At 40.5% G+C, this 243793-nt stretch overlaps 14 protein-coding genes and 1 non-coding gene across 40 annotated transcripts; 7 read left to right on the forward strand and 8 right to left on the reverse strand.

Moving 5' to 3' along the window:
- Positions 1 to 16270: 16270 nt before the first annotated feature.
- On the reverse strand, positions 16271 to 20739 carry LOC117574871 (calnexin). Of its 4 annotated transcripts, none has more exons than XM_034258895.2 (10): positions 20640 to 20739; positions 20237 to 20571; positions 19444 to 19779; positions 19225 to 19296; positions 18896 to 19029; positions 18092 to 18680; positions 17893 to 18033; positions 17395 to 17523; positions 17087 to 17314; positions 16271 to 17024 (listed from the first exon to the last, which is right to left on the reverse strand). In XM_034258895.2, exons 2-10 carry the CDS (start codon positions 20372 to 20374, stop codon positions 16977 to 16979), a joined length of 1815 nt encoding a protein of 604 aa, XP_034114786.1. In that variant the 5' UTR covers positions 20375 to 20571; positions 20640 to 20739; the 3' UTR covers positions 16271 to 16976. The 4 variants fall into 4 exon arrangements, with proteins under 4 accessions (XP_034114786.1, XP_051864158.1, XP_051864157.1 ...); XM_052008198.1 differs by lacking the exon at positions 17395 to 17523 and adding an exon at positions 17672 to 17797 and having other exon boundaries at positions 20237 to 20568; positions 20640 to 20669; XM_052008197.1 differs by having other exon boundaries at positions 20648 to 20662.
- A 29999-nt stretch (positions 20740 to 50738) lies between these two features.
- On the reverse strand, positions 50739 to 51183 carry LOC117574873 (protein Diedel). The gene has a single exon (XM_034258901.2). The coding sequence runs from the start codon at positions 51166 to 51168 to the stop codon at positions 50821 to 50823; it is 348 nt and encodes a 115-aa protein (XP_034114792.1). The 5' UTR covers positions 51169 to 51183; the 3' UTR covers positions 50739 to 50820.
- A 31597-nt stretch (positions 51184 to 82780) lies between these two features.
- On the forward strand, positions 82781 to 196379 carry LOC117574869 (tyrosine-protein phosphatase 99A). 7 transcript variants are annotated; one of them, XM_052008193.1, is made up of 19 exons: positions 82781 to 83230; positions 89481 to 89951; positions 121294 to 121463; positions 124122 to 124248; positions 124928 to 125051; positions 129427 to 129608; positions 131389 to 131576; positions 135710 to 135824; positions 178863 to 179066; positions 180958 to 181238; positions 182843 to 182959; positions 184031 to 184170; positions 190686 to 190975; positions 191052 to 191392; positions 191461 to 191627; positions 192206 to 192761; positions 193497 to 193765; positions 193829 to 194103; positions 194986 to 196379. In XM_052008193.1, the coding sequence occupies exons 2-19, from the start codon at positions 89840 to 89842 to the stop codon at positions 195021 to 195023; spliced, it is 3696 nt and encodes a 1231-aa protein (XP_051864153.1). In that variant the 5' UTR covers positions 82781 to 83230; positions 89481 to 89839; the 3' UTR covers positions 195024 to 196379. The 7 variants fall into 7 exon arrangements, with proteins under 7 accessions (XP_051864153.1, XP_051864154.1, XP_034114778.2 ...); XM_052008194.1 differs by having other exon boundaries at positions 194989 to 196379; XM_034258887.2 differs by having other exon boundaries at positions 82782 to 83230; positions 194485 to 196379.
- LOC117574870 (uncharacterized protein C2orf42 homolog) lies at positions 160149 to 200963 on the reverse strand. Of its 6 annotated transcripts, none has more exons than XR_004572821.2 (5): positions 199951 to 200962; positions 198853 to 199455; positions 198358 to 198796; positions 196964 to 197030; positions 196482 to 196761 (listed from the first exon to the last, which is right to left on the reverse strand). XR_004572821.2 is itself a non-coding variant. In XM_034258893.2 (5 exons), the coding sequence occupies exons 1-4, from the start codon at positions 200878 to 200880 to the stop codon at positions 198374 to 198376; spliced, it is 1893 nt and encodes a 630-aa protein (XP_034114784.1). In that variant the 5' UTR covers positions 200881 to 200963; the 3' UTR covers positions 196482 to 197030; positions 198358 to 198373. The 6 variants fall into 6 exon arrangements, 5 of the variants coding, with proteins under 5 accessions (XP_034114782.1, XP_034114784.1, XP_034114781.1 ...); XM_034258893.2 differs by having other exon boundaries at positions 196482 to 197030; positions 198358 to 198629; positions 198693 to 198796; positions 199951 to 200963; XM_034258891.2 differs by lacking the exons at positions 196482 to 196761; positions 196964 to 197030 and adding an exon at positions 160149 to 160235.
- A 1507-nt stretch (positions 200964 to 202470) lies between these two features.
- Positions 202471 to 205514, reverse strand: LOC117575294 (glutamyl-tRNA(Gln) amidotransferase subunit A, mitochondrial). 2 transcript variants are annotated; one of them, XM_034259441.2, is made up of 4 exons: positions 205353 to 205514; positions 205047 to 205294; positions 204740 to 204985; positions 202471 to 203620 (listed from the first exon to the last, which is right to left on the reverse strand). In XM_034259441.2, exons 1-4 carry the CDS (start codon positions 205383 to 205385, stop codon positions 202624 to 202626), a joined length of 1524 nt encoding a protein of 507 aa, XP_034115332.1. In that variant the 5' UTR covers positions 205386 to 205514; the 3' UTR covers positions 202471 to 202623. The 2 variants fall into 2 exon arrangements, with proteins under 2 accessions (XP_034115332.1, XP_034115334.1); XM_034259443.2 differs by lacking the exons at positions 204740 to 204985; positions 205047 to 205294; positions 205353 to 205514 and adding an exon at positions 203731 to 203825.
- LOC117575295 (NADH dehydrogenase [ubiquinone] 1 beta subcomplex subunit 11, mitochondrial) lies at positions 203912 to 204664 on the forward strand. The gene has a single exon (XM_034259444.2). The coding sequence runs from the start codon at positions 204041 to 204043 to the stop codon at positions 204482 to 204484; it is 444 nt and encodes a 147-aa protein (XP_034115335.1). The 5' UTR covers positions 203912 to 204040; the 3' UTR covers positions 204485 to 204664.
- Positions 205515 to 205826: 312 nt separating the features above from the next.
- Positions 205827 to 208525, reverse strand: LOC117574344 (KAT8 regulatory NSL complex subunit 2). 2 transcript variants are annotated; one of them, XM_034258165.2, is made up of 6 exons: positions 207935 to 208525; positions 207685 to 207877; positions 207465 to 207628; positions 206997 to 207397; positions 206180 to 206596; positions 205950 to 206098 (listed from the first exon to the last, which is right to left on the reverse strand). In XM_034258165.2, the coding sequence occupies exons 1-5, from the start codon at positions 208443 to 208445 to the stop codon at positions 206219 to 206221; spliced, it is 1647 nt and encodes a 548-aa protein (XP_034114056.1). In that variant the 5' UTR covers positions 208446 to 208525; the 3' UTR covers positions 205950 to 206098; positions 206180 to 206218. The 2 variants fall into 2 exon arrangements, with proteins under 2 accessions (XP_034114057.1, XP_034114056.1); XM_034258166.2 differs by lacking the exon at positions 206180 to 206596 and having other exon boundaries at positions 205827 to 206098; positions 207935 to 208521.
- Positions 208526 to 208693: 168 nt separating this feature from the next.
- On the forward strand, positions 208694 to 210969 carry LOC117574345 (uncharacterized). The gene is made up of 5 exons (XM_034258167.2): positions 208694 to 208841; positions 208893 to 209134; positions 209198 to 209383; positions 209442 to 210107; positions 210172 to 210969. The coding sequence occupies exons 1-5, from the start codon at positions 208811 to 208813 to the stop codon at positions 210670 to 210672; spliced, it is 1626 nt and encodes a 541-aa protein (XP_034114058.1). The 5' UTR covers positions 208694 to 208810; the 3' UTR covers positions 210673 to 210969.
- On the reverse strand, positions 210708 to 212054 carry LOC117574346 (uncharacterized). The gene is made up of 2 exons (XM_034258168.2): positions 211167 to 212054; positions 210708 to 211109 (listed from the first exon to the last, which is right to left on the reverse strand). Exons 1-2 carry the CDS (start codon positions 211824 to 211826, stop codon positions 210843 to 210845), a joined length of 927 nt encoding a protein of 308 aa, XP_034114059.1. The 5' UTR covers positions 211827 to 212054; the 3' UTR covers positions 210708 to 210842.
- A 424-nt stretch (positions 212055 to 212478) lies between these two features.
- On the forward strand, positions 212479 to 214043 carry LOC117574063 (40S ribosomal protein S8). Its single transcript, XM_034257686.2, has 4 exons — positions 212479 to 212607; positions 212907 to 213013; positions 213242 to 213653; positions 213883 to 214043. The coding sequence occupies exons 1-4, from the start codon at positions 212604 to 212606 to the stop codon at positions 213984 to 213986; spliced, it is 627 nt and encodes a 208-aa protein (XP_034113577.1). The 5' UTR covers positions 212479 to 212603; the 3' UTR covers positions 213987 to 214043.
- LOC117577010 (small nucleolar RNA R442) lies at positions 213759 to 213804 on the forward strand. Its single transcript, XR_004573005.1, has one exon. It is a non-coding gene; the product is annotated as a small nucleolar RNA R442 (small nucleolar RNA).
- A 1161-nt stretch (positions 214044 to 215204) lies between the features above and the next one.
- On the reverse strand, positions 215205 to 221694 carry LOC117574062 (zinc transporter ZIP13 homolog). Of its 3 annotated transcripts, XM_034257680.2 has the most exons (7): positions 221569 to 221694; positions 221295 to 221458; positions 216707 to 217069; positions 216534 to 216641; positions 216034 to 216444; positions 215822 to 215977; positions 215205 to 215759 (listed from the first exon to the last, which is right to left on the reverse strand). In XM_034257680.2, exons 3-7 carry the CDS (start codon positions 216915 to 216917, stop codon positions 215581 to 215583), a joined length of 1065 nt encoding a protein of 354 aa, XP_034113571.1. In that variant the 5' UTR covers positions 216918 to 217069; positions 221295 to 221458; positions 221569 to 221694; the 3' UTR covers positions 215205 to 215580. The 3 variants fall into 3 exon arrangements, with proteins under 3 accessions (XP_034113571.1, XP_034113570.1, XP_034113573.1); XM_034257679.2 differs by having other exon boundaries at positions 221295 to 221694; XM_034257682.2 differs by lacking the exons at positions 221295 to 221458; positions 221569 to 221694 and adding an exon at positions 220165 to 220241.
- A 416-nt stretch (positions 221695 to 222110) lies between these two features.
- Positions 222111 to 231954, forward strand: LOC117574004 (RUN and FYVE domain-containing protein 2). Of its 7 annotated transcripts, XM_052008206.1 has the most exons (7): positions 222709 to 223004; positions 223092 to 223949; positions 227569 to 228002; positions 228072 to 228322; positions 228385 to 228802; positions 230413 to 230510; positions 231020 to 231954. In XM_052008206.1, exons 2-7 carry the CDS (start codon positions 223103 to 223105, stop codon positions 231654 to 231656), a joined length of 2685 nt encoding a protein of 894 aa, XP_051864166.1. In that variant the 5' UTR covers positions 222709 to 223004; positions 223092 to 223102; the 3' UTR covers positions 231657 to 231954. The 7 variants fall into 7 exon arrangements, with proteins under 7 accessions (XP_034113471.1, XP_034113470.1, XP_034113468.1 ...); XM_034257579.2 differs by lacking the exons at positions 222709 to 223004; positions 223092 to 223949 and adding an exon at positions 222115 to 222591 and having other exon boundaries at positions 231020 to 231938; XM_034257576.2 differs by having other exon boundaries at positions 222709 to 223949.
- LOC117576748 (uncharacterized) lies at positions 224661 to 227399 on the reverse strand. Its single transcript, XM_052008208.1, has 4 exons — positions 225499 to 227399; positions 225018 to 225446; positions 224849 to 224958; positions 224661 to 224781 (listed from the first exon to the last, which is right to left on the reverse strand). Exons 1-4 carry the CDS (start codon positions 227378 to 227380, stop codon positions 224734 to 224736), a joined length of 2469 nt encoding a protein of 822 aa, XP_051864168.1. The 5' UTR covers positions 227381 to 227399; the 3' UTR covers positions 224661 to 224733.
- A 7187-nt stretch (positions 231955 to 239141) lies between the features above and the next one.
- On the forward strand, positions 239142 to 243303 carry LOC117574006 (doublesex- and mab-3-related transcription factor A2). Of its 2 annotated transcripts, none has more exons than XM_052006440.1 (4): positions 239142 to 239380; positions 239449 to 239550; positions 239604 to 240063; positions 242206 to 243303. In XM_052006440.1, the coding sequence occupies exons 1-4, from the start codon at positions 239234 to 239236 to the stop codon at positions 243069 to 243071; spliced, it is 1575 nt and encodes a 524-aa protein (XP_051862400.1). In that variant the 5' UTR covers positions 239142 to 239233; the 3' UTR covers positions 243072 to 243303. The 2 variants fall into 2 exon arrangements, with proteins under 2 accessions (XP_051862400.1, XP_034113472.1); XM_034257581.2 differs by having other exon boundaries at positions 239143 to 239380; positions 239628 to 240063.
- Positions 243304 to 243793: the final 490 nt, after the last annotated feature.

Here is a 243793-nt window from a genome sequence, read left to right on the forward strand (position 1 = left end):
GAATTATAGAATTGGCGAAAGAATGTGGCTTATGTTGAATTGGAATACTATGTTCAAATGATGATATATTAATTATGTAATTGAGTTATAGATAAACCTTTCTAAAAAACGCTTGCAACTCTCTATTTATGTACAGCAACAAATTTTGTAATTGTATTGCAATTTGTGGCAGATATTTCATATGTTATCATCGATTTAATCATTATATTATTTAATAAAGTTGTCATCCAATTTTATTATGAAGAACATGTCTGTTTCTTAACATAAAGTATTTCACAACATCATTACAGGTTGTGATTTATATATTATCTTTTTTAATCTTACTTCATCTTGCTGTAAGGATCGTCATTTTTTGATAAATTATATTTTGTAGGACTAATCATTAACTAAAGATTTAACCTTGTTATTATAGTTTCATAATTCTATTCATAAAAGTTTCTTTTCAACTTTTCATTGTTCTAAGTAAGTAACATAGAAAATTTTGTTCTTATTAAAATATTAAATTTTGATGTAGGACATGACTTAGTAAGCAAAGGATATTTAGATACTTTCCAAATTTAATTGTTTGCTATGAAATACTTTCTTATTTTTCAAGTCTTTGACAACTTTTTAGCTCAATTGTAAAAATGTTTTCATATCGTAAAACGATATTATATAGTTGCTGTAAAAACCGTAGAGTAAATCTTTGCTGAGAAAGTTCATTTTTAATTTTAGAGATTATTCAACGAAATTAAGAATCTTCTATATACATATTCCCACTTCATGCTTACGAGTATTGAAAGTACAGTTTTTTGTGTTTCATATAGTTTGCAATTAAATTCTATTTCCAACTGACTCTCAATTCGTTGTGTGGCTTTGCACATATGGCTTTTGAGTGGTGACCACTTTGGAAACATGTAAAATTTCCCACCAAAAAAATAAAAAGAACATGAAAGTGACAGTTGGGCTGGAGTTGAAGTGGTCAGCACATGGTTGCCACCCAAACCAAATAGAACGCCTGTTTCTCGAATTAATAATTGCAAAATTTCGCGCTAAGTGAAACGCACAACAGGAGTGCAACAACTAAAGCAAGCAAGACCAAGACAACACAAAAAACACAGGCTGCATGCTGCACGTACGTACGCGTTGCAGTTGCAGTTGTAGTTGCACATATGCGCAGCACATTGGCAACAAAAAGTCAGTTGGTCAGTTATTTAGTTGAGTTGAGTTGAGGAGAGGCAATTACCGGGGTGGGAAGGCGTACAAAGGGCAGCGCCGCATGAAGCTTCAACTTTAACTGCGGCAAAGGCAAAAGCAAACAAGACCAGACCAGGACAACAACAACAACCACAAGAGACATGTGTGTGCCATATGAGAGTGTACTGCAGATCCTTGCGTGCGTGACCAGACCAAACAAACTATGCCACTCGACAGCGATCAGATCTATGACTCAGCAAGCAAGGATATAGTACCATATATCGCAGGGGTGGTGCTATATGGCCATTATCAGTAGAGCGTAGGGCGCGCGCGTCAGTTGGCCGGGTCAAAGCTAACCCTTAAAACCTGAGCAGCCGGCAAAAGAACGCGCCCTCGTCTAGTTTAAAATGCTGATAAACAAACGAGCAGCAGTAGCAGAGCAGCTACGACGACGCGCCCACATGACCAAAAAGGAAAGGTGTTTGCCCGAAAAAGTTCGTGTGTTATCCTAGGCATATTTATGTTTAATTGTTATGCTGATGTTGGCACGAGCCACAAGGCGCATATGTTGTCCTGGATAGCTCCTTGCTACAGTGCTCAGTGTCATTGACTGCTGCATTTTGGCGCTCAATTCTTAACGCTGCGCTGCAGGAAAACTCACAAGGGTTGTTGCATAGGGAAAACTGTTAGTTCTGCCACCGACAATCGTCCACCAGCAAGCAGCAACGGCAACGGGGCAACCCCCACCACCACCACCAACACGATCGCTAGGAAACCATCAGCGAACCGCGACCAAATTATGCCACTAACGTTGACGCAGCGCTTGGCTGACTTTTGCCTTTGCCTTGCCTTCTTCTACGACGACTTCGACTTCAACTTCGACATCGACTTGAACTGCAACGGGCAAACAGCACGCGCTTAAAACAGGGAAAGAGAGAGAGGGGGAGAGAAAGAAAAAAAACTGGGCGAGCGCGCCACTTCCTCATTTCCTCAATGCAACTTCCTAGTTTCTCTTGATCGTCGTAATGAGTCGGCGGTGTCAGGTGCATGCATGTTACATTGGGAATGACCCGAGCTCGACACCGCGACCTCAACCCCAACACACTCACACACACACATGCTAGACTCTAGTAGACATGCATTTTCTTGGGCTCGTCGCGTAATTGCAGCGACCAAGTTGAAGTTTTTCATTATGGGTGCAGGTCGCCTTAGCTGTTTCGGTGTTCATTAGACCAAAGCATTTTCATAGCAACTGCGACAACTAAGCGAGTGTGTGAGTGTGTGTGTTGCTGTGTGTGATAACAACTTGAGCACGAGCTATGCCTGTTGTTGTCCTTCTTAATGTTTTGTTGCCCATTTCGTCGTAATAATTTGAAATTTTGATCAGGTGTTCGTTTTTATTTTTGTTTTCGTTGCCTCTTCTACTGTTTACTGTGGCTTTCTTTTGCCAACCACTCCGCTGGGGTTCAAAGGGGAACTACATATAAGCGTTAAGACTCGCCGAACCGTATAACACAAAACACTTACACACACTCACACTCACACACACTTGCAACAGCTCCCTGACCTGGCCGCATGTGGGCAGCAAAAAGACAGGAGAACAAAAACAACGCGCGGCTTTTTGTCCCCTTCAACGATCGAGCCACTTGGCACTTGAACCGTGTCGTTGCGGATTTCTATAACAACTGAAAAAAAAACTGAACTGGCTTCTTCGAGGGTCTGTTGAATGGTCAACAAAAAAAGTTCATATGCAAAATCCTTAGTTATTTAAATAATACTTCAATTATTATATTCAAATATTTTAAAAATTCAAATATTTTAATAATAATAATAAATAAAATAAATAATCGCAGCCGAATCGCAGGCGAATCGCAAGCGAATCGCAAGCGAATCGCAGCCGAATCGCAGGCGAATCGCAAGCGAATCGCAAGCGCGAGTCGCCCGCAGTTGTTATCAAAACATAATATGCCCTACAAACATCATAAAATCTATAAATGATAAATGCAAAATTCTTTCAAGTTTATTAAACTTGAATAATTCTTTATGTAACCATGTTGAAAAAAATCATTTTCAAGAACTTTTAATTTTTTGGCCGCGGTGGACCTTTTCGCTCGCGATTTATTCGCATTATTTAAATGAATGAATGAGGCGAATCGCCTCATTTAAAATATTTGAATATAATAATTGAAGTATTATTAAATAACTAAGGTTTTTGCATATGAACTTTTTTTCAAAAATCATTTAAATAATAATGCGAATAAATCGCGAGCGATTCGGCTGCGATTCGGCTGCGATTCGCTTGCGATTCGGCTGCGATTCGCTTGCGATTCGGCTGCGATTCGCTTGCGATTCGGCTGCGATTCGGCTGCGATTCGGCTGCGATTCGGCTGTGATTCGCTTGCGATTTGGCTGCGATTCGCTTGCGATTCGGCTGCGATTCGCTTGCGATTCGCTTGCGATTCGGCTGCGATTCGCCTGCGATTCGCTTGCGATTCGGCTGCGATTCGCTTGCGATTCGCTTGCGATTCGGCTGCGATTCGGCTGCGATTCGCCTGCGATTCGGCTGCGATTCGCTTGCGATTCGCCTGCGATTCAGCTGCGATTCGGCTGCGATTCGCCTGCGATTCGCTTGCGATTCGCTTGCGATTCGGCTGCGATTCGGCTGCGATTCGCCTGCGATTCGGCTGCGATTCGCTTGCGATTCGCCTGCGATTCGCTTGCGATTCGTCTGCGATTCGCTTGCGATTCGGCTGCGATTCGTCTGCGATTCGCCTGCGATTCGCTTGCGATTCGCCTGCGATTCGCTTGCGATTCGGCTGCGATTCGCTTGCGATTCGCCTGCGATTCGGCTGCGATTCGCCTGCGATTCGGCTGCGATTCGCTTGCGATTCGGCTGCGATTCGTTTGCGATTCGCTTGCGATTCGGCTGCGATTCGCCTGCGATTCGCTTGCGATTCGGCTGCGATTCGCTTGCGATTCGCCTGCGATTCGGCTGCGATTCGCTTGCGATTCGGCTGCGATTCGCTTGCGATTCGGCTGCGATTCGCTTGCGATTCGGCTGCGATTCGCTTGCGATTCGCCTGCGATTCGCTTGCGATTCGCCTGCGATTCGCTTGCGATTCGCTTGCGATTCGCCTGCGATTCGCTTGCGATTCGCTTGCGATTCGCTTGCGATTCGCCTGCGATTCACTTGCGATTCGCCTGCGATTCGCTTGCGATTCGGCTGCGATTCGGCTGCGATTCGCTTGCGATTCGCTTGCGATTCGGCTGCGATTCGGCTGCGATTCGGCTGCGATTCGATTGCGATTCGCCTGCGATTCGCTTGCGATTCGGCTGCGATTCGCTTGCGATTCGCTTGCGATTCGGCTGCGATTCGCTTGCGATTCGGCTGCGATTCGCTTGCGATTCGGCTGCGATTCGATTGCGATTCGCCTGCGATTCGCTTGCGATTCGGCTGCGATTCGCTTGCGATTCGGCTGGGATTCGCTTGCGATTCGGCTGCGATTCGCTTGCGATTCGCTTGCGATTCGGCTGCGATTCGCCTGCGATTCGCTTGCGATTCGGCTGCGATTCGCTTGCGATTCGGCTGCGATTCGGCTGCGATTCGCCTGCGATTCGCTTGCGATTCGGCTGCGATTCGCCTGCGATTCACTTGCGATTCGCCTGCGATTCGCTTGCGATTCGGCTGCGATTCGCTTGCGATTCGGCTGCGATTCGCCTGCGATTCGTTTGCGATTCGGCTGCGATTCGCTTGCGATTCGGCTGCGATTCGGCTGCGATTCGCTTGCGATTCGGCTGCGATTCGCTTGCGATTCGGCTGCGATTCGCTTGCGATTCGGCTGCGATTCGCCTGCGATGCCCTTGCGATTCGGCTGCGATTCGCTTGCGATTCGGCTGCGATTCACTTGCGATTCGCCTGCGATTCGCTTGCGATTCGCTTGCGATTCGGCTGCGATTCGCCTGCGATTCGGCTGCGATTCGCTTGCGATTCGCCCGCAATCTCCAAATGATTTTACAAAGCAAAAGACAAAGCATAATGCATTTATTTTAGAAGTTGTTATCAAAACATAATATGCCCTACAAACATCATAAAATCTATAAATGATAAATGCAAAATTCTTTCAAGTTTATTAAACTTGAATAATTCTTTATGTAACCATGTTGAAAAAAATCATTTTCAAGAACTTTTAATTTTTTGGCCGCGGTGGACCTTTTCGCTCGCGATTTATTCGCATTATTTAAATGAATGAATGAGGCGAATCGCCTCATTTAAAATATTTGAATATAATAATTGAAGTATTATTAAATAACTAAGGTTTTTGCATATGAACTTTTTTTCAAAAATCATTTAAATAATAATGCGAATAAATCGCGAGCGATTCGCTTGCGATTCGGCTGCGATTCGCCTGCGATTCGCTTGCGATTCGGCTGCGATTCGCTTGCGATTCGGCTGCGATTCGCTTGCGATTCGGCTGCGATTCGCTTGCGATTCGGCTGCGATTCGCTTGCGATTCGCCTGCGATTCGGCTGCGATTCGGCTGTGATTCGCTTGCGATTTGGCTGCGATTCGCTTGCGATTCGGCTGCGATTCGCTTGCGATTCGCTTGCGATTCGGCTGCGATTCGCCTGCGATTCGCTTGCGATTCGGCTGCGATTCGCTTGCGATTCGGCTGCGATTCGCTTGCGATTCGGCTGCGATTCGCTTGCGATTCGGCTGCGATTCGCTTGCGATTCGCTTGCGATTCGGCTGCGATTCGCCTGCGATTCGGCTGCGATTCGCCTGCGATTCAGCTGCGATTCGGCTGCGATTCGCCTGCGATTCGGCTGCGATTCGCCTGCGATTCGGCTGCGATTCGCCTGCGATTCGCTTGCGATTCGCCTGCGATTCGCTTGCGATTCGTCTGCGATTCGCTTGCGATTCGGCTGCGATTCGCCTGCGATTCGCTTGCGATTCGCCTGCGATTCGCTTGCGATTCGGCTGCGATTCGCTTGCGATTCGGCTGCGATTCGGCTGCGATTCGGCTGCGATTCGCCTGCGATTCGCTTGCGATTCGGCTGCGATTCGCTTGCGATTCGGCTGCGATTCACTTGGGATTCGCCTGCGATTCGCTTGCGATTCGCTTGCGATTCGGCTGCGATTCGCCTGCGATTCGCTTGCGATTCGCCTGCGATTCGGCTGCGATTCGCTTGCGATTCGGCTGCGATTCGCTTGCGATTCGCCCGCAATCTCCAAATGATTTTACAAAGCAAAAGACAAAGCATAATGCATTTATTTTAGAAGTTGTTATCAAAACATAATATGCCCTACAAACATCATAAAATCTATAAATGATAAATGCAAAATTCTTTCAAGTTTATTAAACTTGAATAATTCTTTATGTAACCATGTTGAAAAAAATCATTTTCAAGAACTTTTAATTTTTTGGCCGCGGTGGACCTTTTCGCTCGCGATTTATTCGCATTATTTAAATGAATGACTGAGGCGAATCGCCTCATTTAAAATATTTGAATATAATAATTGAAGTATTATTAAATAACTAAGGTTTTTGCATATGAACTTTTTTTCAAAAATCATTTAAATAATAATGCGAATAAATCGCGAGCGATTCGCTTGCGATTCGGCTGCGATTCGTCTGCGATTCGCCTGCGATTCGCTTGCGATTCGCCTGCTATTCGCTTGCGATTCGGCTGCGATTCGCTTGCGATTCGCCTGCGATTCGGCTGCGATTCGCTTGCGATTCGGCTGCGATTCGTTTGCGATTCGGCTGCGATTCGCCTGCGATTCGCTTGCGATTCGGCTGCGATTCGCTTGCGATTCGCCTGCGATTCGCCTGCGATTCGCATGCGATTCGCTTGCGATTCGGCTGCGATTCGCTTGCGATTCGGCTGCGATTCGCTTGCGATTCGGCTGCGATTCGCTTGCGATTCGCCTGCGATTCGCTTGCGATTCGCCTGCGATTCGCTTGCGATTCGCTTGCGATTCGGCTGCGATTCGGCTGCGATTCGCTTGCGATTCGGCTGCGATTCGGCTGCGATTCGCTTGCGATTCGCTTGCGATTCGGCTGCGATTCGGCTGCGATTCGCTTGCGATTCGCTTGCGATTCGGCTGCGATTCGCTTGCGATTCGGCTGCGATTCGATTGCGATTCGCCTGCGATTCGATTGCGATTCGGCTGCGATTCGCTTGCGATTCGGCTGGGATTCGCTTGCGATTCGCTTGCGATTCGGCTGCGATTCGCTTGCGATTCGCTTGCGATTCGGCTGCGATTCGCCTGCGATTCGCTTGCGATTCGGCTGCGATTCGCTTGCGATTCGGCTGCGATTCGGCTGCGATTCGCCTGCGATTCGCTTGCGATTCGCTTGCGATTCGGCTGCGATTCGGCTGCGATTCGCTTGCGATTCGGCTGCGATTCGGCTGCGATTCGCTTGCGATTCGCTTGCGATTCGGCTGCGATTCGGCTGCGATTCGCTTGCGATTCGCTTGCGATTCGGCTGCGATTCGCTTGCGATTCGGCTGCGATTCGATTGCGATTCGCCTGCGATTCGATTGCGATTCGGCTGCGATTCGCTTGCGATTCGGCTGGGATTCGCTTGCGATTCGCTTGCGATTCGGCTGCGATTCGCTTGCGATTCGCTTGCGATTCGGCTGCGATTCGCCTGCGATTCGCTTGCGATTCGGCTGCGATTCGCTTGCGATTCGGCTGCGATTCGGCTGCGATTCGCCTGCGATTCGCTTGCGATTCGCCTGCGATTCGCCCGCAATCTCCAAATGATTTTACAAAGCAAAAGACAAAGCATAATGCATTTATTTTAGAAGTTGTTATCAAAACATAATATGCCCTACAAACATCATAAAATCTATAAATGATAAATGCAAAATTCTTTCAAGTTTATTAAACTTGAATATTTCTTTATGTAACCATGTTGAAAAAAATCATTTTCAAGAACTTTTAATTCTTTGGCCGCGGTGGACCTTTTCGCTCGCGATTTATTCGCATTATTTAAATGAATGACTGAGGCGAATCGCCTCATTTAAAATATTTGAATATAATAATTGAAGTATTATTAAATAACTAAAGTTTTTGCATATGAACTTTTTTTCAAAAATCATTTAAATAATAATGCGAATAAATCGCGAGCGATTCGCTTGCGATTCGGCTGCGATTCGGCTGCGATTCGCTTGCGATTCGGCTGCGATTCGGCTGCGATTCGCCTGCGATTCGCTTGCGATTCGCCTGCGATTCGCCCGCAATCTCCAAATGATTTTACAAAGCAAAAGACAAAGCATAATGCATTTATTTTAGAAGTTGTTATCAAAACATAATATGCCCTACAAACATCATAAAATCTATAAATGATAAATGCAAAATTCTTTCAAGTTTATTAAACTTGAATATTTCTTTATGTAACCATGTTGAAAAAAATCATTTTCAAGAACTTTTAATTTTTTGGCCGCGGTGGACCTTTTCGCTCGCGATTTATTCGCATTATTTAAATGAATGAATGAGGCGAATCGCCTCATTTTAAATATTTGAATATAATAATTGAAGTATTATTAAATAACTAAGGTTTTTGCATATGAACTTTTTTTCAAAAATCATTTAAATAATAATGCGAATAAATCGCGAGCGATTCGCCTGCGATTCGGCTGCGATTCGGCTGTGATTCGCTTGCGATTCGGCTGCGATTCGCTTGCGATTCGGCTGCGACTCGCTTGCGATTCGGCTGCGATTCGCTTGCGATTCGCCTGCGATTCGCTTGCGATTCGCCTGCGATTCGCTTGCGATTCGCCTGCGATTCGCTTGCGATTCGCCTGCGATTCGCCTGCGATTCGCTTGCGATTCGCTTGCGATTCGCCTGCGATTCGGCTGCGATTCGCCTGCGATTCGCTTGCGATTCGGCTGCGATTCGCCTGCGATTCGCCTGCGATTCGCTCGCGATTCGCTTGCGATTCGGCTGCGATTCGCCTGCGATTCGCTTGCGATTCGGCTGCGATTCGCCTGCGATTCGGCTGCGATTTGGCTGCAATTTGCTCGCGATTTATTCGCATTATTATTTAAAGGATTTTTGAAAAAAAGCTCATATGCAAAAACCTTAGTTATTTAATAATACTTCAATTATTATATTCAAATATTTTAAAAATATAACCTAAGTTGTGTTTTCAAACATTTTCGCCAAACATTTTCGCCAAGCAGATTCGTCTGCGATTCTCTTGCGATTCGGCTGCGATTCGCTTGCGATTCGGCTGCGATTCGGCTGCGATTCGGCTGCGATTCGCCTGTGATTCGCCTGTTATTTATTATTTAAAAAATTTTTGAAATATTTAAAATATGTTAAAACAAGTAAGAAAGTTACAGTCGAGTGTGCTCGACTGTGAGATACCCGCTACCCATTTTTAATAAAGGCAAAATATTGCGGTATCATTTTGAAAATATACCGAAAATACTTAAAAAATACTAAAATATGGTATGTTTGGTATATCAATATAGTACTGCATTCAAAATATACCATAGACGGCTCAATATACCAGATTGTCAGCCAAAGTAACTAAGACCCTTATAAGTAGGCGTTTTTGCCCATACAAAAGTATTTCTTTTATAACTTCGACAATTTTTATCTGATCGCAACCAAATTTTCAGGAATCATAACTACTATAGTTATTATTATATATACCAAAATTTGCAACTCTAGCTTTAAAATTACGCTTGTTATTCGATTTTTTTTATTTGCGGGGGCGGAAGTGGGCGTGGCAAAAATTTGAAACAAACTTGATCTGCGTGCAAACATAACAAATGCTGTCGAAAAAAAATTATAGCTCTATCTCTCGTAGTCTCTGAGATCTAGGTGTTCATACGGACAGACGGACGGACACACAGACACACAGACACACAGACGGACATGGCTAGATCGTCTCGGCTGTTGACGCTGATCATGAATATATATACTTTATAGGGTCGGAGATGCCTCCTTTTACCTGTTACATACATTTCCTGTCGGCACAAAGTTATAATACCCTTCTACCCTATTGGTAGCGGGTATAAACATGACATAAGTTGTGTTTTCAAACATTTTCTTCAAGCAAATTAAAATAAGAGACATTTTTCTTGGTCAAAAGAATATCATATACGCACTTGGACAAAATAATTAAAAAAAAAAAAAGTAACCTATTTATTACCGCGCGATTTATTCGCGCGCGATTCGCTCGCGGTTTATTCGCCCCGCGATTTATTCGCGCGCGATTCGCTCGCGGTTTATTTGCTCGCGGATTCGCCTGCGATTTATTCGCGCACGATTCGCCTGTGATTTATTCGCGTTTTTTTAAACTTCATTTATTGAACGTACATTCTCACCCACGCTTGAAGCCAGTTATGATATTCGGCATACGGTTATTAAAAGAAATTTATAACTGATACTAGCATATAAGGTAGACCAAAATTTGGTGGTCTTATGTAACAGAAGAACAGAATTGTGAGCTTCAAATAAATATTTGTTTGTTTTTTGTATTGTTTATCACAAATTAGCTTAAAGACTTATGTTTCCTAAGTTCTTCTTCTAAGTCTGTTCTTCTATATGTTAGAAACTTATGCAATAAAAATGGGGGCTACCAATTTTGTGCATTTCTAAATAAAAGTCATTAGTATTCAAGAATATTATTATTGGGATAATAATTCGAACAGTTTTTAAGAATACACAATGACATTTTTATAAGTGTTAAAAATAATAATAAATAATAAATGTATTATTTGCATTTTCAATTTAAGTACATTCGTTTAATAAAAACCAATAATAATATAAACCAAGAATAATATAAGAATTTTTAGAACCATTATTTATAAAAAAAACTTATATAAATGAGATGAAAAAAATTCGAAATATAGCCGAAAGCATTATGAAAATAATTCAATTTTAAAACTACTCACAAAATAAAAAAGCCTTGACAGAGTTTGGTTATTGTTGGTTGTTACATTAAGTTCGAATTTCAAGTAAGAGCAATCTTAATTGCATTTTCATTTCAATTTGTAATTTTATTGCTTTACTCTCGGGTATCTGAAAGTCGAGTATGACTTTCACATTTAATGATTATTTCTGAAGTTGAGTACCGCATAAGGATCGGACAGCATTTTACGCCCAGTTTGTTGAAGTGCAGAGCGCCCACTCGGGAGTGGCTGGCGCTCCTAGAAGTCGAGAAGTCTCCGTGGCTGGCAACACGCCAACTCTTTTATTGAGCAATTTTGTGGGCTTTGCAACAGACTAAAAGCAAGAACTGTGATATGCGTATTTATGAGTCTTGAGAGTGCAATTCGAGTACTAATGATTGTCGGATCAAAGCCAATTTCGGGGCCGCCTTTTGCGGCCTACGTAAAAAAGTCACGCAACGGCAAGGCGAGGATGCCGAGCCCAGTTCTTGTTGTCTGTATGTAATATAGTAATGCATATATATTAAAGGTACTAAGAGATGTCTGCTACATAATCAATTTTAACGCAAAGCGTGCAGCGCACGTACGAAATAATGATTTCGACAATGATTTGCTGAATGAAAATTGCCAAAAAGAAATAATGAACTCAGGAGGAAAGCTTGAAATGCAAATCAGTGTGCACCAAAAAGATCTCAGACATGAAACTGATCCGCTTAACAATAACAATAAGCAAGTTTGATACAGTACAAGCAATTTGTTCTGCCCTGACCGGAAAGTGCATTAAGAAAAAAGAAAAAAAAAAACAGAGCTGACCACATAGGTATTAACATTTGATATTGTAACAAAGCCAACGGCTCAAGTGCGCTCCTAAATATTCAAAAGGTTAAGCGTTCTTGAGGTCCCGGGGCAGTCATAAAATAAACAACCGCTGGACAATGGTCAGCAAGACCCCGATTGCAATCTCTTCTTGATTCTAATGCAATTAAAAAGTTTCTTTCATAAGTCAACTGCGAATCGAAGCGGTCAAGCGACTTGCTGCTTGCTTTGGTGTTTGTTTAGTCGCGGTCAGTTGGGTTTTGTAAAAAGAAATCGCGTTGTAACCGATCCCGAACCGAACGAATTATTGCAGTTAGATAACAAGGGGTCAAGCCGAAATCTTGTTAGGCCATCAAAATGTTGAAATTAAGCGTTAAATAGAAAAACAAAAGCTTAATCTTAGGAACGGGGCAATCAAAAGACAAACTAAACTGCGCAGACACAAAGGAAATTTAATTACGCCAGCCAAAGGGTCAGTTTTCTGCAATAGTTTTAAAGGGGTTGCATTCATCTTTTCACCCCATCAAGTAGTTGTTGGGGTGGTCACTTGAACTCACCCAACGGTCATTTTTATGAGTCTAGTCAAACAGCTTTTTGTAATTTCATTTTATTGTTGTTGTGGTTATTCGGCGAGTTTTGACGCTGTACGCGTAATGATGATAAACGATTTACAATCAAATTTTTATTATTCTTACACCACCAGATTGCTGTTGTTGCTGCTGCACCGTTTGCAAACCCAAGGATCATGCATCTCGACTGAAGGCGAGTCAAGGATACGAGTATTATTAATGATTGGCTGACCAGCACCATTAGAGTGCCTTGTTGTTAAAGGCGACGATGTCCTTTGGCGTAGCAAATGCAATGCGGGATTTGTGCCGTTTCCTCGTCTTCGATGTGCATTAATCAATTTTCGCGCATCGTCCTGTCGGACTGCAAGATGCCACCAGCAGTGAGGAAATTGCTCCTTAGGGTGCGATTTAAAATAAAGTGAGTGTTACATCTTTTTCTTATTAAAGACATTGTATAAGAGTAATTTATTGAATTTCATATGCATTTTGTAAATATTTCCTAAATGATATTTATATATTTTTTTATTTTATTTTATATATATACTAATTTCATTTGTAAATAAATGTTTTTATTTTTTGTTATTTACATCCTCTGCGCAAATATCACAATGCTTCAAACGCGGTGCTTTTCAAATTAACGTTTATGGGGGTTGAAAACCATTGCCCACAGTTTAAGAGCCACTGTGACCAATGCAAGTTTTTATGACTAGTTCATAAATTCGCTGAAGAGGAGCAATTCGTTGAGTGTGGAGTATAGCGAGTAAATGAACCGCAGTGCTTTCTATGGGCAGCACTGGAAATTAGTACATTTAATTGATTTGGCAGCACTGAAATTTTGAACTTGAGCTTTTCGTTAAGACGTTATTTTTGTGTTGCGTTAAGTGTAAAGTAACTTGAAAACAGTTAATTTACAAAATTTGTAGAAATTTTCTATAAATCAAAAGAAAGCCAAATGGGATCTGTTAACAACTTAATAATAATTCTAAGTATTTTGTAAGTTGCCAAAATTATTATTTCAATTCTTTGTGAATTACAAAATTGTCAAGCTTTTTGAATACTGGCAAAACACAACATTTCAGTAAAATTAAATTTGCAATTTTCTTACCAACTTGGTTTATTCATTTCATTATATTGAAAATAGCATCTGCTAGAATAACTAGCTAACTTTAAATAGTCAACTTTAAAAAATGAATTATATTTCTTAATATGGGTAATTCCATAACGGAATTTGTCCCGTGCGAGACTCTTTACATTGAAAGTAACATAAACTGAAACAATTTTGAAAATAAGAAAAGTTTATTTTTATAGCTCTACATAAGTATTTTAATTAGAGTTTGAGAATTTTCTTTCTGTTTTGTTTTCTGTTGTGATAATTGCAAAAATTAACCAATTCGTACGCAAAGCCAAAAAATGAACGAAATTATATATTTTATCGGAAAACAGATCAAGTTCCTAAAATCAATCTTAGCTCTAAATATAGTGCTTATCTAAAGCTTTAAGAATAACATTCACTTATTTTTAAAATTGTTTCAGTTTATTTTATTTTCACTGCAGTGCACTGCAAAAAGTCTCGCACGGGACAAATTTCGCCATGGAATTACCCATATTTAAAATAAAATAGCATTTGCTAGAAAGTGGTAGCATATAGTTAAATATAAAAATTTCTTTTTACTTGAACACATTTGATAATAAAATTGAACAAAACATATTTCAATATTATCTTAGTGAAAATCTATAAATCTCTTAATTTTCGCTAGAAACTTTATGTAATTGGCTATCTGCACAATTACCCATCTTAACCTTCAAATTATGCGTTAATTGAGTTAAGTTTAATGGTCAGTCATTAAGAACATTTAACTATGCTAACCAAAGCCACATCTAATGAGATAAAATCCTGTGACCCCAAATATAGAATAGAATATTCTTCTCCCCTACGATTTATTCATTTATTCAAGTGAAAAATGGTTATTGCAGTGGGGAATAAGACGATTATCGGTGCACGAAATCAATAGAAGCAATATCGAAAGGAAATAAATCGCATGAAAGCGTTATTAGTGTCATGCCCTGACGAATATTCAAAAACCAATTTATTATTATGATTTTTTATCTTTGGTCTATGCACTCGACTAATCTTTATGATGAAATCGAGCCTGCAATGTGCCACAATTAATTCCCAGTCAGGATTTCTTTCTTTTTTTTTCGATCAGACAACGGAACGATTTAATTGCACAGAACTTGCCAAAAATTGCAGAATGGGCAACCGAGCCACACACATGTCAAGGGTAACCCAAGCAACCCTCGGGAGCAACCCCAACTTGTCGCATTCTAAGGGTTTTCCTCTCTGTGCAATAACATTGCACATGGCGTGTGGTACTTTTGCTTACGCATCGATTGCCATATGCGAGTGGAGGCTTCAATAAGTTTAAATGCTGGTTGGCGGGCTCCACTCCCAATGGGGGAGTCCCTGATGAGCGGGGGACCCAGTGTTGACCCCTGCCCGAAAAATGGTTAAACTAATTCTACTTAAAGCACTCACTCGGAATGCCGTCGTTTTGGGGAGTTTCTTGTTTCTGTTTTTTTTATTTTTGGGTGGCGGACGTCTAGACCTACAGCTGAATGTTTATTGTCTACTTGAAGGGTTCAAAGCATTGACAACAAAAACAACATTTTTATTAAAATTATAATGCTTACGCATGGCAAAACTGATGGTTTGAGTAACACACTGGCCACCCGGGCGTCGTAATTGCAACCGCACACCACTTACTCGACGTGTCGCAAAACGATCCCTTTTCGAGGCTTTCGGTATGTCTATGAAATATGGCAGCGAATGAGATTCATTCATGTTATTTTAATATGCAGCGACGTCTCCAACCGCAGTCAGCACAAAAATGTTAATCCTTTTAAGTGCGTCGTCAATACTCAGACTCAGCTATCGGTACCAGACATCAGGGAACTCCCAACCGAATGCAAACCATTTAATCTTTTGTGCTGGAAAATGTCTCCGGATTGGCAATAGACGGAATTGCTTTGCACATCTGTTGGCGGGCATAAATCTAATTTGAATGCAAAGTATTTTGCAATCCAATCAGACATATGAGTACGAACTCGTATGTAGATGTTTTTTGGGGCTGTCATAACAATTTCATTAACAATTGCCCTTTTGCCCTTATGGGAAGGTCTGACTTGACATATTTATGGGAGTAGGAAATTGAATTAAAATGCCAAAGTCGAGCAAAACTCTTTAAACTTATTTTTAAAGAAAATCCTCGACGATTTGAATTTGAAATCGAGCAAGGTTGTTGAGCTTTTATCGCTTTATACAATCTGAGGGGTATCACACAATGTTTTTGCGAAATAAATTTTCTAAAAACCACAAACATGCAACATCGGCAACGGCAGCGGTAACAGCAACGGCGTCGCGGCGGTTTTGCCAGTTGACGGTGCATGCATCGCGAAGCATAAATCCAATTCGAATCTGATTTGGTCGTCGCCCTCACAATTTTCAATCACATTTACAAGGGTTTGACATTTAAATTAACACATTACACCAAAGCACAGTGATGTGATGCGGAGATTCATGCCCAGCAGCGGTGGTTGCTGGTAGGAATAAAAACAGATTGTCCGTCGATTTGCAGTTGTTGCTGGGGCTGATTTGGTCGGTCGGTTAGTCCTTCCGGGTTGCCGCTTGGCAACGGATGTTCTATTGTGAAAATTTAAATAATTATTTGATTTGTAGTCTCTGTTGATTTTGTATTTTTTGACATTCAGTTTTATTTGACGCTGACGCTGTAGCTTTTCATTGTTACAAATGAACAAAATGAAATTTATTTAAACTCTGAGTATATAACTAGCGTATTTCATAAATTTCGTTTAAATTACATAATATTAAACTAGATGTTTCCCTTTTTTGTTTTCTCATTCTCTACTGGAGTACGTATCGCTTATTTTGTTTCATTTATCATCTTTGTTTCCCTCATTTGTCTAGTTTTGTTTTTCATGTTGTTGTTATTACGATTTCGTTGAAAATTTGAAGAACACAAATCAAAATCATTACGAGATACACGAGATTAATTTTAAACAGAAATCGAAATAGGGATACAGAGAATTAGAATTATCGAAAAATACGATGATAATACAACAGGGAAAAAAACAAATAAAAGTACGTACATACAAATAAATGTGTGTAATTTAAGAAAACTAAACCGAACGAACCACATAAACTGGTTTATTAAATTAGCAGCTGTATGTGAACTACCAACAAATAGTTTTGGTATGAGGCATCATGCTGTGTACGTGAATCGTGGGTGTTATGCGATTTTACGGAACTGAGTGTGTATGCTTATGTGTGTGTTGATGAATTGGTAAACATGACGAGCTGTTTGGTACACTCTATTTGTTCTTCTTTCTCTAGTAAGTTTTAGTTTTGTTTGTTTTCAATTGCAGTTTGGAATTAGGTTAAGTTTCAAGAATGCGAACTGAGGCTGATGCGATTCCCCTCTTTAATCCTTGCGCACCGTGCGTTTGCGAGTGGATTTTGTAGTGGATTCCTGCAGAGTAAAGTAGTAGAGTATAAGCAATGCATTTAACTTGAAAACACTGATTGACTTACCTCAGTCTGTGTAGGCTCGTCGCTGTTCTCTTCCTGCTTCGCTTGCTCTTTATTATCTAAATCAGACTTTTTATTCTTTTTGGGGCTACTGCTGCTGCTTTCACCAGCCACCTGGGCTGATGAATCCTCCTCGCTCTCATCCTCCTCGCCAGCTGGCTCATTCTCATCATCGGGCTGTGGTTCATCTGTTTTCTTAGCCTGCGCAGCGGCTGCAGATGCCGCAGAGTCCTATAGTTGGTTGAATTGAAATGTTAGCATGCATTCTAAGCAAATTAAATGATTCAAGTTGATGGCTAGCAAAACATTACCTGGGACTTGGGCTTGCCAAATTTACAGTAGACACCGATGACGGTCAGCGCAACAAATGCTACCAAGCCAATGCCCCACACTGTGGGATGACTCTTGGCTAGTTCAAGCACCTTATTCACGAATGAGTCCTACAATAAAGCATCATAATAGCAATAAGGGTGCGAATCTCGTGCAAATAGCAATAGCAAAATGATTGTGTTGAGCTTATTTAAAGAGTACAATGTGTGTTTTTGTGTGCAACTAATAGATACAAGTAAAATGGTGGCATGTGTCAACCTCTTTGGCACGCCGATACAAATAGAAGACGTAGCAGCTGGCAGGGATCAGCAAGTAGAGGAAATACAAGGCCCACCAGCCGGGCTTGTAGTTCATGTGGCGCATCATTCGATGCCACAGCGTTTTCTTCCGTATGCAGAGCAAATCACATGGTTATCTAATATTCTTTTTCTTTTCTTCGTGTTTTTTGTGTACAATATATATGTTAGGGGTCAACTTACCGATTCCTTGTCAATGTAACGACGCTTAATGTCAAAACTATTGGCGGCAAAGTCACGTGCAACATCCACATCATCGGTAATAATCAGATTGTCGAACAAGATCTCATTAGACATCGACCACAGCTCCAAACCAACAGCGCTCTGCAAAATTCATTTCATTTAATTTTTCTTAACCTTTACTTCACTAATTTGCACTCACAATTGGCGTCATTTGGAATGGCATCAGATCCTCGAAGAAATCGGGATTGGCAATCTTGCGTGGAGCCCATTTGCCCTGGTAGTTGGGATTCTCAATCATCGGTGCCCGCCACTTGCCCTTGTACTCTGGATTGGGAATGTGTGGTGCCTGCCATTTGCCGCAACCTGGAGCCTTTTCACAAGCGGGGTTATCCACAAGTGGAGCCTCCCATTCGCCATCAATTTCGGTATCCCAATCCTCGGGTTTCTCGGCTGTGGGATCGGCAATCATATCGGGCTCATCCTCTAGCCAACCGTCGGGCATGACAGCGGTAACATCGGGAATCTGTGGCAAGGCATCATCGTTCCAATCGTCGGGTTTCTGTGACGAGGGATCGGGGATCTTCTCACGCTCATCCCAATCGGCTGGCTTCTGATCCGCTGGATCATCGATTTCAGCTGGTGGATTGACGGCTGGCTTGAAGTCAGTCAACAGGGAGCCTTCGTTGATGATCTTGTGATCCAAACGAATTTCAAAGCTGTTGTCAGGACGCACCACCAGTTGATACAGATGCGGCAACTTGTCCTTGAAGGGTTCCTCCAAGCGGTTCCTTGAAAATGTAAAATAGACACAACAAGTGAAAGTGCGAACACACAACAGTGAAAAGTGAATGACCGCGCAGCAATCAACAAATTAACCACCAGCAGCAGCAGCAACAGTTGAGAGTTGATGCGCCCGGTTTATCTGCAACATGTCAAGCTAATGAACAGAGCGCAGAGCAGCGAAAATAAGGGGGAAACAGCGAGAGGCAAAGGGGGAACTTACTTTGGTTTGTTACAGTGCTTTTCAGTTATGGTGCCGTTAATTGGATTTACATGACGGAATATGAAGTGCATTTTCACATCGTTGCCACACTTGTCCGGTCCAAACATGATGGTGTAGGGTGTCTTGTCATTGAACTACAGAAAAACAGAAGATAACAAAATGCAAAGTTAAAAAAATAGTAAATGCGACCTCTTTGGCAAAACAAAACTAGTTTTAGACTATAAAATTGTTTTTTATAGTTTCCCCAATGTGCTTAGTCTGATATGTTAATTATTATATTGAGTTGTCTCTAGTGAACCTATATAGTGGCATTATGTGGTTGTACTTACCGTGGTCAGATCATCGGTTTCCTTGCCCGCCGACAACAGTTTGATATACGAGCCACCGCATTCTTGTCCCTCCTGTACACAAAAAATGTGGGTCGATTAGCGTGTTACAAGTATTAATTGGATTAGCCGTTTATGCTACAGCGGCGTGTTGCTGATGCAACCGCTGTAGCCTTTGCAACAGAGTCTTGGGGGTGGCAACAATGGAAAGTAAACACACACCTGCATGGTGACCTCATACTGCACCACCAAAGGTTTCTTCGATTTAAAGTCAAACTGTTTGATTAGACGCGATGAGATTGCGGCATGTTTTGCCTTAGATTTAAGCACCAGTCCCTTATCCTTGGGCCAAACGATGCGCTGTGGGGATTCCCAGTTCCAGATGCCATCGTACTTGGCAATCTCCTCAGCTATGTCGTCCTTCTTGGCCTGCGAGTGAACCCATTGTTTGCGTGAGGCTTCAACATCATCAAAATGATCGGCAAAATGGAATTTTCGGGGTTCTATGACGGGACTTTCGTAGACCAGTTCTTCGCCAGCGACGTCAGCAGACTCCTCCTAAGAATAAACATTTAAATTAACCACGTTTGGCGATAACCGTCAAAAAGATAACGATAAAAAGACAAGACAAAAAGTAGAGAGAAACACGCGGCTGACACACTTTTCAAAGAGCGACAGAGAGAGCGCAAGATGGGGAGAGGGGGCTTGCGTAAGTGGGTTTCTAATGTATGCAAAGCGAGACAGATGCATGTCGAAATTGTAAAATGTAGTGCAAAGTTGGATATGCGGGGTCAAAGCTATGAACAATAGTCATTCGTACAAATGCAGAAATGTTTGTATGTGTACATGTGTGAATGAATCCCTCTCTTTCTTCCTCGTAGCGTGTGCCGCCCCTGTCGAGAACAGATGTTGTTGCTACTGACGTGTACTTTTTAGTGCGCCGGTGGTAACCGGCACACAAACACACACATGCATGAACGCTGTATGAAATATGTTATGTATGTATGTAACTCACCTGCACATCTTCAACGATGCCATCGTCGAAATCATCAATTTCTGCATCAGCTCCGGCTACTGTTGTTGTTCCTAATACTAGACAGCAAGCTATCAGTAAAGCCAACGCCGTTTGGCCCCGGCAGGCAAATTTCTGCATTTTTAGTCTTTTGGTTTTGGTTTCTTCCAAACCAACCACACACTCTGCTTCTTCTCTCCTCTCACACACGTCCGCTCCCACCGCTTGTGTGTGTTTGTAAAAAGTGTGTGTGTTTCACCCGCTTGTGATTTTTACTTTTTTTGGGGGGTTTTTCCTTTTGCTTGCGTAGCTTTGCACCGATTACTGCGTACTGACTGCTGTGGAAAACGGAAAAATGAAATCTAGCGCGGCCAACTAATTGTAATTAAGTTAAATTAAATTATACATTCTCACTGCGCCTACTGCTTGCTTGCTTGCTGCTGCTGTTTTGCTTCTTCTTTTTTCTCTCTCTCTTGTCGACGTACATGGTAGCAACCCTAACTTGGTATTTCGCACTAAAAAATACCAAAGAGCGTATGTGTGAGTTTTTTTTTATAGTGTTGTGCAGTGCGCATGATCGCCATGTTGCTGACGTCACAGATGACGATTGCAGCGAATAATTTGAATTTAATTGTTAGTAACGGTAATTAGCTAATTAAGCGAATGACAGATAAAAAATTATGAAATTAATATAGCGTACTGTGAAAGTAAATTTGCAAGAGGGAAAAGTAATTCCCCACGGGAAGAAAAATTGTACACAGTTATAAAAAGTTGTTTGTTTTTTGTTAATTTTAGTTTCATTCAAATTAAATTATTAAATGTATTCACAAGAAAATAAAATGAATTTAGCCAATTTGCAATTTTAAAAATTATTATTTATTAGATGAATGAGAAAATTGATTCCTTATTTGTTAAATTAAATTTCAATTTATTGAATCTATATATTTAATGATAGGGTATTCTTCTCTGTTGAGTATTTGTATAATTCTATGGAATCTATGGCTTAATCGCAGTGGCGCGATTAAATCGATATGCTATTGTGGCAATTATTTTAAAAGCTTGCTCGCTCAATTAATGCATATCTCTGCCATCTAGTTCTAAACTTCGTAGTAAAACCAGTCGACTGGGAAAGCAGAACTTTTCAATATGCATGCACATAAAATGTGCATTTAAACATAAAGATTATCATAAAAAAAAGAGAAATAGTAGAAAGTGGAACGCTCTTAACCATTCCCAGTTCGCATTCAAAGGGCTTGTGCGCTAACCATTCAATTTATCTGCCCAGGCATTGCCAATGTGTCTGACTGTGTTGCAGCTGTAGAACAAAATAAAAGAAGAAAAAAGCTTTCTGTTTAATGGAATATTTAACACAATTTACAAAAGTTTCTAAAGATAAACAATGGCTCAGACACTCGCTTACACAATCAGGCAGAACTTTTATTGCAGAGCCAAGTTGAGCCTTGGCGCACGCACTTGTTGTTCTTGTTTTTTGTTGTTTTTGTTTATGGAAATTGTGTAATGACAGTTAATGACGGCACTACACCTAGATATGTACACTACACTACACAAGACTACTTGTACACCTGTGTATGCTTGTGTGTGTGTATGTGTGCAGTGTTGCTTCCCTCGGCACAGCAGTGCATAATTAGTTTGAAGTGTCAGTGTTGGTAAGTGTTTTATTAGCTCAAGCAAGAACCAGGACGCCTACAAACACTTGTGCTCGATTTTAGTCGTTGTTGTTGTTGTTGTTGCTTTTGCTGTTCCACTAAGCAAAGGGGCCTGCATAATAGGTATACAGCACAATGGCAACTGGCCTCAAATGCAGATAAAAGACATACTCTAATATATGCTGCAATATAGTTTACCCTCTATTCTAAGCGCCTATTTAACCTCTAAAGTTAAGTTAAATGAGACAGGTGTAAAACTTTTATTCGCAACATACTTTAAGCATCTTTTCGTGACAAAAATTAGTTGCGATGAAGCATATCTTATTTTTTATTAATTTGTATTAAGAAGTACAATATACAAGAAAAATCTGCTGTTCTTAGAGGTGAGCGTTTATTTATTATTTTTGAGGTTAAGTCACTTTAGCTTGTACTTTGCTTCTACTGCACTGCTTTCATTTTATTTAGCACAAGTTCAATATATGCGAAAATAGCTTCGTTTATTGCAATAATGTTGCTGTTGATTTTCCCCCATTGTGCAGCATAAACATGAATTACTTGTGAAAAACGTACTTAACACCATAAACATAACATAAGTAGATGGCAAAAGAGATTCAAAATGTTGCATGCAAAGCAGACACACACACACACACAGACACAGACATGCGAGAGAGGACATGCACGGACATGCAAACTAACATTGGCAGCAGCTCATCAGCAGCGGCGGCAAGGAGAGATGTCGACATTAATTTTGACGCCGTGGCGCAAAAGTTTTGTTTTAAGCCTTTGGACAGCGCTCGGAACACACAACAGCATGGCGCAAAAAAAAAAGAAGAAAAACGAAAACTCAAACATTTTCACCTGCCGGCCAAGAGCAGCAAATGCAGCGGAAGGGGCTGTAAGTGTGTGTGTGTGTGTGTGTGAGTGCCGAGTATCAAAAAACATATGAAGGAAGCATCGTTACAAGCGCACGAGTTCAACTTAGTGTGTACTTAACTTCCGTTACATGGACGCCATGCTACACTCACACACTCACACACTCACTCATGTATACGCACACTAGCATATCCCATTCACACGCATGGCTTGCTGCATATGTGTGTGTGTGAGTGTGCGGTGTTTGTTTGTTTATGCCAAAAGTGTTGTAAAGTGCGGCGCTTTGTCGGCAGGAAACGCTGAAAATTTATTACCGGACAATTTTGCCAAGGCATAAAAAAGAGAGACAAGCAGGCGGGCAAGCAAGAGAGCGGGAGGGAGAGAGAGACAGAGAAGGCTAAGAGTAGCCCCCTAACTCACACACACACACACAAACACACAGAAGCATTCATATGCATATGCATAGTTTGCTGGGCGTAAGTGTATGCAAACATGCCTAAAAAAAACTGGAGCAACACGACATCAAGCAGCCAAGCTGGAGAATGAGATGGAGGAAGAGAGAGAGAGAGTGAGAGAGAGAGCAAGAGGGGCTCAAAACCTAAGCAGGCGGGCGGAATGCATTAAAAATTCAAAATGCCCGACGCCCAACGCGGACAAAGGCTGCCTGCCATTAACACCGAACTATGCGGCAAACACACACACACACACTTGCTCACCACACACACACACGGACACGTGGACACAGAGATACACCGAGACCCAAACAGCAGCAGCAACACTTGTGTACATACATTTGTTTGGCGGCCTCTTAAGCACCATCCTTTATGTGTGTGTTTCGTTCTATGGGTGAGTGTGTGTGTGGCGGCGACTTTGCTTTGCTTTGCTTTTGCCTTTCAACAGTTCGTTTTCGCACCTTTCAAATGAGTGCTGTCTATGTGTGTATGTGTGTGTGTGTGGCATCAAGAATTTGCACCGACGTTAAAAGTGAATTGATTTGTTATTCATGTTTGCTGACTTATGGCCAACACTTTTGGCGTTGCGCCTACCATTCAACGAATCTGGCCCTGGCGCCAAGTTTCCTTTACGAGTATTTCTCACTTTTTGCTTGTATTTTATTTACAATCTCTTCCTCTTTTTTCACGTTTTATTTTTGTGTTTTTTTTTTTGCTTTCTTATTTTTCTGTTCGTCAGTGAATAGTGAAAATTTAATGCACGCAGCGCGCGCATTCACCTGAAATGGCGCTGTATGAATGTGTGGGTGTGTGTGCTTGTGGGCGGACCTGAGTGAGGGGCGGGGACACACAACGGGCACTCTGAAGTTGCCGCTTGGCTTTTATTTTTATTAAATTGCCGCAAGGGGAACATTTAGCGCATGTTTTAATACAACAAATACAAAAACAAAAAAATGAAAAATAAAAGCGTGAGTTTGCGGCCCATGAATTGCCAATGGTTGCTTGAGTGGCCCGAACTGAATGAAGGGATTCAGTGCAAAACACACACAAAAAATAAAGAAGTAAAACAACAACGATAATATAATGTTAAAGGACGCTCGAATGAATTACAATTTATATAAAAGGCATTTTTAATTAGGACTTTTCAGTAGCTCGGCACTTGACTCGAGTTGTGTCGCCGCACAGATAAATTAATGTGCAAATGTAATACTTTTTAAAACTCTAGTCTGACCAGCTTGGATTACCAGCGTAATTAAAAGCAGTTGTGTGGAAATATAATAAATGTGTACGTAAATAAATATGAAATACAAAAAAAAAACATTTTTTTTCAACGATTAGAGTTGAAAGGTTGCAAATATTGTGGAGCTTAGTTTGCTACCTTTCATCACAAGTAGGAAATTATCAAAATTGCAACGTTAACTGATAAAAATTAATCAGAGAGCATTAAGTCAGTTAAGCTAAGACATAAACCATGTATTGCAATCAGTGCTTAGCGAATCAGTTGTAGTTTTAAAATTAAATTTTAATATAATTTATCGATTTCTCAAAATACATAATTCAATTAACTGAAATAGTAACTTAAAATAAGTCTAACAGTCAAGCTAGACACAAACCTTAGCACATATTCGAACCAGTGCTTATCGAAGAGACGATCAACCTGCAGTTTTAACATACATTTTAAAATTGTAAACCACTTGTAGTTTTAAAAACAAATTTTAATAATATTTAAAATTGACCAGCTTTAAAAAGCAGAAGATTTAAGAGCGATCGAGGTGTCAAAATGTATAATACAAATTATTGAAATGGAAAATAAAAATAAATTTGCGAGTTCAGCTAACAGTCAAGCTAACACACAAACCCTAGCATATTTTCCTACCAGTGCTTATCGAAGACACGATCAAGCTGTAGATTTCAATGTTTTAATTTTTTTTTTAAATATATCGTGGGGTAAGCTGGCTAGTTACACATAAAATGCCAGTTTGCCAACCTGATTTAGCAGCGCATTTAAATGAAATTCATTACCTCAGTTTGTGTAAAACTCTTTTGATTTGGGTACTGTTCTGTGGCTGGCTCGTGGCATCTATTGTGCTTATCACAAAAGGTGTATAATTTGGCAAGCATTTTATATATAGAATATATTTTTTTGTTGGGGGTTGAATGCCACCAACAAGTTTTAATCACCTTGGCTGACAAAGTCAAGGCAAATAAAATTGGCTCCAGTCACACAGCTCGTTGTTTGCTCGGGCGTGAAACCAGCAAAACCTTGCCCACAAACCAAACACCTAAAAAAAAGTAAAACACAATGACTGTCTGAAACACAATAAATCAAGGCATAGAAAATATTTAAATTTAAATGTTTTAAGCAGTGCAGAAAAAGAAGCGAAGTTGAGTGCGATGGGGTTAGTCACTTTCATTATTGAAAATATAAATCACATTCATTTGGCTGCAAAATAACAAACAACAAAAACAGCCAGAAGCACAGTTCCTCCTTCTACCCTTTGAAAGCGAGAGAAGAGACAGAGAGAAGGAGACAGAGACAGAGAGAGTTGCAAGTGAAACCGAGGTGAAGCAGGAGAAAGTGGGAGTTGGGTCAGGCTTGGGACGATTTTGTTGTTTGTTTGTATTTTGCGGCTGCTCTGCGGCAGGTTTTACGATAAAAACAAACAAATTCATAGCTAATAAAATTGCTAATAAATAAACGAGAATGGCGTAAGCGGCAAAAAAGGGACACGAGCCAAAACAAAGCAGCCGCAAAGTAAAAATGAAAATGAAAATACAAAAAACGAAAAACGAAAAAAAAAACGAAAAAAAAACAAAAGAAAAATAATGAAAAGCACGACGACGCCAACCTGGTGGCCACATTGACCAACAGCCAGCGGCCATTTTTGAGGGGGCGGGCGAAACTCTAGCGTTGCATTAACCAGGTGTGGGCGGGTGGCAAATGTGGGGCGTGGCACTCGCGTGCCTCAACTGCCAACAATTGCCACCAATTCCGTGTTCTCATTCGATGGTCTCCATTTTTTTTATATGTGCATTTGTTGTTGTTCGTTGTGGGTTTTGCTTTTTTAAATTTATTACCAACACGTTAGAGCGGCATATGCGACTGCAAGATACCCAATAACAATTCTTCTCTTCTTTTAGCACATCAAAAATAAATCAATAATTCTTCCAGTTGTCCAGCTCGAAGATGTTTAAGCAATTCGAATGTCATAAAAATGCTTTATAACTTTCTAGAGTATACGGAGAGCGCACATGTTTGTTTGTTATTTTTTATTATGGTCATAGTGTGGTTTTTAACATTATTGTTTTCTTTAGCGTTCGTTCGGTTTGTTATTGTGCAGCAATTTTAATCAAATGATTGTTGGCGACTCGCTGTCGTCGCCTACTTTTTGAACAGGAATGGAAACAGCAGCGCAGAGAAATCCAATTACCTTTTGATGAAAATGGCTAGGCAATGGCAGCATTTGGCTTGGCTTTATGTAAATCAGTTTTTGGCCAAACTGTATTCAAGTTTATTAGCCCTTTTCAGCTGACCGCAGGTGCTGGACCATAAAAAGTGCCCAAGCAGCACAAAACGCGCGCCACGCTCAAAAGATCACATCAGAAAAGAACAGAACAGAAGAGAAGAGAACAGCGCCAAAACGTGGGTCATCATTTCACTGTCTCAGCTCATAAATCTGCAACATAAAAAGCGCTGAGTGTTGCACAAAAAAAAAAAAACAAGTCTCCGCCACTTACATAAACCCTAAAAAAAAAAGAAGTAGCCTGATGACCCAACTCCTGGCTTCAACTGTCAGACTCATAGAGGTCATAATTCTCGTGCAATTTGATTTTTCTTTGTTTCCTTTTTTTCTTTTTGTTGGTGTTTTTGGTGTGTTAAATGACAGGAAGTTGCTTTTACGCTTGTGCTCGTACTATTTGCATTTTTATTATAGGACTGCCTTGATATTGAGCCATTTAATAAGCTCGGCGTGGATCCAGATATGTTATTTAAGCATTTCGCGATTGACGCGCGATATGGGAACAGATTTAATGCGTATATAAAGTTTGTCAGTTTTGGTTGCTAGATCAACAATTTAATGTTGGTGCTCAAGTTTCATAGGCATATTCGGGAAGAAAAACATCTTCTTCGCCATGGCGACAAAATGAGGCAGATTTTCTCAGTGTTTTTCCAAGGGTCACTGGGAATTCGAGTAGCAAATAATGTTGCACACACTTTAATGCGAAATTAATAAAGCAAAAACAGCTGCTAAGCCATAAACCAAACTAAACTGAGCTGCTTTGGCGCCAGAGTTTTGGGTCCCCAGCTCTCTCTCCCTCTCTCTCTCTAATCTTGGCCTGAAATTCGACCTAAATAAACACACACACAGCCGCATTTATACTATATAGAACATAGATAAGCGTACACAGAGAGAGAGATAAAGATAGAAATCCAAGGTCGTGCTATGAGACGCGATTCGCTCGCTGATAAACTCGAGGGTCCAACCGCAAGGCAGGCTAACGAAATGTGTTCAGGCGCCGGCAAAACAAACCAAACACACACACACACACAGATAGAGAGAGAGAAACATGCACAGAGTCAAAGGAATAAACCAAGCAAATAATCCTTTGGCTTAAATAAAAAAACAACGCAACGCAAAAAAACGAAAAGAAAAAAAAACAGCTTAGAAAAGTGAAAAACAAAACAAAACCAAACAAAAATCTAAACGAAACGACAGCCAAAAAATGCCCGACTGACAACTGAGGCTGAAGCGTGGCAAAAGGTGGGTCAAAAAGGGGGCCAAAGAAGTCGCCAAAATTGTGCCGACGTCTATTTGACTGCTTTAGCCTGAACCCCATCATCATCAGCAGCAGCATCCTTCGCTGCCTAGGATACGCAAAGACAGAGAGACAGACATGTATTTTGTTTGCTCGTGTATCTGAGATACTTTTTAGTCAGATTTTAAAAGGAAGCTGAATGCCAAGGAATCTACACGACGACGACGACGACAACGACGATGGCCGCATTGTCCTTTTGCTTATCGCGATGCTCGTGATGCTTCTGCCACGCCTCCCATACTTTCGACTTCAGTCTGTGCGGCGACATTTTGAACTGTGCTGTTTTTTGATTTTGATTTCGCCTCATCATTCACTCTTGTGTTTGTGTTGTTGTTTGTCTTGTTGTGCTGTGTATATCCTTGGTATTAATTTGCTTAAGTGTTGTCCTTGTTGGCGGGTTAAGATTTCAGTCGGCGATAAGCGAGCTAATTTTGTGTAATGAAATAAATTAAAATCCAGAAATAGGTGCTGTTCTCTGCTGTGCTTCGAACTCTGCAGCTCAAAGCGTAATTTTACTTGGTCATTGTGTCAAATAAACAAATTGCCTTGATAATGCCCCATTACGCATACGCCATGTTAGCCCCGCCCCCACCCAACATAGCGCACAATATTTCAAAGAAAAAGGGGCAAATGAAATTACACGACTGTTGTTGAGATATTATCGAAAGATATGCTCGACGTAATTTGAATTGTTATAAGTTATGCGTAATGGCAAAAGGATTTTCTCCATTTTATTAAATCATTTCAGTAATTCTTATTTGTCTTTTATACACTTTTGTGAACAAGTTTTTGTCGTAAATGAATTATTATTGTGTGCGAGCAGAGCTTAAACTTAACCAATATGAACTGAGAAAATACACAATACAAATACAACGAACAACGTTTTATGCTTTGTCTCTCTGTCTGTGATTTTGAGATTGGCCTTGGGTTGCAGGAATGTCGAATGTTGATTGTCGAGAGCAAATTGGCGGCCATTTTATGAGTTGACTTCTCATTCCCAGTTTTGGCTGAACTAATTCGATGCCAAACTATAAAATTTGTTGGCTTCTGCGCATACATATATGGTGAAGCATTTATTTCAATATGTGGGCGGCATTCGAAACTTTGCTCATGGTGCGTAGATGTGAATGCGAGTCTGAGTGTGTGAATGAGTGTGTAAGTGTGTGTGTGTGAGAGTGTGTGAGTCTCCGTCTGGCTGTGTTTGTTTAGGCCAGAGCTTAGCATATGGCAGCTGACATAGTGGCCCACTCAACGACAGGCGACTCAAGTGGCCAATCTGCTCTGACCAACAACTGTCTGACTGTTCCATCCGTCTATCTGTCCGTCCGCCTGTCTGTCTGTCCGCTAGTTCTGTGGGCAATCTGTGAGTGTGTGTGTGGAAGTACGTGGCTTGCTTTGAATCGCATCTGTGACACTCGTTAAACTTGTCGCCATTTAGTTAAATCAACTAAACCAAATTCAACTATGCTTCTCTGGGTATAAACTCAACCCCTCACTTCAACTCGCTCTCTCTCTCTCTTTCTCTCTGTAGGCTCACGTACTTTGGGCCGGATGCAGAGTCGGAAGTCGTGCATATCTCTTGCTAGTGGCGTGACTTTTTATCAGCATAATTTAGTTGACCATAAACCGTTCCACTGTGGTCCAAAACTGCATTAGTTAAGGGCGCACTTTGTGCCCAGATTAGCACGCCCATTGGTTGGCTTTAATTAAGCCGCAGTTTACCCCACAACTGCTGCTTGAATTATTTAAGCGAAGCACGCTAAAAATCATAACAAATTTCTTTACATGCGCGCATTACTCTAATTCATATCCGGGGTTTCAGCGCTTGTGTAACTTTGTATTTTCTCAAGCAGTTAATAATGCTGGCCAGGTAAGAACTTTGGCCAATTGCCTAAAGTGAAGTTGCGCAGAATATTTCAGGAAGATTGCTGGGCTGCTCGTGCACTCGGTGAACTGCGCTTTTGGCCATAAAACTTAACTTGCTGCACAAAGTTGGGTTAATCAATTTAGTCTTGAGTGTTGATAATAGTCATAATCTTGCTAGAATTTCAATGCAACCTCGAGGCGATGCTACAACGTTATCAGTGCTTGTCGCTGTCTCTGTCTCTGTTTTGGAGCGAGTGGAGCCACAGAATTTAATCCTGGCAAGATCGTGGCTTGCCTCGCCTTATTAAATGTTTTTCGCCTGTGGCCAAAATCTTAGCAGCTTCAGCTTCAGCTCCGGCCATGACTTTGAGTGCAGCAACAAGAGCATAGAGCCAAGCCTCAGCCGTTGGGTATGCAAGCAGACAGCTTGGCCAGGCCTTTAGCCAGGTTTTTGCGTTGGCCGCAACGACAACGTCAACGGTTTTTTGCCCTGCTCCCCCTTTCTCCTCCCGCAGCTTGCTGCAGTTGGCTGTCAAAGCCAAAACTGCGCGGCTCAGCCGCTTTTCGCGTAATTAAAAAGTGTGGCCAGCGTTGTGCGAGGCCTCCTTCTGCCGCCCCCCTTTTGCTTTGGCCTCTTGGCCATACTTATGCCCGCTGGCCAAATGGGCACCCATCTGGGCACTCGCTTCACTTCACAGCTTTGTCAGATGGCGGCGGAAGGCGGAAAGGATGGCAGTCCTGACTGCTGCTGCTAACCTGCGTCTGCTGTGGTCCATTTTTGCTGATGCTGGCGCAAAATGCGCTTTGAGTTTTAGACGCGCAGCCAGCATAAGAGGTTTCTCTCTCTCCCAGTCTCTATATCTGTCTCTGTCTGTTTAATTTGCGTGAGCAATGAGGGAGAGGAAGAGAGAGAGAGAAGGAAAGTGCGAAAAAAATGCATATTTCAAATTAATTAACGCTAATGAAAATGTTTAAAACTTGCAAGTTGTAGTTGTAGCCACGGGTTGATTTTGCCAGCACACAACTCTCTTTTGCTGTTTGTCGACTTGCAACTAGCAAACTCTTTTAGTTTTTTCGTTTTGTTTTTTTGTGCTGCAACTTTAGCAACTCTCTAACAACTCGACAAAATTGTCAGCAGAGCCACAAAAGCCAATGGGTACGCTTCTCTCTCTCTTTCTTTCTGTCTTTCGCTTTTTAGTTGTGCTCGTCGTGTATGGGCGCTGATTTCCGTTTCCGCTTGCAACTCTTTCGGTCAGAGAGTGCAAACAAAGCGCCTGCCAAACTTAGTTGTTACCCACAAACTGTTGCACAAACAAGCACAATGCAATTTCAATCAATTTTATGGCACATTTATTTGCCAAGCACCTGAGCACGGTTTCGCTTTCTCTGTCTTTCACACACACACACTCTCTCTCTCTCTCTCTTTTTGCTTTATACATATTGATATGCTGCAACCTGCTGTAAATTACTTGCAAGTGCATTTTCATCGCATAGAAAATGTTATAATAAATTATGGCAAACTTGTTTGACTTCCATTGTTTTGAGGTGAAACAAAAGAAGCTTTTTGCATAAAACTTTGCCAACGTTGAAGATTGTTTGCTCTCTCAAAGCACAAAACTTTCCATTCGATGATGCATATATGCTAAGTAGATCTTTGAGAAGCGCATTTAATTGAGTTTACTTGCATTTTGCAATTTCCAATACGCTTTAAAGTCAATTGCTCGATTGGCAATCGACTCGACAACTGCACACAAAAAAGAAAAAAACCGAAAAAGTATTGCCAAATTAACAATACTTCTCTGACACAGGACTTTTTGCTGGAGTAATCCTGGCGTTCCGGCTTGTCATGTTGACAAAACATAACTTTCGGTTCCCAAAACGCAAAACTATGACAAACAGACGATGTGATGGCATATAAACAACAACAACAACAACAAGAAGAAGGAGAGTTGGAACATACGTCAACGTTTTTGAGACAAGCGAACAACTGAACAACTGAACAAGAGATGTGAGAGAGAGAGAGAGAGAGAAGCGAGCTGGAGATATTCACAAGGATGCAGGAGCTAAAGCCAACATATGCGTTGGCAGCATGAAAACGATGTCGCCGCCTTTCAGTTGTCAGCTGTATAAATGTATATGTGCTTGTGTTGCTTGTTGTCTGGCCAGTTGCATGCCACCTCCGACTGCCGACTGCCGCCTGCCGTTGTTGTTTACTGCCGCAGTTGACGTCTGTGGTGACATTTGAAGTGGCGCATGCACAACATGCAGCACAGGCGGCGTCATCGGGCATCCAAATAAATGCCGGCAGCATAATATGAGAGCGAGTCTGCCTAACGCAGATGCTTGCAGCTTGCAACTGAGGCAGCTGCCTTGCCTCATGAGCTTGCCACTTGCAGCACCGCTGGCCACTTGATTGTTCCATGTGCCTGTGTGACATTTAAATGGCTAACGCAAAATGCATAATCATGTAATTGTGCTGTTTGTTTTAGCGTGCTGCACCTGAGCTTAACATTGCGCATACGCAGCGTAAGCCAGCTAGTTATGTTAAAGCCGGTTGTTGTTGAGCTTGCTGTTATTTTCTTATTTTTTTTTTCTGTGTTGGCCACCCGTTTGATTTAATGCGCCGCTTAGTAACCGACAATTGTGCACAACACTTTGTTGGCATTCTTTTTGCGTAGCCTGACACTTAACTGTGAAAAATTGTGAATTATTATGGCAGCACTTGGTTCAAAGCTGCCTCCTTCTGTACCTCGTTCTCCGCCTCATCGTTGCCGTAAGTAGGCAGGCGGCAGTCAACATCGCCATGGTTGCCTTTAACAGTTTATGGCTGCGATTTGTTACGCACCATTGTGCATGGTAGCCACAAAAGCAGCAGCAGCAGCAGCAGCGACGCCAACAACAATCCAAGCCCAAGCAGACGCTGAGAAGCTGAAGCTGTAGCTGTTGTAGTACCATAGTTGTAGCTTTAGCTTTAGCTGTGTTGTAGTTGAGGCCAGGGCGCAGGTAAACAAATAATTCAAAGTCATTTTTGTGTGTGACGTGGGCCGGGCAGCTGCTCAGCTTAACGCCACTGCTAAGCTGTCAAGTGTGGAAAAAATGTCAGCATCTCTTTTGCTATGTGGGTGATTATGACACTAAAGAGGGGCGCCCTCGCTGTTGCTTTGGCTTTGACTGTTTGTCCTGCTCGTCGTTCTCGTTCTTGTTCTTGTTCGGTCTCGTGTAGCTGCAAAGGTGTCAACAATGCTTTACGCATTCGTTTAGCACAAGACAGCGTAAGAAGCAAATCTCAAGCGGAACCTGTAAAAAGTAGAAATGTAACGGGTATACGAATCATTGAAGCATTGAATAAATAGCAAGGTTTATTTGGGAATTTAAAGTGTTATAATTAATTTCAAAGAATATTATTTCGTACTGTCATTGTATTTCAAATTTAAAGAATTACTTTTTAAATACACTCAAAATAAAAACAAGTCAGAATGCTACAATTGAGTTTGGTCGACTGTGAGATACCCGCTACCCATTTTGAATAAAAGAACAACAGTGTGGTATTATTACTATAAAAATATACCAAATCGATATACTGTAAAATACTACAATTTACTAAAGGTTATAACTGGTATATTTATATAGTACTACATTCAAAATATACCATAGATTACAAAATATACCAGATATTCATTCAAAGCTACTAAGACCTTTAGTAAGTAGGCGTTTTTTTTCATTGAAACTTAGGATAAACCATAATATAAAAGATTGTCAGAATAAATAAAATCATCCTTACTACTTATTATATTAAGTTTAATTGATAACTACAAATATAAAACATAAAGAAATTACTAGAATATTTGATTTTAATATTTTTTAATATCTTTAAATTTTATCTCTAATTAATACTCTTAATAATATAACTGAAATCTCAGAAATTTATTATGTTCTTATGTTGTTGTAAAACTCTATATTCTAGGGTATTTCGTTGTTAATCACTCCAATTTCAACTTTTGTTTTTATATGCTTTTGCTAGTTGCTGAAAAAACTGTCTTTTAAAGAAATAAATTTATGCGTTACCCAAAAAAACAGGACAAATAACTCAAGAGCTTTCCTAACAATAGAAGCTGACATGATAAACTATCAGAAATAAAATCTGGCAATTTAGAATTCCAATTAATACGAACTCTGCAATTGAATTAAATTTAAAAGAAACTGCAACTTTCATTGGACTAAGCTGATATTAAAGCAATTACTTAAAGCGTAGCTAGATAAATTTTAAAACCTATTTTACTCTTTGCTAAACTTGTAACCTAAAAACAGTCTTTGCTTTTGCATTTTGCACCTTTTGCACATAAAATGTGTTTACCCAGAGAAGCATACAACAAGAAAAAAAAAAATAGAAGATGTGAAAGAAAAACGAAGCGACCTTCTTCGTCTGGCTCTGCGTCCCTCTTTTGCCTAGGCGTCGCGCCCAAGATGTTGGCTTTGGCAAACAAAAAATCTCATTAATCCATTAAGTAAATGCGAAGAAAAAGTTCAAAGCGGCTGCTGCACAGTAGCACAGCACACACACATACATACATACACATAAGGACATCTACAAATGCAGAGGAATGTGTATATAAGTGTGTGTATGTGTTTGGCCCTGCTTGGCGACACTGTAAAAGAAAGCCTTTTGGGAGCACTAATGAGTTTGACATTGTTTCCTACTAACAAGCGCCAAAGTTAGACGAGCGAGCGACAGAGAGAGAAAGAGAGAGAGAGAGAGGCCCAAGCAGCCGCCAGGTGGCAAAAAAGCTTCTGCCTCGCCAGACATTTGCTTCGCTCTGCCCCTTAACTTGGCACTACCTTGGCATCCTCTGGCATTTCTATTACGATTTCACCAGATCCCGTTCTCTTTGCTTCGCGCTGTGTTCCCTCTTTAATGAATTTTCTGGAAATTCGCACTTTTCTGCACTAATTAAAAGAGTGTTGATAGCATTTTGCAATTTGGGTGCGTTAAAGAGCAGCCTTTAAATCCGATCGCAGTAACAATGATGCAAATCGAACAGCAAGTGAATGAGTGCAGAAGTGAGTGTGTGAGTATGAGTCTTTCGAGTATTGTGAGTGCAGTAATTCTATGGCTGGCTGCCGCTTCCGGTTTGCCAGCCATATTTTTCGGCATGACTAATGTTTCCCTTTTGACTCATTTGGCTTCACACACACAAACACACTCAACTCTCACACACACTCACACATGGACGAAAACTACGTTTTGTGCTACTTCATACTCTCGAGTTGAGTGCGCGCAATTTCAGCTTTCGCCAGCGTCGATTGTAAATTACGCCATAATGCGCCCATTTGTATGCTACAAAAATTGCCGCTTATTGAATATTTAGCAAGCAGCGAAGGACTCTTTCTACCTGCCTAGCAAAGTGCAAACCTGATAGCGAGATCTGGCTGCCTGACTGGCTTTCTGTTTTTTAAATGAACTCATTTGGGATTTCGTATGCGTGTTTTGGGTCGCCCTCCCTCTCGAAAACTTTTCGCCACTTTAAATAATTAAGCAAAGTTTGAAGACGCGAGCGGGTTTTCTTTTTTGCATGTGCCTGAAGGTGTGTACTCGAAGTCGCACTCACATTCGTGCCATTCACCATTCACACTACTCGTAGCTGTGGTAATCGAGACTAGCATTGATAGGCCAACGTCAACAATGAGTGACAACGCAAGGGACAAGGCAAGTTGCCTTGGGGCCAGACGGGGCAAAATATCCGATAAGAGCTAAACAAGCAAATGAAATTCGAAGTCTGCCCAGGGCAAATACAATGGGCACAATACTTGAAGTGTTGACGTTCTGTCAGATGAAAAGGCTCAGTGCAATTCGTTTGGCATAAGCTGAAATTTACCTGCTTGTTTTTGGTGTGAAATTCATATGCAAATTTTTGTCAATTGCGCTCCACTGTGGCATCTTTTGCAAATGTCATTTTAAAATGCCTTTCAATTCGGTCCATGAGCGACGCCCACCGAAGTTGGCCCAGCAACGACAACGACAACGACGACGACAACGACTACGACAGGATTTGGAGCTGTATGCCTTTTGGTGGCGTTGGCAATGACGCAATCGATACTTCATTAAGATATCGTGTTTTTGTGCCTAGACGCTTTCCGTTTACGTTTCCTTGATTACTTTACATAGTTGTTCCTTTTACTCGGCTCAATTGCTTTGCCCTATGTGCTATCTTATCTGCATTTTGGGCCTACACTCCTCTAAGAGCCAAGAGGCTTGACTCCCACAGCTTTTGTTGCCTTACTCTCTGTTTTTGGCTCTTTGTCTTTTACACTTGGCAAATAAATCGCAAAATCCCATCACAAACAGAAGAGTGAGAGAGAGAGAGAGTGGAGGAGACCAACATTATTTGCCACCGGATGTATGCATGGAGGCGTCATGTGGCTCCCATTTTATACCCATAGGCTGCCCATTTTAATCGTGTGGCCTGCCGGCGCACACAAAAGAGGGCCAGATGAGTCCGTTAGACCGATGTCTGTTTATCGCACGAACACAATCAAATTAGCGCACATCGAGTACAAATAACTCGCAAGATAGGCAAACAATTGCCACATCGCTGTGTGCCAGCTGTGGTCTGTCTTCAAAGTGTGTGTGAGTGTGTGTGTTGCCTTTTAGCCTTTATGCCTTTAGCTTTTTCTTGTTGACTGCATTTGGCTAAGTAGCCGTGGCCCAATGCAACTTTGTCGCCTGTCAGCTGGAACAGAATTTTGTGAGTCCTTCTGCTACTGCTGCTGCTCCATGTGTCTTTTGCTTAAGTTGAGAGTTGGCCGCCTGCTGTGCACAACGCGTCGTGGCTGGCAAATGAACTTCTTCTCTGGGGTCTTTGGGGTGTTTGCAACAATTGCACTTTGTACTTTGCTACTGCCACTGCCACTGTTGTTGTCACATTGTCAAGACTTTTGTTGTGCTGTCAACGGGCGCGCTGCAAGAAAACTTTGTTCATATCGTCACATGACAGCCAGCTCAAAAAATATGAGCAAAGGGTCCGCACACAACACACAGCACCCAGCACACACATGTCGCGTATAAGTAGCTACACTATTACCTCTTCCGCACTACGCTCCTTGCCCCGCTGCACATTGCATGTCAGGCTTACCACAATGTTGCAGGCTTGTCGTTGTCATATCAACCGCCACAAGCCAAGCGAGCGCGCGCCTTTCCACCCATTTAATCAACATTACTTGTGCTTAAATCAATTACAACTAATTACATTTTATGCCCCGCTGAAGACAACTTTGTGGCTCCCACTTTACGCATTCCATCTCACTCTCTCACACTCTCTCTATCTCTGTCTTTGTCGCTCTTTGGTGCCACCTAAAAGTATGCAACATTTTGCCAACAAAGGAGAACTATCCTTTGAGTCTGGCGTTTGCGTCGAGCTTCTGCTGCTGCTCAACGTCAACTCAAATGCCTTAATAGAAACTGACGTTGTTGTGACCCCAAACAACTCACACACACTCACACACACTTTCTGCACATTTTCTGGCTTTGTCTCATTTGGGAAATTGCCGTTGACACACAACTTAAAACCTGCTGCAAAAAATTACATGACAATTCAAAGGCAAAGGTAGCAAAATGGTCAAAGCTAGTTTGAGTCATTAGCGTTTAACTGGGCTGCTGAAATATCTCTTGCAATTGCTAAACAGAACAAGATTAATGTTGTTCTTATTATTACAACACGTACAATACTCAATCGTAATCAGTATTTGAGTGAAGTGATCCTGAAAAGTAAATTTAAAAGATAGTTCTTATAACCCATAAAGATGCCACTATCCAATTCCAGTTCTTGGGATTTTTTTTATTATTACTGAAAAGAACAATAAAAATACTCTCAAGTTAAATGCCAATATTCTACCTTCTATTTCCAATATTGGGGTTTAATTTAAACCAAAATCTTCCTGATGAATCACTGTTAATAACAACAGAATAATTGTCATAAATATTTCATATGATACATGTACTTAATTTTAATATTAATAAGGAAATAAAGAGAATTACACACAACAAAAAAGTAGGAACTAATTGTATACTTATTTTAATATTAATAAAGAAACTAACAGAATTACATACAATAGAAAAGTATAAAGTAATTGAGAACTCCTCCCCCTAACTAATTTAATTATAGTGTGTTATACTCGTAATTATATTTCAATTAAACGTAGACAAATTGTAGCTTCACTATACCTCAATTATATCAAAGTATAATCTATCTACATATAATCTTATCTAATAATAATTTTGTTATTATAATTATATGTACATTAAACATAGCAAAACTTGCCTCGACGCATCAACAACTTTGCTTTGTCGATAATCTAGAAAACTTTGTTCTTCGCACTTGTCTAAAACTAGTGCTATGCATAGACTTGTTGTTACTCATGTTTCAACCATTTAGCTTACCATATAATAATGGCTCACTCAACTACTACTATGTGTAGAAAGTAGTGGAAAGAGAGAGAGAGAAAGCGAGCTGGAGTTAAAGTTAATAACAGTGGAGAAGCAGCGCAGACTGACTGCAGGATTTTGAGTAGCTCATAAATATGCATTTGCGCTTTTGCCTTTGTGCCGAGTACTTCCCATATTAATTTTTAATATGCCAACGCAGTCAGAGTTGGTTAGAGGGTTGCCTGGCTACCTGACTACCTGGCTAGCTAACTGAATGAATGTTGGACAACTAAGCGAGGGTTGGTGAGGGGAGGGGAGGGGATTCGCACACACAAAAAGCGTTGGCTAATTAGCGCTTTCGCTCAATGGTCGATTGCCACGCGAAATCAACGACAACGTCGTCGGACTAAACACAGCGTTTAAAGCCAAAAAATAAACAACAATTTAGTGGAGATTAGCGCTGTGTCCTTTTGTTTGTGCTACTGTGGCATTGTTTCTAAGCCGGAAAAGCAGCCGGACAGGAGGACAGGGAGAGGGAGAGGGACACGGACAGCAGTCTGGCTGGCAGCAGGTGAAAAGGCGGACAACGACTGCTGACATTTAGGCTTGAATAGAGTCTGTGTGTTGGCCAGCTTGCTAGCTGCTTACATGGGACATGAACGACGACGCTTGCCACTGTTTGGCTAATTGCTTGGCGCGCACACAAAACAATAGCGATTCAGTCGCTCTTTCTCTCTCTCTCTCTCCCTCGTACAAGGCAACAAGGTAAACTTCCGTTGCCATTGTGAGTGTCAAGCTGAAGGGAGGGGAATGGTGGTGGAGGCGGAGGGTTGCAAACTAATTAGATTCGTGCGCCTCATTTGGCCACTTTTTGATTTGTGTTTGTGTGCCAAGCAGTTGGCCAACAAAAAACTTTTGTTTGGCCCCCAAAAAACTGTTTTTATCCTTGCAGCTGTTTCAGCCCCGAGGCTGCAGCTGCAGCTGCAGTTCATGCATATTTGGTTCAAGTTCGGCATGCAATTTTTCATCAAATGAAAAGCACAAGCAGCAGAGCAGATGAAGTAGAAGCCAAGAAAGACAGAGAGAGAGAGCGAGGGAGAGAGTGAGAGAAAGAGAGAAAACTGCGCCAAAACAACAAATGCTGGCAAATGCGACATGTGGCTGGCAAAAAAGTTGAGCCAAGCCGCAAAAACAAAAACTTTTTCAAAAAGTAAACGAAAGCGCATCTTCCAGCAACAACAACAACAACAACAACAACAACTGACAAAATTATGCGAAATTTAATTTGACTTTTTCGTTGTTGTTGCTGCTTGCTAGCTTGCTTGCTTTCATGCTTGGCAGCAACTCTTGCACTTTTCTTTTTAGTTTCTCTGCGGTTCCCATCGACTTTGCCCCACTCTTGTTTTCACTGTCCCCTCAACTTGTTGTTCCTGTTGCTGTCGCTGTTACTGTTGTTAGTTGCATTGCCAGCTGGCAACTGCGCTGCTGCATAAGGATACGCAGCTCGTAATTTGCCAGCTTGGCTTGTACATATTTTATATTATTTAGTTGGAAATTGTTGTGCACAAAAAAAAAAGAGAAAACAAGAAAACAAACATGCGAGTAAACGCAGAGTAGAGGCGAGTTGTGCAAGTGACGAAGAAATATGATAATCTCATACGGCACTGCAGTGCCAGGACATGAGGACAACAGGACATGTTTGCATGTGTGTGTGAGTCGTGTCAGTTTAGGTCACATACTCAGTGTGCATGCTCTGAATCTGAAAAGCAATCAAGCGGAGTGATCTCTAATTAAATTGAATACACGAATTCAAGAGTTAAATTCCGCTTTATAAATGCGTAAACTTATCAATAACATTGATCAAACTTAAAGCAAAAAAAGTGATGAATTATGAAAAAGTTGTGAAAGTTATTTACACTTAATAGAATTGTATTTAAAGTTGTATAGAAGAAAACTTTTAAATTCCTCTTACAAATTGATATCGAAGCTTGCTAATTCGCTGACACCATGAAGGTTACACTGTGCAGCTTCTATGTCTGCGTCCTGTCAATATCCTTCGTCTGCTTGCAGTTGAAATTGTCAAACGTATTTGGATATGCTTGTGTCTAAGCTTGAATTACACAAGGAAACACTTGAGAGTGATTTCTTATGTTAGTCTAAGTTTAGTCAAGTATTTATGTATAGTTTTAGCTGCCGTAGTAATTGACTTTTCGTGTCATATGGAGCGCACAATTTGTTGCTATTTATTTGTTCGCAAAATAGATTTCGCATTATTGCGACAATTTGCACATGACTTCGAAACTCGTGTTTAAGGGCGGAATAGAGAAATTGGCAAACTGGGCAAGAAGTGAAGTGAAGTGAATTAATAATTTATGGACACGTTGCTATTGCGATTGCTGCTGCTACTGCTGCTGTGGCTGTTGTTGCATATTAGAAATCCAGCAGCAGGCAACCGCTGTGGGTGCCACCTGGGGGCATGTGGGGCATGCAATATGCATAATGTGTTCCCTTTGATTTGCTTTTGCGAGCACATTTATTTATATTTTATTCCTCAGTCTCCCGCTGCTGCTTTTTTTTGCCTCTTTCGTAGATTTAGTTTTGCATTTTTTATTCAAAGGGGTTAAAGGGGAAGGCAGGCGACAGGGAAGCGAGACGGCAGACGGCGACTGCTGGCTAAACACTTTCGCATTTTGCAATGTGCTTAGCTTACACAAAACTCACAGAACTTGACTCAAGCACACACACAGACACACACACGCACACCTAATCGCACTCATATAAGGGTTATTATGTACATAAGTTGTTGTTCCTGTTGTTTTTCCCTCTCCCTTTGCTTTTTTCACTGTTTGGCCGTCTTGCCAAAAAACTACACAAACTAGCAGAAAACAAGCAGCGTCAGCTTCAGCTCTCCAGCTCTCCAGCTTTAGCTTCAGCTTTCCAGCTTCAGCGTCAACTACAGCGCTTAATATTAAAAGCCAAACCGCAACAGCAACGGCAACAACAAGAGCAACAGCTCTAGAGAATGGCATAAGAGTGCACAACAACAACAAAAAACAGAAACGAAAAAAGAATTAAGTATGTGTATGTATATAATATGTGTATTCACATGTATGCGCTTGCTTTTAGCTGATACAAACAGCATTTGACTGGTAAGCTGCATTGCAGTATCTACTTATGTTGCCTCTCTCCTCCCTTCTCCTCTCCTCTTCTCCTCCACTTCTCATTGCCACCAACACCCGCATCCTTTTCCACCAACTTCTCCTGGCTGGCATCCTGGACATTCTCGTTGCGTCTCATGTTTTTCTAATTTGCGCTCTCGCTCTTTCGCTTGTTGTCTGCTGCATTTTGTTTGGTTTTATTCACAACTTATATATGCTTCTGACTTTTAACCTTCTTTTCTCTTCTGGTTTTCATTTTCGCTTAGTGTATTTAACATTTTTCTCAAATGATACTCGACACAAGTGGCATTTGTTTGTCTGTCTCTGTCTCTGTCTCTGTCCTGAACTGTCCTTTCTTTCCTGCTTTCCTCTGTGTTTCTGTGTGTGTTGTTGTTGCTGTTGCTTGTTGAGAGCCACATAAGCTTGTACACCGTTAAATGGGGCTGCAAGTTGCGGTAACAGTTGTCAAAGTGACCTCAAAGCAGCGGCACACAACAACCACAGCAAAAACAATAAGCCGAAGCCAAAGCGAGTGCTGTAATCGAGAGTGCCCAAATACTCTTAGTCGGAATTTTTAGCTAGAAATACATGACACAATTTTAATCATTGTGAATTTAATAAAATATTTTGTGGTAGTTATTTTTTATATTAAATAATATCATTTAATTATACTATGCATCTAAATATATGACAGATGTTTAATCATTGTGAATTTAATACAATATTTTGTGGTAGTTACTTTTCTGTATTAAAAAATATCATTTAATTATACTATGCATCTATTTAAGGAATATATTTATATTTATTTATGGAAATGGTTTTTTTGTATAGCATATATATTTCCAATTATTTTTTGATTACATTTTCCATTTATTAATTCACTTTTATTTTATGAAAATTGCAACTTTTTTTTCTAAGTTGTTTCTCTGGATGCTCAATGACAAATTTGAATAATGGTATTTTATAACACATTCTTTTGAGGTAGCTATATTTAATAATGGGAGTTTATTCTGTTGTTCATCACTTTATTGAATACATTTCTTACACTCCATATATGTTCTCGACTTCTAACATAGATCTTCAAAAAATGCATATACCCTTCTCGTGCAGAGTATTAATTGTACATGCATTTTTGTCTGTTTCCAGTTTGGCTGACGAGCTTAACTCGAACAGTTTATGCATGCATACAACTAAGTGTATGTAATTGTGTGAATGAGGTAGACATATAAAAAGGGAGAGACAAAAGAGACAGAAAGAGAGAGAGGGCGATAAAGTTGTTGAGTGAGATAGAGTTAATGTATTTGTTGTCTGTTCATTTGGCTGCTTTAATGAGCCTCAAACATGGCCTGCTTAAGGGCAAAGTACGATTTACATTTTTTCCAATTACACACACAACATGCTCCGCTTTACAGCAGAACAAAATTTAATTATGTTTATTGTACAACTGAATGTGTGAGTGTGAGTGTGTATGTGTGTGTGTGGAGATAAAATGTCTTGTAATTTATGGTCATAATGAGCATTCTTTTACAATGCAAAATACTTGAAATCATTTTAGCATTAAACTCCGCAATAAAGTCTTAAAGTTGAGTGCTGGCAAAATGCGAGTTGCACCGGCCGTGGCCCAGTTTCTTTCTCTTTTTTTTTTTTTTTGGCACGATGCGGCGTTGCAACAACGCCTTGAGCACACACTCGCCACCACGCTGACAGCGCGCAGTGGTGAGATGTGGCAACAACTGCGTGTGCGGCACGAACGAACGAATGAACGAGCGAACGGACAGCGTTCATCAAGTGTGTGCGCTGAGCGCTGTCAGTAAACTCATTTGATTTACTTTTCATTTCCGGCTGCCAAGTGCTGCTGCCAGTCAGTCCGGCTGTCTGCCTCTCCGGCTGTCTGTCTGTCTGTCTGACTGCCTTTCGCTGTGTTCCTTAGGCGTGTGTTCATATGACACCTCTCTCCACCCAACTCTTTTCGCCAACATAAAGATGGCACAACTCATGTGTCGTTGTCGTCGCCATGTTTCGCTCTCCTCCAGGTTGAGCGTTATGCAATTATAACTTTTGTCATTAGCAACTTAAAATGCAAATTGCTGCAATGAAGCGTCGTCGTCATCGTCGTCTACGTTTTTTGGCAGTATTCTCGCATGTCGGGAGATGATTTGTACGATAGTGTTGTCGTTATTTAAAGTGTTATGGCTTAAGTTGCCGCCGTTGGCTTTTAAACGTTATCTAAGTAGCTGTTAGCCTCAAGCAATGCTCTGCCATATGCAGCAGCACATAGAAGCTGAAGTTGACACATGTCGAGCGGACAAAAGTCAACACGTTGCACACTTCTTTTTTATAAAGCAAAGGGGGGAGGAAAAACTAGAGCCAATTAGTGCTTGTCGCCAGTTAATTTCGGTTGCACTGCATTCGGTTTGGCACATAAAGTTGGCAACATGAAATGGCAAGCAACAAAGTTGCCACTGACAAAAAAAGCCACAAAAGAAGTAACCATAAATGTAAGTGTACTTCTGCTGCTGCTTCTGCTGTCTGAACTCTTTCTCTCTCTTTCTTTTTGCTATCCAGACACTCGACATTCGTAGCTGGCCAGCGCACGTTCGAGAAATTAAATAGTTAAGCTCTTTCGCTTTTTTTAATGCAATTTCCAGGTGAGCGTATGTTTCTTGCTAGTTAAGTCATTAAGCAGCAACTCGATAAACTTTTTGATGTAATTTCCCCAAGAGGGAAAATCCCCCATCTATTACTAGATTTGCAAAAAGAAGCAAAACAAATGTAGCAGCTGATCGATTTGTTTTGATTGAATTGAATCTGTCGCCCATGTGAGCTTGAACTTGTTCATGTTTTTGATTTGGCAGACACATGTTATGGTAGACAAGAGACAAGAGGAGACAAGAATGTGTGTCTGATTGCTGTTGTTGAGTTGATTAAATTGGTGTTAAAAAGTTTAAGTGGCTGTCAGTACAATGTAAGCCACTAAAATTTCATAGCCTACTTTGCAGCGCAGCGACGACTTTGTGCTTTTGCTTCGCAGCTTCGGCTGCTGCCATTTGGGCCATAAAATGCTGTTAAGAGCGGCGCTAACGTGTATAGTTGAAGTGCGCACTTACCCACTTAGATCAACGAGAGCAACAACCCCCCTTTCGGCTTTACCCCTTGGTTAACGGTTATCGGTTAACGGCTAAGGCTTGTAAGCTGACGGAAATCCTCAATCGTCTCTCTACCTCGTCTCTCTCTACTTCTCCTGCTCCACTTTCCGCCTCGTCTCGATGAATTATAGCTCGTTGCGGATATACGCATAAGGCACGTGTCTGCGCTGTCTAATTGGCAAAGCGAATGAATCTCTCTTTCGTTTTCTCTCTCTTTCTCTTTGTTGACCGCTACCCTCCCCCTTCCCCTCTACCACTGCCCTTTTTCGCAACCAGGGGGCGGGCAACTAATGCCGCAGCATTTTCAATTAGACGCTGCGAGTTTTCGATTTGCGTATTATTTATGGCGCTCGCAAATCGTGCGCATTATTCATAAGCCGAAAGGCAGCTTAATGGCCATGGCCCTGGTCCTTGGCCCTCGAGACGTGCAATGAGTATGTGTATATGTATGTGTTTGTGCCACAAACAGGGGTTGCAATTGCTCGTTGTGCTTATTGAATGCAGCTAGCATAGCCTTAAAGTTGTTTGAAAGCGCAATTCCCTATCCAGAAGTGAGTCGAGTTTTGTTTGATATTGTGTTCGTTGCATAAAGCGATGCTAATGTGACGCGTGCACCTTGCGGTTGCACATGCCACCGTGCCACACAGCCAACCAAACTTCTCTAGGCAACATTTCACAACTTCAGAGCTGCTGTTGCTGCTCCAGCTTCAGCTTCAGCCTCAGCTGTCTGACAATAAACGTTTGTCTTTGCCACCAACAGAAAACCAAATAAACCAAATGCCACAAAGGCAGAGCGCGTCCAACGCGTGAAGGCAACCAGGTAACAGCAGAGTCTGTGACTGTAACCCTTCAAGCACTTAAGGCGACCGCATAAGCAGCGCAAGTGAGCACATGAGATGTCCTCCCGCTGCCTCCGCTGCCTCCGCTGCCTCCACTCTTGAGTGAGACGTGAACGCTGTCTGCGGTGGCTTGTCTTTGTCTTACGCTGATCTTGGTTGCCGGGCATCTGAATGTGAGCTGTGGCAAGCTCACAGGCATGCAGCAAATGCATTCACAACACGCAATTTAAGTTCAGGCAATGCAAAGGCAGTTTTATTACAGAATTATAAAAATAAATTAATAAATACACAAACTTTCTTCAAGTTAAAATACATAATTAAGAAAATTTATAAATTATGAATTTTAATATTCCATTTATTTATGTATTTTAATACCTTTAAAAACAGCTTTTGATTTGCTCTAGTTTTAAGTGTTAACAGCTCGCTGTTAACTTGCAGCTTAACAGCACTGCAGCTGCGCAGTTGACAGCACTGCGCTCTTAAATGTTAAGTTGCTGTTAACTCAAGTCACTTGATCTGTTGAACAGCGTGTTTCAATTCCAAAGCATTCCTCAAGTGCTTGACATAGATGGATAAAGAGCTCCACATGACATTTTGCACATTCCGTGGCATGTAGAAAATATGCGTCTTCTGGTGGCGCCACAAATGTGTGCCTATGTGTGCCACACAACAACAACACACAGTGAGATGAACTCAAAAATATCTGTTATGAGCTGCCACTCATTGAAACCTGTTGAAAGTGCGCCCAGTGCAGATGTTGATTTATTAGTGTGTTTGCCTTTTTTTTTTTTGGGCTGACTGCTGACAATATTTTAATTAAAATCTTTCATCTTTCGATCGCCACAGATGCCTATCATTGAATATGGATGCCCCGTGCCCACCTGACCGATGTTCGATGACTGTTGCCAACTGTCTCAAATAAGCCTGGCCGCCCAAGTCAGTTCCCTGAAGTAATTTTGCAAAAGAACAGACGAATATTGGCAGAAAATGCAGACACCTAATAAAAGTTTTGCGACAAGTAGGAAACTCAAGTGTAACGAAAACAAAAACAATAATTTTGGAGTTTATTTCGGACTGAACGACCTGAAACCAGGTCCAGGAGACACTTGAGGACGAAGGTGCCTGGATGTCGATGTCGATGTCGAAGGCGATGGCGATGGCGATGGCGATGCCAATGTCGATGTCGTTGTCGATGTGGTTGCTTTTTATCTCGTCGTCGCCCACTCAAAGACAGAACCAGAGTCAGAGTCAGATGCCCAGACTCAGTCAGTGGGACATTTTGCAGTTTTCCATTTGCTGTCTCGTTGTTACTTTAGCTGTTGGAAAACTATTTGCCATCTCGACAATTTCTTGCACGTGCACAGCATCGCAATCGCAACCAGAGAGAGACACAGAGCGAGAGGGAGAGGGAGAGAGGGAACTCATGAGTGTCAGGTACAATATTTCAATAAAATACATTTACGTAAGGTAAGCAGAGAGAAAGAAAACTTTTGATGATTTCATATTTGTCGATTCATTCAAATGAGCCACTTGGCAATGTTTTCATTTTCATTTCCACTTCCCACTTCTACTTCCATATTCCATTTGCATTTTCCATTTGAATTTCAAGCTTGTTCCCTACTGGAGTTTGACCTCGTTTTTTTGTTCTCGTTCGCTTCTGGCATTATTTACTTTGAGCGCAGCTTATTGAACGATTTTTGGGGATAACAATTAATAACAATTAGAAGCGGCGCCGCGATCTAAGCCTTAATTGTAGATAATATCTATGGTTGAGTCTATGTGTGTGTGTGTGTGTGTGAGTGTGTGTTAGTGGCTGCCAACTATTTCTGGTACATTGTCGAATAATTTATGCCAAAAGCGTAATTAAATTAATTAGGATTAACTTTGGCGGCGCACGCATTAAACTAGCTTTGATTAGCTTATGTTTCCACGCACACACACACACACTAAGACATGCATAAATCCATATATTTATGTGTAACTGTGTATGTGTGTGTGGCGCACACATGTGGTATGTGCTATTTAATCTAAATGTTGGCTTTTGGGTCGCTTCGCTAATCATAAAGATGGCATAAGCGATGAGTCTCTGTTCATAGCATGTGCCAATTTGGCAAAGGTTTCTTTCCTTTTCCTTTCCTTTCTCCATCTCCCATCTAATGCTTTAAGTAATAACAGTTTAGGTTACGCTTTTCAGGAGCTGCTTTAATGCGATTTACTCTAGACTCTGCCATACTAAATTTGTTGCCAATAAAATAACAGAATTTTATTATTATTGAGCCAAGTTATGGCTAGCATGGCCCTGAGCAGAAAAAGGCAGCAGCTCAACTTTTGTCTGGCCCCAAAAAGGATTGTTATGGCCACAAGTTAAAGTAAAGAATATATATTTTTGAACAAGCATCCCTTTTTCTTTCTTTGGAGTAGAGTTGTTAAAGCCATATAGAGAATAGAAAATGCAAAGAGTTTAGTTCAATTATCGTCTTGTTTTAATTATAAATTTAAATCAAGTTACGCCTACCAAAGCGTTTGGTTAACTCAACATCGAATGTGTGGCAAATGTCAAAATGTCCTTTTGTGGTTAGTTGACCAAACCCGGTTGGTTGGACTTTGTCTAATTTATATTGCGAATAAATGTGTCGCAAATCATTATGCGGAACATTTTTCTATTTTTTTCTTTAGCTACTGCTGTTGTTGTTGGGCGCTTTATTTAATGGCTTGGAAATGAAAAAAAATAAAAATGAAAAAATAGAAAAATAAACAAAGCAACTGGCTCAAGCCATGACGGAAACAATGCCAAACCACAACAACATAGAACACTGAGAGCAACAATGATGTGACGTTGAACGAACACCATCTAAATATAGACACAAATCACAAAAAACTCGAAAGCAAAACACAAAACCAGAGCAGAAGCTGTGTGGCTGTGGCTGTTGCTGTTGCTGCTGATGTTGCTGGTGTTGTGGTGTCTGGGAATGAGCATATTAAATCAAAAGTGGTGCATAAGAGAGGTGAAGTCGAGTCGGGCTTGCATAAAGCAAAAGTTGAGTGGAGCCAATGCGAAAACACAAGGATTAAAGGCAGAGATGACGACGTCGACGTCGAAAACGATGTGAACGTTTAACGCCTGCAGGATATTTATGATCATGAATTTTCTTATTGTGCTGTTGGCTGCTAGCTGCCTGGCCTTCGCCGCCGTGCCCCACATGCCCCCATTTCTGGCTACGTTTCTCTTTGCTCTACATCTACATCTGCGACTGCGACTGCGAGTCAGGTCTGGATTGTGTTTCAGGGCAGCTACGTTAGCTGCCACCGCTGTTGCTGCTGCTCTTGTAAGCGATTTATTAAAATGTGCAGCAACACGAAAACTGAAAGGCGCCCAAAGGACAGCTGTCTGTAGTACTGTGTGGCATGAACTCGACTCGACTCGACTCGACTCGACTCGATGAAGAAGCTACGCTATTTTCGCTGCCCGTCGTCGTTTTCGCGTCTCTTGGCCCCTCCTGGAGCGTATCAAATGTGCGCCCATTTATTTATACACATCGCTGGCCGCGCCCACCAATCGACAGAAATGAGTTATAAAACTTCAATAATCTCGGCGAAATGTTTATTTATGTTTAGCACGAGAATGAGTACGAGAATACGATTGGGAATAACACAGAGAGAAGGGAGAGTTTGCCGCAGGAGGAGGCTTGGCTGGCTGTGGCTTGTGATATGGATAGTGGGATGGGTATGCAAAGGAGCGCGAATGCCTTGAGCTGCCATTACATTATTTGCATCATATCGGGAGAAGAAGAAGTCGAAGCAGCAGCAACAGTACGAGAGAGAAGCACTTACAGCGAATCAATAACAAAATAAATCGTTTTACAACCGCAGGACATTGTATTGTGTTACACAAAAGATTGGCAACACGGGGCAACCCCAGGATGCGTCAGGAAGCCTCTGGAGCCAGTCCAATTCAGACAAAGCGAAAGCGAAAGAAACGAATGAACGAACGAGCGAACGAACCAAATGAAAGCAAAAGAAAATGCACAGCAACAACAACAACACTCATAAGAATAAGAATAACACAGAAAGCACACAAAGAAGCAAAAAATAAAAAAAGGAAGAAAAAAGAACTAGCTGAAGTACAAGTACAGCAAACAATGCCAGGCACTTGCAGTGAAAACAAGCAATGAAAGGATATTATAGTAAAAGTATTTACAAGATGAAAGAGGACAAAGGCGAGAACCGAGCACTGAACACCGAGCAGTGAGCACCCAGAACGCAGCAAGGATGAAAATGTACTCGCATTGGGTAAGGCGATGGTATAAAGTGAAAGGAAGTAGAAAGTATAAATCGTTGCAATCAATTTTTGCTATGTGGTACGAATTGATAAACTGCCCCAGCCACGTGTTGTTGTTGTTGTTGCTGTTGTGGCTGCAGCTGTTGGTTGCAAGAGGATACGGCAGCAGGTAGAGTTGCAGCTTCAGCTCCTGCTGCTGCTCGTAGTTGGCTGTCAGGTGCAAGCTCCTATTTGGGTTACCTACATTGGCAAGGTAGCAGCTCTTAAAGTGAGAGCTTATGGCTGCTGCTTTGTTTAGGGATTGTTTTGGTCCAGTTGCTTGCTGCAGCTTGGGTTGCTTCCACAGCAACAACTACGACCACTGCTCACGTGATACTTTATGGATGGCAAAACATTTAATTTGTGCTCTGATAAATGAAATGATTGCAGCGCTCAGCGTACACACGAAACTCGATAAGCAACTGTACCAGCAAATGATTAATCTCATTATAGGTTTTCCATTTTTTTTTTATTAATTATTTATCGCGCGTGTTGTTAAGCATAATCCACATAGACAAAGTTATCAGAGCCGGGCAAACAACCGTTTCTGCAGTGGCAACCTCTGGGGTTGCATCTTCCACGGTCGCACCAAGTGCCAACGACAGCATCGCCCTTGCCACAGATCTTCTTTTCGCACGTCTCATGGCCATGGTACTTGGCACCGAATGTGCCACAGTTAGTGCCATTGCCTTTGTCCACCAGCTTGTAGAGAATTTTCAATGGCTTGCAGCAATCTGCTGTTGCTGTCGATGCAAAGCAGCAAAGCCAATACAGTGGCAACAATCACAAGTAACTTTATCTTGCAGTTAATAAACAAAGACTAATTGTAATAAAGGTGGAAGCACGAGTATTTAAAGAGTTTCATAAACTTATCAATTGACAAAACCCCTTTCGTTTATGTTTGACATGAATTTTTCGATAGGAAAAACATTTCTTCATAATTTCTTTTAATTCGATATTTGACACCAATTTGTGATACATGAAAATGATTTTCTGCGATTAATTGCTAGCTATTTAACTGATAATGTTATCTATATAAAATGAACATCGCTAATGTGAAGATCACCGTAGAAGTCGACGAACGTTTTTGCAGCATCTCCTTTGCGACAACCGCCTGAGCAGTTGCAACCAAATATGTTGCACGATCCACGGCCACAATAACGGCCTTTGACGAAGGTGCCATCATCACAAACATCCACTTTGCAGACTCTTTTACCCTTTGACTTGGCCTCATAGGAACTGCAAACATCATTCTCATCGTTTAAACGAAATGCGATGGTCTTCGATGGGCAGCAAACACTTTCACTGTTGTGAAAAAGCATGGTAAAAAGTATGAATGCCATTAGAAAGCTAAGTAGAGAAGTTGCTTCAGTCTTCATTATTTGCTGATAAAGAATCCAAAAATAAAAAATATAGTATACAGCAATTTTAAATATTACTTCAAAATGACAAAAAATTTCAGAGACTTTTATGTTGACAACAATTTGAAAGCAACTCGCATAATAAATTGTTAAAGATTTTAGTTTTTGGAGTTGAAGATTTTAATTAGTATCTTGTTGCGAATTATTTGTTTTTTCTTTTGATGTTGTTTATTGTTTTTTTTTAAGAATCTACCGATTTTAGCTTTATTATCGAAACATTTGCTCGGCATTTTAATCTAAACGAATGCAATGGAAAATTATTATTTAATAATAGTTTAAATTTGTCAATTAAAAAACAAAAAGAAACAGAGAGCTAGTCGGGTATGCTCGACTGTAAGACACACGCTACCCATTTTTAATGAAAGACAGTGCGGTATTAATTTTAAAATATACCAAATTAATATACCTCAAAAATTCTAAAAATTTACCAAAGACTATATTTACTATCTTGATGTAGTAGAATATTCATAGAGTGCAAAATATACCAGATTGTTAGCCAAAGGCATTTCTATAATAACATCAACAATTTTCACCCGATCGCAGCCCATCAGGAATTTTAAAAATTATTATTGTCTGTACTAAAACATAACATACATAACAAGTGCAGCCGAAAAAATTACATATCTATCTCTTATAGTCTTTGAGACAGACAGACGGATGGTATAAAGATGTTAAACCCTTTTACCCTATGGATAGCGGGTATAACTACCAAAACTTATTGGTAGAAAATGGATGTATTGTTTTGGGATAAACTGAAGCCTGAATTACGGTTGCAGTTGGCAGTGCATTTCATTATATTCTAATGCTTGTGGGGGGAAATATAACAAAACCATTTATTATTGATGATGGGAGAATTTAAGCCCGAGCTTAGGCTTGGCAATTGTTGGAGGTAAATCGATTGGAAATGATGTGATTAAATGGAATACAGTCAGCAGTCTCTCGGCTGCTGTAGTATTGAAATATGAGCTGAGGTGATTTCATAAACTAAACAGCGCAATTGTGTGTGAGTGTGTGAGTGCGAGTGCGATTTAACATATTCAGGAATGTTATGTTAAGTATACGTCGCGTTTGGCTTTGGCACACTAAAAATGAAATTTATATACAGCAGAGACACTGTGGCAGCATTGGGCTAGTAAATATTTTATAATTTAATCAACATAAAAGCAACAAAGCAATGACAATGGAACTGTATGAGTATCGCGCCGCCTCTGTGGTTAACGGGGACAATAAAAACAGGCAGCAACAGAAACTGAGGCAGCAAGCAGTGAAGACGCCAAAACGAATGTCAAATACGTTGCGCGATAATGTTTAATGATAAGCAGCGAGTCGGGCCAACTTGAAATACAGTCGGCAATAGTCGAAGATGTTTATCGTGCGAGTGCGACAATAAAAGCGAAGACAGCCGCCACATGGCAAAGCCTCCTCTTTTTTTTTTGCTTGACTCCAAGAAAAGGAAAGAGACAGAGCAAAGGAAGAGGCAATGAGTGAGACTGGGGAGCTGGGGCGGCTCTGACAAATGGACCGTGTCTGACAGGCGACGGGCCCGTTGTCATCTAAACAATGGACAAGTTTATATTTGCATTTATTTCTATTAGGCACACATTTGTCAAAAGCTGTTTATGTGCTCGCCAAGATGAGATCTTGATCTCTCTTTGGCCAGACACACATTGTGACTTTAACATCTCGCAAGTCAAAAAGTAGACAAAACGCACTCTTAAAGTTACTTTTGGATTGCTTTGGTTTTGCTTTTTTTTGTTTTTTTTTGTAGACACCATGGCAATAAAATATTTATTCGGTATTGTCGTGCACTTTTATTTGACATCATAAACAAAAGCCACGAAAGTGTAAACACAACTTTGCTCAACGGCAAAGTTATTTGCACTGCTCCGACCTCCTTCACCCTCTCGTCTTGTTGTTGTTGACTTATTTAAGCCATAAAGTTCTTTTGCACACTTCCACACACGCCCACGTATACTTGAATACTGACATGAGCACGTGTGGGTGTGCCAAATTTAACGCCGTTCTACGCACGTTCATAGACGGAGACAATAGCAAACGCAAACGCAAAAGGCAAAGGCAAATAACAACGACAAAAGCAAATGCTACCAGAAAATATAAAAATACAAAAAGACGAAGTCGCTTACTGTAACCAAATCCGACTCTTATATACTCTTATGAGCACATTCAAGCCTTTCAATTTAATAGCCATAAATTGATCATTGCAATATGCTGCTCTCCATTTGGTAATTTCCGTAAATATTTTATGATATTAAGCATCTTCATCTTCATTTACTGCGCGTCACGCGCTTTATGATATAGCCAACATATCCCTTCGTTTTGGGGGCATTAAAAAGGCCGGCAGCAATTGAAAAGCGCATAAATTTTTTTGCGGGGACCCCACAAGTGTTGTGCGAGTGTGTGAGTGTGTGTTTGTTTGCTTGATTGTGTGTGTGTTACTAGGTCTTGACATTGCTCTTGACGTGCTTTGGATTTTGTTCTTTGCTTTGCTTTCTTTTTTGCTTTTTCCTTTTTATTTAGTTTTTCTTGTGTTTCATTGAACTCGTTGCCTACTTTTGAGCACAACCCTTATAACAGCCACAAGTGGCAAGGGATTTGGCTTATATGTTGTATATGTTGTATCGGGGATGGCCTCAAAAATCTAATTGATCACTAACTGTGTGACAGTTCATTATGCAGCTGTTGTCGTGGTCAAGCAGCAAACACATCCACAGCTTCTTACTGGCCATAACAATTTGTATTTATGTGCCTCTGACACTGCTTTTTCACCGCCCGCTCTCTCCTTCCATCTTGTTGTTGCTCTGCCGCTTATCGCCACATCGCATATGCCCCACACGCAACGAGGCACAAATGCTCTTGCTGCTACTGCTGCTGCCCAGTCTCCCAAGCAGAGCAGCCTCAACGAGCTTTAGTCGCAATTTTTGTTTACGTTTAACGCTGCTGGCGGCGGCTCCTTGGACGGTCACCTTGCCGTTTACGTGCCACGCATATAAATTATTGTATCTCGGGCGTATTAAAAATGTACGAGTGCTCATCTTGTTATCCTGTTGTGTAAGCGGATTATGTCGGGCATAAATGTCATGCGTTGTGCGGCTGTTGAAACCACGCTCCACTCTTCCCCGTCCTCCGTCTCTCCAACTTCCCATCTCCACCTCCGCAGCGTCGTTGAGGCAGCCACTGGCATTCTCTGCCACACTCCGCGAAAACCCGCCAGGAGTCCATGTCTTTTGCGCTCTTTGTCGCACTCTATATTTCTCTCTTTCTTATTATACACTTTGTCGAGAACGTTTCGAATTTATCATGAAATAAGTAACTTATTAAAAAGTCTCAAAATTGTTGTTAATTACGGCTTTAATATATTCTAAATAAAATTATTTAATCAATATTCAAGTTAGTATTTATTTTTTAAAATAATTTTAACCGATATTAAGTAGTATTGATAATATCCAATGAATGCTGTTAATCAATTTATTTTATATTTTAATACCTACTGTATATTCATATTGCTTTTTTAATAAAGTTTGAAAAAAAACATAGAATATTTGTTATATTATATCTCCATTTCAATTTCAATTCAAAATAACAAAATAATAAATTAATAATTAATATTAAGTGCACTTAAATTGCACTAACAATTAACACGAAATAACATTCTTAATCCTTAGATATAGCTACTCACAATTTTCAAAAATGTTATTTACATTTTTTAAAAAAACATTTAAAATGTTACTAATAATAAAATAATAATATTAATATAATATAATATTTTAATTTTACTTCACCTTGCTTTGAATATCTATTTTTACGTTTTTGTTAATATAATTATAATTAATTATAATTAAAATATATTCTTTTTTTTTTTGTATTTAATTTACAGTTCTCTTCTGAAGCTTCGTTAATGGAAAACAGAATTATGAAGATAGCTGGAGATTTAACCCAGCTTTAATAATTATTCTCATAAATTATTTAATGTAAGTGTATTTCACATTTCTCACAAAAATTTGAACCATTTCAGTCAGAGCTGCTCGCTTTTTTGTTTTTTTCTTCGCATTTGTATGTGGCAGCGATTTGTGTGCCACTGTTTTTCTGTCATTTCGTATTAAGCATTACGCAGTGCCATGCACGTGCCACCCCCCCCTTCTCTCTGCTCTCCACTCTGCACTCCCCACTTGCCACCCGCCCATTACCGCAATCCCTCGAAAACTGCTTCAACACACGTCTCTCTCCGCGGCGCGCGTTGGCAATATTTTGATTTTCATTTTATTGAAATTTAAACCGCAGTTCGTCGGCAAGAATCGATGGTTGGCAATGAAACGCAATTCGCACATAACTTTGGCTTTAAACTGTTAACCGATCACAAACAGGTTGTGAATTGAACAAGCGGAAGGGAAAGGTGCAGGGAAAGGGATACATTGGCAGAAGAGGCAAACACAAATTCGCGGCCAACAACAACAACTGCTGCTGCAGTCGTTAATGGCAGTTTCCGATTTCATTTCAGCATTTTGGTCACATTTTGTGTGAGTTGAACGAGGAGCAAAAAAAAAAAGAAACGCGTTCTATGCAAATATTACGAGTGGCTTTTGCAGCGATGTTTGCATTAGCCCAAATTTTATTGGATGCGAAATTACGAATGTTGCAACGTTGCATTCACAGCACAGCACAACGCAACGCATAGCGTCGAGTGTGTGTGTTGTGGCAGCTTATCGCATGCAATGCGGCAACAATTTTATTCGCTTCACGAGATGCAAGTAATGTAATGCTATGCTGATATGTAAATCCATACTTGATATGAATGTTGCCAAAAAGTAAACAAACAACAGCCTGAAACAAAATTGAGAGAATCGGTTGTAGAAAAAAGAGAATTATCTTTGCTGGATTATGTGACATCTTCCTAATTAGCTTATCATTATTTTATGCTGAATTTCTGGATGGCTGCTTTGCAAATTGTCTTAGCAGTAGTAGAGAAATTTTCTATAATTGGCATAATTAACGATTACTGCGAAATTTTGGCGCTAGTTGTCAACATTTTGGTGTCTTATTCACACTCGAATAATTGCAATTAATTAGGCCTCTTTCGCTGATGATGTGGTGCCTAATGTTGCACTTACTAGCATGACAAAGTTCCTTCTCTGCAGAAGTCAGAAGAGTTGCCAAGTTGGTCAGTTAGTTGTTGCTTAGCTGCTTCACTGGCTGAATGAATATATAGCCTATCTTTCAACTGGCATCAGTTTTGCCTGTGTTATGACCTTAGAGATATGACAGCGCACATAAAGCCTTAACAACCATATACTAGACTCACACTCTACATATAGCCAGAGAGACATTTGGTCTCTGAATGTTGTTTTGTCTTTGAAGCGCCTTTGATATTGATGCTTTTGTCTATGTTTCATCTGTCGCCTTCTCTTTTGCTCCAACATACAAATTATTTGCAGCTTATCAGCGCGCGTTTGCTGTTGTCCATTTTATGGGCATTTTGCCTTTTTGTTGTCGTTGTTTTTAGTTACTTAGCTCCAGTCTGAAGCACTCCACAGAGTTTGGGGATTTGCCGGCCGCCATTCAAGTGATGTGCGTATGTGTGTGTGTTGAGTATGTGTGTATGTATGTGTGTGTTTCTAACCACAAATGCTCGACACAGAGCAAGGGACAGTGAAGCACACTTATCGCAACCAACAGAGAAGGACATCACTTGAAAATTGCCTAAGCAGTTTTCCTAACCATTTTTTTTCCAATGTGAAGTACGCGCTTCTCGTTTTTGTTTTTACGATGCCCTCAAATGGCAGGGCATAGATTTTTTTTTGCTGTTTGTTGTTTTGTTTTCGCTTTTTTGCGTTTTTGGTTTTGTGTTGCCAAATGAAATGTCGAAAACATAGGCAAAGCCAATGAGAGAAGTTTGGGACAGACAACAAATATTTACCGCAACGCTTTTTCCAGCATATCTCAGAGAAGTAGAAAACTTTTACCACACACACATCGTCGACACAAACTGCCAACATATTCAAAAAGCTATCAACCGTTAACCGCAAATATGTTGAGCCAGATTTGAAATGACTCACAAAATAAAGCAGCAACATAGATGAGATACAAATATGTGATAGACAAGGAACTCCTTCAACTATAAACTGTAGCTATGACTGGGCAATTTTCTACGTATATGCAAAACTGCAAATTAATCATAATAAATTAACAATAATTGAAGTCGTACTGCAACAGTAGCTGTAGCAACAGGAACGTTCATAATTTACCGCACAATGCGAACAAGCGAGCGAACTGTGAGCGGCCAGTTAAACAGTTGATATTGCGGTTGCGGTGTCATTGATTGAATCCATAGACGTCTGTCTGAATGTCGACAGCAGACGAATGAACGGCAGACAACGCACGCCATCAATAAATCCTCAACTGATTGGTGTCATCGTCATCGTCGTGGATATTGTTTAAATCCACCGCTGACCGTTGATTCACGACCAGACTGACTACTGAACTGTCATTAAATGTGACCACAGGTTGAGCAGCAGACCTGAGAACAGGAGAGCGAGGAAGGCTATAATTAAGCTGTGACTATTTGGACTTTGACCTGCTCCTGCTCCTGCTGCCGCCTCAAGGCTTCAGTTTCTTTTTCCTGCTTTTTAAATACATTTATTGTCGCGTAAATTAATTAAGACCGTTAAGTGACAATGCAAATACCTGAAGTGCATTTCATTATAACGCATTAACGTTCTTAACTTTTTAATAAGCTGCCCAACTTGAACGCCATAATGTGTTTTAATTGCATAACTACACTTAAGGCTACGACGAATACGAATATGGATACGAGTGCAATTTCGAATGGAACGACGAGTGCCCGCAAATAAGTCAGAGGTCAAAAAGCGTTTAAGCGAGCCATCATAAAATTAAAAAGCACAAAATAAAAAGCATTAATGCAGTGCGTGAGTGTTTGCAAAACGTAAATATATACAACAAATATTGCAAAGATTTCTGTTGGAATTTCAATAAACTTGCTGTGGAGTGTGGAGAAGCATTTAAATAAATTTAAATTTAAATATTATGCTAGAGATTTCATTGGACATGCAATCTTTTAAGTGTTCGTCTGTTAAGTGTCTATTTGGTTTTTGTTTTCTTCTCTGGCTTTGGCATAAGTAAATATTAATTTCTAATGGGTCAAAGCTCAAATTGTTTTTTAATGGTTGCAACGTGCGTAGCTGCCAAATGCTGCGATTAGAGCCACTCGGCAAGACACGTGTCCAGAGTCTCATAAAATTATGTAGAGCACACATCATTACGAATGGAAAAGCTTCGCGCTAGGCGAAGTCTCATGGCCCAAGTCCCCATCTTTGTTGCCACACACATACAAATACACATACACACAAGCCGCTCTTAGCTGAAATGCTGTGGTTTTGATTTTTAATTTATGTTAATTAACAGCAGACTTGGCAAATAATTGAAAGCATTTCGGCGGCCGTTGTCGGGGACAACGCGGTGTGGCGAAGACGTCGTCGTCGTCGAGCGGCTTACGACTAAGTGCAAAGGACTTTGCCATAAGAGTCTGCCTGGAAATCTATTTCCTTTTTGTGTTTGTTTTGTCGCACACAAAACCGCCGGCAAGGTAAACACACAAAGGATGCGTTAAGGCGGATTTAGTACGCGAATCTCTCGGGCTGGTTGCACAGGATTCGGGACTCGGGACCGGGGGCAAGCTTAGATAAGCAGGATGTGGGATGTGTAGAATATGACGCAGGATATGCGGGCGGCATGTTTACCCCATCTTCTTCGTCTTCATAGTACGTGCGAATCAAATGCACACAGAAGTAGACGTACTCTTAATTAGTTTTCCAAACAATTGAAATACATACACATGGCATTCAAATTCAGGCTTAGTCGTGTCGCACTTTATATTATTGATAAAAATCGCTGTCAGCAGTTCATTCACTGTCGAGGTTTCCTCGCTGCACACTCAGATTTCGAATAATTAATAAATTAAAACAACAGCAAAAAAAAAAAAAACGTATTTTACTTGCAGCCAAATGATCAACTAATAACTTACCCTATATGAAATTTAAATATCGTAACAACTGTTTCACTTTGTCATACCCGATTCAGCACAGCGTAGAAAAAGTGCTGAAAATTGTTCAGTAGAAAGGATTTACGCACAAAATGTTTTTGGCCATTGGCCATTTAAATGTTCCTTCCTGCTTTATTTTGCAACTTTTCATTAAACATGCATTTTTAAAAAGTTGCAATAATTTGACAATATGTGTGCATGCGCCACCGCGTGATGAAAAACATAAATATTTCCCAAAAAAATATTGATAAAATGATGTATGATATTGATAAAAACCTCCCATTGTCACCATCTTTGTTCATTGTCATTGCATTTATTTATTTTATTTTGGGTGCTTACGCCTCTTCGTTTATTAAATATTTCGCGTCCTTCAGCATACAACAAAACTAAAAAGAAAAGAAGAGATAAATAAATACATAGTTATGAAAGGGTTTTACAGATTCGATTCCATAAAATATTTAACAATATAGTGAGAGTTATTATCGAGCAACATCGGCAACAGATCAAAAATTCACTGCCTTTCGGCATATAAATTCAATCGGATCATTTGTTGGCATTAAACATTGAATCTGTATAAATATTTGGCATACACAAAGTTTAACAATATTTAAATAATTGTTGTAAATAACTTGCCTTAGGTTATTTCATAAAATGTTTGTCTTTCGAGTGTGAATTGTTCAATAGAGTAAATACTCTTTTTTTCCATACAAAAATATTTCACTTCCGAATTTTGCAATTAAATTGTTTAAAAGCCGCCCCCTCTGCCACTTGAATGTGTGTTACTGTAGTAACAAGTGAGAACTTGTTATGAACACAACACATCACATACATGTAGGGGGTCTTTTTTAAAATGCCTTATTCCCTGCTATTGCTGCTGCTGTTGTTGATGGGGGGCTAAAAACTTTATGCGATAGGAATTTACAAATTAAATGTTAAATAAATTCCATTTGAAAACAAGTGTTCTCGACTGTGACATACCCGCTGCCTATTTTAGTACTAAATTATGTACAGCAAAAATAGTAAAATATGCCGATGGCCATATTTGGTATATCGATAAAGTACTACATTCGGAATATACCAGATACAAAATGGCGCTACTCTGGCTTCAAAATTAAGCTTCTTATGCGATTTTTGTCGATTTGTTTGTTCAGATGTAGGGGTGGTAAAAATGCGAAATAGACTATTAGAAAAATTTGAGCTCTATCTCTTATAGTCTCGAGAAACAAGGTGTTCATATGGACGGACAAACAGACAGACCTACAGACGGATAGACGCACATCGTCTCGGCTGTTGACGCTGATCAAGAATATACATATATATGCCTTACAGGATCTCAGATGCCTTCTTCTGCCTTTTGAATACATACAGTTTGTGCAGGCACATAATTATAATACCCTTCTATCCTATGGGTAACAGGTATAATGATGAAACACAACACTCACATACACTTGCATACTCAGCCATCAGACGTCAAGTAGCCTGATTGCGGCATGAGGTAAGAGGCATGCGTTAAGAATTTGTGAGTTATTAAAAGCACAGTCCGTTGACTTTTGCACCTTAAGTGGAAGCGGAAGTGCAAGTGGAGTACTTAAGATTTAATTTATTTTATTAACAAGTTGCACAACTGCAACAAACAAAACACAGTCCCTCTCCACCTCTTCCTGGCTAAAACAAACATTGAGCAGGGCTGCAGCGAAATGAAAATGAAACTGACGCCTTTGAATTACAGTTGTTGCTACACTATATAGTATATATACAATATAGTATGTAAGTAGTTGTGCGTTGTTTGTTGGCTTTTTTAATTAAATTAATATCTGTTGACGTCGACTGCGTGTCTTGGAGTTGGGGGCGAGCATCTTAAAGCCAGCACGGTTTTGCCCGAAATTGTGACACCGAAATGAATTTGTAGCAATTCATTAACATTCAAGCAGCCGGGCAGCATAAATTGCTCATATAAGCCAACAATAGCAGCAGCAACAGCAACAGCAGCAGCAACAACAACGACGACGACGGCAACAACAAGGATATCTATCAGAGCAGCATATATCTTTTCTTTTATACCCTTTCAACCCGAGCAAAGCGAGTTGGGTTATAAATAAGCGCAGCAACAACAACAACAACAACAACAACAAGAGCAACATTTTCAAGGACATTTTGAAGAAGAACAAGCATGAGAACGAGAGAGTTGCTTCCTTGCCCAGCTGGCCACTGCCACTTTGGCATTTCTTATTTATTTTTTTGTTTTTGTGTTGTGTTGTGTTTCTGTGTGTTTCATGCTTTTGTTATTGTTTTTGTGTTTGCTTTTTTTGTGTACATCTCTCGCCTGCGAAAATTTATACGACTTGCTAAAATTGCACATAAATTAAATTTATGTTTTATGAGCGTTGTCCTCAGTTGTTGTCTTCAGTTTTGCTTCAGTTCAGTTCAGTTCAGTTTCAGTTCGTTTCGGTTTAGTGTTGGATTTCAGTTTCAGTTTCTGTTTCGTTTAGTTTTTGCTTTTGTCTTGCGCTGTTTCGAAGCTGTTTTTTGGCCCTGATCTCTGTTAACATAGTGCGACGCATTCACGTGCCGGAAAAATCGCATTTATTTAATACGCACAGTAAATTTTCAACACTTGGAACTAAATAGACGCACATTTAGTGTCATTTCGATAGAGGCTAGAGAATCTGTTCTTCTTCAGCCTAAGTAACGACTGGGCCAGCCCACATGACATTAATAATTCACTTTGCGCAGTCAATTTGGCCAAATCGCTTGGCTATTCAGTCAGCCTCCCTTTTTTTGCTGTTGTTCTTGTTGTTATATTTTTATTTTATTATTTTCTGCTCGTTTTTTTGTGTGTCTGACTTTGCTGTTCATTATTTTTAAACGTCGCTGACAGTTGTAAATCTGTCAGGCTTATTAACCGTTAAATGTCACTTAACTGTCATGCGCTTGGTCAACAACATCAGCAGCAGCACTAGAGGATGAAAGAGAGAGGGAGAGGGAGGAAGGGAGACATGCTGCAAATGAAGTCCCAAATATGCGCATAATACAAAAATTGTATAAAATTCGCTGATGGCAGCAACAATAACAATAATAATACTCGCAATAAAGCATCCATTTCAGCAATTGTAATTATTTTTCATGTCTTTATTACATTTAAATGCCAATTTATTGCCTTCGATTAAATTACCAGCATGCATTCATAATGAATCGCCATTTCCGGCGAGAGGTGGCCGTCGATTCGACTCGACACGACACGACTCGACTCGATGTTTTTGTCCTGGGTTACAGCTGCAAAACAATTGAGCAATGGGCTTTATAAGCAATATATTTTATAATTTGATTTATGACAGTGCTTTGCTCTGACCAAATAACACAACTACAACTAACTACTCAGAATGCCGACAAACAAAAAACATCTAAAATACAAAGCAAGTCATTTGCGATTGCCAGTTTTTCACTGATCCAAATTGATGTTGGACTTTTAGTCCAAATTTGAATTAGAGCATCTTGTAGTATTGCCTTGACTTAATTATAAAATTTATGTTCGAGCAGGTAGTCGAGTTAATAAATCTGATAAATAGACAAAAAGCCAAAGTAATATTTGTTGGCTTTTAACTACAGAAGGACTAAGAGAAAAAGCGAGAAATTCAAAATGCACTTCGACAGAGTAAAACCCTTAACTGAGATTCAGATGAAGATGCGGGAAGAATAGAGGCTGAGCCAAATGCAAATACATTTTCATAAATCTGGCAGCACTTTAATAATTTCCGTTTATCTCTCGCACTAGCAACGGCTGGGCTGTGTGGCACAATGCCACTGCCACTGCCACAGCCTCTCCGTTTGTTGTTTTTATGGCTGCTTACTTCTATGGCCTCTCCACTTGCTGCTGCCTGGCATTTTATAAATCGCTTGACATAGCAGCAGCAGCAGCAGAAGCAGCAGCAGCAACACCAACAACAATGCCAAGTGAAAGTACAAAACTAAACAATGCAAGGCAGAGAGATCTGAGAGCAGAGAGAGAGAGACAGACAGAGAATACGAGTACAGCTACTTTGTAGCGATGGCAAAAAAGTATCTACACGAATATGAAACATGGCAATAAATATTGTGCAGGCATTAAACGTTTGGCTTATTTTTACTTGCAACTGATGTGAATCCAGAGGCCCAAAGAGGACGAACGGGGGGCGTTGCCAGCCAGCATTGAACATCTTCTAACTGCCTTAGTTAGCACTCGGCTTAGCTCTGTGTTTGCTTTGTTTATGCGTGTGCTTCAAGTCTCTGTATCTGTATTTGTTTCTGTATTTGTTTGCTCTGACTGTGCTTAGAGTCTTGCCAACAGCTTTTCTCGGCGCTGGTCTTTAGTTTTGCTGTTGCTGTTGCCGTTGCTGTTGCTGTTCAGTAAAGCATTTCCACACCATTAAATTGACAATGCAATAAAATGCCAAAGTCCTTTCGGCCAGCTGCTCTTCAGCGTCGCTTACGTGCTGCATATTTCATGGCAGCAGCATTAATAAACGACACCAGCAATCGTTTTGCGCCTGTCCACAAAGGTTGACCTCTGCTCCTACACTCCACTTCAGAGTCTAGTGTAGACATATTTGCAAGTTGCTTTGCATTGGACTGATAAATTTGTTGGCAACGCTATCGAGCACATGGCGTATACGCAATATTTCAAAAGAAAGGCAGCAGATCTCTTAATTTTACAGCAAAATGTCTAACTGGTCAATGCAGCAGTTTAAAATATCTTCAACAGCACATGAAACAAGCAAATCGTTTAGTGCGCTTGGCTTCCGTTTTTACGAAGGCAACGGAAGCATTGGCCACACACAGACTATCAGCAGACATCGCAGCTAGGCTGCCCATTCAGGCAAATGCAATATGTCGGACGGTGAAAGCTGGTCTGGCAGGCCAAGATACGAATACGACTTCATGGATCAAGCCAACACAACACAAGCATAGGGTCAACAACAAAAGACTGAATGCGCGTATGTGTGCAGTGTGCTGGAGGTGTTGAAAGCAATTGGCGTTGCAAAAATATAGACTAACACCCGCCAGTTTGAAAGAAGAGTGAATGAAGCAGACACAGTAGACACAGCAGACGCCAGACAAACGCATCCAGACCGAGACGTGGCAAACGTGCCTAAAAATGTGAACATTTTCTAGACTACAAAGCGTGAAAAGGCAGTTTGCTACGTCTACGGCAACAGCAGGCAGTAGAAGCGACTGCAGAAGGTCTTTAAATGCTGTGCTGTGTGCCGTGTAGGCGTGTCTGACTTAAAAGGGTTGTGGCTATAAGCTGCTGAAAAGGTAATTTCTCTTTGAGCCGGCTAGCTAAGGCCAAAATGAATTGCCCCACGTTGCAGCTACCAAGTTTTTTGGCTGCAACCGAAAACTTCATGTGTGTTTGTGTGTGTGGGTGTGTGTGTGTGGCATAATAAACTTTGCATATGCAATTTGTGCGCTCGATAAGCGGAATATGCAAAGTAGCTGCCATTTGAAGAGGCCAAAATGTGATTCAACTGTAACGAATTGACCGTATGCCGTTTGTGGGATTTGAAAAGCACATTTTTATTTTACCCATAAGGTAGATAGGTATTATAACTTTACATCAAGAAATATTCTTAATTGTTTTTGTTACCGATTTGGTATATTTTGTAATCTATAATATATTTTGAATGCGGTGTAGTAGGTTATCAATGTACCAAATATGCATTTCAATGCATTTCAGTATTTTCGGTAAATTAGTATATTTGCAATATAATACCACACTGTAGTATTTAAATATACCAACTTTACATTTCAGTATATCATATATTTTAATGATCAGACTCCACTGTTTGGTTTATATTGAACTTTCGTAAGGGGTATCTCTAAGTCGAGCACACTTGTCTGCAGTTTGTCTACTTTAATAGACGAAAATATCAACTAGGCTATTGTCAACAACTGTTCCCCGTACAAAAATTAGCTCTCATAATCGAAATGCGTGGCCCAGACACATTTTTTGTTGTTGCGGCATTCGCCACTCTATTTTTCATAGCATACCCTCAGGCGTCGTTGTCAAAAATAGCAACGCAAGTCAACTGCCAAAAAAGCACAAAAAAAAAACAGAAAACAAAAACAAAACAACAACTAGAATAACAAGAGATGGAGCGAGAGAAGAACAGAGATTGGCAGTGAGAGAAACGATGAGCAGCACTACGAGTAAATTACAAATTAAATCATAAAACGCAAGTGACAGCGCACAGGGCACAGATTTAGATTTATTACGTGACTGGAAACATTAAACGCTTTTGCCATTAACACACGCGCGCCAGGACTGGGTGGCAGATAGAGCGATACAGTGAGGGAATGAAAGGGAAGGGAAGGGAAGGGAGACGGGCGGCCCAAAGCACATGGCATGTGTATCTTTAGCCGTGCATCTAATGTTGCTATTTGTATCTGACTTTCTATCTTTGAACTGTTTATGACTGTTAAATAATTAAGCATTTAATTGTCGCACAAAAACGAGATGTATGCATATTGTTGTTTCTCTAAATTGCCGTCTGTGTGTCTGTCTGTTTGTGTTTATGAATCTCTGATGATTGCATTTGATTGTCACGCACGAGTGCGCATTGATGAGCGGTCATTTATGGATCAATTGATGTTGAGATTTCAATAAATTAATTAGCAATTTACACGTTAATTGTAATTAGAATGATGAATTATGTATTCGCCTTATTGGCTGCCTCTACTTGAGAGTTTTGCTTAATTCTGATGTGGTTTTTGTTGACGCTTCAGCTGTTGTCGTCATATCAATAAGGCCAATTAACTTTGGCCTTTTGCCTGGCGTGAAAATGCGCAAGAGACACTTTCTCCACTCAATGTCAATGCTAATTTCAATATTATGCCATCGAGGTGTGAGTGTGTGTGTGTGCTGTTGTCGACGAGACACTTAAGAGTCGAGTCTCTAAGAGTCTAAGGCTTTGATTTGATTTGATTTGAGCAAATGTTGGGCTAAGTACTTGTAGAAAGTAATTTTCATTTAATTGACATAATTGCACACACTGTGCATATGTAATCAATTGTCGCAGCAAAATGCGACACTGACTCCCAACTCGAATTCCGGCTTCTGACTACTGACTACTGACTACTGCAAACAGCCCAAGTGACAAACGGCATTTCATCACATCAACACACACGCAGGCAATCGAGTGCACGCACACACACACACACACACACATACAGGCTGTTGTAGACACTATCATTTGTTGTTCACTTTGCTGTTAAGCTGACAATGACAGCAATGGCAATTTTATTGGCAGGCACTGGCAAAATGGCCACTGGCATAGATAAATATTTGTTGGCTTACCATTGCATTCTCTCCCTCACTTCACACACACATACAGACTCAACCACACATATCACACACACACGCACACATAGATAGATAGACGAACTAACTGCCACGCCTCAATATTCAAAGCCAAAGCTTTCACTCAAATGTCACTTATCTCCTCACCGTCATTGGCGCCAAACTTCACCACACAAATGTGCAACCGAATGTCAGACACTTTAACATCTGTTTACCATTTATGTGTGTGTGTGTGTGTCTGTGTGTTTGTCTGTATGTGTGCATCTCTTTTAATGTTTGTTTTCAGCGTTTTTGACTTCGTTTTAGTTACTAATGATATACAATCGACAAGTTTTGAAAGCGAAGTTCAGTTCAATGATTTTCACAAATTAACATAAATAAAAGTAAGTTGAAATTTGTTTTCGTTTGGAGCTTGGCAAACACGAGAGACTCTTAAAAATAACTTTATTTGAAGTACACACAAACAGCGCACCGCAAAATCTCGTAAATTAATTTGGTCTTTAAGGGGAGGTTCATCGTTAAATAAATAATTGAAAAGGAAAATATTCTTTTTATAAAAATTCTTTGTATGATAATGACAAGAATTTCGCATCTTCGGGCTGACCTGTGACATTATCGTTGCGTTGCATAATTTACAATAAGCTGACAATGCCAGCCAGCCGCTTGATATAATTATGCATTAATGTTAATTATCGCGACCATTGTTCGTTGGCATCACGCCCACGGCTTAAGAACAAAGGCGTTGCAGTGGCTGCCATTGCTGTTGCCGCTGGTTTTACTGGTTGCTGCTGCAATTTAAGTTCCAATCACAGAGGCCACAATCAAAAGCAAGTAGGGAGAGACCTGCCACAATGCAGAAAATGATTTTAATTACAATTAATTAATGACTGTTTAAATGTCGTGCATATTGCGTTCAGTTGTCTTCGCAATGTCGCATTAAACGTTGCCGAAATGCCCCGATGGCTTTTGTGTGTATTGCAACTGGCTTACCTTTGACGCAATTAATTTGGTTTAATGATAGCTCCACACAATCACACACTTACTCAATAGTTATGCAACATTAAGGTCCTCAGGTCTGGCGGACGCGACAAAAATCGTCGACGTCGTCGTCGTCGACGTTGGTGAAAAATGATCAAAATGCTGTCAAAGGCATATGGAAAAGTTGCCATCAACTGTCCGATGCAGAGACCCAGAGAGATGGGCGGCGAGACTCAGGAGGACCCACTTGAAGGATCAAGGACCTAAAACTAACCGAAAACTAAATTTCAAGGCTCATTGCGTGCGAATAATGTGGCCAATGTTTGAGTAGGCAAAGGGACAAGACTCGCTCAAGCTTTTTCGGCTGACTTTCGCCCAGTCAGTTATGTGTTGGGTCGTTCGTTGTGCACTCAACCTCACTAATGCTGCGGTCATACAGTCACACACACCCACCCACACACACACACTCGCACATCTAAAAGTTTGACTTTCTTTGGACGGATGTCTGCGGCTCCAACAATAATAACAACAAAAGCAACAAGAACAACGCCAATTTGCATATGAAACACAAAAACGTTAATGATGCATAAAATGATTTTGTTAGCTTGTAAAATTCTTTCGATATATGTATATAGACGTTGAAATGACTGAGCGCAGCCAATGTGGTGGGCGTGGCAATCAGCCGCCCACTCGTTAGCACCCCAGACAGCTGTTAAGCTGCTTGTTAACCTGTTGATAAATATTTAGTCACAGTTCATATGAATGGAGCGCGATTCAAAAACCATTCTCCCTATCGATTTTTCAGCGGGAGCAAAAAAAGAACCAAAACTCGAACTCAAATCACATGTAAAATTATGAAAAATGAGCAAAAAAAATAAAGAGCGAGCGAGGATCCCCAGAGAATAAATACTTTTTTGTGCAGGTAGCAAAAACACTCCGAACTCTGAAGCATAAAGTGAATGAGTCAGTCGGGAGACATAAATCATTTGAATGCGAAAATCAGTTAAAGCATAATTCCGAATAACGACTCAAATGTGTTTTATGCAAAGCTTTCTCTTCTTTTTGTTGTATTTTGTTTGACTTTTTGTGTTCTTTCTTTTTATTTAAAACAGCAACCAGGGACATAAACCAATAAATAAAAGGAGCTGCAAACGCAAGCAAATATTACACTGAAATATATGCAAAAGTACATGGCCAACATATTCCATATGCTGTGGTTAAAGTAGAGTATGAGCGAGTAATCAATTGAAGCTCTGAATTCGCTGCATGCAATTGGAAAGCATTTTTATATAGTATAGTTTATAAATTATTAAACAGTGCTGCGTATTATTGATGACTTTAACACCGCATGCATGAATATTTCAAATGGAAACTGTTGCCCGAGGCCAAAAGTCTATGAACTAATTAAAGTCAACGTCACACTTGTGTGTCAAGCGCTTGTCACGCTGCACTGTGGATCAAATTAACATTTGCATAAGAATCTGAATTCATAAATTATATTATTTTTATGCACTGACAAGTTTAAAACTTCCAAAAGTTGCCATATAAATTGTTTGCAGATTAATTGTGGAACATTATTAATTGCCTAAATATATACGCCTTACCCCACAGTGCGCTGCTTGAGTGGCAGTCACGCCTACTCCATCGCTCACTTTGGATTGGGGGCATAAAAAACTTGCAATCATCTTCTCACTTCTCGCACACGCACACTCTTTTGGGCTTGAGATGCAGCTGTGCGATTAAATTAATAACTGCAAAGGATTAAAAAACTAACTGGCATGGCAAGGACATGCGCGCCAACAGCTGCTGCCCTAAAACTTTCGCTGCATTTGTGAGCAGCCAAAGCGGTAAACTAAGCTAAGTTCACCCTTCTACCCCTTTGTTTTTTCTTTTCTTTTTTTTTTTTTTTGTTGTACTTCTACTTCGTAGCATAACCCCAGGCGCTCATTTGCATAATATTTACTTGTGAGCCATTGCTTCATGCTCCTCCGACCGTGTGGAAGAAAATAATTTGCTAAATTATGTCTTAAATAGTTAACAAAGTTTGCACGAAAATTGTGCGGACCTTTTGTTTGGTCAGACAGCAGATTTTCAGCTGTTTGTCGACAAGCAACGGTGCAAGAAGAACTGTTGCATGCTTCTTTTTTTTTGTTGTAGTTAAGCTGCTTGTTAATTTACTCGAAGTGCACCCTTGTGACGTGCACATTGCAAGAACAAACATCAAAGTGACATTAAAATCGTAAACGATGTGACAAGCTGCAGTTGATGGTGAAGATGAAGATCAGCTTAATTTTGCATTTCAACTTGAAACTAATTCACTTAAAGCCAAATATAAATCCAGTTTCAATTTTGTGCAGTGCCCCACCTTGAATATAACTTATCTTCACATGACGCCGGTTGGCGACTGGCGACGGCGACGACGACGGCGGCGGACCTTGGCATATCGTAAATTTCGCCCCCGAAAAACTTTCCATTAAGAAGCTCAAAAACAGATATGCCGAAACTTCCAAGTGCTCATCCGCTTGGCTGGTTTGGTTTGCACTGCCAAGGAGTCTGAGTTGGAGGCGCGACAAACGCGTGCCGCGTCGCTCCTCGCAACAAATCACGCGTCGCAGCCGCCGACCGCCGCAAATGGAAAAGCCGGCACTCCAACTGCCCAGCCAGCAACAGAAAGGGAGAGAGCAAGAGAAAGCGAGAGAAAGAGAGAGAGAGAGAGAGAGAGAGAGGAAAAAATAAGGCAGGAAGTGCACGCAGTCTGTTAGTCGGGAAACGAATATCATAATTTACTTTGTCACCCGCTGCGAATTAGCATTGTGTGTGTGAACGATTGTACGTGTGTGTGTTTGTGTGTGTGTGTAGACTGCCACGCCCACATTTGACTGCTCAGCAGGCGGAACATTTTAAACAAAGCGGCGTCATTTGAACGCCACTGCGCACAACTTTCTACAAAGCACTTAGAAATTTTGCATGAACGCTGACTTTAACATACGATAAAGAAGCAAATATACTAAGAGCTAGAAAGAGAGGCAAATATAGAGTGCGAGAGAGAGAGAGAGAGAGTGCGCGTAGTTCGGGCCAGACAAATAAGTGTAGTTGCAGCCAACAGACTCGAGATTGCAGCCAATGAATAAGAGCTGATTGTCGCGGTTGTTGGCTCTCTTTCCTCTCCTCCTCATCTCTTTTTCAGCCCACCGCAACTTTTCGCACATTCTCGAGTGAACGTGTATGTGTGTGTGTGTGTGAGTGGCCACAAGACAAATTAATAAAAAAGCATTTGAGGCTGAAAATGTTCAACTGCAGCAGCGCTAATAAATAACGCGACGCCGACAGCTTCATTTGTTTAAGTGCCAAGCAGCGTCGTGACTGGGGGATCGTTGCTTCTTCCTCACTTTTTGGATATAATAGAAAGAGTAAAACTTAATTTGGATTTTATCACGCGAAGAGTGAGAGAGAGAGAGAGCAATCCTTTAAGCTGGCAGAGTAGACACTTTCACTGAATAGAATCAAGGCAAATATGCGAGCGAGAGTCGAAGGCTCTATTCAATTATTACTAAAAGAAATCATATCCGGCTGAGCATTAGCAGGAAACAAATTACCGAAATTACATTTGTGTTATCAGAAGCTCAGTGTTCGTTCGCAGTGTGTTGGTCATCGAATACAGATAGAGTCTCAGATACAGATACAACGAATAACGCATATCACACAGCATACACTTTTATGCGCTCAGCTTTCAATATGATTGCCCCCCAATGCTATTTGCAAAGTCATCACGTATACGCCACCGCACACAGCAGCACATGCGAAATGTATGCGAAGCGAGACAACAAGACAGTCAGTCGGTTAGATATGAGCATCAGACACACACAAACACATTTAGATGCGTTTAGATTGGTTCATTGCCTGATTTCATTTTCTCTTAGGTCATTATTTCCGTTGTTATTTGCCATTATGACAATTTGGTTAGTAAAATTCGTTACGAGCTTAAAACTAATTTCAGATTAAGTTCCACAGATTTGCACAAGAAATCTCCGAGCAGAACAGCACACAGAACAGGACAGGAAAAGCAAAATTTTGCGTCAATAAACATGGCATCTGAGCACCGGAGCACAAGCATAGACAGCAAAAGAATGGAATGGAATCGCAGCATAGCGCAGCGCAAAAGCGAGAAAGAAACGAATGTAATAAGTGATTTACATGACTCGCAGGAATTTTGCCACAAGGCACACAAACAGAAAAAGAGAAAGGAAATCGAGAATGCGAGAAATCGATACTTCATTAAGATACCAAACGTGGCTAAAGCAGTCCAATGCGTTGATTGTCAAACGACAGTCTGTCGCTCAGTCTCCCAATATGTCTGTCTGCCTAGCTATCTGTCTGTATTGCTGTCTGTCTGTATGTCTTTCTGTCTGTTTGTGTGTCTAACGACTACGCCTCGTTTTTGGTGTCTTTGCCTAGGCCTATCTAAATTGATAGATGAGTGAAATGATAGACGAAATCGCGTCGTTTTTGCTGCTGCTGCTGTTGCTGCCGCTGACTTGACATTTCACCAACATGTCGCATACGCAATATGCACACTTACCCAACAACAACAACAACAGGAATGACAACAAAATCATATTAAAGCCAGGCCTGGCAGCATTCTGAAGGCATTTTATTGACCATCAATGTTTTAATTTCAACTAAATTGCCAGTCTTGTTTATGAAGCCTGATTAAGTGAACCGCGCCCATATAATTTGGCCGCGAGCCTCAGCGGCCCAACGAACTCGATTTATGACATTGCTGCTCACATTATTGAATTCGATAAATCATGTAATTACCACATATACACATAAGTATCTGAAGCATTTGATGTGGAACTGTTTGTTACGTTCATTACGCTTTCGACTGCTGCCTGCAATCGCCTAAATATTTCATGTGTAAATTTTAATAGGGGTCGCGATCAATTGAACACGACTGAACAATTGAAATGTTGTGTCGTTCTCATAAATTATTAAAATATTTTGCCAAAAGCTCGAACAAAAACGAGTGGAGAAGGGGGCAACATTATTTCATTGCGATGCGGCAACGAAACTAAATTAATTCCTGACCAAAAATATTGCATTGAGTTCATGATGACCATAATGACGACGACGACAGGTTGTCACTACATACAGCTAAAATATTTTTACATCTAATTTGAATTATTTAAGCTGGGGTTGTTCAGGGGGAGTAATTGCAACGGAAATTGAAATTATGTTTTGCTTGGCCTCATTTTGCATTTGCAGTTTCGGTGTAAATTAAATGATGAGCACTCCCAAATACGTAGAATATATTCAGCTTTTTTTTTTTGTTGCTGGCAATGCCGATTTAGAAATTAACACGAGAATTGCATTTAATTTCCATTGAAATTGCAAATTCGAATTATGTATGTATAGGGAGAATATTCATCATTTGGCAATAGTAAATTCTCCATTTGTACGCATTCAAACATACTATCTATATATGTATGTACATATATGTCTAGGCATCTAGATTGCTGTTCAGACTTTGATAAGCCGATTTGCTTCCTCTGCTCATTCATATAATCTTAAGGGGATGTGTGTGGGCAGACGTGTTGTGTTTTGTGTACACATAAATGTTGCTTAATGCAGCCATTTGGTATTCAGCAAAGTTATAGACAAAATGCATTTAAATGCGATGAATCCAAGTAAAATACTCGATTTTACATTTCCATTTACGAAATGTATGATATGAATTCATATTTTTAAACACTGCTTAAGCAAGACAAATATTCGGAAGTTTAATGCTCTACAGATTTGAGTTATTCAATTTTTAACACAGATACAGCTCGTGATTTTCATGGGCAGCAATTCAATTTACATTTGCTATAGATTTTGATATCCGCTGATTATAGGATAGAAGAGTGTTATAATGTTGTAACCGCAGGAAAATATATTTAACAGGCAGATAGATGCCTACTGCAAAAGGGTCTTGGTTGATTTCGCTGACAATATTGTATATTTTGTACTTTATGGTATATTCTGAATGTGTTACTATATCGGCATACCAAATATAAATATATACTGGTATATTTTTAATATTTTTGTGGTGTATTAATTTATTATGTAATACTCTACTTTACACAGATATACCATATATAGCCGTCGGTATGTATTAGTATTTTGTGAGTATATTTATTTTTGTGGTATATAAATTTAGTATGGTATATTTTGAATGCATCTCTACATCAATTCACCAAATATATCTTTCGGTATATTTTAGTATTTTTGGTATATTTATTTAGTATATTTATAAACAAGGTTTTATAAAAAATGGGTAACAGGTATCTCACAGTCAAGCACACTCGACTGTAGCTTTTTTACTTGTTCTATTCCCCATGGGCTACATTTTGTTTATTTTTTGTGCATAATTATGGTGTTTAGTGTTTTGGTTGTTTTTTGCCCTAACTCTTGCTTATTATGCAAAACTCAATTAAATATGACAATTTGAGTCAAGTTTGAGCAAAATCAAATTACACAACTCCCACAGCGTTAATTGAAGAATTCTCAATCAAAAAGAATGCCAACTCGTTAGGCCATTACTTAAAACGAATTTTTTTTTGTTCGTTTCGTATGCAACCCTTCAGTCAAGCCAACGACCATGTCTCACACTGAGATTATTCCAAAGTTAAGCTCGACGCCAACAACAAAAAAAAAACGTATAAAAGGAAAAACTCCGCATACTGTCGGGCGCAGAGCGGAAATAGAATGGCAACATCAAAAGCGACGCTGCGTGTGCGAAAGACAGCAAAAGTGGAGAATAATGTGCGGAAAAGAAAGAACACAGAGATACAGAGGGGGGAGGTGTGAAGTGTGAGTGAGGTGCGAAAGGAAAAGACGCAGAATACACGCACGCCCAGTTTTCCGTTGATTTTTTTTTTTTTTTGGGGCACACACAACGAAGGGCTATTAAGACGTTAAACATTTTTAACACCTTCTTGTAACGCCTCCCGAAACTGTGGGAGCAGACGAAAGTCGAGAAAATGTAGTTGTAAAAATGAAATGAAATGCTTCTAATTCAGCGCAACGCATTTAAAAGTAATGAAAATGGGAAAAGGAATTGACGGGCGTTGCGACATACTTGCACGCCCCCTTCACCCCATCTCACCTTACGTTCCCCCCATCCTCAATTGCGTGCTGTTGACACTGTTCGCCTGAACTCAATGAAAAGACAGTGAGAACAGACGACGGACGACAGTCGACAGTCAGCAGTCAGCAGGACATGCGTTTTGGGTGTGTCACATCCGTCATTGCCCTGCTCGCTCGCTTGTGCCAGCAAAACTCGCAACATTTTCCGCTTTTATTTATAATATGAACAATTTCCTGCATCGCTTTCCCTTGGCGCACAAAACTATACAATGAATGCTGCCACTTTCACGAAAAATGCACTTCCCATAAACTTTTCAATTTCGGTAGCCGCCAGAGATTCGTCGTTGTCGCTGTCGTCCCCTCCCCCTCCTCTGTCTCTCTCTCGTTCAGCTCTCGCTTGATGTCGTTGTCGTTGCGATGTCTCGTCCTTGTCGCTAATGACAATACACTTGTGTGCTTTCGCCAAGGGAATGAGTGTGAGTCCTGCATGTGTGTGTGTGAGAGTGTGTGTGTGCGCGCATTTACGCTTCTTACTTATTTGATTTACGTTTCATTTCCGGTTGCCATCTGCTGCCTCGCATGCGAATGCCAGGCAATGGCGGCATTTTAGTTAGTTGCAACTGCGCGCTACTACATATGTGTGTGTGTGTGTGTGTGTGTGTGTGAGTGTGTGTGGCACTTCACTCTGCCCCACCTCGTGAGCACGTTATGCAATTATAACTTTTGTCGTTAGCAACTTTAAGTAACTTTAAACGTAAATTGCAGTCATGAAGTAGCTTTTGGCGCACACTCTAAAGCAACGGCGCACACACACACACGCACACTCACACACATATGCACACTTACACTCAAACGCTAAATGTTATAGTTTGTTGTCGGCTTTAGCGCCAAGTGTGTGAAAGGTGTTTTATTGAATTAAGTGGGTTTAACGGGATTTCTATAATGCCAACGAGGATGAGGCAAAGGCAGAGGATAAGGATAAGGACAAGGACGAGACTGCCGCCAACTCTCTCTGGCTGGCTGCATATGTATTTATTGTCACTACAGTTGCCAGTTGGATGTGTGGTCTATGTGTGTGTCTGTGTGTGTGTGTGTGGGATGCTGCTGCATAGAAATGAGCTTGTCAGGCAACAACGCTTGGCGCACTTTTAGTTAAACTTTTTGTACATAATGCATATTTTATTTAATTTTTATGATTTCGCAACCGAAAGTGGAAATGATGAAGCAACAGCAACTGTAGTTGGAGAGCTTTGCCTCAAATGCTAAAATTGTTTGCCAACATTTAAGTGGTGTTGAGTTATAATGTGAAAAAGAGAGAATTACGAATTGCACAATGAGCAGTTGTCAGGCATTAACAACTAAGCAAACTAAGCACAGCAATTGCTCACACTGATGAAATGTCCACATATGGTTGGCATAAACCTGTATAATCAAGTGCGACATAATCATGAATGATTTGCGTATTATTTTGCATAAATATCATGTTGGCAAAAAGTAGATTGAGTTCTTTAATTCAGAAGAAGAAAATTCCATTTATTTTGTATACTATCAATATTAAATCATAATTTTTTGTAAATATATGTTTACTCTTTGTGAAATTTAATTAATAATTTTTTTCGCAAATCAGTCTTGCCTTATCTCTGACTATTTGAATGCTTTATATACAAGTTTTTTGTAATATATTTCTGCATTTGCTAGGGACAGAGAGCAGAGTCCAAAGCACACACATTTCAAAGGCCGTTAGTGACAGGAGCAGAAGTGCTTTCATTCCAGGAATGTTTTTTTTTTTTGCCCACTTAATACTTAAACACGACCATTTTTTACTACTTTGATTTCGTTAGTGTTTCACATGAAGTGCATATGGACATAAATATTTCGACAGAGTATGAATAGAAAAAAATGAGCGTGCTGCATGCAAAGCTGAAGCTGAAGCTCAAACTGAAACTGAAACTGAAACTCATTTCCCCTGACGAGCACTTAAAAGCCCGCACAACTGCAGTTATTTACCATGTTTTGCTCAGCGAGAACTCTCGCTCGTGCTCTTGCCACTTTTTCTCACTCACTCGCTTTTTTTGTAGGTAGGTGAATCGGACATGCAACGACAGCGAGCGGTGCATGCCCCTTGTCATAGTCCTTGTTGTGGTGCAGCGCGTCAAATTGACTTCCTCTGCAAAAAAATTAGGCAAATGGTCAACAATTAAACATGTGATGAGAAGCCTTCTCTCTTGGTCACTTGCGACATGTTGCGTTTGTGCTTAATTTATTTGAGGTGTTTTCTGTTTTTTTTTTTTTTTTATAAATGGTCGTTAAATATTAATAAGCCATTTAACTGCCACAACACGTTGATGCATGGGCCTCAATTAGGCTGCAAATAGCTCGAATTGTTTACTTAATAAACGCCATTCATCAAATCGACACGTTTTTTTAATGGCGGCACGCAAGGTTCACTAGCATTTAACCCCATACACTTTGTGGGTCAGGTCAAATACTCGTACATTGGAGGCGTGACAAGGCCAAGACACTTTTGCAAGAAGAGGTTATTGAAAAGAAAAGCCAATTCCGTGATGAGGTTCAGTAAACGAAGTGCAATTGAAAAATGAAATTGAAACTCCATTTCGAGTCGAAATCAACATGCTGAATAAGTAATGAGTGCGCAATGCCGCCTGCCTGAGCTTGCATCGAAAGTGGCCTAATTTGCCACATGCGGTGTCTGAAAAATGCGGCACTTAAGCAATATTTGCATTCAAGTTGAATCCCTTCACCGAATGCGGCACAAAACACCGCAATTGACGGCGACGTCAACAGTGCATTGCACCCCCTTTTCGGCGTGCAAAAAAAAAAGAAAAAAAAGAAAACAATATAAATATTAATGCTATTTGATTAACGTTTCAATTGAATGAGGGTTCCGAGGGGCTTTAAGGTGGCAAAGGCAAGGCAACACTTGGCCGATTCACACGCCAGCAACAGACGAGCGCGAGTCGCATCCATTGTGGATAACAACGGGGCGTCGCATATTAATCAGAGCACTGGCAAAGGTACGAGTTGCGATTCATACTTATACATATATACTATATAGAGTATAATAAAAAAGAAAGTGCTTAACATGAACTCCATGAATGTTTCATCTGCAGTCGGCGACTGTTGACTCTCGCCTCTCGTCTCTCGCCGGGGGATGCGCAGAGGGGTTGGTTGGATGTTGCACTCGTGTTAGGGTGTAAGTCGACGCAAATACTTTAATCCACTTCAGAGTGACAGCGAAATTAACACACACACACACACATACACATAGAGAGTGAAAGATACGCATGCGATGCAACAGTGACATCGACAACCCCCGAAAATTTGGTCAGCCCGGAATTCGTTTGGTCGACAAAGGGGCCGCGTGAAAAGAGGAAGAGAGATTGGTTGGTTGGATCTCCACTCTCTCTCTGAATGGTATCGCAACGGCATTCAAATTGGCTGCTATAGCAATTATTCATATGGCGGCGACACTCATAAAATGTCGCGCAAGTGGCGGCGGCGAGACGGCCAGACTGCCAGTCGACCGACCTGTTTCATTTCGGTGTTATACCCCTCACACACACACACACATACACACAGTTGCAAACTGAGCTGACGTCCTTTTGACAGACGAAACACAAATGCAATTATCACTTTATTTTAAACGATTTATGTGCAACACAACACAGTGTCCTGGCAAACACGACAACAGAACAAACGGAACATGTAGACATGAAGCCGACAGTGGCGAACGGAAACGGAAATGGCAACAAGCATTGCTCCTCCTCTTTCACCCCTCCCCACCACCACCACCTCCATTGGCGTGCTCTGTGTGTAGGTGAAACAATAGTTCACAAACGGTGAAGTGAAAATATAAATTAACCATAATGGTAACCGCATAAAATCTGACCCCAAAAGCACAAACTGCTGTGGGAGAAATGTCTTTGGGGGAGTCTTTGAATATCTATAGAGGGAAATATACTTTACTTTAAATATTTTAAAAATTCAATTTGAAGAGAGAAATTACTCGAAGTCATTAATAACTTTAATACAAATCAGTTCTTAAATGATGATTTATCAATGTAATTTCATGTCATAATACTTATTTAATTTGTATGCATTTCAACTCTTTGCTAGATCAGTTTAATAAACCAACAAAATGCACTCATGTGTCGCAGCTTTGTCAAATGATCCATTTAATGTGATCTATAATTCAAGCAAACTTCACTTGCAGCTGCATTTTGTGACATAAGTTGAAAGCGCAAATCTGCTGTTGAATGAAGAGTGCATACGTTGCTATGTGGCAGATTTATCGGTTACATCTTGACAATGTGCTGTCATCGGATGTCTAATGCGTTTTATGCCTCAGCTCGCAACAGATTTGCGAGATAGTTTTTTTGTGAAATGGCCTTATTGAAATTGACAGAAGGTTAATGGCAACGAATGAGAGAGAGGAAGTTGCCGCGGCAATTTAACACCCCGCTGGGCAAGGGGCTGAAGTTAGCCTGGCAACCGCACCACATGACTGCGATTCGTAACAGCCGCTTAGATCTTGGGCGGCTAGATTTACGATAAAAAATGATTGCACATGTGAGCGTTTTCGGCTCAAAATTGCAACATTTGCGGCATGAAAATACTCGTCGTAGTTGCTGAACTCTGAAACAAAATTCGTAACAATGAGAGCGGCACAATGTTGCCAGAGCAACTCAAGAGGGCAGCAAGGCGAGTGCGAGTGTAAGTGAGGGAAAAGTGTGGGGGGCGGGAGTGAACGAATCAGAGCAGTACTTACCCGCTTTACTTCGCCGCATCGACCCAGATTTGCACTTGCCGCTCAGTTTAGTCGGGTTATCAGTGACCTCGGCCATAAATCACTGTCAAGTGTCATTCGCCCTCGTCGTCGTCGTCGTTCTCGAGCAGCAGCAAGAACAGTAGAAGCAGGGAGTTGCAGCAGCAACGACAGCATCCTTTATCCTTGCTCGGTTCGACAGCAAGTTTTTTAACACAATCACACACATGGTGCGCACACAAGCGAAGAAGGAGTTGAGCTATCAGTTTACTACGACCACGAACCATGTGCATTCGCCCGGGAGCCAAAAGGTGCATCACCGGAAACTGCAGCAACAGCAGCAGCAGCATCAGCAGCAACAGCAATGGCAACGACATCGACAGCAGCAACCACTCAACGCGAGCAACAAACAAAAAAGTTGCTAATTAAACTTTGCGCTTGGCGGGAGCCATGAACTTTGGCCCGCCGGGCAAGCCGCCATTTCCCGTTGCAGCGAAAGTGTTGCCCCCAAATGGCAGTCGATGTTGCTGCTGCTCCTGTTTCTACTGCTGTCACAGTCGCCGTCTGGCAGTCGCCAATCTGAGTTTCGGTTATCCTCCTCCGTTCCCCCTTTGCTTTCCTTGAGCAGCACGCGTACATTCGTTACGCTTTGGTTAACGTTTCGTTACGCTGTCAATGCTGTGTAGCACCGCAAGTGAGTAACAAAGTCCTGCCACCAGTGACTTTTTCTCCGTCCGCCCATCTGTCCGTCTCTGTCTATCTATCCTCCCTTCCTTCCTTCCGGTATCTGTATCCCTATGTGTGTGTGCAGGCCTCTGGCATGCCTAATTTCCGCTATTGTTCATAATTTTTATTGCGCTTGTTGCGAATTAGTTTCGGTTACGCCTGATGTACTCTCTCTCCTTACCCTTGTTGCTGCATTGTTGCAATTTTTTGCAATTTAAAATTTTGCTCTAATTGACGCTGTCTTCATTTTAGGGGTTGACTCCCAGCTACAAAGGCGTTGACAGCGGTTTTACTCGTAGTTCTACACGACATCAGAGCCTGCAACAGCCTGTGATTAACATGACTGCAAACATGTTCGACTTACTGCAGCCAGCAAAGGGAGGGTGAGTACTGGTGAGGCAGGGAGGATGGCATTTATTGGTGGGTGTAAACGCATTTTGTATTTACGTTACAGCTCATTGCAATTAAATTGTCGGAGAGGTTGGTCTAGGGGCGTCGCTAACGTTTACTTATGTCTGTGGCAGGAAGCAGGTGCTCGTTAAGGAATGCCAAACAGTTGCTCTGTAATAGCCCTACTGCTCAACTCTGTTGCTATTACAGAGCGTTGCGTATACGTAATGTCAACAAATAACCGATTGAATCTGCTTTCCTTGTTAGCGCAATTCGCTCTGTTGCAGCAACACAAAACTGTTAAGTAAGGAAAGCAGAATAACAGACTGCTGAGCTAACATAGGGTGTTGTTGATTTACAGAATGTTAAACATATAGAAGCAGTTGACTGCTGGCAGACATTACAATATAATCATAATCTGAAATCAAATTAAATGAATGAGCGTCATAATATTGCTCAATAGCTCTTAGCGTAGCGTATAGTAATGGTAAGAATTTCACATTCCCGAATTTTTAAATATTGTATCAATAATCCTAATTTATTAAGAGTTTTGTTTTAATAACTTTTATTAGCTTCACAATTTATATAAAATTCTTTTAATATTGCATTATTTCACAATAATCTTCAAAATGTGCTTCACTTTGCTTAGCAGTTGTAAAATGATACCGTGGTTATGCTGTTACTGTATTAAGAATTCGAGTAAAATGTTTGCATTCAAAGTAGGGCATAATGTTCAACATGTTATGTTAATGTTATTGCTGTGATTGCAAGGAGAATTAACAGTCTCAAGCAATCCAATCTTAACATCCCTTTTTTCATAGCAGCAAAAACAAATTCGATTTTCGAACTGATGTTAAGAACAGTCTCTGCTTCTCAGTTCTCCAGCTATACCTGTTATGTTAAATCCCATATCCAGCAACATTCGCGCTAATTAAGGGGTGCCTGTCTTCGTACTCCAACATGAAATGTTAACCCTCATGCCTATCTTGCTTAACATTTAATGTTAGAGGATAAGCGAAGGGGTGATTTTTTCATATTCGAAATCTCTGTACAGCAATAGCACGATAACAGCTGTCTGTTAAAGATAACAGCTCTGTAGAATATTGTGTTCCTCTACCGAACGTTGACTGTTAGCGTAACGAAGGGGTCGTTTTAGAATATTCGAATTTCGAAATGTCTGTACCAGCCACATTAGCTAATTTATAGAGCTATGTTAATGTAAAGAGCTCTGTTCGCCTAGGTTGGCTGTGTATTCGAAGGAAAGCTGCTTAAATTCATCGTCTAACACCTTGGGGTAGTAAATTCGATTTAAATTTATTCCCTTAATATGACTACTGTAAGAAACAGTTTTCTTTTAATGGTTTCTGTTATGTTAGTTTTAACATTATGTGAAGGACTTACATATGTCGTAAAGGAATCATTGACTTAGGCCAACAGGTGTTCAGTTAAAAGAAACATAACGAATTTTTAAATTTTAAAATTGTATTGTTAAATAGTTTTATGCATTTTTCTTCTAAAAATTGAATATACTAAATATATATTTTTTTATAATATGTGTCATTATTTTTGAAAAACACATAATATTTTTCAATCAGTATCGAGAAACATTTTGGTTTAGATTTCGATTTAGTTAGTACACCTACAAATTAGATATACAGTTGTCTGCCCACTAGCTAAATATTGCTTCTGCTATGAACAATTGTGCCACAGCAGAAATTGTTTGTGTAGGTCGCGAGCGTATCGTGTGCTAAGAGAGTCTTATCAGTTGTCTGGCTTATCAGAACTGTGTGCGAGTGTATTTCGGAAATCGTGGTGTATTTCGGAGTCGACAGACGACGCTCTCTTGCTTACTTCAGCACTCAGAGAGCTGTGTGCTAGCAAGGACCGGACCAAGTAGGAAGCGAAACACGCGCACAGAAATCAAGGCAGGCAAACGAAACGAAGTGCAGCAGCAGTAGCAAAAACAACTGTAAAGCAACAACGGTAAAGCAAGCGACAGCGTCGGCAACATCGTGGTGGATACGCAGATACGTTCGGGTCGCTGTGGGTCGTGTGGGCCGAAGTTCGAGCTGTGCTTCGACGCTGAACGCTGATGAGCTGAGAATTTATTAGCGCAAAAACCGAATGTGCTTCAGTTTCGTGTTTGTTGTGCGCTCGTAAGGATGTGTCCGCAACCGCTGACGGACCTCGTGCGTTCGCGTCGCGTGTGTGCGCGTCCAGGACGCTGAAACGCTTCAGCCGCAAGTTGAATGTTGCCACAGCCGCCAAAGCAGCAAGCGCCAAGTTATCGTGTATTGTGCTGCAACGTTGTTGGCAACGTTGAAAAGCCGAAGTTAAAGGCGACCAAGCCAAGCAAATATTTGAAGGCCTCGTGCCGAGAGTGTCTCAAGAGTGTATGAATGAATGAATACCGCGAAACAAGCAAAAAATAAATATATATATATATAAAAAATATTTGTGATTTTTGCCCAAACAAAGAAAAAGTAAAGCATACATAAAGCAGAAAAATGAAATTAAATCTGAACGCGTTAGTGCTTTGCCTCAACCGGCTGTCAGCCGCAATCAGCCCGTGTGGCAATCAAGAAGGGAACCACAGCAAAAGGTGCGCCTCATTTTTGGTTGGTAGCCGACTGAAACAGACTTCTGTGACCCACAATCAGCACTCATAACTCATCTCATGTGGCATTCAAAGAGTCGGCGGCGGCAGCGAGTATGTAAATCAGGCGCCACAAAGTATTCCACACTTAAATGCCACGCGGCATGAATGCAAATTTCATCCTTTCCACTCATTCGCGTTGCAGCAACAGCCAAAGTTGTCTGTGTGCTTTGCCTTCGCTCTGGCCTTAAAGGCTCAATAATTTAGCGCTTAGCGTCTGGCTAAAATTCGAGCATTCAAAGCTCGTAACCAGGCCAAGCGGCCAAGCGGCAAAAAAAAAGGCCAAGCGAATGCGTTTTTTTCCGCCAACATATTTCGCATAATTTGGCCGCATAAAGTTTTCTAGCCATTCCGCTCGATTGACCCACTTTGGGTGATTTTCATAATCAATTTGTTTGAAATAACCTTTCAAATGTTCCCTCCCATTTGCCCGCGCTCCCAATTAATTAGTTTAATTAGTGGCTGTTGGCGCTTTTACTTAACCAAAGAATTGTTTTGGCATTTCGTAAACGACTTTGAAAAGTTTCGAAATTGCGTACCCAAGATTCAACGTTCAACGCCCACCATTGGCTAATAGCTAGGCATTAACACACGCACAAACACACACAAACACTCACACACTGACACACAAAAAGGACCTCGATCAACTGTGCATGTGCCATTTAACAAACACTAAGAGCGCGCCAGAACAAAACCAGAGTGGCTCGAATCGAAGCGAACCCTTTGCGTCCATTTTTCTTAATTTCACTCGCATTTCTTTTGCTTGTGATTGAGAGTCAAGAGATGGGAGACGGGAGACGTTGCTCATTCAATTGCTGTACATATTTTGTGCTGGCATTTTGGCCATTTTGTGCCCCGTTTTGGCCAGTCGAGCAATAAAAGCAGCCAGCGACTTAAGACATTTCGTGGCCCTAAATGGCACAACAACGACATCAAGTGAAAGCAAACTAAAAGAAATTTATTTACTTTGCCACTAAATTTGCGCTGATTTTTGTTGTTTTTTTGCTGGCTGTGTCGGCCATTGGCCATTGGCCCATTGCTCGATTGCCTCATTTGATGTTTGCCCTACTCAAAAATGTTTGTCAACAAACGCAACGAAGCATAAAAATGGTCGAAGAAACTAAGTTGAAGGCAACGCTCAAGACGCTCACATACTTTGTATGTAACTCAATGTTTCTCTCACTCATTCTCGTTGTTTTTTTTTCGTATATGTGTGTGTGTGTGTGCCATATTTTGCTCAAGTGTGCCACGTCCGGTGCTGTGCCTGATCCAACTATGAGTATTTTAAAATTTGTGGCACGTGCCCCAAATAGCAAACATCAGCAAATAATAAATTCATTGTAAGCCGCCTCACGACGCGTTTCCAAGTTTTCTGGACTTGCCAACTCCAGCAGCATATGCGATGGAGATGCCTTGTAAGAGCTTGACAGGATTGCTAAAATGGGCGAGGGAGGGGGAAGAAAGGGAAGGAGAAAGACTAGTCGACAGTTGTGCAACCAAATTAGCTGGTTGCCTTTTTAGGCAGCTGGCTAAGCGCAGTTTATGGCACGCTTAGGTAGCCATTAAAGTATGTGAGTGGCATGCCACAAATCTCCACAAGTCTCATACAACAACAGCAACAACAACAATCTCTCAAGTGGCGCAGACAACGCGAGGAATTGTTGTGTTGCACGCTTTGTTTGTTTGTTGTTGCCACAAAAAACAGCAATTGACGTTGCACTCGAAATTGCAATGGCGTTTTTTTTTTGTTATTTTATTCGTGACGCAACACTTGTGACTACTTTTGTGTCGTGTATACAAAACTGAAGGCGTTGCAGTTGCACTTGAGTTGCATGCCGCTGCAGTGTGCGCTATTCTTGTTGCAATGTAGGATGCCTATTGTGTGCGACATCTTGTTGCAGCGCGCGTGGCATCATAATCCACATTCAGAGCAATTGTTTCTATGTCAAGATTGCTTTGCAGCCTTTGCATTTTATGCGTAAATAATTAGTACAGTTTTTATGTTAATATTTTTTAGAATATTTTAAAATTAAATGAAAATGTATTTAATAATTGGAGTTGATTAAAAATGTATTTATTTTTGCAATCAACAACATAGAATTTATTAATTTAAATTACTTGATTAGTGGTTGAGTTTGTGATTAGTTTTTCTACAAAATCATTTTACGCTCCAACGAATTTCAATTAATAACATGATTGAAAATTATTTATTTTTATTGCAAAATATTCCAGTGCAATTAGCAAGCGTAGAAATTTTGCTGTTGACACTAAAGCTTCTATTTATGTGAATGCATTTCTTTCATGTCAAAACATTTAATTTTTATCTGCAGCTTATTTGCAGCCATTTTTCTACTCCTTTCATTATTTATTTATGCATTTTTTCTTGCAACTTTTCTTTTCGCTGGCTTAATTCATTTTTTATTTCAAACGTAAATAAGCAGTAAATTACAACAGCAACAGTTGCTGCTGTTGCTGTCGCTGCTGTTGCTGTTGGCATGTCGTTTGTGCTGTGCATATTTTTTTGTGCAATTTCTTTTTGCTTTCTATATGTATATTATTGCTGTTGGCTTCCTCCTCTAGCACAGCACCTTCTGCAGCACATTGCTGTGCTCAGCGCTCAGTACTCAGTGCTATTCATTAGCAACCTGCCCATTGCTGTTGCTTGTTGCTGCCACGGCTGCTACAGCAATTTAAGTTTCATGTTTGCAACTTGAAATAGCGTTTCGTTCTTCATTATGTGGCTGGTAGCTCTTGAAGTCGATTGGCTTTGTCATAACAGCACCAAGCACTGGACTACTGCTTACCAATTACTACCTCCGCCTGGTTCTACTTCTGAACGCATTCGTCCATAAAACACCTCCCACCCAAATGGAGAAGGGAGTAATGAAGGGGATCGGTGGAAGCATAGGAAATGACAAGTGCGAGGCGAAACTACACAAGTCAGCGCGCGGTTGGAATTATGTGGAAAAAAAATTGTAAAACCCGCTGAACTGAACTGCTGCTTCTGACTACTGGCAGTCACTTTAATTGCTCTGTACTACAACTTCAAGTGGTCATTAGCCTAGGGGCAGGCAGGTAGACTTGTAGATTGGTTAGACATTCAACGTGGGGTGAACTTGTTGAGTGGCGGACAGTTGGCGTCCAGTTGATGAGTTCTCGCCCCACTCAATCGTTAAGGTGCTTAGCAAAAGACGTTTCCTTGGCTGCCACAGCAGCAGCAATAGCGGGTTCTAACTGTAACTGTTGCCATTATTAGGGCTTCATGGGGCAGTCAGCAGCGTCTCTAATTATTAGGATTAGGTGGAGAATTCTGTCGTTAAATGTCGGGTCGTAAACACCTGCGCCCATTCACTGTTGTGGCAGCATTTTGTGAGACCAACGATAGGGTCATTACAATTCCCACACTTTCATCAAGATGCACGAATTATTTAACAATAATATCAACTGAAACAATAACGTTTAGGACATTTGGTTATCTAACTTAATACAATAATTCCAAGACTTGAAAATATCAAGATTCAGGAATTATTTAAGAACTGAAACAACAACATTTTTCATAGAAGATTTATTAGGGTTTTAAAATTCCCACACTTTCATCTAGGTCTAGGAATTACTTAACAATAATATCAACAGAAACAATAACGTTTAGGAGATTTGGTTAGCGTATTTAATGCAATAATTTCAAGCCTTTAAAATATCAAGATTCAGAAATTATTTAAGATCTGAAACAATAACGTTATTCATAGAAGATTAGGATTAAGATTAATTTATTACAGTAATTCCAAGTCCTGAAAATATAAATATTCAAGAATTATTTAAGAACTCAACTAATAACATTTGACTTCAAGATTTGTTTAGCTAATTTAATACAATAATTTCAAGACTTCAAAATATCAAGATTCAGGAATAATTTAAGAATTGAAATAATATCGTTTGTCTTTAAAAATTAGTTTACCCAACTTAATAGTTATTATAATTCCAAGCGATGCCTAAACCCAAATAGCATGGTTCAAATTATGTTGAAAACTTGATAAACGTTTAAATAGGATAATTCAATTAAAGTGAAATTAAGAATCACACCTTCAACGCATATTCGTTAAAAACATTTTTACGAATATTACACCAAAACTTGCAAATTTCATTAACAAAAAATATAGTGTGAAGGGAAATGTTGAAAAATCATTTTGATATCCTTGCCAGTTACCTGTATATTACGATTGTAACGTGTTCAGCTTTTTGTGCGCAAAGCTTTCGTTTTTTGTTTCTACCTGAAAAAGAATACTTGGTTCGTTGGCAGAAAACAGTTGAACTTCAATTTTGTATTTTTTATTTTTATTGTATGTTATGTTTATACATGAGTGTGCTGTATATATATCTGTGTTTTTGCATACTTGTGCCAGCTCTGTCTCTAGACACGAATACTTAAAAAAATGTATGGAAAAAATAAAATAAAGAATGATGCTGTAAAACTGTTTGTGTGCTGACAATATGGTCAGATATGTAAATAATATTTCTGTGTGTGTGTGCATGTTGCTTGTTCACGTTGAAATTTAGAAATTGTTGCAAGTTTTTCAACACACTCGCAGGCAGGACGTGTAATATGTTAAAATAACTTTAATTACCAGCTACGTGATGGAAACAAGTTACGAAAAAATTCAAAGCAAAAGCCAACAATTTATGTTGCCATGTTACTGACTTAAATTAAAGAGCTGAACCCGAAACCAGGTTGTTGAATCATTTCATTTCTATGTGTAATTATACATACTGCTCTCTGAAATAGATTAAAAAGGTTTTACATTTTAGAAGTTTCTCCCTCTATAAACGTGATTGCAACTCGGACTTTTGTTAAGCATCCCATTTACTCTGGAAATTTCAAGTTGTCAAACTTCAAATTTCAGTTTTTCAGTTTTCCAGTTCTATGTTGGCAGTTAATAATAAACTAGAAACATAGTTAGTCCACAGCTTCAAATGCAGTGTACCACATTCAATGAATAGTTAAATGCGTAGAGCTTTAAACTTGTATTGCGAAAGAGACAGTGAATGATGGCACATGGATCAATAGTGTTGAATTATTGGGCACTCTCTTCGCTTCGCTCCACTCCGCATCGTTGTTTGAGGTTGAGCCGTATCAATGGCACCTCTTTTGCCCCCTCCTGTTCCATTTAACCATTTGGCATCCATCGGGGTGTCAGGGATTAAAAGGTACGAGAGAAAGGCGAAACTTTCATTTCAGTTTTCATTTCACATTAAAACAAAGTTTTTAAAAGCAACCGCAGCATTTACGTCATGTGTGGCAGGTTTCGCTGTGTTGTGTTGCGTTGTTTGTTTGTGTTGTTGATTTCGATGTTGTTGTTGTTGTTGCTGTTGCTGTTGTGGTTGAAGTTGTAGTTAATGTTAAAGTTGCTAGCTGCTTGTGCTTTGTTGTGTATGGCATCAAAGTGGCAGCTTTAAGGTGCTTACATCGCTCAGTTGGCAGTTTTTATAGTCAAAAGGCAACACGCCAAGTTGCTTAAACAGCAACAGCAGCAACAACAACAATAACAGCCATTTGTTGCCACATGTTGTAACTGTTGCCGCATTAAATGTGCACCCCCAGCTGTGGTTCATGTTGCCGTTGCCACTCTTGTTGTAGTTGTTACTACCGCTGTTGTTGCTGTAGTTGTTGCTGCTGCAGTTGCGCCAGGCGAATTTCACTTTTATGTTGGCGGATCTACGGCACTTTTATACTGTTGCAACCGACAGTTTTTCCCCTTTCGCCTCCTCGCCTCGCCTCGCCCAATCCTTTGCCCCAGCTGCAGCCACCATTAGTTCACTGGGCACCACCAGCAGAGATTTCACTTCATTTTATGTTGTCAGACTTCCGAGTGCGCCGTTCTTGTTATAAAAAAGCCAAATTCATTTTGCACATATAACTTTTATACGCACACAAATGCATTGTGGACTACATATATAATACATATATGTGTGGCATATACATATATGTGTGTGTAATGTTTATGTTCCCTGCTGCTCTGGCTCTTGACATCTTTGGTTAATTTTGCAGCCGCAACTCTAAAATGCCAGCAGTCGCACTTTTTGTGTCACAGCGCATATTATTTATTGACTGCATTTATGCTTATAATTAAATTTACACTGTTCATAATCTAATACAACATATTTGAATTAAATTTCCATCCTTTTTTTTCTACTTTTGCAGCTCTAACAAAATGATCACCTAGGGCAAAGTATAAATGCTAACAAATCAACAATATTGAATACAAAAAAGATTGGAAAAACAAGAAAGAAATTAACTCAGTAACAAATTGGCTTGAAAATAAACACAAAATATAATTCAATTTGAAGGCCAATGGGCGAATGATAGAACAAAACTAAAGCTGGAAACTAAAACTGAAACTAAAACCAAAACGTAAACAAAACCAAAAACCAAATCAAACAAACCAAACTATACCAAAAAAAAGTAACGTAAACCACCGCAAAACAATTGCTTTAAAAACACAAAAAAAAAAACAGAAACAACACAAAGAACAACCAAATTACAACAATAACATTCACAAAATGACGCTGCGCATATCGGCCAAATCGAGAAATCATCTTGGACTCATTATTTACGGCTTTGTGTTGCTGCTAACAACATCAATGCCATCCATCGAGGCGGGACGCATTTTCGGTAAGTTTCAAGTGCCAAGTTCCAAGTTTCTGTTTTCCCGGAAATCGTTAAGTGAAAGTGAATCTATGAGCAGCAGCAGCAGCAGCAGCAGAAGCAGTTGATGAGGCTTGACTCGTCGCTTCTGCTGTTGCTTCTTCGGTCCAGTTAGCTAATTTTCCATCCAATGGCGGGACTAATTAATGCGCACAGTTTGCAGCTAATGGAATTTTTAATGCAATGAAGACGCAATGTGGACACGTTTCACAAATTGCAAAACAAAAGCCAAAAAGCTTTAAAAGAGCTCACAAAATTGACATGCCTTTAGTTGTTTCATTGTTGTTCTTGCTCTACCCTGTACTTAAATAAATTGGTCGAGCTTATTAAATGTGCAAGATTATCGCAAGCAAAAGGTCAATTCAATTTTATTAGTATTGAAAGCTTCGACTTGATTTCGAGTTGATCTTATCAGCGCAGGGTATTCGGCAGTTGGGCATTCCCTGCCGATTCTCGGTGACGTTGACGTTACTTATCTTTTATTGGTTTTGCAGCAGATCGCTGCTGCTGCTGCTGCTTTTGGTGTGCCGGGTACACGTTATTTTCGTATTAATTAGAATTACAAAAGGCTCTGCTTTTACATGCTTCTTGACGTCATTTGCGTTAATGAGGTTCCCTAATTCAAAAACACGCACACACACACACATCCACACACGGTGGTGTAGCTACCTAACAACAATGAACGTGCGAACGTTGTGTCAAAGTCAATTGTTGTGTGTGAGTTTTTGTAAAAAATAATTAAAAATAATTACATTTCTTGGAAAAAGGTTACCGAATGTAGCAAGTCAGCTGTGGCCTAATTAAGCATAAAATTAATAAATGAACAAACAGTTTTGGTCATGTGGTTATAATTTACATGTAATTATGTCACACACACACACACACACTCATATAACTAGTTTCAAACGAAAAATTCGAGTCAAACGGGTTGTGTAAATACCGTTTAAAGGCCAACAGCAACAACAAACGAACGGAGAGCTGAGCTAATTGCAATTTTATCTGGCTGGCCGCACTTGAAAAAAAGGGTGCTAGATTTTGAATAGGCACGGACAGCCATCGAGCTACCTCTCTCTCTCTCTCATTTATGGTAATGGCCACAAACAAAAGCAAAATAAAACACTGCAACTACAACTATAACCGGTGCAGCGCAACCGTCGACTTTTGTTGACACACATTTTGTTGCGGCCTGCCCCAAAAAGTATGCTGCGAAAATGTTCACGCAAATGAGAGAATTTGCGCGCCATCAGTGAAAGAGGAAAATACAAACCGTTCTTGATACGACCGTGTGTATGTTGTAAATGCTAACGAAAAAAACAAAAACCAAAACACAGAAATAGACACACATAGGCACACTTAATGCCATGTCGAATGGGTGTGTGTGTGTGTGTGTGTGTATGTATTGGTATTAGGCTGGCAGTTTGCTAGCTCTTTTTGTTCGAGCAATTTAAATGCCGCTGTGAAGGCAACCAGCAGCAGGCAACCACAGTCGCCGCAACAGCCGCACCAACAATAGCAAAGCAATAAAACTGCAGCCAGGCGAATATTCACTCACACACACACACATACAGAGAGAGATACACACACACTTGCATATTCTCACACATGGTGAAGTGAAAGCGTAAAGTTTACGCGCTTGTTTGCTATAATTTCGATTGTTTTCCCTGCAACGCAGCAGCCGTCGCCCAGCCACGCCTATTGACAGGCAAACACTATCCCCCCGCTGCCGCCCCGCCCCCCGCCATCACCAACTTCCTTTTGCTGCTCGTTTGCAACGACAGCAGCGCGACAATTTCGCTGCAATTTTCGTTTTATTGATGTGCGACCAGCTCAGCTGTTCAGTTGTTCTTGTCGTTTGTCGTTGTTGTGGCGCACAACTTTCCCAGCACTTACAACAATAAACACAACAACAACAGAAACAAACGAACAACAACAAACTATAAAATATGCCCCATAAGTAGCACGCTTTTGCATTTGAGATTCGTTTTCCTCTTTTTGTTGCTGCGCAGTTTTGTGTTTCGGTTAAGTGCGAGCAAATTTATGAAAAACTTTTCCAAATGTTGTGCAATTGAAGTTGTTGCGCCAAACAACAAAAGACAGCCAAAGAAATAAAGCGAAATACCGGAAATGACACTTAATGCCACGCCCACATTTAAGCGCCTTAACTTAAGTGTTGCGTAATGGAAGCATATGTAAATTTTGCAAAAGAAAAACGAATCGAGACAAGTTTCAAACATTATCGAACTCAAACTCAATGATATCACATTTCTCATTCACTTTTTTGTTTATCTTTCAAAATATTTGGCCTCCTTTGCCATTTGTCCTCTCTCTCTCCCACTTTGTGTTCCAAAATGGCAAATATTTGTTAAGCTATTCGATCTCTGTCAATTTGTGTTAAGTCAGCAAAAGAAAAAGCTAAAACAATGTCGCAGGCGACGCTATCATCATGCCAACCACCAATTCAGGCAACGAACAAAAGTTTACTTAGCCGCTTTTCGGCCATCAGATTGTAGTATTTTTATAGTGTCAACAAATGGCACGTGTGGCACATGAAGAATCACTTTCCTCCTCACATCACATCACATTTTCATGGCCCTGGCAACATAATTGGCTTTTTTTTCGGCCAGCTCCATTACGCGTAAATTAGTAAGTCGAACGATTAATGCCCTTCAGGCGGAGTGCGTGGGCAAGAGAACACAAGTCAAAGCTGCTTAGAAATACGTATATATTCTTCGATTGTGTTATACCCTTCATGTAATGAAAAGAGTAAAGTCTTCATGCAGCGTATTTCATAGTCGAGTAAAGTTTTTTAGCCCTGAAACTCTTATTTGCTTTTGCTTTGTTGTTTTTGGAGCAATAAACAATTTTGTAGTCTGCTTAAGACACACTTTATATTCAGCTCATTACATTAAAGCCAAACAATTGGCGACATCCTCAAAGCAACAACAACAACAACAGTGAAAAGAACAACAACTACTTGGGCAACTACAACAAAACAGAGCAAAGCTTTCATTTTGATAAGGCAATGTCCTTGGCCGGAAGAACACAGTCTGGCGTAATTTCTTTATTAGATTCATTGCGCCCTCAAGCAAATTTTCACTTGGCATTCGCATTGCCCCATTTCAACATTGCCATTGCCATGGCCACTGGCGGCTGTCAAAGAAGCTGAAAACAATTACATAAATTAGCTTTGACTTTTGCGAAAGGAATCGTTGTGTCAATAAGTCAGAACTTAAACTATTTCCAGCGGAATATGGCGCAAATGAAAAAGGTTATTTCTAAAATAAGAATTTCTTAAGTTGAAAGAGAATTTATTGAGTTATAAATATACCAGCAATAATCAAATACAATTTCCAATCTTTCGATGTACATAAGTCATCAATTAAAAAACCAATTTCAACAGGCATATTATTTAATGTTTCGATTCTAAATTAAATTGTTAGTTACGACATTTCCAACATAATCACAATCAAATGTCAATTTTATCAAAAATCTTTTGTAACTAGAATTTTGTAGCCAGGGAATTGATATTTTATTATTTAATTATTCTATGCTGATGCAAGTGAACTTTTTGGAATATTTTGCTGCAGCAAAATGAAATAAATTGAAATGCCAAAATCAGTTGGTCCGAAATAATTCGTGAGACAATATAAGCAAAGACTTGATGTTGTGAGTTATTGTTTTTTCATCTTGTAACTGACTCTGGCTGGCATATCAAATAAATTTGATTGTAAAATTTGTTGGTTATTAAATTGTGAAAACCCTTTGACAGCGCATTGAATGAAAGCAAAAGTATTGTTTTAGTATTTGATGCATAGATTCAAAATGCATACATATGCATACGTATAACATCTGGATAATATAATTGAAAATAATTCGCATGTTTAACGCATCAGCTGACCTGAATTTTTGGTCAATCGATTTGCTTGGCATTCAGAACATTCAGAGCACACATTTCGCTGTGAAAAATGCCAATTACTCCCATGGGAAATCTTGTTTGGTAAACTGCACTTTATGCAATAGATAAATACGTATGCAAATTCGTATTGTTGTAGTTATTTTTGTTATATATTTTGATTTTATTGAAGCAAATAAATTGTTATTGCATGTGGCCCATTAGGCTGTTTAATTGAATCTAGTGTTTGCTCGCTGCACTCTATTTATATAAAACAACAATTGATTAGAAACTTATTACCATAAATATTGATAATTTATACAGTAGCCCAATGGGAATGATTAGATGACTCGCAAAATGACAACTAATTAATACAAATTTCAATTTTTATTTCATTATTGAAATTTAATGACTGAATTGCGGTCTGAATATGTTCGAGAATAAATATAATGTTATAGTAAGTAAGAAATTCTTATTAAAGCTTTCGCTGGATTGGCTTAAAGCGTAATCAGAAATGCAAACTATGTGGCGAATGCGAAGCAGGAGCACCACAAAGGTCTCACCTGGTTCATTATCCTTGCTGCCTGGCGAGTGCTGGCCTATTATAATCCCAGCTAAGCCGCTGCGATTATTGTCTACAAAATTCATGTATTTCATTATTAGGCAGCGTTACAGCCAGGACAACGGCTCAACGTTTCCGGCTCTCAGTCTCATCCTTGTTAGAAATGTCTGCTGTCCAACCTCACTGACTGGCTGCTGCTGCTGATGATGCTGCTGTTGCTGCTCATCGTCGGTTGTTCATTTGCTGTCATAATTTAATTTTTACCACCGGCCATGGCGACTCACACAGAGGGACACAGACAGTCAGACAGACAGACGGAGAGACAGAGAGATAGCACATCCTGTCGAGCTTGCGCTGCTTGCCTGCGGCCTGGCTGACTGAGTTTTTGTCCATTTCGCCACGGCATGCAAAGCGCCTGCCATGCAAACGTGGTTTGCACGAAAAACAACAACAAACACAAAAAAAGAATGGAAAAAGCCAACGTGATTTCAAATGGACAGGCCTCAAAAATCCCAATGTGGTTGCTGCTGTGGCTCATTAATCCGTGCAGTTGAACGCTCGGACAGCAGCGACAACGACGACGACGGCGACGATGACGATGATGACCCACAACGTTTTGCTGCTTTGTTTTGCTTCTGCTTCGCTCCGATCAGAGCCACACATAAATCAGCTGCCTCTGGGCACTTTATCATCGTCATCGTCATCGTCGTCATCGCCATAGCCAACGTTCTCATCCGCATCATCATTATCATCTTCTTGCTCAGCTGCCAACTGGGACACCAAATTAGTCGTTCGCTCTCTCTCCTTCTCTTTCTTCATATATTCTCTTGCTCACACAATTTTTGTCGCTCAATTTGCTACGCAAATTATAAACACCAAATGGAAACTGTAATAAAAACGAAGAAGTAGCAGCATCTGCATAAAAACGAAACTTCAACTACAACAGCATGAAGCATTTTTGTCCGAAAATTGAAATGCCTCAAGCTGATTTCAACGCCAACGACAACGCTGAAAGTCAATAATGAAAATTTCAACAGGCCATGGCTTTAAACGGCCTACCAAAAAACCCAAAAAACACAAAAAAAAAAAGGAGGAAAGAAAACCCCGAGCAGCAACAACATCAAGAGTAATTCGGTCTGAGGCAGCGCCAAGCGGCAAACGCAGCGGGGGCAGCAACTAAATGTAATAAAATTCGCATAAAAACATTTCACAGGCTTTAGACCCGCCACAGTTGCTAAACTTGTGCCGTCCGCCCGGAGCCGCTGCCACTGAAAGAGAGGGAGCGCCTTGAAAAGAAAGAGAGAGAGAGAGAGAGAGAGATCATGTGACAGCAGGAGAAATTAAAGCAAGCTGCTTAAAAGTTGTGCAACTTCCGGACGAGAGGCCGCATCCGAGTTGGTGGCAGGCAACAGCTCTCAGCTCTCGGCTCTCAGCTGCTGCAGTTGACAGTGGCACCACAGTGGAGACTCTCGCGAGTGCACCGTGCACTGTTTGTTGACTAATTTGTCAGCTGCAGCTTGTTTGGAAATTTGTTTAGTTAAATTAAGCGCAGTTTGCATGATTTTCATTAGACAAGCACTGCTTTGCCAAAAAAAAGAGGGGGAACACAAACTGTGCTCAAGCGATTTCATGGGATTTTGCGCTAGTTTTGCCCATTGTGCTACCAATTTCGGTGACTATGTCAATGCCGCCTGCAGTTGGCAATACGCCCAAGTTGGTTTTTCCGGGGAGTTCCGTGATGTTGCGCCTATCACAACCAATTTACTAACGAAGCAGATAAATCCAATTTCTGGCCAGCAGTAGCAGCAGCTTTGGCTCAGAGACTGGCTCAGACTCTCGCTATAATAACAACAACAATAACAATGAAAGTGGCAAGTTAAGACGACGAAGACTAAGAAGAAGAGGGGACAAAAAAATGTCGCTGGAATTGTCGTGTTTTTGTTGCCAGAGACAGAGACAATTTCCGCTTCCGCTCGACTGAGCGGGCATCTCAAAAATTACTAACTTCTGACCCCTCCACACCCGAGGGTTACGTTTAGTTTATTAGGCTTATCAGTGTGGCGAGAACAGACACCGAGTTTATTAGACTGTTTAACCATTTATGTTACTTTTCGTAACTTTTTGCTGGGTGTTGAAACAGGAAATAACCTGCTGCAAAGTGAAAGAGAAATGCACGTGAGTTCTCACTTTCTCTAGTTCTCAACTTGGTCCATTGCATTTGACACGTCTTGCAAACTGCTTTTTTGCTTGTCTCTCAGTTTAATGAAACCACAGAGTCGGGACAGCAAAGGAGATTTTAAAGATGTTTATAAGACATTTATGGGACGGCTTTCATTCTGCTCGACATATATTCAAATTTAAGTGAGTTTTAATGCAAACTGTAAATAAATAAGAAACAATGCGAAAGACTTTATGTGTATACAAAAGCAGAAGAAGTATGTATGTAAGTAAATGCATGCAGCACATGTGCTAAGCCTGCATTATTGTTGGCTTTGGCCTGTACAAGTATCCTTTGAAATACGCATTTATTTATGCTACCCAAGAATGAGCAAAAGTTTTAAATTAAATTTTATGTACGGGCAGTCGAGCAGTCGAGGAGCAGTCCAAGGCAATGTAAATAGAAATGTAAGCTTTGACCCAAATACCCAAGCAGAAGCGAGCACAAAATGCACAAGATGCCATGCAGCAGCTTTCTCTTTCTATTTCTCTCTGTCGTCGTCTCACAGTGTGCGTGCGTGTATGTGTGTGTGTGTGTTTGTGTATTTTTCTTATTGTCTTTGCCATCTTGCACATCTTGGGTGTGCTGTCGGTCTCAGTTAGGTGAGGCCAACAACAGTGGTTAGGCATGCTTTTCCAGCTTTCTGACAATGGCACAGCAAACATGGCGCCAATTAAGCCACTGTCGAAGTCCTTGAGTACTTTCCAGTGTGGCCAGGTTTGCTTTCATTTCATCATTCTTCGTTCGTTCATTTGTTCGTTCGCTTTCACTTTTGCTTTTGCTCTTCCCTTTTTTAAAGCATACTTTTGTGCGCTCATAAAATTCGATTATGCATCGCTTTCACTCAATGTACGCGGCGTGTGAATATAATAAGATTTTTATAATTTAATCAAGCATAATGCTGACGCCCTCTCACTCTCTTTATATACATATATACTATATGTATCTCTCTCAGTTTGCTCTTGATCTGTGTCCATTTCGTGAGTCGTTGTGCGTGGCAATAAAAATAAGTACAACAATAAAACAAGAGCTGGCAAACGCGCATCCGCATGTCGAGATTAACACACGACGGCAACGGCAACAGCAACGCAGGTTTTACGAGCCACGCATTTGTCATACACTTTTCAGGCCATAAAACGACTCTTGAAGGGTTTTTTGTCAGCCACCCTCTCTCTGTCTCTCTCTCTGGGCATTTAGCCGCATCTATAACTTAATATGTGGAGCGTCAATCGAACGATTGACCCTGTTTTAAAGGCTTTAAAGCAATGTTTATGACTTTAGTTATGGCACTCGCAATCAAGAGACTGGCTTATAGGCTGGCTTACCTTGTAGTTTGTCAATTTATCAATTTATTGGCTGATACAATTACCACCAGCATCATGTGAAAAGACCAATGTGTTCGTCTGTTAATTACTAGTAACACACACACACATACACACAATGAACGTGATCAATCAATTTGTTGGGCAAGTACACAAGAGCACATATACATATATAGTATACATAAGTAGTCGATGGCTCTCTATCTCTGTAAATGGGTCACAGTATCTTGACATTCATGTACAATATGCCTGATTTATGGGCTGTGTGTGTCAGTGTGTGTGTGTGTGTGGTGCACATCATGTAGACAGCTCTAATGAATAATTTGATCAATTTAATAGGCTGCACACACACATATATGTATATAGTATGTATCTTATATGAATATTGATTTTCAGCTCTTGAATTTGACTTTAAATTTTGTCACTGCTTATACTATCATATGATCATAGCCTTTGGCAACAAATGTTTATCTCTGTAGGCCATGAATATTTTACGAGTGCTTCCAAAATTGTGCTCGACAACGGCAACAGTAAAATCAAAAGCAACAATTGTGTAAATAAATGCAATACAATTTGAATAAACAGGCTTACATACATTTAAATAAATGCACGACTGATTTTCGTATTCATGTAAGTTTCTGTCAGTGTGTTTGAGTATCTGTGTTTGAGTGTGTGTGTTGGTTGTCAACCACTTGTTATGCCTGGCATGTGAATATGTATGCGTGTGTGTGTGTATTTCGAAACAATTTATATCCGATTTTAATATTGAATCTCTCGAGCGTAAATCGAAATCCCTTGGAAAAGCAAAATCTTTAGGGGGGAGGCAGCTAAGTTTCCAGGCAACTTCACTCCCACACAGGAAGTGGAACGTCCAATTAAAGCTTGTCAGACAATTCTCTGTGTGTGTGCATAAAATACCCAATAAACTTGCACGAAATTGAGCTGTTGTTAATTTAAAAATGCAAAAACCCATTATTCGCAGAGAGTGAGCATATAGAATATTCACTCCCTAATCAATAAGCAGTCGAAATCGTTGCCAGGCGCCGTATTTCCTGTCAAATTGAACTAATTAGGTTGGACCCACTCGCTACACAGCACAGAACAAAGCAGCGACTACACTTAAGTCATGTGTGTGTAAGGAGTGTATTTTAGGGGGGGAGGCGTGAACTAAAGTCAAAGAGTAGAGGGAACGTGAGCTCAGTAATTGGAGAAAATGGCGGCAAATGTAATCAGGACTTTTGATGATAGCATTTTCCGAGGGGAAGGCCAGCAAGTCATGCGTATGCCACGCACACACACACACACACATATACTTAGTAAAGATGAAGAGATAGAGGAGTGATACAGCTATAACAAAAATAACAACAACAACAAGAACAAGGAAAGTAACAACATGACTGTGAAGCACAAACAAAAAATACATAAATCAAATTGCTGGAAATTGGTAACCAAGCAGAGATAAACTCACATTATTATGCCGCCTCTTTGGTTAAGGTTTTGCCTGGCAACGCAATGGCCTTCTGCCTTGCTACATAAGGAAAACGTGTTACGCTCCTTATCATCCATCAATCAATTGATATGGGACCCGAGCTATTCGCAATATTAATAGCTCTTGGCACCCCAGCGTAAGATAATGCGAAGCCAACCAACTGATTTGCAAGTTTTATATCCTGGCCAAAACTTTGTCCAATAATTTATCGAGCGTCGAACGTCGCAGAAAACTGAAAACTTATTGTGAACTGGGTCAACCTCGATTGGAATGAAAATTCAATTTAGATGCAAAGCAATTGGTGCGTAGAACACCGCGACTTGCTGGCCACATTTGAGGTTCTTAATTAGTGAAATAATTGATTGCCACACACACATACACACACGGGTTTATTGTCCAATTAATGCTCGCGTGTGTGTGTGTGTGTGTGTGGGCTGCAATTGATTGAACTGAAATCAAATCCCACAAGAGCAAACGGCTGAAATGGGGCTTCGCTGCTCTGCAGACAATTGGATGGGCCTGGCTCTGTTCTAAGTAGGTAATAACTGCCAGAGCTTTAGAGAGGCGGATGCTTTGTTCAAAGGGATGTGCCGAGTCAGCATTCAAGTCTTATGTTAACTGCTTCAAATTTCCATAAATTTATGCCAATGCCGATGAAAAGGCTGCAAAGAGTGCTCTAGAGAGCGAGAGAGTGTCTTGGAAATTGTTGGCCAAGTTGAAGAACCAAAACAGAGCAACAACAAAAGCGACCGCAGTAAATTATGCAAATGCAAAAGGCAAGCCAATTTAGCGCACAATTTGCACGTTGACCGCAACATTTGCTGGTTCACCAGCCTGTCGTCGGCATCGTCGGCATCGTCGTCATCGTCGCCCAATGACCACCACCCACTTCCTGAGTCACAGTTGGCGGCCAGCGATGACCAGGCGTTGAGAGAGTGAACCAAGTTAAAGACGAAACGAAGGCGGGGAGTGGGAAGCGGGGGTTCAAACAGCTGTTGGCCCGCAGTAAATGTATACCGCATGATTTGTATCACAAATAGGCCACAAATGGACGAGTTGCTGCCCGAAACACACACATTCACACACACACACACACACACACACACACACACACACACACATGGTCGAGTGTTAGTCAATGCAAACATTTATTGCTAATTGCTGAAAGGACATTTGCATAAACTTAACAAAACCCCAAAACTCTCATATACGAGCCAAGCAAGCAAATAAACGACAAAATGACCAGACTTACACACCTACAACAACAGCAACAACAACAACAACAACGAGAGCAACTACAGTTTAGTAGCAAATAAACGTCTTGGCTATTGCACAGTTCATTCTGGCCTTTAGACTGTGGTCAAATCACAGTTGGCCATTGGGCGTTGCTGTCCCAATTTGCATGCCAGTCGACCAGTTAACAAACAATGCGGCACAATGTGGCTGCAACAGGAACAGCAACAGCAACAAAAAGCATAAACATAAATCAATTTGCGTTACCTGACAATTTGTGAGGCAACGAGTAGCTATAGCAGGTCGTTCAATTAACAATTTATAATTGATTTCAGTGCACGATACGGAGTTTACAGACATGCCATGAAAAACAGCAACAACAACAACGACTGGCAAATTGATTAACACTCACACACTTCTCTCTCTTTTTTGTAGAGTGTTTTGTAGTCGATTGGTGTGAAATGTCATTCGTAGTTTGCGGCTGCACACAAGTGCAACTAATTAGTGTGCAACACTTGTGCATTTCATTAGCTCTCAAGCACACGTCGTATCACACGCGGCGTATGCGTGATGCGTTCAGTAAGGCAACATTTTAGTATGCCAGTGATGCTTTGGCCCCATTTAAGCAGTTGCAAATGTAACAACATTCCAAGGACAGACAGAGAGAGAGAGAGAGAGAGAGAGACAAGACTGTTAAACATTTTGCGTGTCAATTCATTTGCTCAAACGCATAAATTGACCAAATTAATGCGAATACTTTGCACGCGCTGTCAATGCCTTTGAATTGATCACAGACCTCTTTTCCCCACCCAGTGCTCAGTTAAAGATGGCCATGCGAATGAAAATGAAGATGAAGTTGAAGGCGTTCTCTGTCTGTTGTCTGTATATAGGTCTTTCTGCTTTTGACTTTTGCCAGTGCGGCAGCAACAACAAAACAAAAAAAAAAGTGAAGAGAACTGGGAAGAACGACAACGATTTGTTGAATTGCCCTCATCAAAGCAAGAGCAGACGCAGGCATGCACATGGCCATTCCTTTGATTACTCTTTCACTCTCTCTCTCCCATTCTCTGTATAGTTCTCTGATTGTGAATTCCATGACGTCTTTTGCTGTCCTCTATTTTGCTTTGAATCCTGTTAAAATCATGCTGCGTTCTTAATTTGCATTGTCTTTCGACCTATAGCTTTCTTCTTTCTACTTTTTTTTTTTTGTGCGTATTCTTTTCGAACAGCATCCTTCTGATTGCTTTGCAGTTGTCAACACTTAAAAGCGAATTCAATACACAGTCATAGCACACCACACCAAGAGCCATAAAAAGCAACTCGAACTGCAAGTGCGTGGGCGTGGCATTCAGTTTTATTGATAAAACTTTTCGAGCGCAAATGTTCGAGGAACTTTTACCTGTTTTCAAAAGCTACAAAAGCATTACATTGCAGTGCCAATTGCTGTGGCTCAACCACGAACAAACGCAGGGAAAAAATGATGGCAACGGATTTCTGGTGCCAAAGCCAGTGCCAAAAAAAAAAAAGAAGAAAAATCAGAAACCAAATAGACATACCAAAAGTCAGCACGGAAATAACACTGAGGCAGACTGAGCAACCAGCCAGACAGACAGAGAGGCGAGCAAACTGCTAAACTTGCTGACTTTTTGCATCCAAAGCAAAGCATCTTCCATTGTGGTCTATATAAAGCAGCGGAAATTGTGCTGCATTGGCGCCAAGAGACATAAGAATTGAAGTTAACTTTTGTGCTGGGCGTCGAGCAACGAAATTAAAGTCCGTTTATAAAGTCATTGTCCTGTCCATGTTGCTGCACAGTTTGTTGCGGTCCAACCAAATTTTCTTTCTCGATTTTCTTGCTCGATGCTTCAGCTTCTTTTTCTTCGTATTTAAATGGTGCATTCGGAGTGAATGCGAGTGGCATTTAGCAAACAAAACGTGGCCAAAAACCCAACGGCAAGTGGGTGAAAATGAGCCAACCAGCGACAGCCGCCACCGCAGTCGCAGTCCAAGGACGATGACGATGACGATGACGACGACAACGAAAGCTGTGTCTACAATTTTTGCAATTACAAGACGGCAGGCAGGCAGTCAGGGCTTCATTGTTATAGCCATAATGAAAATTGTACTGCAGTCATCTTTTGGCTTAGCTTGGGCATTTTATATTAATTAATGTTAAGCATACGAACCGTTGGGCGTTGGGCGAACGTTGGCAAATTTGCATATGACATTGCAATTTGATTGATTAAAAATGTAATTGCTAGTCTGCGAGATTTTAAAGTTCTCGAATTTGGTTCAATGCACAACTAAGTTCCACAATTAAATCCAGCAAACTAATAAAACCCAGAGTGCCTGCCACAATGTCGTCAAGTGGCTTTAAATGATTTGTGACGCTGGGGACAACGGCACTTGAATCCTTGCAACATCTCTCTCTCTCTCTCTTTCTCTTTTTCAACTTGCACAAGTAGTCGAAACATTTGTTTACTTCTTGTGCCAACTTCAATGTCAGTCTGCAGTTGCCCGAGATGATGGAGGTGGAAGAGGAGAGTCAGATTGTATAGCTGCAGAGGGGCAGCCAATCAGTTGACTTTGCACTCTCCCTTCCTCACTCAGTCTCCCACTTGACAACTTGCAGGCAACAGCCAAAACGATGACAGACACAAATTCAGAGCTGCAATATTTTTCACTTTTCGTTCGTTTCATTTTCTGTTGTTGTTTTTGTACTTTTTCTTTTGCTTTTTTGTGTCATTTTGGCATTTCATTTTGATAAATTGCCCGCCAAGCTTTAAGGCATGCTTCCTTTGGGCGTGTCGCTCAATTTGAGGACATTAAATAACGCGACTCCACTAACCCATAACTTTGCTTTCGCGCTTCTGGTTTCGGGTTTCAGGTTTCATCAACCTCATTTCTGTGTGTCAAGCGAACAATTTAATTTGCCATTTAAATTTTAGTTATTCACATCTCGATTATTTTATTGCTGTTTATGCAAAATAATCATTAGTTTTGCTTAATTAAGCGTCACTCTCCCCGTAATGACAATAATTTCAACCTATTTTGCGAGCATGTCAATTGCAGTTCTAGTTGCAATTCCAATTGCAGTCGACAGTCGGCAGTTGGCAATAAGCAATAGGCAACACCTCAAATTGAATTGGAATTGCATCAAATGTGCATAAATTATGCAGATGAAGCAATTAGCAGGATGTATTCAGTTTTTGCCACCACGTGCAAAATTCCATATACCAATTTAACATTGTCACCTGACAGTTTCGCCCCAAAATTTACATACACAATTTTCTCTATGCTCATTTGTAAAATTCACAAATTAATTGCCATCACACTCACTCACTCACACATTCCCATAATCTGGCACAAGGACACTCGGGGGCTTCATTCAAATTAGAATAACTCGAATGGAATTCTAATTTTCAAGTGTCTAACGAGTGCCAATGACCAAAGCAACCGCAGTTCGATAGTTAATCGATAGATAATAAAACAAAATGGTAAAGCATCTCTCTCAATCTATCTCAATTGATATATGGATTCTAATTTAGATATTTCTTCATTCATTCAGTAAACATTAGCATTCAAATTACGAAAATTGCGTAAACATTTTAAGCCGATTGACGCACACCTTGAAAACGTAATTTCCTGAGAATCGAAATTAATGCCATGACTTCCATTGAACGTATTAAAAATGAATAAAAACAGAGGCATATTTATTTATAAAATGTAGCAGGAGGAGTAGAGATTTTGCAATTGCTCAGTCGGTCACATAATTCCCCAAGAGTAACACGTTTGCTGTGTCTTCTTTTTATGTTAATAAAATGACAAAATATACAAACTTACATATATACGCACATAAATACATAAGTAAGTGAAATGAAATGAATTTCCATGGCGTATGCAAATGTCGTTACATGGGCGCGAATAATACAATTTCGATGGCATTCATAAAAACAATTTTAATAATTGAAGCAAAAACATCCAGCGAGCCGTACACAAATTTACATAACAACAAAAACCAAGCCAGCGAGTAGCTTAACATTTAAATACAACAAAAAAAAGCAGCAGAGAAATGAAATTCTCTTTTTCTGCACTTATTTTATTTTTCGAGTCAATTCTTTTTACTTTTTTTGCGCCCGAAAATTGTGTTTGCAGCTTTTGTGATTCATGAACACAAAAAAAAAAACTTTTTACCACCTGCCGCCGTGTGGCACTTGAAATTTGTGCAGCAACGAGCAACGAGCATCGACACGGCGCAAAAGTTTGCAGACGACTATCGAATGGGATTAGAAGTCCGACTTCGACTCCGACGCCGCCGGGGCGAATGACGCTAACTGCAGCTCATTGGCGTTTATGGCCGCTTAGCCGTAATTTTTATTATTTAACAGAGCGGCCACGGTACACTTGAAAAATCAACAATTAAAAGCGTAGACTGTGCCCGCGGGCGTGCTGCAAAACAAATTGGGGTCAGCAAAAGGACTTCGAAGTTGAAACAGAAACAGCAGCTGAGGCAAAGAATGCAGAAAAAGAGAAACCCCAAACAACTGTTAAAAGAAAATTGGCTGCTGCTGCTACAGGCAACCGCAAATGAAGGCACCACACTCGTTAGGAGGCAAGAAGAGAGGAGAGGGGAAGAGAAAAGGGAGCCAAAGGGGTCGAAATGGAACCGGATGTGAATCTGGCACTTGGCCGTGGCGTACAGCCAGACTCTTGTTTTCGCTGGGGCCATAAAAGCAACACAAAATTGTGCTAATTAACACTAAAAGCATGTCTATGTGTGTGTGTGATTTTCCACAATTTTTCTCCATTTCCCTGCCATGTTTTCTCGCTCTATAAGTGCACGTTTAAAAATTATTATGCACATTATTGTTGTTCATTGTTTTTATAACCCAATTATTACAAACAGCAGCCTTTCCTCTGTTTCGCTGTTTAGATAAATGCCTAGGCTCAAAGTGTGTTGAAATCTCTGTTCGTGTTTTGCGGCCGCTGAATGCAGAAATAGTTTTATTATGCGGCCATCAAGTGGCAATATCACGCATGCGACCCGTCGACCTATTCTCCAAAAAAATAAATATGAGTAATTAGTTGTTAAAGGCAAACAACATATTTAGCATGTTATTATTGTCATCGTCATTATTATTGTCATTGTTATTACAACTACGACTGCTGCCGCTGACTAGCTGACTGTCGATTGCGCTGTTCGCTGTTCGCTGTTTGTTGGTTGCCATGCACCGCAAAAATTAAACGCAAACATTTGTTAACAACTTGGCATGTGTGTGCGTGTGTGTTTTTGTTGGTAGCAAGCACAAACAACAAATAAAAGCAAACAACAAATAACACATAACAGATATGGCAAATGTTTTGCCTTGCGGAAGTGACAAACCCACAAAGCAAACAACAAGCAAAGCCAACGCAAACGTCAAACGGCAAACGCACGAAAGGTCGTCCTGCCAATAACTACTAACCACATAACGCACTTTTCGATGATCCAATTGATGGCTAGCAACGCCAAGACAAAACTTTACTAAATATATTATTAGTTAGCACAGCGAAAGAAAGAAACTCAAGACAATATGTGAATAGTAGAAGTTATGGTGCTTGCTTAAAGCAGAAATATGCTCACACTGCAAATGATTATCGAAAAACCATTAGGCACATGGGTTACACATAAAAGGACGATAGGAAAAGAACGAAGAAGGGAAGTTTTGTGGATGGATGGATGGGGGGCGGAATGTTAAGATTAACGGGCAAAAAGGAGTCATCCTGCTGTCGGCGGCAAATGTCAGCAAGCAAATTTAAATTTAAGCGACAGTCGCTAATGTGAGCGGTTGCCAAGCACAATAACAAACGAGGCAGGCAAACTGGCAGGCAGGCAGAGAGGCAGGACAGACAGACAGGACAGCAGAGACAGCAGAGACAGGAAGACAGGTGTATAGATACGAGTGTACCCTCAAAAAACATGCTCGCACCGGATGTGCGTGTTTTGGGCTGCTGCCTGGCTGCATGCCTAATGCCACAAAGTCATTTGGCGGCTTACGCTGCGACTTAGATGTGGCCCAACAGCAACCAAACAAAAAAAAAAAGGCAACCTAAAGGTAAAACATGCGCAAACAACGAAAAGGAAAAGCACCATAACAAGGCAGATCATTTATATCATGCGTGTGTGTAGGCGTGCACAACGCTGCGTATGAGTAACATATCTTTCCACTACCAACCAACAGCACACAGTTGCCACTGTTGCTCTGGGTAATGGTGTTTGGCTAGCTATAGCTACTTCAGCTATCGTTCTTGTTATTGTCGTTGTTGTTGTCATTGTCATTGTTGTTGTTTCCTGTCGTTGTTGTTGTTGCTGGTGCTGTCTCTGCGTGCGCTGTTGTCATTAGAGTTACTTCGTTTAACGCCTTTTGCTTCAGCACTTTCGCCCAGTCGAGTGTAACAACTTTGCGCCAAATAATGTTACATCGAACCAACCAGCAAACGTTGTAGAGTATTTATGGTGCGCACTTTTATTGGAGTCAAAGTTAACTAACAGTATCTCAAACATTGTGTTTATGTGCTTTTCTGCCAGCAGCTCTTTAATAGACACATTGCCAACGCCAACGTCTTCAACCTTGCTTCACACTCACTCTAGCTAGGCTGGCTGACTGTCTGCTGCTTTGAGACGATGATATATTAATTGGTTTTTTATTTATGATGCCAAGGCACTTGCCACAAGGACATTGACTGCCTTTTCGGTTGGTGTTTGTTCCTCTTTGCAAAATTGCTCCGACTCTTTTTTTCGCACTTTCCTATAATTGATTTTCACCAACGCAAATAGTGACTAGTTCAATAAACTCTTGTTGACGTCTCTGAGCCAAGGTTTAGGATCAAATTAGGCATTGACCCACAAGGATTCACAATAGTTATTAGGAGAGAAAGAGAGAGAGAGAGAGAGAGAGACAGAGAGAGAGAGAGCGAGAGAATGTTATGTTATGTGGAGATTCGTGCTGTGGCGATGACAATTTATTAGTAGCTGTAATGAGCAGAGTTTATTGAGGTCCCGTGTGTTTATGATTTAAATTTACATGCACACGAGTGCACACACACACAGGCAAACACCAACACACACATATGGAGCTAGCAATATGCAATTGCTGTCTATGGGGTAATGCAAACACTTGTCATCATTAAAATAACTGCAGATACTGCAACAGATGTTGTTGCTGTGCGGAGCTAAACAATAAATAAAGGCAATTTGCAGCTGCAATTATTATGAAAGCTGATAACAACCAGTTAGCCAGTCAACTACCCACAAACTGTCCGTGTGTGAATGTGTGTGTGTGTGTGTGGAGATGATGCTATTGGGTTCATAACATTTTGTCGAAATATTTACACATTGATGGCCGCAGTCTGGTTGCCCACTTTGCGGTGTAGCTGAATAAATGTTTAAACTACATTATAACTAAATCCCCCAGTTATGTGTTCTGCACTGAAATATGTAATTAAAGCAATGTAGAAGCATTCGAACATTCGATGTTTGAGAATCAAGTAATTTGAGATGTTTCGGATCGTGTATTCAATAAATATTCGTACATTGTGATTATACCATAAATTATTTTACCAAGCATGCGAACAGATAAATTACAGCAATATTTTGCAGAAACTTAGACTTGCTTAAATTTAAGTTAATTATCGCTCACATGTGCACACCCCCCGAAGAAGAAGAAGAACAACAACAACAGTGATGAAATTAGACTAATGAAAACAAATGCATATCGAAATTAATCAAATAATGTCGCCTTTATTTATAGACAACATTCAGCAACAGCAGCAGCAGCAGAAGTGGCAAATGAGCTGAGTCATTACAGTCATTACTCGTTAGAGATGTTGCAAAACTGGGGTGTGGGTGTGGCGTATGGGGGCGTGGCCAGTGCGCCCACTTCGCTTAGACTAAAACAGCAACGAGAATTGCAAATTCATTGTGAAACAGAGTTTAAATCGAAACCAAGAAGACCCCAGCTATTGTCATTATTTGATCTGCACGCAAGCGTTAACACACACACATACACACACACAAACAGAAATACACACACATGCGAAGCAAACAGACAGGAAGGCAGAAGCAGATGACGCCACGATGAAATGGATAGAAACTATTCCAGCTGCTGCTTTTGTTGAATCTGAGACTGCGACTGCGACTCTGTCTGGTTGAGTTCGAGTACAGCTCATAAGCAAATAATCATGATGCATTTTAATTAGTAAACCGAGCGCTTAATAGTTAATTTTATGTGGCAAAGCGATACAGAGAAAAGAGCGAAGAGCGCAGAGCGCAGAAGAAGAAGAAGTTGAAGAGCAAAAGCTGATGAGCAGACGACAGCAATTTGCATTAGCAGACATTTAAGTTTTGCCAGCTTGTAATTAAAATAATAAACACGCACAAAATGCATTAGAAAATTTAGCTGAGATCTGCGTAAAGAGAATGCAGAGTAGCGAGACTTGTGGTGTTGCTCCTTCTGCTCTTGAGTGGTTGCGGCAATTGTCACACACACACACACACACACACAGTACATACATACATATATGTATTTGTGTGTTACACACATTTACAAGTCAAGCTCTTACATGCGAAAGCGCCTGGCAAGCTAGACAATGGACCACGTTGCGTATACGCAACGCTTGACATTTGTTTGTTCAGCCAAAGCGCCATGTTTCATGCTCGCCATGTGTGTATGTGTGTGGATATATGTGTGTGTTTAAGCTATGGCTATATATGTAAGCGTGTGTGTGTGTTTGTGGGGCAAACGTGTGCTATTTGTGTTGGCTGTTTCACTTAGTGCGTTACTGACTTCAGGCCTCAGGTGAGTCTTGTGGGTAGCCGTTACGTTACGCAAAAGGGGCAAAGGCCGTCGCCCCATTGTTATTGTTGTTGTTCTCTTTGTTGTTGTTGTTGCTTTTGTTGCTGGCATGCGCTACGCACTTGACCCGCAACAGAAGCCCGAGCTCAAGTAACTGGGCCAGGAGCTGCAAATGTGAAAATCAGGCATAAGATGTCCTTTACTTCCTCACTTCTCAGCACTCTGCACTCGGTGACAATGCTGCTTGCCTCTCTACAACTGGCAACACAAATCAACAAAACAAATTAGATTTGATACGAGTCGAGCCGAGCCGAGTGGAGCTGGCTAATAGTCAGGTGATATACATACATATTCAGTTAGCGTAGATATATGTATGTTTGTTATTGTGGAGCACTCAATGGTTATTAACGAACATTTCTATTCAAATGAGCTGAGGTATCTTTAGAGCACAGTTTGCTGTCCGAAGAAGGTAAAGGCAGCAACAATAGCAACAACAACAACAACGACGACTAAGTACAAACAATTTATGTTGGCCACAATCAACATTTAAACGCTTGCAACTAAGTACTTGGCAGTATTTTGATGGCCGGCTTGGCACAATGAGACACTCTTGCCTTTCCGCCACTCACACACTCGAAAACTGTTGGCTAAACACTGTAACAGCAGCAGCAGCAAAAAATTACAAATGACAACAATGGGTTAGGTTGGATGGGTTGGGTTGAGTTGGGTTGGGTTGGGTTGAGTTGCGTTTGCTGTGCGGTTCTGAGGTTGACTGAGTGCCTGCCCGACTGCATTACAGATCTAGACGTCAACTGTGTCAGTCTGTTGTTGCTGGTTGCAGTTGTTATTGTTATTGTTGCCATTGCTGCTGCTGCTGTTGTTGTTGTTGTTGAGTGCGCCTGTCGACGCTTGAGTGTATCAAAGCCAACGCTACATCAGCTGCATACTTTCAGCGCTGCAACTGTCTCGCTCTGCATGTGTATGCGGGAGTCTATCTCTGTGTGTATGTGTGTGTGCACTTAAGTGTCATGGTGTCAGTGAGCGACTGACCCACTTTGCGATAAGCACCACGTCACCAACAACAACAACAATAGCAACAACAGCAACAGCAGCCCAGCAACTTCCATGCCATTGGCAATAACAATGCACTGTGGAATAAATTCCACTATATAGAAATTAAAATACTTTTTGCATAATTTAAAATGCACTCTTTCAATATTTTTATAAATCTACAGAAATCTATAAATAAAAGAATTTTAATTATATTTAGAATGCCTAAAAATATTGCAATTTCTACAAATATTGCCAACGCCGATTTTTAAACAGAGTGAACAACTTTTTACTAGGTTTAGCTTATATAAAAAGTTTAATATTTCAAGCAAGCTTGCGTGCTTAAAACACATCTTGTTGCTCTTTATGCTTAGCTGACACCAGTCAAAAAGTGAATCACATTTTTTTCTTTCTATACAACGTTGCCTACTTTTGGGCGCTGCTTTTTAAAACGATTTTCAATTCATTCCCTGCAGTTCTGAGCGCTAGTTCGTTGCTGGTGAAATAAGCGCTTACCCGGAGCCACTCACTACTTACTACTAGCCATGCGTTTCTTAATTTCCGTTTTTGTATGAAATGTCCGCAAATAGGGTCAATCGCCACCGCCTCGATTACCACGAACTAGTGAAATAGTGCAACATATTAGGGTCAGTAAAATAAGTGCTTACATAAGACCCCATGGAACGGCCGGTAAAATAAGTGCTTACATGGGACCCCATGGAACGGCCGGTAAAATAAGTGCTTACATGGGACCCCATTGAAGGGTCAGTAAAATAAGTGCTTACATCGGACCCCATAGAGGGGTCAGCCATTATAAATTAAAAAAAAATTTACAATTACAATTACAGTTTTTGTTTAATTTTATTTTTTCTTTATTTTAATAATAATACTTTTATTACTTTAATGCACCTTGAGTTTTAAAATATCGTTTTTTTTTTTTTTGGAGCTGCAAGGCCTTTCTCAACTGGTCCTCAGTTATTGAATCTGGAAATAAAAAGGATTCAAAAAGTTTTAATAGATTGAAGTGGATAATGATTATTATATAATTATCTTTTAAAATACTCACCGATCATAACACCAAAGAAATTGTCTGTCATTATTTCCATAACGTAGATTTTCTGTCATAATTTCCACTTCCTCTTCTTTAGGCACATTGTCGCTTTCCACTGTAGAACTATGCATTACACTAACTGTTTGATATTCTTTTATTATCTGTTTATTTAATATTTTACACATTAAACATATAATGCATACATAAATTATTTTTTAAGTAACTCACCTAATAATTGATCGCGGATCCGCTTTGCACTTCTCAACTCAAATTCTTGCAATAATTTCATCATCTAGGAAACACAGCTGTGTTTGAGTAAAAGAGTAGCACAAAATAAAACAAAGACGCGTAAACAAACAGCGATGTAAAGCATAATCGAAGTTTTCTCTTTAAACTTGTGTATACTTTTTCCACAAAATAACAAAAACAAAAGCGATGCTTGCCGTTATTTTGTGCTTATGCTTTAATGCGCATATATTTATTAACTAGGTGGTTCGACGTTCGATTACTATAGGGTTAATCTAGTAAGTACCCATGTAGTGATCGACGAGGTAAGCACTTATCTAGGGCCAATCGCAAACTCGAGTCGACTCGGTGGTTCGACGTTCGATTATTATAGGGTTAATCTAGTAAGTACCCATGTAGTGATCGACGAGGTAAGCACTTACCCAGGGCAATCGACACCTCCAGAACTGCAGGGTTTGCATTGTTATTGGCTTATTGGAAATATTGAAATATTCAATGGCAAAAAGCAAACATTTCCACTTTCGGCTTTGTCAATTTGTTAGCGCTAATTTAATGTTGATTATCTCACACATACAGCATCCTCCCCACACAGACACACACACACACACACACTTGCAGAAAGACAGATAGATTATGTTACTTTGCGTGCGTTCCACTTTAGCATTCGCTATCTCACTCTCGCTGCTGTAGACTTTCGGTTTCAGTCTCGTTTCGTTTTGTAAGCAATTTGCCGTTGACAATTAAATGAAAGTAAGATAAATTGTCGCGTTTGTTTACAGTTCAACTTGTCGTTCGTTCGTTTTTGTGTTCAATTCAAAGGCACATTCCGCCCGTGGGCGGGGCCAATCTATAGTGGCAGCTCACTCGCTCTCTCTCTCTCTCTCTCTCGCTCTTCGCTTGCCACATTGTAGTATTGCCTCTAATTTATTAGATGTGTTCTGCTTGCCGCAAGTATTTCTGCGAGATAAATACCCAAATGTCATGTCATTTGTTGTAGGCTCTGCAAAGGCATGCGATGCTTCTTTATGGGCGTGGCAGCATTGACAAGCCACGCATACTTGGCTCAACTTGTAGATTAATGAGCATAAATGCTAGAAATGTTACAACTTGCCAATGAAATTAAATTATTTGAAAGTGAATAAAGTGCAGTTAACGCCTTGTGGCAACATGACAGCTGTGCAACACTTGATCGCAAAAGGAGACGAGTAAATAAAATCCAAAAGGGATGATAGAACACATTCGTTTGAATCGGCGGCTAAGTCGTTTTCTGTGTACATGAGTAACCAAGTGCCGTGGGGCAAGTGCGCGTGTTGTTGCCACAGGTGCAGCACTCCGTGTTTTTGCTGCAACTGCTGCTGCTGCGTATTTGTGACGCAATTAAAGCGCCGCTGGTGTCGTCGACATCAACTTTGGCTGAGTGGTCAAATGGACTTGGGATGTGGATGTGGATGTAAATGGGAATGTAGAAACCTGCTTCGTTTTCTACTTCAGTGAAATGTAAATTTGATTATCCCAGAAACAAATATTTGTGCTGCCACGTTGTTGACCCAGTCCCTCTCTCCAGTTCCAGTTGTCTTCTCGCTTCAGCACATGCAGCACAAAGTTGGGGTCTCAACTGTCACAGAAAATGGCCGCTTGGCAGTTTAGTGGGCGGTGGGAGAGGGGATGAAATGGGGAGGAGGAGGAGAAGGCGGGATGGGTCGCGTATTTTGTCGTTGACATATTTATCTAGAAGTTTGTTGTTCACATTTCTGTCGTTGTTGGCCCATCGTCGACGTCGTCGTCGTCGTTGTTGTTTACCAAATACGTATTTCTAGACTCGATTTGACGCCTCTACATTGCCCCTGTCTCCGCTGATATCCGCTGGCAGCTTGACTATTGTTTAGCCAGGCAATGATTAATTAAAACATGAACGCTTTATTGTTGCCTGCTATTGCTATTGTTGTTGTTGTTGTTGTTGTTGGTGTTATTGTCGCTGTCGTCCAGCACAACATTTATATAGAATGTACTTATTTCTACCATGCCAGCTTTTAAACAAATTACACAAACAACATGCCATCCGTTCGTTGATGGGCTGCCCTTCCCTTTCCCTCCATCAAGAGCACTTTTTTCCATCCATTTGTTGTTGCTTTCTGTTTTGCGCTGTGTTGTCGTCCACTGACATTAGCTCAAATAAAGCCCACCCCTCGTCCCCCTTCCCCATCGAGCAGTGTGCGGGCGTCGGATTTGGACTCATTAGGCAGCTTCAGCTGCTGGTGTCAAAATTGCTTTGGCCATGCGCCTTTCTCTCTGTGTGCCAGTGTGTGTGTGTGTGTGTGTGTGTGTGTGTGTGTGTAGAGAGGTGTGTGTGTGTGGGTAAACATGACGCCTAATGAGAAAGAAACTTACTCTACTATTTGAGTTTGTTTTTCGGCGTTGTACGCCGCTTTTCTGTTTGCCAAGTTGCATGGAGGCATGGAGGCATGGCAGCATGTGGCATGTGGCAAGGTGCGAGGCGCTATGCTGCTTGGAGCACAACACAAACAAAAACAGATTGTTTACAGCCAGAATCTCATTGTGGGTAACCTAATATCTTCTATCTAGCTTAGCATATAATCAAAGGCCATATTAAAATTAGAATTCAAATGAATTCAATTTGATATCTTGTGCGTCGTGTGCGCTAAATCAAACGAAACTAATCCACAAGTTAAATATAGGCAGCACATTTATTTCGAATTTTCAATTGAGATATTTTAATTCACTGGAATTTACATTATTCATACACCATTTAATTCAGCATTAAAGACAAGCTCAAGTAGCATAATTAAATTTCTTTTTTGATTTTGTTGTCTTTGTTGATGTGATTTTCATGAAATTATTGCGGTTATTGTTATTCTTTAATACATCAAAGATTAACAATTAATTATCATAAATATCAGCAAATATTATTGAAGAGCAATCGAAACACGACACTGAAAAGGGAAAAACAAGGACACTGGAATCGAAATTAATTAAAATGCATCAATTCAATTGCCGTAACGCTGGAGTCAAGGATGTTTTTACATCGACCAGTGGAAAATCAGAGACGAGAGCAATTCTGATTTGCCACAGAAATATGCAAATTACACAATTTTGAGATCATAGCTTACTGAGCATTGAGCAATAAGCAAAGGAAGGTACCAAAGGAGCATCAGCAGCGCAGACACGTAATGGCAGCGGGCACAGGACAGGACACTGTTCGTATATAGTATAGAGAGAGCGAGAGAGAGAGAGCAGGACTAGAACATGGCACAAACTCTGGTGGCAAAAGCATCGCTAATTACTTGCTCATTATGTCGGCTATTTAGCTTTAATTACGCCAAGCGCCATCCATGACAAGGGCGACAACGAGACACACATACACACACACACACACACATATATTTACCATGACACACTGACACTCACTCACACACATACACTCGAAGCGGTATTCAACGGCAAAAACTCGCTAAAATTTGCCTGGCAAACAGCAAAAGCAACAGCAACAAACATTGAAGCCTTTCACTTTTCACCTGGCATCGCACCGCCGTTAGCCTTCCCTTCGGGTTGTGTCCTGCTCTTAGTCCTTAAATGTGCAACGTTTTCTATTCAAGTGCCGCAATAGCAAAATGGTGAGGAGTGAGTGAGCAGTGAGTGCCTCGGGGTTAGGGAATTAGAAGGTTGTGGCATTGCGATGATGATGCTGCGCCAATTTTGCAGGCTTTCAAAGAGAGCATTTCACCCTCTTTCGTGGTCTGCCCTAGGGGCTGATAATGTGCACTATTACGCAAGTAATATGCTTAACTCGTATTTTAAAAGCGCTTTTCATAAGTTTAATATACTAAATCGATTATTAGTTTAGTCATACTTCCTTTTAATTAACTTTAATTTACACACTTAATTCGTGTGAAATGCACAAATGCGTTTGATTTCTGTTTTTTATACCCGCTATTCATAGGGTAGAAGGGTATTATAACTTTGTGGCTGCAGGAAATTTATATAACGAGCAGAAGGAGTCATTTCTGACCCCATAAAGTATATTGATTCTTGATCAGCATCCACAGTTGATACGATATAGCAATGTCTTTCTGTCTGTAAATCCGTCTTTATGAAACACTGAATCTCAGAGACTATAAGATAAAAGAGATAGTTAACTGCGATCAGATAACAATTTTAAAAGTTACTTAAGAAATACTTTTGTATGACAAAAAATCTACTACAATAGGGTCTTACTTCCTTTCGCTGACAATCTGGTATATTACAATAACTATATACCAAATATAGCCTTCGGTATATTTTGAATGTAGTACAATATCGATATACCAAATATGTTATAGCCTATATTTTGAATGTAGTTCAATACCAAATATAGTCTTCAATACATTTTCACATTTTTGCAGTATATTTATTAGTATTTTTGTGGAATACAGTTTTATTGAAAACGGGTAACGGGCATCTCGCAGTCGAGCACACTCGACTGCAGCCTTTTCACTTGTTTTTTAGAGGGTTGCATGAAGGGGTTGCTGATAATTTAAATGAATTATGCCGCACACATATTTATATGCATTTCTTTTTTACATTTTTTTTTTAAACTTGCCTTAATCCGCATTTGTGTAATGAGTTGGAAGCACTGGCCGTCAAACAATTACCCTCCCATCCAAAAAACACTCACAGAGACCATTCAATCATTCACATCATATTACTGAAGATGAAGTTAAGCGAAATTGAAAAACAAACTCACCTCCGAAAAACAACAGAACACATGAGTTTGAGTTTGGGTTGACAGCAGCGTCAGCTTGCCTTCAAAATGATGTCAGCATTAGTGACTGATCCATGATGGGCTGCCGCCGCCGCCCAAGAAATTTTCATAAGCGAAGGCACTTGATGCCACATCCCTTTTTGAATATTAGTGTGTGTGTGTGAGTGGTTCACCTGCATGGTTCTATACCTCTCAGCTGCCACATGCCACTCGTCAGGTATTATCTTTCGCCACAAAAGAACGTTAACAAAACAAATATTTGCCAAAGAGTTGATTGTGTCAGTCAGAGGTCAAGGACACCCAAGACAAACTACATCTAAGAAAATATCCATCACATTTGAGTTGTTTATTCCCTGCAGCTTACATCAATACAATCTCATTATAGGGTATTTACAAGTGCAGCTACTTACAAGTTTTAAAATGTATTTGAGTGCGTGGGTGGGCGGTTCGTATTGTAATTTCATTATTTGCAGCGCTCAGGCATAAAAAAGGGATATCTTGTCGCCATGTGAACGAGCCGCTGTTGCTGCTGCCCTTGTCATGAGCCGGACCGCTGTCTGTGTGTCAGTGTGTGTGTGTGTGTGTGGGTCTGCTTAAGCATTTATTTACAGAGGAGAGACAAGCACCACCAGAGATGACAGACTGTCTATTCAATCAGCGAGCCAGTCAGCCACTCAGCCAGACAGACACACGCACGCACACAGAAAGACTGACAGCCAGTCAAAGAGACAGACAGACAGATAGATAGACTGAGGGCTGAGATATTACGCATGCTGTCCTTGGCACGTGCTTTAAGCAAGTGCAAATTAAAATGAAATGCGGAATAAAACAGTTCTTTTGTGGACAACACAAAAAGAAAATGCATATATGGAAAAATTAAAAACGAAATCGAAAGGCCAAGTTGATGTCGATATTAAATTGGTTAATTATTCGAGCACTTCAATCGATCAATGAGGCTGAAGCTGATATTAATGCGTAAAAATTGTGGCTGGCCGAAGCAGTTTTGCGGTTAAGGAAGCTGAATTCCAACAGCAATAAATGATAAATGCATTAAATTGCCCGCAGAGAGAACAATCACTGACCGTTGTTGCAGCAACAGCAACAGCAGCAGTTGCAAGTGTCGAGGCGTGGAAAATGCGTTTCCACTTGCATTGGCAATTGAAGTGGAAATGGAATGCCAGCCAGCGTAGTTCAACCTAAGTCCATCAGCAGCAGCCACTTTATGCACACAGAGAGAAAGAGAGTTCTTCTATTTGTGCCGGATTCCATTTTAATGCGACTGATGCCGACCGTTGCCATTGCTATGGCACTAAAACGGTTCACATTGAGTCCGCAGGACACCAAATTGTATGGCAATGATTTCATAAATGGCCTTTTCCCCGAAAATTGCATAGAGCGCTGTGCGCGCAATGCCAAACGCGGCAACACAACTTGTTGGCCCTTTTCAAAATGCAGTCGAAATGGCAGTCAAAATGAACTGCGCTCAATTGCAGCGAGAAGACAGACGACAGAGAGAGATAGAGTCAGACAGAGATGGGCTCTGTGGGTAGCTTAAATGTTTGAGGAAGAGGAGGAGGAAAAAGCAAAACTGCAAAAGCCTTTTGCTAGGCGAGCTGCGTTTTTGGTCAAAAGGCAACAGCAGAAGGATTAAAAAGCAATTGCCCTGGCACAGAGAACGATGATGTTGCTGCTGCTGTCGTTTCTATTGCTGTTGCTTTTGCTTTTGCTGTGGGGCAACCAATGTCAATTTCGTGGAATTTGGCTCAACTTCCATTTCGAGTGCGTGTTGCATCCCAGCAAACAAAATATGATAGCGAACTGACTAGCTGACTAGTTGCTTCATTTCTAGTCTATCTCATATAGGAATATTTTGTAAGAATAATCGAAACTACAATTTCGATATTCAACTGTTGCATTTCAGTTGAATAGCAACGATTTAGTCGACTACACTTAAGCACATGACTAGATATGCGCTTTGTGGCTTGGAAAATGCTTTTCTTGTAACAGCAAATTGTTAATGCTGTTTGGTAATCTGAACAACGCCACGCCACACACACACACACACACATAAGTACTATAATAGTAACATTGACTGGCAGTGACCCACGACTAACTGCAGTTCGCCTCGCTCTGAACTCCTTCTCTAATGATAGTTGCAACTGGATTCTCTTGAGAGCCATTGCCAGGTTCAGCCGTGCAGAGCAGAGCACGATTTGGTGTGCGTTTATGCTTCGGTTACTGTCAGAATCTCGCTTGTATGTGTATTTGTGTTTGCGTTGTTGGCTGGCCATTGACATGGCCAAAAGGTGCTTGGGACCTGTTGGCCAATCGGACACGTACACATAAATATACTAATAACAATAATGCTTGCCACACGGTGAATGGATTCAATTTTAATTCGCAGACAAAGAGAATAACGAAACAGAGACGCAGACGGAGACGGAGACAGATAAAAAATAAAAAATAATCAAGTTCTGGACAGATTGTCATAGTAACAGACGCCACAAGAGGCAATTGTCGGAGTGGAAAAAAACGTTTTTCGTTGATTAGAATCAACATAAATAAAATTAATTGTTGCCGCTTCGTCTGCCACTCGCTTTGAGGGGTTGCATTCAATTTGATTATTAGCTCACTCTCACTCTCTCTCGGCCCAGTCAAGTGAACCGCAGGCCAAGTGCAATTGCTGTCCTAGGGGGTTGCTTTTGGGCCAATTTTGCAATTGCTTTTGCTATTGCTGTTGCTGTTGCTGTTGCTCCTGGCTTTGGCTCTGGCTCTGTGTGCGCGTCCCCTGGGCACTCGAGCAGACATCCAAAATATTCGTAATTATAATTTATTTACGCAAGCCCGGCTGGCTGGCTGGCGTCTGCTTGACTGCATAATTTGGGCTTGTTTTTTAATTGTGCTGCGCACAACTTGTATCTCTTTCATTGCGATTTCATGTTATTCATTCAATTCAAACAACTCTGAACTCGAAAGTCGCATAAATTGGTCACAATTGTTTCCTGAGTTATGGCATGGTTGTCATTATTATTGAAGTATGTTGCAGCTGTGTGTGTGTGTGTGTGTGGGAGGTCAGCACTTGGCACCGGCGTCGCGATTTTGCATCGAAAAATGATCAGGAAATTAAACACTCGACCCTCAGGGGCCGCAGTTGCTGCTGCCACTGCTGCTGCTGCTGCTGCTGCTGCTGCTGCTCTTTGGGCCCACTCATCAGCATGCGGTTGGCATAATAAGTATGCAAAATCTCTGGCAGCTGCAGTGGTCCCAGTCCCGGCAGTCGTATCCTGGTGCCGAAAGCCATAAATTACACAAAACTGACCACCACCAGAGCCAGTATTAGAACTAGCAGAACAGCAGTTGTGCGACAGGAGGGCACTGGCAGGCAGAGCAGGCGAGTGTCCAGCTGGGACCATGGTCAGCTTATAATATGCAAAATATGCGTACGGCTCTCTCTCTCTTCCAAGCACCCGATCCCCATGATTTCTGTGGCATAAGGAGAAAGAGAGAGAGAGGGAGAGAGAGAGAGAGAGAGAGAGAGAGAGAGAGAGAGACAATTACACAGATGCCGCTGGCAGGCGCTGCCAAAAACTACTACAACGAACCGAAAATCAGAATCAGAGTCACAGGCAGAGCCAGAGCCAGAGTAATTAAGCGCACCCCCTTCCACTCCCGTGCCTCCATGTCCCAGAGGTGTCATCTACATGAGAATAGGCCATAGGCCTATGACAATTGTTATGCTTTTCGCTTGCTGGCTGTTTTTTTGTATGGGGCGAGGGGAATCAAAAACTCAACACAAATCAAGCTGAACTCTAGCAATCCATCTACTACTCTGCGATCGATAAATTCAGCAGCATACTTTTCATTCATCGAGCTTCGATGGTGCTGCAAATGCCTAGCAGTTGAATGCAGCCTCAAAGCCACCTGCCGATGCCATTGGCAATGCCACTTTGTCGGACAGACAGTGTACCAAAAATCAAGACAAAGCCATGTCGATCCGAACAACTTTGGTCGAAAAGTGTTGAAAGGTTTCCCAACTGCAAATTGCAGAGAAAGCTGCTTGCACATAGGCTTATCTAGCTGTCGATGAGGCTGCAACCAGTTGCTTTTGCCGCTGGCCATTGTTTGGCAGCATGATTTTTCAATTGGTTCTCCTGCGTATAGAAGGGAACAAGAGCATGCGGCCCTAATGCTTATTACAAACACACTCCGACGCTTACAAAATGTATGCGTCACAAACACAGAGTGCAAACTGGGCTCCCAGTGGGAAGCCATAATCAATTTGTTGTTTTTATAATTTTAATTGAGGCTCCTCTGAATAGAGAAGCTTGGACTACTGAGAAAGCGGCACAAATTCTGTGTGTTGAGAGACTTAATGCTGAAATGCGTTTTGGCAATTTCCTAAACAAATATTGCTCAGTCGGATCAAAAGGTAAGAGTGTGTGCTATGCTCTGTTATGTCTGCATCACACACTCACACATTGGCAAAGACTTTGTTGGCCATTTGCATGAAATTGCATTCTAGAGAGGGAGGCAACTTTATAATCTGCACTGTAATTAAAATGCCTTCAAGATATTTTAGCAACATTTTCGAACATAACTTAAGCGCCTTTTGAGCCTTCTACTAACTAACTCTCTCTCTATTTCGGTTTGCAGACGTTACGAATCTGGACTACGTCAAGGTAAATGCTGAGGCTGGCAAGAACGTGACCATACCATGTCCCGGTGTAACGGAGCATTCGCTGGTCGACACGCTGGTGTGGAAGACGGCGTCGACGACAATCGCACAGTTTGCCAATCGCATTCCGTTGCTGCATAGTCCGCGGGTAAGCATCATCGAGATTTATACTATATATTGTTTATTTCACTGATCTAATATGTATAATACTCGAATGGATAAGAAATCTTCCCATAAGTAGCCACTCTCGACTATCGTGTCATATTAGAATTCATTACCCACTCGTTGCCACTGGCACTTTATGGTCCTGGGCCACTGGCACTTGAGTTTGGCCATTAAATATTTTTGGTTCTTAGCTGCCATTGCCGTAGCTAGACACCAAAAAAACAAAAGAAAGAAGCGAAAAGAAAAAAACGTAGCTGTTAAAATAATTGATAGCCAGTTAGTTTCAAGGCGGCTGTTTGAACTTTGCCACAGCGAAGAAAGCAGAGAGAGAGCACTGAAAGAAAGTGCAGCAAAAGTCACAAGAACTAAGTGGCTATCAGTGTGGGAGTCGGAGTTGCCTTGGCTGTGCAGCTGCTAGCAGACAGTTGGGGAGCCCAATATATATTTTTAATGTTTGATAGTTGTACTAAAATAAAAACGACGAGGCGCAAAAATGTTTTAAGTGGCTGCCAAGCTGCACAGGCACGAGCACGGGCACGGGCACGAGCACGGCACAAGCAAAACTCGACTTTAAACGCACTCGAGGGGCCACTGAGGCGCGGGCAAACAAAATGATGAAGAAGTTCTTCCAGCTGCAGTCTTCAAGCAGCAGCAGAAGCAGCAGAAGGCGACGATGTGGATGATGGCACACAATGGCTTGGGATAAGGAACTGCTGTTACCCCCTCTACATGGCTCCTCGCTTTGTGTTAAATGGCAAACTGGGACACTTGAGCTGCAGCCAAAGTTGGCGCCAAGCTAAACTAAGCAGAGCAGCGCAAGGCAGAGGTTGTTACCTGCTCCGGACTTTCGCTCATATTTCTTGGCCATTTTGGCCTTTGCCATTGCTCAATGTGGCGACGGCTGCGACGGTGTGCTTTATGCTTGGCTATTATGTGTATTAAAACTTTTTCACCCCAGTAGCTGCTGCTGCTTCATTTTATTACGACTGACACTACATACGCTTACCACACACACACTAACACTCGCAAACTTAATCTTAAGCATCTATTAACTTTTGTTTTATGGCTGGGGCACAGAAATGATTCATGTTGCTGTCGCAACTTAAAAAAGGAGAGAGCTTAACTGGGTCTCGGCTATCTATTTGAGTGATTCCTTACAGTCCAAGTAAACAGAAATACTATCAGATTTATGCATATATATGTACATATAGTTGGTATTCCAAAATAACTCTGGAAATGCAATCAAGTTGCCTGGCAGTTGCAATAATTTGTTGCATGTAATTAAAATCTAGTTGCAAGTTCTTTGCAGTTCACTGCAGTCTAGCAATGTAAATTGAAAATCCGACTAGAAAAATTGGAAAATTGTTTGCGGCCAGCAACAGCAGCAGCAGCTCTCTTGGTTATTGCTTAATAATAAAATCCAATCGAGCAACAAACTGCAGCTAAACTTCACCAGCCACCAGTCCGGTTGATGCCTGGGCAATTTGCCATAGAATTTTGTTCAAAAAATACACACACACACACACACACACAGACATGCTTCAGATTACACAGTATACAACAATATCGTTAGATAAACGAGGCTGCTTCAAATAGACAGTGAAAAGTACTCGAACTGAAGTACACAAATAATTTATCACATGCAACAAAGTGTTGTTGCCAACCTCGCACAAAGCGTCACCAGACAGCATTTAAGTCTTTAAAGCAATCCTTGAGTCGACCCTCACAGACAGTTGCAGTTTAACTGTCGTTGCGAGGCTTGCCCTTAGGCATATAATCTGTATTAGATTTCCTCGGAATAATGTCAAGTGCAAGCGCACAACACTCGGCTCTGGCCAAGGATATTAAATGTCATGAATTTATAAATGTTTCTAAATATCATTCAAGTAAAACTAACAAATCCAAAAGCCATTTACGAGCATTGCCCCAAACTCAATTTTCCCAGCTCAATTATGAGCACAAAAAGATTTTTACCAGCAGCAGCAGAAACAACAACAGCATGAAATTTACCATTTGCATTGGAAACTTTTCCGGATACAGCTACAAATTGTCGCTAGAGTCAGAAGCTGGCCCCAATCTATGTACGTACGTATTCACATGGCCAGTTTAAGTGCTGACCATGCAGGCAACCAACTGACATCGTATAGGCTTCACGAATAGATAGCAATGTGGGGTGGAAAGAGGGGGAAGGGGTGGGGAAGAGGGAGGTGAAATAGGTGGTCATGCAGCAAACTTGCTCTTGGTAACTTATTTGTCTTTTGTATTAAAAAGTTTGTGGAGCCTAAAGTAGAAACTCGTGTTGTCCACATTGTTGTCAGGCACTGTCAACATCTCTATGTCCGTTTGTTTTTGTCCCCATCCTCACCCCCATCCTCATCCCTACTAACCTCTGACTGGGTTTCGGTTTGGTTTTTGCCAACCTACTTTGACTGCACTTGTTTTGCACACGTTAAGGCAAATTTGTTTGTTATGCCAATTGATGGCAACCCAAAATAGATTAGGCTCCAACGAAAGCAACGAAACATTGTTCATTCGTTTCGAATTGCACTCGAAAGAAGTATGTTTTCAAAAGGATGTAATAATTACACACTGAAAATCCACTGGCATTTGACCCAAATACTATTTTTTTTCGCAATTGCAGATACAGCTTTTGTCGGATAACTTTGGTTTGCAGTTCTCACCGGCGATGGCAAGCGATACCACAGAGTACATCTGTCTGGTCAATGATCGCCACATACCAGAGGCCATTGTGGATCTGTTGGTGCAAGGTGAGTTGCTCTTCCAATATTAAATACTTTAAATATTTTCATCATTATGTGCCATTCATTTCTTTTTAAAATATTAGCAGAGAAATTTCAATTAAGTACTTTTTTGTAATACAAATTGAAATGTTACACTTATCATTTTATAAAATTTTGTTGTGTATTAAATTCATTTTCAAACTTAAAATGTTTAACCTACGTTCCCCTCATGATTTCCTTATTAAATTATTTTTAAACATTTAATCAACTGAGAAAACCACATTAAATACTTTTCGTTAGTTTAAAGTTGAAAGCGTATCGTGACTTCGGAGTGTTGCACTTATCTTTTGCTCATTATCTTCGTTTGCCTTTCATTCCACACACACACATACACAGAGTAAAACACCCACGCACACTCGATACATTTGGCTTGGTTTGGCTTTTCTCATTTAATAAACGCCATAACTACATTATTGATTTATCCGGTTTCCTTCCATTTTGGTGATTTCATTTCAAGATACGTGTGTTCGTTCAGTTTGTTCAGTTTCTTTCGTTCTTCGTCTTCGTCTTCTTCTCCGGCTCCGGCTCTGTCTCTGTCTCCTTTCGTGTCATGATTTCCATTTGCATTTCACTGATAGCTCTCGCATTTCTCTCATGTGCTGATGTGTTGTTTTTACATCTTTTTTCTTCATTTTCTTTCACACAGATGTGCCCGATCCACCGGAGCGTCCTTTGTTAATAAGTTTCACGTCACGCTCGGTGAACTTATCCTGGGCTCACTCGCAGCATCCACGGAATGCACCCGTGACGCATTTCATTATTGAAACTCGGTAAGTGTTGAATGCTAGCAGCGCACTCTCTTAAGATAATACTATAATTAATAAATAATATATGTATAGCTATGACTAGTCCGGTCACGCTGTGGTCAAGTGAACAGAGTACAGATTATTCAATGGGGATTGCATTGCAAAAGGCAGACATTCAATTAAAATCATTCTTCATTTATTGCTTTCTCAACTGTCTTCTTGTGCGCCTTGTCGATTGTATATTGCACAGTTGTCACTGCCACGCCCACTCGCCCACACACAGACACACAGAGAAAGAGAATCATGCTGGGTACTTTAATTAATATGTGAAACGATATAACGGTACGCGAACACTATAGTACTCTATATATGAAAGGATACGCAACGCACTTCACTTGTGCTCCATTTAAATAGAAAAGAAAACACGCACATACACACAAGCTCAGTGCAGCATGCAACGCATTTAACACACACGAACACACGCTTGAAGAAGCCCATGCAGAGGCGTTCTTGCAGCGGCTATTTTCCGAATAACTTGAACTCAATGCGGAGCATGAAATAAAAACGATTGCCGCCAGTGCAATACAAAGGCCAGAGAGCGCAGAGAATGCAGAGAATGCAAAAGAACTGAAAAGCGAAACTTTTTCAATAAATTCCCATCATCAGCAGCAGCAACGGCTGTGGCAGCTCCCCAGTAACTCCAGCCGTTGGGCTTTTAAAGGCATCGTCGGGGAAGAAGAAGTACATTGCGGCATTGCGGCGTGGCGCTCGTCGTTCTTCGCTCGTCGACCTGCAGAAGACACCGGGGCCGGCAATCGATGACAGGCAACTGGAAAGCAAAGCCTGTGGTGCATTTATGCAAAATAAGAAATAACCGAGGCACGCGTTGAATACACACCCACAAACAAACACTCACACACACACACACCCACGCAAAAGTCGAACATGCGCGAGTGAATGGCATGCGAGGTATATGTAGCATACTTTTTTGGGCGTGCGCTCAATGAAGCCACCGACGCGACTGCAACAGCAACAGCAACAACAACAACAACAGCAATAGCGATGGCGACTGAGACGCTGACTGCATTTTATGTAAATTCCCATCGATGTGAAGTGATGTGAAGTGGGAGGTTGAGTTGTTGCCATTGTTGTTGGCATAGCACGCCTCTTATTTACATTTTCGCTTGATTCGGTTTATTTGCGCATATGCATGTGAATATGTGAGAGTGTGTGTATGTGGGCAATGATATGGCGAATGTCTTTCGGTTTGCCTGCAAATTGAAAGACGATGACAACGACATGCTTCAGCTGAAATCTCGCTTCGCAAATCCACACTGAATGGCAATGCAATTGAAATAAGTTGAGGCGGTTGAAACGAAGACGGTCCCCAAGCATGATTCCTCACATTAATACGACCCCATAAACAACTCACAGACACACGCACACACACACATGTTTACTGTTGTGATTTGACATTAAAAGTTTATTGTGGCTTTTATGCAAACATATACTTACTTATAGCTGAGCACCTGCATCTGTTTAAGTGGGACAGACAAGCAAACAGATAAACAGACCGACAGACAGATGGACTGACAGATACTTCTGCTTATATTGACCAATTGTTGTTGATTTTTGGTTGCCATTCAGCACACACACACACACACAAGCAATAAATTTACAAACTGAAAACAAAGAGAAAAATCAATCATAATTTAAAACACTTGATTTATTCGTATTCGCGAATGAAACGTAATCTATGCTGATTTCATCAATTATTTTCCGTCCACAATTTTTTTATTTTAATTTTTCATTGCAAAATTAATTAATTAAACATAACAGTGACTGAACTTTCTGTTATTCTAAATGTAAAAAGAGTATTGTAATTGAATTACATTTGTTGGAAATGAATACAAAATAAAAAGCCAACCAACAATGTGAATTTGGGTATTATTATATTATTTGTAGCTGCAGCTCAACTTAATTTCTCATTATAAATTAAATTTTTCATTGTCGACTTATTATTTTGCATTTAATACTATATATTTTATTTATAACTGCTATGAAAAAAAAAACAATATACAAAAACATTTCCAATTGTAAAGTTATTAGAAACTTGTTCAACACATTTAAAATGAAATTCGAGTATTTTGCATTTATCCGCGCATTATCTATGCAGTTCAATGTACTCTTATATTTTATATAGTTGTTTAACCACAAATAAATTTGCATCTTTAAACAACTCGTGCGTGAACTTTGTCCTTACACACACACACACTCACACACACACTTATAAATACACGCGTACACAGATAGGGCCATAAGCCATATGCTAAAAGCAGCAACAAATTTTAAGCGGCTTACAAAAAATGTTGTCTGCGTACAAGTGTGTGTGTGTGTGTGTGTGTTTTATACCGATTTAAACGCGGGTGTATGTATGTGTGTGTGTGAGGCACGGCAATGGCCGCAAATTTATTTGCCATTGCGGTTACTTTGCTGTTTATTTTCTTGTTGTTCGCTGCCTGTCGCAGCGAGAGCTGTTTTTAGGCCCACAACATTTTTCAAAAGTTTTTGCCGCCCATTTTTCATGAAGTCGCCAAGACTTTTTTCCCCCGCAGCAGCAACAGCAACAGCAGCACAATAAACACAAACGTATATTACGTATACGTATGCATATGTGCCTTGCTCAGCTTGTTCCCATCTCCTCCTCTTCCTCCTCGATCTCCGCTGCTCAGCCCGAAACAGCTTGTATTCGTTTTTACAAAATGCGCATTGACAACACAGTCACATCTGTTATACACACACACACACACGCGCGGAGTCAAGCTGGCCACACGCATTTATTAATTTTAATGCTTTTTCATGGAAACTTACAAAAAATGTTTACCATTTTTTTTTTATTGGTAGTCAAATATTTTGTTATTTTATTCGTTTCGTTTTTTCTTTTCGCTCTCGGCGACATCTCATATTTAATGCATTTTTAATCACACATAAAAGCCGCTCATTCATCCCAAACTCGTTCAGCTGATGTTGTGCATAAGCCCTAATAACATAATGTGAGCAACAAGAACAACAAAACACACACACATACATATTCCGTTTTTAACGTGCGTGAAATTTATGCAATCCCAAAAAATAAATAAAAAGAGAGAGAGCAAAAAAGATGCTAAATTTTTGCAAGTTTAAACAAAATTTACTGCACTTTGATATTGGTCATGAAAAATGCTCATTGGGCTCGGAACTCTCATCTCAGTCTCTGCCACAAATTTATGCGACAAAGCAGACCCCAATTTCCCCAGCACACAAATTTGTTGTTCTAAAATGGCGTTGCGGGGGCAGCTCTCCTAGTCTGCGTCTGTGTTTGTGTTGGTTTGGTAAAAATCGCATAAATATTTTAGTGCCTATGTGCGGCACACAAACGCCCGCTCGACCACACACATATTGTGTTATGCTGCTCAACGCCCATGACTGCCACGCCCCATGCATTTCCATAATGCAACTCCTGCCTATGCTTTATGCATACACAATAGGTATCCGTTGGTTGATTGCAGCGCAAAGCATGCCAAAAAAAAAAAAAGGAAACTTAGCACTCTCAGGTGGCAATTGAGAAGAATGCTATAAATATACCAAATCCTGGATAAATGATGTGATTAATTTATACACACTGACAGCAAGGAATAAAATCTTTTAAAATATTTTTGCCGAAGTTTTTAGAATGAAAATTCAATGAAAATGTATAATTGAGGGGATTTTACCAGATGTAAATGCTGTGCAGAAAATTAAGTATACGTATTTTGATTGCTTAATGAAGTCAGTCTCTATTTTAAAATATAAACTTCATTTGATACTTTTTTTAACATATTGCAGAGTTGTGATTCGTTTATTATGCATTAATCTCTTTACAACACACAACACTTAAAATATGAATGTTTCGATAAGAAAAGCAAGAAATTAGAGAATTATCAGTGAAGAGCAGTTTGTGGGTGAACTACGCTAGAAAAACATTATGAAAAGGGCACATTAATAAAATTTAATAGAATTGAATGCTGTGCAGAAAATATGCACATCTTAACTTGAGCAGTTCCTACTTTAAATTAGAAACTTAATTTCGTACTTTTTGTAAAGGTGTGTTTTATTTACTATCCATTAATCTTTATACACCATCCAATACTTGCAATAAGAATGCGTCGATAAGAGAACGAAACAATTTCGGAATCATTAATAAATCTCCACTTATAAAGGGCAAATAAATCAAATTTCTAACTAAACTAAATACAGAAGAGATAAATAAATGATCATTTTGATAGATATAATTTTATATTCTATTACATGCTTTATCTTTATTTCTCTATTTTTATTTATCAATCTATTGCATTGATTATTTCTCTTTCTACATTTGCAGCGAGGGCGAGGATGGCATTTGGGATCAAGTGGCGCGCATCTATACGAGAACGAATGCAACATCATATCAGGTGACCGGCCTGACGCCCTTCACCGTCTACAGCTTTCGCCTGCTGGCCGTTAACAAGCTGGGCGTGAGTCCGCCCTCCAAGGAGTCCTACTATATTGTGACGCTGCGTGAAGGTAAGCATTCGAGCATTCGAGAGATCTGATCCTGACACGCGTAGTTGCTATATCACTCGCATATACTACTTAACTTATTTTATGACAGTGAGTCACATTAATTGCCCGACAGACTGACATGATACTTTTTACAATCGCATTAAATTTTCATTTGAATTTTATGCCAACTACGATTCAAGGCTGAGCGAAGCAGCGAAGTTACCTTTTAAGTGCTGCCTATGAAAAGCGGGAGGCTCATAAAGCGATACATGCCTTTAAGCCCCAAGTCATATATATACGTTTAATTATTTTTACGTTTAACTCGGCTCGACTCGACTTGACTTCATCGCTTGTGTGCGACATTTGCCGCATGGCAAAGACATCAAAAACTACAACTTAATGGCTTGTTTACGAGATGTACTCTCGGTAGAGCGAAGCAATTTCAGCTGTTAAAGCCGTGTACCAAAAACTTAACATGCCACAAATTGATAAATATTGAAAGTGAGCTGTTGTCTATTGCTGCCTGCAGTGGTTAATGCATCGTTCTTTATGCGTGTGGCATTGACATTCCACCTGCTGTTGTTGCCGCTGCTGCCATGGACAATGATTAATAGTCGCAGCATAATTTTTGGAGCAAGCTGACCCCAAAAAGTCAAAGAAGTTTTCCATAGGCTTTAAGTGTGCATTGCGTACATTAATCACACAGTCCAAGAGGCACATAACAGCAACAGCAACAGCAACACGCCTCTGCTGTCTCTTTTGCTGCTTGCCACCTTCCACCTCGAGTTGAAGTTGTGGCAGCGACCATATATCCAAGGGCGACAGCGACAAGCTATTAGCAACACATTTGTCTTAGGAGCAAACACTCGAAATGACGCCCGTTAAGGGACGCCGAATTGGCGTGAAATTCCATTTATGCCACAGCATATTGGAATGCTGCGTGGAGCAGCTGTGGCACAGCTATTGGTTGCAACTAGACACACATATGTACGTATATGTGGCTGCTGCAAATTAGTCAATAGTCTGCGGCCCGTACCTCATTAAGAGAGTGAACATATTGCGGGTTAGGGTTAAGAGCTAATGTCTCCCTTTCTCTCTCTGGAATGCCTCGCATAGCTGCGGCATTTGCCAATTTGTATAAATTAAGCTTGTCGCCTGCATAAATTAGAGGCCCACACACACACACATACAGCAAGTGCTGTAGAAGTTTTCAATTTTCGGTTGATTCGATGTCAAAGTCAAAAGAAAATATCATTTAATTTATTTATAGCGAAGCGCAATTTTAGTTGCCAAGTGACAAGCTCTTTCCCACCATCCAACTTCACCCAAAAAGTCGCCGTCAATTCAGTCCGCTCACCTGCCCATCAGACCAAAGCGTCAGGCCAGGCCAGGCCAGCAGACGGCGTGAGGCACACGCACCATTTAACTTGATGCGACACAGAGTGAAGTCGAGCAGGGAGCAAATCTCATGGCCGCATGAGCTCACGGCTCACGGCTCGCAGGTCGCAGCGCCCAAGCTCACGGCTTAGGCGCGGGGCACTTGCAACTTATGTTGCGTGACAGTGACAACTTGACAATGCCACAGACAACGCAACGCAACGCAACGACGACTTGACGTCGACGTCGACGACAACGACGACCCAAAACTGTACTGTGAGAGCCTAACTTTTTGTGCGGCATTTTTAATTTGAAATTTTTGAGTTTCCGCCAAGTTTTTGGCAGCCAAAAACTTTATGCTCAAGCACCTACTCATCTCTGTCTCTCGCTCTCTCTCTCTTTCTATCACTTTCTTTGCTTGCAGCGCCCACGGGCAAACCAATACCAACGACAGCTCACAATACGTCCTCCACGTCGGTGTACATCTCATGGAAGCCACCATCGCCGGATACCATATTGGGCGAGTTTCTTGGCTATCGCATTACATATCGGCCACGCGATCGCAGTCCCAACGATACCAAGGAAATCTATATACGTGACAATACCGTCGAGGTAAGCGCAACAGCACACACACACACACATACACACACAATAATTGAATTTCCAACATTTCTGACACTTTGCCGTATTGAAAACGCCAGCAGGCGCCACCAAATCGTGCACCCTATTGATTTCCCTTAAATATTCGCGAAGAGTCTCTGACACTGCCAGAGAAGTATCTTTCTGTCTGTCTGTCTGTCTGGGTGTCCATTAGCCATCCATGCATGCAACGAACTCATACAATACCATTTCTGACTTGGACTTCAAGTATGCTAAAATATTCCCATATTGTCATTCGACGGGTTCTTTTTTTGGGGGGAGTGGCAGGAGCCACGTCAGCGAACGCGTCGCGACGTATTAAAAAGTAATTTACACCTGCTGCCAAAAGGTGCTTTTCTCACAGCCACGCCCACAGCGCCCATCAGCCACACATGTGGCTGGCACGAAAAAGCCAGCCAACCTGTCATGTATCGTTTCTGCCAAGGGGCTCATTTACCATATCTTGTAGTGGTCGCTATCACAAGCAATTTGTTAACGATTAGTTGAGAGCGAGGCTTACGCTTTCTGGGGGAGTATCACCGAGTACCGACTGCATGTGTGTGTCTGTGTGTGTGTGGTATTTCTATATCTTTCGGATATCGCCTTCGCCTCTCCGTCACACACACACACACACGCGACGCCACTAATGAAGTGTGGGAATGGGGCATTGATACCGATGCGGGTTGGCCCCAAAATGTGGCACGTGCTTAGAAACATGCCACCTGGGAATACCTTTAATGCCTAAAAAACATTTCGAGCTAAAAGCAATGTCTTAGGCCCGAAAGCAAGCTAACACCTAATAGCCAAGGGGATTCGAAACTTAGATATCCTGCCAGCCTACCTGTCTCTCTGCCTTACTATTTAAATTGTAAGCCCCCGAGGGCATAAACTGAAATTAGCTAATGACTTAGAAACGTGGGTCAAACACACACAGATTCAGATTTTACGATTTACAGCCTTTTTATTTGAGCTAGCCAATTAAATTGTTTAAAAAGGGTTTTTCGTGAATGCAAGTGACAGGCAATTAGATAGTTTTCCACTTCAAATGCATACCTATTTTCGATTGGTTTGAAGAGTAATTTATGTATGAGTCCGTATGCAAATGAATTGGAGAGAAGGTTATTTATAAAAAGGAAGAAAGCTAAAGACGAGCGTGCTAAACTGTGAGATACCCGATGCTCCCTACTCGAATAAAAGCAAAAAAGTGCGGTATGCAAAAATACTAAAAATATTCCAAGGTGCAAAATATACCAGATTGTCAGTCAAAGCTGCTAAGACTCGGAAAAATTAATATTCTTAGCCCAAACAAAAGTATTTCTTAAATACAATTTTACACCGTATCGCAATCAAATTTTAAGGAATCATGCAGACTATAGTTATTATATGTACTAAAAATCGCAAATTTCAAAATTACGCTTGTTATTTGATTTGTATCGATTTGCGGGGTAGAAATTGGGCGTGCCAAAAATTTGAAACAAACTTCGAGCAAATATAACAAGTGATGTCTAAATATCACTTCTATCTCATATAGTCTCTGAGATCAAGGTATTCATACTGACAGACAGACAGACAGAGAGACGGACTTGGCTTTATCGTTTTGGCTTTTCAATCTGATCAAGAATAAAATATATAGAGTTAATAGGATCGGTGATGCCTCCTTCTGCCTGTTAGATAAATTTAATGCAGGCACAATATTATAACACCATTCTACCCTATAGATAGAGAGTATAATAAAAAATTATATTAAAAAATAAGCCAAGTTAACGTTGCCATACATTTTTATGACCAATATTAAAAACACATTAAATGCATAAATTATGTTTAATGCATAGTTTAAAGTGCTGTGGCAATTTAAGATGCACCCGCTCTGCTCTTCGAATTTTATTCTATTTAGCGCAATAATATGCAGGGCATGTAATGCATTTTTGGGAATTTGCAGTATTTTCAATGCATGGTTATGGCAACGTTGAACGCTGCAGCTTGTGTTGTGGGCGGTGTAAGTACGGAGTGGGGCTTAAAATATGCAAAAATTATTAGCGATAATGCTCACGTACGACACTCGACGCGACGTAGTTGCCTAAAATGCCAAAAAACTATGCGATGCCGCTTGAAGTGTGTCGCAGATCGGGACTAGCAAAGGGGAAAAAGGGATCGGGAGGGGACATCATGTTCCGCTGATAGCAACGTGGCACGCTTTTGTGCTTGAGTGCATATTTTGCAGTTATCTAGACGCTGGCCCCGCAGGCTAAAAATACTTTAAAAAAAAAGCGAGGCGGAGAGAAAAAGCTGAGAGCTGAGCTGGTTGAACTGCTGGCTGACGCTTTTCTCTATTCTTTTTGCATGTCAGTTGCATGTTGAAATATTATCCTTGCAGGCAGAAACGTGCGACTTCATTTTTTAAGTCGCTCTGCCAACTCGAGGGCATGGCTTTCTCTCTCTGTCTCTCTGTTTCACTATTCCCATATCACACCAAGCACCGTTAACTGTCAGAGACCCCATTCTGTGACCCCAAACGTCGCCTGCAAACCCTTAACCACGCCTAGTTGGACAGCAGCAGCAACTACAACTCTATGGCTACATTGAGCTGTCACGTGTGAAACAGCCCTGAAGCTGCGCTAAATTTGCCAATTTTCTAATTAAAATTTCTGCGCCGTAAAGCATAAATTTCTCAGCTCCTTAACGTGGCTAAAATGTAACACAAAAGCCGAAACCAAGTGAAACACGCTTGTCGCGCGTCTAGTGCGAAAAACTTTAACTGCGAAATTTTGTTTGATTGTTTCGTCCCTAAATTGTTGTGGCACATTCCATTTCTCATGTTCGCTGACAGCCCAAGAATACATTTGAATAAGTTTTTGGTTACACTTTCAGTTTCAGGGAGTTGCAAATCTCTCACTGCTAATTGCGAGATTTCCATCAGACCCGAATCGAAAGTGTTTGCGGCATTTGTGAGGCAATTTATCATACTTTCAGCTAAGCCATCTCGTCTCGGTTCTCGGCTCTATCAATTACAGTATATCAATTAACTGTGCTTGCCCTTGGGCATTGCCAAAACTTATTTTGGTGACCATAAAAGTGGCAGCAGTTGTAAATTTCGGGGCTCATTTACTGGCCACACTCGCGTCGCGTCCGGCTAGTACATAAAATGAAATTATATAGTGGCATTAGCGTTGCCAGAGCAACTAAAACCTCGCCTATTCACACACACACACACACACACACAGGCACATAGAAAGATATATATGTGTGTTGTCGCTTGTTAAATCAAAGCGCTCGTTGGCCAACTCTGGCGCCCAACAGCCACTTAAGCTTTTGGCATGGCAGTCAATCCGTTTCTAAGCACAGGCTTTGAGCCGTTCCAGGCACTGGCGAACCAACCGCTTTGTGGTCACAACCGACGAGCAACAACAACACCAACAACACTAACAAAAGTACAAACAACAAAAAGGCAAAGCAAGCGGTTGAAAGCGACGCTCTAATGTATGCAACATAAATTGTGTGTTGTTGCTGTAGCAGCAGCCATTTTTGGTTTACCCTCAGCATACGTGTGTGTGCGAGTGTGTGTGTCTATGTGTCACTGTGTGTAGTGAAAGCCAGCGGCTTGTTTTATGGTTTCGCACTGCCTTCTGACCTTTCGTTAAATTTTAATAAGCCGCACCAAACAGGATATGGTCTCTGCTCGAGCACCTAAGTAGTTTTTTCCTGGCTTCGATGCATCTCCAGTGATTGCTTTTACACCCACTTATACTATGTTATACACGACGCTATGCCATACATATTTATTTTTGTGTATGTGTTGGTACAATTAAGCAAGCAGTGCTTGCTGGCCGTGCAAGTCAATTTCCTCTTTTTGTGTGTGTGGGAGGCGGCGCACTTTGCCGCAGCAAATACATTTTTAAGAGCCGCCATTTTTTTTTGTGCTTATTTGCCAACAACGCACAAAAGTATGCAATGCGCAATTTCCGTTCCAAGAAACGCCAGCAAAAAGGAAGTCTCAAGAATGCCGCATGCCACGAAGTTTACTCATTCAATATTATAAAGTATTATATGGAATTCTTAAGCACTCACATTGCATTTTCTCCACCTCCTTCTTTCTTCTTCTCTTCCAGAGCCACGAGATACAGAACCTACAAACATACACTCAATACAAGGTAACGGTGCAGGTGTTCAATCCGGAGGGCCTCGGTCCCGAAACAACGATACTGGTGATGACCGATGAAGGAGGTGAGTACAAAGTACAAATTACGATTAGTTCGATTTGAAGATGACAAAACTTAGAAGCTTAAAGCATATTTGCAAGCACGAAATCACACCTGGTATTTAGTTTATTAAGACGTTCAAGTTCCAAATACACTTTACCACATTTGACTTCAATCGCTGGCAACTTGTGCTCAAAGAAGTCAGTGAAAAAGTTCGACAAGTGTAAGTCGAAGTGTATGTGGTCAGTGGCCACTTGGCCACTTGAACGGACAGTCAAAGCTGATTCTCAGATATTTGATTTATCTCTTTTGCATTTATGGACTGTGGCATCGTTTTGAGATGCTCAGAAATGCTGGGAAATGCAACTATTTCGCACATGTGGAAAATGTGCAGATGTGCAGCTGTGCTGTTATGCTGCTGTGCAACTGCTTATTGGAATACCAAGTGACCAGAAATTGACCAAGATACACATTCTGATCATATTCTGGTCAATACTCAGGCAACAACACTCAACAAAACAACAACTGCTTAGAAAAAAAAGAGAGGAGAAGTGCCACAACAAACAAATTCGGCTTTGTGTGCAGTTTTTTCTTCTTCACAATTTCTCAATTTAAATGTAGAAAAGAGCTCAGGCTTTGACTCGCTCGACCGCAAAATGTCTGTGCCATGCAATGAAGCAAACAAATAAAAGTTGAGCTAGACCAACCAACAGAAGCAGCAGCAAAAATATGGTACAATTTCTCATATTTCTGTTTCACCAGCTGCAACAGCAAACCAAGGCTCACACTACAAATACTATTTTCCCCAGCTACAGAGAGAGAGAGAGAGGGAGAGAGAAACAGAGTGGAGTCAAAATGTGCTTTGGTGTGGAATATAAATAAAAATTGCTTACTTAAACTTTTGCCATATGCTGCACATTCAGCAGCAAATCGAGGCAAGAACTGTTCAGGCATATCTTTTATGCGCCACGTTGCGATCTCCATTTCCCCCCGCGCTCATCTCCTATTTCCTAGGAAATATTCGGTATTTTGTTTTGTTTGCCGCGGTCTAACGTGGACTTCCGTTCGCCGTTTGCCGTTTCAGTCTGAGGCACAGACGCCGCCATTAACGGAAGTCCTCAGACTGCCGTCGCCGGCCACACTGCCTTCAACTTCTACTTTGCGGAATGCTTAAGTAAATAATAACCATCGCACAATTCTCTTCTTTTTCTTACTTTTTTTCTGTTTTCTGTGTCTTTAATTTTTGGCAAAAGTCTTCGGCTAAGCTGTTTACTCTAGGGTAACTTCTGGGGCCAACTCTTTGATGCGCGAGCGAAGTCTTTTCGAAAAGTTGAAAGCTTAGCGCATAATTAACATATAATTCAGCGTAAAATCCGCTCAGTTCAAGCTGATTTTGTGGCAAATACAAAGAAAACCTTGACGACCAAAACAGAAGGTAGCAAATGCAACTTTTTAATACGCATTTCTCATTAAGAATACAAGTAAAGGCGCGTCATGTAATATAAGGCAGGCAGGTTAAGAATTTATGTGAGGAAATATGAAATACTCATATATTTTGCAATGTGGCAGGTTAGATGATGATATACATACTCTTACTTGTACTTTGTCAGATTTGTTGTTTGCCTTCGGTCTTTGGCACATTTTCATAAGCGCCTTTGACTTGGACGAGCTGCTTTTGCCTTTGCTTCTCTGCGAACTTCTGCGCAATGTTCGCATCTGGCATAATTTTGTAATTTCATTTCATTTTTATTTTCCATCAGCTGGCTGCTTGTTTTTTTTTTTTTTTTTTTTTTGTTCAACTCGCATTTATTCTACGCTTTTTGGGCTGCCAGGTGCAGACAGGCAAGGCTTTCAAGGGATTTGCAGCAGCTTAGTCGACAAGTTTAAACAGCTGCGGATGCGGCTGTAGATGAGAGGATGACGCTGTGGATGATGCTGCTGGGTTGGGTTGAGTTTTGGGCAGAGCAGGGCAGGGCACAAGCGGATACACGACTGCGACTGTGGCGCTGATGATGAGTTTGGCAACATGTAGGCAATGCCTTTGACAGTCTTGATTAATTAGCAGTTAGAAGGCCCTCAAAACTCAAATCAGACTTAATGAATTTCATTTCATTTTCAAATGTTTCGTACTCGCTCTCTCCCTCTCTCTTCTTCTTCCTTTACTCTTTTTGGTATGCGGCAGTCTGTTGCGTTTTGGGTTACATGCTGTGTGGCATGCGGCATGCGGCAACAGTGGCCGCATGTGGTGAACATTATGAGAGAAGCCCTGCTGCAGCCGGCATCCCTTCTTAGAGTGAAGGACTTAAACCCAAGCAACTGATAATACCTTTAACTCTAACGTCGCGAGCTTAGCCAAAAAAAAAAAAGAAAATAGAGAAGAAAAGAAAAGGACACGAGCTGAAGCAATTGCTAAGCAATTCTAAGGCTTCTCACATGTTTCGCCTTTATTCAATATTCCTTTAGTTGTTGCCTCGTGTTATTGTTATTACTGTGTTTTCTGCCGACTGTTAAATCCTGTCCTTGTGCCTGCACTTTGACTTCAAGCAGGCCCCGGCCAGGCTGTCTTTGATTAAAATTTTGCCACTTGCCTTCTACTGTTGCGTTTTAACTTTTGACATTGACCCAAGACACACTCTCCGACAATGGCTATATCTCTGGCTTTAGCTGTAGCTATAGCTCTGTCTCTGTCTCTGTTTCCGACTTTGACTGTGATTCCCGTCTCTCGCTCTGTCTTTAGCTCTGGATCGGCTTTGGATCGCCTTGCACTTTAGCCGGCACGCACTCTAGAATTTCATTTGGACCTTTGGCATGTGCTTTGTGGCTGCCTGCCTCCTGTCATGCACCAGGCTCTTGCCCTCGACCCCACCATCCAGTGCTATGAAACACTTATCCTAGCAGTAGACAGCGAGACAGCAATAATAGCCATGTGTCTTGACTCAAGATAACTTCGTTTTGTTTCGCTTCGTTTCGTTGGGTTTTGGTTTTGGACTCGTTGCGTTGCGTTTCGTTTCGTTTTCATTTCACTTGTGTAGTTTTACTTTTGGCCCTGTCATACTCTTGTGGCACTTGATGTGGCCCTGCAACAACTTTTAACTTTAACGCGTTATGTTTCCAAGCAATGACAGTAACATTTTCTTTTTCGATATGGCCTTAGGATTTAGCAGAGAGGTCACCTCGAAAGGCCAGACAAAACAGGTGAATAGGTGTCCATCACAGAAGACAAAAGCTCGAAGAGTGTTGTTGTGTCGTCAGTTGTTGACCCAATGTCTTGGCTTATTTTTAAAAAAGAAACACTTTGCTTTTGTGCTGAGATAATCTGTCAAATGTACTTCCAGGAAACACATTAGCTCCAGCACACGAATCAGCTTAGAAACAACAAAGAATCTTTTATTTATAAATACGTCAGAGAATGAATTCAGAAGAAATTATTTAATAATTGAATTTAACATCTTTAACTTCACAAAATCAGCGTCATCGCTTCGTCTGCTTCATTAGATGCTTTGTTCCATTTAGCTGCAAGTCAAATTGTTCATAGTCATTTATCAGGCTGTCAACGCCCCCAAAACATTTTGTGGGAGGGAGCGTGAAAATTAATAGACATATGCAGCCAAAGTGCAGCGGGGAAAATGTAGAAAAGCGACTGTGCAGCTGCTTAAGTAATTCGCTGAATTTCGTAAAACGAGTTTGATGAAAAACCAAAGCGCAAAAGGAAACGTATAAAATTGCGGCCACTCATTCTAAATGAGGACGAAAGTAAATGGTGAAATCCATTTGCACCAAAAAACGACTGTCAAAGGCCCGCGGCCAAATGCAACGTCACCTGACTCAACTAAACTAAGGTGAGCTGAGGAGCTCGGAGCTAGGAGCTGAGGAGTTGAGTTGAGAGTTCAGTTGAGCTGAGAGTTTCGCGGTTTAATGGCACGAGCTGCCTTGTTTGCCTTGAGGATGGCACACAAAACCAGCAGCTTCTAGCTAGCAACTCCTTTGCCTGCTCGTATAAAACTTGCAGCAACAAAATTAATTACCTTTGGCTACTTTCAACTAGTTGCGGCTAAGCACGGGAGGCTGTGTGTAAGCTGTTTGCATGCCCCGACCAGAAAAGGTGGCCCCAAACATCCGCTGACTGCTTTTAAAGCGCCAGCCGCAAAAGCTGCGCCAAAAAATAGTCAAAAAAAAGCGTTCGCGACTGAAAAGATAGAAAACCATCAAACAGAGAGCAGCGAACAAGTTTTGCCACTAAGAAAGTGCGGGCGGCTAACGGATGTGACAAAACAACAACAACAACATGAACAAGAAAAACAGCAATGGCAAAAACATGGCGCAAGGACAACGAGGTTGGCAAACAGAAAGATGGTTGCAGTTAACGAAAAGAAGCAGAGCAGAGCAGCAGCGAAACGGATGAGATACAACGCGAAAAGTATGTTTTAATAAAAGCGGAAATGAAGCAGCGTTACCGTTATTTCCTGTTTGCACACAGTTTTGTTTGAAGCAGCCGCCGCCATCGCTAAAGATCTAAAAAGAGAGCAAGAGAGAGAGAGAGAGAGCAGCTGACCTGGTGAATTTCATTCCCAGCATAAACCACTTACACACAAAAAGTTGAAGAAGAAAGCTGTAAACAGATGAAATTAATGTGCGCGGCAACCAAAAATTTTAGCAGGCAACGCAGAAGAACTAAAAGGAAATTGGTGAGAGAGAGAGTGAAAGAGTAATGGACGGCAAGCTAAAGTTAACCGGACTCAGGTGTATTGATTTCAACAGAACTTTAATTGAATTTCCAGTGAGACGAGACGAGACGCATACATTTTAATTGAACTTAATCGTAAAGTATCAATTAGTTAATTAACAATATTGTGGCAACAATTCGAAGTAAATGCCTGATTAGCTTACAATTTAATTAATATGTATCATCATCGTTGTGTAGTTTCAGCCCCAGTTAATCTTATTTACTTTGTTATTAAATGCAGGTAGAATAGATATTGACTTACACAACTACGGGGAAATGGAAATTGTATAGAGAGTGGGCGTGACTTATCGGATCGCCCAACTATTGCCATAATATTGTTGCCGCATATCTTATGCACACATTTGTGCAGCCAACCGCAATGCAACCGTCGCGCTGTTATTCTTGTCTGTCCCACATATACATATACCTATATATAGAGTAGTAAGCTAATAAAACATTTGAAAGCAATCACAACTTTTGCGCTCCAGTTCGATGGCTGTCATTGCATGTCTGCGCCGTTTGGCATGCAATTCCATCGCATAAAAAACGAAATAAAAATCAAGCTTTAACTGAAACTGAAACTGGAAATAGAAACACGAAATTCAAAATGTAAAAGTAAGAAGGCTCTCTCCTCTTCTCCCCACTCTTGTGACCGCAAGCCAAAATGTGGCGCATGCCAAAAATGAAAACGAAATGAAATGTTGGAAAAGTTGTTGAAAATGGCGTTGACAAATAATTTCATATCATGTCTGCGCATTTTGGCAATGCGCCTGGCATTTGCCTCTGCTTAGATTTCCTTTTGATTTGCGCGCTTCCATTTCCTATTCACTCTCTCACTCGAATAATCTTCGAGACTCTTCTCTTCCTCGACGTGTCTATGCCAGGATCAGTTTCATTTGATTTGGCGCAATCCCTGCCTCCATTTTTTTTGCTTTTTTTGTGTTGTTTGCCTGCGTGCGGGAATGCGAATGTGGGTGCAGCTCATCCACCTGTCTCGACGATGTGTAGCTCACAATGACTCCATTGAACTTTTTGACAAATTTACCCTCCGGCTTACGACACACACTCTCAATCACTTTATCGACGCAGGATTTTAAAGTCTTTAACTTGTCTTTTGACTTTCGTTCTATGTGTGTGTGTGTGTGTGTGTTGCGCAACAATGAGAATGGGAGCAACAGAAAAAATGAAATGCGAAAGAAGTAAAGTTCATAGTCAAAAGGATTGGAGTTTTCGGGCGTCGTCAAACAACGCACAGGAAATCTTTTGAGGCCACCTCGTCTAGCATCCATCTCCTCAATGAATGAGTGTGTGTATGTGGATGTTGTCCTTTGGCTGTCTCTCTGTCCTTTCGTGCGTATGCCAGCGAGCCTGAAACCTCTTTTTATCTCTCACTCTCTCTCTCGCTCACACTCTCTGAGTGTGTGTTTTGTCGTCTAGGTCCTGTGGGTATTTTGCTGTTTCGCCGCCTGCCGCCTGCCGCCTTTTTGGCTTGGCAAAAGTGCAGAAAATTTGTGCAAGTTACGTGCTTGATTACATTTTTTTCCCAACTTTTCACTCGCCCTTTTTTTTCTTGATTTTGCTTTTCTTTTTTCCTTTTTTTGGGGGGCTGCATTGATGGGTTACACAAGTGGTAAGGTTAAAGTTCAGTGTGTGTGTGTGTGAGTGTGTGCTTGATATGCCTGCTGGCGACGTTGTTCTTTTGATTGTCTGTCTGGCCTTCGAGGCAGCATTTGATAGACCATCCGACCAACTGACTGAGTGACTGACTGACTGGCTGAATGCATTGCATGTCTAGCGATTACCATAATTGAGCAAACACCTGTCCGACCACAAGCAAAAGCTTTTAACAAATTGTGGTCAGCTGTAATCGGCTTAAACTAAACAAATCTCAGCAATTAAGTAACAAACAATACTTAATCAAATGGATTCAAACCCATCAACTGTCAACTGCACATTATGATGGACGTTTTGTCGGGGTTCACACGAGAGTTAAAGGACATACACATAATACTATTATTATTACTCCACAAACAACAAACACACACAAACGCTTGCGTATGCATTTATGCAGTCTATTTGGAAAATGGTTTTCATTTATCAGTGCGACAACAACAACTAGAACAACAAAAGCAACAATCGATGTCAATGCAATTTAAAGGCTGCACAACAAATACAAAACGCATAAAGTCGGAGCGTGTCATGGAGTGTGGCAATTGCACAACATGACGTATGATAGATTTCTCTTTAAGCTTGTTCCAGTAACTACTTCGGGCATGTCCAATGCACAACACACACACATACAGATATACACAATCGCAGCATGTTGCCAGGACTCCGTGACTCTTCAGGCTGTTGCGCATTTGTCTCCGCTTGCTGTTGCTGCTGTTGCTGCTGTTGCTGCTGTTGTTGCTGCAACTGCCACTGCTGCTTCTGCTGTTGCTGCTGCTGCAAGCTACACTCTGTAAAATTAGTTTTGCACTTTGTACATTGTCAGTGGCATTCTTTACACTTCTTACTCTTGCTCGCCTTCCTCTTGCTCCATATTGTGCGGCACTTTTAGTTGTTTGTCTCCACCTAACTCGGTTAAGGTTCTGCCAGCCGACTGTGGCTCAGGCGTGGCCCCAAAGTGTGTGTGTCTGAATCTCCAGTGGTTGTCTCTGCTTTTCTCGCTCTCGCTCTCGCTCTCTCTCTCTTTCTCTGCCACTCAACTTCAGCTTGTCATGTTGCACATATGCATTTGTGTGTGTCTCTGTAGTAGTGTAGTTGTAACTAAAACGACTTTCATGTGGTTAGTTTGCTAGCCCACACACAAAACTCTGCACACATTTAACGCTAAATGGGCGTGCCCCAAACGCCCCCCTGCAACCAACTGCGAGAGTCGTGGCTTTAGCAAATCAGCTTTGAAATTTATCTAAATGCCTAAAGCTCGTTATAAAATGAGCCCGGACAGGCGTAGATTTATGCAGCAATGTGCCATGTGCCAAGTGGCAACTGCCAGTTGCAAGTTGCAAGTTGCCAGTTGCTAGAGTTGCCAGAGTTGCGGGTTGCCAAGCAAAGTTATGCAAGCAGCGCTGGAAAGTAGGCAACACACTTTAGCTTAGGCCTAGGCTAGACACACACGCTTTGAACTGATTGCCCATATAAGAGCGAAGCAAACACATACCAACACATTCATTTTCATTTATAGCACTTGCTTGTCGACACCACGTCTCTAACTCCCTTCACTCCCCTCGCTCGCTGCTTGCTTAGACAGCCTCAAACGCACTTAGCCAAATTGCATTGCTTGGCAAATGTCTTCGCGCAGACGCCGTTGCTGTTGTCGCAATCGTAAAGCGTTAAAACCGCATTTGCAAACCAACAGCACTCTCCGTCTGTATCCCAATGTGGCAGCCAGCCATTCCCCCTTGTCCGCTCCCTCCCCTTGGGTGCTGCGTTTTTAAAATGTAAATCCTGCAAATTTTATGCACATTGTGTAGACGATTTTCCCTCCCGCTCTCTCTCTCTCTCTGTCTCTTTCACTATATCTAACCCTGTCTGTGTCTGTGTCCGCTCGGCTATATAAAATATTTTGTAAAACTGCATTTACACCACAAACACATTTGCATTTGAAATGTGCTGCATGCTGCTTGTGCTGGTATTACAACTCCAACTGTCTCGATGACACGCCCACCAACGACTCGACTCGACAAATGCATTCACAGTGGAGCAACATCAAAGTCAAACTCAAAAAGGTATTTGCGATGCTCTTAAAGATTGCCAACGTGCCACTGTGCAGCGATGTCTAGAGAGAGTTGCAGCTGCATTTGTTTAGTGTTGTTGTCATTTCTTTTGCAACATTTTGTTAAATGCCTTGTAGCCTGGAAATCCTGTTTAACAATATATCCCCTCAGTGCACAACATGGCAGCATCCGCAGCTGTTGCACATGTTTAGCCAGCCTCTTGGCCATCTGTTAAAGCTGCTTGCCACCGCAATCATCTCTTATCAAATATGATGCAGCTGCAGGCAAGTTGCTCCATTAATTCCATACTCAAAGGTAGTCAATAGCGAAAGCAAGGACTAATTAATGACCTACTTAATGACGCCCACTTCGCGTGCATTTGGCGACAAGCTTAAAACATATTCTTTGGCAGTCAAGATGCGTTAATTTGATTTAAGCATTTTCGGCATGCGGTTGCTGTAGCAACAACAGTAAGCAACATTATGAAACATGGCTATATGACATGGTTGCCGTAGCGTGTCACAGAGCAGAGCCGAGCAGAGAGCGAGCAAACGCCTTTTGTTAGCCATTCGTTATCCTTGTCGAGGCGAAGCCTTTTAAAAGTTTGCCATCAACAATAAAATGCAAGTAAAATAAAAAATACTTTATATAGTGTAATATTAAAGTCAGCGCAGAATAATGCACGAACAATAAACCAACGCGAACCATAAAATTTTGCATGCTGCGGCCGGAAGGCGTGGCGTGGCTGCTGCGGCACTTTATGTGGCTGCCACGAGAAGAGCCACATAAAGCTTTAATGAAAGCGTTTCTCTTTTTTTTTGTGTTTCATTAAAATGAAGTACAAGAAGGTTACATTAGAATATTGAAAACAATTTTAGAGAGAGAGAGCGGGAGATTTAAAGTTCGTATTAAATTCCCGCTCTCAGACTAAGCGTAACTGTGTTGCTGTCACACAAGTAAATCGAATTAAATGTGCAGCTTTTTGCCGACCACACAGACTGCACGCAATTCTTTGGGGCATTTAACTGCCACACACACATGTAAAAATGACCTTCGCACATATTCGAAACTGTGGCACGCTTCTACCTTGCAACACGACCTCTGCATCCTGTGCGTTGAGGGATATGCTACGTAAATTTTTCGCCTTTCTCTTTTGGTTTCCTGTGTGCGGTTGCACGTTCATACGCTGCCACGCTGCCACACACACTGTCATGTGACAGTTGAGGAGCGCGGCGCATAAATTTTTATTCAATTTCTGTCATTTCCCGAAATGTATAAACACATCACTCGATGCGTCGACGTCGACGTTGCTGGCGACGCGACGCTGGCAGCATGTATTTGACAGGCGGTAGCCGCATTTGCCGCAGCAGCCGCAAGGGATGCCTCCCATCCTCGCTTCCTCCTTTTCTCCACTTTTCCTCCACCTGAGCACTCGAGCTCCGTTCTGCATTTTGGCAAAAAGTTGTGGTTTAGATTGCCGGGCCTCTGTTTTGCCAATGTTTAAACTGCGCAAAATACGTATACGACAGCGTGCACGCGGCCAAAAGGCACGCGTGCCAAATATTATTTTCAACATTTTGCCCTCCGCCTGCCACACAGCTGCTGCCGCATTTGCTGCCGCTGCTTTGCCTCTTTGTCAGTTGAGTAGCGGAAAATATTTTGCGCTTAAAGAAACGCCAGGAAACAGCAACGGATGTGGCACACGGAATGCAAATAAAGTAGGGCCAGGCCAAGAGCCATGGCAGAAAAAGCGTAAGAAAATCTACATAACATACACGCAGCCTGTCGAAGCAAAACCAGAAATAAGCCAACACAAGGCAATGGGCTAAGTAAATTCTTAAAACATTTTGCTGCTCGTTGCGCTTTTGTCGCATTAGTGTACGTGATGTTGTGGCAGGAACAACAAAGCTGTCAAATTAGCACAGATCTGCGCTCAGTATCGATTTTTCTTCCCAGTCACCCCAGTCGTATACGTTATTTTTTGTGCTGCAGCTAATTGAAGTAGCTAGCAATGATATTTACAAACTGTTTCTTCCTGTAACATAATAATCCAATGTTTAAGTTACAATTTCTCTCTTCGAGCTTAGCTGTTGGAAGCAGCTTTAAGCAGCTTAAAGTGTGAATTAAGCAAAATGTTTCCCCAATGTGAAGTAGCTATTTACTACTCACACACACATACACACTTGCTGCTATGGCAAATCAATGTAAATGGAGTGCATACATTACTCATACGCAACGTTGTCTGGCAGCCACACTAAAAGCTTGCAGCTAATGATCCTTCAATTGCTGTTTCATATGAGTTGCAAAACGTTGAATGAATGAGCCCCATTGAATTGAATGACACAAGCTTTGCAGCAAGCAGCAAGCAGCAACGTGCTAGGGTTGCATCAACAGCAACAGCAGCAGCAGCAAGGAGCAGCAACACTAAGTAAGTGCCTCAAGAGGTTGCACGATTGAGAGGCGACAGGGGAGAGCGGAGGAGTAAGGGAGTGGAGTGAACTCTGTCGACGATGTTGATAATGATGCATGTTTCAAATCAATTTTGTTGTATTGTGCCAAAAATGTGCACGCTCTCGAGTGCGGTGAAAGTGCAGCAACAACAACAGCAACAACAACAACAGCAGCTGCAACATTAGCAGCTAGTGTTGCTGCAACGTCGTGACGTCTTGTCCTGGTGCGGGTTTTGGGTTCCACCCAAGCGCTCAGCTTTTATGTTGCCGCTCGTTGAATGATTTCCAGCAATTCTTTTTCACCAGCTCAGCTTCGTTCTTGGTGCTTGCTTACTACTTTTTATGCGGCACGCCCCCAGTTGTTGCCCCATTGCAATGCTTGCATTACTTTCGCCATTTTATGTCGCAATACTTTGCAGCCATGTGGCATGTTGTGAAGTTCTCACCACGCCCCCCTCCACCCGCCGCCTCCATTTTCAATTTGTGCGTGGCAAATGTTGTTGCCAGGCTCTTTTGCTGCTACTTCAATTTTTCAGCATCCGCGCTGTTCTTTGCTTGCTTGAGAATTAGTGTTATTGGCTTAAGATACACACACTTACACTTACACACACACTCGCACACTCGCTGAGTGCGCACAAACACTTGTATCTTTGTGTAGTTTCCTCATGTTTGTTGACTTAAACACATCGCATTGTAAATAATTGTCTTCAAGTCCATTTCGCTTCCCTCATTTTTCAACAACCTTTTTATTGTGTAACTCTCGAGTCGACTCGAGTCGAGACGAATCCGTCTCGCAGGGGCTTCCCCCATTTATTGCTCTGTTTCCTTGGCGTTTTTCGGACATTTAATTAATTTCTTTAATCAGCAAACATTGTGCGCTGCGTTCGTGGAAATCGACACGACAAATATGTAATATGATTATTATTATTTTCTAGCTAGGTGCTTAATTACTTTGACGCTCCAAGAATTGTGTCATAATTATTTCTATTCTATATACTGATATCATATATTTATTCCTCAGTATTATCGAATCCATCAACATTCTTTTATCGATTTACTTAGGCAACTTTCTTGCACAATATTGAAAAAACGTGGCAAAAATAGAAAGAAAAAAAAAATAAAGAAAAGATAACAGGCGACTTTTGGTGGCAATTTTCGCACATCGTTTTCAATTCTTGTGTCCCGTTTTATACATTTTTTTGTTGTGCGCACAGCGAAAAGGAAAAACTGTTACGACATTTTCATTTTAATCTTATTAAAATGTTACACGCTTTGTGCCGCTTTCGTTGTGGGTGATGCGATGCCTTCAGCTTTAGCTTTAGCTTTCGCTCTGGCCTCTACTTTGGGCCCACTTTGATATTGAAATAAGTTTTTAAATTAATTTTTTGTTAGCAAAAGTTGGCCAAACTGAACTCAACTCAACTGGACTGAACTGAACCGAACCGAACTGGCCTGAAGTGGGCAGCATCCAACAAGAGCCAAGGACAAGGGCAACAAGCAGCAGCAGCACCATCAACACAGCACAGCGGGGTCACATAAAAAAAGGCGCTGAAGCTGGTAGCTGAGGCTGAAGCTGAAGCTGATGACTCCACACAGTTGCCAAATGGGCGTGTGAATGGACCAATTGTGTTCCATATTGATTGAATCGGCTATAGAGTGTATATATATATATAGTAGAGAGAGTGTATATAAACAGCCATTGTTAGCTATTTGTTGCTGCAAAATTGAAAAACTTTTGCTCGCCCATTGATTGACAGAAAGTTGTAGGGAAAAAAACTTGTAATTAAAATATAAACGCTCCCGCCTTGTCCTTGTTAGAGGTTTGTCCAGTTAGTCAGAAAATCAAAATCAAAATGAAAAAAAAACAAAATTTGTATGAATATGCAACAACATTTTCCACATTTTCCATTTTGCAATTTTATTGTGTGTTTATTTATGAAAGTGTTTGCAGTGTGCGCAAGCCAGAAACAGCAGCTGTGGGAGATTTTTTTGGGAATTGAGCTGTCCATCAGTTTGTCAGTGGGTTAAGAGTGCACAGCTGTAAAGGTGCCGCACTGCTGTGTTGCACGTTGCACGTTGTACGTTGCATGTTGTGTGTGTGTTGTGTATTGTGTGCGTTGCACGAGTATCACGTTGCCTGTTTGACTTTTATGCGCATTTCATTTGGCAGAAACACTCTTCATATGTGCTTCATGGCTGGCATTTGCAACTGCCAAAGGGTCGCATAGACACCTCCTCCAAAACCGTTTCTACGAGTATTATTTTCTTCCTCTCCCTCTCCCCGTCCATCTCTCCCTTAGTGGCGCATAAATCACATAAACAACATTCTGATTTTTCGCGCATGATATTTGTGCCTTCCGTTAAACGAAAATAACACAAACAACTGCAACACAAAAAAGAACTATTTGTGGGTTGATGCAAGAGGTGTTTCTGTGTGTGCAAAACAAAACAAATATCGAAATACGGAATACGGGAAACCCATAAAACGAGATAAAAAATACAGCAAGACAAAAAAACTACATCAAATAGTAGTAGTAGTATTTCTAGGAAACCGACGGACAGAACGGAACCGCAATGCGCATGATGAGCAATAAAATTGGGGTATAAAAATGAGAATACAATGAGACAGGACGAGTCTGTTGAGTTATTACTTGCATTTTTTGGCACTGATTTGTTATGTTTTTCGTTGCGTTGTGTGCTGCTCCCTTTTGTGCGCTCATTCGATTGCAACTTTTGCAACAATGCAATGATTTTTATATGCCACCATCATCAAATTTGTAGTGCGACAATTCATTGCTTCCACTTCCACAGGGTGAATCCCAAATGTGATACATAGTAGCTGACATCAACTTTGCTCCCTTCAGTGAAGAAATATTCATAAACTGTTTAAGCCAGATGCTAGAGATAGACGGAGACGGAGACGGAGGCAGAAAGGGTTTTCCCCACAATAATTTTGCAACAGATATCCAATCGCTTTTACTGCCCTTTGGCAACATTCTACACATCAAACACTTTCCCTCCTAAAGTGCCAAACAAAATAAAGAAAAGCTAAAGCTTAGCTCATATTCTTTATAATATTGTGCCCAATGCAACACACATACGCACATACACACACGCACACACATCTCGTATATCTCTTGCCATTTGCCGTTTTTATTTAATTTGCAACACTTTTCTCCATTTTTACAATGCGCTACATTTTTCAATTTACTTGTGACACACACACGAACTCACTCACACACACACTGAGAGAAAGATAGAGACAGAGTTTTTCTCTCTTTAGCTTCGACGTAATTTACACATTTTTCTGCCACATTAAGCGACGTTTTGCCTTACACAAGGCAAAACCAAGTCAACTCAAGGCAAAGCGAGGCGAAACGAAACGAGGCGAGTCGAAACGAGTTGAGTTGTTGGTTGGGCTCACTTGGCATGGGTTTGGTTGGGTCAGGAGTGATATTCCCTAAAGTGCAATAAACATGCGCGCTACTGACACACATACACACACACATGTATATATATATATATACCTATGTCATGGCACACTTAAATTTTGCAAGACAGTCGCAAAAAAGCAAGTAAGAAAGCTCAGTCTAATGCGCCCGACCTTAAGATACCCGCTACCCGTCTTGAATAAAAGTATACCAAAACAATATACATCACACATACTAAAAATATACCGAAGCAAAAACTGTGTGGTATATTTCTATAAACGCACCAAAACAATATACATCACACATACTAAAAATATACCGAACGCAAATCAGTGTGGTATATTTCTTAAAATATACCAAATAAAAATACTGAAAAATATACTGAATGATATTTTTGGTATATTGGTGTACAATTAAACTCGAAATATGCCAAAAAATAATAAATATACGTGTTTGTCAGCAAATTCTTTTTGATTTATGAGGGCGGAAGTAGGCATGGCAATAATTTAAAAAACACTCACTATAAGTGCAGTCAAAAAAAATAGATAGCTCTTTTAGTCTCTGAGATCTAGGTGTTCATACGGACAGACAGACAGACAGACAGACGGTCACAGCTATATAATCTAGGTTGTTGGCGCAGATCAAAAATATACGTATATACTTTATAGGGTCGGAGAAACCTACTGTTACATAAATTTCCTACAGGCACAAAGTTATAATACCCTTCTACCATATGGGTATCGGGTATAAAAAAAGAGAAAAAGAAGCAGCAAGTTTGCCGAATATAAATGCAGACTAAAGAAGAAATAAACTTCAAATAAGCGAGCGAACCATTTCCAAGATGGCTTACAGCACACATACACACACACATACACATACTTATCTGTATGTGTGTGCTTAGTGGCAGTTGCTGTTAAAGCGCTGCCTCTAAAGCTGAATCCCTAGACAAGCCCTGAGACCCTGCACATATTCGCTCTCGCTCTCTATATAAATAACTATAAATATATATTGTACAGCATATTACAACTACTACTGCTATATGCAGCTATAGCATACATATATCTGGTTATCCATCTATATATATCAGAGCTTGGTCTTCTTGTTGCGCACAGCCTTAAACACTCGAAGCTTAAGCGTTGCACAAATATTTATTGTGTCATTGATTTTGCCGCTAAGCCGCCAAGACTTGGTGCTCAACTTACCAGGGATACTTTTTGCCCCATCTTCTTCGCCCTTTTGCCTTATTTACCCAACGCATTGCTTTTGTTGTATTGCGTGTGTGTGTGTGTGTGTGTGTGTGTGTCTGGCAACACAAATATTAAATTTCACACATTCTCCTTGGACTGAAAAGGGACACTTTTGTGCCAGCCTGTGAATTCGCCAGGGAAGCGACCAAAAAACTGAACGCTGATTGAAATTGAAAAATATATAATTTCAAATGTCCTTTCACTCGATAGAAAGGTCGCGCTTTTTAAGATAGAGAAACTTTTCATTATGTGGAAATCCATTTTATATCAACAAATATTTTACATTATTTCACTGTTTAATAAAGCGCTCACATATCAATCGATTATGAAACGCATATAAATCAAAATTATTATTGAGCATCTTTTTGGTTTAATTACTTAATCAAAACATCTCTCGTTTTTCCCCCTATTTCATTGCAGGTAAGTCGAGCAGTCAATTATGCCACGGACTTTTTTTCTCAGTTGTATGGTTTCATGTGAGTTATAACAACAACAGAGTAATTTTTAATTGAAATGAACTGCAAATAACACAGCAGCAGAAGCAGCGAATGCGTTGTGTTGTGTGTGTAAATCCAACTAATCCCCGGTTGAGCGACCGCATAAATCAACCACAAATAACAAGAGGGCAGTGCGGGTCTATTATGCTATATTTCACTATACAATTCGATGCAATACATATATAAAAATATCCCTGGGCATAATTGCCTAAGCAAAGCAAAGCAAAGGAATGGAGGGAGGGGAGGCATACAAAAGCCAGGGCATTTTAGCTGAATATGCATCAATAATTCATAAAATTAAATAGCAGCAAATTAATATTGCATATGTGGGCAAAGAGACGGGAGACGGGGAGAGCGAGGAACGGAAAAACTCGTGCGCTGCGGCATTGCGGTGGCACGTAACGGTAACGGTGGGAAGTACAATGTGTAAACATTGATTGACTAGATAGCAAAATGACAGCCTAATGCCACAACACCCTGTCACATAAAAAGCGGACACACACACACAAACACCAACACACGAACGCGATGAACTTGCAACATCAACATAATAATAATAAATTAAAATATTAGCGCTTAATTAAAATTATCAATCGACTCAAACCAATTTGCGGAGTTGTCACTGAGCTGACAACACGCGCCGCGCGGGCAAAAAAGCGAGAGAAGGCATTAAATCAACAACACGCATACGCCCCATTGGACCGCAGGCAAATATTTGCAAATTAGCCAGCCATCTGATAGATTGAGTTTGCGGCTCTGAAGCGCAGCGCATCGCAAATACTTTAACTAAATACATAATTATTTTATGCATTAAATATGGACTCGCACGCTTTAATGCGCATGAGAAAACACGCTCTGTTCTATTTATTTAAACAGCCAAAAACAACGACAACAATGAATAACAAACAACATTGATAGTACATTAAAGTCGATGCTTCTTAAATTGAAAACATCTCCCCTTTTCGAATTCAATAGAAAAAGAGAACTCGCAAATCTCTGTAGAGCTTTTCAATTATATGTAAGATTTGCCATCTCGTCTTTCAGCTCATTTAACTGAGAACGAGAGATGAAGCAAAGCCATATCCACATCCACATCCACATCCAACTGGATGATGTCTGTGTGCCATAAACCAGACGCGTGCCAATGTCAAAGCAGCACACATAAATCAATCAAACTGCGCAACTTTGCAGTTGCACAATCGACTAATCACAATCAGCTGAGCTGAGCTGAACTGAACTGAGCTGTTGCGAACTCATCTCTCTCCTGTGCGTCATGTGTGTGGCAATGTGGCGATGCCAGTTGCCAGTTGCCAGTCGCCAGTTGCAGCATCAAGTCAATGACATCAATTTCCGTTGTCAATAATTCAACTTCAGAAATGAAATTTAATCTACCTGGAACGTGAATTGCGAACTCAGTTGTGTCCCTGTTGCATTTGCAGTTTTTCAATCAAAACTAACCGAAGCCAAAAGTGTTCGTTCGCATACCTTTTCAAGTGTTTACCATTATTAATCTGATTACAGTTAACGTGCCAAGAAACTGCGCAGCTAGAGAGTGGGAGGGTGGTGGAGGGAGGCAAGTAAAAGACGTCGCCAAGGCAACTGAGTTGCCTCTTGCAGCGTTTTGAGGATTCTCTCCCTCTCACAACTTGCACACATTTCATTTGAAACTTTTCAAGTGCCCATATATGTAATGGCATATCAGTCAGACGACGACGACGACTTGCTGTTGTGTCTCTCTGTATATGTGCGTGTGTGTGTCTGCTTCTGCATGTGTGCGGGCGAATGTCATGACAGTCTTGTGCCAATTGACAGCTTGACAAGTGAGCAACATAAGAATTCAACTCGTATGTCAAACTCGAACTCGAACAAGAATATGTAAAGTATAAAAACAAAAAGCCAAAAATATTTGTTATAAAAACTTTTTTGGCTGTGACAACTTTTCCTCAACTTTTCCCAGCCAAATGTGCAACTGTCTGTCTATGTGTGTGTGTGTGAATCTCGGTGTGTGCTTTCTGTACAGACGCTATCTAGACCAGAGATTTAATTAATCAATTATAACGATAGCAACTTTTTGACCAGCATGCAGCATGCCCAGCATATAAATCTAAATGTCAGCTAAAAGCTGTTCAACAATTTAACATGCAACTGGGTTTTAGCTACAACTACAACTACAACTACAACTACAACTGCAGCTGGAAGTGAATTCGAAAAAGTGTTGCATACTTTTTTGGGCGTGTCGTGCATACAGTATTGATGATGCATCAGATGTTGGCAACGCATTAAGATAAATAAACAATAAATATGAATATGCATTTGACAATTGCATTTTAAATGGCACACTTGTAATTTTCAATTTATTTGCACTCAAAAATGTGACCAAAAATAAAACCCAATCATTCGGTAAACGAAGCGCAAATGCAATTTCCAGATTTGCATAGTTATTTGTCAGGTTTTGTGCACTTTAATTGATTTAACAATTAATTTATGCTGATTGCATTGAAGTGCCACAAATTTTGAAATTACCAATTAATTGTACAACCATTTAAGCTTGAGATTAAGCTGGCGATTGTTTATGCACGTCTGACTCAGACAACAATAGCATAAAATTCTATAAACAATTAATTGAAAAATTGACATAACTCTTGGAGTGCCAAATGGCTTACGTTTTCGCAGCAAACTCTTTGTGACCGCAGCATGTCAGCGTGTGTTGTGCACACACACACACACACACACACAACTCTCTCTCTGTCTCCCTCAGGTGCTCAAGGGCTGGCTGCTAGTGTCTTTTGTGGTAAAAGCATGCATAAAATATGCCAATGTATATACTCTATTCTACAGTTCCCAGCAGCACACATGACGCATTCATCTCCATTTGCTTAAAGTGACGAGGCAACACACACACACACCACCCACACACACATACACACCCCATTGGAACTTCAATTCATCCATAGTGCACAATTTCTAACACTCATACGCCCAGTTGGCATTGCACTGGGCTGCAGCCAGAGATGGAAACACTTTACAATGCACACTGTGCTCTTGTGCTTTGGTCCCCCACACTCCCCGCCCTTACAGTATTTTGTCATATTTCTCTTCTACTTGTTGTTCAATGTAAGTGTGCTGTTGTGTTGCTGCCATTGCTGCCTGCTGTTGTTGTCTTTTAAGGTTCATCAAAGCTTCAACATTGTTTGGTCACAGTTGTTGGCTACGCTGCCAATCCAACAGTCACTCCTTCTCTGCTCTCCCCTTCCCTACCCCATGTTCTTGTTCTCGTCACTGGCTTCAGCACTCGACATGTTCGTCATAGCTTCTAAACTGTCTTGTGAAATTTTTCCTGTGGGAGTTAAAATATGCACAGACTGGCTGGCTCCATGACGGCTTTGCCAGCTCCTCCATCCGCCGCCTTTTGCTGACTTTTTTGCTTTAGCCATCCAGGGCGATTGCACACACACACACACACACACACACTGACACATGTGCATTTTTCGCATGGTGCTGTAACGGGTAGTTATGCTCTAGTGCATGTGCAACTTGTCTGTTGTTTATGACACCCCCCATCTCTTTATCCCCAACCAACCCATCAACTGTATATGCGAGAGTGTGTGTGTGTGAGGATCTGCGTGTTGTTGCCGACGTTGTCGTCATCAACATCATCATACGTCTCGGTTTCGTGCTCCAATCACAAGCATATCATCACACACACACACACAGAGGCGAAATGAGCTCAACACTTGTCCACAGCAATGGCGAAGGACTTTTTGTTGTTGTCTAAGGGCATCCAGAGGATACACATTTGAATTTAGCCTTTGGTTTCAGCTTCGTGACCCCCTTATCGAATATTTTCTAATCTTGCCAGGCAACAAAAAATATTCAATAGATTCTTACGCATATTTCCCCGATGGCCAAAACAATATGAGCTGCCTTAAATCTATTTATATAGTATACATATAATAAATGCCAATATGCTGTGAATTCTTTTGGCTATCTAATATGAATTGCAATTAGCATAAAGCTAAAGCAATTAATATTCTTAGTTTTCGACCATAAATTTATAGAAGAATTTAATTCCTAAAACATCCCAGTAATCATTTTTCTTACTTTTATTAAAATGCAAAAGTGTAACTAATGCAATTAGCATAAAACTGAAAAAATTAATTTGAATTTTTCATAAATTTATAACATTAAAATTCTATAAGAATTGCTAGTTTTACTTATTCTTATTAAAGCGCAAAATTATAACGTTTATTAACTCCACTTGTTTTATGTTCTGCTTCTTTTAGCCTTAAGTTATTATTCCGCGTGCTGGCTAATAAAAGATTTTTCTCATTCATTTTTACCCCCATCAACTAACAAAGGTGTTGAGCTTAAAAAGTCAGCCAAAAGGCTGCAGGCTATTGACGTAGCTTAGACAGCAAAACTAACATCAAAAGCTGCGTATACTTAATGCAAAAATTTCCAAGAATTGAATATTGTAATTAAGCAGCTCGGAAGTCTTTCGATCGAGATTTACTGATGTACGTTTCGACGACAGCGAAAACATCGGAAAATATATTTCAATAAAAATGCGCTTCCTATGGAATTTATTGAAGCTGCAGTAAATTGCAAAAGCTCAAATGTGGATAGAAGCTGGAAGCTGCAAGTGCAGATTGCCACTGTGAGTAATGGCGCAGACAAATGGCAAGGCAGTCGACAGTTTTCTATAGCAGACAGTCACCCAAACAGTCAGTCATTCAGTCAGTCAGCTGCGAGTCATTTCGTTGAGAGTGCAACAACAACGACACCCAACGACAAGTGAATGGAGAGGGGAAGCGTGGGAAGTGGCATGCAGATCATCGCAGCAACAAAAATATTATTATGTCAGCATTATGTTCACAATGTCGTCTGCCATTAAGTCAACGACGACAACACCAAACCAGCAAAACCAGACCGAGAGTGAGCGAGAGAGAGAGTGAGAGAGGAACAACCATAACAATGGGAATGCGAGTGACATATGAAAATGTGCAGACAGTTGGTTTGCATAATAGAAAACATAAATTTTTCAGTTGCACACAGTTTGTGTTCTCTATTCTTCCGCCATATTATCCTGCCGGGGGGGAAAGGGAAAGAGGGGTGCATTAACAGCAGTTGGTCAACGGATATTAAGCGAGGGAGCTGTGCGATATGTTGATCATTAAAAGCCTTGAATGCTTTCGGAATTAGAATACGTCCGAAATTACATGTTACGAGAGAGATGCGCTTTTGTTTTGCCATACGTTACACTGTACTTAATTCGATTGCAACGACACATGCAAAGCGGAGAAAGAGAAATTATCATTTGTAATTTCCATGCACAACTTACAAATTAATTTGCAACACAAAGAATGCGAAACAATTGAAGAAAATGCATTTTATGTTTTGTGCCTTGCGGTTGTTTAGTTTTAATAAAAATAAAACACTTTCTAAATACTCAAAGGTAGCTCGAATGACGTTTTCATTTAGCACAGGATATTTTCTCGTTCAGCTCGCTCGAACAAGGACAAAACATTTTCGGGTTTTGCTTTTTTACTTGCACTTAACGCATAATTTCCTCTATTTTGCTGCTGGTTTCGCACAAGAAACGATGCCAAAAAAGCGTTTCTTCTGCCAGGTCTCGCTCACTTCAACTCGTTTCGACTCTTTGCCCCCTCTTTGTATCTGTGTATGTGTGCATTTGTGTGGGTGTTTGTGAGCATGAAATTAAATTCCATGTCAAAAACAATAACCGGCAAGCAACGCAGAATGCAGCAGCAGCAGCCAACCAACGTTCGCTTCAAAATCCCAGCGATGCTGCAGCCGGCGGCCAAAAAGGGCGGCAAATAAATTGAATCGAATTTAATGTCAAAAGTGCAGCATATAATTGGCTTCATGTTGTTGTTGCTGCTGTTGCTTTTGCTGCTGCTGTTGTGGTAGCAGCAATTGGTCTGATAGCACAGTCAGGGCAAAGGCTAAAAACTGCATTAAATGTGCGTGTGGCACACACACAACACACACTCTACACACACCTGCGATAGCGCCATTATCCACGCCTCCCATTTGACACACACCTCCTTGGCGCCCCCTTGGCCACAACTCGCTTTGTGCGTTTGCCATTAAAAGCGCAAAATTCAATTTCGTTTTATTGTTCGTTGGTTAAACAGCAGCAAACGCGAAGCGGGAGAGGAGCGAAGTGTGGCTTAAATATCATAGTATCATATAGTAGTAGTAACATGATGGTGTTGGGGCGTGGCAATTGTATTACGCCCACCTGTGACTCGTGGCTATTTTTCACACAAACTCACACGCGCACGCTGCGTATGAGTAATGATGTTTGTTAGGGGAAAAAGGGGGAGAGACAAAAAAAAAAGATTTTCGCTGACGCTGCTATTATTGCAGCTGCTGCTGTTGTCGCTGTTCTTTGCTGCTGCTGATGTAATGCAACTAATTTTGTTTTTGGTCAACCGAGCGAACTTTTCACCATTCGGATTAAGCGACGTAGGAAATTTCGTTATGACATCAAAGTATCACCTATAAAGAGTGCATCAATCGAGCAATTCAATCGAAGAGCAACTCAAAGCATCAAACTCTGGCATCAAAGGCGACTAAAAGCCCAAGCAAAACTCTGAGCAACATCGCAGTTTGCTACCAAATGCAATATGAGTTGCAAAGCCACAAATATGATTGCTTTTAGACCGATGACTGGAATTAGATTATTAACTCTACTCGACTCGACTTGACTTGACAGCAGCTGCACTGTTGCAGCCACATAATTTGGGGACATTCAAAATGGGGACACGTATTTGCCAGGATATATGAGCCAGCAATATTGCAACCTCTCTCTGCTGTGAGTGAGTGATTGCACGAATCTTGTAATTAAATACTTGATTGCCATTCAATTCGAAGCAAGCTCAGCTCACACACACTTTGTGTTTGTGTGTTCTATTGTATGCATGATTAAGGAGCGAGCGAATGGATCCATTTGAAGCGTTTATCATATGACGCAATTTTATTTCCATAAATCTGGGCTACCTTGAAGCAATTTTCCAGCATTTTTGTCACAATTTCTTATCTCATGAGCATAAAATTAACAACCCAACAAAATGGCGCCAAAATCAACGCAAAATATCTTGCACATTATTATTTGCCTGAACGGCCGAGAAAGGACCGAACAACAACAACAAAAAAAGTACGACGAATGCGAAGCATTATTTAAAAACGACGCCTGTGGCATTTTGCTATAAAAATTTGTGCGCGATAAAATGGAATTATGAGGACGACAAGCAAAACGTGAAACGTGAAATGCGAAACGAGAAACGATGTGAGCACGACGATGATGCTGCTGAGGACGACACGTGTTCTTATTAATTTTAATGCATATTAAAAATCGCAGCCTGCGGGACTCTCCTCCTGAGCTAAGGAAAGAAAAACCTTGTCTCGAAGTTGTAACTTTTCTCGAGCAGAGCGTATCAATAAAAGTACGAAACGATGAAGCTGAAGTCGAGAAGAAAGGGGAGTGAAAAATCTTACGAGTTTGAAGCCAACTCATAAAATGCCAAAACCACAACAATACACAATACACCCACGTACATGAATGTGTAGATGTGTGTGTGTGCCTGGCAGTGACTTATGTTTATTAGATTTTATGGGTGCTCATCTGAGCTTGGAGCTTCAGAACGCTCGAAGCGCAGTCAGCTTCGGCTGCTGCTGTGGTTTTGGCTCTTCACAATTTTCGGTTCTGCATTAAAATATCTTAATAGAAAAGAGATAAGTCATAAAATATTAAATGAGTGGCTACCACACACATACACACACACACACACATTTAGACAAAAGCTCATAATCAGTCAGAGAGTAGAAGCAGCAGCAGCATGTGCGGAGGCACACCAAGTGGCACACAGCGGTTTCATCTGCTGCTGGCAAGCGGCTTTCTTCTTCTTCTCTTCTCTTCTCTGCTCTTCTCTTCTCGTTGGGTCCACCAGTCTACCGCAGTGCTGTGGTTATGATTTGCCACACACCCTGCTCACAGGAATTTCAAAGCGTGGAGTATTAGTTGGCAAGTGATATCTAAAGAAATTTCATTTTAAGTAAACACAAAATCATTAGTTGGCCATTTTAAGTTTAGTACAATTTAAAGAAGTCATTGCAGCAGTGCTGTAAATAAAAAATGTTATTTGTACAACTAGTTTAGTATTAGTTAGCAAGTGATATATGAAGATATTGAATTTTATATAAATAAGTTAAATTTCATATTGAATAAAGTTTCGTAAAGTCATTTTATTTCAAATAAATAAATGAAATTTCATATTGAAAGATGCTGACAGTAGTAAAAACATTGAAATTGAATAAAGTTTAGAAAAGTCAGAGAAACAGACCTGTAAATAAATAATAAATACAAAATTAATAGGAGCATATTGAAATCTAAAAACAATGAGTACTAGCAAATAAATAAATATTATTCTTATCTTTGTCACTCAATTGACTTTAAAAAGAATTTGGCAGTCGCCTTAAATTCTAAAATAACTACTATAAAAATTATGAGTTTGGTTATGAGCTCATATTTATATAACATAAAATAAATTTCGAAATTATTACTTAAATAATGAAATTAAATTGAAGTAGTTTCAAAAAGCATTTGGCAGTCTTCTCATAAATTCTAAAAATTTTTATTATTGCTATTGTTTTTACCACATTTCATACATATTAAATAACATAACTTCTATTAAACTGAGCATTTTTATTAGTATTATTATTTTGCCAGCTATGACACTCAATTGATTTGCTTTATTTTATTATTTACTTATTATTTTAATAACATTTGTTCTCGCTTGTCATCAACTCGTAAATATATTAAATAAATTTCGAAAAAAAATTATTTCGAATTATCAAATAACACTCAATTGACAGTTGACGCTAAAAATTGTTATTATTTATTGTTATTATGTTTAATAGAACTACTATAATAATTTTCAAATTTTTGGATCATTTCAAATAATAAAGCAACACTTAATTGACTTCAAGTAGTATTTTAGACAGTCATCGCAAAAGTTTCAAAATTTTTATTGTTATTATATTTTATATGACTACTAAATAATTTTCAAATTTTTTTTTTCATTTCAAATAATCGAGCAACACTTTATTGACTTCAAGTAGTATTTTGGCAGTCGTCGCATTGAATGCTGCAAACGATCTTGTTTATTCTTAGTGCTCCTGTTTTCATTTTGCAGATAAATAATGCACAAAAGTTGTTCATTTAACTTTGCTTGTTTGTTTCGTTTCGTTTCACTTTTTGTTTGTTTGGCGGTCGCAATGCCAAGACAGAGATAGAGAGAGAGAGAGAGGGAGACAGAGAGAGAGCGACTGTCAGATTGCCAGACAACCATCCTGACTACCGTCGTTCCTGTTTGCCTGCCATGTGCCAGATATAAATCTTGAGAGCCTAAAACCAACCGAGGGCAACTTTTTTTTTCTCCGCCGTGTTGTTGTTGTTGTGTAGAAACAGCAGCAGCAGAAGCCTATGGAACAGTTTCACAACCAAAAATAAGTTAAGAAACTCATTCACATAATTTTCGAGTTTATTGTTAGCTGACTGTTCATGTTGTTGTTGCTGTTGTTGGTGTTGCTGTTGCTGCCATGGCATGATATACACCTGGCAGGCAAAGGCATAAACCTGCTCTCTAATTACCAGACCTCCGAAAAGAGAGACCATAAAATATAAATAAAAATCATTCATTTTCACTGCATGCTGCTGTGTGGAGGAGTTTGCCTAACCTAACCTAAGGCGCCAAACATTTCTCTCAGTTGCCACTGGCTGCTCCTTAAGGTCCTTTAGATGATGACGACGACGACGATGTTGTTGTTGTTGTTGGAGTTGCTACTGCTGCTTCAGCTGCTGCTGTTGCTGCTACTGCGTTTGCGGCTGCCTTTTGTGCGTAAAATTTTTATAGCCTACACTTGGGCGCTGGAGCAAGTTACTGCCACTTAATGAATTAACATTATTTTGATGGGTTTTATGATTTTGTTCATACTTGGCCAACACACAAATAGGCCACAACCGCAACACCAACAGCAGCAGCACTGGCAACACCTCCAACTGTTTTTTAACTTTTTAATAAGCCACAAAAATATAAAGCCAAAAAAACAAGAACAAAAAAAAAAAACGAAATAAGGAATAAAAAATTAAGTAGATTCGTGCATAAGCGTAACTCCACTCAAATCATTTCATTAATATTTGGGCGTGAGCTTGGACCACAGCAACAACAACAGCAACAGCAACAGTAAGAGCAACAGCAGCCCTTTTTATGTTTGGCCCGCATGGAAATTGCTTTTTAAGTACTTGGCTTCAATGCAGCGCAAAAGTTTTAGCTGCAGCGCCACAAAAAAGTAAAATAAATGGAAAGAAAATCAAAAAACGGCAGAGGAGAAAAAATATAAGCGGGAAAACGTTGAGGAAAATGCGAACGCTGAAGTGAAAGTTTTTATTAAATGCATAAAACGAGTCAAAGTCGTGACTATGTTGTATCTGTGTGTGTGTGCGTGTGTGTGTGAGCTCGCGAAAGTGTGTGAGTAAGAGTACGTGTGTATGCGTGTGTATCGGGCGACATAAATCTAAGTGCTTTAACGCCCCTGAGGCAGCTTGTAGAGCGCCTACTTTTGTGGCCAATGGTGCAAACTGTTTCACCCGTTATAGCCACCTTTCCCCCCTTGCCTTTCCTTTCCTTTAACTTTCAATGTCCTGTGTGAGTGTGTGTTTGAGTTTATATTACCGAGTACAATGTGTATGTTATGTAACACTTTGTGTGGCGCTTTTGTAATGAGTTTTCAAGTGGTTTTATGCATAGGCAGGTAATTTTAGCATAATGCCTAATGATGTATCTCTTGTAGGGGGCTTACGAAATGGCCAAAAAATGTGCCAGGTTACGGTTAACACACACACACACTAAGACATTTAAGCATCCTTTTAGTTATTGTGCATATAAAGTGGCCAAAAAGGATATCAAATTTCATTTTAAAGTGTTCCGAATATATGACTTTAAGTTGTCAAACAATGTATAATCAAAGTTATAAACTTTTCTCGCTCGTACAGAAATTGAAACGATAAATTTCATAGTATAATATTTTATTCTAATCACATATTTAATTATACAACGTGGCACTTGAACGCAGTATCGTTGCTTTGCTTTATCAGTGTGTTGAACTATGATACAAACTAATTACATTGCTTATCACTGACGTACTCGATAATTGATAACCAAAAACACGCTTATATAACAAACAACCAAATATAGTTTGTTTATTTTTGTCATTGTTCTCTTGTCAATGCGAAATATGTAGTCGAAAAATGAATTCCCGCACTCGAAACAGCTGTTATCGTTAACGACAAGAAAATACATATGCAATTCCCACATTTGAAATGCGCGCTCAAAATAAAATTCCCTAACGACCAAATTTCCCTTTTGCACTCGCATTTTGTTTAGTCGGCGAGTCGCTCACTCACGCAAACACACACACATACAAACGTTGCTCTCTCACTCTCTTGCTCATGACAGCAACAGCAACAGCAGCAGCAGCTGCCGCATATGCCGCTGCCGCACCACGGCGAATTTAGCAAAAGACGGCGAATTTATCAGTGTATCTGACAGTAAGCAGCAGCAATCTCCCCGTGTGTTTGTCTGTCTCTGTCATCATAGTCGCCGTCGTCGTCGTCGCCGCCGTCTCGTTGCTGTAGTTTTTCTGATTGTGGCCCATGCAAAAAGAGGCAAAAATTCTTAAATATCATAATATATTCCATAAAAATTCTCAATGATATAAGCCAAATGCTGACAATCGGCAAATTGTATTGCTAAATGAAAAAACACAAGTGACTTTTGTTGGTGCTAGTGGAAAAACGTGAAATGTTCTGTGGTGATTTTCGTGTGTAGTGCATTCGCTTGAAAAATTCTCTGCGCAGCAGCCGCCTTTTTTTCGGCAGCTGCGGACAGTTTGCTACAAAAGCAGAATAAAGAATATATCGCAAAAAGCAACAACAAAAATTAAATGGACAACAATTTATAGTGCTTGAGTGTGTTTATATGGCACGTCTATGGCAACAGTCTGGAAATATTGTTGATATACATACATATAAAAGCATAGCAATAAGCATATACTTATTATGTACTCATAATGTGCGTGTGTAGTGCATACCAACAGTCTCAAAAAACAATTAAGAAAAACGTCTATTTCTCAACAGCAACAAAAACTACAAATTTAAAACAGAAAGAGTCGTAAATGCAAATGGAACACATACTATAAATATATACGACAATAAACAATACGAATAAAATATAGGTGTCCATAGTGCGCCCAGTGTTCAAACTAGCTGTTGTTGTTGTTCTTGTTGTTGCTGCCTTTGTTCGTTGCGTTGCTCCTTATGTTGGTGTTGTTGTTTGTGCTGCTGCTGCTGCTGCTGTTGTTGTTGTTGTTGTTGTTGTTATTCGCATTTTGTGTACCTTTCAAGAAATCAATAAAAAAGCAGAACGCAACCCAAAGGCCAGGCAAATTCGCTCAAAACGAGTCGCAACACACTCACACAGGGAGAGAGATTGAGAAAGAGCGTGTAATACACAAAGAGAGAGCGCGAGAGTTTCAACTCTCTCTCTCTCGCTGCTCTCGTTGAGTTTTGTTGACATTCTGCCGCCGCGTTTCGAATGTGTTTTTTTTTTTTTTTTGTGGTATCTGAACTCTGAAGAAGCTCGGCTTGATGTCTTTTACAACGACGCCACACAATTTAGCATATTTAGCAAAAAAAAAAACGAAAAACAACAAAAAAGAAAACAAATGATTTTTTTGTGTTGTTATTTTTGTCTGAAAGAAGACAACAAAATACATCATGATAAGCACGCTCAATTCACAATTCACAATTCTCAGCTCGCAGTTTCGGTTCTTTGACAGTTAAGTGACACAATTTCTGTATTTTTGGAGCTCTGAGCTCCGAGCTCTGTGTGTGCTAGTTCCCTTCGGATCTGAGCGGTCTGCGATGCGATAGTCCCATAGAGATATCTCTCCCATACATATATCGTATCTCTCTCGACGAGAAGTCAACTCGCACGTTATCGTCATAGTCGCAACCACGTGCACTTTGCCCAGCCCAGCCCCAGTTGGAGAACAGACCCGGTTCTATTGATTTTTCGCCACAGCAAAGCAAAAGTCCTTTGCGTGTGTTTGTGTATGTGTGTGTGTGTGGCGCCAATGTCCTTTTGTGCATGCGCATCTTTGAGCTGCGTTTATTGCAGTGCACTGACCTTAGCCATGCACAAAATTGGGTAAATTGCACTTTGCATTGTTTTTCCGACTTCCACTTCAAATTTTGTTCGTGATTTATTTCCCTTTCAAATTAACGCCATGCAAAGAGTCGGTTAAAACAACAAACACAAACAAAACGCCCCGATTTCAACACACACACACACACTCACAATATGGGCCATTCATAAAGAGTCCGCATAAAACAGTCCGCTTGTCTGGGTCGAAAAAATAAACAAACATTTGCTCCCCTCCCTCCACTCCACTCCACTCTCTACGAACGCGTGTTGTTTGTCGCCTGCATAGAAGCTGATATTTGAGTTGGGAATTTCTCCCGAAAGTGTAGATGTGGGTTCTCAACGGGTTCTCACACTAATTATGTATGCGCAAGTTGTGAGAAGAACTGTGCCAACATTGCAATAATCTATTAAACTAGCCAGAATAGAGATCAACATATTTATCAGCCTACAAAAGTCTCGTTTACAGAACTGTTTTGACTTGGGCTCATTAACGCCTCAAAAACTTGTTTGTGATTGTAGAGATCAGTTGATTTACATCATTATCAGTTGCATTGACAGCAATTGGAGGAATCTATTAAACCGGGATAGAGATCAATATAGAACTTTTTTTTGATCTAAGCTCATTTTACACCTTAAAAACTTGTTTTTATTGTGGAAGATCAATAAATTTATATCATTATCAATTACATTGACAGCAATTAAAGGAATCTATTAAAGTAACTAGAATAGAGATCAATATATTCATCAGCGTTGTCATGCAGATCTTTTGTTGACTTAAGCTGTTTTATTACTTTACACCTTAAAAACTTGTTTTTATTGTGGAAGATCAGATCAATATCACCTTTGACAGCACTTGAAGGCATCTATTAGATTACCAGAATAGAAATCAGAATACATATTTATCATCCCTAAAAAGTCTTGTTTGTTAAGCTTTTTTCTAGACTAAAGCTCACTAATACTTTTACACCTCAAAAACTTGTTTTTATTGTGGAAGATCAATAAATTTTCATCATTACAATTACATTGACAGCAATTAAAGGAATCTTTTAAAGTAACCAGAATAGAGATTAATATATTCATCAGCGTTGTCATGCAGAACTTTTGTTGACTTAAGCTCATTTATACTTTTATACTTTAGAAACTTATTTTTATTGTGGAAGATCAGTTCAATATCACCTTTGACAACACTTGAAGGCATCTATTAGATTACCAGAATAGAGATCAGCGTACTATACATAACATATTTATCAGCCTTAAAAAGTCTTATTTGCTGAACTTTTTTTAGGCTAAAGCTCACTAATACTTTTACACCTCAAAAGCTTGTTTTTATTGTGGAAGATCAGTTAATTTACAGTTCAACAACACCATTGATGGAACGAACCTCAATTAGTTGCTGTTTATTGACACTTGAGACACTTTTAACACACTTTCACAAAAGTCTTCAGCGCCCACGCAGTTTTATCAGCTGCTCCCATAAACTCTGAATGAAATCAAAATCGGCTTAAGCTTATTTTGGGGCCAAGTCGCCTCTACTTCCGTTCACAGCAAAGGTTTGTTGTCTATGCATTTCTTTTATTTTTTTTTACCTGACAGAACGGTAATTTGTTCACTTTTTTTTATCAATAAGACACACACATAGGCAGACCAGAGTAGCTTATTATTATTTATGTATATGACAAGCATAATGGAGCTTATCTGAACAAGCGGTCATAAAAAAGTCGTCACAATTCCATGTGTGTGAGTGTGCGTTTGATTGCTATTTATGGGTCATGTGCATATGTATAGAGCGTATCCCCATTGAGCGTCTCTTCCGCTCTGCACTTGACAGCAGAAAACAGTGGGCAATTTTTCAATTACGTTTTGCCAATTGCCGGGCACATGTCAAAGGCCAGCTACAAATCTGCTAATCAAATTGTTTCGGGTCTCTCCCCCACCCCCCACCGAAAGTCCGCTGACCCCGATTCGATTATTAAATATTGACAGACAGAACAGAGCAGATAGGAGGAGTGTTATTACCCTGGTTATTGCCATTATTTTTACGACCTCACTCTCCCTGCTTGTCTATCGTGTTTGCCGCCTGCTTCTGACTGCTGACTGCTGACTGCGTCAACGCAGACAACATTTTCCCGGGCCATAAATGGCCAACAATTGTCGCTTGATTGACCAATTTTCAAAGCGCGTCGTCAACTCGTTCGCCAATATCGTTTTATAACTATAGATGAGTGCTGTTACTTCACCTCCTCTTCCATATCCCTCTCTCTCTTTCTCTCTCTCTATTACTATATTACTATGTCGTTCCCATTCTGTCACACAATTTCGTATTCATTTCTTTTCTAAGCATTATAATCGGCCCTTCCGTACTTGGCTTGCATTTTTTTTTCTGTTTTTTCTGTTATGCATTTTGCATTTGTGGCTGCAGTTTGATGAGCTGCTAATTAACAACGGCTGCTCATCCAAGAGTCACGAGAAGCACTCGGTGTGTTTTTTTGTTGAGTGTTGCTCTTGCCCTCAGCACATGGCGTGCCAAGGCAATTGTGAATGAATCAGCACGAGCTGCGGAGCTGTAATTTTGCACTTTGCACACACCTCACTTTCCCTTCCTTTCCGTTTTCCAGAGCCAACCGCAAATGCAGTTGGTTGCTCTACAATTATCGAGGTATATTAGTTTATCTCAGCTCAGCATGATTGGCAGAATATCGCATTAGAAGATGACTTCGGCAATTAGTCAAGTTGTAGATTGACAGATTGATGGACAGGCAACAAGATTTCGCTTTTTTGGTTTGCTAAGTTGTTACGAAGTAGCGCACAATTTGTGTTCGTTGTGACCGCATCAGGCATATCCGAATCACTGGCCTTTGTGTTGCAGCACACAAGTCAAGTAATTCAGTCAGTCAGTCAGTCATTCGGTTTGGCCAGCTGCTGCACACATGTCAACAACAGCAACAACAACAACAACAACGAGAAAGGGGCAAAGAAGATGTCTACATCGATTTGGACTTTGGGGTCGCCAATTTGTGGCAAGCTTGCTCATATTTATATCGTATATTCTTTATGTGGTCACACATGAGCACAATTCTGCAAAGAGAGATAGAGAGAGAGAGAGGGAGAGACACGCCTCTGTGCTGAACCTCGTTGAACTCTGCGCTCTTCGTTGAATTTTAAAAAAGTGCCAAAGAAAGCGCAAGAGAACAAAGACTGAAACAATGGCAGAACATCGAAAAAATGCAATAAATTATCGTAAAAAGTGACAGCAGAGTTTGTATTTTTTTTTTTTTTTTTTTTTTTTTTGTAAATTAAGCAACAACAACAAGAACAACCGCAGTTAACACAGATCGCGCGATGAATTCTTCAATTTCGGGTATTTATTTTTGTTTGCCATATTTTTTGTGACAGTGCCAAAATGGAAATCATTTAAGCCAGCAAGCAACAAAAACTATAGCAATAAATTAGACGATAAACAAATTGCACAAGAAATCAAAAACAAAAAAATACGGTCGACAATAAATTGCACAAAAATGTTGTAATCAAAAGCCGCTAAGCCAAGCCAAACACAACAAAGTCCTGCACTGTCGCACAGTGGGACAAAAGCGTCATTCCCAGCACACAAAACTAAAAGGAGAGAGAGAGGAAGTAGAGGAGCGTAAGGAAACGCAACGCGCACAAAAGTCGAGTGATCGAGTCGAAGCACAACGAATAGCATTAATATTAATATGGGCAACATGCCACGCCCACAGCAGTTGCCTGTGGCACTGCGAGCACTGCTGCAGCTCATGCTCTTCAGCAGCATTGCGCAGCAACATCTAAGCCATGCGCTGCCAGCTGCCACAACGCCCGTGCCACCAGCTGTGGCAAGCAGCAGCATCTCGAGCAGCAGCAGCAGCAGCACAGAACTGCCAACGGCTAGCACAGCACAGTCGGATCGGAATATAATGGATCTGGTGAATGGCGATGGACATGCTGCTGCTGGCTCTGGCTGGGAAACCCTTGAGACTGAATTTCAACTAGTTACGCACAGTCCACCACAAGAGCAACCACCGCCACAGCAACCACATCAGCAAGAGGCAACTGCACCCACTTCTATTGAGCAACAAGATCAACCTCCCGCCATTCCAGCCACAACTTTGGCCTTCGCCAATGCTGTTGCCGTTGCCATCGCCGGGGACACAATGGACTCGACGATGAGCCACAGCGATGCCACGCCCCCTTATGCCGCCGTCGATGATAATTATGGTAAATGTTCTGTTCTGTTCTGTTCTGTTTGCGAATCTCTTTAACAATGTCCAATGATTCATACAAAACACTCGGTGGGAATTGCAGCAATTGACCTGAGCTCGGCTCAGTTGATTCATTGCATTCGTCGCTTGAGAGTGAATTACTCAGTGAATAATAATGTTGCAAAAGCTGCTCTCAATTAATAATATGAATCGAGCTTGAGAAGCTTGTAAATTTATGGCAAGCTGAGTTAGAATAGCACTTGTAAGCAATAAATATTTATTTTATTCATCGCGGTTTATTTGATGACTGTAAGAATATATTTTCATCTCCTTTTAAAATGCTTTCAAATGTCAGTTTCATTTGAAGAAATGTTTATATATTTCATCAAATTTTGAATGAGAATAATGGATAGATTATACACAGAAAAGTGTTTAAACTTGCCCAAACAACTCACAGCTGATTTGATGCCAAAATCAATCAAATTTAATTGATGTTAAACGTCAGTTTAATTTTATGAATTAACTTCTTTCTGTTCTACATTTTAATAATACTAGAATTGTAGAAAATTCCAAGAAATCGTTATCTAATTTTAATCGCAAATGAAGAGAATTTAATTGATGTTCCTGATCCACATTTTAATGCTACCATACAACCGGTTAATTTTAAAAATTAACATCTTTCTTTGCTCGTATTTGAATTATGCTATCTTGTACATTATCCCCAGAAATCTAATTCAAATTGCAAGCGACTCATTTAAATTCCAAATTAAATTGATGTTACTTCAAAAATAAACATCAGTCTTTGTTTAAGTGCTATTAAATCATAGAATATTACCACAAATGTGTGTAGAACTTTATTGTTATTTTTTATTTAAATTTTAATGATACAAAACATTCGTTGTCAATACAACGATTCAATAGAAATTTCACTTTCTCTTCTCTATTCAAAGCTACTATATGATAGAATATTCCTCAAAATGTTTAACCATTTTATGCTCATTTAATCGACTTGTACTCTTCTATATTTAAGTCGTATTAAATCATAGAATATTGCCTGAATATTTGATCCACATTTTAATGATACCAAACATCAGGTTAATTTTAGAAATTAACATCTTTCTAAATTGTAGATTATTCCTAGAATTTTAATTCCAATTGCAAATGATTCATTTGCATCACAAATTTTATTGATGTTTTTAAAATGAATTAAACGTTTGCTTGCTTTAAATTCAGAAATAAACATCTTTCTTTGCTATATTGAACAACTTTCTCTGCTATTATTATTAAATGCAACTAAATCATTGAAAAGACTTGTTCTCTGTTATATTTAAGTCGTATTAAATCATAGAATATAACCAGAAATGTGAATAGAATTTAATTGTTATTTTTTATCTACATTTAAATGATACTAAACATTCGTTTAATTTTAGAATTGAACAACTTTCTCATCAGTTTTTAAATGCTACTAAATCATAGAATATTCCTCAGAATGTTTATCCATTTTATGCTCATTTAATCGACATGTACTCTTCTGTATTTAAGTCGTATTAAATCATAGTCTACATTTAAATGATACTAAACATCTATTTAATTTTAGAATTGAACCACTTTCTCTGCTACTAAATCCCCGAAATGTTTAACCATTTTATGCTCATTTAATCGACTTGTTCGTATAGTAAATCAATTGAGTTTAAGCAGCAGTCACCAGCTGCAGTTAAGTCCTTTAGTCCATTCTGTTAGCTGGCCTATACTAGTTAGCTCATTAAAAGTCTACAAATTGCTTCAATGGGCTTTACTTACTTACAAGACTTTGCTATTATGGCCATGTTTGCCCGAGGAACACACACACACACACATATACACTGACGCTCACACTTCGAGGTTCATTGACATTACAAAAGTTTGCTGCGAAAAGCGAACAAGAAAACTTGTGCCCGAAGGTGGCTCCATTAGATAGATGGTAACCTAGGCCCAGTCGACAAGACAGAAACAGACAGTTGTTCAGCTGTTCAGCTGTGTTCGCTTCTTATCGATAACAACAACAATAAAAAAAACAGAGGGGCGAAAAACAATAATAACATGAATGAACTATGGCAATTCTCTGCATACTTCAAGGCAATTAACTGAGTTTTCATTTCCGGCTTAACACGCAGTCAACGCGGCATTCGAGCCTCGTTTTATGTATGTATTTGTGTGTGTGTGTATGTGTTGCCAGCCGTGTAATGTGGCTAAATTCTCACGCAAAACTTTCAGCCTGTCGAATGAATTATTTAACATTGTTTTTGCGGCACAAGTTTTTATTTTTTTGACGTAGGGGAAGCCGATGTTTAATGAAATATGCCCAAGGATTGACACCCACAACAACAAGAGAACAACAACAACAAACTGAATGGCAACTCGTCAAAAGTTTTGGTGCGCAAAAACATTCATTGAAAGCCGCGCGCATCACGCGATGCCAAAACCAATGCGATAGATGAACATGGAAGTGGAAGTGGAAGTAATAACTGACGACGATGTAACTGGCCAAAGCTGAGCAATTAACAACTTAACTTTTATGGCCCACAATTATTTGGTATTTATTGTTGAGCTACTCCAATCTTTATGGCCTGACTTTAAACTCTTCTCGGGCTGCTGACAAGTTGCCTGCTGCTTTCAATGGGCGCATGCGGCGTATGTGCAATTTGCATGTTCCTGGGCTGCGTTGCGTGCTGGGCAGCATTTTACAAGTCCACACAAACTATATCGAGAGAACCAGACTGACAGCTGGCAAATTGCATAGCACTGACCAGTGGGCGTGGCCAAGAAGGCTGGGCGTTGATTTAGCGGTCACACGCAAGACTTCAATTAAAATGCATTTAAGTCGTTCGTTTTTAGTTTTTCCCACATTTCTCTGCACTTGCGCTCAAATACAAATCAAAGTAAATACTAAAAAAAGGGCTAAATAGCGCAAACACATCATATATCACTCTGTGAATTTAACCCAAATACTCGAAGTAACTCCCTTTTTATAGCCTTGAACTTACGCTCCATTAGACTTGCACCCTAAATATTCCAGAAGTACACAAAAGTTTTCATTGTTCTAAAGTACAATTGCAATCAATTGTTATTTATTATTTACTATTTTCTATATATATTTTACTTACTCGATAGAATAACCTTGACTATTCCAGCACTTAGATCATTTATTCCCAACGCAACCTAAAGTATTTTCATAAAAAAAAAAAACAAAAATAAAATTAATGCAAATTACGTGATAGACGAAACGACGCAGTTTGCAAATTAAGCAAATTGTCAGCTGAGCTCAGTTGATTATTATTATTTGAGTTAAACAAATTCATTTGCTTTTCACTCGAGTATAAGATGAAAAGCCAGTTATTTAAGCCAGCAGTTAATTCAAGTCTAAGCTGGAAGTTTACGAATAATAGTAAATTAATTAAGTAGAGCATGTGTTGCAGCTAAGAAGCTTAAGCTAATTGACAGCTAGAAAATAGAAAATCATCGATAAGCAAAGCTCGAAGGTTTTACACAATTCATCTCATGCTAAATTTCTATCAAGTCATTAGTTTAATTAATTGTTTTTGCACAAGTTCTACTCAATTTTTGTGTAAATTCATTTTCGTAACACTTTCGTCTTCCGAGTCAAAACTACGCTTCAGCTATGCCGCCTAATTTTTGTTGAGAACTGCAACTGAGAATATCTGTCGTCAGCTTCTCTTAAATGAAATGAATGACACTTGAGAAAGAGAGAGGCGCCGCGGAGAGTGGCATGAAATTGGAATTTCTTACAAGCCAGACGCAATTTGCAATTAAATGCACTCGAGTATCTGTCAAATGCTGCTGCTTCAGCTTCAGCTTCAGCTTGAGATGCAAGTCTGTTGACGACATAATGACAAACAACAGTTGACAAAAAAAAGTTTCGCAGCGTGGAACTTTTCGCCAAAGAATTACTCGTATAATTAATTTCGTGGAGGTGCCATGTGTAACTGTCATTGCAGCGATAGACTACTGTACTTTGAGTGTGCTGTATGTAAATTAAAGCGTTAAGATGTTTCACATTAACTCTAGTCTAATTTCGACATCTTGAAAGGAAAGCCACAAGCACTCGCAAACTAAGTCAGGCATGTGAATGTGGATAACCTCACACTAGATTTAAAGCATCTTTTATTTTATTTTTTCCTGGTATATCATCTTCGATGGCGGATGGAAGAGAAGAATCTGGCCACTCGAAAGTTTTTGTAGTCCAGGAAAAGTTGCTAATACAAATTGACGTAACTTTTGGCTTGTCAACAGCAAACAGCCAAAGTTTGGTGCGTTTTTTGACAAATGATTTGCCTTGCACGAAATAAACAAAAACACACACACACACCCATTGAGAAGAGAAGAAACGTTTCGAAAGTCAGTCTAAACGAAAAATAACTAAAAAGCGGCCAACACAAACTTTGGACTTTAACTTTTGCTGCAAAACTTTCAATGCTGCTGCATTGGGTTTGGGTTTGGCTTGGGGTTTGGGTTTAAGTTCGGGCTTGTGGGTTGTGCATGGAGGGGGAAGTGTGTTTTTGGACTAGGCGTCATTCATAGAAAATTTTACAGGACACTGAGTTATGAACATGACTTGTCAAAAAATACATTAAAAGTGCAAAGTAGTGGAAGGCAGCATGAAGAAAACAATCATTTAGTAGCCGGCAAATTTTCGCACAACTAAGTGAAAAGCATAAATCATTGAACTTTTCGTTCGCTGCGCTCTGCTTGGTTGTTTTTTGTTTTTGCAAAACAGCCATCAATCATTTTTCTAGCTGCTGTCTTGATTTTAATTTGCGACATGACCACACACACACACGCACACGCCTTTACACACACACACAGTCTTTTGCAGAGGCGTTCTTAAGTGAAAAAAGTGTTGCATACCCAACAGGCGCAACACATACGTGCTCAAGGCTTTGTGCCTTTAACGCTGATAAGCTGAGCCTTCAGTCTAGACTTTGTCTCTTGGCTCTTGACTTTAGCTTGTCACTTACACTCGCACACACTCGCACACACACACACATTATGTGGACACCCACGTCAATTACAGCTCTCATATTTGTCTGTTATCGCTGTGCACAACTTTTCGGCTGCATTGTTGTGCGTTAATTTATGAAGCACGCCCGCCTTTCAAGCCAATGCAAACGAGCCAAACTGAAGAGATAAACACTGTTCGCTCTTTTATATCTTGTATCTCTTTGGGGGACTTCAAAAATGGCTGCCACAGCAACAACTTCCGCCCAACTGCACCGCACAACATGACAATCTACTATTTGTGCTGCCTACAAAAGCAGCAACAGCAACAGTACATCAACCCTGAATGGCAACAAGAGCATCATTTACTCCCCGGACTGACTGATGCTGCCTTTTTTTGCACTTGAAAGTCACTTGTGTGTAGGCGGACGCCTTTTGTCTGCCTGCTTAAAGTCATAAACACCTTGTTAGTGCTGCAGCAACTCGCAGCAACTCGACACGTTGAACGTGACATTGATGCCTTCTTTTGTTGCCTTGCCTTGCGTTGTCGAGTTGCGAGTCAGATACATCTACCGAGCCGAGCCGAGCCGCCCTAAACACAGTTTCCGCGTCTCAAGTGTGGCTCGTGTGTGTGTGCATGCCTTTGCCACAAAAACCGGAAGGTAATGGCCGCCATGATGCTGCCATGTGCAACTTCCTGTCGATAACCTTTTGGCCCATGTCACAAAAGCCGGCGCCGTTGAATTTATCGCACAATTGTTTGTGCTGTGGTATGGCGAGGCTTAATTAGCCAACGCGATTTAAAGCTGGTTTAATGTGCACAAATAAAAAGACTCGACTGTATTTACCTGTCGATCCTTTGTCCTGTGCCAAGTTAATGACCAAAACGGACACATGTCAACCAGCTTGCAAATTTGTGGACATTGTCAGGCACAGACAAATAGACAAAACAGTTAAACAGTCAGAAGTCGAGTCAAGAATGTTCCACAACAATCAAAGATGAGGAAATGACATGTGCCAGAACAAATGGGCCAAGACACAATCTCACAACAACAACATTGTTGTAAAAGGGTTTATTTGAGTGCGCATTTGAATGTCTTATAAATGCGACTAGATGGCACATTAACTTGAATAATAGCTGCAAGGCATGTCAAGTGCTATGACAGCCAACATTGGGCTATAATTCAAGTTGAATTTTGAAATGTTGCTGTTGTGTTGTTCACTTGATTATTAACCAAACGTTGAATTAAATGCAAAGCTGTTTAAAAGCACTTTAAAGTGACACGTTCACCTGACTTTGCCAGACAAAGTTTTTCATTTATTTTGTTTGTTTTTTTTTTTGGGCTTTTTATTTCGCATAATGTGAAGCGAGCCTTTGACGGCGGCCATTGAAAGGCAGACGTCGGCGCTGCGTTCACATGTCAAATTGCATGTGAATCAGGATGTGCGAGTGTGTAAGTGTGTGTGTGCCCTTAACACATCTCTCTACTACACGCTGCTGTTTTAATTGTTTGTTTGCCTCTGTGTGTCTGTCACAGCCGCCCACACACACACACATACACTTCCTTCTTCCCCTGCTTTGCACTTTGCCTTTTGTTTAGTTTTTACGTCTGGCTTAATCCGAAAGCAGCTCGTAAACTTCAGCGACTACAACAATAACACACAACGCCCAAAGGACAACAACTAAATAAAGCACACGCTTAACAATAGCAACGACTTGTTTCATCCAACATACCCTAACATTGGACGCCAACGACTTGGCATTAATCTCATTTAATACAAATATATCCAAATAATATCTTATTTTATAGAGCATACAAATTTCTGTGTGTGCGCCTTGCTTGACTTTATTTTTAGCGTAGTTTTTTTTTAGGCTCAGACAACTTAATGCTATTTGCTTTACACTCACACACACACACAGTTGAGCGCACCTTAGCGTCCGCCCCCTTCCCCTCATCCCTCGTCGTGCCTTTGTTTGCCTTTCTTAACAACTTAAGCACGTCGTCTATATTGGTTTTCGGGCGTTACTCTTTTAAAAAAAGATTTTGCTTCCTGCTTTCGCCTTTGCTTTGTGAAAATAATCACGCGCAGCTTTGAGACTCGTTTTTTCTGCATTCTTTTTTTTTGCACAGTTTTTCTTTTGCTTTTCACACTTGGCTTCTTCCGCTTGGCGACGGGGCAGCAGAAGCAGAAGAAGCAGAGTAATGTGCCCGCTCCTCTATTGTTTTCTTTTAATTTGTAGCTCTCTCTGCTCGTTGCCATGGCAATCCCTTGAAGCTCCTTCAAGCGGAGCAGGACTAGAGAAAAGTTGAAGCCTGTGAAGGTGCTAGAAAAAATCTGACTTGCATACGAGAGAGAAGAGAGAGAGATTCATCTTAATTACAGACTGTGGTGTGCGTTGCCAAATCTCTATATAATTCAATTTGTGTTATTAATCAGAGACATGTGTCCAGCAAAATCCCCTACAGGATGCAAGCAAGTTTATTCAGTGGACATTCCAAAGGCCGCAATGCAAATCAATTTACAGTCAACTAACGACAAACAAAGCCGCTGCACATGATTGCCAACGATATGGCGAAAACCAATTAGAAGCACTTAAGACAAGCTCACCGACAGAGGGGAGAGAGGGAGGAAAAGTAGGCGGGAGGGTGGTGATTAAGATACTCGACAAAGAAAATGTACGGCCAACTGTCTGTGGCATCTGTCAATGCTATTAACTTTTGTGCCCCACATGCGGTGCTCGGTTCTCGGTGCACCTTCGACGACATTTATCCTTTGGCGCCTGAGTGTATGCAGCACTTTGTTGCTTAATTGATTTTAATGCCACGCGCATGGGGCCTACAATTTGCCATAGCCATAGCTTGCCCTACCTTACTATATATGTATACAAGCTCGATCCCCTCCACTCCCCTTCTTACCTCTGTTCTTTCTGCCCTCTTTTCTGTTGGCTTTCATAGTTGGGAGTCTATAAATTGGCTTTTTCCTTTGCCGTTTGCTGTTGTCGTTGTTGTTGTTCTTGTTGTTATCCAATGCAGCTGCTCGTCTGCCCATTTCCCATTTCCGTTTTCAATTGCAAAAGAGCTAGAGAAAGAGCAAGTGGAAGTGGAAGTGGAAGTAGAAGCAGCAGCAAGCCAAAGTGGAGCAAAAAGAGAAATGCCATTTATTGAATTGTATAAATTTCTGCACATTGACAGCGACTGTTTATTTTACACACACACACACACACACACTCGTCTGATGTGTGTGGGTGTCTGAGAATGTTTTGTGTTTTGTTAAGCTTTATCGCATTTGCATGGCATGACAGCGACAGCGGAGACAGCAGCAGCGGCGAAGTGTGTGTGTGTGTGTGTGTGTGTCAGGTCAAGTGCTTGGACCGCCCTCGGGTCACTCATTTGTTCTTTTGATTGCTGCCAAACGCAAAACGTTTTTGCCTTTGCCCTTTGTGTCCATACCCCATTTGCCATTTGCCCTTTTGCTTTTGTTGTATTAGCAAAATAAATTACCATTTAGTGCTTTTTGCCACTTACACACACAAATATCTCGACTCGAATTCCTCCTCCTTCTACTTCTCGTTCTTCTTCTTCTTCTTCATGATCGTTACACATGGTCGACGACTGTCGTCCTTTGGCTGCCAAATGAAATTATTGCTGCAGCTTTGCATCCTTTGGTTTGCTTTGTTGGATTATAACCAGAGTTCTATACGACTTTGTGTATGTAGTGGGAGTATCTCCACATGCATGTGTGTGTGTGTGTGTTGGGAACTTAGAGAGTCTCACAATTGCAGCCATAATAAATTGCTCGCAATCGCATTTCCGTTTCTTTATGCGCTTCGATTACTTTGCGCTTGGCTTGTGCCCGTTTTTTTTTTTTTTGCTCTTGCTCTCTTCCACTCTATTCTAGTATATCTGTGTCTTCTTCCCCTACTCCTGCGATTCGTAATTGAATATATAATTTTATTGTACCTCCTTACAAACACACACACTCCCACACACTCACACATATGCATAGATGTGAGTGGCATTTGAATATAAATTGTTTCGTCTGCTTGCAAAATATTCATTTCAATTTATTTGACTCGCTCCGTTTTTTTTTTATTTTTGTTGCTCTTTCTCTACGCTTGCAACTTTTATATTTGTTTGTTATTTAATAAATTATTTATATGCGCTCGCATGTACATTACTCTGTCGTCGTCGTCGTCTTCGTCGCTGCTGCCTCGTCTCACTTCCGGCTTGGCTCGCTCATTATGCGCTTCCGCCGCAAAGTATGCTACAACAACGCTGCGACTTTGGGGACTATGATTGTCGTCGTTGAGCATAGGCAGCTGAGATGCCTTTGATAAAGTAAATTTAACTTTTTTGTGGGGGGTGAGGGGTGTATGAAAGAGGAAATATCTGTTGTCGAACGACAGCTACTAAGCTTTTGATGCTATGCGTCGTGTATTTAACTTGACAACTTTTTTATCTATGTATTTCCGTTTTCCTCTTTTTCCTTGCAGTGCCAAGCAAACCTCAGAATCTCACCGTTCTGGATGTATCGGCTAATAGCATTACAATGTCCTGGCATCCGCCTAAGAATCAGAATGGTGCCATCGCCGGCTATCATGTATTTCACATACACGACAATCAAACTGGCGTCGAAATTGTCAAGAATTCCCGCAACTCGGCCGAGACGCTGATACACTTTGAGCTCCAGAGTCTAAGTAAGTACACATTGCAATTGTCACTCTATTTATAAACATATTCTTAATATACGTAGAATAACTTTTAAACTTAAAGCGCTGCCTAAAAGTATGCTATGGAATTTGCTTGACACGTGAATCGGTGAACTGCATTTCAAACTACTCATTCGACTTATTATTCAACTCTGTTATAAACAACAATCTTTCAATATACGCTTTTTATTTTTAACTTAAAGTGCTGCCTAAAAGTATGCTATAGAAAGAACACCGCGTTTATCCTTCTGAATTTAAAGCACTGCCCGAAAGTATGCTATGAAATTTGCTTAAGACGTGAATCGGTGAACTGCATTTCAAGCTACTTATTCCACTTATTATTCAACTCTATTTTGTAATAATTATTTAATATACACAGTTTATTCTTTTAAACTTAAAGCGCTGCCTAAAAGTATGCTATAGAAAGAACTCCGCGTTTATCCTTTTGAATTTAAAGCGCTGCCCAAAAGTATGCCATGAAATTTGCACGAAACGTGAAACGGGCGAATCGCTGAACGGCATTTCAAGCTACTTATTCAAAGTAAACTCATGCCCGCCAGCTGCCAGCACTTAAAACGCCATTTTAATTGCTTTTTATTGGCCGGCCATCGTGCTGTCAATACCTGATGCTCGGCTCGAGTGCTGTCAGCTCGATGGCCCCTTCACCTTGACTTAATTGTAGCTGAAGTCGATTGTTTGGCTGGCGCTTTGTAATTAAATAGTTTCAAGTGCTTTCCGCTGGCCACTTTTTGTTGTTAACAACTTTGACGCCTGTAATTATGACCGAACAGCAACAACAACAACAGTAACAGACTCTGACTGAGCTTAGCCGCGGCTAAGCGAAGCGAATTATTTGCCAGTCACCAGGCGACGCCCTTTGCATTATTTCATAGCATACTTTTAGGCGGCACAGGAAAGAGAGGCGGGGAAGGAGATGGAGGTGAAGGCAGCTAAAACTGTTGCATAGCTGAGTTATTAGAAGCGGCAGCAACCGCAGCAGCGTCTGCAATTAACTTGCGAGTCACATTCCGTTGTTGCTCATACGCAGCGTGTGCCCTCATGTCAAAGAAGTAGAAATAGCAAGCCGTGTGGGCCGCGCCCACATTGTTTAATTAATTACGCGCATCAGGTGCTCCAGGCATCGAGTTGTTGTTGTTGTTGTTGGCAGCTTTCTGTTGCCTGCAATTTGCCAAAGACTTGCTGCGGAATGCACAGACTTTTTGGCCAACAAATTTGACTTTTGCAAGCGCGCAAAATTTAAACAGTTGAAAATTTAATTTTCATAAATATGAGCACGAATATGCTGTTGCATTACGTTCGATGTTGCACTAATTAAAAACGCACAACATAAATGTGTGTATGTTAATCAACAGCAGTCTCTGAACAATTTTTCATTTTGTCACTGCATATTAAATCAATTTGTATATGTGTGTGTGTGTGAGTGTGTTGGTTGGTTGTTGCACTTTGCCACACTTGACGTTATTAACGCTCGACACTTTGTCAGCGAAACGTTGCTTGCCATAATCAATAGTTGTGGCATCCACACGCTCGTATTTCACACAATGTTTAATTATAACACCAAAGTGCTGCTGCTTCTGATGATGATGTTGCTCCCAGTGACTTTGACCATAATAAATATTGAATAACCGAACTGCAAACAGTTGATGAAAATTGGTAGAGAGTTTAAGAAGAAGCTACTACATTTAATTACATTTTAAAGTTTAGATCTGAAATTAAATCAAATTTTGAAATTTCAATTAAATTATTTTTCAATTTGTAAGTCCAGACAAATTGCTCTGGAGTTATGATAAAAACCAATTCTAATTGTTCTTTTTCTTGTTTTTCTTGTTTTTTTGTGTTTCCGCTTTTGCCATCACAGAACCCTTTACCGACTACCGTGTCATTGTCAAAGCGTTCACAACAAAGAACGAGGGCGAACCCTCCGATCAGATTGCCCAGCGCACAGATGTGGGAGGACCGAGTGCACCGGCGATTGTAAATCTGACATGTCATTCGCAGGAGTCAATTACGATACGCTGGAAGCGACCCTACGAGTTCTACAACACCATCGATTTTTACATCATTAAAACGCGACTGTCCGGCCAGGATACGCACCGTGATATACGCATCAATGCATCTGCCAAGGAGCTGGAAACGGCGGTAAGTGAGAAAAGCTCTCGGACATTGTTTTAAGGTCCAGCCCATTGGGTTTCATAAGCTGTGTGTTGTGTTCTGTGTGTTGTGTGTTGGTCCCAACAATTTATCATGCAGTCGAGGGGATTTTTTTCAAGCTCGTTTCGTTTTGTTTGCAGCAGGCCACAGTTTTTATCGTGTAGCTTGGCAAAAGGGCGACAGACACACATACACACACACAACTTGCTTACCATTGTTGGGAAAATTGTTTGTTCTAGGCGAATTTTATTTGCTTGCTGTTTTTGGCCAGTGCAAAACCCGTTTTTATTCTACAACAAAATGTTGATTGTTGGCAGCAGCTTTACGATGATATTCCCATATTCCTTTTGCTTCATTTTTATTTTTATTTTGTATTTTTTTTATTTTTGGCTACCTCCCCAAAAGGTATGCTTTGATAAACAAACTACGGATGCAGCAAGTAGAACTAGGGAGAGAGAGAGGGAAAGGGAAATAGCCCAAAAAGCTGCAAACAATAATTGCATTTTTATGCCACAAACAGCATAAATAACCACAGACTATCTGCAGATACCCAGCGTTCAATTAGTACAAAACGAAATGAGAGTAAAAATAATTGATTTCGAAAGGGAACAGCAAACAAAAATCTAGATAGAAAACTTGCTACAATTTTAATGTAGAAAAGATGGAATAAACTTTAATCAAATTGTATAGAGATCGAAAATACAGTTGGGCAATTCTTTCAAGTAGAGAGTTATGAAAAGCAAACCACTAAAAAAAAATATCGCGGTGCGACTCATGTAAATATTTTACAAATGTTTATCTGCAGTCACGCCCACAATAGAGCGGGCTTTGCGCTTTTGCTTTGGCTTTGTGCAGCATAAATTCTTGGGCAAAATAATACACACACATCCACATTCACATCCTCATACGCAGGACAGCTGGCACACCTGTATGGTTTGGTAGTGCAAATAAATTAAATTTATGCTGTTTTTGCTGCCGCTGCTTCTGTTTTTTTTTAGTGTATTGTGTGTACGCTTTGTCCGCAGCTTGCACGGTTTTTTTGTTTTTTCTTTTTGTTAGAAAGCAACCAAATATATAAAACTCCGGCAAAACAAGTTGGCCAACAAAATATCGTAACAATAAAATTGTACTATAATACCCGCAACTACAGTATGCAGAAGTCGGACTTTTTTCCATTTACTACCGAAAGGTATTCTATTGTATTTGTTTTCCCTTTTTTTTATTATTTGTTTTTTGTTACTTCAGTTCCGTTTCTATTTGTAATATGAGCTCATCCTCAATTCCCCATTCCCATTCCCATTCCTTGTTTTGTCGCGCATTTTTCATTGTTTTCGGTGCGAACTATTTTTGTAATTGAAATATTTTTTGGCGTCACAAATAAAACGTATGAAATGTAATAATATTTTCTTGCGCACCAGCAACAACAACAGCAAAAAAATGACAATTAAATAAATAAAATGGTAAAACAATACGCCAAAAAATTGCAAACAAAGCGCCGTAAATTATTGTAATCAGCGTTGTTTTTCACATAGTTTATATACATTCTTTTTTGTGCATTAAATTCATGAATTTTATGATTTTTCTTTTTGCAGATGATACTACAAAATCTGACTACAAATTCCTACTATGAAGTCAAGGTGGCAGCGGCAACATTCAGCGTTATAAATCCCAAGAAAATTGTGGTCGGCAAGTTTTCAGATCCACGAATTGTAAGTATCCCATAAAGAAACCAAATTTACACACACAAAATTTGAATGCTGACACTCGAATTTGCAGCGAAGAAAAATGCAATGTCAGTTGGCTAAGACAGTGTCATAAACTTGCTTGTAATATTACAAAATTGTGTCAGATCTGCCAAGTCAATGCCTTGCAAATGTCTTTAGCGTGGCAACCGCGGCGTATGAGTAATATTTGTAACCATTTAATGGAACTTTCGAGCCACGCCTTTCAATGCCTTTATTGACTTTTAAACTGTGTCGCAAAAGAAACTCGAAACTTGTCATTACGATATCCTTAATGACATTTAACCTCATACATAAAATATATAAGTTTGTTATATGCAGTGAAAAACCGTGACAAAAATCTACTTACCAATTTAGTTGACCTCGTTGCCCATTGTTAGGGTTCGCTTGGGATGGCAAAATGTCATGCCCTCATAATTTTTGCAGTCTCTGCTCTTTATGCTTGAGCATGTGTGTTTGTTTGTGTTGTTCTTTTTTTTTTTGTTAACCATTTTATGCCTTTTGCTGTGCTGTGCTGTGCTGTGCATTTACATATAATTCATTGCTGCTGTTGTGTTTTCGCTTGAATTTCAAGTGGCTGCACCTTTTGGCCACATTTACATGCTACACTTCCGCTGCGACTTCCGCTTAGGCGGACCTCCTCGAGCCACACACACACACACATACACACACACACACACACACATATGCGCGCATAGCAAATGGCTTTTAAATAAATATAATTTATGCAGCAACAATGCAAGCAAAACAAATGTTTAATTTTTGCACAGCAGCAGCAACAGAAGGCAACAAAAATATGAAATTCTATTTTGCTGAAACAACAAGGGTGAACAACACACACACAAACACACACGAGTGGGTAAAAAAAAGTGTAGCATACGCCCAGGCGCTAGATACAACAATACGCTTTACTTTTCAGGCCGCAACTGCTGCAAAAGACATAAATCTCTACTCTATTCAACCCCAAAATGATTTACCTCTGTACTTTTGCCTTTCACTTTCATTATACGCTTCCCCCCATTTCTTTTCTCTTTGCAGATACAATTGCAACCGAACTGCGAGAAGATTCAACCGCTGCTGCGTCAATCGCACAATGATTACAATTTGGCTGTGCTGGTTGGCATCATATTCAGCTGCTTTGGCATCGTGCTGATCGTCATGGCCTTCTTCTTGTGGAGGTAAGTGGCGATCCTTGTCAACATCTCATACCCCTTTCCCCTTGCTGCCCCCTTTAGTGGCAAGTGCAGCTGCAACAACGTTTGCGGCACGTGCAGACGCCATAAATAAAATACTCCCAGTTCGTTGTGCGCCACATTCGAATGCTGCTGTTAGAGATATACTACGAACCCCTCCCCTGCCCCTCACACCCCCGCAGCGCCATATAAATATAGCCAAGACAACAAATCAAACGGGGCAACAAACACAACTACAACAACATACAACTGGGCACAACAGACACCCGCCAGATAGAAACTAACATAATGCTAAAGCCAAATGCACAGCAGGCGACGCAGCAAGCTTCTATTTTGGGTGCGTGTGCCGATGAAAATGTTTTTATTTTCCATTTTGATTTCCCTAAAACCGACACAAAATAAATATATGTGCGTACTTTTGCATATATCTTCAAATCAAATATATATACATACATATATATATCCAAGTGGCACAGAAAGAGTTTTGAACTGCTTCAACTGTCTGGGGATTGGCAAGTAAATTAAGCAAGTGCTTAGCTCTTAAAATATAGATGAATATATCTATTGAATTTCTATGGAAATGTGTGTATTTTAACTCCAGTTTATTGCGGACATTTTTAATATATTTTCAGCACTATTTATGAAAGAAATTTTGATAGAATTTCCGACCAAAATCTGCAATCAATTGCTAAAGCAAATATTGTGAGTGTTTAGCTCTAGAGAGATAACATAATATATCCCTAAAATTTTAAGGAAGATGTGTGTATTCAAAATATTATTTGATACATATTATAATATAACATACTTGGTTCGAGTTTCTAACTCGAGTTTCTAACTCGATAAACCACAGAAATCTTAAGTGAACTTCTAATCTGATTAAATTCAGAAAACATCAATGATTTCTTAACGCAAACTAAAAGTAAATAGATTGGCTACTTGCCAATAATGCAAGTGCTTAGCACTTAAAATATGGGAGAATATGTCTTTGAAATTTCCATAAAAATGTGCATACTTAAGAACATGGATTGCATCATAGCCTAATTCTAGAAGTTGATAAATAATCTTCAATTTTCTAAGGAAATTAAATTCAGAAATTACCAATCAATTTGTAACTTGAATTAAATGTAAAGAGTTCAATGATTAATGGTTATAAAATTGAGGAATATATCTTTTAAATTTTATAAATATTTGTACACAAAGTTAATTACATAATTTTAAACTCGATTGATTACAAAATCTTAATAGAATTTCTACCTCGATTAATTACATAAATCTTCAATGAATTTCTAACTCGATTAGCTCAATCTAAAAAAAAAGTGTTCAATTGAAATCGTGTTGAATAGAAACATTGTAGCAAATGAATCAATTTCCACACTCATCCACAATTGAACTTCATTCATACCTCGTTCAGCAACAATAAACGCCAACAACTGGCGCATCCTTTGAACATGAAATGGGAGATGGCAGAGAGTAAACAGCAAAAGGCGCAGATCAGAATTGAAATAGACAAAAAAAAAGGGTTTGGTTACTCGTTCTCATTCTCGTTGCCCGTACGCCCGCATATTCATTAGAAATGTTAATTAAAATTCAAATCACAAAAAACATAAACCCATCCAGGGAAAGGAAAAATGGAAGTGGCAAGAAAAGGAAAGGAACGAAAAAGACAAGCAAACAGTTTTAAGTTACTTAAAGTCTTTATTATGTGTAAGAGTGGTTAACCCATTTGCCGTAAAGTTGCCCAATCTCTTCAGGAAACAAAGGCCCCAGGCAGACCCACAAGTCCTACACAACCTACGTCCTTATTCCTTATTCCTGCAGCCTGCATCTAGTATAAAGAAAATGCGAAACATTTTTAACTTCAATGGGAAATTTTTACTCTTTTTTTTTCTCTATGCCATTTTTCATGCTCCCGCGAATATGTCAAATAAAAGTTGCACCCCCGCCCCTCTCACAGTATTCAACACACAGCTCCTCGTGTTTTCTAACAAATTAATGCCATTTTTATTTATTTTTTACAAATACGCCGGGCAAGTTAAGGGACATCGCTCAACGCGGGAATGGGGCAGAGTAGAAATATATGTACATAAATATAAAAGGGGAGCGCAAAGCACTTTTTAAAAGCTTACCATTTCTCAACTTGCCAAAGTTTTCGTTCAACAGCAACAACAACAACACAACATACAAGAAAAAATAAATATAATTTTATTTTGTTGTATTTGGCCAAACAAAATAAATTTCGACAATTTCCCTTTCAATGCAAACAACAAATAAAAGATGCTAAATGAGAGCGAAAGGGTTTTCGGGTTTTATGAGTTGGGTAAACGTCAGTCAAACAATATGTATGTGAAAATACGGGACTAAAAGTAACTTGAAATTAACTTTCGACTGTTAAACTAAATTGAATACATATTTAGAATTCGTCCGGAAAGTCTCTAATGCAATCAAGGTGGAAGTTCTTGTTGCTGCCTGTTACAATTTCAAATTGAAATATTACATATTTCATCATGGCCTAGAATATATCGTTCACATACATATATATAGTAGAGTACTATTTATAGCTTCAACTCAATTGGTTGTGGGCGCGCATTCCTTTTGGGTTCGTCGATAGTTAAGTTAGAAAGGAACACACAAGAGGACCCCAATTTATGCTGGCAGGCGAAAACTTTTATGCTGATGTCACACAAAATACTCAAAGAATTTATATTGGAACAATTTGCCGGTTAGAATACTTACAAAAATATGTCAACGATAACAACAATTTTTATTTACATTTTGACGCCAAGTGAACAAAAACAAAAATGGAAAAACTTTGTATCTTCCATACTCTGTTGTGTCGTAGCATATATACATATATATATCTGTCCTTATCTCCTGCATAGATCTGTCCTTGTCGCACCCTGTTATTATGAGTGTGTGTGTGTTGTACAATGTTGGTAGTTTCGTATTTTATGCAGTTTGGCAACATTGTTTCGCGGCAATCGCTTTGTCTGCCTCTTGCCTTATGGATACACGCGTGTGTGTAACACACTTTGCATGTGTGTGTGTGTGTGAGTGTGTGCGGGAGGGGAATGAGTGTTCTGCGGGTTTGTTGTGTGTCAGAGAATTTTGCTGCCAACTTTTGCTTTTGCCCAAAAAAGAAAACAACAATGCCTGGCAAGAAATTGTTTTGGCTTCGTATGCGCAACTTTTGCCAACGTGCCATTGTTGCCCCGTTGCCCCAGCAACAGCAACAGCAGCAACTGCTGAAGGCTGAAATATTAGAAGCACGTGTGCACAATGGACCAAGACAGCGGGCGGGTCAAAGTGTGTTGGTAAGGCGCTTGGCAGCAGCAAGTTAGCAAAAAGAGAACAATTTGAAGGCTGTCCGTAAAGTGAACCTGAAAAAGTACTATATATCGTACATATATGTATTTTTGTATATGTAAGATTTCACTTCATCAGTCTTGTGTTCGCTTTCGTTCGTTCATCCTGCTGCTGCTGCTGGCAGCTATAAAACTTTTCCAACTTGAAACTTTAATATCTGTATCTCTGTGTGTTAGCATCATCATCAGAATCAACAGCATCGACAGCCCAGACATGATTTCGCCTCTTTCACTTTTCATGTCTTTTTCCCTTTTTGCATATCGAGTGCCAAGTTCGAGTGAATATTCTGTGCTCTACTTTATCAAACACAGTTGTGGAAAAACTTTTGCTCTGCTCTGCAATTGTTATGCTTACTGCCAATTAGGCGTTTAATCTGTCTGCTCTGATAAGACGTCCAAAGTTTCCACAATGCCGAAAAGGGTTTTGTGCGAGTGCGACCGAAGCGGACTGAGTTCAAACTCTACGTATCTTATCGCACAGCTGATTGAAAGCTCGCTCACTTACAGATCAACAACGAGAGAGAGAGAGCGCTTTAGCATTGCTCATGTTAAACTTAACAGAGGCATTTACAGCATGTAAAATAACATGGGGGCGCGCTGTCGTGAACCGACTGCAGCATTTCATGCCAATTGAGATTTCAGTTTCGTTTTGATAATCGACTCGTGATCAACAAGTGAGCGAAGGGCAAGCACGAACACGAATTGTGTGTGTGTGAGAGAAAGAGAGAGAGAGCGAATCAAATGCACGTTTGACGAACTTAAACAGAGAGTGCGAAAGAGTGAGAGCAAGCACTTGCTTATCAAAGCAGAGAACTAGCAAAAATCCGATAAGCAAACTGCCGAATTAGTTTGTTGTTGTTCTGCCGTCAAAACATAAAAGCAACTGCATGAGTGTTGGTGTCACTGTGCGCGTGTCGGTGTGTGTGTGTGTGTTTGTGTGCGTCTATTGCGTACTACGTACGATTTTTGCAAGTGCTTGGCGACAGAGCGGCTGCCTTTGACTCGGAACGCGCCTTGCAATTGCCGATATGACGTAATTCGTGTAAATAAAAGTGCGCAACAATAACAACAAAGGCCAGCAACAAGTGCAATGCAATTTGACTGGTAGACAACAAAAGCTTTGTCACCTCCCGCCCGCTCCCCGGCCAGCTCGTTCGTCTCTTCGACACCCACTTCCAATAACAGCGAGAGATCATCGAGCAGAGCAGCATGTCAGCAGCAGCTGGAGGGGAAAAGCGGCGCAGCAGCACCTCAACGACGGCAGCGTCAGCAGCATCGACGCCGCTCGCACGCCGCAAATCGCAACGTGGAAATTGGTTTACGTAAGTTTCTCGCTGCTTGCCGCCGCCGCCGCCGTCGCCGCGAACATTTTCCCAACTGGGCCACCGCCGGGCTAAGTGGGCCATTTATTTGCCCGCTCACGTGTAAGATGGGTGGGGAGGGGTAGTGAGGGGGTGCCAAGAAGACAGACCACCCAACGTAAACAGAATCTTCCGATCAACTTTATGACAAAAACAATCAACAACAGAGAATGCATAGCAAATGAGCACAGCAGCAGCAGCAGCAAACAGCAACAATAACAACACTTAAACTGCTGCCAAAAGCATAAGAAATAAATAAACAAAACGGAAGTTGACAAAGAAAACAAGAAACCCATGAGCAATAGACAACACAAATAGTCGCTGCCTTAGATACCCTATAATATAACGATATCTTACATAAGCAAGCGATTAAGAAACATTTATCATTGCCAGCGAAATTATCTAGCTGCTTTTTTTTTGTTTTGCCTCTGATTACAAAACACATTTAAATAGCAGATGGAGGGGGAAAGGGGGAAGGGGGAAAATATTGTAATGTGTGTGTTGTGCACTTACTTTATAGGGTCGTAAATGTCTCGGCTCTATGATTTACAAACGTCGTCGTGACCAAGTTTATAATAAATGTATTTTGCTACAATAAATATTTGGTGCGTAATAGCTGCGCGCCATCAACAATAACAAAAACACCGTCGAATGGCAAAAAACAACAATATTAGCTATGCATAGGAAATAAACCGAAAGACTTGTATAAAGTTGTCTCAGTTGTTATTGCCGTCGATAAGGAAACTCAACTGTGGATCAGATTTTTTTTAAGAAAAACATGCGTATCAAATATAGAAATTCCAATTGAAAGAAAATACACGATATGCAAACAAAGAACATGCGAGTGAGAGGGAGAGAGGGAACATTTTGTATCTATAGACAGACACTTGGTAAACATTGGGTGTAGAGTAGTATTATCTATCGTAGCGTAGAGCTGAAAGAGGCTGATAAGAAGCGGCCTAATCAGTGAAGCACTTCGCACCATAAGCACAAGACAAAGAAGGCTCGCAACATTTTCTGATTCTGATTAGCTGTTGCATCGACGCATCTTGCAACCGTGCAACAACATTCATAGAATGCAACGAAGCGCAGCGAAAGTTTTGGGCCAAGTTCTAGTTGTTGTGCGTTGAATGGCGAAACTTGGTGGCAAAGTTTGTGCTCCTTGTAATCGCTTAAGCCAATTACAAAAAAAACTTAACCTCAATTTTGCAAGCAGCTGCCATTCAAAATGCTCGAACTTAAGCAATGTTGTCACTCAACTTCAAAAAAAAAAAGAAATAGAAAATAAAAATGAAGATGAAGATGAAAATGAAATGAAAAAATTGTGTTTTTGCGTTTCCTGTTTATGCCTCGCTGCTACTAAATACCTGTTAATGTTGAACCCACCCACCCCAAGGATCCTAGGTACTTAGTTCTTAGTGTCCTTCAATGGTCAACCAGCTGTCTACTTTCCCTTTGCTCTGACAGAGCTCATTATTAATGCATTTTGATTTTGTTAAAAGCAGCACACTGCACATTGAATATGTCTCTCACTCTCTCTCAGCCTGACACCTGGACAGTATTTCATCATTTCTATTTAATTCTAGCAAAAGTGGAATTATGTTTTTCTTAAGATACAAAAACACGATTGCTTTCAACGACTAGTTGCGTATTTATTCATGAGTTACTACGCGCTTTCAATTCCTCGAATCATTCCACTCTCTAATTAGCATTGCAATTTGCCACCTTGGTTTAACACATGAACATTCTCTGTTTTTTGTGGCTTCGCTAATTCCAGCAGAAAGTGCTTCCATGCCGCCTACTACTATCTGGACGATCCGCCACATCATCCCAATGCACCGCAGGTCGACTGGGAGGTGCCCGTCAAGATCGGCGACGAAATCCGCGCTGCTGTGCCCGTCAATGAGTTTGCCAAGCATGTGGCATCGTTGCATGCGGATGGCGACATTGGATTCAGTCGCGAATACGAGGCTATACAGAACGAATGCATCACCGATGATCTGGCCTGCGAGCACTCGCAGCATCCGGAGAATAAACGCAAGAATCGCTACCTCAACATTACAGCCTGTAAGTGCACAAAGCAAACGCGAAAATATTCTCGAACCATGTCGCGTATACTTAATATTCTTATTCATACTTTCAGACGATCACAGTCGCGTGCATTTGCATCCCACGCCCGGACAGAAAAAGAATCTGGACTATATCAATGCCAATTTCATCGATGGCTATCAAAAGTCACATGCCTTCATTGGCACCCAAGGTCCGCTGCCCGATACCTTCGATTGCTTCTGGCGCATGATCTGGGAACAACGTGTGGCGATCATTGTGATGATCACCAATTTGGTGGAGCGTGGCCGACGCAAATGCGACATGTATTGGCCCAAGGATGGTGTTGAAACCTATGGTGTGATACAGGTCAAGCTGGTGGAGGAGGAAGTCATGTCCACGTACACGGTGCGCACGCTGCAGATCAAGCATCTCAAGGTGAGTAAAGTGTAGTCAAAATTGACATTCTTACAAGTCAACTAATTGATATCTCTTCTCGCTTGCAGCTCAAGAAAAAGAAGCAGTGCAATATGGAGAAAATCGTCTATCAATATCATTACACCAACTGGCCAGATCATGGCACACCGGATCATCCGCTTCCAGTGCTCAATTTCATCAAGAAATCCTCAGCAGCCAATCCCGCCGAGGCGGGTCCCATTGTTGTCCACTGCAGGTGAGTGAAGCACAAAGATACTGAGTACAATAAACAAATCTGGGAGCAAAAAAAAAATATTGAATGCTAAATCGTGCCAACAGATTTGTACTTTGGTATTATGAATTACTTTGCACAAAAAAAGCAAGAACAAAATTCTCAAGTTTCACAAATTTTCGAAATCGTGCCAAAAGATTTTTACTTTGATTTTGTGTACGCAATTTTTATGGCACTCTTTAAGCACAAAGAAAAAGGAAGAACAAAGTTCTTAAGTTTAAGAAATTTGCTATTTAAAAAGAATGATTCTTTATTAATAAGTATTGAAACCTTGTTTCAATAAGTTTCTAAATTAAAATCTGGTTTCTTGTCTCAAGAATTTCTTTTAAAGAAAAAAATGGTTTAACTTGCGAAATTATCAATCTTAAAAAATAATTCTTTATTAAGTATTGAAATCTTGTTTCAATAACTATTTTAGACTGAAATCTTGTTTCAACAAAATATCAAAATATTGTTCGGCTTGATTTCTGTTCTAGTTCTTAGAACGTAATTTATTTCTTTGTGAAGCAATTCTGAACTTGATTTTCCATTTACTCTCACAGCGCTGGCGTTGGACGCACTGGCACCTACATTGTGCTGGACGCGATGCTGAAGCAGATACAGCAAAAATCGATTGCCAATGTCTTTGGCTTTCTGCGACACATTCGCGCCCAGCGCAATTTCCTTGTCCAAACGGAGGAGCAGTACATCTTTCTGCACGACGCTCTGGTCGAGGCGATTGCCTCCGGCGAAACCAATCTGCCCACCGAGCAGATCGAGGAGCTCAAGAACTGCACTCCGTACTTGGAGCAGCAGTATAAGAACATCATACAATTCCAGACCAAGGACATACACATTGCGTCCGCCATGAAGCAGGTGAACTCGATCAAAAATCGTGGCGCCATCTTTCCCATCGAGGGCAGTCGAGTGCATCTGACACCGAAGCCCGGCGAGGATGGCAGCGATTACATAAACGCCTCGTGGCTGCATGGTTTCAGGCGACTGCGCGACTTCATTGTCACCCAGCATCCCATGACGCACACGATAAAGGACTTCTGGCAAATGGTCTGGGATCACAATGCACAGACCATTGTGCTGCTCTCATCGCTGGATGATATTGTAAGTGAATGCAAAGTGCAAAGCACATTTAAAACCACATTTCAATTTAATGTTTGATTTACGAAAAATATAGCTAAAATATTCAGTGAAGGGAAGTTTAAAAATTGATTTAAACCAACACAAAATTCGACACATTTTTGTCAGCTTTTAATCCATATTCAGTGATTATTTATTCATTACAAAATTTTGTAAAATCAAGCTTAAGCTCAAGCTTGCTTAACAATGTTATAGCAAAATGTCTTTAATACAACGCACGAAATGTCCGCTATAAACTGTTAAGCAATCTTAATATTATCAATCAAGAAAATGTTTGAAAATAGCTCCTTGAAAGTTCAAATGTCTATCTTTAATATCTGATTATGTTAACGGCTTTTCACCCTTATTAAGTTGTTGAGATTAAAGCTAAAATATTACGAAATAAGACAATAATAATATTCGTAAAAATTCTCTCAATAATGAATTATTTCAAGGCACTTATATCTGTTAAAATATGACTGCTAGTTAAAGGTTGTTAAGATTATTATACAAATATTACGAAATCAAATAATTAAAATCTTCATAAAAATTCACTTTATTGTTTAGTATGCAATTATCTACAAAATAAATCCCATTGAAATACAAAAAATGTTCTCAATAAACAACCTTTTTTCTACATCATTTATAAATCATATAATCAATATGTGCTGTAATATTTAAAAGGTATAAAGAGTTAACAACAATCGTTTGAAATTGCAGAACTTTGCGCAGTTCTGGCCGGATGAGGCCACGCCCATCGAGAGCGATTACTATCGCGTCAAATTCCTGAACAAGACGAACAAGAGCGACTACGTGAGTCGCGATTTCGTCATACAGTCCATCCAGGACGACTACGAGCTGAGTGTGAAGATGCTGCACTGCCCCAGCTGGCCAGAGATGTCGAATCCCAACAGCATCTACGACTTTATTGTCGATGTGCACGAACGCTGCAACGATTATCGCAACGGTCCCATTGTCATAGTGGACAGGTGAGTTTCGAGTGTGTCCTTGCACCGTGAGAATCCTATTAAATAATCGCATTGTTCTTGCAGATATGGAGGAGCACAGGCGTGCACCTTCTGTGCCATCTCATCGCTGGCCATTGAGATGGAGTATTGCAATACGGCGAATGTGTATCAATATGCAAAGCTGTATCACAATAAGCGTCCCGGTGTCTGGACGTCCAGCGAGGACATTCGTCTCATCTATAACATTCTGTCCTATTTGCCTGGCAATTTAAATTTACTGAAGCGCACGGCATTGCGTACGGAATTCGAGGATGTGACAACGGCCACGCCGGATCTCTATAGCAAAATCTGCAGCAACGGTAATGTTCCACAACACCTACAACAGCTACAACAGCAGCAGCAGCAACAGTTGCTGCTGGCACAGCAACAGCAACAGCATCTGCTGCAGCTGCAAATGCAACATGAAACACAACAGCAACTACAACAACAACAGCAACAGCTACAAATTCAGCAGCAACAGCAGCAGCAGCAGCAACAACAGCAAACACAACAGCAAAATCTCATTAGTCATAATAGTCATCAAACAGAAGTAGGAGCCATAACAAAATCAGACACAGATACAAATACAGATACAGAATTAGGAACAGCAACAGCCACAGCAACAACAACAACTGAATCAGCTTCAACAACAAATACTAATTCTTCCTTATTACCCATCTCATCATTGTTACCACCCACAGTTGCTCCATCATCCATCACACCCACACCATCATCATCAACGTCCAACAGCTCCGACAACAACCATACAACAACAGTCCCAAACAATCTAACAACAACAACTACATCTACAACAGCAACTCAATCATCAACAACACCAACACCTACAACACCTGCAACACCTTTAAATGATCTAACCCATACTAATGCTAATCTTACCACTGTTACTACTACTAATAATGCTGCTAATCTGGTCTCTGGTGATGGGTCTTTGTCGTTGTCGTCGTCGATGATGCTGCTGCCGCCTGATGAACATCAACAACAACAACAAATGCTGGCGCTAATGCAACAACAAACCCAACTGCAACAACAATACAACACGCATCAACAACAACCACAAATGGATAATGCCAATTGCTTGTCAAATGTTGATGAATTGCTCACTCCCCCAATCAACCCGATAATCAACAATATGAACAACAATAAAAACAACAACAATCTGCAACAACAACAACTTCATGCAGCAGTCACAGATGCTCAAAACCTAGATATTGTAGGCTAAACAACAACAACAACCAGAACACAACACAAAATTATGAATTAAAATATGAATAATTTTATATGTATGTAAAGGCTAAGATATGATACATTTAAATATAAATATAATTATAAATATATAAATACATTAAATATAAATTACAATTACAATTAAAGCTAATTAAATTTAATTATGTATACACTTGAATGTATTTAAGCGAGTGAACTAAGCGTTTAGCGCTAATTATCCTTCAACCTATTATTTATGATTTTATTTATTGACACGCCCCAAAATTGCTTTTATTCCATTGACGCCCCTTAAATATGTTTAAATTAGTCACAAAAACTAAACACACAATATAGTCAACACAAAATAAACAACAACTAGAAACATAGCAAACAAACAAAAAAAACAAGGCACACGATTATATTACATAACGATTATCAAGTATGTAGCTTAACGCACAAAACTGAAAACTGAAAACTGAATGCATAGTTCCCCACACAAATAAATAATACAACAAATAAAGAGCCTATAAAAATAATTATTATAATAATACTACTTATTTGTATCCCTGAAAGTAATTGTTGTCCTTTTGTGCCATGCTCTTAACACTTAGTTAATATCAGATCTGTAATTTTATTGTTTTGCTAAATTCAATTGATTCAATGTCCGTCCTATAATCTGTTATTGATACTGTTTTCACAGCTCGCATTTTTATCGATTACTTGTTGAACTTGAAATTGAAAAACAAAAATGAAAAAAAATGACAAAAAAAAATCTAAAAAACGAAGAACAAATGCAAAATCTTAGTGAAAATTATGCGAATTTAATAGACGAGATGAGAAAGTGAACAAAAGAACATACACAAAACATACATATTCAAGAATTTACGAATACGATTTAATGTATTTTCCCAGGCACGTACACGAAATATTTTTCAAATTAACTTAACAAATTCAAATCAAGCACTTAATGAGCACATCACTGTAAATCCTAAACTAAAAAACAAAAAAACAATTGAACTAATCACGCAACAAAAAAAAAACCCAGGCGCATCACAATTGTAAATACTTTAAATATAAATTACGTAATCAAATAAAAGATTGCATGAAAGAAACGGAAAAATAAGTAATGTTTAAGACGACGATATAAATATTGTAAAAATACAAAATACAAATAAATATATATATATAAATACGATATGATAAAAGTGCTTAGCGTTTAATGTTTAAGAACTAATTAATTTGTAAAGCAAATCGCAAGCAAAGTATTACTAAAATATAAATTCATGTGGAAAAAGCGAATGCAAACGCAAAATATTCAAAATTGTTTTTCTCACTTGTGGAATATGTCAAAGTAAAGAAAAAAAAAAAGAAATACATTTGTCAAAACGTCTCCCCAGAGGCGAAACTGAGATTTCAGATTTGAGATTTAACATGCCAAGCTTTCATGACATAAATTACGTATTCCCAGTCCCCCATCTAAAACATGTACAGAATTACTTAACATCCAATTGAGTTTTGCACTCTTGAATTGCCATCGCTATATACATACATATATATATATATATATAAATATAATTCTAAGAATCAACAGATTGTGCATGTACAAGTTTTTCTTAGTAATCGGTATAAGTATAAATATAGTATTAAATGCTAACGAGCAGGGTGCTATGAATACGATGATCGATCGATTGGGTTATAAAAAGCACAGTACAGTATTTAGCACCCACAATCTATGCTTGAGTCAGTTTCGTGCCCTGTTTTTAGAAAGAAAAGAAAAACAGTTAAGCAGAATAGAAAGTAATCGATTTACACATTTGTAAGTAAATATAATATATGTATATGTATTTACTGATACAACAAAAATGTTTTAAAGACTGGTTTTTTGTACACTTTATCTTAAGCAGGTATACTGAATTATGATTATAATGTATTATTGCATCTCTCAACCCTTTTTACCTTTAATCCTTAACATACGTTCCTTGATTTGTCCATGTCAAAGAGATTTGATTCTCACATTTGAATGCTAAAAATGCAAAAGGTATACCAAAAGTTCATGTCTGTTAATCGAAATGATTTGCTTTAGATCTAAATGTGTTGTCTTCTTCTTCTGGCGATATCAGCATAGTTAAAAATAGAGTGGACTTTTGTTTTATTTAGCCAACAAATGAACTTATATTAATGCATTTCTTAATTCAAACAATCCACAAGTAAAAATGCAAAATGAACATTTGAACCTAACGACCAATTTTTGAAATTATGTTTATTGGGAAGGGAAATTGAAAACTCTAGGCTCTCTTTTTACCGTTAAGTGATTAAGAGATAAAAAACAAAAAGAACAATGGATGTGTATGTACTTATATCCCGAAGGCTTGTAAATTCTCATACTAAAAGGCAACCTAGAATGCTTCATCTGTAATATAAAGACCATATTATTTCCAACTAAACGATAACTAAAGCATTTTAACTATTATAATAAATAAATAAATAAATACAAAAAAAAATGACAAAAAGAAAGTAGCTATTAGATATACATAAATGTATGTAATACTATAAAAAAGAGAAAAGAACAATTGAATTGAGTGAATGAATGAGAATGGATATGAATATTTGTAAATGACAGCCAAACAACCTTGACGATTCTTGGCCCCAGCCAATGTGAAGAACACAAGATCTGAAAAAACAAATCGAAATAAAATAGAACACTGCACACACTTCTCGAGCAAGGAAACCTTTCCAAGACTAACTACCTTCACAAATCATATATAATTAAATATATATAAATATTATCTAATTGACGGTGTTATGCAATTTATAAATGTGATGAATGTCAAACTTAAGCGTATAAAACTAAAAACCTTAAAAAAAAACCCACAAAAAAAATCCATAAACGAGATTAGTAAGAAAGCTGAATGTAGCGACAACTTAAGTAAGCATAACCGATGATTTTAGAGCTAAGCAAGAGATAAACAAGCGAATGGATACAAACAAAAGAGCAGCCCATAGTTTTTAAAAGGGAATTACAGAGTAGCAGCAAAAATAAAACAAACAAATCCAGTAGAAAAGCAGTCAGAAGGAATCATGAATCGAAAGTTTGTAAAATCAATGATTCGGCAAATAGAAAACTTGGTAAACGCTTCAAGAGTAGTGCACGAAGAAAAAGAATACGATAATGAAATGAAAGTATCTCGATAAACAAAAATGATGAAAATAAGTTTATGTATGTACACCTAAGTTACTGAGATAAGCCAATGAAAAGTTGATATGGATGCAAAACAGAAAACCGAAAACAAAAAAAAACTTATAAAACTAAAAAGAATGCAAATAAAAATAAAGAACATCTGATTACTCACCGTTGTTGGGTACATTTTAAGTTGGCCCACTCGTTTGCAGCACAAATTCAATTTGCAGCAAACCAAATTGACTGCGAGGCAGCATATCTGGCGTCCAGCTCAAAAGCAAGCCACTCTTGGAATTCTCGCTATCAAAGAGTATGTTAACCATATAGAGCCGAAGTCTTGTATAGACTTGACGTTGCTTGGACGTCGCCGGCATCGGCGCTTGGCGCACATAAGGCTCAAAGTGGCCATCAGGTTGACGTTCGAAGGAGCGCTGTAATTGGAGGCTAAGATTGCGACTGCTGAAGATGCGTTTGACGGTATGCGAGGCTCTAAAGTGCCACACGTACTTGCTGCGTCCTTTGTGCTTGCCACTCGCTATCACCGTGACATTGTCCAGTGGACGCCGCTTGATGCCCGTACTGAAGCTCTTGCTAAAGTGCGAAAAGGTTTCCTAGATAAAGAAATAGATTAGAGATCAAGAGACAGCTCGAAGGGACTCCAACTTACCTTATGCACATGCAAGCTGTGCTGCACTGGACGTGTGCTCACAGCTGCCTGCTCCGCCACAGGCTCAATGGAATCGTTGATCAGCTCTATCACATAATCCAGCCACGCCTCGTAGGCCAATGCGGGCTGCACCTCAACGCCCACAGTTTCCACAGTTGTTGTGTTTGTTTCATTTACAATTAAAGTACGCTTCGCAGGCAATGGCGGCTGCTTGCGAGTCTTGACTTCCTTGACAATTTCAGATGCCTTGATGGCCGTCTCCTTGATCACCGATATTGTGGGTAATTCAATGGCTGGCAATTGATTTGCGGGCGCTGGCGGCGGTGCTAGAATGTTGAAGGGTTCACTGATCAACGGCAGCTCAATGTCATCGCTGCATAAATCAATTTGATCGGTTAGTTGATATTGATCCATGAGCTCAATATTGCAGTCGGTTAACTCGAGATGTTGATTGTGCTGCTCAGCATAAATGTCATAGTTGGACAGCAGCTGAGCATCGTTGGCGTAGCGGACCACAGCATTGTTGCTGGCGCTGTTTTGCGTTGGTGTTGCTGCATCCACATTGTAGACAACATCGGAGAGATCTTTCGGCAGCGACAGCAACTGCAAAAAAGTATTAAATGTTGATTTTTATTGCATTACTAGTTGACCCGGCGAACTTTGTTCCGCCCTTTTTTTTATTTCATTTATTATTATTTCTGTATTTTAGTACATAGGTTGCTCTTCACCTAAGTACCTTGTTGTTCGCTTCTCGTGTTGCACGAAGTCGATTATTTCGTATTCTTCTTGCATTACGGCTTTGTCGGGAAAGACTCAATCGTCTTGGTCGCGACATTGCTGACTGTAGCTAAATGTATGAATACATAATATGTACTATGATAACGTTACGCTCACAGACTACTTACTGTTATTCATTACTATAAGTGCAGCCATTTCGGTGGAGTACGGGACTAAAAGTATCCTATGTCCGTTTCCTGGCTCTAAGCTACCTCCATACCAATTTTCACTCAAATCTGTTCTGCCGTTCTTGATTTATAAGTGGTCTAACATAACACAACTTTCTTTTATATATATATAAATAGGAACCAACAAACTTACATCGTTGGTTACTTCATCGTCAAATATATAAATGTCATCTGGCGGCTCCATGTCGCCGCCAATATTGATGCTCAGTCCCAGACGCAAATCATCGTGCATTAACACCTCGCCCAACGGCGTCTCCAACTTGGCGGGCATCCAAAATGATTGTAGACTTTTCGTAAAGTTACCATACACCGTTTTGCCCTGCGGTGAACTTAGAATCCCCGCAAGCACCAGCAATAAATGATCACAGATCTCATCCTGCATCACCAGCGAATTGTCCGGCTCCACAATGATTTTCAGCTTGCGACAGGCACAGGCATAGATGCCCTTCTTGGTGGACAAACCGTTGGTCACCGCCGTCACATGCAGGTGCGCCGCAGGAAACGATTCCGAGCGCTCGCAACGCACAACGAATGTTGTGGCATTCAGACGTTGCACGGCAGGCAGTTGCTCCTGCTCCTCCGCTGATTTGTACTGCTGCCAGAGCTGCTGCTTCTGCTCGCGGCTAATGTTGAGATTCCAGAGCACTTCACGGCTGACACTATAAACCGTTGCCTTGGGCATCTGTTCGCTGCACTCGCGACACGCTTTGATGTGCTTGCAATTGTTGTTTTCGCTCTTGCAGGCATCGACATGGCAAATAGCTTTGCTGGACACAACTGCAGCATTGGGCTGCAACGATAGTGTGACATCCTCGATGCACACGAAGTTGCGTGATTGCTGTGCATCCTGTTGCTTGGATTCCTTGGTACGCAGTGAGTAAATAGCACAGCCAGTGCGATGGCAAATCAATTGTACGCCGTCGAGGGAATTTTTATTTTGTGGGCAGACGGGATTGCGGCAGAGCAGCGCCCGACTGCCGTTGATGGCGCCACAGCTGGAACATTTGCGAAGGCCGCGTAATGTGGCAGGTTGATGATTGGTTTGTTTTGAATCCAGTGGCATTGATAGCGGCGTTCGTTTCGCGAGGGCGGCAAAAACATACACCAGGCGCAAAATATTAGAGCGATTAGTCCTGACTGCTCTGTTAATAACAGCGATAACTATTTGCCGTTACAATAGTATCATATCACCTGCATAAATATTTTGAAAAGTTTAATAAAAATAAAATCGCGTTACAATTATTTGCTTAACTGTTTGCAAAGTGCTGCCAATTCATCACATTTAACATAAACATAGCAGTCTGCAACTGAAATCGATTTATTAAGAGCCAATCGATATTTCTCGTTAAAAAACTGTTACCCATACTAATATTTAATTCTTGCTTCAAAACTTTTCAATATAAATATTTAATATATATGTAAAAAACAATTATATGAATAAAAGATAAAATCGCATTAAAATTATTTATTTAACAATATTCGTGCCAATCAGTGTTGCCAACTCTTAGTGGTCGTTTATAGCAGTGAAAGCATAAAAAAATAGCCAAAAATAGCAAGATTTCTTTAAAAATAGTAAATTAAAATAGCCGTTAGTTTTCAATGACAAAATCTTATATTTTTGTACATTCAGTGTTGATTTTTTAATGATTCTTCTTCGATAAGCAAATTGCCCAATTTCCACCTCCTCGGAACCAATATATTAGAAAAATGCGGTAAACTCACTAAGTATTTTTGTAAAGCTTATATCTGTCGATTTATCGATCAATAAGCTAAATTTTGTTTTGCAATTTCTTTTTGCAGACATTCCTGGAAATGTGGCGACAGCACATTTTTTATAACTGTCAAAGTGCATGACATTCGATGAATTTTTAACTGGCTTTCTTTAAAGATTTGCGCGCACAAATTATTAAGGTGGTCAACCGAACTAATTAAACAGTGTTGAGCCACAAACAAGCAGAGAGCAGATTCCTTTGAGGATGTCTCTGTAGATGTTTTGAGAAACTCTATTGTTTGGTTACCTCGCCGTACTTCAAGGTTTGCCTCGTGTTTTTTATTTTCAACGGGCGATTTCAAGTCCCACAACTTTGCATTTAATGTGCATTTGCAATATTTGCAAATGCTTTTAATTTGTTAGTTAAATCTTTTGCAATACAGTCCTTAAGTTGGGGATCCTCCAACCAAGCATCGCGAACTTTTTGTTTATACATTTTAAGAAATTTCCGAACAAACACAATAATCAGTGAATTTGAATGTAGAGATGGTAGCATTGCGAGCGCGAAACGATGTTGAGAAAATACCAAGTACCCAAAAGCTACAAAGGGGTAAATAATATTTTAGTATTTAAAATACACAATTCGGTCACGCTGGGCGGTAAACGTGGTGTGTATATATCGATAGCCACAAACAACGTCTCTATTGCCAATATACGATTTCCGAATATTAAATTTGAAGGTCCACTTTTTTTTTAGTCGACTTTAAATAAATACATATAATCAAATATTACAAATAATTTAAAATAGCTAAAAAATAGCAAATTTTTTTGTGAAATAGCCAACATAACAGGCTCTAGCAAAATTGAGTGGTTTCTAGTTTTAGGTCATGCAAAATAGCCAAATCTGGCTAGAAAATAGCCAAGTTGGCAACACTGGTGCCAATTCGCCACAATTAACCAAACAACAACGCAATCACAGCACACATCTGTTATCGATTTATTGAGCCCATTTCGATATTTCTAGCACTGCTCCATAAACGTTTGAATTTGCACTTAGAAACTTAATTTGCAAATTCATACTAATTTAAGTCACAATTAAATTGCATGTCTCTGTAGGCTCTGTAGACTATCGAAACTGACTTCTGCCTCTATCCAGCGTGCCACAGTCAGCAGCAGTTGTTCGTTAAAGCTGTTACTCATCAATTGCAGGCTTAAAGGCAAACCAGCTTTAGACAAACGCACAGGAATCGAGACCGCTGGAATACCAGCCATATTAGCGGGCTGTGTACAAAAGTCCTGCACAGCACACTGATCACGATTGCTCAGCGTTATAAAGTCCTTATAAACTGGTGCATCACTTAGCGTTGTAGGAGTCAGCAATATGTCCACTTTATCCGCTTCTTGCTGCGTCTCAAATACTTTGGCAAAGTCCTCAGCAATCAGGCGACGAACTCGCAATGCCTTCTCAAAGTAATGATCGTAATTCTTGCGTAACAGCAGAAAATTACCCGTCAGTATGCGTGTTTTGACAACCTGATTGAAACCCTCTGCCCGAGATTGGGCATAAAGCTGTTCGGTGCTGCGTTCATCGGCTGCACGATGTCCATACTCAATGCCGTCATAGCGTGCCATGTTGCTGGCCACCTCGCATTGATTCAGAATAGTATAGACGAATATACTCGCTGCTGTGTTTGGCAGCGACACTTGGCGCACTTTAGCGCCAGCAGTCTCTAGTAGATCAGCTACCTTGGTCCACGTTTCCAGCACCTCGGCTGAGAGCTCATCACAGTGATATTCCTTTGGTATGCCAATCCTCAAGGAGCTCAAATCAATTTGGTCGACTTCAGGCAGTTGCAACTTTTTGTATGGCCTCTGTACACTAGTGGAGTCCAATGGATCTGGTCCTGCCACTGCATTCAGCACTTGAACGCAGTCGCTGACCGAACGTGTTAAAATGCCAGGCACATCCATAGAATTGACCAAAGGAATTAAGCCATGTCGGGAACAAAGACCATAAGTGGGCTTAAGACCCACCACACCACAGTACGAGGCAGGATTTCTAGTTGAACCACCCGTGTCAGATCCAATGGCGCTGCAAAATAAAACAATTTGAAATAATCAATTTACGCGCACTTGGATTTTCAATCGATAACATATAGTAGTAAAATGATAGATCGCAATAGAATGCTACCACTATTAAACTTGGCTGAAGCCGATTTTTAAAACAGCACGGTCACGATCCAAACTAGATTATTTATGACGAATTGCCGGATTTTTAACTTAACATAGTGTATAGCAAACAATTGCACTGCAAAAGCATTCTAATTTGAAATAAACAATTTTATCGCATTTACATTCCAAAACGATAACATTAGTGAAATCGATTGTTACAACTGTTAAATTTGGTAACAGCTGATTTTTCAAACAGCTGCACGGTCACTCTGCGCCCAAAGCGAACGAGACTGAAAAACATTTACGAAGTTTTGCTAAATAAATTGGGCATTCTCAAACAATGTCTGCGCTTTTTCGCCTAACAAGCCGCGCCGTGGCATTGCAACGATCGGTAGCATTTAATGCATGCCGCAGCATCAAGACATCGCCCAAAAAGGACGAGACCGTCGCAGCACCTACCAGCGTTACAACCGAAGACTTTGCCAATCCTAGCCCCAAGAACTGGATGAGCTATGGCTTCGATTACAAGTCAGAAGCGGAAGATCGCAAAGCAACCAAATCAACATTCTTCGTTGCCGTCACCTTGTGTCTAGTGTGGGGCACATTCTACTGGTCATATTTGCCGGACACGCAGCTTCGCAACTGGGCGCAGCGCGAAGGTTTCCTCGAGCTACGACGCCGCGAGCAAGCGGGCTTGGATCTGGTCAGTCCCGACTATGTGGACAAGGCCAGCATAGTCCTGCCATCGGACGAGGATTTGGGTCAAACGGAAATTATTATTTAAAGAAGAAATCCCTTTTTAGTTTTTGTTTTATAAGCGAATGTTATGTAATGGAAAGAACTCTGGTGGACATAGCTGCGAGTGTCGCGCACGCTGCACGCCAATAAAATTGCATATATCGAACGTCATCGTGCTGTAGTGTGAAGTTGATTAATAAAATGCGCCCAAGAAATCTATACACAACTTTTTGTTAAACGACTCGCGTTGCCAATTGAGGTTATGGAGAAACATGTAAACAAAGATACATTTTTTACTTACGCATAACACAAGCCAGCGGCAACAGCTGATGCCGAGCCACCTGAGCTACCGCCAGCTATGCGCCAATTATCCTGGGAAGCCAAGTCCTCGCTCCATATATTCTTAGTGGGTCCGTAAATGGAATCCACGGTGCCAGCGCCCATGGCAAACTGATCCATGTTCGTTTTGCCCACCAACACTGCGCCCGCTTCACGCAATCTTGCACTCATCGTTGCATCGTAGGGTGGCACAAAGTCCTGTAGCATGCTGCAATGTCAAATTAATGGACATTATTAAAAAGAAGTCAGATCTTTATTTAGTTAGCTACCGGGAGGCGCAAGTTGTGTGCACATTGGCAGTGCAGAAATTATCCTTTATGGCCACAGTTATGCCATCTAGCTCGCCAATAGGTTGCTGCTTTGTATAGCGCTCTGTGGATTCCTGAGCCTGCTGTCTCGCCAATTCGGGTGTCGCACGCACCAAGGCATTCAGTGTCTTTAGCTTAACGGCATCCTCGAGTGCCTGTTCCGCCACTTGTAGAGGAGAGAGTTGTCCATTGATGTAACCGGCAGTTAGCTAAAACATTTGTCAATTTTTAGAAGAGTATTCAAATTCAGTTTGCTTGTGCAAGTACCTGTTTAATGCTCAGTTGCAAGTGACGTCGCATTGTTAATTGAAATTTGCAAATTAAAATTTTTATTTCATATACTTTTATTTATAATGCATATTATAAACAAACTAATGGGCTTTATATTTAGCCATCAATAAACTTTTGCAAACAGCACCCTGTTGACTAGAGATGTGCGTAATGCCGATTAATTTAAATTTGATTGTAAGCGGCCAATGGGCACCGTCTCCAATATGCATGATTATTTCTCATTATTATTTTGTGCATACCTAGCAACAAATACATAATAGCAGCTTTTTAACATTTTTATATAATCAAAATTGAGTGGTTTTATAGGCAAGACAGTGGAAAAAAGATTTATTTACCTTGAACCAATTGTTATTAATTGGTATATTTCAGTATATTTAAAAATTGCAACTGAGGTCTCGCAACTTTAGCTTTGGCGCCGGTTTTAAAATGGAGTTAATTAAAATATTCGAATTGTTTATGTCTAACAAGCAAGCATATGCACATATATTTCAAAAAACATTCCGACATTTTTCAACGATTTGTACTACTACATTAAAGTTTAAAATCTATACATTGTACATTGACATATTTTTTCCCCTTTACTTTTTCGATTCTCCTCCGCCATCATGCGCTGTGGTTGTATTAAGAGATCTGTTTGCTTCTGATTGCTCGTCCTCTTTTTTAATTTCCTGTTTAACGTTGGTAGACGATGGTTCGTCATCTTCGGTTTCAGATTCGCATTTCTGTAGATGACAAAAATATATAACAATTTGAAATATAAAAAACGAAATATGGGAAAAATCTATAAGAATGAGATTATGTACATGCAGGAGGATGATTTCAATTGACTTGATTGTGAAATTTTATTGCAGCAATGAATCGAGCCAAGGCATTTCATCGATGCTCGCTAGAATATTCATAATTTCAGCTTCGACTTGATTGAAATCAATTGGCACATCATTTAAGTTGGAAATTGATTCAGCTTGATGTGGAATTTCTTCTTCGTGATCTAAAATTAATCCGTTCGCATCGTCAAACGCCAAATCCAGACCATTATCGTCCATGTCCAGCAACATGGCATAGTTCTCATCAATCGTATTGGCTGTTTCACTATTAAAATTCAATATAGTGTTTGACATCGGCGATCGATTGTCAACGTCTCCATCATCACTATCTGGTGCACTTGGGTGACTTGAGGCAAATACACTTTCGATGTTCGGTGTGCTTGGCACGCCATAAAACTATCGTGAGGTGAAAGGAGTTGGAGATGGGTGGGGAATGAGAGGTCTGTCTTTTATTTCAACATTTTTTTTTTTTGTTTGATCACAAGCTTGTTCATTTTAAACGCTATGCTAAATACGAAATACTTATGTATGCGTGTCGTATGTCTAGCTAGGACTATATACTATATAGTAAGCAACACTACCAACTAATCGAGGTATATACATGTATGCTGTATATATAGACAAGTCTGTGTTTGATGTATGCAAATGTATACAAAATGTAAGCGCGCAAGTGTTTTTTGTTTGGCTTAATTAAGGTGCTAGTGGTTGAGGTTGTAGTAGTGATTGTGGTTTGGTGGTTGTGGTTGGTGGTAGTTGGTAGTAGTAGAGTTAGGGGCACAGCCTCTGTTTAACGCACCTTTTGTATGTACTGACGCTTGGCCGGCGCCACATTCAAATGCAGCACACACGTCGAGTCCTCGAGTATGCTGGCCACAGGTTCTTGGCACACGACTCCACTGCGCTCGACACCGCAAGCACGATACAACACCTGACGCTTATCCTCGAGTATGTGCTTGCGGCAGTGCTTGCAACAGGGCAACGTGCGTTCGCCGCACTTGACGCCACCTTCGGTAAAGATGCATTTGGGCTGACTAGAAGATTTAGACGAGAGCATAGTGTCTCGCGAGCGTTTCTCCTTCATCTTCTTGTAAAGCACCGCTTCCATGCCTTGACGGCGGTGGTAACTGTTGAGTGCCTTAAGCTGTTCGTACTGCTTGCGCTCATGCGGCGTGTCCTTCAGTTGATCATGAATGCTGCCTGCAAGTGAATAGCGAAATTAATAAATATATATTCGAAATGTCAATTGCAACTCTCAAGCATTTACAGTATGTTTCACGCTCGCGGCGTATGTCATGCAAATAGCTGCGGCGACGCTGCTTAAAGACGTGTTGCAAGTGATTGATTTGTTCGCGATACAAGCCCTGCAGCTTAATCAGCTTCAACTCTGAGAGACGCACTGCTTCCGCTCTGGTATAAACGCCAGCGTGCCTACAAACAACAAATGTTAACTTAATGATAATTAATTAGGTGCTTTCCGGGCTCACTTGAGTGGATCATCCTCCTCGGAATCGACACTTTCGTAGTCCGATTCATAAAACTCTACATCGCGTGCTGTGTTGCGCAGACAAGGCGGATCCTCATCGTTGCTGGAACTGTCTGAGGCATAATCCAAAATGCGACGACGCTTACGAACGCTGGACACTACCTGTCCCATGCTGCTGGTGTGATCCTGATTGACTACAAGTCAATATTAATTAAATAATTGTTTAAATCCTCATAACAATGCAAACTTACCAAATGGAGTCACATGTGGTGATACAACATCAATTTCATCATCGTCCGGCTCGTGTTTGGGTAACTCCGGCTTTATGTCCTCCACATTAATGTGATGCGACAAACTGTTCAAGAGGGTCTCATTGGTTTCCACACGACTACGCAAGCGACCCACTGATAAATGTGTCTTTTGCAATTGGGTTTGACGATTGTGTTCGAAGCACAACGTGGTCAAAATCTGTTCTTTTTTTGTGTCCAATTTGGGTACCGCATTGGTGCACTTGCGTCCATTGGGATAAACATGGGAGCATTGGCGATAATTGGCGCGTGGATCACGTAAAATGTGGCGAATGCAATATTCGTAGCCATCAATGCGCATCAAGCTGCATTCGTATGTGGGATTACTGCAATATTTAATTTTTGCCAGTTCACTGTGTATTTGATCACGCAGTTTTTGCTCCTTTTCCGGTGTGCAGGCAGTTCCCGTGAATCGGGCGCATTGCCGCAATTGATTGGGCGAAAAACTTGCCATTTTCACACACAGTTTCGACAGATTTTCCAACGACGACGACACAATAAAAATGCGAAGCAACTTACTGGTGATGTGACTTGAAACGATAATACTGCTTGTTATCGAAGCTTGCTGTTGATGTGACTACCGTAACTGATAGCGATGGTAACGATTATTACAAACACAAATAACTTGGATATTTTAAGCGTAGTAAATTTCAAAATTATTGAAATTTATTATATTTAATTATAAATAATCTATATTCGAAACTAATTTTATAAATGGTGTTTTAGCATTAATTTTGATATATTAACCGCCTTGGAACCAGTTATCGAAATGTCTGTCGATATACATATATATATTGAGTGCATCGCCAAAAGCCAGAGATGATGAACGAGGGAAACATGAAATTGAGATGTAAGTTGTAAGTTTTGAATTTGCAACGTTTATTAAAGCGTTAAATTACAGATGAGATGTCGGAGGATAGTGATGCCATGGTCGATATGGAAGCCGACAATGAACAGCTAGAAAACACACGCTCGCTTACAAAATCCATGAAGAACAAACGTCGCAGCTACGTCTGGAATTATTTTAATCCAGTTCCCGATCACTCAGATGTCTACAGGTGTCAGATCTGCAACGAAACATTTGGCAACAAGACCGCCAACCTGGGGCGTCACCTGCAAACTGTGCATGGCGTCAATGATGTGGTCAGTTGAAGGCCCGCAATATATAAACCGCATTGATAACAAAAGTTTGTTTTCCAATTGCAGCAACCTGACGATGCTGTTAAAAAAGGTCGTCCAAATCGCAGCATTGTGTGGAACTTCTGCACCAAGCTGGATCACAAGCGGGCACTGTGCCATCTCTGCAAGAAGGTGCTATACTTTGGCGGTGGCAACACCTCCAATATCACCAAGCATCTGAAGCGAATGCACGCGGAGAAGATCGAAGAAGTCGTAAGCAGTCTAATATAAACATTAGTAATGATATCAATTAAAGCAACTTTCATACTAGACATATCATATGCCACGCAGCCTACAGTTTGGCGCAGATCCCGCTTCGGCCTTTAGAAGGGAACGCAAAGGCTCCAGTTACGTGTGGAACTATTGTGATAAGCTGTCGAAGAACACGGTGCTCTGCAAGCTGTGCAACAGACGCATGCGTTTCCACGGCACAGCAAATGTGATCACGCATTTGCAGCGCAGACACGACATCATGGACGAGACGACCGTGGTGAAAGTGGAGTCCAGTGATAATGTGCAAGATGTCGCAACATCCAGCACTTCCAATGAACAGGGATTGCCATCGACCCGGCGTAGCATCATTGGCAGCGTCGTCTGGAAGTACATAACACGACTCTCGGAGGACACGGTGCGTTGTCGTGTGTGTCTGAAGAACTTGTCATATCAGGGCACCAGTAATCTACAGCGACATCTGCATCGCATGCACAACATTATATGGCATCTACAGGATGCCAGCCAAATGGGTGTTAAGTTGGAATCACAAGATGCAGACATGGAAAGTTCGTTCTTTAGCTTTTGCGAGGCAACCAGCGAGTCTGGAGTGTGGAAGTGTCAAATGTGTGCAGAGCAATTTGAAGATAACGAACACATGGAGGATACCATTAGCAGGCACATGATCAAGATTCATGGGGCGGCAATGCGATGCGAGTACGATGATGTAAGTTGGTTTGTATTTATATATCTTATAATGATTATTGACTTAAACAATTCGCTTTTTATAGGACTATGCTGTTGTGGAACAGGAGAGAGACGAGCTGGGCACGCTTTACTCTGCAGTGATTAGTGAGGATAGCAATTCGGGCGGAGACAGTGGCGAGCGAGCCGAGCCATTAGAGATTTTAGCGCCCATCTCCGATGAAGCTCTTTACAACGACATCATCGAAGTGGAAGATGATCTCAACGATGTAGAAGAAATCGGAGCTGACTTATATGAAAGTGCTGCGGGTGAAAAATCACCATCGCTGCAATCGGGTGAAAATGCTTATTCCGATCTGAGCAATCAGAGCAACGATGCGCAGCTGGTAACGACAACAATACAATCGGATGATACTCCACTGATGAGGGAACTCAAAGAGGATGTGTTGCGACAGCAGGCTATGTATTTCAGCGAAAAAGCTGGATTCTATCGCATGCAAAAGTTTCTGGTGGCGCAACAGGTGCGCAAAGAGCGTTTGGAATTTGAGAAGCTGAAAGAACTTGTCAATACAACAACTACAAATTAATGTATACATAGATCGTATATTCGTAGCGTAGCATATAGTTTATAATTATGTATATAAGTGTAATGTGTAAGTTTTTAAGTTCAAACTGTTACATAAACCAACCTAACATTAATGTGCTTACATCCTCTACTATTATAACAAGCAAATGAATTAATTTTTATGTTAATTAATCAATTGTCATCGACTACGTTCATGTCCAGTAACAGTTTCTTTGCCTGCAGATCAATCAAACGTCTCTTGGCCCTGGCCAATTCAGCCATCTCATTGTAATAAATGGTCTCCGCCTTTAGCTTTTCATCCAATTGTGTAGTGGGCTCCGTCAGAGAATTTGTGTCGCCTGGATGCTCCAGGGAATTGGTCAGATTGGAGGGTTCTTCTTCACAGTGTCGCGGCACCATCATTTCTGTATTGTCCACCACATATTCATAGAAGGGTTCCTGCGACATAAATTAATTAATTTAAATCTAATGAACAGAATATTTCAATGAGCTTACTTCATCATCCATATGGTCCGTGACCTTCTCAATGATGCTATCGACATCATCAAAGTCCACCTTTTCCAATGGATCGACTTGACGACGCTCCTCGCCCTTTAACAGCTCCTTCTTAGGTGATATCAGACTGTGTTGAGAATAGCTAAGATTTTTGGAGAAATTGTGATGGCGCCGGATAATGTGTCGCATCAAATTGGACGACGAATGCTTTGATGAGAGCGTTTTACTACAATGCTTGCACTTTGCCATAAACTCGGAAATGCGCACAAAATGCGCCCACAGTTTGTTGTTTTTGCCAATGACTTTGTTGCGCATCTCGGGGTGATGATGTTGCTGCTCGTGACGCTGCTGTTGTTGATTGTCAATTATGGTGCGTACTGCCGTTTTAGTCTCGCGCTCTCCCATGTTGACATCTGCGCCCAAATGGAGATCGGGCTCCGCATCGGTTGCGTTGAGTTCCTCGCGCAGCTCTGCCAGCATTTTTCCCTCGTCACCGGCAAATATGGCGCGAGCGAGAAGTTTGTGATTGCGAATTAAGTGGCGCGTTAGATTCGAGGATGTGTGTTTAGATGACAGCGTCTTATCACAATGCTTGCATTGCACAACGTACTCGGTGAGGCGGTGGAAATGTGACAATGCCTTGGCATTCCTGCCTACCATATTTATGACGTTGGTCGTTGGTTCAGCAAGCCTTCGGTTTTTGTTTACACACAATACAATTTTGTGCTTTGGTTTATCAATGTCTGGTTCGTTTTGGGTATTTTGTTGGATTGGCGAATCGCTCCGAATTTGGTTCGCTCGAACAACTTCAATAATCCTGAACGACAAAGTGTATTTTTAGTTCGTGTACAGTTGGGATAGAGAGACCCTCGATGTATCGACAATATCGATGCTGTTGGTTTGCTAGTAATGGGCAAATTGACACATTAATCGATATATATCGACTGGTAGTTCTTTTTGACGTAATTGAACTATTATTCCAAATCGGTGAACGCGCGCAATATGTTTGTTTTATTATTTGGAATTTATACACTTTGATATTATTCTTATATTATGTTAAAGCAATAATGACTTTTTTTTTAATGATAAACAATAATAAATAAATGAACAAATAGAAGTGGAGAAATATCGAAAGAAGTAATAATCAATTATGAAATGTAGTTGTTTTTGCCAATGACTTATTATTAATTATTATTTATTATTAAATCGATCTATATAATTATATATACATATATTTGTTAAATTGTTGTTAATTGATCTACATTGATTGAATAAATATAATATTTTGCCAAAAGTTGGCAGTCATTTGATAGCAACCCTGTATAAGTGCTGCCCATCGCTGTCAAATTGCACTAGTACTGCCCATTCGATAACCTAAAAATTTTTGACACGAGGTTGTGCGTGTCTTTTCCTTTCTTTCTCGCTTTTTACTCGAACATGGGTGAGTCGTCGGCTTGATGAAAATGCGTTAAAATATCAAGAAAATCGTCAGTGATATGCTTAAAAACACTACAAAAGTGCACAGAATACACGAATGCAAGCGTTGCAATTAAGGAATATGTGAAAAATGTAAAATTCGCTATATATTTGTGACTTTTGAAGTTTGAACAGCAGGCAGCACCACCGCGTGCTACAGTGTTGTGTGTGCATGTGTGTATGTGTGTGTTGGTGCGATTTTCTTGATGTTCAATTTAAAAATTGAATGGATTGTAATTTGTATTTTATTTGTATCGATTTAAGGTATTAGCCGTGATAGTTCACACAAGCGTCGTGCCACTGGTGGCAAGCGTAAGTCGCTCCGCAAGAAGCGCAAGTTCGAGCTGGGCCGCCCCGCTGCCAACACCAAGGTGAGTTACCCCTCCCGCCATCACTCAGCCCATATTAACTGTATATCGCCATTGTTGTTAAATGATGTTAACGCGTGTCAACTGCAATAAGCACGCGACTTGTTCGTGAGCAATATATCTTTGATGATTTAAATGCATTATGTTCGGACTACTGATATCAATACATGATTCTCTACATCTGACTTGTGATATGTTCGCTATATTATAACCTATTTTTTGATCTTACAGCTTGGCTCTTCCCGCGTGCACACCGTGCGCACTCGTGGTGGTAACACCAAGTTCCGCGCTCTGCGCCTTGAGAACGGTAACTTTGCGTGGGCCTCTGAGGGTGTTGCCCGCAAAACTCGTATTGCCGATGTTGTGTACAATGCCTCCAACAACGAGCTGGTGCGCACCAAGACGCTGGTGAAGAACAGCATTGTTGTCATCGATGCCACGCCATTCCGTCAATGGTACGAGTCACACTATGTGTTGCCTTTGGGACGCAAGCGTAATCCCAAGCACGCACAGAAGGAGGATGAGAACGATGTGCTGACCAAGAAGCGCAGCGAAAAGACCATGAAGAAGTACCTGGAGCGCCAAAAGTACGGCAAGGTCGAGCAGGCTCTTGAGGATCAGTTCACCTCTGGTCGCATCTTGGGTATGTTTCTATTCCCCTCTCTTTTTGAAGTTAGTTTGATAGTCGATGATGAAAGAACTCTAGCGATCCAGCTACTTTTATGCAACAATCTTGTTTTAAGTGCGTTGCAGCCAGCTGGGTGTGATTTTTGCTTGTCATAGTTACTCTGATGACATTCGTATAAACTCTTTAGCTACACTTTTGTTTTGAATGTTTCTCTATCTAATGTATCTCTTCTCTCTATCTGCAGCTTGCATCTCTTCCCGCCCCGGACAGTGCGGTCGCTCCGATGGCTACATTCTGGAAGGCAAGGAATTGGAATTCTACCTTAAGAAGATCAAGTCTAAGAAATAAAGGCACTAGATAAGAATGCAAAACAAACAACTGATTTGCAAACAGAAACAAATAAAACGGCTTGTTTTTTTATAAGAAAAACTTTTAACACTTTACTAATTGATCGCTATTGCAATTCAACTATGTTCAATAGTTTTTGTTTGTAATATAACATAATTTCTATAAAAATCAAAAAGAGAGCGACCTTTTACAAAAGCTGAATATATACGTATTCTTAATGCAGAATTCTTGCAAGTCGATTACAAGGTAGTTTAATTTGATTTGTATGTTAAACTAATTATATCAGGGAATAGTCAACAAAATGGTAGTCGAATCTTTATTATATAACTAATGCTTATTATCTTAACGTGTTGGGTATTAGTTGGGCGAGTTTTTCAAGTTGACATCTATTGTTTATGGCTGAAAATTCGATATAATTGCTACATAGTTTCAAAAGCAGTTAGAACACTTCCCATCCATTGTATTGTGATAGCAAGAACTTTAATTCCCCGGACTATGGGTATAAAAGGCTTTAAACGAGACGTGACCGATACCATGAGCTATTGTTAATCATCATGACGAGGTTGGGTTATGTCCATCAGGTAGCTGAAAGATAAATATATATTCCTTCCTGTCCATTAATTTCCTGTAATTGAGTTGAAGTCATTACTAATCGATTTCGTCACCCGAAGCTGATAAATCCCACAATAAAAGAATATTGTAAACGACCTTTGCTGCAATTACAAATTCAAGGAAATAATCAGGATTGTATATCTAATACTAATTAATTTGCAGACATTTATGTATTTTAGAAATCTATAATTGTTCTTTAGTATCGACAGGTGTGTTTATTTACTCGTTATTTTGTTAATCCAATGAAGTATTCATTTAACCATAGAGTGGATATTAAATCTAGATTCCATATAGATTTCTTCGATTATTTTTCTTGAAGGCGTAAAAATGTGTCAGCAATTCTCTCCTTCATTAATGAAGGGTTATAAATTATTTTAAATTTGTAGCTCGGTTAAAATAAAAATCAGAATTGGATACAATTTCAATTATTTATGTATCGATATCAATTCTAATTTATTACATTATTATAATCATAGACTTCAAAAAAGACGACTAGAGCTAGGATTACGTCAATTAGGTGGCTGCTTAGGTATTCATTTCTGAAATTCAATAGTAGCCATCACTAATTTCTTCGCCATGCGAAATAACTCAAAAAGTGAGGAAGAAAAATGAGAAGTATATTTATGTGTATATTTTTCGCTTGTTTCTATGCAATTTTAATTCATACAGTTATGGTACAAAATATACGTAATCAATAACAATAGTTCAAATATCATTCGTATTTTAGAGTTGGCTATAATTACAATAACACAAACGGTGCCAGTTATTCGTAGTCGTAGTGTTAATTAACATATCTATGTAGTTCTGTTCTAATCGAATAACTGGCAATTTGTACTGCCAAATGAAAAATTTTTGGAATTTTTGCAGTGGCTGCGAAGATAACAGAAAATTTAGTTTAGAGCAACTTTTATCCTAAATCGATTCCTTAGTTGCTGGCGATCGTTGATGATGGTGCGTGGGATGGGAAGAGCTACTCTGTTGTTCAGTGCTCGAATAGCATTGTCATGACTGCCATTAAAGCGATGCCAAAGATCAAAGCCAGCAGCTGTTTGACCGACTCCACGCGTTCCTCCTCCTTCAAGAGATCTGGTAATACTGTGACCAACGAAATGTGCAAAAATCCGCCAGCGGTGAATGGCATGATCCAGGATGTGCGCGCCTCTGCAAAGATTAAGATTAGATAAAGAGAGAAATTCTTTACAGTGGTTGCCAAGTTGACTTACCCATTGCTGAAGTAACGCCGGAGCCGCCAATGGCGACGAGAGCGCCCAATAAACCGGCGCCGGCGGTCAGCAATTGGGCGCGTGCTGCATCCCAGCGACTGAAGCCGGATTTAAGCAGTATGGCGAAATCGCCCACTTCGTGTGGAATTTCATGGACTGCAAGCAAAGTGAATTAGCCTCGAAAACACAAAATATAATATGGAATTGCTTACGCAGTATGGCGAAAGTGGCCAGCACTCCGTGCCTAAACGAGACGAGGAAAGAACCCGCAACCGCGAGTCCGTGTGTAAAGTTATCAATGGAATTGGCCAGCAGATTCAAGTAGCCAGCCACCTTCTTGGGCTGCTCCTTCGGACCCTTGGCCTTCTCCTCGCGTTCACGCAAAAAGCACACCTTATCCACATCCTCAATGTCACAGGCGCCACAGCTATCTACGGTCTGGCCTTCGGGCAATTTGCCGCCATGACGACGCAACAGACAATTCGCAATCTCCACACACTTGGGCTGTGGATTCTCCTCGTCGGCGCTCGTGTAGCCCGAGAAGATTTTCTCGACGATTGTGAAGATGAGTATTCCGGAAAGCACCCACAAACCGGAGCGCAGCGATGGATGACCGTCGGAGCCTGCAAATAGCAGAGAAAAACCACAAGGTGGGGAATTACCTTATCTGCATTTGGTAGCAACAAAAGAGAGAGAATGAAAGATTACTCACTCTGGTTATCGCCCTCCCAGGCTTCTGGCAGTAAATGTAGGAAAACATCACCCAACAGTCCGCCCACCGCAAAGCTGAGCAGCACACGCAAAAACTTTGACTCAGACGCTGATAAAGTAATGAAAATAATAATTAACATTGTTGTGGTCATATTGCAAGGGGAATTAACTTACGATCTTTATAGCCCTCCTTGGCTAGTTTCTCGTTTGTGGGTATGATGAGCAATGGAAAGATGCCGCTGAGACCGATCACAACGGAGCCGAGCAGCGAGAATACCCACGGTGTGTACTCCATGCTCTTTATGTATTCGGGCACATATTGATTCACCAGATTCGCATAGATCATGCCAAAGTGTTCATCGAAAAAACTGCTGCTCGCATTCATTGTGGTGATGAGAATGTCTTTAATCTGTTGGCTTTGTTTTCTACTATTTTGATTTATTGGACTTAAAAATGTCTTTGGTATTTAGCTAATGGCCGCAATCAGTTCCTGGTCATGTCTTCCAGTGGATGCAAACAATTTGTCTTTATAGAAACCTGCAAGAAACAAGAAACGATGTAATCATCTTTTTTTTTAATTTTCGAATTTTAATTCAGTATAGATATTATTTTCCTATAAACAACAAATAGAAACTGAAATTTCCCAGCCAAGTCGCCTAGCAACCGACTCGAAGCAGTGCAGCAAAATCATTTGCTAATACCAGATTGATGTCCAAATCCTCGCGATGCGCGTCACAACAGTCGATAGCCAACTGAGCTGGCCACAAGCTGCTTCACTCTTGACTGACTCTGACTGACACCCTGAACGATAAGATCGCGGCTACATAGTGTAAAAGCACTCGAGTAGCCCAGCTTATAGACTTATGACTAGATAACTGATAACCGTGTAAAAAGTGACAGTTTATCAAGAGTCCTCTAATACCTCAGCGAGTGTGGACTGTTCTCTCAAAGTTTTCTAAAGATCGAACTCACTTCAAGTCATTTACTACACATTAATAATTGCAGCAATTAAGTATTTAATTTCTTAAAGGATTAAATGAATAAATAGACTTAATAAATGTTGCATTAATAGCCAATTTTAAGCGCAGTTGATATTCATTAAATATTTACTGAACACTTTAAGAAGGAGTATCAACAATTTTAAGCACAGCTCATAGCTGCCAATATAGAAATAAGATATTAATGTTGTCTTAAGATATTAATGGAAAAATGCGTCTAATAAACTGATATGCAATTTGCAAATATTTGAGGATTAATTTTCTAATAGCTTTAAGATTTAATATCCCAAATTTTAAGCAGAGTTTTAAGTTGCCACTTTAGAAATTAAATGAAAGTCAAATTAAGCTAGTGGAATTTTATAAAAGTTCGCCTAAGTTTGATATGAAATTTGCAATAAAACATTTTTGAATTAATATCGCACTTTTTTACACTTTTGAAGCTATGGATGGTATTCGATTTGTAATAATTTAATGCGCCTAAGCTTCATTTGTAATTTGCAAAGATATTTTAATCTATTTATTAATCACTTTAAAAGCCTCGGCGTAATGTTTGTTTGTTCATAGTTTCATAGACGCAAAACTGCCCTGAATTTTGTAATATGATCACACAATGTGACAGCTATCGAGTTGTGCTCAAGGAAAACGAGCAATTTATTGCAAATTCAAATTAACACAAATTCAAAACAGTTTATCAAGCAAGCTCACACACTTTGTGGAAAGTCTGGAACAACACAACGAAATACAATCTGATATTCACTCCGTATCCGTATCCGAATCAGAATCTGAATCAGTTGGCGATCACAAGGAGACTGAACGCTGGTCAACGAATTCTAGCTGGCATTTTGGCTAGTTACTTGGGAAGTGTCGAAGACCTGTGTGCACCTGTGATTTACGACACACTCTGAATCAGTTCGCTTCAGTATTAGTTTTGTTCGATTTGATGTGCACAGCACAATGCAGCTTAAATTGTTCAATTTCTGGCGATAAGATACATACTACCGTACTACCGAGTATACCGAATATAAATAGACGACGCCGCGCTCAAAATGGCAATAGGCGAGAGCGTGTAGACAGACGATGGTAAGCAGATATACCAAGTACTTAGTACCCCATGATTAACATGGGGCCTAACGAAAATGAGTCGAGTCTTCGGTGGTGTTTTGCGACCCGTCAACTGTGGATAAATATCGAAAAACGTGAACATCGAAACCACCCGAGTTTTTCTTTGTCTCTCTCTCTCACTCTCGCGGTTGATTGTGATTGATCACTTGGTGGGTATGGAAATAATGGGGGAGGGAGTTTTGTATATGTGCCTTCGAATATCACGTATACGTACATCAATGCCAAATTGGTATGGCAAATGCGTTTAAACGGTTTCTATTAACAACGCCGTCTCTCTCTCTCTCTCTCACCAGCTGACAACAGCAAGCTGTTTTAACTGCTCAGCCGACCTATCAAGCGACGACTGCGGTTTGCTTATCAAAAATAAAAACAACAAAATAGACAACAAGCACTTGGCAGCTGATAGTTGTAGTTGTTTTTGGCCTTACATTGCTAATCAGCGGAGACGCAGACGCGGTTTATTGTTTGTTAGTAAATAAATGCACTGTCTACTGTGCTCACCAAACAATCTAACTGTTGCTGCGGTGTGTTTAATACTTAAACTAAATATAAATATAGGAATAAAATTAAAGAAAATATGGTTACAAATATCACAGCATCTGACATTCATTATAATATGGATACTTTTATCAGCTAATATTATGTCTTTTAGTTTCTACAATTTTCTTCTTTTATCAGCTGATATAATGTATATTCACTTCATTAATTTTTAAATCTATTTATGCAAATATCAAATCAGATGATGCACACTACAATTTGATTCCTATTGCCAGTAATATAATGTATCCAAAGGTATACACTTCTCACATTTTTCATACAAATATCCCAGCATTTGATGTACACTTTAATTGGGGTAATGTTTATTTGTATTATCTTTTAAACTATTTAACGTCAGCAGTCACAACTTTATGAAGAACAACACATGTGTTTTGAAGTCGCTGAAACACTTGTGTTAACCTGAAGAACGAGGTGGCCTCAGCTAATACCAGTTTATAATAGTAGACGTAGTACATAAATAAGTATATATTTATGCGAATATTGCTTGAGGGGCCAAAGCCGAAACACAGCACGTAAATCAGAAAGAAATAGTCATCTCTAGATGCTCTGATATCAGACAAAAAGACGGAAAGAGAGAGCGGGATATTTTATAGTACATAAAATCAGCAAAAGAACGTTACGCACAACAACAACAGCAACAACAACAAAGCATTTCAATTACAGAAATTGACACTGCTACCTACAGTATATACACATGTCTGTACATATACCAGATCCGTACATATGCATAGATATGGAGGACAAAAGACTATTGAGTACGAAACCAACTTTTTGTTGCCTATTGAAAATTGACAAGTACTGTTCTCTCTGTCTCTCTCTCTCTCTCGGTCTTTCTCTGGCTGCGGTTGCCGGTGCTTTGAACTTGATTTGTGGTATCCATGTGTGTGGATGTGGATTGTTTATCTTTGAAAAATACACACAGACACACTCAAATACAACATTTTATTCACTCACTTTTGACTGCTACTAATGCGGAAATTTACAATCGTTCAACGTCTTATCACGCCAGCGACTTTGCTCGATATGAAAACAGAGATGCGTTGTCCCGCCTTCTTATAACACACAAATGTTCAAGCGATCTGCACAAAATAGTCGTTTTGGGGGGGTTCCAGTGAATACGTATAATACATACATATATTTATTAATATGTAATATACATATATGATAGACACATGAATCAGCTGCTTTTGTGGCTGCTTACGATCAATTGTTTCCAAGTTCTTCACTCGATTTCAAATGGCGCATATTATTTTGCACGCTGCACTCCACAAGTAGTCAGAACAGAGAGAGCGAGATGGAGCTACAAATGCACTGCTATCAATCGGAACGTGCCATTCCATCAAAGTACGTTTTAATGAGAATGTGTCATTTGACGACGAATGCAGACTATGCTTGCATATATGTGTAACTACAAATGTTTGCACATGCATTGTTTTTTGAGTGCATGTGTGTGTAGGGTAATCAGAAATCACAGTCAAAGTGACGAAATGATAAGCGTAGTAGACCGCGTGAGGCGATCAGCTGTGCAAAAGAGAGACAGCAAAATGAGAGAGGACGCCATTGAGAGCAAAAGTGGCAACATGGCGTCGTTTGCTCTCGGCACCATATGTGCATTCCAATATATGCATGCCATAGTATACAATATGTGACAATAACAATGAATTGTGAAATTACAAAAAAACAAATATTGTTCCAACATTAGCACTATGAATTGACCATCGAATACATAATTTATTGGCTGCTCATAGTCATTGCGACGCAATTGTGAACTGGGCCCAAAAACCGGTTTATCAATATGCCAGCCTATCATTTGTTGTTGCCTTTTGTTTCATACATATTTTGGCTTTGTGAGGCGTTATCGCTTCGATTATCAGCCAAGTCACTCGGCCATATTCAAGTGCTGCTCAGTGCACAGATTCCCTTTAATAAACTTTAGTGCTGCTCGCAAAAATAACAAATATGGCCACAGTGAGTAGTTGTGACGTTTTATCATCACTTCAAACTTAACTGTATACATGAACACATACAAATATATTTATTTTTGGTTGTAGGTGTAGGTTAGTTATGCAGCGCTTCCTGCTTACCGTCTTTTTGTTCCGTATTGTGTTTACAGTTAATTCGCTGAACCGCCGCTGCTTTGGCTTGCCTTTGTCTGCATTATTAATGCTTTAAATACGTAACGCCGACTTTTGATCACAATCGCATTTACTTCTTCTTTGTTGTTGTTGTTGTGCAGTGGTTGCTGGGTCTAATATGCAAACAGATTCTTAATGCGCAGTATCGATCAATTTTTTTGCCAGGCCACTAATCTACACTGAGACTGAGTAACTGGTATTACTTATTATTCGAGATGCTTACAAGCTTAAATTCGTAATTGTGTTGCACTTTTTATTCAATTTACAGGGATTTTGACCCAGTTATTTAGCATTCGAGAATGTTATCAATTCTGTGGTTGTTTCGACGCGGGCTATTACAGCTGAAATGAAGCAGGTATGCCTTATGTGCGCACTTTTTGTTTTGTTTTGGGCCGTGCGAAAAACAAACATGGCTACGCGGAACAGCTGACTGGTTCAATATGCGCGCGGTCACCGTGACGGCAAGTTCAATTTAAAAATATACTATTTAACGTTTTAAAAAATACCAATTCTCTTTTGGTCACACTTGTTGTGAGAGCAATTGTAGTCAACATTAAAAACAAAGTACAATTTCGCAAATATTTTATTTATATTATTATATTACAATTATTTATTTATTACTATTTTAAATATACAAAGACATTTATAAAAGCTATGTAAATATTTAAAACGCAACAGTCGCATGCTGTTAATAACATTGCAGTAACATGTTAAAATGTCAAATGACCCGCATTAATAAGGGGAGGGGTTGCATCGCATGCAACAGCTGTTTTAGTTGTATTCCAATTGTGTCGTCGGGCTTTGTTTATGTTTGTTTTGTGAAATATACGATAATTAAGTGCAGTGCATATAATTCAGTAAATGCGTGTTGCAGTACACAGTGAATAAGTTGGGTGGGAGCGTGTTTATGTATTGTGGGTATCAAGCAAAATGAGCACAGACGATTTATTGGTGCGCCATGAAAAAAGTGACGATTCGACTACGTCGAGTTCGCCAGCAACTCCAACGCCTGCGCCCAGTTCATCATTGAATCGCCTGCGCGACACTTTACGCCGCACCGAATCTATATCATCGCACATCTTCAATCAAATCTCCACACAATTCTCGAATGCCGCCGCAGCGGCGGCAAACTCTGAAATTATTGATGGCACAACAACGTACCCCGAATTGCCACAAACAGTAGCTACGACAACAACTACTGCAACAACGTCGCCAGCATTCCCAGCTGGCAAACGTAAAAAGCCCGGTGAGTACAAACAACTACATTTACATATACCTATACTATTTTTATTGCCGCGAAATTGCTATGAAATTTAAAGTGCAAATGTGCAAGCTTCAAAAAATTTTCAAAAATGTTACCGTGAACACCCCTCATGTAAAGCTCCCATGTAAAAGCTTCGTTGCTAACCGTGCTTGACAAATCAATAGGGAGCTTTTGTCTCAGTCATTCACAACGCAACAACAGGATAACTCATCGCAGCGACCAAAAAGAAAAAGAAAACGAAAAGGGAGAATTATTAAATTTTGAAACATATTTACACAATAAACGAATGCCATAAGATATTCATAAAGTGTTTTTCGGCGGAACATCTGTGCGCATCAAACACGCAGTAAAAAACGCTGCTGGAATAACTTTGTGGATTCACATTCATTATATACGTATGTTGTTGTGTGGGCAGCAGCTTTTAAGCCTTCACTTTTTGGATATCTATTTTTATTGCTGCTTCAACTGAATTCGAATTACAGTAGACAGCACAATGCGTGGATTAGTCGAGGATGCAAAAAAGACAAAGCTCAACAACAACAACAATAACAGTGTGACCAGAGCAAAGTCGGGCATGTCATCGACTACAAGTGCAGCAAGTTCGTCGTCCAGGCAAATGAAAGGCGTCATTAAAACGCCAACAACAGCAACAACAACGTCCGTTGGCGTAAAGAAAACGCCACAAAGTATGCAACAACAAGTCGGCAAGTCGACCAAGTCGGCTGCGTCATCGACTGCAATGCAAGCAGCGGCAACAACAACAGGAACCACCACAGAAAGCAGCTCGAATGCAAAGACAGCAACAGCAAAAGCACAAAAGGGTCAGAATCAACCCCAACAGCAATCGACGACCGCAGTGACAGTGACACCCACCGTCGCACCCGCTTCCGCTCCCGCCCCCGTTTTGCCACCACAGTCATCGCAACAACAACAACAACAACAACAGCTGCAGCCGTACAACAACAACAGCAACACAATTGCTTTGCCAAAAGCATCGCATGCCAATACAAACGAGGAGTTGGCTGGCGGAGTGCAGGACACGATTTATCTGTGCAATTTCCGTGTCTCCGTCGATGGCGAATGGCTGTGCCTCAAGGAGCTGCAGGACATTGATGTGGCCGGCGGAGTGAAGACCGTTGGCGGCGGTGCTGCGGCATTAAATGTAAATGCTGGGAATTCCATTGGAAATTCTATTGCTGCTGCTGCTGGAGGTGGAAACTCTATGGGCATCTCCAATGTGCAGTCATCGCGTCATCAACAGTCGAATCATCAGTTTGGGCAGCGGAACAAACGTTACTCGGGTTTGTCGACGGCGGCGAGCAGCACTCTTGAGGATAACGGTATTATGGCAATTGAAAATCTAATCGGTCGTCGTCTGTGCGACGTTGTCGGCTCAAATGCACTCGCGGCACCACCGCATCAGCAACACAAGAATGTGGGCCTCATCGGTGGCACACTTGCTGAGTGGTCGCATCTCTGTAGGTTGCTTCTTGTCCTTTCCTCATTTGCAAGCATCTTTCTTTCGTTTTCGTTTACGTCTTCTTCTTTTGTAGTGAGTAGTTGTTATTGATGTTTAATTAGTTTATCTAAACTACGTTTATGCTCATTTTGCTCCTCAACACACTAATTGAATTTGATTTGCTAGCATTGCCAGACTACTTAGCTTAGTCTGGCAATACTACAAGTTAATTGTGCAAGCACGCTAAGTTGGCTGCGCCTAACAGCTTGTCAATGGTACATTTTTAGAATGGTACACTTGGCATGAAAACGGTACATTTGCAATTAAATGTGCCTTTAGTATGCATTGTAAGTGTACCTTATAATTGGCAACCGTTACTGCACTATTTTCACTCACACATGTTTGCAAGGAAAGAGCACAGCATAAACGCAGTAACTTGTTAAGTTCTTCAACACAACAGATAATCTTCAGTTGGCATGCTACGGCATTATTATGCTTTGTACACACACTTTTGTCTCGCTATTTTTTCATACGTCTCGAGTGGGCTTCCCCTAATCTTAGATCAGAATGTTAGACAGGCAGCCAGCTTAAACAGACAATGAACTTTATTAAGTAAATATATTTATAAACAATGTAACAAGTAAAAAAGGGTACACAAATGCACTTCACTTGCTGTCCTCATCAAAGGTAGTTTCCCAGCTAGGCGCATTCGACTAAATTAGGTTAAGACAAGATATGAGAGGACAAACACTGGAGACTATAACGTATTAATTAAATTACCTCTCGGCCTGCACTTGAGCCAGCTGTTGAAGAGCAGGGCATCGATGCAGTTTCCTCAGTAATGGGTTGTGAGTCTTGGTTCAGAATGATTTGCCTGCTGAATTGGGGCGCTGTGGGTGAATTTAAGTTTTTAATGCTGTAGATAATTAGTTCCTTTACAGGAATTTACCTGAACTTTGACTTTTTTCCCTATCACCTGACTCTTTTTTTCTGTCGGGGCTACTACTGAGTGTCTTCATTGTAGAATAATCACAGAATTTAGACTTACTCTCATCCTCACTACCGTCTTTTTCAATTCGATGTAGTCCGCCCTCTTGCCTTTTAAATTTGCTCCCATGACTATAGATTTGTCGTATACCGTCATCATCCTTAGCTGGATAAGATTCCCTTTGCTCCATATTCTGATCCTTTTGAGGTCTATGCTCCCTGCTCGTCTGTTTAGCAAGTGGCTTGGAACGTTTTCTCTCTGATTTCGTGTAATATGTGTCTCGTTTCTCTCGTTGCATGTGAAGGGGTATAAATTTTCTTTGGAATTGATAGCCCAGCGATGAGGTCGACGTCATAGAACCCAGTTCATAATAAGGCTCTGTAGTTGAAGCTAAGCTAAAGAGTTCAGTAACGTAGCTCAATTTTCAAATACACAATCTTACCTTTTTTGCGTGGCAGATACTTTTCCAAGTTGGTCAGTTTCATTGGATAGACATCCATTTGGCTGCCTATGATGCCCATGCCAGGATTAGGCTCAGTTTTAATTTCGGTCGGAACAGTCTCTCGAACTTTTCGTTCTTTCCTACGTTGCTTTTTGCGACTGCGAAATAATGTTTTCCAGCAGCTATGATGCTCTTCAGGATTGGGGCTTTGTGGTGCTTCCACATCCGGGATGTTCTTGTCTGACGATTTTTCGACAACTCTCTCTTTGGGTTTTGAGTGCGTGTTCTTAGTGATAACAGTTTGAGCAATACCCTTTTTACGTTTTTGCAAGCAACAACAAATGATCAGGATGAGCAGCAACAGAAGCAGCGCCAAAAAGGCGGCAATGTAGCCAATGTAACTCTCATCGTCGCATTCCACGCATTCCTCCTCGTTGTTAGGCTCCTTTGGACTCTTTTGTCCAGCTCCCTCAACAGTAACATCATGTGCTGCCGAACGACTTTGTTTTCGGGAAGCAGCTTCCTTATCCTTTTTGTCGCTTTTCCTTGCATTACAGTTTTCATCGTCGGTAGCCAACTGATAGTCCTTGGAGTCATCTTCACTCAGTACAGGCTCCTCGTTTTCTTCCGATTGCTCCGAAGATTTTGCTGAGTATCCAAGTACTTCATAGACTTGCAATACACCGCCCAAACCAGGATAGAACATCTCATCCCGATAATGAACCTGCAGGTTTTCCCTTATCCAGTTGCGTAGTTTCTGATTATATGTCTTGGGACTGATGCCCTGAAACCGATAGCAATTGCTGAGAGTTCTGTAGAACTTCACGAGTATGAAGGAAGCTTCGGCAGAGCGCAAATTGTAGATTCGTCGATGCTTGAAAGGCAAGAATATATTGCTTAGATAGCCATCGCTATCCTCGGCCTCCAGATGCGGCAGCGGCACCAACATTTGCTCCCTCTGCGCATCCTCATTGACACAGCTCTGATCGAGCAATGCACAACTCGAGGCATCATTTTCATTGCCTTGTTCCCCATTCAATCGAATGGGTTTAATGTGCACTGTCTTCAGCTGGCAGAGCACATCTGCTACAGGAATTTTCCAGCCATTGCCATTTGTGTTGAGCATCTGTCGACACTGGCGATACAGTGTCACCAAACGCTCCACGGTGCACAGCTTTAAGCGTCCTGCATAGTAAGAGACTTGTGCCACAGGCAACAGATAAAAGCGCAAATAGCCACCCAAGGCATCGTAGAAGGCACTTTGTAGCAGTCGCCTTGAGTCCGTATCGGTCATGCGTTTCACTAGCTGATTGACACTATTGAAGTACTTCATTAGCGTGTAGACAATGCCATCGTGTAGTAGACATTGAGGATAGGATTTGGGTACAAGCATTTCAAAGTCCCTTCGTGCGGACATCAGCGCAATATCCTCGGCGGAGAAGCATTTCTTGGGATAGCTGCCGAAGAGATTGGTGCCCAGGAATGTGTCTTCATCGCTGGCACTGCGAGAGCACTTCTGACTCGACTGTGGTTCCTGCTGCTGTTCAATGTGAGCATCCAGTTCATCGGGCGAGGCAGCTGCATAGTATGTGGCCTTGATGCGATCCTCAATGCTGCGCATTAGATCGCTGTGATCGAAGGGATTATCTTCAACTTGAGGATGGGCCTGCTCAAAATGCTGAGCGGCTGTCAGTTCATTGAGTTTGGCATTAGAGTTGAGACTATTGCGATATTGGTGCATTTCGGAGGAGAGCATCGATTGCAGTGTTAGCTCATTCTGAAAGTCAGTGGGCACCTCCAGTGTGGACACATCGATGCTATAGATGGGACAACCGCCGGGCGCCAGAAACAATAGCAACGAGAACAGCACATAAATGTTCATTATTTCTATAGAGATTTCATTGTTGTTTTTGAAGCTGGAATGCTTCGATCTTGATAGTAACTTTAAGATATACAGATGAACACAAATTACCACAACAAATTACAAGTTCGCTATATATTTGAAAACAACGTTTCAAGCAACAATGCTAAACCGCCAATTTCGGGACCGTAAAACAATTATTATTACAGCACGCGACACGGCGGAAATCGAACGCAGCAATCTGGTGAACATCTGTAAGCTGGTCGTCAAGGAGCTATTGGAGCAATCGTTGCGCTATGGACGCATGCTCGACTCGGATCATCTGCCGCTGCAGCACTTTTTCATTGTCATCGAGCATGTGCTGGGCCATGGCCTGAGGCCCAAGAAGGGTTTGCTCGGGCCGCGCAAAGAGCTCTGGGATCTGTTGCAGAGCGTCGAGAACTATTGCCCCGAGGCGCAGGACATCACGGCCAGCGTTCGGGATCTGCCCACGGTGCGCACGCACATTGGACGTGCTCGGGCCTGGCTGCGCATTGCGCTGATGCAAAAGAAGCTATCCGATTACCTGCAGGCGCTGATCGAGCATCGCGATGACTCGCTCCTCGATTACTACGAGCCGCATGCGCTCATGATGAGCGATGAGGTCTGTTTTGTGGATGTTTTATGCTCGGATTTGGCATAATTAGCCTTCCCCCATTTGCCATTTTTACAGATTGTGGTTATTATGGGCATATTGGTTGGTCTCAATGTCATCGATTGCAATCTGTGCGTCAAGGAAGAGGATCTGGATTCGCAGCAGGGCGTCATTGATTTCTCGCTTTATTTGCGCTCCAGTTCGCGCAATGCTGAGCCCAACGAGGAGTCCTCAGCACCGCCGGCGCCAATCGATGCAGCTGGACAGGGCAACATGATTGCTGTGCTCGATCAGAAGAACTACATTGAGGAGCTCAATCGACATCTCAAGTGCGTTAGAAGCACCGTTGACAAACGGAAGACATTCGAGTAATCTTTAAACACATTTTCAGTGCAACTGTGGCAAATCTGCAGGCCAAGGTGGAGTCGCTGACCACTACAAATGCGCTGATGAAGGAGGATCTGGCCATTGCCCGCAACAGTCTGCTGGCGCTCCAAGCCGAGAATCAAGCCATGCGACAATCTGCCAGTCAGACTGCGCACTCCGACAACAGCTCTAATGGCAGCAGCAGTGACAAGGAGAAGGCGCAACAGTTCGAGGCTGTCAATGCCGAGTTGTCGGATCAGCGCAAAAAGACAAGCGAACTGGACAAAGAGCTCAAATTGCAGGTGTCCTTGAAGGCCGAGTCCGATATGGCCATGAAGCTGCTGGAGAAGGACATTCACGAGAAGCAGGACACGATTGTGTCGCTGCGACGACAATTGGATGACATCAAACAGATCAATCTGGAGATGTATCGCAAGTTGCAGGTGCGTATATCCTCCTCCTCCCCCTCTTCCCCAGACTCCACACCCAACATCAGCATCACACAACTTAACTCATCTGATCACATTCATCATCAACATGAGCTCATTTGGTCGCTAGTTATTGGTTTGTTTGCTGTCTTTGGTTTAATCTTTCAACAAATTCGACCCAAGTTGTAAGCGTAATTTGACGCTATTTTGTCAATAAGTTATCAATCGAAAAAACAACTTCAAAAAAAGAAAAACAAAATATAATTTACCTCGTTTAAAATTCAATTAGGAATGTGAAGATGAACTCACACAGAAAGGCGAGATGGTCTCTCGTTTGCAAACGAAAGCCTCACAAATTGGTAACATTTTACAATCGCTAGAAAAGAAATACGAATCCAAGCTCGTCGAACAGCAACAGGTGAGCGCCGGCTGCAGTTCCTCATCATCTGGCGGGGTCGATCGATCACCCAACACTCGACGTCAGCAGAATCTCCAAAAGTTCGAAGCACTCACCAAGAAGCACAAACAGGACACTGGACCGCCCATGAAGCGACTTCACCTCAAAATGGATGGCATTCCGCCCTTTAATCCCAACAACTATCGCAAGTCTCCAGCCAATGCAGCTCCTCCTCCGCCCCTGGAGCAGCAGTCTCAATTGCTGGCCGGAGATGCCGCTGCCGCTGCCATTAAGACGCCCACATCCGCCAAGTCGTTGAACGATGAACTGGCCGAGGCAGCTGCTGCTGTGACCCAGCACTTTAAGATTGGCGGCGATGGATCTCGCAGTGATTATGCGCTGTCCCAGGATCAGGAGACGACGACGCTGGGCAATACTTAAATCGCAGTGGCGAACTGTAGTTATTAATTAATTGTTGAGAAGGCATTTATTTAAGTTCTACGAGTATAACAATCTATAATTTCTGCTGGATGCGTGTGTGTGTATATACACTCTATATACTTACGAGTTATGGTTCCTGATTCGATCTGACGACCTGCTGTCACCTGTTGTAGAGTTACAAAATAACCTAAATCGGAACACACAATGTGCAAAACCTGCTTAACAAACAATAAATGTTATTAGCGAGTCTATGTTTTATATATATACGATACGATATTACTTGAATGTACGATGCCTTCAATGCTTAGAGAAACTCCCTAGTCATACTATAAATATTATATATATACACATACTATATAGAAAAACAAATGTATAATCGTAACAAGTTGTTGATGATTCTAAACAAAATTATAAGCTGTTAGCCGAATTCCCTTCCTCTATATCCATGTCCCCCCCAAAAGAATAAAGAATTCCAAATCATATGTATAGTTATGGAGCTGAGTTATAGCATTATATTTACTCGATATGCATATGTACTTTCTTTCAACTTGCTTTACTAACAATGTAATTATATAAATATGTATCTACACCAACAATGTTAAAGGGACTACATACACACATACTCGTACTACTAATTACTATAGCTAAACCAAAGAAATAAAACTTATCTTAACTCTAGTCTTTCATTTCGAACTAACAAATATTTCTACATTTATGAGGTTGTGGATTGTTGCTTGCTTGTAAAGCAATTGTACAAAAGATTCTTGCATCTTTTCTTTATCGACAGGACTGCAATGCTTCGCTGAGCCACAAAACGGAATTAATGACCAAGTTAGAGTGCCAAAAGGAAGACATGGCGAGCACAATTGATAAATTAGAGAAAAAGTAAGAATGCTTTTTGGGGATTTTACTATAAAATATGTCATGATCAGAAAGCTATTGAGTTAAGTGGAATTTCACCAGTTCTGTCAGAAATTTTGTATGCATTTATAGTGCAGTCTTTTAAGGAAAAATATATCGGAGCTATAGGTATAGCAAAAAATATTAATATTGCTCATTTAATGAGTTTCAATTACTGCCAAAATTAAAGCAAACTATCTTCACTATGAATTTTTCTGAAAAGATCGATAGTATTTTAATTATTTCACTTAAATTTTCTTCAAAACTCATAGAGCTAACAAATATAGTGGATAATAACAATGCTTAAAGTTTTTAAAATTTTTTCAAAATCATAGAGAAGTATATAAAATCATAGAAAAGTATTTAAATTAGAGAAGTATTCAAATTTTAGAGAAGTATTTTAAATTAGAAAGGATAGTGAGATATTAAATAGTACATATTGAAAGTAAATACGAAGGTGTTTAATCAAAGTGATGTATTCCCTTCCCTGCCAGATGGACTAACGACAAGAGCAACTTGGGCGAGATACTGAAGAGCACATCGCAGACGTTATCCACCCAAGTCACGGCAAGCGAAGAGCGAGCAGCTAGAGCCGAGGCAGAAAGTCGCATTGAACGTGAATGGCGCAGCTCGTTGCAGGAGAAGGAACTGAGGCTGAAGGAGAAGATTGCGACGCTACAAAGCTGCGTCAAAGAGCTCAACGAGGAGAAACAGAAGAACGAGAAGCTAAGGCTTGACTTGGAGAAGGTGCGCACTCAATGGAGCGAGGCACAAACAACGCTCGAAGAACTAGGCATTCAACTGAGTGTCAGCAAATTGAAAATCTCCGAGTTCCAGGACAACGAACGACGTCATCAGCAGCTACTCTCGGGCTCATCGCAGTCCCTGCAACAGACGACACCTGATACGGTCAGCAGCCCGGGCATTTGGGCGCCCGACTCGATTGCCACCCACTGCACCGCGTGCACACGGGAGTTTAACTTGACAAGGAGGAAGCATCACTGCCGCAGCTGTGGCGAGATCTTCTGCAAGGCGTGCTCGGAGCACACACTGCCGCTGCTCAATGCCCAGGGACAGCCTGGTCGACCTGTTCGGGTTTGTGATGCCTGTTATGCTTCCACTGGCAAATGATGAACAATAAATAATGTTTCTACATATACACACATTTAGTACGTTTATATATACAACTAAATATATATTTGCCAATAATTGTTATAAATAAATATTGTTTTTTGAGTCTGTGTAATACATACAAGTTATCCATTTACTGACTAGTTGCCGCTCATTCCCTGTACCCAATTGGCAAGTCATGCATTTAACGAATTCATTTTATATAAAGATTAAAAGCTTGTTCAAAATTAAATAAATATTATATTTTAAAATTATATTATAATAGAAATCTTTATTTCTGAGGAAAAAATTCGTGCACTTATTGCTCTCATTGGTGTTTTACAGCTAAAATAATAAAAAATTATTATTTTTGAAATGATTTTATAATATTTTTATTTTAATATCAGCAGATATTTTTATTTTCTTAAAAAGAATAATTTCTCACTTATTTTTAAATACTAATTTTCAAATAACGACTATATTATGCTTGTGTGGCTGGATGTTTTCTTCACTGCAATTCAAAGCTGTTAACACTATTCCTGTCTGTTAACTTAACAGTTACTTTGCACATGCGTATTTTTAGTATATTTGCCAAAATTATCGATAAACGATAATCTAAAATGTTTACTGCAAGCCACTTACCGCCAGTATTCAAAGTTTTGTTTGCACCATAGAATTGCAATTTAATGTTACGTTTCTTATTAGCGAAGGTCTGTTTTTTTTATATATATTTTCATTACATTGATGCGCAATAAAAGTGGTCATGCATCCCGGACTCACACACAAAATGATTGTCTGCCAATTCAACGGCCATTATGTATCGCCATACACGCTGTCTTTTTTAATTAAATCAAATAAAATTCACAGCTGGCAGCGTACATAGCTAAATACAGCCCACGGGCTGTTCAAGAGTTATCATTAACATAACTTAAACCCGGAGCATGGCTGGGAAACACGCGCCCTTGTCCAGGCAGGCAGGCAGGCATATGTGCAGATTCAACTAATAACAGTTACCTCACCTCGTCGATGGCAAAGGGGCGTTTTTTCCGCGCTCCTAACTGAGGGTTAGATAACCGGGTTGGGTAATCGCAAAGCAGAGAGAAGGAGGGGGTAACTGATGGAAATCGGAAACAGTGTTTGTGTTGCCAAACACACAATGGCTGTGAATTTTGAGAGCCAGGCTAAAGGGCGTTGCCTCTTCATGTTCTTCTGTGATTGTTATTAAAAAATTATACGAAAAACTGTGCACAATATTGTGTTATTATATTAACACCCGAGAGCGTGTCATAGCCAAAGTCAGAGACCTTCCTTGTTTTGGGCAAATGTGGCCAGCTCAAATTACGGGCTCAAGGCAGCATAATCCCATCGTCCTGCCCTTGCTAACGATCCTATAATAGCCCATTTACGTTAGGGTGTCAAATTTGATTTTTTTGTACCGGAATTCGCAATATTGTATAAAATGTGAAAATCGGAAAATGTTTGCTGCTTGAGCCATTTTTGTGCCACGGCAAATTGTTTGAAATGCGAGCATCCGGTTTTGGTGTTATTTTTGCCAATTTCTGTGCTAATTTCCTAGGAATGCTTTTGGCGTGTGTCAAGTAACAGGGCCAGACACATTGCATATGCAACAAATAGCTGGCCAAATTCGATTACAATTACAAATAAACAATTTGTGCCATCTCATGTGTATCTGGGATCTGCATATGACACCAAACCATCTTGCTACGAGTCACCAAAGAGAATGAGCGTGAGATTGAGGAAACTGAGCTAACAACTTTGGCAGCAGCAACAGGAAAACAAACAAACAGCACAAAAGTTTCTGTGAACTTTTAACAAAATTTCACGTTTCCTTGAATTCACGATACAAGGAGGAGTGTGTATATAGTATATAGGGAGCATTATGCTACTCGGTATTTTATATTTGTTTCGTCCTTTGCTAGCCAGCAGCAACAGCAACAGCATCAGCATCAGCACGTGGAAGATGAAAATGGCTTCCGACTTTGTACGATACTCCTCACTCCTTGCAAATATATTATCGTCGAAGGCGGAAGAGAAGTAAAATGTAATTTCATGGCTCGCTGGGCGACGAGAACGAAATACAAGAGAGTTCAAAGTTTCAGCTTGTAGCGAAGGCTAACAGCGAACAGAGCTCTAGAGATGCTGGCAGGACACACAGGACTTGAAAGACGCCGGAAGTTATTTAATGAGATTTCTTTATGTCAAAGATAAGTCGAAGAAGTCTCTCTCTCTGTGTGTGTTTTTTGCAACTAAGAAAGCAGAAACAATATGCTAAAAGGCGACAAAAACAAACATGAACAACCCACGAGGGTTGTGACTTTATTAACATGACGATGGTGGCGGCGACGGCGGCGGCAACACGGCTGAAAAGGATAAGCGCAGACCGACAATTGTTGCACACACTTGAAATTAAATTAACTTTTTTCTCGCCCCTGTCCACTTTGGAGTGGCTGCTGCTGTTGCTGCTGCGTCGCTCGCTTTTGTTCAAATGCCTGCCGCTGACAGTTCCAAATGGAAAGCGTTTTGGAGCTGGACCGCAACCTGGAGCTGTAGCTGTAGTTATAGCTGTTGCCGGAGCCGGGGTCTTTACGCTTTTGGTTGCCTGCTGTACCGAGCAAACCAAAAAAGAAAAAAAAGAAGAAGACCTTTCAAAATAGAGACAATGTTCGGCGGACAGTCTGATGCGTTCCCTCTTCGATGATTGCTCAAATATTGTCTTTGGTCGCGCTGCAAGACGCAAAAACATAAAACACAAGTTCAACTGCGCAACAACAGCAACAGCAGCAGCAGCAGCAGCAGCAGCAACAACAACTACAATAATAATCATAAAACGTAAAACAAACAAATCGCAATCGGAATGAATGAATGAGGCAATGACGCAAGGAAATCTCATTAGCCGCGTGTCTTCAAGTTTCATTTTTAATTTTGAACAATTTTTTCTTTTTGTTATCTCTCTACCTTCAACCACAAAGATCTTTGTATACAACGCGAGTGTATGTGGTTTTTTCGGTGGTCTTGATCAAATAATTTTGCGGCCAATGCATGGCAAATATTTGTCAACATTTTAAGGCACTTTTCTTTTGTCTCTCAATCTGACTGTCTGCCGGAATGGTGTATGGTAAGTGCCCCTCCAAGCCCCTACTGCACATGCTGTATATACCTTTTGTCACTGTCTCGACATCGACATCTGAATCAGAAGCAGTTCATCGTAACTTGCAGCCTGCTGCTCACTTGAGCACTTGAGTCGGAGTCTCGGTCTTCGCCCCGTCTTCGCTGTCGGAGGCATCAAAAGCAAAGAGACATGGTCAACAGCAGCAGGCAAGCGAAGTAGCAAGTAGCAATGATCCCCAAGTGATTTCAACTTTCGTCATCAGCAACCTTCTCCATGACCATCATCATCATCATCTTCGTCATCAGCACTTTGCATTTAAAGCAACTACAAGTAACGGCTACTTATATTTGTGTTACACTGTGTTGGGAAGCCAATTGCCATTCGCATCTAACCATCTTCAAGATGATCAAGTTTAGCCACACGATGTTTGTAACTTCAAATGAAAGGCATGTGTGGCAATACTCTACTAATGATCAGAGAGGAAAGAACTAGTTTCAGATACATTTTGCAGCTCTAATTAAAGAAGACAATTGAATTATCAAGAGATTAGTTAAAAATTAAATGTATAAATAGGGAATATAAAACAAAATCTTTGCAATAACACAAGTACTTCTTATGGAAAGAACTAGTTTCATATTCATTTTGGATTTGTGATTAAATAAAACAATTGAATTAAAAAAAATTCTGTAATTTTAAAAGAATTGAAATTCAAAAACAACTTTAATATGTTTTAAGATATTTGTAAAATACACATTGAGATTACTTGAATGGTGAAACTCGCTTTCATTCATTATAACATATAAAAATGTTCAACAAAGTATTTTTTTTAAGTCTGTTAATACTTTCGTATATTCCACTTAAGTAAGTTGGCATTCTTAGAAAAATTGCAAAATAAATAAACTAAACTTAAACTATAAACTAAGCTGCGGATGAGGGCATATCACATTCATCTTGCCGCTATAAAATATCTTTCATTTTTTTTTTCTTTACTGAACTCTGTTTTTGTTGTTATTTATTGTTGTTAAACACAGTTTGTTGCTGGCTACTGGTTACTGATTGATGCCTTGACTGCGGCAGTCGACGATGATTACGAGTATTGTTTGTATTGAACGATGCCGCCGTCGTCATTGCCGCTGCTCCCCCCCTGTGGATGCCTCCATGGAGCTCTGTGTTGGAGACGAGCTCATGCATGAAGAGTGGCGGCCAAGTCGACGACATAATGGACATGTTTCAGCTTTTGTTGGCTGAAGAAGTTGTCAGTGCGGTCCAACTGATTTGCATATTTGGCCCCCAGTAAAAACACTTTTTAAGTGGCCACCCAGCAGCAGCAGCAGCACACAACACATTTCTAGTTGCGTGTGCGAGTGTGTGTGTGTGTGTGCGAGCGTGTGGACTTTAAACAAAGTTAAAATATGAGAAATTGGCTCCACGCTGAAAACTGGTAGCAACAACTACAACTACAACTACAACAACGACGACGACGACAACAACAAATAAAAACCAACAGATTCTAGCCATTTACAGTTGCCAACGAGCGAATGCGCGTGAGAGCAAGAAAGCGAGAGCCACTGAGTGAGAGAGAGCAAGCAAGGTTGTCCTTGTGCTGCTCTCACACACACACTCACCGCATACAGCTTTGCTGCTCCTCTCTTCAGTTTGGAAACTTGTTTCTTTTGCGCCAGCCAACTGCCAAATACAACATTGTAGCCGCTTTGTGTTTTCATTGTGTGCGTTGCTATGTGTGACGCACTGTGCGTGTATGTGTGAACAGTAACTCCGCCTTTGCGTGTAGGCGGAGTCTGTACGAAGAGCGCAAAACGTGCAGCGCACAGTAAAGAGAGAGCTAGAGATTGAGAGAGCGCAATGTGCGCAGAGCTTTTAAAATGTCGCCGATTCGTTCGCACACGTGACTTTTGCTTTACTACTTGTATTTGTTTGTTGCTGCTGCTTTTGCTGCAGCTGCTGGCGGCGTCGTCGCCGTCGCAGTTTGTTTCAATTGCAATAATTTTGTAACATTCTAATAGGCCAATACGACCCACTGGCGCCGCCATTGCCTCCACAACTCCCCCTGCCATCATCATGGCATGTCTTATGTACAAACAACTTTAAGTTGTGCGCTATGGCAGCTGGAAAATACCCGGAGCGGCGATAGTTATCGTTAACTATCGAAAGGAATAGATTGCAAGCATTATAAATAAAATCTTTTGTGGGAATAGGAATATAATAAATTGAAGAATAGGAATAAAAATAAATGAAAACAGTGCTAAAGTATAAGGAAGTTAAAAAAAAGATACAAAGCCAGTACTGTTTCATATTTAACTGAAAATATTGTTATATAAAATGAACTTTAGCTTATTTTTATAGAGTGATATACTTAATATGTGTTCTTTAATTAATTGATGCTATAAGCAATACTATACAACTATTGAAGACCTAAGGCTACTGTTTTTCTACTTCCCCATGCATAATATGTAATATATTATTACACACATACATAAATATAATATTTATATATGTACTTATATATATTATATTATTAAACGAAATGTACATGAAATATTCGAATGAATATATAATTATTAGTAACTTAAAATTAAAACTAGGCTACTTTACATTTTTTTAAATTGTGATTTCTATGCTTTCTTGACTATTATAATGTATCAATTCAAATTTGTAATCTTAAAATATGTTTAAGCTACTTTAAACTTTTTTAATTTGTGATTTCTATGCTTTCTTGACTATTATAATGTATCAATTCAAATTTGTAATATTAAAATATGTTTAAGCTACTTTAAATATTTTTTAATTTATGATTTCTTGATTATTAAAAATTATCAATTAAAAAATTTAAAAATGTAACCTAAAAAAATGTTTATGCTTTTCAGTAATTAAATAACAAACTGTTAAATGTACACTAAAATTTTCCACTACAAAAAAGAACTGAAAGCTGATTTGTACTTAATCAACTGATCAAATAATTCCCCTTCCTGCAGCTATAACATTATTCACATCAAATGATTAACAGATCTGGAATTTATGGCATATGATTTAAAATTGTATTTGGGGGTGCGTTGTGCTGAACATTTCATAAATATAAACAATAAACAATGATTGTTATTTAGCGTTCTAAGTCGGCTGCCGTTCCCCCTTTTATGAGCAGCTGCAAATGAATAGAAAAGTGGCAACATGCCAACCAAACCAAAAAAACAAGCTTTAACATTGCGAATGATTCCTGCGTCCCTTCAACGTTGACCTCCTCATAAGTTTCGCCAGCTCTCTAAACGTTGATGCCCTTTCTGCCGCAGGCTCTTAATACATAAGCAAAGGCAAAGGCAAAGCAAAGCAACAAATACACAGTTGTATGCCAACTGTGTCAGTTGTGTCTCACAGTAAGTGTGTGTGTGTGTGTGTGTGTGTGTGTGTGTGTGTGTGTGTGTGTGTGTGTATCGCCTACGCTGCCATGCCAACCAGCAGCGAGGTCGCATCGCTGCTGCGACGCAACAACGTTTTTGGTTGGCTGTTCCATTAAAACGAAGCTCTCACACACACACAGTTAAAGCTACAACAAAAAATAAATAAATAAACAGCAGCAGCAAAAAAGAAATTGTGAAACAAAAGCAACAAAGAAAATGAAAGAAACCTCAAACAACCACCAGCTGGCTGAGGCAATAATATGAGCTACACCAACAACAGCAACACCACCACCACCACCACCGCTAGCAGCCAGCAGCAACAGCAGCAGCTAAACAACCACAGCCAACCAAACCCTCTACATTGCTCATACGCCGCGTCTGCCGCAGTCGTCGTCGTCGTCGCTGTCGTTCGCTCGCCTCGAGTGCACAAATTTGTATACAGTACCAAATTAGATTTTGAAACTTTTTTCTTAATTGCTGCTGCCGTTCTCTGCTGCCAGCGTCGACGACACAGTCGGCGTCAACGCCAACGCAGGCAGCGCCACAAAAAAAGGTGGTGGCAACAAAACACACACACACACTCTCTCTTTGAATGTCCCATTTACGCTGCTCTTGCATGTATTTGCAACCCTCGTTGTGTGTGTGTGAGTGCGGCTTTTGTATTGGTAAATTGTTGCCGCTTGCCGCCATTTGCCCTGATGCTGTTGCTGCTGTTTCTTCTGCTGCTGTCAGCGCTCTGTTGTGGCTGCTGCTTGCTTTAGATTTAAGCAAAAGTTGATTCAGTTGCAATCGAGTGCTCCGTGTGACATGTTCGTCAGTCAAAGCGTAGCGCGTTGTTTCTCGTCGTGAATGTGAAACGAGAATTCTTTAACAATATTGAATATTACAATTTATTACAAAGCATGCGATGCGCATAAAACACAAATTGCAGCAAACCAAACGCAATTGCTTATGACAAAATATTAATAAAAAACAAAGCAAATTTAAAACTACTCTCAAGAAGAGCAAAGTGCCAGTGAGTGTGCGTGTGTGTGTGTGTTTGTTCGAGTCGTGTGATGAGTTTGCCGTCGGGTGTGGACATGCAGAATCTTATGTCCCAGCATCCAGTGCTGGGCGCCTTGCCGCCCGCATTCTTTCTTCGCGCCGCCTCCGAGCGCTATCAACGCACTCCCAAATGCGCACGTTGTCGCAATCATGGCGTGGTAAGTTCACTTGGATACACTTGCCACACGTTCAGCATTGATCAATCATGCATTTTTTCCGGTTGCAGGTCAGCGCCTTAAAGGGTCACAAACGCTATTGCCGCTGGCGAGATTGTGTTTGCGCCAAGTGCACGCTGATTGCGGAGCGTCAACGTGTGATGGCTGCACAGGTGGGTTGACAGCGAATTGTTTCTGGCAAGCGCATAGTCATCTAATCTGCTAGTTTTCCGCTTCCATTGGCTTTCAGGTTGCGCTGCGACGTCAACAGGCGCAGGAGGAGAACGAGGCACGTGAGCTGGGATTGCTTTACACCTCGGTGCCCGGGTCGGGTCAACAGAATGGCAGCGATAGCGTCACGCCCACCTCACACAGTCCACAGCCACAACATGGTGCCGGCGGCGGTGGCGGCGGAGGTGCTGCGGCTGCCACACAGAATGGCGTCTTTCATGGTGGTATTCCGTCGCCACCCAGCGATGGTTACGAGGCAAGTTCGACGCCCAGTCATCATCAGCAACATCAGCAACAGCAGCAACATCAACAGCATCAAGCACAGCAACATCGTCAGTCGTCGACGTCGTCGCAGCATTACAATGGCAATGAATCCGACACGGATGGACGCACACGATCCGAGCATCTGAGCGTGGGCTTCTCGCCGACGCGCACCGAGCTGGACGAGAGTCCTGGTAAGTCCTATGAAATTATGTATTGTATTTTAATGCGCTGTTTGCTTCACAAGCTGTTGCTGCAGCTGATGTGTGACATTTACCTGCCCCCCCTTTCCCCCATTTGTCCCCACAAAAACCTAAGAAAAATACCAGCATAATTTTTTCATTTTATTTTCATTTTCAATTGTCAAAAGCGCAACGGCGCATAAAGTGCCACACTCCGCGTAAGCATGTGTGTGTTTGCTTGACTCCTTAAGTGTGTGTGTGTGAGAGTGTATGGGAGTGTGTGTGTTTGCAGTCTAGGTGTTGTTAACACAAAGCTTTTCCAACGAAGGCGCTGCTTCGCACTTGGCTAAATGCTTTGCTAAGGGTCTGTGATTTAAATTCGAGTAAAAGGGCAAAAGTTGCAACAATTAAAGAGCCTCGTCTTAATAAAAACAGCAGTTAACAAGCAAGGTTGTTTGGTGTGGTATTTAAAAAGGTTTATTCCCCAATAATATGTGTAGGTTTTCTTTTGAATATAAACTCAAATTTTAAAGGTCTCGCTTAGAGTTTTGTAGAATGAGGATGTCGCACAGGATTTTGCTATAGAGCGACAATTTTGAACATGAAATTTAAATTAAAAGAAATACGCATTATAGGCTGAATTTTGCTACAAAATATAATGTTAATTTACAGAAAGTAAATAAGCTATATTTTTTAAACTATCTTTTTAAGCTAAATCTTGAACAAATATTATATCAAGTCATGTTTGCTAAATTAAAACAAGTTTATTTTTTTCGAATTTTATTTTGTTATTCAAACATGTTTCTAACTAAAAGCATCAGCTCATAATTAGATATTGGACTTTATAACGCTACCGACACAACTAACATTTAAATCTGATATTCTCTCTGTACTGTAAATCTTTACTTTTTGGAGCTTACGTTACTTTCTAAAATAGACATCGATATTATATATTAACTAACTAATATTGAGGGAACAAAATATGTTCAAATCCATAAAAATAATGTAAATTTATTTTTAATTATCAAACCCGCAATTTTATAAATTAACATTCAAGAAACTATTACTCAATGGTATTAACAAAAGGTTTCTTGATAAATTTCCTCCACAACTTCCTTCAATTAAAAATATTGTGATTTTTGATTTCCATGAACTACTCACCCCATAAAACGTAGCATTATTTATGCGGGCCAGACTCGACTTTGAATATTCAGGCAAAGCAAACTCAAACTCGAATCGAAAAGCAAACTCACAAATCGACAGCCTTTCAGAGCTGTTGTAATAACATTATTATATGACCTTAAAGACACATATTAGCAACCTTCAGATGTCGTGTCATATAATCATCCCCATTTATTGAGCTCGAACAGTTTCCAAAGCCTATCAATAGATACTTAGGCAGTCAATGGGCCAATTTTGGATGTAGATTACATCGTCAGGTTTTGCTTTTTGTTTTTCTTTTTCTGTAAGACAATTCCAAGCTGAGGGCGTAACACGAGAATCTCTTTCTTGTGTGTGTTTTATGGACTCCTTTTATTTTTGGTTGTTGATTTGTGTTTCGAGAAAGGAAAACACGCAAGGATTCTCACGCGAATCAATCGCAACCTGTCCATTTTAAGTAGTGCACTGTTTATTTGCACTGAAATCCAAGACGATTTTACGCTTGAGTTTTCATCAAAAATAAAAATCGAGGTTGTAGCTGGAGCCAGGTGTCCGTTTTGTCCCGGAATGTAGCCGAATACCGAGGGTTAAAAAAAAAACAAGGCACACACAGATCTCGACAGGGCGCAACTTAATTAAATTTTCACTGCGGCTTCTCGTCAACTGCAAAATCAAATAGACAACAACGAACAAAAAAATATCGTATAACTTGTTTCATTTCGGAGCACAGGTTGCTGCAGTCTCTATAAGGTTCTCTTTTCCGGGGGTTCTCGAGGTTGGCATGTCAACGAACCCTCTCCACCAAAAAAACAACCAAAGTACCAATCTTTGCTGTTTGCGATTCCTTTGATTACATTTTGTGTGTGTGTTTTATTTGATTTACAATTCGATACTTTTATTTGTTTTGCGCTGTGAAGTGAAAAACCGCACAGTTTTCCCACAACTACCTGAGACTCATCTCCCAATTTTGTTCTCTCTTCATTCACTTTACAGTTTCGAAGCGTGGCGCCGCCTTGTCAAATGAAACCGATCAAGATACAGGCTCCGAGTCCGGTTCACCGAGCAGTCCACGGCCCAAGGTAGCCGGACTGTTTAATCTGACTTCCAGTCTGTCGCCCGCACGCACCGGTCCGCCCAGCTCACCCGAGTCCGATCTGGACGTGGACTCGGCGCCCGACGAGGCGACCCCAGAGAACCTCAGCCTGAAGAAAGAGGACAGCAACTCGCCGCCAAACACACCCGCCGAGAATCTGCATTTGTTGCGCTCCTTTGGCAACGGACACGCTCAGGGCTTTATGCCCTATCATCACACGCAGTTCCTGGCGGCCGCTGGTCTCCCGGCTCATCATCCGGCAGCGCAGTCGCAGTTGCAGCAACAGCATTTGGCCCAGCAGCATCCGCAGCATCAACAGCAGCAACATCAGCAACAGCAGCAGCAGCAGCAACGTTCCCCCATCGATGTGCTGATGCGTGTGTTTCCCAATCGTCGGCGCAGCGATGTGGAGCAGCTGATGCAACGCTTTCGCGGCGATGTCCTTCAGGCCATGGAATGCATGCTCGCTGGCGAGGATCTGACGCAAACGCCGCCACCGCCGCAGGTCCCTCCATCGCCGCCGTTTCCCATGAAGTCCGCCTTCTCGCCGCTTGTGCCGCCCGCTGTCTTTGGTTCGCCCACGCATCCGCATCGCTATCATCCGTTCATGCAGGCGCATGCCAAACGCTTCCTTTCCGCTCCATACGCGGGCACGGGCTATTTGCCCGGCGTGCTCAGCACGGCGGATATCGAACAATCGGAATCGAATGGCGCCGGCGGCATTGCCATGGATCGCAGCAGCAACGCGGGTGACTCTCAGGATTGAGGCTCTGCTGTCGACGTCGTCTTCCGGCCCTTTGAGCCGTAGCTCCTTTGCCATATGGATTAGGTTTATTGTGAACACACTTCCGTTTTTAGGGAAATCGAAATCGAAACCGAATCGTAGCCTAGCAATTGGTTTTCTTTAGTTCGTAAGCATTGTAACACTTGGCTATACTTGTATCCATAGATTCTACTTCCTTCCTCCCTCTATGTAAGTGTATTCCCCCGCCCCTCCCCAGTCTAAAGTGTAAACTCAGAAGTATTGTACCATACGTTAAGAGCAACTCTAAGATACGATTAGATCAAATTAACATTATTATTGAGATTATTGTGTAAAGTACCACATACTAAATATACTATACATACTATATATATATATAACTATTGAGATACCTATGTATATGTACCATATACCGCACACATACAAATGCATACAATACATATATATGTATACATATATCGTACTATGTATTTAGATAATACATTTCAAACACTGTGTTAAAGTATTTAATAAATTCAACAAACAAATTCAATAAATCGAATTACAAGACAACTTTATTGTTTTCGACTCTTGGGATAATTATGATCGTTCTTTGGAAGTATCAATTTCAGGAAGTGAAAATCGCCTAAAGTTGAAGAAAATTAATGATAATAGTTGGATAATTGAGTTGCGGTTTTGTGGTGTATCAATTTCAGGATGTGTAAATCAATGTTTATGATGATTGA

Source organism: Drosophila albomicans, chromosome 2R (genome assembly GCF_009650485.2).
Source record: "Drosophila albomicans strain 15112-1751.03 chromosome 2R, ASM965048v2, whole genome shotgun sequence".
NCBI classification, from domain to species: Eukaryota; Metazoa; Arthropoda; class Insecta; order Diptera; family Drosophilidae; genus Drosophila; species Drosophila albomicans.

Excerpts from the sequence above, each read along its gene's own strand:
- LOC117574062 (XM_034257680.2), bottom strand. The coding sequence starts at position 216,917 with ATGAATGCGAGCAGCAGTTTTTTCGATGAACACTTTGGCATGATCTAT. Across the intron at positions 216,445-216,533 it reads CTGGGAGGGCGATAACCAGA|GCTCCGACGGTCATCCATCG; the intron begins GTGAGTAATCTT and ends TGCTATTTGCAG. Across the intron at positions 215,760-215,821 it reads CGGCGTTACTTCAGCAATGG|AGGCGCGCACATCCTGGATC; the intron begins GTAAGTCAACTT and ends TAATCTTTGCAG.
- LOC117574063 (XM_034257686.2), top strand. Across the intron at positions 213,014-213,241 it reads GCCCCGCTGCCAACACCAAG|CTTGGCTCTTCCCGCGTGCA; the intron begins GTGAGTTACCCC and ends TTGATCTTACAG. Across the intron at positions 213,654-213,882 it reads CACCTCTGGTCGCATCTTGG|CTTGCATCTCTTCCCGCCCC; the intron begins GTATGTTTCTAT and ends CTCTATCTGCAG.
- LOC117574344 (XM_034258165.2), bottom strand. The coding sequence starts at position 208,445 with ATGGCAAGTTTTTCGCCCAATCAATTGCGGCAATGCGCCCGATTCACG. Across the intron at positions 207,878-207,934 it reads ACCACATGTGACTCCATTTG|TCAATCAGGATCACACCAGC; the intron begins GTAAGTTTGCAT and ends ATTGACTTGTAG. Across the intron at positions 207,398-207,464 it reads CCGCGAGCGTGAAACATACT|GCAGCATTCATGATCAACTG; the intron begins GTAAATGCTTGA and ends ATTCACTTGCAG.
- LOC117574869 (XM_052008191.1), top strand. The coding sequence starts at position 89,840 with ATGACGCTGCGCATATCGGCCAAATCGAGAAATCATCTTGGACTCATT. Across the intron at positions 129,609-131,388 it reads TATTGTGACGCTGCGTGAAG|CGCCCACGGGCAAACCAATA; the intron begins GTAAGCATTCGA and ends CTTTGCTTGCAG. Across the intron at positions 193,766-193,828 it reads CCCATTGTCATAGTGGACAG|ATATGGAGGAGCACAGGCGT; the intron begins GTGAGTTTCGAG and ends TTGTTCTTGCAG.
- LOC117574871 (XM_034258895.2), bottom strand. The coding sequence starts at position 20,374 with ATGCAGAAATTTGCCTGCCGGGGCCAAACGGCGTTGGCTTTACTGATA. Across the intron at positions 19,030-19,224 it reads AAACCGATGATCTGACCACG|TTCAATGACAAGACACCCTA; the intron begins GTAAGTACAACC and ends GTTTTTCTGTAG. Across the intron at positions 18,681-18,895 it reads AAGCACTGTAACAAACCAAA|GAACCGCTTGGAGGAACCCT; the intron begins GTAAGTTCCCCC and ends TACATTTTCAAG.
- LOC117575295 (XM_034259444.2), top strand. The coding sequence starts at position 204,041 with ATGTCTGCGCTTTTTCGCCTAACAAGCCGCGCCGTGGCATTGCAACGA.
- LOC117574004 (XM_034257576.2), top strand. The coding sequence starts at position 223,103 with ATGCGTGGATTAGTCGAGGATGCAAAAAAGACAAAGCTCAACAACAAC. Across the intron at positions 223,950-227,568 it reads CAGCACTCTTGAGGATAACG|CACGCGACACGGCGGAAATC; the intron begins GTATTATGGCAA and ends TTATTATTACAG. Across the intron at positions 228,003-228,071 it reads CGCTCATGATGAGCGATGAG|ATTGTGGTTATTATGGGCAT; the intron begins GTCTGTTTTGTG and ends CCATTTTTACAG.
- LOC117576748 (XM_052008208.1), bottom strand. The coding sequence starts at position 227,380 with ATGAACATTTATGTGCTGTTCTCGTTGCTATTGTTTCTGGCGCCCGGC. Across the intron at positions 224,959-225,017 it reads GGAAAAAAGTCAAAGTTCAG|CGCCCCAATTCAGCAGGCAA; the intron begins GTAAATTCCTGT and ends ATTCACCCACAG. Across the intron at positions 224,782-224,848 it reads GCTCAAGTGCAGGCCGAGAG|TCGAATGCGCCTAGCTGGGA; the intron begins GTAATTTAATTA and ends AACCTAATTTAG.
- LOC117574873 (XM_034258901.2), bottom strand. The coding sequence starts at position 51,168 with ATGAAGACTGAAGCAACTTCTCTACTTAGCTTTCTAATGGCATTCATA.
- LOC117575294 (XM_034259441.2), bottom strand. The coding sequence starts at position 205,385 with ATGCGACGTCACTTGCAACTGAGCATTAAACAG. Across the intron at positions 204,986-205,046 it reads CACACAACTTGCGCCTCCCG|CATGCTACAGGACTTTGTGC; the intron begins GTAGCTAACTAA and ends TTGACATTGCAG. Across the intron at positions 203,621-204,739 it reads GCCGCTGGCTTGTGTTATGC|CGCCATTGGATCTGACACGG; the intron begins GTAAGTAAAAAA and ends TTTATTTTGCAG.
- LOC117574006 (XM_052006440.1), top strand. The coding sequence starts at position 239,234 with ATGAGTTTGCCGTCGGGTGTGGACATGCAGAATCTTATGTCCCAGCAT. Across the intron at positions 239,551-239,603 it reads AACGTGTGATGGCTGCACAG|TTTTCCGCTTCCATTGGCTT; the intron begins GTGGGTTGACAG and ends CTAATCTGCTAG. Across the intron at positions 240,064-242,205 it reads CGAGCTGGACGAGAGTCCTG|TTTCGAAGCGTGGCGCCGCC; the intron begins GTAAGTCCTATG and ends TTCACTTTACAG.
- LOC117574345 (XM_034258167.2), top strand. The coding sequence starts at position 208,811 with ATGATGAACGAGGGAAACATGAAATTGAGAT. Across the intron at positions 209,135-209,197 it reads TGCATGGCGTCAATGATGTG|CAACCTGACGATGCTGTTAA; the intron begins GTCAGTTGAAGG and ends TTCCAATTGCAG. Across the intron at positions 210,108-210,171 it reads TGCGATGCGAGTACGATGAT|GACTATGCTGTTGTGGAACA; the intron begins GTAAGTTGGTTT and ends CGCTTTTTATAG.
- LOC117574870 (XM_034258891.2), bottom strand. The coding sequence starts at position 200,880 with ATGCCACTGGATTCAAAACAAACCAATCATCAACCTGCCACATTACGC. Across the intron at positions 199,456-199,950 it reads ACGATGAAGTAACCAACGAT|TTGCTGTCGCTGCCGAAAGA; the intron begins GTAAGTTTGTTG and ends ACTTTTTTGCAG. Across the intron at positions 198,797-198,852 it reads ACAGCTTGCATGTGCATAAG|GAAACCTTTTCGCACTTTAG; the intron begins GTAAGTTGGAGT and ends TTCTTTATCTAG.
- LOC117574346 (XM_034258168.2), bottom strand. The coding sequence starts at position 211,826 with ATGGTAGGCAGGAATGCCAAGGCATTGTCACATTTCCACCGCCTCACC. Across the intron at positions 211,110-211,166 it reads CGGACCATATGGATGATGAA|GAACCCTTCTATGAATATGT; the intron begins GTAAGCTCATTG and ends TTTATGTCGCAG.